At 40.3% G+C, this 288,358-nt stretch overlaps 8 protein-coding genes and 1 pseudogene across 23 annotated transcripts in view; 5 read left to right on the top strand and 4 right to left on the bottom strand.

Annotated features, from left to right (window-relative positions):
• BOLL (boule homolog, RNA binding protein) overlaps positions 1-48,686 on the top strand; it is a 61,864-nt gene extending 13,178 nt beyond the window's left edge. For 3 of the 4 annotated variants that reach the window (XM_025404564.1, XM_025404567.1, XM_025404565.1), the window contains 6 exons: positions 1,378-1,505; positions 8,294-8,365; positions 18,256-18,303; positions 19,103-19,231; positions 31,961-32,059; positions 46,992-47,498. In XM_025404564.1, the coding sequence (XP_025260349.1) occupies positions 1,378-1,505; positions 8,294-8,365; positions 18,256-18,303; positions 19,103-19,231; positions 31,961-32,059; positions 46,992-47,015 (500 nt within the window). In that variant the 3' untranslated portion in view covers positions 47,016-47,498. Of the gene's footprint in view, positions 1-1,377; positions 1,506-8,293; positions 8,366-18,255; positions 18,304-19,102; positions 19,232-31,960; positions 32,060-46,991 lie in introns of all 4 variants that reach the window. The other variant, XM_025404566.1, reaches the window with a different exon arrangement.
• A 20,426-nt stretch (positions 48,687-69,112) lies between these two features.
• MARS2 (methionyl-tRNA synthetase 2, mitochondrial) lies at positions 69,113-71,890 on the bottom strand. Its single transcript, XM_025404795.1, has one exon. It carries the CDS (start codon positions 71,854-71,856, stop codon positions 70,015-70,017), a length of 1,842 nt encoding a protein of 613 aa, XP_025260580.1. The 5' UTR covers positions 71,857-71,890; the 3' UTR covers positions 69,113-70,014.
• A 17,690-nt stretch (positions 71,891-89,580) lies between these two features.
• RFTN2 (raftlin family member 2) lies at positions 89,581-184,004 on the top strand. 2 transcript variants are annotated; one of them, XM_025405283.1, is made up of 10 exons: positions 89,663-89,886; positions 90,196-90,342; positions 119,416-119,599; positions 121,806-121,920; positions 126,616-126,895; positions 129,375-129,584; positions 143,862-143,983; positions 145,779-145,882; positions 165,482-165,560; positions 182,519-184,004. In XM_025405283.1, the coding sequence occupies exons 2-10, from the start codon at positions 90,204-90,206 to the stop codon at positions 182,789-182,791; spliced, it is 1,506 nt and encodes a 501-aa protein (XP_025261068.1). In that variant the 5' UTR covers positions 89,663-89,886; positions 90,196-90,203; the 3' UTR covers positions 182,792-184,004. The 2 variants fall into 2 exon arrangements, with proteins under 2 accessions (XP_025261067.1, XP_025261068.1); XM_025405282.1 differs by having other exon boundaries at positions 89,581-90,342.
• Positions 137,165-138,844, top strand: LOC112636542 (glutamate dehydrogenase 1, mitochondrial-like). Its single transcript, XM_025405281.1, is given in 3 exon segments — positions 137,165-137,306; positions 137,309-138,750; positions 138,752-138,844. Coding segments are annotated over 3 exon segments (1,677 nt in total).
• LOC112635863 lies at positions 183,462-194,810 on the top strand (annotated as a pseudogene).
• Positions 192,031-230,779, bottom strand: MOB4 (MOB family member 4, phocein). 5 transcript variants are annotated; one of them, XM_025404229.1, is made up of 8 exons: positions 230,666-230,779; positions 222,651-222,713; positions 209,390-209,490; positions 204,789-204,831; positions 204,511-204,597; positions 197,158-197,237; positions 195,350-195,461; positions 192,031-195,220 (listed from the first exon to the last, which is right to left on the bottom strand). In XM_025404229.1, the coding sequence occupies exons 2-8, from the start codon at positions 222,675-222,677 to the stop codon at positions 195,089-195,091; spliced, it is 582 nt and encodes a 193-aa protein (XP_025260014.1). In that variant the 5' UTR covers positions 222,678-222,713; positions 230,666-230,779; the 3' UTR covers positions 192,031-195,088. The 5 variants fall into 5 exon arrangements, with proteins under 5 accessions (XP_025260014.1, XP_025260012.1, XP_025260015.1 ...); XM_025404227.1 differs by lacking the exon at positions 230,666-230,779 and adding an exon at positions 230,183-230,511; XM_025404230.1 differs by lacking the exon at positions 230,666-230,779 and adding an exon at positions 229,974-230,169.
• A 14,738-nt stretch (positions 230,780-245,517) lies between these two features.
• On the bottom strand, positions 245,518-248,923 carry HSPE1 (heat shock protein family E (Hsp10) member 1). Of its 2 annotated transcripts, XM_025404234.1 has the most exons (4): positions 248,476-248,923; positions 247,675-247,839; positions 245,832-245,921; positions 245,518-245,752 (listed from the first exon to the last, which is right to left on the bottom strand). In XM_025404234.1, the coding sequence occupies exons 1-4, from the start codon at positions 248,476-248,478 to the stop codon at positions 245,702-245,704; spliced, it is 309 nt and encodes a 102-aa protein (XP_025260019.1). In that variant the 5' UTR covers positions 248,479-248,923; the 3' UTR covers positions 245,518-245,701. The 2 variants fall into 2 exon arrangements, with proteins under 2 accessions (XP_025260019.1, XP_025260018.1); XM_025404233.1 differs by lacking the exon at positions 248,476-248,923 and having other exon boundaries at positions 247,675-247,884.
• Positions 248,605-263,365, top strand: HSPD1 (heat shock protein family D (Hsp60) member 1). 4 transcript variants are annotated; one of them, XM_025404226.1, is made up of 13 exons: positions 249,105-249,135; positions 249,657-249,658; positions 250,057-250,232; positions 251,538-251,790; positions 253,862-253,944; positions 255,131-255,226; positions 255,636-255,729; positions 256,354-256,522; positions 259,187-259,286; positions 260,366-260,611; positions 261,442-261,616; positions 261,900-262,078; positions 262,748-263,365. In XM_025404226.1, exons 3-13 carry the CDS (start codon positions 250,059-250,061, stop codon positions 262,898-262,900), a joined length of 1,722 nt encoding a protein of 573 aa, XP_025260011.1. In that variant the 5' UTR covers positions 249,105-249,135; positions 249,657-249,658; positions 250,057-250,058; the 3' UTR covers positions 262,901-263,365. The 4 variants fall into 4 exon arrangements, with proteins under 4 accessions (XP_025260009.1, XP_025260008.1, XP_025260010.1 ...); XM_025404224.1 differs by lacking the exons at positions 249,105-249,135; positions 249,657-249,658 and adding an exon at positions 248,605-248,757; XM_025404223.1 differs by lacking the exon at positions 249,657-249,658 and having other exon boundaries at positions 249,003-249,135.
• A 15,113-nt stretch (positions 263,366-278,478) lies between these two features.
• COQ10B (coenzyme Q10B) overlaps positions 278,479-288,358 on the bottom strand; it is a 22,651-nt gene continuing 12,771 nt past the window's right edge. For all 4 annotated transcript variants that reach the window (XM_025405507.1, XM_025405508.1, XM_025405506.1 and 1 more), the window contains 2 exons: positions 283,179-283,280; positions 278,479-279,861 (listed from right to left, as the gene is read on the bottom strand). In XM_025405507.1, the coding sequence (XP_025261292.1) occupies positions 279,694-279,861; positions 283,179-283,280 (270 nt within the window). In that variant the 3' untranslated portion in view covers positions 278,479-279,693. The remainder of the gene's footprint in view (positions 279,862-283,178; positions 283,281-288,358) is intronic.

The raw sequence follows: 288,358 nt of genomic DNA, 5'->3' as shown, positions 1-288,358 counted from the left end.
GCTGTATCACTAGGGCCCAGTTCAATGCCTTGAGATAGTATGCACTGAAAATTTATTTATTTAGCAGGTAAAGCATGGTTCATGTTCTTTGAATAATAAACCATTATTGAATAATGAACCATTATCATTATCTTTGAATAATAGTTGAATAACTTTTGGGGGGAATCCATGGACCTCCAGAATTGCGTGTAAAATTGTGTTTGACTGTATATATATCTGAGGACAAGGTCCCTGGTTTTCATCAGATTCTCAAAAAGATCTAATTAAGAACCATTAAAATAAATAATAACAATACTAGATCAAATGCAGTGAAAATATAAAAGCTGAGGAGCAATAGTATTACTTAAAGTGATAGGCCCGTGCTATTTGAAGTGTGGTTTGCAGACAGTATCAGTTCATTGGAAGCTGTCAAAATGCAAACTCTTAGACCCTGTCCCAGATTTACTGACTCAGAATCTCTGAAGATAAGTCCCTGGAATTTGCATTTTAATAAACAATTTAGGTGATTCTAATTTATGTGAAACTTTGAGAAGCACTGGTACAGGTGGAAGAAGAATTGTCAGTTTCACTAATTTATATAACCTTGCTGGTTAAGACCCTAATCTAATTTGGCTAATTTAACTTTTAAAGTCTCCTCCATGACAAAAAAAAAATATGTATATTATTTATTGTTTTTTGGTTTGTGGTGGGGGTTTATATAACTTGGCCTGGGAAACGAGATGGGGACCCCAGACTAGCCACATGAAGACTTGAGGTCATGTTTGCAACAGCAGCAGTTGTAGCAAAGGGAGACTAGATAGAGAATAGATCATAGAAAAGAGAGAGAAAAGAGAGCCATAGCATGAATGAATGTTTGCTGATAGGATATCCAAAGAATTAGTAGGGTGGAACCAAAATGTCTTCAGGAAAGTAGAATCTTCTCCAACTCTACTGCCTCCATCATCTTTGAACTTTCAGAAATAAAAGGTCTAGCCAAGACCTTAGGAACTTTACTATAGTGTATATAGTCTTAAAGTAATTATACATAATTTATATTTGTACAAATAATTACTTTGCTGATGATAATCTAAATTGTTAAGCTCTGTGTAGCATACTGGTGTTGGAATCTGAATTGATACATATTTAGTATTTCTTACTAGCATTGTTTATCTTTTCTTTTAATCATCTTAAACTAAAAGCTTTAAGGTATTGAGTTTAAAAATACATGCTTCAAAGATACTTTGACATAAGGAAGTTGTTTTAAATACCTGTGACATTCCATTTTTACCATAGCTACATAGGTATATTAAGATAAATATTTTTCTGAAGTGTTTAGAAACTACATTTTTAACAGTTAAATTGAACGTTTTAATTATTATTATTTAATCTTTGCTTTAGGTTCTAGTATAATGCCAGCAGCTGGAACAATGTATCTAACAACTTCAACTGGATATCCTTATACTTATCATAATGGTGTTGCTTATTTTCATACTCCAGAGGTAACTTCTGTCCCACCACCTTGGCCTGTAAGTAATTTCATTTAAAAAGGATTTCTACCTATTACTTATCGATTTTTTTAATGTTTGTTTTATTTCTGAAATATTTCAACCACAGATAATTACAAATAATAACACACGTCAACTAAATTTAATAGACATCAACATTTTGCAACATTTACTTAAGTTCTTAAAATGGGGAGTAAAGTAAGACAGCTTCAGGTCAGTTCTCCTTACCCCTACTTCCTTACCTTCTTTCCTGTTCAGAAGTAAGCAGAATATCTTTCCTATTCATTTCATATATTTTTACTACAAATATATGTATTCATAAATGACATCTAGTATTGTTTTAGTGGTTTTTAAACACTGTATAAATAATCTAGTTTTTACACTCAGCATTATATTTTTGAGATCAAACCATGTTTGTCTCTTTTTAGATTATATCACATTGATCCTTGTATATGTAGTTCACCTATTTTAATATTTTATAATATTTCATTGTATGAGTGTATTACAATTTTTTATATTCCTCTATTGATGGACATTTTAAGTTTTTTCTACAAACAAGGTTACATTGAATACCCAGATCTTGTATGTATTATGTGAGGGTTTTTCTGGGTGGGGCAGTGGTTTTCTAAGGTTTTACTTATTATATAAATTATCTCTGAATTTTTTTGAAATATTATGAAAACAGTTACTCATTTTTAAGTTGATATCTGAAGTTTATTATAAGTTTAAATAGTTTAGGAATATTGTATATTGTAGGTTTATATATTTTCATCAAAACTTTGTATCTGTAGATTTAGCTTACTTAATAGTGGAAAGTGTCTGCTCTATAACTCAGTTAACAAAGCCGGTCAACCAAATAAAACTACTGAATAAAACTTGCTTTTAGAAAATTCCGACTTTGTTTTTAAACTCAAATAAATGATTTAATATGTATCCATGTGACCATCGGCTAATTTAAGTTTGTTCCCTAGATGAAATAAGTATCATCTCCCCTTTAATACTTCTTATGCAAGCTCTTTCTACTTTGCCTTCTCTCATTTCTCAGGGCATTGCCCTCTTGAGTTGTATATCTGTTTGATGCCCTGTTGGTATTTACATTCCTGAACAAAGCATTATAGCAAGATCCGGAAGGAGTGAGAAATATACCTTTCTTTAGGGAAGGAAAAAGGTGATGGTGAAAGGAGAGCTTTTAAAAGAAGAATACATATTGCACAGACACAGTCACAGGCAGATCACATCAGAAAGCAGTACATATGAAGTTTAGAATATGAAAATTCGTACTCTTAAAGTTATTCATGCCCATGTATTTATTACTGGAAAATTTTTGTACTTCCCTAATGTACCTTGGCCTAGGCTAGGATATATACATAGAATTTCACATTCATGAAATATGCATATCTTTGACTAGATGTTGCCAAAGAGCTTTTGAAAGTGTACATTCTAGCCAACAGTTTATGACAGCCCCATTTTTCCATAATCTGCCAACCCTTAAAATTACCAGATTTTTAAATTTATGTCAATATTATTTTATGCAGTAGTATTTTGTTTTACTTTTCTTTGCCTAACTTGTAGTAATATTGAACATATTTTCATGTATTTATTGGCCATTCTACTTTCTTCTATGAACTGCCTGTTCATATCCATTGTCCATTTTTCTGTTGGGGTGATTTGTTTTTATCTTGAGTTCGTTACATGAATTTTGTGGGTTGCCAATGTCTTCTTCCAATTTGTGGCTTGTTCATTAACTCTTTTTGATTTTTTTCTCATGAAAATTTTACGATTTTTTTGGTCTTTTTTTACAAGAATTTTTTCTTCTTTTTTTATTTTTTATTTTTTCTTATACTTTAAGTTCTAGAGTATATGTGTACAACGTGCAGGTCTGATACATAGGTATACATTTGCTGCAAAAACTCATCATTTACATTAGGTATTTCTCCTAATGCTATCCCTCCCCCAGCCTCCCACCCCCCAACAGGCCCTGGGGTGTGATGTTCCCCACCCTGTGTCCAAGTGTTTTCATTGTTCAATTCCCACCTATGAGTGAGAACATGCGGTGTTTGGTTTTCTGTCTTTGTGATAGTTTGCTGAGAATGATAGTTTCCAGCTTCATCCATGTCCCTGCAAAGGATATGAATTCATCCTTTTTTATGACTGTATAGTATTCCATGGTGTATATGTGCCACATTTTCTTAATCCAGTCTATCACTGATGGACATTTGGGCTGGTTCCAAGTCTTTGCTATTGTGAATAGTGCCACAATAAACGTATATGTGCATGTGTCTTTATAGTAGCATGATTTATAATTCTTTGGGTATATATGCAGTAATGGGATTGCTGAGTCAAATGGTATTTCTAGTTCTAGATCCTTGAGGAATTGCCACACTGTCTTCCACAATGGTTGAACTAGTTTACACTCCCACCAACAGTGTAAAAGCATTCCTATTTCTCCACATCCTCTCCAGCATCTATTGTTTCCTGACTTTTTAATGATCGCCATCCTAACGGGCATGAGGGTATCTCATTGTGGTTTTGATTTGCATTTTCTGACGACCAGTGGTGATGAGTATTTTTTCATGTGTCTGTTGGCTGCATAAATGTCTTCTTTTGAGAAGTGTCTGTTCATGTTCTTTGCCCACTTTTTGATGGGATCGTTTGTTTTTTTCTTGTAAATTTGTTTGAGTTTTTCTTTCTTTTTTTCTTTTCTTTTTTCTTGTAAATTTGTAGAATCTAGATATTAGCCCTTTGTCAGATGGGTAGACTGCAAAAATTTTCTCCCATTCTGTAGGTTGCCTGTTCATTCTGATGGCAGTTTTTTTTTTTTTGCTGTGCAGAAGTTCTTTAGTGTAATTATATCCCATTTGTCAATTTTGGCTTTTGTTGCCATTGCTTTCGTGTTTTAGTTATGAAGTCCTTGCCCATGCCTATGTCCTGAATGGTATTGCCTAGGTTTTCTTCTAGGGTTTTTATGGTTTTAGGTCTAACATTTAAGTCTTTAATCCATCTTGAATTAATTTTTGTGTAAGGTGTAAGGAAGGGATCCAGTTTCAGCTTTCTACACATGGCTAGCCAGTTTTCCCAGCACCATTTATTAAATAGGGAATCCTTTTCTCATTGCTTGTTTTTGTCAGGTTTGTCAAAGAGCAGATGGTTGTAGATGTATGGTGTTATTTCTGAGGCCTCTGTTCTGTTCCATTGGTCTATATCTCTGTTTTGGCACCAGTACCATGCTGTTTTGGTTACTGTAGCCTTGTAGTATAGTTTGATGTCAGGTAGCGTGATGCCTCCAGCTTTGTTCTTTTCACTTAGGATTCTTGGCAATGCAGGCTCTTTTTTGGTTCCATATGAACTTTAAAGTAGTTTTCTCCAATTCTGTGAAGAAAGTCTTTAGGAGCTTGATGGGGTTGGCATTGAATCTGTAAATTACTTTGGGCAGTGTGGCCATTTTCACAATATTGATTCTTCCTATCCATGAGCATGGAATGTTCTTCCATTTGTTTGTGTCCTCTCATATTTCCTTGAGCAGTGATGTGTAGTTCTCCTTGAAGAGGTCCTTCAAATCCCTTGTAAGTTGGATTCCTAGGTAGTTTATTCTCTTTGTAGCAATTGTGAATGGGAGTTCACTCACGATTTGGCTCTCTGTTTGTCTGTTATTGGTGTATAGGAATGCTTGTGATTTTTGCACATTGATTTTGTATCCTGAGACTTTGCTGAAGTTGCTTATCAGCTTAAGGAGATTTTGGGCTGAGACGATGGAGTTTTCTAAATATACGATCATGTCATCTGCAAACAGGGACAACTTGACTTCCTCTTTTCCTCATTGAATACCCTTTATTTCTTTTCTTGCCTGATTGCCGTGGCCAGAACTTCCAATACTATGTTGAACAAGAGTGGTGAGAGAGGGCTCTACGCAAAAAAAACTAGAAAATCTAGAAGAAATGGATAAATTCCTGGACACATACACCCTCCCAAGACTAAACCAGGAAGAAGTTGAATCTCTGAATAGACCAATAACAAGATCTGAAATTGAGGCAATAATTAATAGCCTACCAACCAAAAAAAGTCCAGGACCAGACGGATTCACAGCCGAATTCTACCAGAGGTAAAAGAGGAGTTGGTACCATTCCTTCTGAAGCTAGTTCAATCAATAGATAAAGAGGGAATGCTCCCTAACTGATTTTATGAGGCCAGCATCATCCTGATACCAAAGCCTGGCAGAGACACAACAAAAAAAGAGAATTTTAGACCAATATCCCTGATAAACATCAGTGCAAAAATCCTCAATAAAATACCGGCAAACTGAACCCAGCAGCACATCAAAAAGCTTATCCACCACGATCAAGTCGGTTTCATCCCTGGGATGCAAGGCTGGTTCAACATACGCAAATCAATAAACATAATCCATCACATAAACAGAACCAACAACAAACCCCACATGATTAATCTCAGTAGAAGCAGAAAAGGCCTTCGACAAAATTCAACAGCCCTTCCTGCTAAAAACTGTCAATAAACTAGGTATTGATGGAATGTATCTCAAAATAATAAGAGCTATTTATGACAAACCCACAGCCAGTATCATACTGGATGGGCAAAATATGGACACATTCCCTTTGAAAACTGGCACAAGATTTTTTCATCTTTTTTAGTTTTTGGTTTTTTTTAACTACAAGAATATATTCTATTTTTTTATTTTTAAAGCTATAGTATTGCCACTTTTTACTTCTGGATCTCAAATCTTGAATTTATGTATTGACTAATCCATCTATTTCCTACTATTTTGAAATTAATCTTCTGCCAAATACTAAGTTTCCGTGTGTGTGGGTCTTTTTTCTGCTATTTTGTTCCATTGGTGTATTTGTTCACCTTGCCCAGTTCTAATTATTTTGACTTTATAATGAATCTTGAAATCTTAAAGTACATTGTTCTTCTTCAGGAGTCTCTCATCTATCCTTATGTCTTTGTGTTAATAGGTATACATTTTGTAATTCAGCTTGTTTAGTTCAGTGAAAAACCCTTGTTTTTCTACTAGAATTGCATTAAATAGTGTGAATAACTTGGGACATTTCAGTATTTTAAAATACTGAATCTTCCCATCCATGAGCATGATACATCTCTCCATTTATTTGTCTTATTTTACTTCTATCCATAAAAAAGTTTTCTTTCTCCGTAAAAAAGCTTGACACATCTTTTGTTGAACTTATTCTTAGTAGACTATAGTTTTGTCGCTTTGATGAAAATGCTGTTTTTTAAATAACATTTCCTAGAAGATTGGAGCTGGTGTATAGTAATGCTCTTGATTTTTCAATATTGATATTCTATCAGTAACCCTGCCAAACTCTCATTTACACAATTATTTATGATTCAGTATACTTCTATTTCTTTCACTTCTTTTTTTCCTGGAGTTTTTGCACTGACAGTGTCTCTGCTACAGTATTGATGTAGTGAATACACCATGACCTTGTTCTTGAAAAGGAGCAAATTCAGTGATTCACTATTAAGCTTTACATGTATGCATGTATATATGCACGCATATACATACGCATGTATATATGCACGTATATACATATGCATATAGACACACACACATGCGCATACTTTGTAAGTGGGAAGATACTCTTAACCAGACTTTCTCAATCTTAGCACTGTTGACATTTTGAGCCAGATGATTTCTTTGTTATGAAGGACTGTCCTGTGCACTGTAGGATGTTTAGAAGTATCCCTAGGTTCCCCATAGTTATGACAATCAAAAATGTCTTCCCAACATTGCCGGATGTTCCCTAGAGGACAAAATCACTCATGGTTGGGAATTACTGCCCTAAATCAATTAAGGAAGCTATTTTATACTATGTTTGCTAAGAGTTTTTAATCATAAAAAGGTATGGAATTTTAACAAACGCATTTTCTGTCTCTGTTGAAATTACCATTTTTTCCTCCTTTAATCTATTAATATAGTGAATTACATTATTATTTTCTAATGTTAATCTATGATACAGTTTTATTAGCATACCATAGTCTGTGAATTGTACAAAACTATGATACTTTTCCTCAGTTTTGGGGGTGCAAACATTAAAACAAAACAATATAAGTTAGATCCCACAATATACATTGAATTTTAATTGCTATATTAGAGCCAGTTTTACTATCTGGCAATATAACTTGCCTGTTTTATTGACAATCTGGTTTTAAGTAATCTGTTTTGGGGCTTACTCTTTCACTTTGAATAATCAAGTGTTACCTCTACTTTTTTTACACATGGATTTTTCGCTTATAAGTTTGTCAAACTATTAACTCATTTAAATGTCAAATTACTAAAATAAAAATAAAATATCTTTGCTTTAATTATAGGTATAACAAAGGAATAGAACATTGATTATTTGTAACTAGTGGGAAAATTAGATATGGCTATTCATTCAGTTGTAAATACTATTATAAACATTAACTGTTTCCTGCTGGTCCTCACAATGGAAACAGGCAGCGTCACACTAAGTCTTGCTGTCATTTTCCTCTAAGTATTCTCTTAGAACTATATTTTCATAATCTTTGGAGGTGGTACATTTCAGACTAAAAGCAACTTTTCTGGTGGTTGTTTTAGCATTACTATGGAAATGAAACCACGTGGAAGTAGAAATGTTGTGATGATTTTAATAAATAGACTTAGTAGAGTCGGTAATAATATCAATAAGGGGTAGAAAAATAACATTTCTAATCATAAACCAGAAGTTGACTGGGTTTAGGTAATAATTTGAGATAAATTTTATTGTGAGCTATTTTAAAGGCTTCTGCCTAATTTTTCTTTTTCCATCCTCTTATAGTCACGTTCTGTATGTAGCTCCCCTGTGATGGTAGCTCAGCCCATTTATCAGCAACCTGCATATCACTACCAGGTAAACATAAATTACAGTTAAAATTCTCTCTGAAACTTTCAGTCCTTTCTTAGCTAACTTTCATTTATTTCTCTCATGCAACTACTTTACTAATTACAAAGAGATACTTCATTAGAGAAATGTGAATCAAAACCACAATGATATACCATCTCACACCAGTCAGAATGGCTATTACTAAAAAGTCAAAAATAGCAGATGCTGGCGAGGTTACAGAGAACAGGAACACTTATACACCATTGGTTGGAGTGTAAATTAGTTCAACCATTGTGGAAAGCAGTATGGAGATTTCTCAAAGAACTAAAAGCAGAACTACCATTAGACCAATTACTGGGTATATAGCCAGAGGAATATAAATCATTCTACCATAAAGACACATGCATGCGAATGTTCATTGCAGCAGTATTCACAACAGCAAAGACATGGAATGCCTATCAATGACAGATAGATAAAGAAAATGTGGTACATATACACCAAGGAATATTTTGCAGCCATAAAAAACAATGAGATCATATCTTTTGCAGGGACGTGGATGGAGCTGGAGGCTATTATCCTTAGCAAACTGACACAGGAACAGAAAACCAAATACCACATGTTCTCACTTAGAAGTGTGAGCTAAATGATGAGAACTCATGAACACAAAGAAGGGAACAGTAGACACTGTGGTCTACTTGAGGGTGGAGGTTGGGAGGAGGGAGAAGAGCAGAAAAGATAACTATTGGGTACTGGGCTATGAAATAATTTGTGCAACAAACTCCTGTGACACGAGTTTACCTATGTAACAAACCTTCACATGTATCCCTGAACCTAAAATAAAAGTTTTAAAAATAAATAAAATAAATGATTAGTTAGAAAATAAAAAATAAAAAAGTTAATCCTTGGTAGTGTTTTTTTCTTTGTAAAATTTTTTTCATTGACAAATGATAATTATACCTATTCATGGGGTATGTGGTGATGTTTTGATACATATAATATGGTGATCAAATCAGTGTAATTAGCATATCCATCATCTCAAACATGAATCATTTATTTGTGTTGGGAGCATTCAATAGCCTCCTTCTAGCTATTTGAAACTATGTATTATTGTTAACTATAGTCATCCTATAGTGGTATAGAACATTAGAACTTATTCCTCCCATCTAGCTGTAATTTTAGGGGTGTTTGGGATTTTTTGTTTATTTTTTTTAATTTTTATTTCCACAGGTTTGTGGGGAACAGATAGTATTTGGTTACATGAGTAAGTTCTTTAATGGTGATTTGTGAGATTTTTGATGCACCCATCACCCGAGCAGTATACACTGAACACAATTTGTAGTCTTTTATCCCTTACCCCCTTCCCGCCCCTTCTCCCTAAGTCCTCAAAGTCCATTGTATCATTCCTATACCTTCTCATCCTCATAGCTTAGCTCCCACTTATGAGTGAGAACATAGGATGTTTGGTTTTCCATTCCTGAGGTAGCTGTAATTTTGTATCCTTTCACAAATCTCTCCCTATTCCTCCTTTCCCTCTATCCTTCTCAGCCCCCGGTATTCTTTTTACTTCTATGAGATCAATTTATTTTTATTTATTTTTTGTAGCACATGGTACTCTTTATTGTGACGCTCAGTGGAAAACATCTGTAAACCGGCTTACTGTAGTGATGACAGTTGCAACTCATGCTAAGGCACTTTTATCATATAAAAAAGGGATTAGGGTAGGAGTTACATTCATTTCTTTTTGACAGCAATGGGACCTGAATTCAGAGCTTTGTAGGCATATGCAACTTTTACATCACTTCATGATTTGCGAGTTTGTTTCCTTTAAAAAAAAAAAAAAAAAAGCCTTCTTGCCATATGTAAGTCTAAATGCTGCATATACAAAAACAGGAATACAAGTTGAATTGAGCAACCAGTGTAGACCAGCAGAGGATAAGCTACTCTCTTGTAAACATTGTTTGAAAGGCAGTTGAAAAGACTTGGAATTTTATCACTTATTACAAGAAAGAGGGGGAAAATAAAACTTTTTTATTTCAAAAATATCTGTGCAGGTGACAGATTTTTGAGATCAGTGTTTTTTGGCTTCCACATATGCATGAGAACATGTGTTGTTTAACTTTCTGTTCCTGGCTTATTTCATTTAACATAATTACCTCCAGTTCCATCCATGCTGCCATGAATGATAGGATTTTATTCTTTTTTATAGCCAAATAGTATTCCGTCATGTATATATATACCACATTTTCTTTATTCATCTGTTGGACACCTAGGTTGATTTCATATTTTGGCTATTGTGAATAATGCTGTAATAAACATGGGCGTGCAGATGTCTCTCTGAATCAATGATTTCCTTTTCTCCAAATAAATTCCGCATAGTGGGATTACCAGATCATATGGTAGTTCTACTTGTAGTTTTTTCAGGGACCTCCATACTGTTCTCCACAGTGGTTATACTAGTTTGCATTCCTACTAACAATGTAGAAGAGTTTCCTTTTCTCTACATCCTCACCAGCCTTTGTTATTTTCTCTTTTTGACAATAACCATCCTAACTGGGGTAGATAATACCTCATTGTGGTTTTGACTTACAGTTTCCTGATAATTAGTGATGTTGATCATTTTTTCAAATATTTGTTAGCCATTTCTTTGTCTTCTTTTGAGAAATGTCTATTCAGATCATTTTCCCATTTTTAATCAGTTTATTTTTTGTTTATTTTGCTGTTGTTTATTTTGTTTATCCTTGTATATTTGAATATTAATTGTGTGTCAGATAGGTAGTTTACAGATGTTTTCTACCATTCAACAGGTTGTGTCTTCACTCTGTTGATTGTTTTCTTCACTGTGCAGGAACTTTTTAGTTTAATGTATTCAAACTAATGGGATGAATTAGGGAGAATTCCCTCTGCTTCGATTTTTTGGAATAGTTTGGGAAGACCTGTATTCTTACCTAAAGGTTTGGTAGCATTCAGCCATGTAGTTCTGGACTTTTCTTTGTTGGAAGACGTTTTAATTACTGATTCAATCTTGTTACTTAAATTTGTTTCTTCAGGTTTTCTTTTCATTTTCTTTTCTTTTTTTTTTTTTTTAAAGACGGAGTCTCGCTCTGTCGCCCAGGCTGGAGTGCAAGTGGCGCAATCTCGGCTCACTGCAAGCTCGGCCTGCCAGGTTCACGCCATTTTCCTGCCTCAGCCTCCCGAGTAGCTGGGACTACAGGCGCCCGCCACCTCGCCCGGCTAATTTTTTATTTTTTTTAGTAGAGACGGGGTTTCACCGTGTTAACCAGGATGGTCCCAATCTCCTGACCTCATGATCGACCCGCCTTGGCCTCCCAACGTGCTGGGATTACAGGCATGAGCCACTGCGCTTGGCCTTGTTTCTTAAGGTTTTCGATTTCTTCAATCTTGGTTTAGTCTTGGCAGATTGTGTATGTTCAGGAATTTATCTGTTTCTTCTAGGTTTTCTAATTTATTGGCATATAGTTGTTCATAATAGTCTCTACTGATCCTTTGTATTTATGGTATCCATTGTGATGTCTTTTTCATTGCTGATTTTATTTATTTGGATCTACTTTCTTTTTTTTTCTTAGACTAACTAATGGTTTGTCGATTTTATCTTTTTAAAAAGTCAACCTTTTGTTTTGTTAATATTTTGTATTGTTATGTAGTCTCAACATTGTTTATTTCTGCCCTAATTATTATTATTTCTTTTCTTCTACTAATTTTGGGTTTAGCTTGTTCTTGCTCTTATAATTCTTAGAGGTACATTGTAAGGGTGTTTATTTGAAATATTTCTAATTTTTTGATGTAAGCATTCATTGCTATAAATTTGCCTCTTAATACTGCTACTGTTGTGTCCCATAGGTTTCAGTATGTTGTGTTTCTGTTTTCATTCTTAATTTCTTCCTTCACCCACTGGTCATTCAGCAGTATGTTGCTTAATTTCCATGAATTTGTATAGTTTTGAATGTTTTTCTTCTTATTGATGTCTTCTTTTTTTCTATTGTGTCAGATGAGATACTTGATATAATTTCAGTTTTTTTTTAATTTTTTGAGACTTGTTTTGTTTCCTAAAATATGGTAATTCTGGAGAATGTTTTATATGCTGATGAAAAGAAAGTATATTCTGCAACTATTCAGTTAAATGTTCTGTAAATAGCTGTTTGGTCTGTTTGGCCTGTGGTGCAGTTTAAATCCATGTTTCTTTGTTTTTGGGTTTTTTTTTTTTGGTTTGTTTTTGTTTTTGTTTTTTGTTTTGTTTTGAGAAAGAGTCTCACTCTTGTCACCCAGGCTAGAGTGCAATGGCACGGTCTCGGATCACTGCAACCTCTGCCTCCCAGGTTCAAGCAATTCTCCTGCCTCAGCCTCCTGAGTAGCTGGGATTACAGGTGCACGCCACCACGCCAGGCTAATTTTTGTGTTTTTAGTAGAGATGGGGTTTCACCATGTTGGTCAGGCTGGTCTCGAACTCTTGAACTCATGATCTGCCCACCTTGGCCTCCCAAAGTGCTGGGATTACAGGCCTGAGCCACTGTGCCCAGCCTGTTTATTTTCTTTCTAGATAATCTGTCCAATGCTGAGAGTGGGGTGTTGAAGTCCCCAACCACTATTTTATTGGGGTTTCTCCCTCTCTCTTTAGATCAAATAAGACTTGCTTTATATATCTGGGTGCTTTGTGTTGGGTACATATGTATTTACATTGTTATATTCTCTTGTGGAATTGATCCCTTTATTATTATATAAATGTCCTTCTTTGTCTCTTTTTAAAGCTTTTAACTTGAAGTCGGTTTTGTCTGATGTAAGTGTAGCTATTCCTGCCTGCTTTGGTTTCTATTTGCATAGAACATGTCTTTCTATCCCTTCACTTTCAGCCTAGGTGTGTCTTTACAGGTAAGGTGAGTTTCTTTTAGGTAGCATTCTTTTTTTAATCTATTCACCCAGTCTCTATCTTTTAAATGGAGAATTTAACCCATTTGAATTCAGGGCTGTTATTGACAGGTGAGGACATCCTGTCATTTTATTTATTGTTTTCTGGTTATTTTGCATATCTTTTGTTCCTTGTTCCTTCTCTTTTTGGTGATTTTTTGTGGCTGGGTTCTCTGTAATTATAAGATTTGATTCTTTTCTTCTCTTTGTCCTTTGTGTAATGACTGTCCCAGTGAATTTTATAGTTTTGCATGTTTCATGAGGGTTGTTATCATCCTTTCACTTCCTGATGTAAGACTCCCTTGAATATTTTTTTTGTAAGGCCAATCTAGTGGTGATAAATTCTCTTAGTTTTTGCTTGTCTATGAAAGAGTTGGTTTTTTTAAGAGACGGAGTGTAGTGGCATGATCATAGCTCACTGCAGCATCAAACTCGTAAGCTCAAGTAATCCCTCCCACCTTAGCCTGCCACACAGCTGAGACTACAGGCATGTGCCATGCCTGCTAATTTTTTTAAAGAGATAGGGTCTTGCTATGTTGCCCAGGCTGGTCTCAAATTCCTGGGCTCAAGTAATCTTCCTGCCTTAGTCTCCCAAAGCACTGGGATTACAAGTGTGAGCCACCACACCTGGCCGTGTAAAAGACTGTATTTCTCCTTCATTTCTAAAAGATAGCTTTACTGGGTCTAATATTCTTGGCTGGCAGGGTTTTTTTCCTTCAGTATTTTGAATGTATCTAAATATATCATCCATTCTCCCCAGTAAGATTTCTGCTAAGAAATCTACTGTTAGTATAATGGGGATTCCTTTAATTGTGACTTGACACATTTTTCTTGCTGCTTTTAAAATTCTTTCTCTTTGACTTTTAACAATTTGACTATAATGTACCTCTGAGAGGATCCGTTAGATTGAATCTACTAGGATTCTTTGAGTTCCCCAGACCTGAATATCCATCTCTTCTCCCAAGACTTGGAAAATGTTCTGCTATTATTTCATTAAACGTGTTGTCCTCACATTTTCCCTTCTCTTTTCCTTCTTAAATGCCCATTATATGAATGAATATTTATCCTCTTCATGGTGTCTTATAAATCCTGTAGGTTTTCTTCATTCTTCTTCTTTTTTTTTTTTTTTTTTTTTTGTCTGCCTGTGTTATTTCAAAAGACCTGTCTTCAAGTTCAGAAATTCTTTCTTCTGCTTGGTCTAGTGTATTGTTGAAGATCTCAGTTGTATTTTTATTTCATTCGTTGAATTCTTCAGCTCTAGGATTTCTGTTGTTTTTTTATGATATCTATCTCTTCGTTAAATTTCTCATTCAAATTATGAGTTGTTTTCCTGATTTTGTTGAATTGTATGTCTGTGTTCTCTTGTATCTCGCTGAATTGCCTTAAAATTATTATTTTGAATTCTTTTTCTGGCAGTATGAAATATATGCAAATATTTCCCTGTGATTGGGGTCTGTTACTAGAGAATTACTATTTTTATTGGAGGTAACATGTTTCCTTGATGGTTGATGTGTCCCTACATTGATTTCTACACATCTGGTACAAAAGTCACCTTTTCAAATCTGAAGTAGGTTTCATAGGGGAAGACTTATTTCTGTGAATGGATTTTGGGGTGTTGGTTCAGTGGGGTGCATTGGCCTTGGTTCTAGGTGGACATAGTAGGGTAGTCTCTGTGTAGTCTCTTAAGCTGTAATACTCTCTAGTTGTATTTGCAAGTTTCTCAGTGACCTAGGACAAGAGAGTCTGTGATAATGGTGGTGGGGCTTGGGCTTGCTGGGCTGTTCCTCAGGTCAGGGCTGTGTATATGAACATGGTAAGTCTGGCTCGCTTGGCTTGGGGCCACAGGGCTGTTACTCTGGCTGAGAGCACAGGCATGCAGTTTCTCAGCCAGCCTCGGGGAGTGCCCACCAAAGGCAGCCTGTGGGGCTGTTTCTCGGGTTGGGTATGCAGGCACATGGCTCCTTGGCTGACCTGGGGGTGCATCTGCTGGGGACAACCCATGGGACTGTTTCTCAGGCCGTGGACACAGCTGCATGGCTGCTTAGTTGGCTAAAGACATGTTTGTCAGGGACTGTTTCTCCAGCTCGGGATGCAGGTACACAACTGCTCACCTGGTCCAGGGGGCATGTCTGCTGGGGGTGGCCCACAGGGCTATTTCTCCAGTCTGGGACATAGGCACAAGGTGGATCACCTGGCCTGGAAACGTTTCTGTTAGGGCTGTTCCATAGGCCCAGAATGCAGGCACAGGGCTATTGGTCGGCCTGGGATCATGCCCACTGGAAGCAGCCTGTGGGGCTTCTTCTCAGGCCTTGGACACAGGTTCAAGGCTGCTCAGCTGTCCTGGGGATGTGTCTGCTAGAGGGGTGGGCACGAGGCCAATTCTTAGGCCTGAGGCATGGACACACAGCCACTCCACTCCCCTGGGGACGTTTCTGCCAGTGGCAGTCCCCAGAGCTGTTTCTTGGGCTCTAATTATATGCACAGGATAGGTCAGGGGCTTATCTGCAGGGCATGAGGCACCTCTGGGCTGTTTCTCAGCCCTGTATGCAGGTGTGTAACCTTTCCGTCTCGGCAGCATGTCAGCTGCTACCAGGCTTGAGGACCTCTCCTGCTCAGGGGAGTGCAGCAGTTTGACCAGCTAAAGAGTGGGTTCACCCTGGGCAGGTCAGCCAAATTGTTCCTCTAGCTGGAGGTGAGGGCAACAGAAGGTGGTTTCCGTACTGTACAGAGCCAGAATCACAGCCAATCTTAAGCCTCAGGTTCCATGCTGCTGGGGTTGTGTTCAGCCACTGCTACGGACTTGGCGGAATGAAAATGGAACCCCAGTGCTGGAGACATGCAATAGCTATTGGCCCCCTAGAAGAGGGAGCACTTCAGAGGCGGCTGTGGCCTCAAGATGCTGTCACACTGTAGCAGCTTGGCTCACAGGATGGGATTGAGGGGGTGAGGAGTACATACTTTGTACTCCTAATTTGGGGCAACGCAGCCAAGAATTCCCAGCAACTCTTCAAACTGTGAGACTATGGGATTCTCCTGTTGCAAGGAGTGTGGGTGTTTGCAGTAGCAATGCAGGCTGGTGGGGATCTTCTGCATACCTTTTCCCTGCAATAAGAAATTGCAGGACTCCAGGCAGATCCAATCCTAGCAAAAGAGAAGGGGTTGCAGAGGCTGAGTGGCTCCATGCTGTGCTCCTGGATTTGCAATCACCACAGGTGTGTCTCCACTCCCCTGCTGCACTCTAGCACTCTCCCTTTGATGCTCCTATCAAATTGTAGCTGTTTATTCATTGCCTTAGTCCTTTCTTGTGGCGGGATGGGGAGCCAGTGGAAAATGAATGCCAGGCATCTCTGGTCAGCCATCTTGCTGACATCATGCCTCTCTTTTTTCACGAGGGAACTAAACAATATCATACAAGAAGATGGACTCTTTGCTTCCTTTTACCAAATGTAATGAGGTCAGTTTTGCTCCCCTGGCTAACATTTAATCTAAAAAGTCTTCAGCAATAATTCCCAAAGTAAGATACAGGTATTGGACTGCAAGCTGGTTTTTTAATGTTAACATACGTCAGTTTCTGGCTATATTATATTTAACATAATTTATATTAAAGTAAATAATATATTGTGGTTTATTATATATTATGACATCCTCTTTCAGTTAACCAGCACTCTTCATTAATTCTAGTGAGAAACTGGGGATAAGTGAACTATAATGACAGACCATTTTGGTCTATAGCGGGGTCATCAGACTATGGCTTGCAGAACAAAATCTAGCAGCAGCCTGCTTTTGTAAATAAAGCATTATTGGAACACAGCCACTTTTGTTTACTTATTGTCTATGGCTGTTTTTGTGCTACAGTAGACGAGTTGAGTAGTTGGCAGTTACTCTTCTTTTTCCCCTTATCCCAGCCCTAGGCAACCAGTAATCTACTTACCTGTTTTTCTAGATTTGCCTATTCTGGATATATCCTATAAAAACAATCATACAATATGTGGTCTTTTGTGACTGGCTTCTTTCATTTAGCATAATGATTTCAAGATTTATCTGTGTCATGATAAATGAGACATGGCATGTCTTAGTACTTCATTCTCAAATAATAATATCCCATTGTATGGATACACTGTACCACATTTTGTTTATCCATTCATCAGATGATGGACGCTTGAGTTATTTCTACTTTTTGACTGTTATAAATAATGCTGCGATGGACATTCACATACAAATTTTATGTGAATATATATTGTTAATTCTGTTAGGTCTTGTAACTAGGGTGGAATTGCTGGGTCATATGGTAACTCTGTTTAACCTTTTAAGGAAGTATTTATTTTCCTAAAGGGGTGCACCATTTTACATTCCCACCAGCAGATTATGGGGGTTCTAATTTCTCCACATGCCCATCAACACTTATGATCTACTTTTTTGATTAAAGCCATCCTAGTGGGTATGAAGTGTATTATGGTTGTATTATGGTTTTGATTTGTATTTCCCTGAAGGCTAGTGGTGTCGAGCGTTATTTCTTGTGTTTATTGGCCGTATGCATATCTTCTTTGGAGAAAAGTCTATTCATATCATTTACCTATTTTTAAGTTGGGTTACTTGCCTTTTGATTATTAAGTTGTAAGCGTTCTTTATACATTCTTGATATAAGTTCCATATTTTCTCTCATCCTGTGGGTTGTATTTTCACTTGCACAAAAGTTTTGATGAAATCAAATTTAACTATTTTTTGTTGTTGCTTTGTTGTTTGCGCTTTTGGAATTTTACAAACATTTCCTAATTCAAGGTCAAGACATTTACATCTATGTTTTTTTCTAAGAGTTTTATAATTTTAGCTCTTTAATTTAAGTCTCTGGTCCATTTTGAGTTAATTTTTGTATATGGCTTTAGTTGATTTTTGTGTATGGTGTGAGGGTTCAACTTAATATTTTTGCCTGTAGATATCTAGTTTTAACCCTTGTTTATAATCTGAGTGGGTTTTTCTTTTCTTTTATTTAATTTTAGGCCACCGCACAGTATTTACCAGGACAGTGGCAGTGGAGTGTTCCTCAGGTAAATGTTAACTTTCAATATATAATTTTAAATCCTTCTTTCGTTATATTCTTGTGATGACTGCATGAATACTAAAGTCAGGAGAACTAGATTTGAGACCTTCCTCTATTTATTAACATTCTTTTGGCAGTTTGTTTTCAGTTTCTTTATTTGTAAAAATGTATGTAATGATACTATACCTGTGTAAGTTTCCTTATATGATTTTTGTGAATATCAAATGATAATGCATAAGTGAAAGCATTTTATAAATGTGTACTGTATAAACATGAAAACTTACTCTTTTTTACTATTAGTATTATTTGAAAATTTAGCATTTTTCTAGCTTCACTTGGATTTGGCTTCAGTTCTTATTCCGTTCCTAAATAAGTATTCTATTTTCCAACTTTTGGTGACAAACAGTACTTCACCAAAAAATTGTTTAATGACATTTTCCCACTTCCTTTAGAAGTCACAGAGCTGAGAGCAGACATTTATGTCAATTTAAATACCATAGGTCACTTTATTACAACCTTTACTGGTGATATTAATATAACCATAATTATTATCTGGATTTATATATGAGGTTCTGAGTCATTAAGAAGTTTTAGTGCTTACCAGTGATAAGATTATTTACATCTACACAATTGGAATTTATAACAGATTAGTTTCTGATCCATTGCTGAGATACTTCTGTGCTATTCCTAAAAAAAAAATTTAGTAAAATATAAAGCAAATACTTCTCTCATCTGTTGGCTAAGTCATTTGGTTTAACAGAAATAAGTAATCGTATTTGAATTAGAAATGTGGTTTTGTGTTTTAGCCTCCTGCCTCTTCTGCTCCCTTCTTATACCTGCAACCTTCTGAGGTTATTTATCAACCAGTGGAAATTGCACAGGATGGTGGATGTGTTCCTCCTCCACTGTCTCTGATGGAAACTTCAGTTCCAGAGGTATGTATTAGTCTTAAAGTAATTGATCTATAACTACCTCATGTTAATATTTATTTCTTTTTCTCTTTTTTAAATTTGTTCACGACCCTCATTGAAACTGCTTCATCTTCTGTTTTGTTGATTTATTCAAATCTCTTCCCCTTTCTTATATCTAAGAATGCATCATCTTAGACTTTTTCACTAACTAGTTCTGAACCGTTCCCCAAATCAACCATCCACTCCACTATGCTAATCTTTGATTTGATCTTTTTGAAATAGTAAAATTCCAAATACCCTGCATTCTCATTTTGCCTGTCAATCTGTATTGTTACTAACATTCTAATAGTCAAAAGCATATAATTAAGATGAAGAAGAAAAAAATCTCTAAAAAAATTCTTCCTACAAAAATGTAAATTAAATTTATAATTACAAATTTTAATATCCTCTTCAGCATCTTTAAATTATATTTCTGATCCATTACTTATAGCTTCACCATCTGTGTGCCAGGAACTGTGCATGGTATGTTTTATTTTATATTTTATTTATTTTATATTATTTTAAGTTCCAGTATATATGTGTAGGATGTGCAGGTTTATTACCTAGGTAAACCTGTGCCATGTTGGTTTTCTGCATCTATTAGCCCATCCCCTAGGTGTTAAGCCTGGCACGCATTAGCTATTTTTCCTGATGCTCTCCCTTCCCCAGCCCCCAACAGGTCCCACTGTGTGTTGTTCCCCTCCCTGTGTCCATGTGTTCTCATTGTTCAGCTTCCACTTACAAGTGAGAATGTGCGGTGTTTCGTTTTCTGTTCCTATGTTAGTTTGCTGAGGATAATGGCTTCCAGCTCCTTCCAGCAAAGGACATGATCTCGTTCCTTTTTATGGCTGCATAGCATTCCATGGTGTATATGTACCATATTTTCTTTATCCAGTCTATCACAGATGAGCGTTTGTGTCGATTCCATGTCTTTGCTATTGTGAATAGTGCTGCAATGAACATATACATGCATGTATCTTTATAATAAAATGATTTCTATTTCTTTAGGTATATACCCAGTAATGGGATTGCTGGGTCAAATGATATTTCTGCCTCTAGGTCTTTGAGGAATCACCACACTGTCTTCCACAATGGTTGAACTAATTTACATTTCCACCAACAGTATAAAAAAGCATTCCTATTTCTCCACAGCCTTACCAGCATCTGTTGTTTCTTGACTTTTTAATAATCGCCATTCTGACTGGTATGAGATGGTATCTCATTGTGGTATTGATTAGCATTTCTCCAATGATCAGTGATGTTGAGCTTTTTTTATGTTTGTTGGCTGGATAAATGTCTTTTTTGAGAAGTGTCTGTTCATGTCCTTTGCCGACTTTTTAACGAGGTTCTTTTTTTTTTTCTTGTGAATTTGTTTAAGTTCCTTGTACATTCTGGATGTTGGACTTTTGTCAGATGGATAGATTGCAAAAATTTTCTCCCATTCTGTAGGTTGTCTGTTGACTCTGATGATAATTTCGTTTGTTGAGCAGAAGCTCTTTAGTTAATTAAAACCCATTTGTCAATTTTTGCTTTAGTTGCAATTGCTTTTGATGTTTTCATCATGAAGTCTTTGCCTGTGCCTAAGTCCTGAACGAATGGTATTGCCTATATTTTCTTCTATGGTTTGTGTGTGTCTATGTGTGTGTGTGTTTGTTTGTTTGTTTTGGTTTCTTTTTTTTTTTTTTTTTTTTTTTGAGACGGAGTCTCGCTCCATCACCCAGACTAAAGTGCAATGGCGTGATCTCATCTCACTGCAACCTCCACCTCCCAGGTTCAAGCGATTCTCCTGCCTCAGCCTCCTGAGTAGCTGGAACTACAGGCATGTGCCACCTCGCCCAGCCAGCTAATTTTTTCTTATTTTTAGTAGAGACGGGGTTTCACCATGTTAGCCAGGATGGTCTCGATCTCCTGACCTCGTGATCTGCCCACCTCGGCCTCCCAAAGTGCTCGGATTACAGGCATGAGCCACCACACCCAGTCCTTCTATGGTTTTGGTAGTTTTGGGTTTTACACTTAAGTCTTTAATCCATCTTGAGTTAATCTTTGTATAAGGTGTAAGGAAGGGGTCCAGTTTCAATTTTCTATATATGGCTACACAGTTTTCCCAGGACCATTTTTTTGTTATTATACTTCGTGATCTGGGATACATATGCAGAACATGCAGATTTGTTACATAGGTATGCATGTGCCATGGTGGTTTACTGCACCCATCAACCCATCATCTACATTAGGTATTTCTCCTAATGCTATCCCTCCCCTTGCCTCCCCCAACCAATAGGCCCTGGTGTGTGATGTTCCCCTCCCTATGTCCATGTGTTCTCATTGTTCAACTCCCACTTATGAGTGAGAGCATGCAGTGTTTGGTTTTCTGTTCCTGTGTTTGCTGAAAATAATGGTTTCCAGCTTCATCCGTGTCCCTGCAAAGGACATGAATTCATTCTTTTTTATGGCTACATAGTATTCCATAGTATATGTGTCACATTTTCTTTATCCAGTCTATCATTGATGGGCATTTGGGTTGGTTCCAAGTCTTTGCTATTGTAAATAGTGCTGCAATAAACATACATGTGCATGTGTCTTTATAGAAGAATGATTTATAAACCTTTTGATATATATCCAGTAATGGGATTGCTGGGTCAAATGGTATTTCTGGTTCTAGATCCTTGAGGAATCGCCACACTGTTTTCCACAATGATTGAACTAATTTACACTCCCACCAACAGTGTAAAAGCATTCCTATTTCTCCACATCCTCTCCAGCATCTGTTGTTTCCTGACTTTTTAATGATCGCCATGCTAACTGACATGAGATGGTATCTCATTGTGGTTTTGATTTGCATTTCTCTAATGACCAGTGATAATGAGCTTTTTTTCATACGTTTGTTGGTCACATAAATGTCTTCTTTTGAGAAGTGTCTATTCATATCCTTCACCCACTTTTTGATGGGGTTTTTTTTTCTTGTAAATTTGTTTAAGTTCCATGTAGATTCTAGATATTAGCCTGTTGTCAGATGGATAGATGGCAAAAATTTTCTCCCATTGCGTAGGTTGCCTGTTCACTCTGATGATAGTTTCTTTTGCTGTGCAGAAGCTCTTTAGTTTAATTAGACACCATTTGTCAATTTTGGCTTTTGTTGCCATTGCTTTTAGTGTTTTAGTCATGCCTATGTCCTGAATGGTATTACCTAGGTTTTCTTCTATGGTTTTTATGGTTTTAATTCTTACATTTAAGTCATTAATCCATCTTGAGTTAATTTTTGTATAAGGTGTAAGGAAGAGGTCCAGTTTCAGTTTTGTGCATATGGCTAGCCAGTTTTCTCAACATCATTTATTAAACAGGGAATCATTTCCCCATTGCTTATTTTTGTCAGGTTTGTCAAAGATCATATGGTTGTAGATGTGTGATGTTATTTCTGAGGTCTCTGTTCCATTGGTCTATATCTCTGTTTTAGTACCAGTACCATGCTGTTTTGGTTACTGTAGCCTTATAGTATAGTTTGAAGTCAGGTAGTGTAATGCCTCCAGCTTTGTTCTTTCTGCTTAGGATTGTCTTGGCTATACGGTCTCTTTTTTGGTTCCATATGAAATTTAAACTAGTTTTTTCTAATTCTGTGAAGAAAGTCAATGGTAGCTTGACAGGAAAAACATTGAATCTATAAATTACTTTGGGCAGTATGACCATTTTCATGATATTGATTCTTCCTACCCATGATCATGGAATGTTTTTCCATTTGTTTGTGTCCTCTCTTATTTCCTTGAGCAGTGGTTTGTAGTTCTCCTTGAAGAGGTCCTTCACATCCCTTGTAAGTTGGATTCCTAGGTATTTTATTCTCTTTGTGGCAATTATGAATGGGAGTTCACTCACGATTTGGCTCTCTGTTTGTCTGTTATTGGTGTATAGGAATGCTTGTGATTTTTGCACATTGATTTTGTATCTTGAGACTTTGCTGAAGCTGCTTATCAGCTTAAGGAGCTTTTGGGCTGAGATGATGGGGTTTCTAAATATACAATCATGTCATCTGCAAACAGAGACAATTTGACCTCCTCTTTTCCTAATTGAATACCCTTTATTTCTTTCTCTTGCCTGATTGCCCTGGCCAGAGCATCCAATACTATGTTGAATAGGAGTGATGAGAGAGGGCATCCTTGATTTGTGCCAGTTTTCAAAGGGAATGCTTCCAGCTTTTGCTCATTCAGTATGATATTGGCTATGGGTTTGTCATAAATAGCTCTTATTATTTTGAGATATGTTCCGTCAATACCTAGTTTATTAAGTGTTTTTAGCCTGAAATGGTGTTGAATTTTTTTGAAGGCTTTTTCTGCGTCTATTGAGACAATTATGTGGTTTTTGTTGTTGGTTCTGTTTATGTGATGGGTTACATTTACTGATTTGCATATGTTGAACCAGCCTTCCATCTCAGGGATGAAACCAACTTGATGGTGCTGGATAAGATATTTGATGTGCTGCTGGATTCAGTTTGCCAGTATTTTATTGAGGATTTTCGCATCAATGTTCATCAGGGATGTTGGCCTGAAATTTTATTTTTTTGTTGTGTTTCTGGCAGGTTTTGGTATTAGGATGATGCTAGCCTCATACAATGAGTTAGGAAGGAGTCCCTCTTTTTCTATTGTTTGGAATAGTTTCAGAAGGAATGGTACTAGCTCCTCTTTGTACCTCTGGTAGAATTTGGCTGTGAATCTGTCCGGTCCTGGACTTTTTTGTTTAGTAGGCTAATAATTACTGCCTCAATTTCAGAACTTGTTATTGGTCTATTCAAGGATTTAACTTGTTCCTGGTTTAGTCTTGGGAGGGAGGGTGTATGTGTCTAGGAATTTATCCATTTCTTCCAGATTTTCTAGTTTATTTGTGTAGAGGTGTTTATAGTATTCTCTGATGATAGTTTGTATTTCTGTGGGATCAGTGGTGATATCCCCTTTTTCATTTTTTATTGTATCTATTTGATTCTTCTCTCTTTTCTTCTTTATTAGGCTGGCTAGTGGTCTATCTATTTTGTTAATCTTTTCAAAAAACAAGCTCTTGGATTCATTGATTTTTTTGAAGGGTTTTTCGTGTCTCTGTCTCCTTCAGTTCTGCTCTAATCTTAGTTATTTCTTGTCTTCTGCTAGCTTTTGAATTTGTTTGCTTCTCTAGTTCTTTTAATTGTGATGTTAGGGTGTCAATTTTAGATCTTTCCCACTTTCTCCTGCATGCATTTAGTGCTATAAATTTCTCTCTAAACACTGCTTTAGCTGTGTCCCAGAGATTCTGGTACGTTGCGTCTTTGTTCTCATTGGTTTCAAAGAACCTATTTATTTCTGCCTTAATTTTGTAATTTATCCAGTAGTCATTCAGGAGCAGATCGTTCAGTTTCCATGTAGTTGCATGGTTTTGAGTGAGTTTCTTAATCCTGCATTCTAATTTGATTGCACTGTGGTCTGAGAGACTGTTTGTTATGATTTCCATTCTTTAGCATTTGCTGAGGAGTGTTTTACTTCCAATTATGTGGTCAATTTTAAAATAAGTGCTATGTGGTGCTGAGAAGAGTGTATATTCTGTTGATTTGGGGTGGAGAGTTCTGTAGATGTCTATTAGGGCTGCTTGGTCCAGAGCTGAGTTCAAGTCCTGAATATCCTTGTTAATTTTCTGTCTCGTTGATCTAATATTGACAGTGGGGTGTTAAAGTCTCCAACTATTATTGTGTGGGAGTCTAAATCTCTTTGTAGGTCTCTAAGAACTTGCTTCATGAATCTGGGTGCTCCTGTATTGGCTGCATATATAGATTTAGGATAATTAGCTCTTCTCATTGCATTGATCCCTTTACCATTATGTAATGCCCTTCTTTGTCTTTTTGATCTTTGTTGGTTTAAAGTCTGTTTTATCAGAGACTAGGATTGCAGTCCCTGCTTTTTTTTTTTTTTTTTCTTCTTTCCATTTGCTTGGTAAATATTCCTCCATCCCTTTATTTTGAGCCTATGTGTGTCTTTGCACATGAGATGGGTCTCCTGAATACAACACACCAATGGGTCTTGACTCTTTATCCAATTTGCCAGTCTATGTCTTTTAATTGGGGCATTTAGGCCATGTAAATTTAAAGTTAATATTGTTATGTGTGAATTTGATCCTGTCATTATGAATCTAGCTAGTTATTTTGCACATTAGTTGATGCAGTTTCTTCATAGTGTTGATGGTTTTTTCATTTTGGTATGTTTTTGTAGTCACTGGTACTTGTTTTTCCTTTCCATATTTAGTGCTTCCTTCAGGAGCTCTTAGAAGGCAGGCCTGGTGGTGACAAAGCCTCTCAGCATTTGCTTGTCTGTAAAGGATTTTATTTCCCCTTCACTTATGAAGCTTAGTTTGGCTGGATATGAAAATCTGGGTTGAAAGTTCTTTTCTTTAAGAATGTTGAATATTGGCCCCTACTCTCTTCTGGCTTGTAGGGTTTCTGCAGAGAGATCTGCTGTTAGTTTGGTGGGCTTCCCTTTGTGGATAACCTGACCTTTCTGTCTAGCTGCTCTTAACATTTTTTCCTTCATTTCAACCTTGGTGAATCTGACGATTATGTGTCTTCAGATTGCTCTTCTCAAGGAGTATCTTTGTGGTGGTCTCTGTATTTTCTGAATGTTGGCCTGTCTTGCTAGGTTGAGGAAGTTCTCCTGGGTAATATCCAAGTTGGATAATTTCCAACTTGGTTCCATTCCCCACATCACTTTTTGGTACACCAATCAAATGTAGGTTTGGTCTTTTCACATAGTCCCATATTTCTCGGAGGCTTTGTTCATTCCTTTTCATTCTTTTTTCTGTAATATTGTCTTCACACTTTATTTAATTAAGCCGATCTTTCATCTCTGATATCCTTTCTTCTGCTTGATCAATTCGGCTATTGATACTTGTGTATGCTTCACAAAGTTCTCATGCTGTGTTTTTCAGTTCCATCACATCACTTATGTTCTTCTCTAAACTGGTTATTCTAGTTTGCAGTTCCTGTAACCTTTTATCAAGGTTCTTAGCCTCTTTGCACTGGGTTAGAACATGCTCCTTTAGCTCAGAAGAGTTTATTAACCCCCTCTGAAGCCTACTTCTGTCAATTCATCAAACTCATTCTCCGTCCAGTTTTGTTCCCTTGCTGGCGAGGAGTTGTGATCCTTTGAAGGGGAAGAGGCATTCTGGTTTTTGGAATTTTCAACCTTTTTGTGCTGGTTTTTCCTCATCTTTGTGGATTTATCTACCTTTGATCTTTGATGCTGATGACCTTCGGATGGGGTTTTTGCATGGACGTCGTTTTTGTTGATGTTGGTGTTATTGCTTTCTGTTTGTTAGTTTTCCCTCTACGAGTCAGGCCCCTCTGCTGCAGGTCTTCTGGATTTTGTTGGAGGCCCACCCTAGACCCTCTTTGCCTGGGTCCCACCAGCAGAAGTTGCAGAACAGCAAAGATTGCAGCTTGCTCCTTCCTCTGGAAGCTTCATCCCGGAGGGACACCCACCAGATGCCAACTGGCGCTCTCCTGTATGAGGTGTCTGTCAACCCCTGCTGGGAGGTGTCTCCCAGTCAGGAGGCACAGGTGTCAGGGACTCACTTGAGGAGGCATTCTGTCCCTTAGCAGAGCTCGAGCACTGTGCTAGGAGATCCATTGCTCTCTTCGGAGCTGGCAGGCAGGAACATTTAAGTCTGCTGAAGCTGCACTCACAGATGCCATTTCCCCCAGGTGTTTTGTCCCAGGGAGATGGGAGTTTTACCTATAAGCCCCTGACTGTGGCTGCTGCCTTTCTTTCAGAGATGCCCTGCCCAGAGAGGAGGAATCTAGAGAGGCAGTCTGGCTACAGTGGCTTTGTGGTGCTGAGGTGGGTTCCGCCTAGTCCAAACTTCCTGGTGGCTTTATTTACACTGTGAGTGGAAAACCGCCTACTCAAGCCTCAGTAATGGTGGATACCCGTCCCCCACACCAAGCTCGAGTGTCCCAGGTTGACTCAGTCTGCTGTGCTGGCAGCAAGAATTTCAAGCCAGTGGGTCTCAGCTTGCTGGGCTCTATGGAAGTGGGATCTGCTGAGCAAGACCACTTGGCTCCTGACTTCAGCTCCCTTTCCAGGGGATGAACAGTTCTGCCTCTCTGGGGTTTCAGGCACCACTAGGGTACGAACCAAAAAACACCCTGTAGCTAGCTCAGTGTCTGCCCAAATGGCCGCCCAGTTCTGTGCTTGAAACCCGGGGCCCTGGTGGTGTAGGCACCCAAGGGGATCTCCTGGTCTGCGGGTGCAAAAGCCATGGGCAAAGTATAGTATCTGGGTCAGATATCACCGTCCCTCATGGCTTCCCTTGGCTGAGGAAGGGAGTTCCCTGACCCCTTGTGCTTCCTCGGTGAGGCAGCACCCCACCCTGTTTCTGCTCACCCTCCATGGGCTGCACCCACTGTCTAACCAGTCCCGGTGAGATGAGCTGGGTACCTCAGTTAGAAATGCAGAAATCACCCACCTTCTGCATTGGTCTCACTGGAAGCTGCAGACCACAGTTGTTCCTATTTGGCCATCTTGCCCTGGACCTCCCCAGCACCATTTATTAAACAGGGAATTCTTTTCCCATTGCTTTTTTTTTTATCAGGTTTGTTGAAGATCAGATGGTTGTAGATATGTGTGGTCTTATTTGAGTTCTCTATCCTGTTCCATTGATCTGTGTCTGTTTTGGTACCAGTACCATGGGCATAGTATGTCTTAAATCAGTGTCATGAAAGATTATGAAATTAGCATTTACCTCCCAATTTAAGTCCATTGTTTTATTACTTTTGTAATACATAATTTTGTTCTGAAACAATAATTTCCACAGTTGGACCTTAATATTTACTATCAATACTTTTACTAGGATTTCTTTATTGTTTGTTTCATGCCCCCCCCCCCGCCATTTTTGTTTGTTTGTTTTGTTTTGAGATGGACTCTCACTCTGTCACCCAGGCTGGAGTGCAGTGGCACGATCTCGGCTCACTGCAACCTCTGCCCCCTGGGTTCAAGTGATTCCCCTGCCTCAGCCTCCCAAGTAGCTGGGACTACAGGCATGTGCCACCAAGTCCAGCTAATTTTTTGTATTTTTAGTAGAGATGGGGTTTCATCATGTTAGCCAGGATGGTCTCCATCTCCTGACCTCATGATTCACCCACCTCAGCCTCCCAAAGTGCTGGGATTACAGGCATGAGCCACTGCACCCCGGCCTGCCCCACCTATTTTTTTATGGTTGCTTTTTTCTTTTTTTCCTCAACTTTACTAAATTGTAAATAACGAAAAATGGTATAATTTACAGTGTATAACATGATGGTTGGATATATGTACATATTGTGAAATGATTACCCCAATCAAGCTCATCCATCACCTCACATGGTTATCCTTTTTTTTTGTTTGTGGTGAGAACATTGAAGGTACCTTAAGTCTTAGCAATTTTCAAGTGTATAATACGTTATTATCAACTATAGTCAGGCTATACAGTAGATCTCCAGGGCATATTCTTCCTTTAGAACTGAAACTCTGTACCCTTTGACCAACATCTCCCATCTCACTCCCCATCCCCAGCCCCTGGCAACCACCATTCTCTCTGCTTCTATGAGTTCAACTTTTTCACATTCTACATATAAATGAAATCATGTAGTATTTGTCTTTCTGTGCTTGGCTTATTTCACTTAGCGTAATGTCCTCCAGGTTCATCCATGTTGTCATAAATGACAGGATCTCCTTCTTTGTTAAGGCTGAACAGTATTCCATTGTGTATATAGGTACTACATTTTCTTTATCCATTCACCGATTGATGGAGCCTAAGGTTGGTTCCATATCTTGACTATTATAAATAATGCTGGAGTGAACATGGAAATGCAGATATCTCTTTAACATACTCACTTCATTTCCTTTGGATGTGTATACACAGTAGTGGAATTTCTAGATCACATGATAGTATTTTTAATTTTCTGAGAAACCACCCTACTATTTTCCAAAATGGCCATACTAATTTACATTCCCACCAGCAGTGTACAAGGATTCCCTTTCCTCCACATCCTTGCCAGAGATCATTTTTGTTCCTTGTAAAGCCCTTTTTATCACAGGGGTTCTGTATTGGGATGTGGCAATTGCTACTTCCTTTGCCACTTTCCCCCTGCTTCACCTCCAGCAGTAGTATTCCTCAGGCTAGGTAGTAGACAAGAAGAATTGTAGAAACATGATGTATCCATCAGTTCTGCCTCCCCTGTTATTAAGTCAGGATTATTAATTATTTTAATTATTATCCTAATTATTAATAGGGTCTCTGTGGAGATATTTTGTGCTTCTACCTCACCCTGACCAGTACATACTTCTGCACTCAAGACTCTAAAGTATCTCTGAGGAGGTCTTCCAGAACATCGACCTCTAGGGAAATCTTTATCCTTTCTGAAGCCTGAGGAGGCTTCAGAATCCTCCCTTATGTTGGTCCAACTTGCACAGCACTTGGCAGACATTCTACATTGTGTATAGTTTGGGAGTCATAGGCATTTTCTTCTTTAATTGATGATGGCATTTTAAAAATCTATATTTTGTTCTTTTTGTTGTTTTCTGGTTTGCAAGGACAGGTAGTGAGATAAGAATGGTTTTACATTTGATTTTTTGTCAGAATCTCTTTTGGCATCAGATCATATTTTTAATTCCTGATATCAGATGCTTACCATCAGAATATATGCACTATTTAATGGAATCTAATAAAGCTTTTCTGAAAATATTGCTCATCATTACCTTATAACTTGTACTTTGTGTGGTATTTCCATACAAAATATTTGCATGTTTTTGTTTTGGTATTGTTTCTAGTAGCGGGTATAGTCTGACTAATATATAACTTAATGAATAGAGTGGGATGGTTTACAGTTGAAGTGTTTTTTTCACTAAAATTAAGAACTTCAGGACTTTTCTTGTGAGTGTTATAGTCAGATTTCCTTTTTAAAAAAAAAAGTTACCATCTTCACTCACTTATTTCAATGATTATTTTAAACTTTTGCCGAGTCCTCAGTACTACCAGATTGCACCCACTCCACCACCTGCCCATGTCATTCTGAGAATATAGCTTTGCCTTCTGTTTTGCAGAGTAAGAAAGAACCAATTTGTGAAAACCAACTCAGGCTCCAACCCCTGAAACACAAACTTACCTGTATCCTAACTCATCCTTAGCTTCTTATATTTATTTAGTGACATTCAGTCTTGTCCAAGGTTATTTCTACCTCTTGCAGTCTAGATGCTATCAGTTCCCTCCTCCTCAGGGACCTCATTCCATCTACTGTTCTTTTTCTCTCTTGTATTTGAAGTCTTCTTCTCTCCATTGGTTTACAGCTTCACCACTTACTAACTGTGTTACTTTGAGGAATTACTTAACCCTTCATAGTCCTGCTTTCATAATTTCCTTATTTGTAAAATGAGGACATCAGGAAAAACTATTTTGCAGGATTGATGTAAAGACTAGAGATATGGTATACAAGGTTCTTTGTATAGTGCCCAGCACCTTGTAAGAGGCAATATTATCCTATGACACACACTCCCACCAATTCCCTAATTTTCTGCTACCTTTCAAAGCCAAGCTTCTAGAAAAAGTAGTTTACATTCAGAATTTCTGCTACTTCACTACCCATTCACTCCTCACCTGCTGAAGTCTACTTCATTACCTTTCTGCTGAGGCTGCATTGGGTAAAGGTCCTCAATGACTTTCTAACCGACACAAACTTTCCTTTCTTTTTAATCTTATTTGACGTCCCAGAGACATTGTACCTACTCTCTAAAACTCTTCCTACCCTTGGTTTCCATAATACTACTCTCTTCTGGCAATGCTTTTACCTCCTTTTGTTTTCCTTTTTAAGCAGATTTCATATTTGGTTCTCCATTCTTTTACCACATATACTCACTCTGATGTTATCATCCATAGCCATATATCTAGCCCCAGTCTCACTCCTGAGTTTTAGACTGCACTATCCACTACAATAGCCACTAGCCACATGTGGCAATTGAGCACTTGAAATGTGGTAAGACAGAATTGAGATGTCCCCTAAGTGTAAAATACATACTGGGTTTTCAAGACAAAGCATGAAAAAAGAATGTAAAACATCTTGCTAATGTTTAAATTGATTGTACTTTTATATGATAATATTTAATATGCATTAGTTTAAATAAAGGACATTATTAAAAATTAATTCAACCTTTTTTTTTTTTACTTTTCTAACATGACAATGGGAAAATTTTAAATAACATATGTAGCTCACATTATATTTCTATTTGACAGTGCTGGTCTAGAGCCACATCTATCAACAGTATACCTCTACTAGAATTCCTACAAATACCACAAATTTTGTATATCACAAACCTAACTCCTTCTCTCCAACCCCTCACACATAATTACATGAGTATTGAGCTTTCCTTGTATTCTATATTCCAGTGAATGGTACCACCATCTGCTGGACAAGCTATAACTGCATTTACATAATCTCTTCCCTTGCCTATTGTATCCCTATATGTGTCTATAGAACTTATGATCATTCTGACTACTATTTCCCTCATCAGATTATAAGCTAATTCATTATATTAACTCATCAGATTATAAAATTAAACATAAGGGAATGTGTTTTTAACTGTTTCTACATTGTATAGCTAGATGATTAGTATATTGTAAATGCTGAGTAAATATTTTGAATTAATAAATGAAAGGTGATATTTTTTCTCTCTTTTTTTGTAATAGCCTTATTCTGACCATGGAGTTCAAGCAACATATCACCAGGTTTATGCTCCAAGTGCCATCAGTATGCCTGCGCCTGTGATGCAGCCTGAAGCAATTAAAGTAAGAAGTTTGTTTTGACTTTTTACTCTGTATTTCTTCCATTGTATTTCAAGTTTTCCAACTTTCTCTTCTAGAAAGGAACAACTTTGGATATTTACGTCATATTTGTGATCAGAAGTACAGAATTAGCAAATTCTTTCGTGTGAAGGAAACATAATTCTAAATTAACTATAATGGTCATTTTTTTATTTGTTGTGGTAACATATGCAACTTAAAATTTTTCTATTTCAACCATTGTTAAGTGTGCAATTCAGTGGCATTAATTACTTTCACAATGCTATGCAACTATCACCATTGTTTCCAAACCTTTTCCTCACCCCAGGTTGAAACTCTGCACCCATTAAGCAAAAACTCCTCCTTCGTGCTTCTTCCCAACCCCTAGTCCCTGGTAACCTGTAATCTATATTCTATCTCTATGAATTTGCCTATTCTAGATATTTAATATACAGTACTCTGATTTTTATTATCTATGTTGATGACATGTGACATTTATGGGGAGATGAAAACAATTAATGATCTCCTCTTCCAGTTTGGGAATCATATTCATGCCTTCTTAGTCAGATTCAGGCCAAAGAATGATAATCTAGTTATACCCGTGTATATCTTCAATATATTTTGACTATCTACTATGTAGCAGGGAATTCTTCCTATTCCCTCATGAACAAGTTTCTTAGTGAAACTCTTGCATCATCCCTTTAAGGAAATGAACTTTATCTGCAGTAAAGAGCAACTGTTGAGATGGTAATATGAATTCTGTATACAGTGTACTTTGGTGAGGAAGATAGGCATAGTCTTTGCATTAAAATAATGGATATTAGCTATTTCACACTCATATTTATGTTCTGGCCCATTCTATGTGTTGAACTCAATACCAAGACAGTCTACTTTAAGGAACCTCCCAATCTTCTCGTGTCCCTTCACCCCATTACCACTCACCGCCATTACCACTTACTGCATCCCTTCATTGACTTTACCACTATATACCAAACATGAAATAAAACAATAATTTTGACATATTGTCAAAACCTATAGTGTTACTAAACATTGCTTATAGAGGCTTCATTTTTAGTATTGTTAGAATATCTAAAACAAACTTCTTCTGTCATTAACATTTACTCCAAATATACTTCTGCAGAAATGGCTGATATTGCTGTGCCATATTATGTAAGTGATAGTTATTTTCAGTTACTGAGAGAGAGCTGTATCACAAGTGATGGAAATTGTATAATTTATACAATTATACAAACTGAATAATTTGAATAGAGGACGGAGTGGTGGGTGGTATTTGGATAGGAGAAATTTCCAAAGGATGTTAATGTTAAACGTTCTTAAAATTTAATTCTTCTAGCTTAAGAGTATATATTTCTCTAAATTTTCTTAGATCTGTGATTAGGTAACATCAGAAATTGTACGGAGAAACTGGTATCTTACTCTTTAATATAGTCATATAAAGATTACCAATTCTGGCCAAGTGTGGTGGGTCATGCCTGTAATCCCAGCACTTTGGGAGGCCAAGGTAGGAGGATTGCTTGAAGCCAGGAGTTTGAGACCATAGTGAGACCCTGCCTCTACAAAATAAAAATTTTAAAAATTAGCCGGGCATGGTGGTGCACCCCTATAGTGCTAACTACTCAGGAGGCTGAGGCAGGCTGATCACTTGAGCCCAAAGTTTCAAGGTTACAGTGAGCTATGATCACGCCATTGCATTCTAGTCTGGGCAACAGAGTGGGACCATGTAGATCTCTAAAATTAAAAAAAAATAATAATTACCAATTCCTCTTTTGTTAGAGACAAAAAAAATAGACTTCCAAAGTCAAAACTGAAACACAAGACAATTATGTAGAATTTTGTGTTTCTCATTTTTACTTTTTAAGGTTAAATGTTCTATGCATTTTATACTCAATATTTTTCTTTAGGTGATTTAGTGACCCTCAATACAAAATGATGCCCCACTCAGAGACAGAAACTCCAAAACCACTTCTGTAGTTTTCTAGAACTGTATAATGCTGTAGAAATGCTTTAATATGCATGTATTACTATGTGGCAAATTATCTATTTTTATTTATAGTGCATTTGTATTATAACATGGAAATCTTAATATACAAATGTTGTTCTACATTACAAAACAATCTTTTTCTAGAACATATTACTAATATTAAAATATTAGTGAATGACATTTGAAACATTAGCCTTTTTTTACTTCCAATGCAAATTTTCTCTAGTACCAAAAATCTTGGTGACTTTTAAAATAGAAAGGTGGAAATATTCTTTGGAAGAGTTGTTGTTTTTATAAGTGTAAAACTCATTTTTAAAACTCTAATGATTACAACTTTATGAATGTTAATTGAGGATATCCCAAAGTGGGAATTTCAGATGTCAAAACTATCTTGAAGCAACAAATCTATTCCATAAAATAGAAACCTTATGCAGAGTTCGAAGCACAAGTCTAACTGCTATGAAGTACTGTTTACCAGAAATTACTCATTGACTGTAAGCCACAGCCTACATACTCTGTCAAATCAAATACAAAAACGAGTAAATACAAAACAGACCAATATAGAGGTAACTAGATAAATATGATACTAATTAGGGCCATCATTCCCTAATTCAGCAGTAACATCTCACACAGAAACAAGTTTTAGGCCACGTGTGGTAACTCACACCTGAACCCCAGCACTTTGGGAGGCCAAGGCGGGAGGATCACTTGAGCCAGGAGTTTGAGGCCATCCTGGCAATATGGCGAGACCCCATCTGTAATTTTGAAAAAGAAAAAAAAGAGAATTAAGTTTTAAAGTCAAAAAAAGCAAAACCGCATAACGTCAAAATTATCCCACTGAATTAGACTAGGAAGGAACAAAAGGGAAATCTGTATTTCTGGGTATATGAACTATTATATTTCTAAGATAAATATCAAATCCCAAGGTATGAAGGGTATGAGTGGAGAATTCTAAAGTGTTTCGGTTTTCTTACAGTGTTTTTACATTTTTGCATTAATATAAGTATCTAATAAAATTGTTCTCATATGGATTAAATTCAATGTGTATTTTATTTAACTCCCATGTCTACTAACAATCGATGAAAACATACAGCTATTAAGGATCATATTTAACCACTTGCCCAGGCTATAAGGAATTTCTTCTAGTTAAAGGACTGATTGGACTTAAATGAAAAACACAAGTAGTGGTCTACAAAGTGTGATTCAGAAATAAATTGGAGAGGGATCTGAACTACTACCACTATCTGCTTCTAGTTCAGAGGCCCGGAGCATGCACTTACCTAAAAATTAGCAACTATCTCTACTTCACAAAAAGATTCCACTACCAGTATCTTTTTCCCAACCATTTCCTCATTTGAGTATCATTAATACTTCTTATAAATCAATTTAGAGACTAAAATTGTGTTGTATTCTGAAAAACCTAGGAAGGACAAGTATAAAGCAATGTAATCTAGAGAGCAGAGGCAGGAAAAGCTGGTGCTTTGTAGCTCTGAATATATAAGGAGGGTATAAATTTTCATGTATGCTATACATAGTCAAACAATAGACAGCCTCAGATTCTCTAGAATAAGTTTTTTACTCATAAAGAACGAAGCAGGAGGAGCAATAAATGCTCATCCACTTAGACATTAGAAATTGTGTAGGTTCTGTGTCCACCAAGCCTCTTTTTTGATGTAAATCTAAAAGAGGGGACATAGCACAGTAAGGAGAATCAAGTGTTTGTGACACCAGTTCTAATTGTCATGGGTAGATCCCCATTCAAGGATGAGTAAACAGAAAAGTATATATTTATATTATATGGATTCTGTGAAAAAAAAATTGAATATGGCACTACATTGAAGGCAAGGATGAATAGTATAAATATGTATATATGTATAAGAACATATGTATGAGAGGAAATTAAATATAATTTTTAAGATATATCCCATATTCTCAGTAATAGATCTTTTAAAAACAATTGCAAACTGAAAAATAGGAAAAATGAAATGGTTGCTGGCTAGTGTAAGAAAATACTGTCCAAAAACTATTGACATGATGGAAAGAATCATATTTGCCTTTGTCATAATGGGCCAGTAGTCACATAAGAAAATGAAACCCTTGATAGAGAAGGATATTTTTAATTCTTCCAGAATGTAAAAGACAATAACATGAAAGATGAAATGATGAGATAAAATGCTAGAATAGAGAGAGCAGAGAGACAGGTCCAACCAAAAAATAGTAATTCTCAAGAAAAGAATACAGAATAAATGGAACGAAAAGAATGTGCAGAAATTTTAACAGCAAAACAAAAACAAAAACACTGTGACTTGAATTTACAAATCAAAAAAGAATTCATCATGCCTCAAGCAAAATTAATGAGAGGCAACCCATGCATAGATATCCTGGCAGTTATCTTTCCCCCATCATCCCATCTCATCAAATGTCCTTGGCCTTTTAACCTGTTTTTTAACATTTTACTTTAAAATAATTTTACACTTACAGAAAGGTTGTAAAAATAATACATAGAGTTCATGTATCCCTTCACTCAACTTCTAATTTTAACAGCTTACATAATCGAAACAATTAGCAAAACCAAGAAATTAGCATTCATAAAGTACTATTAAGTAAACTACAGACCTATTAAGTAAAGTACAAACTTCACCATTTTTTTCACTTATGTTCTTTTTCTGTTTTAGGATCTAATCTAAGATCCTACATTAATTTGTCATGTCTCCTTATTCTCTACCAATCTGTGGCATTTACATAGTCTTTTATTGTCTTTCATGACCTTGATTCTTTTTTAAAAAACTGATTATTTTGTAGAACACTCTTCACTTTGAGTTTGGCCTGTGTTTTCTCTTAATTAGATAAAGGTTATGAATTTGGGACAATAATATCACAGAGGTGATATGCCCTTATCAGTGTGTCATATCAGGGGATATGAGATGCCAATATGTCTAATTACTGGCAGTGTTAACTTTGATCACTTTAAGCTTAAAAAGTAACTTGCCCACAGTAGCATAGTTGAGTAAGGGGCAGATCCAGGATTCTAATCCAAGCATGCTTTCTACCATGGAGAAAAAGTTAGCTGGTCTCTTAAATCCTCGCAGTGAAGATCCCTGACAAACCATGCACAAAGAACTTCCCATTAGGATTTTAGTGCGTCCCTCTTAACTATGAACATGCAGCCCGTTAGAAGAAAACCTCTAGAGTGAGAGAACAAAATAAACAGAAAAAAAGAAATTCATAAGAAACATACAATGCAGGGAGCAGAAGAAAATGTCAAAGAAACTACAATTAATATCCTCTCCGGAATAGGCAAAAACTAATGAGAAGTGGTACATGCATAGACAGCCTGATACTTTTTCTCTCAAACATCTGTCCTTTTAATTTGTTTAGCCTTGCATTTTGAAATAATTTCAGATTTACTGAGAAGTTATAGAAATAATAGAGTTTCTGTATATCCTTCACCTACTTCATCCTTTAGCTAGAGGGCACTGGCACAGGAAATGAACATCAGTACAGTCCTCTAAACTATACACCTTATTCTAAAATGTCACTAGTTTTTTCACTAATGTGATAACTGAAATAAATTATGTATGAGTTAAATATTAAAGGCAAAAGTTTTCAGAAAGTAGCATCAAAAAAGACTGAGGTGAATAATAATAGAGAAAAGATAAAATTAGATTAATCCAAGAAGTCCAATATTTTTTAAATTGGAGAAAGAGGAATAGAGAAAATCATTTGGAGGAAATTATCAATAAATTAATACAAGAAACTTAAGGACAAGAGCCTCTAAATTGAAAGTCTCTAAACTGAAACTCCTAGAAACTTAAGGACAAGAGTCTCTAAATTGAAAGGGCCTACCAACTACTTGCCACGATTACTGCAAAAGACTCACACTAAGGCCAGTTATTTCAGAATGGCAGGAGTAATAGAAAAAAATTCAGAATGGTAGGAATAATAGAAAAATTCCAAAAGCTTCTAAAGAGAGAAAATAGATCACATTTCCCCTTGATCTTATCCATTTTTTAAAATAAATTTTACAATAACTTTTACCTCAAATGTATCATATAACCTGGAAATAATTACGTCTCAATGGTTCACTTTGTAAGAATGTTTAGTGTATTTTTTGCAGTAATTTTCTGCTTTCTTTTTCATTATGCAGACTTTAAATAGAATTCTATCAATTTCAATTAGTTTCTTTGTGTACAACTAAATCAGATAAAATACATTGAGATAAAAATTCCATTCCATACATTTTCTTTGCCATTCTTTCTTAAGTACTTTAGACCTTAGGTATATCATTCAAGAACCAGTGTTATTAAAGAGCGTTGTATTTTTTGTTTATATTTAAACTTCAAAATAATAACAAATTTAAAAGTATTTGTACATTGCAGAACACTTTATCTTTGCAGAATAAATTCTTTCTGCAATGAGATATTCCTAACCCAAACTGTAGTAGCTCTTCATTGCGATGTGAAAGTAGCTGCCTATTTCTTCTTGTAAACCTTTAAGGAAGAGTTCTTCATGTCATCCTGGAAATTTAAACCAAGGTTTATTTAAAGGCCTCCTCATTCAACTTTAAAGTTTGGTCAAATAATTTTTACTTAAAAAATATTTATAGGATATCTCTTCTGTTCCATACTGTCAATTTTGTCTTATTCATATAATGCTTATATGAGCTAGAGATTACCTCAGTTCCCTTTATTTTCACTTCCTATATTGACTTTTGGTAAGTTTTTTTTCTCATTTTTGAATGCTGTTCCTTAAGTAAGTTTCTTAAAAATAAGGAACAGAAATAAAAAATCAGATCAGTGTGTTTATCCTTCTAATCTGAAAAAAAAAAGTATCTGTTTAATTGGAGGATGATATTACAACTATAGCTAAAATAGGCTAGGCACAGTGCCCATGCCTGTAATCTCGGCACTGTGGGACGCCAAGGTGGGCAGATTACTTGAGGCCAGGAGTTCGAGACCAGCCTGACCAATGCAGTGAAACCCTGCATCTACTAAAAATACAAAAAAAAAATTAGCTGGGCGTGCTGGTGCATGCCTGTAATACCAGCAACCCGGGAGGCTGAGGCATGAGAATCACTTGAACCCAGGAGGCAGAGGTTTCAGTGAACCAATATCATGCCACTGCACTCCATCCTGGGTGACAGAGCAAAACTCTGTCTCAAAAAAAAAAAAAAAAAAACAGCTAAAATAAAACTTTACTTAAGGATTTAAGTTATTATTGCCATTTCTGTTACATATTGCTACATACTGTCAAATATGGCAGAATCTTCATGTATTATGGGCCATTAGTTAACTGTATAAATCACATAAATAAGTTGCCCTTCACATAGAAGTAACATATGGGTTCTACCATATGACAAGCCTTAAGTAAGAGCTCATCCTCAGTAGTTCATCAAACGTCCATTGAGCATGTCAATTGAAGAATAATTTTGCAGTGCTATAAATACAATTAATAAGACCTTACCCTCAAGATAACTTTCAGCTTTCTTCATGACCTGAGCCCATAATTTTCTTGTAACTTTAACTGTTACTTTAGAATTGTCATTGGCTATTTCCTTTAAATATGGCAAAATTCAGTTGTACTTTTTATTGAAACTGGCAGGACCTAAGTTAAATTATCTTGTTTTGAAACAAGTAAAAGGAATAAATGAGGGAAATATCAATAGATCTTCTCTAGGATATCAGGTTAAGTTATAAGTACTATAATGTGCATTTCTAAAAATTCTTATGTGAACATTTATGACTCAAAGGTATCACTTTTCTATTTTGAGATGAATAAATACTATTAGTCAGCAACAAGGCAAGGATGTCCCCTCACCATTTTTTTTCAACTAACAGTAAAACACAGAATAAATACAGATTTAACTTAACCATGGTAGCAAGTGCACAAATACTTATCTTCCTAAATATCTAAACATATGTCTAGTTAATCTTGTTCTTTTAGTCTCAAAAGCACTAGTGTTTTATAGCTTCTTTCTCTCAAGGTTTCTATTAAACTTGTTATTTCTGATTTGTACGTTCATTTAATTAAAGTGAATCCAATATATTTAAGTCTGGTAATAAATTATTCCCACATTATAAAGTTGTCTTAGTTCAGGCTGCTATAACAGCTATATCATAGACTGGGTAGCTTATGCAACAAACATTTATTTCTCAAAGTTTTGCAGACAAAAAGGTTGGAAAGTCCAACACTGAGGTGCTGGGAGGTCTATTATCTGTTAAGGACTGACTTTCTGGTTTGCTGATGTCTGTCTTCTCATTTCTGCAAGGTGAAAAGCAGAGAGAGCAGAAGCAAGCTCTTTCCTGTCTCGTCTTACAAGGGCAGTAATCCCATTCATGAGAGCTCACCCTCATGACCTAATTACCTCCCAAAGATCCCGCCTCCAAATGCCATCACACTGGGGACTGGGCTTTAACATATGAATGTGGCTGGGACACAAACATTCAGTCCATAGCAAGAATATGTTCACCCTATGCTCTTTTTTTTTTTTTTTTTTTTTGAGATGGAGTCTGGCTCTGTCGCCCAGGCTGGAGTACAGTGGCCGGATCTCAGCTCACTGCAAGCTCCGCCTCCCGGGTTTACGCCATTCTCCTGCCTCAGCCTCCCGAGTAGCTGGGACTACAGGCGCCCGCCACCTCGCCCGGCTAGTTTTTTTTGTATTTTTTAGTAGAGACGGGGTTTCACCGTGTTAGCCAGGATGGTCTCGATCTCCTGACCTCGTGATCCGCCCGTCTCGGCCTCCCAAAGTGCTGGGATTACAGGCTTGAGCCACCGCGCCCGGCCCACCCTATGCTCTTAAAGCACCTTATTAAGGTTTCCTTTCATAGTATATCAGAAGTTCTCAGCCTCAAAATTTCTTTCCAGCCTAGAAAGGTTAAACCAGGGGTCACAAAAGGGCCCAATAGTAAATGTTTTCAGTTTTACAGGCTTAAATACATAGTTGCTATCAAAACTACCCAGCTCTGCCATTGTAGCATGAAAGTAGCCATAGACATAACAGAAACAATGAGTAAGGCTGTGTTCCAGTAAAACTTAATCTATAAAACAGGTGATGAGCCAGATTTGACCTGCTGTCCATAGTTTTATGACCCTTGAGTTAATCCATTAACAGGTTAATGTATCCTCTTAAAGTATAATATGAAATATGGCATAAATTCATTTGTTATAATTTCATTTTTAATTATATCTTTTAAATCTACTTTTTAGTTTAACATGGATTATCTGACCCTGAGCCTCTGGGCTGTTTTGATATTTACATTTGCCATAAGCCCTTCCTAGCCAAAATACTTAAGTAGAGGGAAAGTGTAAGTAAAAGGTAATTTGAGATATTCATTCATTCCTGTGTAAGGATGAGGATTGATTGATACAGTATTCTGAGTAAATCCTACACTTCTTTTATAGGGAAAAATCTTACTGTTTTATTTTCATATCCAATTATGGTTTTCCATTCTTAGTTTGAGCACTTACTTTCCTTGCATTCTGAGTCTATCATTCCTTCTAACTGAACATTCTTTTCTCCTTTTACCTAATGTTTTTTCTTTTCCCTTAGAACCTAGACTACATGGATAGGCAGTGTACTTTTCATGACATAAAATTCAACTTATGACACCTTAATCTCTTACAGAATAGTTTTTTAAACATTCTTTAGATAACATCTTCCTCTACTTTCAGGACATATGATGAGAGCAGGTAGCAGGATTTTGTATTCTACACATCATTAATATTTTTAATTTATCTGTCTTAGGTGTGGGGAGGAATATAGGGGTATCTTTTTTATTCCATATGAAATTATTACATATGAAATTATTTCTTCAATATTGCAATCTATTCAAACTACTCATCTTAAGATAATTACCAAGATACATTTGACAGCTTCTTATTAGCCAAATCCCAAGGGTCTTGTGCTAGTCCATGTCCTCTTAAATTTTATTTAATTCAATACTGTCACCTAGCCTGTCCTCAACTTTTATTATTCCTAAGATGTGACTCTCTTTGCCTTCAGTTTGATCTTTCAATGTCTCTTTAAGAAATATATTTCTTCCTCTCTTATCAACTACCTTAATTATAGCACAATTCTCTTTGTCCTCTAAACTGTCTTCCTAAGGGAGTTTTCTAAGTCCATTGTTGTAAAAGAAGTCAAAAACAGTCTTGTATGATCAGAACCCTTCTACCAGACTGTCTAATGTCAATTTGGCACTGCGTCTTCTATGTCTTCTTCATCATTGTCTGGTACTAGTTCAGAAGCAGTCATCTCCATCAAGTTGTCTTTTGTAAATTCCTCTGGTGTAGTGTCTATTAGCTCTTTAATTTTTCTTAAATCTGTATCTTGAAACCATTCAATCCTCCACCATTTTTGCCATATCCATAATCTCTTTCATGATTTCCTTGATTGACTTTGTTGTAAATCCTGTGAAGTTAGGTACAACATCTAGACACAGTTTTCTCCAGTAGGAATTTATTATTTCAGGCTTGATGGTTTTCACAGCTTTTTCTATAACAATGGCATCTTCAATGCTGTAATCCCTCAGACTTGCATGATGTTCTCTCTTTTGGGGTTCTCTTGCATAGCATTAACAATTCTCTCCATAGAATATCATGTGTAATGCACCTTAGAGGTCCTTATGACCCTCTGTGGTTGAATTAGAGGCATTGTGCTTAGGGACAAGTAGATCACTTTGATGCCTTCAGTGCAAAAGTCTGGCATCTGGTGTTTATGTTTTCCCTTCAAGACTCAGTTATTAGCAGCTTTATAGATAAGGGCAGTACTGATCATAAACCTGACTGCATTTGCACAAAACACTAGAGTTAGCCTCTCCCTTCCTGCCTTAAATCCTAGTGCTTGCTTCTCTTCCTTATTAATAAAGTCTTTTGTGGGTTTTTTTTTTTGTTTTTTTGTTTTTTTTTTTTTTTGACTAAGGCACTTCTGCCTGCATTAAAAACCTGTTTAGGCAGATATCCTTTTTCTTCAGTGATTTTCTTAATGGCATCTTGGAACTCATCTGCTGCCTTTTGGAAGTTGTTTCTCCTGTTATCTTGACATTTTTTAAGCCAAACCTCTTTCTAAAATTATCAAACCACCTTTTAGAGGCATTACATTATCCAGCTTTAGATCCTTCACCTTCCTTTTGCTTTAAGTTATCATATAATGACTTTGCTTTTTCTGGAATCATATTAGAGTCTATAGGTATGCCTTTCTTACCATAGCAATCCCACATCCACATAAAATCTGCATTTTCCAATACAAGATCAAAAGGTATTATTTTGCAAAAAGTGCAAGGTGTTTGTGCCTACTGGCATACTTGCAGCAATGCCTTCATGAATTTCCTGTTTTTTTTTTTTTTTTTTTTTTTTTTTTTTTGCAGTGGTCCTTAACACTGGATTCATTTGTCTTGAAATGGTGGGCACCCTCAGCTGCAGATCTCAATCTGCAGTATATATCAAGCAATTCAACTTTTTCTTGTATTGTCATGACTTTGCTTCTTGGGAGCACTTCCTGCATCACTAGTGGCATTTCATAAGGGTTCTATGGTGTTATTCAAGGTTTACAGTATTGCACTAAACACGAGAAATATGCAAAAAGTGAGAGAGATTAAATTTTACTTTGACATGCTATTTACTGGAGAGGTGAACTGCTCACACAGAGATGATTGTCATCACACGGTATTTTGGGCAGACACAACACTTGAGCTCACCATTTGAGCTTACTGCAACAGTAACAGGAAATGGCTGTGAAATTTTTACAGTAGTACAGTATGTACTACAGTAAATTTTATGAAGTTATGATATAGTGCTGCATCTTTACATTTGTTTACATTTCTCTCAACCGCAAATGGCACCATGTCTGTGTCTGTGTGTAGAAGTTTTGATAAATTTCAACTTTTTATTAAATATTTGTGTATATTTTATGGTAGTAAATGATAGAATGACCCTACATATATTTTATGCACTCATGACATGCCTAACTTTAAAAGTGCCTTATTAACTTTTTCAATTATTTCTGGGCAGTAAAGCTCATCTGTGAGTTTTTTCAAATTGTTGCAAATCTCCAAAGAATTTTCTGATATATTTACTGAAAAAACTTCACATGTAAGTGCCCAGGCGCAGTGGCTCATGCCTGTAATTCCAGCACTTTGGGAGGCCAAGGCAGGGGAATCACTTGAGGCCAGGAGTTCAAGACCATCCTGGCCAACATGGCAAAACCCTGTCTCTACTAAAAATACAAAAATTAGCCAGGAATGGTTGTACATGACTGTAATCCCAACTACTCAGGTGGCTGAGGCATGAGAATCGCTTAAGCCCAGGAGGCAGAGGTTGCAGTGAGCTGAGATCATGCCACTGCACTCCAGCCTGGGCAAAAGAGTGAGATACTGTCTCAGACAAAAAAAAAAAAAAAAAAGAAAAAAAAAAACCCTTCACACATATTTATTAAGTGCACCCATGCAGTTCAAACCCATGTTGTTCAAGGATCAGCTGTATTAATTTCTCTCTCCACTGCCAAAACCCTTTTCAAAGCTCTATTACTGCCTAATGAGAATACTATGTATTTATTTTCTTTTGTTTTTTTTGAGACAGAGTCTCACACTGTCGCCTAGGCTGGAGTGCAGTGGAGCGATCTTGACTCACTGCAAGCTCTGCCTCCCAGGTTCGAGTGATTCTCCTGCCTTAGCCTCCTGAGTAGTTGGGACTGCAGGCGCATGCCACCATGCCCAGCTAATTTTTGTATTTTTAGTAGAGACAGGGTTTCACCATATTGGCCGGGCTAGTCTCGAACTCCTAACCTCAGGTGATCCACCCACCTCGGCCTCCCAAATTGCTGGGATTACAGTCATGAGCCATGGCGCCCAGCCCGGGATTACTATATATTTCTTCAAGACTTCTACATCTTCACTTTCCATCTTTTAGTCATGCATAAAATCTGAATTTAGTTTTTTATCTGACATTAATTTTTCCCCTGTTATCACTCTTATCAACTTTTAGTGACACTCTTACCATTAAATATTACATTCTCTGGCCGGGAGCAGTGGCTCATGCCTGTAATCCCAGCACTTTGGGAGGCCCAGGTGGGTGGATCACCTGAGGTCAGGAGTTCGATACTAACCTGAGCAACACAGTGAAACCCCATCTCTACTAAAAATTCAAAAATTAGCCAGGCATGGTGGCATGCACCTGTAGTCCCAGCTACTCACAAGGCTGAGACAGGAGAATTACTTGAGCCCGGGAGGCGGAGGTTGCAGTGAGCTGAGATCATGCCACTGCACTCCAGCCTGGGTGACAGAGTGAGACATGTTCTCTCATTTTCCCATATTTATCAACCTAAATTATTCATATATGAATATACTGAAGTTAGCACTGCTCCTTATTCTCTCTAGCACATTGAGGCTTTAACCAAGTAATTTCACATACATAAAATGGTTTGACTTCATGTATCTCTATTTTCTCCTGAGAGGACCAGTATATACCAGGTTACAGCCAATAACCTCTAAGTAGTTAACTAGGTATGAATGGCTGTGTATTATCATAGTAGATCTAGTCATTCAACAAATGCTTACTGAGCACCTACCTTGTGCTTGCCATTATTCTAGACACTGGGAATACAGTTACGAACATTAGTAAATGGTACTGGACGGTATTAAACAGGCCAGGGAAATCTAGGCCAGTCTGTAGAGTTTGGTTTTAGCAAACCCAACAAATTTGAGCCACTAGAGCCATACTGTCTCCAATATGGTACCCACTAGCCACATGAGGCTATTGAATTTCAATTTTAAATTAATTTAAATTAAATTAAAAATTCAGTTCCTGAGTTGCAACTAACCACATTTCAAGTGCTAAACAGCCACATGGGACTAGTGGCCACCATACTTAATAGTGTAATCGTAAAACATTCCCATCAACGTGGGCCATTCTATTGGACAGCGCTGCTCTAGAGATAGTGGAACAAATATGGAAATTTTTGAGCCTATTCAAAATTTAAAATATGTCTTAGGACAGCATGATTCCCTAAATTAGAAGCTGGCCTAGGCCCAAATTGCCAAAAAGGTAGTAGTAACTAGGTTGATTCTTTGACCCAAACTAGTATTAACAACAACAACAAAAAAAAAATCCCAGGATGACACAGGTATATGGAATTCTTCTGAATTACACAGCATAAGTACCTGTATGCCTGTCCTACTTATGCCCACTTAAAGGATACTTTTGGGTTTGGGACAACTTTCTTTTTTTTCTTTTTTTTGAGACGGAGTCTTGCTCTGTCACCCAGGCTGGAGTGCAGTGGCACAATCTCGGCTCACTGCAAGCTCTGCCTCCCGGGTTCATGCCATTCTCCTGCCTCAGCCTCCTGAGTAGCTGGGACTACAGGCGCCCGCCACCACGCCCGGCTAATTTTTTTTTTGTATTTTTAGTAGAAACGGGTTTTCACTGCATTAGCCAGGATGGTCTTGATCTCCTGACCTCGTGATCCACCCGCCTTGGCCTCCCAAAGTGCTGAGATTATAGGCGTGAGCCACCGCGCCCTGCCAGGGTTTTGGGCAGCTTTCTAAATAACCTGCAAAAAACACTGTTCCCCTTTTAAAAACAAGTTTTTAAGACACACCTAATAGAAGGAAATGTTGTAACTCGTAATCTGTGCTGACCCATCCCTCATTTTATTTACTAAACATTTATACTGTAACACTAGACTAGAGATTGTCAAATACAGATTCTAAGCTCTCACAGAGCACGGACAAGCTTTTCCTGAGTTCTGGAGCCCTCCTAATTGCTAGCCTCTCACTTTGTAACATTCTAATTTAATTTGTACCAAGGTTCTGCAAATATTTAGTGAATGTTGATTGATGGTCTGCACTCATCTGTTCTAACTTGTGTGTGTGTGTGTGTGTGTGTGTGTGTGTGTGTGTTTTTCCATTCAGTCTTCCTGATCTATATTTTCTCTTTACTTAACAGACAGTGTGGAGCATTCATTATTAAGACAATTGGGCAGCTCTAGTCCAGCTCAACTGATTTCTTGTCCAATGATCCTTGTGTGGCCGAGATCCAGCTTCAACGAACCAGCTAGAAGCTGCGCGTTGTGAAACTTAGTGTTAGTTAATACCTCACCATACTCAGTTATTCCACTATAAGCTGTCTAAATTTGATGAAATTTGCTTTTTCAGCTGTTCTACAAAATTATTTAGGTAGATGTGGCATGTTGGTTTTTTATGTGCTAATCTAACTGTAATGACCTTTTCTACAACATGTTTTATCCATTCCATAAATAATAACCACATTGGGAATAGTGAGGTGTCTTTTATTTTCTCTGCTTTGTGTTATTTTTTCTTAACAAACTATTAGATGTTATGTTTCATATTATTTGATATTTATTTTCATATTTAGGATAAGAATCATTTTTAATTATAATACTTTTAATACTTTCATATATTTTACAACAGTATACTATTTAATCTTAATGACTTAATTCTATTTTTGCTTTGCTGTTTTGTCATTTAATATGCTTTTGTCTAATTTTTCATTCATTTGTTACTGTTACTCCTTATTTAATTTTGCGTCTGCCATGGTTTTCAGAATCTGAATAGTATTTATACTTCTTTTTTTAATAACATTTTCCAAATATTAGAAATACCATCAACATGATCAATATTCTTGCCTTTTCATGTAATTTGACCATATTAAATTTTTTCAATGTTTGAGACAACATTGAAATATTCCTATAACATAACTTATTTGGTATCAAATTTTATAAAATATGGATCCACCTTTGGAATTTTGATAAAAGAAGGGTTCATCTCTGACATGATCCCATAACATTGACTGAAATTCCACCAAATTAATGTTCTTTGAATGCTTTAATCCTTAAACCCTTTCTTCTTATATGCAACCAATATATTCAATTATATATGTGATTAATTTTTAAAAGGACAATTGTTTTCATAAAACGCAAAACTATTTTTTACACCAAAGGAAAATTTTAGATCCTGATTCTAAATAAAATTTTATAGTAAAAATTGGAAAATAGATGGGAGGGGGAGTCATTCATTGTTCAAAAGGTACAGAACAAATCATAGGGGTTTTTAATCTCTAAAATTTCTACAGTAGTACAGGAAATATTCCTCTTTACATTCATTTGCAGTTCTTTCACTGACCTCCTAATTTTAGGTGGAGGGGGCAGGGGAGCCATAAAAGTTGATATTCCCCTAATAAATCTATCTCTTTCCTCCCCTGTTTCAACCCCAAATGTATTTCATGCTCAGCAGCAGAAGAAGAAATAATAGGATATAGATCACAAAGGTTTTTCCGGTGAGTCAAATAGGGTGTTTTCTTTTGAAACCGTAATGAATATGTTTGCCATCAAATGGTTTCATGAGAACAGTAGAACCTTATGAATGTATACTAGCATACAAGGATCTCAAGTACATTAATTATTCTCAGTTTTAGGAATGTAAATAGATTAAGTCCCACAATGAAATTTCAGAAGTTTTTGTTCTGTAAGTAAAAAATTACTAACCACTGATGTTCGAGATTTTCTTTTAATAGCACTATCCTTGAGAACCAAAAAGTTTATGTTTTGATTTTCAAATGTTAAACAAGATGCTAAACAAATCCTGGACTGTTAATAAAAATTAATGATGTATTATTGGATAAGGAATTTTGATAATAATTGATGCCCAAGTTTGTTTCTTCCACAGCTATATAGATTATATGCATACACATTTATACGTTTATATACATATATAAACACATATATAATTTATACATATGCACTTTCTTAGAATTTAGCTTTGAGAAGCTAATAAAAATTTTGAAGTTTGACAATTGAATAAATGGAGGATATCATTCAGCCTTCTTCATGGCCTAGCTTAATAGCCCAAACATGTTACTTTTTTTTTTAAGAGACAGTCTTGCTCTGGGGCCCAGGTTGGAATGCAGTTATGTGATCATGGCTCACTGTGACCTCAAACTCCTGGGCTCAAGCCATCCTTTCACCTCAGCCTCCCTAGTAGCTAGGATTACAGGTATGTACCACCACACCCAGGTAATGTTTTATTTTTTGTAGAGACAGGGTCTTACTAGGTTCCCCAAGCTGGTCTCAAACTCCTGGGTTCAAGTGATCCTCCTACTTTGGCCATCCAAAGTGCTGAGATTACAGGTGTGAGCCATTGTACCCGGCCCCACACATGTTACTTCTAAAAACAGATAGATTGAGAGAACAAAAATTCTCCTTACATATACTAAGTAAAGCCCATTTTATTTCTTTCTGTTTTGTAGTATATCTATAATAGATAATTTTGAAAATTAAGGTTTTACTTAGGACCCATTTCGAAAGGCCAATCTGAAGAAATTATCTGAAATTCACTGGATGTTAAAATAAAATGGATAATACAGATATTAGTACATGTACCAAAATCACACGGTAATAACTTCGCAGCCTGTTTTCCAAAAGTCTCTAATACAATCAGAGATAGGAGATGGTACCATGTCAAAAGACAAAGAATCTTGGGAAATTAGACTTTAACTTCTTTTGTCAGCTGATTTCAGAAGGATGGCTTGGAAAGAGGTATGATTTAGTTTATAACAGATTGCTTTATAAATTTCTACTGACAAGAACAGTACAATTATTTTCAAACACATTTATACATGATAACCCCCATATGTAAGAGTGTGTTTCCTGGATTTATGCTACACTTAACTATAAAATAATGATTTGAGGTCACACACAAAAATTCTTTGTATCTTTCCCAGAAATTGCACTTCAATAGAATTAAAATACAGAATCAAAGGACTTTAGAAGGGCATCCGATACAACTTCAATATCATGCTTCAACATGCTCTTTGTTACTGTAATAAATCGTTGGCCTCTAGACCTATAGTTTGACTCCAATTTATACTGAAATCACTATAGACTTAAAAGTGGCAAAGAGGAAAATTATACTCAAAGAATTAACATAAATAATATTCATAATTGGTGCTGTTTCTTTCAACTTTATTCAGTGTTTTTATCCCTGTGCATAAGTCGTTAAAAATATGGCATCAGCTTTGTCCTTCCATGTTGAATACCACTCTCTGATTAGCAACTACAGTGGCTGCTGTTTGTTGGACTTACTCTTCCCTTTGAAATACAGGAGTGTGAGAAGCGGCCTCTCTATACTTAGATACCAAGGCCCCTCACTTCCTCCCCTGCTAAGAGTCTTCTCACTTCAGGAGATAAGCAACAGTTGGTGGTGGTTCATCAGAGAAAATTTGGGGGACCTAGATCCTCACACTTCTTGGAATGTACCCATAAGATTCTGGTATACCCTTAGGCCTGAAAAGAGAATGTCTAAGAAGAAAGTTCTTTAATTAGACTCCTACTTTTTTCTTCTCCATTGCTTCCTTCATGAGATGGTGAAGATAAAACACATCTCTAAGAGTTTTTGTTTCCTGGGAAAAAATATCATTTTAAAAGATGGTAGTTTTGTGTTGTTATTTTGTTCTATAATGAGTCAGGTTTCTTTCCAGAGGTATAAAGCCTTCAGAGTAACTGCCCCTAACGTCTTAATATTTATTTTCTCCCTTTACTAACCACTAACAAGTTCTGTGGCATTCTCTCTATACCTTTGTCTTTGATAGGTTTTATTCCTTTAAAAAGTATCATATAATCTATGTGTTATCTCAGTAAAGTATTTTCTTCATCAAATGGGACTTGTGGTATTTAATAGTGGCTTTACTTTCACTCATGAAGCATTTGAGATAAAAAGCATTTCTAAGTTCATCCTTCAATATCTCATAGTATTTGAATTTCAGATGCCCGTTGGGGTAAAATTGCTCATGTCATCATTCATTCTGTTTTTCTAATTAATCTAATGGAATATAATCATCTGAAACTTGAGGCTTTGTGATAATCTATAGTGAAGTCCTTTTATAGAAATATCTTGGTGACTGGAGCTTTTATATAACTATATTATATATATTATATATATCCACAAATATGTGTATGCATACATGTATACATATAAAGAAGTATAACAGAGAAAACATATATTATTTAGAACAGACAATATTATTGTAACATTACTTATTAACAAGTAGTGTGGCACCTATTTTAGGTGTCTGGACTGGGAATCTGAGGCTAGAGACAGGTTGTAATTTTTTAACAGGTGAGTTTTTGCAGCTTTAACAGCTATCATTCCATCCCTTTGTAGAGGATATCAAAAAAGCAACTGATAAATCCCATCTAATTAATGGATCAAAATTCTGTGGACTTATTTCTAGTTTTGGGGGGAACTGACCAACATCTGATTTTTGAGAATATAAAAGTCTGAATTCCTTGTTAAGATTTAGTTCTTGGTCAGGCGCAGTGGCTCACCTCTGTAATCCCAGCACTTTGGGAGGCTGAGGTGGGCGGATCATGAGGTCAGGAGATTGAGACCATCCCGGCCAACATGGTGAAACCCTGTCTCTACTAAAATACAAAAAATTAACCAAGTGTGGTGGTATGCGCCTGTAGTCCCAGCTACTCGGGAGGCTGAGGCAGGAGAATAGCTTGAAACCAGGAGGCAGAGATTGCAGTGAGCCGAGATCACGCCACTGCACTCCAGCCTGGTGACAGAGCAAGATTCCGTCTCAAAAAAAAAAAAAAAAAAAAGATTTAGTTCTTCTTGCATCAAATGTTTAACTGACAGTTTCCTACAGAACTGGAGTATATATATTTGTTTGTATTGGCAGTCTAAAGCATTATTTATTTTTTCCCCTACTCCCCAGTGAATAAATGACTTTGTTATCTTAGTAACCATATTAAAAACAACAAGGGAGAATTCAGAACATCTTTTCACATCACCTTCAGTGTGCACAGGCTCCTTTGTTAGCCCCACTACGCCATGTGAATATTATGGTTATGCCATGATATGGGAAAAGTTTAGAAAGCAGAAGAAAAGATAATGTGTTTGTTTTTTTATGGGACTTTTTGAAATTAAACACTTTTTTTAAAGATTCAAACTTTGAATTGGGCTGTAAACCTAACACTGTACAACTCATTCAATACAACTCATTAATTCACTTGCTTCTTGAAAATTACTTTCTAAATCACTGTCACCTTTGCTTAAATTTTATATATCCATTACAGAGAATTCAGCTTTCCTTATTTTCTTCTAAATGATGAATTATTTGGAGAAACATCCAGAATTCATCCTAAATGTCATTTCTTCATATAAATCATCCAGTTGGCCTTTCCTTATTAAACATCCTTCAAACCAAACATCTTCATACATGCTAGCTAAAGGTAAGTGACAGTACAGTTTTTACTGACATGATTTAATCTCAGGTCATGCAGTTTCAAAAGAAATCTCATCTTTATTTAAATAAAGTACAGTTAGTTCTATTAAAGTAAGACAGACTTACAATTACAGTCTGCCTGAAAAAGGTCATGTGTATAACGTAACTACATCTCTTCTCAGAACTGATTACATCCTTAGACACATGTCAAGTTCCAATGTAATTATTAGTTTAACCTTCTCTGAAACAACATTATATGGACTCAGAATTAGGAGTCCTTGTTCTCCAACACATATTTCCTCTGGAATCTCACCCCCACCTGCATTGATGAGCAGCAGACTTGATTTTTATTATCTATATAGAAATCAAGGTGATTCACCTATAGACAAGGTCCTCTGATGTTTCATCAGTCATATCAAATTCTGCTTTATCTTCTGCTCCTTGTAATAGTCAGACAGTTCTTGACTTTGCTGATCTCTGCTCAGAGGCCTTATATGGGGTAATCATCTACTTATCATCCAAATATGAATACTTAAGAGGGAAACGGGGCACCAAAAAGAATTAAAATTATATATGTTTTGAAATATGTGTTTATTGGCCAACAGAGAAGTTTGCCATGTTAATAAGCCTATAAAATCATCCTATTCAAAAACTGTTTTTCAAAACTAAAATTCTAGTAATACAGTAAGTGTAAGCCTAGACTGTCTCAGGGAAATTAGAATATAACTAATATTCCTATTAATATATTACACAATAAATGTAACATTAAATCAGGATCAAAAAGTGTGGCCTAAAAAGGGATTAAGCTGTAGAGGCTAGGCCTGGACTGCTTTATTACTTTAACCCTTGAAGCCTTATGGTTTCCACTTTAGCCAGTGACTTATACAGCTATATAAACAGATTGACTTATGTTTAGATATAAGCCTATTTTGCTATGTTATAAATATGAAATCATAGAATTATATAATTTAAGGACTCAAATAAATCCCAGAGATCCTATTATCCCTTACTTTATATATGAAGAAACAGAGTCTATAACTATGGAATAGTCTTAAGATACTAGTCTTGAAATTTTGGTAACTTAACCTGTGTTCACTCTTCTACAGAAAAGCTTTGCTTAAATCATTGAAGATTGTTCAAAGTCTACGATAATATTTGAAGTGAAAATGGTATTAACTTTGTTGATGATGTGCTATAAAGTCCTGCTTAAAATATCACATTTTTTCACACTATATTATTTCAAAACAAGAGTAATACCTTATGTAGCACCTTACAATTTACAAGCACTTCACTCACATGCATTATCTCATTTTATCCACTCAATATTCTTTTAGATAATCAGGCACTTTTTTAGGAAAGAAGTGAAGCTCAGAAAGGTTAAGAGAATTTCCCAAGGTGACATTACTATTAAGTGTTAGAACTCAGAACTTTCTTTTACTAATAAATGGTCACCTTCGAGGAAGCAAGTGATTTCTGGGGAGTGGCGGCGGGAGGAGGGTAGGAGGAGTGAGAGGGAAGTTCCTTAACACAATGCTTTTCAAAAATAATTTTTGTCCCATGTAAGAATTATGCACCATCTTTCCTTGAATCACCAAAATTAAATCTAATTCGAATAAAAGTGTACTCTAATCCCTTTAGCATCTGTGAATCTGAATCAGAAAATATTTCATTTCTAAAGAAAGAAACAAATTGTGATAAACATAAAACTGTTTAATCATGCTTTTATCAAGTAACCTAAATATGAACCAGTTTTCTAACCAAAATAGTGGAAATAAATTACCCCAGAATTTAATTTTCTTTAGAAGCGTGCAAGTCAGCATTCTGGGAAATATAAGAATGAACACAGCGTGAGAAGAAAGAACTTCTAAGGTATCCCAGAAAAACTTTAATCCCTGCCATAGCAAAAGATACCTAGAGGCTGTGCCATGTCCTCTTTGTGTATTGGGAACATGGCACATTTCCACTGCTTATGAAAGAATAAAATTCACCAAAAATAAATGTTATTTTTCTTCTTTCTTCCTTTCCATTTTTCTTGCTAATTGCCACAATGTAGGCATGTATCAGTCTTAGTACAGGCCCTCCATGTAGAATTTGCTATTTTGGGAAAGGGTTATTCTAGTTTAGTGTTCCTTTTTACATCCTAATGACAGGTACCAGACTTTTTATACTGATAAAACTTGATGTGGCTCTAAGGTAAATGGGTCATTATCATAATTGCCCACTGAAGTATTTTTAGCTCAAAAATTATAACAGTGCCTAAGGTTAAATACAGTCTGTCATTGCAGTGAATTTTTTTCACAACACTGATTTTGATAAACCACCTTTAACTTATTATTAAAATACACCATAAATGTGTTTCTTTTCTAGTTGAAAGACTATCTTATGACTTCACAAGTGATAATTGTGCATTTACACAGAGCTTATTCATATTGCTTTAAGATACTTGATAAGAATAAACTCTCTGTGTAATTGCACAATTTAAAACACTTGACCCTAGAGTTATCTAGGTCTTATATGCCATAAGAAATTATCCATTATTTTTATTACTTGCTCCTGATACTTACCTATTCCAGCAGTGGCAAATTGTTTGATTGTTGGTAGACATGCTCAATGTTTTGGTAAGTCAGCAGAGTGGCCTATGTACCCAAATCATGAAAATTACGATATATAATCAAACATACCTCTTTACAAAAAATTTGCCTTTTACCTTAGAATCTTTAGCTAATTTCCCTTAACTCAATAAGTCCCTAGTTAAGTTTTTGGAAAAACTAACAGAACACTTAGTATTAAATTTCTGTTGTTAGATGCAGGCTGAGCAGCTGATTTGGCCTAAGTGCTACTTCAAAAGTTGTGTTCATCTTTATGAGGTTAACCCCACCTCCTTGATACTTGCATTCTTCTTCAATCACAACTCAAATCACTTAAAGCAGGCAGAGAAAATTACAAGATTTTTAGGTAAAAGGATTTGGTTATATCCTGACTCCTGAAGTAGGCATTTACTCATTATGGATGCCTTAACTGAAATTTCCTTATCTCAGTTTCTTGAACAAAACAATATCTCAAAGGATCCTTATGTTCAGCAGTGGATCGAATAAAAATCATTTGTTGGAACACAGAGTCTATTCATTGCATGTTTTAACAGGATGTTACTCTATTAACATGAAGTAGTATATTAATTATTCTCTGATTTTCTTTGGATAGTTGCTTTATTACCTATCAGATCTGCTCTTAATTTTGTATATCATAAGTTCATAAATCTTTTTTTCAACAAATCTTTACCAAAGTTCAGGGATGATACAAAGAAAGCATAATCTAATAATTTAGAAATACCATTGGATGTGGCCTCAGATCCCTTGAAGTGAGTCTCTTTTTATAGCCCTAGAATGCCTCCTTGTGCAGCAGCAGGTTATAAGGTCACCTACTTTTTCTAGTGGGAATTTCCTAAAACACACCTTCTCTCCACAGAATCCAGGCCCAGTTAATCTGATTTTTTAAATCTTTCCCTGAAGTAATTATAAAATTAGAGCCATTTAAAATGCATTAAAACCTTAATTTTCTTTAAATCTCTTAATAGGAACCAAGGTTAGATTCTGTGAGAAGCTTTTCTCAGCCGTCTTCTGTAGGTTTGAAACCTTGATATTCTCAAAGCCCACACTTTCATCCTAGAAAAGATTTCAGAGCAGAGGATTCAATTCTTACTCCACCTTCATCTACTGATTCTGTTAAGTAGAATCTTGGGTAACTATTTTGTCCAATAATAAAAAACAACTAGCTCCAAATGTGATCTGGTAACAAATATGAGGGTTTGGATGTGCTTAAGGTTAAATGTTTTTGCTTTTATAAGAGAATTAAAGAAATCTTAGTAACCAGAACATTGGAGGTGCAGGATAAACTAAATGTTTCCTTTTTCATTCACACACTTAAGTAACATAGACTTATAATCTGTAACAAATAGAACAAAGGTTACACTATAAGACAACAAAAATCTTGAGTTTGAAAAATTTAGTTATTATCTGGCTATTTTGTCAACATGATAATTTCATATACAACCACATAAAAACATCTTTGGTGTTTAGATTTTTCCATTTTATTCCAGCTGTTTCATATTTGTAGACATAGCCATGGCATGTACAGAATATGCATGCGTAGCAACAGACCATTTGTATAATATATTACAGTTAAAAAAAAAAAAAAAACTATCTTGCTAGGGAGATATGTCAAGTAGATTCTAGTTTCTACATTATTTTGATTTTACTGCATTTAACTTTGTGTATATTTTACATGTATTAAATGTTTTGATGAAACATTTCAAACTCTTAAGTTTATATTAGAAATGTTGGCAAACTATCTATAAAATATAATCTGTATATATATAAAATATCCAGAAATCTGTCATATTTTTATTTTATACCAATTACAATGGCCAAAATTGACACTATTCTTAAATATACTTAATGATTATCTGGATCATCTCCATATCTATTTTTGGCCCTCTTTGGCCATCCATACATGAAGTATAAAGATCCTTATTCCTTATGGCATCTTTATTTATTTATTTATTTATTTATTTTGAGATGGAGTCTGGCTCTGTAGCCCAGACCAGAGTGCAATGCCACAATCTCGGCTCACTGCGAGCTCCACCTCCCGGGTTCATGCCATTCTCCTGCCTCAGCCTCCCGAGTAGCTGGGACTACAGGCGCCCCCCCACCACGCCTGGCTAATTTTTTCTATTTTTGCTAGAGACAGGGTTTCAGCGTGTTAACCAGGATGGTCTCGATTTCCGACCTCGTGATCTGCCCGCCTCAGCCTCCCAAAGTGCTGGGATTACAGGCGTGAGCCACCACGTCCGGCCCCTTAAGGTATCTTAATAAGTATAAGCATTCACTGCATATATCATGTTAGACTCAATACATATTTCTTCCTATAACATAGTGACACTGTCAATATTCCTTTTTATCTTTCATTCAGATCTTAGTTTGTGAGGTTTCCAGGCTTTTAAAACATTAACCTTAACTGAATCAAATTTACATGTTTCACCTTTTTTTTTTTTTTTTGACACACTCTCGCTTTGTTCCCCAGGCTGGAGTGCAGTGGCGCGATCTCTGCTCACTGCAAGCTCCGCCTCCCGGGTTCATGCCATTCTCCTGCCTCAGCCTCCGGAGTAGCTGGGACTACAGGCGCCCACCACCACGCCTGGCTAATTTGTGTGTGTGTGTGTGTGTGTGTGTGTGTATTTTTAGTAGAGACGGGGTTTCACCGTGTTAGCCACGATGGACAGGCATGAGCCACCACGCATATTTCACCTTTTAAACACAAAGAAGCTATGATTGCCTGCTTTTACAGAATTAGAGAAACTTTTTACAATTAAAAAATGCCACTGTAACTAGAACATTTTAAAATTAAATAATTGCCACAGTAACTTTTCTTTAAATATTGCCTGTTTAATATATATCCCAACTTTCTTCTCTAAAAACACTATACGCCTTTTATAGAAGATTAGATTAATAAAACAATAAAAATGTTACATAAATAAGCAATATTTACATTGACTACATGGAAATTTATTCTGGCCTTTAATAAAATTCGATTGCACAATACTAGGAAATACTAGGATTTTACTATTTTAATTTCACATCCATTATAACATCTAAAGTTGATTTGTCCTTCTGTTGGGCAAGAATAAGAATTATACATAAAAAATCTTCTCATATTAGGAAGATAACCCAATAATAACTTTAGGTAATTTTATTTTACCTTGTCTCATAAAAGATAATGTACTAATGTTTCTGAGCTCAAATATTTAGATTAAGGAATAAAATGTAATGGCATAGTTATATGAAAGAATATTTTGGCACACCCTAAGGCCACTCCATCTATTTAATTTTTTTTTTCTGCAGTTTTTTTGTTCTGTTTTGGTTTTTTGTTTTGTTTTGTTCTGATACGAAGTCTCACTCTTGTCCCCCAGGCTGAATTGCCATGCCACAATCTCGGCTCACTGCAACCTCTGCCTCCTGGGTTCAAGCGATTTTCCTGCCTCAGCCTCCTGAGTAGCTGGGATTACAGGCGCCTGCCCTCACGCCCTACTAATTTTGTATTTTTAATAGACACGGTTTCACCATGTTGGCAAGGCTAGTCTCAAACTCCTGATCTCAGATGATCCGCCTGCCTCAGCCTCCCAAAGTGCTGGGATTACAGGCCTGAGTTCTGCAGCTTTTACTATTTTATTTATTTTATTTTATTATTTTATTTTTTTGAGACAAGAGTCTCGCTCTGTTACCCAGGCTAGAGTGCAGTGGCGCCCTCTCGGCTCACTGCAAGCCCCACCTCCCAGGTTCATGCCATCCTCCTGCCCCAGCCTCCAGAATAGCTGGGACTACAGGCACCTGCCACCACGCCCAGCTAATTTTTTTGTATATTTAATAGAGACAGGGTTTCACCGTGTTAGCCAGGATGGTCTTGATCTCCTGACCTCGTGATCTGCCTGCCTCACCCTCCCAAAAGTGCTGGGATTACATGCGTGAGCCACCGCACCCAGCCAGTTATTTTTAAAGTAACATGCTGTGTAGAACAAGCCCAGTAGAGTGTTATTAGAGCCCTAGTCAAAATACCATGAAACAATCTATTTCATATTCAGCTTGTCTGATGTTTTTGGCATACATGTTAATCCTATATTATTCAGGCTTATTCAAGTGTACAGCAAAGCATTTTTGTTCCACACGGCAAATTTTGAGAGTCATTATATATTCAAAAAACACTGATATTGAAGTGTTTTTCTTAGCTTATTTTAGGCAATTGGCTCTTTACCATAAACGTATTGATGTGCTTCCACATTACTTTCGTTCAGTTCTACAAAGATTATATGTTACTTTCTCACTCCAAATACAAAGTACAGAAGAACAGAGGTGGTAGGAAAATTAATGTATTCCCCCAAAAAAACTTACTCGGCTTAAATTGTGATATTTGGCTCTTATTTTGTAATGTAACATATCCATGATAGCAAAAATAGCTTTAATAACTATAAAAGATCAATGCTTTAACTTTTAATTATCAACATTTTTATAAATCATGCTATAAAAAAGAAGAGAGAGACAAAACTCTCTTTAACCTCATATAGTTGTGAAACACAATGATAGTATATAAACGTTTCCTAAATATTAAAAGTATAACTAAAAAGCATATTTTTTTCCTTTGATGTTTTGGAGAAAACATCTAAAGGATAATTTTATTCATTAACAATTTGAGATGGTTTTAGTACAGTATGTATTAATTGCTAATCATACTCAGCATCTTTGCTTTTAACATGTCTAATTTGGTACCAAAATGCTACACAATATTCATTTATATATTTGTAGCAACACATAAATTTCCTAAAATCCTTTAGTATCTACACTATTATGCAAAATATTTTAAAAGATACTAATACACATAAATCTTTTCTGCCCCATATAGGTACCCACATACTGACTTCAGTTAACCTGTTAGCATTATTTTATTTAGACTATTTCCAACTGTCTGTGAGAATAGCTTTCAATTACAGTAACATATTTAATATCCTAATGTTGTCTATTTCCTTATGTCCAAGGAAAAATTAAAATAAACGCAGCAACGCTCCTATTGTGTCCGGAATTCATGGGTTCTTGGTCTCACTGACTTCAAGAATTAAGTCACAGACCCTCATGGTGAGTGTTACAGTTCTTAAAGATGGTGTGTATGGAGTTTGTTCCTTCACATGTTCACATGTGTCCAGAGTTTCTTTCTTCTGGTGGTTACCTGGTCTTGCTGACTTCAGGAGTGAAGCCTCAGACGTTCGCGGTGAGTGTTACCGCTCATAAAAGCAGTACGTCTGGAATAGTTCGTTCTTTTTGGTGGGTTCCTGGTCTTCCTAACCTCAGGAGTAAAACTGCAGACCTTCTCACTGAGTGTTACAGCTCATAAAGGCAGCACGAAACCAATCAACCAACAGTAGAAAAATTCATTGCAAACAAATAAAACCCCAAACCTTCCACCGCCTGAAATTGGACCAGAGCTGGTTTCTCCTGCTGGCATACATTGCCTCTTTTTATTCCCTTTTCTGGCCCCACCCACATTCTGCTGATTGGTCCATTTCACAGAGAGCTGATTGGTCCATTTTGAAAGAGTGCTGATTGGTGCGTTTACAAACCTTGAGCTAGACACAGAGTGCTGATTGGTTCATTTACAATCCTTCAGCTAGACACCAAAGTTCTCCAAGTCCCCACTAGATTAGCTAGACACAGAGCACTCATTGGTGCATTTACAATCTTTGAGCAAGACACAAAGTGCTGATTGGTGCATTTACAATACTCCAGGTACACATAAAAGTTCTCCCAGTCCCCACGTGACTCAGCAGCCCAGCTGGCTTCACCTACTGGGTCCCGTGCTGTGCCCAGGGGCAGAGTTGCCCGCTAGTCCTGCCCTGCGCTCCTGCACTCCTTAGTTCTTGGGCCGTCAATGGCACTTGACCGCGGAGCCAGGGGCGGCCCCCGTAGGGGAGGCTGGGCTATGCGGGAGCCCACGGTGGGGGTGCGGGCTCCAGCATGGCAGGCTGCAGGTCCCAAACCCTGCCCCGCAGGGAGGCGGCCGAGGCCCACCGAGTTTTCCAACCTGGTGCGGGCGGCCGGCCGCAGTGCTGGGGGACCCAGCGCACCCTCTGCAGCTGCTGGCCCGGGTGCTAAGCCCCTCTGCCTGGGGCGGGCGGCGCCATCCGGCCGCTCCGGAGTGCGGGGCCTGCCGAGTCCGTGAGCACCGCGCACAGCCTGGGTTCCTGTGCGAGCCTCTCCCTCCACACCTCCCCACAAGTAGAGGGAGCCGGCCCGGCCTCGGCCAGCCCAGAGGGGCTCCCACAGTGCAGTGGCAGGCTGAAGGGCTGCTCAAGAGCGGCCGGAGTGGACGCCGAAGCCGAGGAGGCGCCGAGAGCGAGCGAGGACTGCTAGCACGTTGTCACTTCTCACTGTGTTTACCAAAAAGATTTTCATGCTTGTGCCCTAGCTGTTTAGACAGTTTGTTTAAAACTCTTGAGCTCAGACTCACCTTCCTACCTGCCTTCACATACTGAATATTTAAACATCTACCTCAGCCAACTTACCAATGATGTGGTTTCAGTAACTTGGTTCAACTTGGCTAGTCCCCTTCTCTCTGTGTTAAGCAATAAAATTTCACTACTTTTCCTCTTTTTCGATATCATACTGATTTAGGTTTTTAGAATGGCTACACAGTTATACATTTATATTGGTTTTATGCCCCAGTGCTGATAGCTCCACTTTTACATCATCTCCATGGATTATGGAAAAAGAAGTGCTACATATTCTCCTTAAGCTAAAAAACTAATTTTAGGACATCAATTACAACCAAAAGTGTTTTATTTAAAATTTGTTATGAATTAACTACCTTCTAGAGGCTGATGGTTATGTACGTAACATTTAAATAAAGAATTTACTACTTGGAGGGCTATTATTTTTTGTAGTAGGTCAAACAATATCACAATGAATGTTAAAAATATTTCCTTTATAGCCAAGCCAAAAAAAACTTTTTTCAACTCTTAAAATGGCATGAAAATGCAATCATCAGCTTTCATGCAATTAACCATATACATATTTTCAAAAATTTGCTTATGTTAGTACTTACAATTTTCTTCTATAAATAGGTTGCTTAAACATTTTAACTTGATATAATATTCCAGTAATTACTTATAAAAATCAAACAGAACTCAGTACTGTTTTGCTTTTTACATAAAATATAGGATGTTTCTGTAACATAAACTTTATAGAAATTTAAATATAAAAAATTAATGCAGTAACTTCAATTTACCAAAATTGAAGACTCTTTATGAAAGTCTTTATAAGCCGGGCGCGGTGGCTCATGCCTGTAATCCCAGGACTTTGGGAGGCCTTGCTTACCTTACAAGGTCAGGAATCCAAGACCAGCCTGGCAAAGATGGTGAAACCCCACCTCTACTAAAAATACAAAAATTAGCCGGGCGGGGTGTAATCCCAACTACTCAGGAGGCAGAAGCAGGAGAATTGCTTGAACTGGGGGGCGGGGGCAGAGGGTGCAGTGAGCTGAGATCACACCACTGCACTCCAGCCTAGGCGACAGAGTGAGACTCCATCTCAAAAAAAAAAAAAAAGAAAGAGAAAGTCTTTATAAACTCCTTAAGTGAGCTTTAAAGGTCATCTAAATATGCCATCAGGACATTTTGTATGATCTATCAATCTGAGTCTGTCAAAAAGTCATAACCTGCCATACAAAAAAAAAAAAAATGAAAAAGCATGCATACATGCTTTGCTATGGGACTATACTGCTTGCATTTAGACAGAATCCTGAAAAAATTATTTAAACATAGAATAAAAATATAGGTCTTCCTGGCCTTCCAAGTTAGCAAGAACTTTAATGCCTGTTGATATTTTTAAAATACATTTTAGATGATAGCTAAGAGACATATATAAAAAGACTCAACACAGTTCTTCAAAGACACATCATGTCCAACAAAATAGAAAAAACAGAAAAAACTGTAAAATACAGCATTGTGTATTTATTATGCAATTCATAGTAAAGTCTCTTAGTTTGGGGGTATGAGAGCTTGTCTCAACTGTGATATGAGGTGTATAATTCACCAGGAATTATCCGATCTGTGGCATTTTAGCTAACGGGGTGGTATTTGCTTTGGTAATAACCACAGTCAAGGGTATTTAATCTGGTTTCTGCAGGCTTGTTAGGAAAGATATAAGAATATAGTAATAAATGTTTGATAAATTCATAGAACTTAAATTGTTAATAAATGGATGTCATATTAATAAGTTCATTTGTATTAAAACTATGTATGAAAAAGTTTCAGTGTTTGTGGCTTCTAGTAAAATTCTCTGGCTTTGTTACTATAATAGTTAATTCAGATAAAACTTATGAATACTGATGCTTTCATGTTCAGAGATAAATGTGTATTTAAACAATTAGTAAAATATCATTAAAAAATACTTAGATTCATGAATTTATGACTATATACTTTCACTTAGAGAACTGCTGGATTCTAGAAATTGTAACATCGTTCTAAAATTAAGAAACAAGAAAATAAGGACAAACAAAAATAGGAACTATACAGTTATTTAAAATTTTAACAATTTGCACCAGCACACATAAGCAGGTTTAGGATATAAAAGAAAATACTAAAAGCAAAAGTGAAATATACCATATTTCATGATAAAGGTAAGTATATTTTTCTGAATTTCTATTTTGGCACTCATCAGTTTCATAATCTGGCTATCAAGAAACTGATTCCTCATCTTGAAACACTAACTGATGTATTTCAGTTCAAGGTTCTTATTTGGACTTTTCATCTTCAGATCTTTAAATCTCATTATACTACTTCCTCTTCCCCACGATACTTAAAACAATGCCCTCAGTATATACACATTGACTGATTGTGGTGTTGGTACTAAAGGTGGCGCTAAGGCTTTGGCATTAACACAAGATTGAGTCCCAGGGTCTTCTCTTTTTTTTTTTTTTTTGAGACGGAGTCTCGCTCTGTCGCCCAGGCTGGAGTGCAGTGGCCGGATCTCGGCTCACTGCAAGCTCCGCCTCCCGGGTTCACGCCATTCTCCTGCCTCAGCCTCCCGAGTAGCCGGAACTACAGGCGCCCGCCACCGCGCCCGGCTAGTTTTTTGTATTTTTTTAGTAGAGACGGGGTTTCACCTTGTTAGCCAGGATGGTCTCGATCTCCTGACCTCGTGATCCGCCCGTCTCGGCCTCCCAAAGTGCAGGGATTACAGGCTTGAGCCACCGCGCCCGGCCAGGGTCTTCTCTTTTACAAGCTGTATAACCCTAGCCAAGTTGCTTAATCACTGTACCTCAGTTTCTCATTAGCCTACTTATGCCTAGTGTTCCAATATTGGAACGCCAAGCATGTGGGGGTTATTTTATATCCTACAGATCAAGATCATCACCAAGGTCTGACTGCAAAAATTCAAAAAATTGCAACCTCAGGCATAAAATGGGTTAAACACAGGAAGAGTACCTCAAGGCGCTAATGGGAAAAATAAATGAGAGAACACAAGTAAGGAATACAGAACTGTTGGTTCTGTCCCCTCAACTTATTACTGAACTAACAGAAAATTTGGCAAAATTATGGCCATGTGATTCCCCCCTTTTAATAACCCACTGAAAGGACCTACTGAATAGGTATATTTGGCTGACAGTTATATTCAAAAAGCAAGCTGTTATTTTCACACAGGTATAGATGGAAAAAGACAAAGTTTTAGAGTCACAAAACCTTGACTGCCTTAATTTTTTTTTCCGACATTTAGCAGTGATGATACACTTAGTAGTAAGCATTAAAGACTGAAATGCTAATGTCTAGTATGAGTTACACTTTTACCGTGTGGGCCTTTTTTTTAATAGACTTGAACATTTCTTGTAATTTTCAATCTTCGCTTTTTACATTTTGAGGCTATGTGGTTAGGTAATACAAGTTTATAATTGTAACTTGGTGCATTATTACTTTTACATTAAATTCTACTTTTTTAGTAATGGTTTCTCCCTCGTATAGATTATGTAATATTAATATTGCTATACCAGCTTTCTTTTAATATATGCCTAGTGTTTCTTCATATGTCTTAGTTTCTTCTATGTTTAAGTATATCCCTTTTAACTACATATATTGCTTTTTAAATTTAATTTTGAATAGTTTTGTCTTTTGACAAAAGACTCATGAAGTTTTATTTTATTACAATTACTGACATATTTGTATTTATTTCTGCCATTTTATTTTGGGCTATTTACAATATTTTTCCTATTTCTTTGCCTCTTTTTTCTCCTCCCTGCCTTCTATTGCATTGTTCTTTCCTGGCTTCTGTTGTTTTCTTTCACATCTCTTTTCATCTGGCTTGAAAGAAATACATTCTATGTGTATTATTTTGTGATTAACCTAAGATGTATACCATGTTTATTAACTTTATATTTTTAATATCTATAGCTTTTTAACCAATAGAAGCTTCTGGACTGGTTTCAAAGGAAGCCAAACTACTGAAGTTGTTTTATTTAATGTGTTCCAAAAATATACAATCAGGAAAAAATGTGTAATTGGTCATATTTTTATGGAATGTATTAAGAGAATAGTATGATACCAAGCTATAACAATCATTATCTAGTTTTTGAAGCTTCATCATCATGTTAAATCCCATAAACAATTGATTCTCAACTAATGAGGAGTACATGTACAAGACATGGCCTTAATAGCAGTAGCACAGAGGTGTTAGTACCATTTCTCCCACACCATAATCTAAGAAAGGTGGCATCCTCCATTTCCATAGTTACTCCTGGGTCTGTCCCTTCAGCTAACCCAGTGAGTCAGGCCCTCTGCAGATGTTTCATCCAGAAGTGACTCAACGGCAGGGCTCATCTCTCCTTGGAGCTATAATTTTCTTCTTGTAGATGGTACACTTGGTTTCCTGAAACATCTTGACACCTCACACCATCCTGTTCTTAAGTGAGGAGCAGTGGACTTTAAAATCCGTGGTGAGTATACTGTGCCATTAGCTAAGGGAGTGAAATTCAGCTCAAGGCCAAGGATGAAACATATGTACTATGCTTTGCTTACCTTGGTGAACATCCAGGTATGGCTGAACCTCCCAAGTGGTACTCATCAGAAGAGGCACGGTAGAGGATATATTATTTCTAGTTGTCGGGGCCATAGGAAGATCCTCTTGGTGTGTAGTTCCTTCCAGTTTCCATCCCTCATCATGAAAAGTAGAAACTAATGGTGATACAATCCTAAACAAAGTATTTAAATATGGACAACTGTTTCCTGCTAGGTAGTTCCTTTAATTCACAGGATCTATTCTGGGTAACCCAAGACTACCTACTAAAGAGAAGCTAATTTCACCTCTAAACTGGTTAGTCCCTTCCCCTCTGCTCAAAGTAGTTATTGGTGACATAGGAAGGAAGCTTAACCTGGGCTTCTCCTATCCTGTCTCCAGAAAGAATAAGATACTCTTCTTAAAAGGTTAAAATTCCCATTAACCTAGGTTATTGCCGTTATTAACCTCCAAAGTTGGTGTGTTCCTCTTGATAAGTTAACCAATCCTCTCCAAAATTCCTGCAAGAGGAAGGGGCAGGACGAGTTTTGTTGTGCTGAAATTACATATATTATACTATCTTAGTTATACAAGAGACTCAAGGACTTTCTTCTAGAATCTGTGCTCTTGGTTACCCCTGTGTCCTAGCTCCTCCCAAGCTCCCTGAACTAGTAAATCATTGCTGCAAAAATAGACAAATGGCTGTCAATATGTCCACACCCTTTTAGGTCCATTGATATTCACTTTCTGACAAAAGACAAGGCAAGGACCCACCAGCACCCAGGTCTCACTTCATGATGATGTCATCCTCAATGAGGGCTCACAACCTGACCAACTACTGGTTTCACTTCAGTTTTGACATTTCCCAGAGCTATAGAGCTCAGTCCCAATCACAGGAACAACCACCTTGAGGGGTGGGGGGAAAGGGGAAGACCAGTGTCCCAGGGCCCATGTTCCAGCCTAGGCCCTTCTTAAGTACTCTGACATCAACTTAGTATTCAATTTATTGGGCTCTTCATAGCCCCTACAAGTCCACAGATTCTTAAGACAAATAATGAGGTCTACATGCAGAATAAACTGAGGTTTCAATAAAATCAGAGATTATATATATTTCTTATGATCCTTCCTATAGCCACAGGTCTTCTGACTTCTGAGGTGTCTAATCTATGAGTTCACTTGTGAAACAGCCCTCCAATATATAATGGTGCCACTTAAAATATGCATTGCCCACTTCTCACATGACTTTGCAGAGGATTACAGTCTGCTGAGTGAGTTGACGTCTTTTTATTACTCTCCTAATGTGACATCCATGAATACCTGATCTAGGCAGTGCTCTATCACCTCCTGCAATACTGCTTCCAGGAACATACCAAAATGAGTATCTGAGAACTTCAAGGGTAGTATTTGGAAGACACTTACTTTCTGGTGAAGGAATCCAGAAAATGCCAGATAAAGTATTAACAGTGCTGGAGTAGGGAATTCTACAAGTGTATCATCTTCTACCAAAAGTGGTTAGCATGCCCCCTCTTGGAAGTACATCTCCTCCAGTTTTCACCTATTCTCCATTTGCTATTCTTAAACTGCTGGATCAACTCAAACACATCACTGAATACTCAAAGAATATTTGCTGTATCTATTGTGTCTCCTACAGAGAATCCAACTGGTTCATCTTCAGTATCACCACAGAAGTCAGATCCAATTTACCACACATTCCTCCATTTAAAATATCCTGTCTTTGTAATAATTACGCCGTGTCCTATCTGGTTCCCCTATGTTCTTCTGTCCTCCAGTATCACAAATATCCAGGTAGCCAGCTAAGTGCCTGCACAAATGACAGACTGCACTAAAAGAACTCCACTGACACCTTCCAGCAAGCAAAGGTCCATGTATTGACCAGCACTAGGCTATAGGAAAGATCATTCAAGTGGAAGACACTGTCTCCATCCATGGTAGGAATTGTAACACTGCTATAAGAGCACTTCAAAGGCAGAGGTTATCATCTCACTGGTTTTCAAATATGTTTTCCTTCATCCATGTAAATACATGTTATCTTTTTCCACTCTCTGCTCTATCCACCTATAGGAGATACTACACTCCTACATCCTATGCCCTAGTAGTCTGTGCTAATAACCCCAGCAGTTAACTTGAACATGTCATGTGGAAAGCCCAGACTTAATAAGAAGAAGGGTCTCAAGGAACATTTGTGGAAACAGTCCTTCCACCTTTAGAAAGCCTTCAAGCATTGTCTTCTAAACAACATTCCACCAACAAAAAATTCCTCATTTTGCTGATTAATAAATGGAAACTGGAACTGAATGGTGGCACCTAGAATAAATCCAGGGGAACTACCAGTACAATAGTTTACTTCACTGTGGGCCCTCTCTACTTGCCACCATACTTAGAATGTATTCCAAGGCAAGTTCTCCTTTTGAACTTTGGCCCAGCTGTCTAATCACCTATGAGACATAACTCTGGCTTACTATGTTGGAGTCACTGTATAAATTGCTAACATCTTCTCTGCGATGTTCTCTGATGGAGCCTTAGAGAGATTCCTAAATCCAGTTTGAGATTCCTGAAGCATTGGTCAGTTCCTCCTTTCACCATCACCTTCAACGAATGCAACAGAACAGATCTGAATAAGGTACTTACAAACTTTTAAACTTTAATAACTTAAAAGAGCAAAAGAAATAATCAGTTAAAATTACTTGAAAGTTAAGTGTATTAACATTTATAATAATTATTACACAATTTCTATATTGTGTTATAGATCCTGATTGGTCAAAAGAAATCATGAGGTAAATTATGTATATGGATAACAAACTTAAGACTATAAGAAATTTAAAGAAAACATTGCCCTTTGGAACTATTTACAAATTTTTAAATCATATTAAATCTTAAAATTTTTTTTTTTTTTTTTTTGGAGACAGAGTCTCACTCTGTCGCCCAGGCTGGAGTGCAGTGGCGCGATCGGCTCACTGCAAGCTCCGCCTCCCGGGTTCACGCCATTCTCCGGCCTCAGCCTCCCGAGTAGCTGGGACTACAGGCGCCGCCACCTCGCCCGGCTAATGATTTTTTTGTATTTTTAGTAGAGACGAGGTTTCACCTCGTTAGCCAGGATGGTCTCGATCTCCTGACCTCGTGATCCGCCCGTCTCGGCCTCCCAAAGTGCTGGGATTACAGGCTTGAGCCACCGCGCCCGGCCAAATCTTAAAATTTTTTAACGTACCAAATGCCTCAAGTTTTATAATTTATTATATAAACAACTTGATACATTTACTTATTCATTTATTAAACATTTAACAGAGTAAATGTCATTTTTCAGTAGTCTGAAAAAGAACGAGGATTCTGATGTTTGGGAGGTTTTTTGCTTTCCATTAAAACAATAGTGGTTGCAAAGCTATCCCTTATTTTAAGAAAAGCAATAAAAATGTAAAGATCTGCAAAATTAGAAAGCAGAAAACGAATTTATTCTAAATATTCTGAAACATCAATCTTTAGTAATTAAATGTGTGAAACTAGAGCCATCTACTGGTTGAAGTGTGATGTTACACAACCCAACTGCTGGACTATTAAAGCTGGGAGCCTTAGTTGTAGGGATTTAAATGGGGATGCACATGGGCAAAAATCATCTGGTCTAGGACACTGGTTCAAAGGTTTAATAAAATACTCTCTTTTTATCAGGAAACCCAACATGTGTAACAAGGTAGGATCCCCCTGTAAAAGCCCCGGTAAGGGGCCTCCAACCCTGACCCTCAATGAAAGGAGTGACTGAACTAATTAGCCTGAGAAGCAGAGACCAGGCCAATGAAAAACAAGCCATGAGAGGTAGCTTGGGCAAACAACTGTGGTTTGGAAGGAGGCACAAAGAAGGAACAGCATTAGCAACACTGTCTCTTACCCATCTTTCCCCTGAAGACATCTTAGACACACAATGCACAAAGGACAATGATCAATGGTCACAGAGAAATGAAGAATAGGAGTAGGCACCTGAAAGCCTACAAACCTCTTTTCACAGGGACAGAGCTTATGTGCTCATTTGATTCCAAACTTAAGAAAATACTAGTGTAAGTTCCCTGAAAATGAGAAATAAAAAAATAACACATCTGCTTTTTTACCACAAGCCGGTAAGAACTCAGTTTCTAGGTCCGGTGGGCTTTCACCAGCCAAGTCCTGGACGGTTCTAGTCTTGGAAACAAAAGCCCAGTTTCAGGTCCCAGCCTCCTCCCTTCAAAAGGGCATGGATGTCCATAGAATCGAGGCAAGAAATAGAGCTCTCCAAGATTCCTCTCTGAGGCAGAAACCCCCAGCCTGGACAGCAGCTTGTCAGCTAGGCTTGGGGTGACAGGCTGCAGCAAAGTCCCAAAGACTCGCAAACATTCCAAGGCCACATGAAGCACAGTACCCAGCCAGGGAGCATCCACTGGGCTCTCCCAGTTCAGCTTCCATGGTGCATGCCTTTGGACAAAACCATTAGTTTGCCGGACACAGCTGGACACGGCCTCTAGAGCCTTATATATCTGAAAGTTATCATAGTGGTCTGCTACCTGCTTTGGCAAAGTGGCCACTGAGCTCACCAGAGCATAATCCTCTGCCTGAGCACGAACTGATGGCCCCACCAACCCTGGCTCACTGGGGAAGCAGGTAGTGCAGAAGGCTGGGTAGGTCTCAGAAGGATTTATTCTTTTGGCAGTGCATCGGTTCAAGAGACCTCCCAAGGCATCTGCCAACTCGGAGTTCAGCAACTTAACCACCTTTTCATCATAGTAGTCACAGTCCCAGTTGGGGACGCCCTGCCGCAGGAGAAAGTAGCGGAAGCCATCCACAGTATAGCGGTTAAGGCAAGTCCTAGGATCCACCACGTTGCCCAAGCTCTTGGACATCTTTTGGCCACAGACTGTCCAGTGGGAATGGACATAGATGCGCTGTGGCGGGCTCATGCCGGCCCCTAAGAGGAAGGCAGGCCAATAGATGGCATGGAATTTGAGAATGTCCTTACCTATGATATGAGAGGTGGCCGGCCACCAAGATTTGAACTCAGCATTTGGGTAGCCAATTACAGTGAGGTAGTTGACCAGGGCATCCAGCCATACATAGATGGTCTGCGAATCATCCCCGGGCACCGGAATGCCCCAGTGCAAGTGGCTACTTCTGCGAGACACGGACAGGTCGGGCAGCTCCTCGTCCAGCCACTGAAGAACTACGTGATGAAATGGTTCGGGGGTGATCGCCTGAGGGTTGCCCCGTAGCCACCGCTGGAGTGGCTCCCGGAACTGGGAAAGCCTGAAAATGTAGTTTTCTTCCTTGGTCCAGGAGACTGGATGCCCGCTCTCAAGAGATACAGGAAACGAATCCCCCAATGGGCCCAGCTGCCGTGTGACCTTGGCCTCAGGCAGGAAGCACTCGTCGGAGGCGCAATACCAACCTTCATAGACGCCCTTGTAGAGCAGACCGCGGGACTTAAGCACCCCCCAGAAGTGCTGCACAGCCACCCGGTGCCGGGCCTCCGTGGTGCGGATGAAATCAGTGCAGGAGATACCGGCTTCCTGGAAAAGCTGCTGGAAATGCTTGGAGACTCGGTCGCATAGCTCGGTCGGGGCCAGGCCCGCAGTAGCTGCTGCCTGCTGAATCTTGAGCCCGTGCTCGTCGGTACCAGTAGAGAATCGCGTGGCGGCCGTGCTGGGACCTCGGAGGCGACGGTGGCGGCTTAGGGCGTCCGCCAGTAGTGCCGAGTACAGGTGCCCGATGTGCGGCGCCGCGTTGACGTAGAAAATGGGTGTAGTGAAGTAGGCGCGCGCATCACGAGCATCATCGCGGGCACTGAGGGAGCCCGAAGTGTAGTAGCGTGGGCCGAAGTCCTCCAGGAGAGAGACCCTACTAGCCCCCGTGCGTCCTAGCAGCCGGAGGACAGACTTTCGCAGCATGGTGCAAACCGGCCGCAAGCGGAGGAGGCGGTGTTTTGACAGCACGTGTGAGAGGCGCATGCGCAGCCGGGTCGCGCCGCAGCTTCCGACCGGAAAACCAGTGAAACTCGGCCCCGAGCGCGGGCCTTCAACGCCCTCCCCGCCCCGCCCCTCCCCGCCCCACCCGCGCCTGCGCCCTCCGCAGGCCCAAAGCCGCGGCGCCGAAGGGCCCCAACGGACTGCGGCTTGCCAGAAAAATAGCTCAGAGTCGCCGGGTTTAGGAGAGGCTATGAAAGAAGACGAACCTCTTTGCCTTTGCATAACATGCTGTGTTTCCTGCTTTGGATTGTAATTTTATATTTATGAATGTTTCCCCCTCTAGGCTCAGCTGCTTGTAGGCAAGAGTTTTTATTCAGCCGTTTGCCTAAACCCGGTCCGTGGATGGCATACTGCAAGACAGAGTATATGGCTCTGCACATGCCCAGTCAATATCACAAACGTCATCTAAATTTTATCTCAGAGCCTAAATCAATCTGGAAGGGAGGGAGAGAGAAAAAAGATGAAAAATCATTACCTACAGCACTTGAGAGAAGGATAAGAACTGAGAATGGAAGAGAAGTCTTTAAACAGTTTTTGTTGAATCAACAAAAATAGATTTGTGATCTGCCAAGTTCTTGCCAAAGTTTATTGAGATCCAGGAAAGTGGAGTGCAATATGCTGTCACTGTTCACATAAAGAATAATTTTCGAATTTATTTCTCAAAAATAGCTAATTTTTCTAATGGTCTTTAAGTTCTTCTAAAATAGTGTTTCTCAAGTTTGCTTTTAGTAATGGAACCCTAGAATTTTTTTTAGGGAAGGAAACCTCAGGAGCCCAGAATTGAATTAATGTTAATCCCTGGTTCATAACACACTCTCATTTTTTATCTTTTTTTTTTCCTTTAATTTAAGTAGCATATACATTTAATAATAAAATGGAGCAGCTGTGAACCTACAACCCACTCTAAGAACAACAAATGGTTTCAGAGTGTGGTCCCCAGAGCAGCAGAACTAGCAGCACCTGGAACTTCTTTCGGTATGTATATGCTTAGGCCCCATCCCCCACCTACTGAATCAGAAAACTCTGAGGGTAGGGCCCAGTAATTTAGATATTAAGGTGATTCTGAGGCACATTAAAGTTTGAGAAACACTGAACTAGAAAATTACCAGTGATTTAGATCTGTCTGCTCCCTTCTCGTACTGTCCTCCTCCCTGAGGTGGTCATTGTTCTGAATTTTGTTCCTGCACATGCGTGTTATCACATACATAGTATGTCTAAGTAACATTGTTTAATTTTTCTTATTTTTATTTAAATATTCTAAAAAGGATATAATACTACATGTAGTCTTCAACTTGCCTTTTTGTTCAACATTTTGTTGCTATATTAATCCATGTTGTTGCATGTAACTGCATTCATATGTTCTTAATACATGTAATTCATTTTGCTGTATAATAACCTTTGAACACATATAGTAACTTGGATCTGATTTCTGTAGTGATATGGTGAAACGTGGGCCAATCGAATTCTGTATAAGAGATACAAAAAGTAACTTTGGACACTCAGTTGATGTGCTCTTATTTAATCCAGCAGTTTAAGAATGACCTACAACCATCTGGTCTTCAACAAAGTTGATAAAAATAAGCAATGGGCAAAAGACTCCCTATTCAATAAATGGTGCTTGGATAACTAGCTAGCCATATACAGAAAATGAAACAGGACCCCTTTCCTATACCATATACAAAAATCAACTCAAAATGGATTAAAGACTTAAATGTAAAACCTAAAACTAAAAACCTTGGAAGGCAACCTAGGAAATACCATTCTGGACATAGGACCTGGCAGAAGGTCCTATGCAATTGCTTTTGAGGATGCCAACAGCAATTGCAACAAAAACAAAAATTGACAAATGGGACCTAATTAAACTAAAGAGTTTCCACATTGCAAAATAAACTATCAATGGAGTAAGCAGACAATCTACAGAATGGGAGAAAATATTTTCAAACTATGAATCCAAGACAGCTCTAATACCCAGAATCTATAAGGAATTTAAACAAATCGATAAGCAGAAAACAACCTCATCAAAAAGGCAAAGGACATAAATAGACACTTCTCAAAAGAATATATACATGTGGCCAACACGTATATAAAAAATGCTTAACATCACTCATCATTACAGAAATGCAAATCAAAACCACACTGCGATACCATCTCACACCAGGCAGAATGAATATTATTAAAAAGTCAAGAAACAACAGATGCTGGCAAGTTTGCAGAGAAAAGGAACATATATACACTGCTGGTGGGAATGTAAATTACTTCAGCCATTATAGAAAGCAGTTTGGTGATTTCTCAAAGAACACAAACCATAATTATGATTTGACTCGGCAATCCCATTATTGAGTATATATCCAAAGGAGTATAAATCATTCTACTGTAAAAAAAAAAAAAAAAAAAAAATTCCACTCCCATGTTTATTGCAGCACTGTTCACAATAGCAAAGACACGGAATCTTCCCTAAATGCCCATCAACAGTAGACTAAATAAAGAAAAGGTGGTACATATACACCATGGAATACTATGCAACCATAAAAAAGAACAAGATCATGTCCTTTACAGCAACGTGGGTGGAGCTGGACGCCATTATCCTAAGTTAACCAACACAGGAACAGAAAACCAAATATCATATGTTCTCACTTATAAGTAGGAGCAAAACATTGAGTACATATGGACACAAAGAAGGAAACAGCAGACTCTGGGGCCTACTTGAGGGTGGAGGAAGAAAGGAGAGTGAGGACTGAAAAACCGCCTATCAGGTACTATGCTTTTTACCTGGGTGGAGAAATAATCTGTACACCAAACTGCCATGACACACAATTTACCTATGTAACAAACAGGCACATGTACCCTGAACCTAATACAAGTTTTTTTAAAAAATGGCAAGTGAGGCCGGGCGCGGTGGCTCAAGCCTGTAATCCCAGCACTTTGGGAGGCCGAGACGGGCGGATCACGAGGTCAGGAGATCGAGACCATCCTGGCTAACATGGTGAAACCCCGTCTCTACTAAAAAATACAAAAAACTAGCCGGGCGCGGTGGCGGGCGCCTGTAGTCCCAGCTACTCGGAAGGCTGAGGCAGGAGAATGGCGTGAACCCGGGAGGCGGAGCTTGCAGTGAGCTGAGATCCGGCCACTGCACTCCAGCCTGGGCAGCAAAGCGAGACTCCGTCTCAAAAAAAAAAAAAAAAATGGCAAGTGAACATAGGTAAAACCTGAAACTGAAAGGTATATACAGCGCCCTCCAGAACAGGCAGATAAATTGAAGCTAAGTGTCTGAGAAACCAGGTTATTCAGAAATTCTTGCTATTTTTTTTTCCTTTTCCATTGAAGTAGTGCCTCAGCATACAAGTGTGCTATTTTTCCTCCCATTAAAAAAAAAAAAAAAAAAAAAAACTCAACCTCCATTACTGCACCATTTCTTTCCTTCCCTTTAGAGCAGAATGCCTTAAAAGAAATGGCCATTGATACACACTTCAGTGATTCAAGTTTTGGCTCTTAGAAACAATACTACTATTAACACTGTTGTATATGTCTCCTGGTGCCTATATGCTAACGTTTCTGTTGGATATATACATGGGAATGAAATTGCTGGATCATAGAGAGTATGAGTGTTCCATTTTTCAAAATAATGCCAAGTTATTTTCCAATGGTTAAACAAATTTACACTCTGCTCAGCAATATACCCTTGAATAGATCTCTCCAATACTTGGTATTGTCTGTGTTAATTGTTGTCAGATAGGTGTAAAGTATCGTCTCACTAGTGTTTATTTATAACAACAGTATTCACAATAGACAAAAGGTGGAAATAGCCCACATGTCCATCATCTGATGAATGGATAAACAAATGTGATATATCTATACGATGGACTATTACTCAGCAATAAAAAAGAATAAAGTGGGAGAGGGAAGATGGTGGTCAGGAGACAGGGCTGATGTGCAGCTCCCACTTGGGTGAACAGAACAGTTTGGGGAGATTCATACCATGAACTTTTGCTCCAGCAACCACTTCAGGAGCATATCAGGAAAACCAAAACAAATCACAGATCCTTTAAAATAACTGGCAGGCCACTACAAATTCCCACAAGACAGGTGAAAAACTCTGGTGCTGTCTCAAAAACACCAACTCCCGGCTAGAGGTCAACCAACTCAGGACATTACAGCAACTCATGGCAGAACAACCCTGTTCCAAGGAAGGAGAAAACAACAGCTAATTCCACTGCCTGCAACATCCTGGCTAACCAGTGGTTCTGAATCTGTTCAGGTGACAGCTTCACTGCTGGCATAACCAGCATTTGAGAAAGCAGGCACACGAAACATATCTACAACCAAGGACTCACAGAGTCTATGTCACTCCCCTACCATCTCTACCAGAACAGGTGCTGGTATCCACAACTGGGAGACCTAAAGATGAATTGCATCACAGGACTCTTCACAGACATTCCGCAGCACCAGCCTAGAGCCTAGTAGCACCACTGGATGGCTAGACCCAGAAGAGCAATAACAATCAGTCTGCAGTATGGCTCACCAGACCCCCATCTTTAGGGAAAGGGGGAGTGCACCACATCAAGGGATCACCCCATGGGACAAAAGAATCTGAGCAGCAGCCCTTGAGTTTCAGATTGTTCCACTGAAATAGTCTACCCAAATGAGCAAGAATCAGAAAAGTAATTCTGGTGTTATGACAAAACAAGTTTCCATAACACCCCCAAAAGACCACACTAGCTCCCAGCAATGGATCCAAACCAAGAGGAAATCTCTGAATTGCCAGATGAAAAATTCAGAAGGATGATTATTAAGCTACTCGAAAACATACTAGAGAAAGAAAATTTAAAAAACAATACAGAGTGTGGATGAAAAATGCTCCAGAGAAATAGATATCATAAAGAAAAACTATCACAACATCTGAAAATGAAAGACACATTTAGAGAAATACAAAATGCACTTGAAAGTTTCAACAATAGAATCAAACAAGTAGAAGAAGAACTTCAGAGCTCAAAGACAACGCTTTTGAATTAACCCAATCAGACAAGGACAAAGAAAAAAGAATTTTTAAAAAAATGAACAGGCCTGACACAGCTGGGATTACTCAGCACTTTGGGAGGCCGAGGCAGGCAGATTGCCTGAGGTCAGGAGTTCGAGGCCAGTCTGGCCAATATGGTGAAACCCCGTCTCTACCAAAAATACAAAAAAATTAGCCGGGTGTGGTGGCGTGCACCTGTAATCCCAGCTACTCGGAAAGGTGAGGCAGGGGAATTGCTTGAACCAGGGAGGAGGAGGTTGTGGTGAGCCGAGATCGGGCACTGCACTCCAGCCTAGGTGACAGAGCGAGACTCCGTCTCTAAAAAAAAAAAAAGAACAAGACCTCCAAGAAAGTTGGGACTATGTTAAGCAGCCAAATCTAAGAATAATTGGTGTTCCTGAGGAAGAAGAGAAATCTAAGAGTTTGGAAAACATATTTGAGGGAATAGTCAAGGAAAACTTCCCTGACCTCACTAGAGATCTAGACATCCAAATACAAGAAACTCTAAGAACATCTGGGAAATTCATCACAAAAAGATCATCACCCAGGCACGTAGTCATCAGGTTATCTAAAGTCAAGACAAAAGAAAGAATGTTAAGAGCTATGAGGCAAAAGCATTAGGTAACCTATAAAGGAAAACCTATGAGATTAACAACAGGTTTTTCAGCAGAAACCTTACAAGCCAGAAGGGACCGGGTTTGTCTTTAGCCTCCTGAAACAAAATAATTACCAGCCAAGCATTTTGTATCTAGCAAAACAAAGCTTCATAAATGAAGGAAAAATAAAGTATTTTTTAGCAAAAAAAAAAAAAATGCCGAGAGAATTCACCACTACCAAGTCAGCACTACAAGAATTGCTAAAAGGAGTTCTAAATCTTGAAACACAACTTTGAAATACACCAAAATAGAAACTCCTTAAAGCATAAATCTCACAGGGCCTATAAACCAATAACACAATGGAAAACAAAAAACAAGGTATGTAGGCAACAACTAGCACTATGAATAAAACAGCACCTCACATCTCAGTACTAACGTTGAATGTAAATGGCCTAAACACGCTACTTAAAATTTACAGAATGGCTCAAGGATCTAGAACTAGAAATACCATTTGACCCAGCCATCTATTACTGGGTATATACCCAAAGGATTATAAATCATGCTGCTATAAAGACACATGCACATGTATGTTTATTGTGGCACTATTCACAATAGCAAAGACTTGGAACCAACCCAAATGTTCATCAACGATAGACTGGATTAAGAAAATGGGGCACATATACACCATGGAATACTATGCAGCCATAAAAAAGGATGAGTTCCTGTCCTTTGTAGGGACATGGATGAAGCTGGAAACCATCATTCTGAGCAAACTATCGTAAGGACAGAAAACCAAACACCACATGTTCTCACTCATAGGTGAGAATTGAACAAGGAGAACACTTGGACACAGAGCAGGGAACATCACACACCGGGGCCTGTCATGGTGTGGGGGAAGGGGGAAGGGATAGCATTAGGAGACATACCTAATGTAAATGACAAGTTAATGGGTGCAGCACACCAACATGGCACATGTATACATATGTGAAAAACCTGCACATTGTGCACATGTACCCTAGAACTTAAAGTATATTAACTTTTTTAAACTATTTTAAATAATTTTTAACAGCTTTAAATAATCTAGTATATGCCAATACATAAATAATAATATTTCAAGTTTTTTTGTTTTTTTTTTTTTGAGACGGAGTCTCGCTCTGTTGCCCAGGCTAGGGTGCAGTGGCCGGATCTCAGCTCACTGCAAGCTCCGCCTCCCAGGTTTACGCCATTCTCCTGCCTCAGCCTCCCGAGTAGCTGGGACTACAGGCACCTGCCACCTCACCCGGCAAGTTTTTTGTTTTGTTTTGTTTTTTTACTAGCGACAGGGTTTCACCATGTTAGCCAGGATGGTCTCGATAACATTTCAAGTTTAAAAAAATTTGCAGAATGGCAGAATGGATAAAAATCCACCAAACAAGTGTCTACTGTCTTCAAGATATTCACCTAATGCATGAGGACTCACAAACATCTAAGAGAAAGTAGTGGAAAAAGATATTCCATGTAAAGGGAAACTAAAAGTGAGTAGGAGTAGTTATTCTTACATCAGACAAAACAAATTTTAAAGCAGCAACAGTTTAAAAAGATAAAGAAGGACGTTATATAATGATTTAAAAAATCAGTCCAACAGGAAAATAGCACAATCCTAAATATATATGTACCTAACATGGGAGGTCCCAAATTTATAAAACAATTATTACTAGACGTACAAAATGAATAGATGGCAACACAATAATAGTGGGGATTTCAGTACTCCACTAACAGCACTATACAGGTCATCAAGACAGAAAATCAACAAAGAAACAATGGACTTAAGCTGTACCCTAGAACAAATGCACTTATCAGATATTTATAGAACATTCTACCCAACAACTGCAGAATATACACTCTTTTCATCAGCACATAGAACATTCTCCAAGATAGACCATATGATAGGCCACAAAACAAATATCAATAAATTTTTAAAAATTGAAATTATATCAAGTACCCTCTCAGACCACAGTGGAATAAAACTGGAAATCACTGAATGGTAATAGGGACACAACTTATCAAAGCCTCTGGGATACAGTAAAAGTGGTAGGAGGAAAGTTCATAGCATTAAATGCCTACATCAAAAAAACAGAAGAGCACAAATAATCTAAGGCCACACTTTAAGAAACTAGAAAAACAAGAACAAACCAAACCCAAACCCAGCAGAAGAAAAGAAACAACAAAGATCACAGCAGAACCAAATGAAATTGAAACCATAAAACAATACAAAAGATAAATGAAGCAAAAAGTTGGTTCTTTGAAAAGATAAAAAAAAATTAATAGACCATCAGCAAAGTTAACCAAGAAAAGAAAGATAATAATAAGCTTAATTAGAAATGAAACAGGAGATATTACAACTGATACCACAGAAATACAAAAGATCACTCAAGGCTACTATGAACACCTTTACACACACAAACTAGAAAATCTAGAGGAGACAGACAAACTCCTGGAAATATACAACCCTCCTAGATTAAACTAGGAAGAAATAGAAACTGAACAGACCAATAACAAGTAGCAAGATTGAAATAGTAATTTTTAAAATTGCCAACAAAAAAAAAATGTCCAAGAGCAGATGGATTCACAGCTGAATTCTCTCAGGCATTCAAAAAGAATATACCAACCTTACTTAAACTATTCCAAAAGATAAAGAGGGAATTCTCCCTAAATAGTTCTGTGAAGCCAGTATCACCCGAACACCAAAACCAGGAAAGGACATAATAAAAGAATAGAACATTACCGACCAATATCCTTGAAGTACATAGACGCAAAAATCCTCAACAAAATACTAGCTAACCAAATCCAACAAATACTAGCTAACCAAATCCAACACTAGCTAGCCGAATATCAAAAAGATGATCCACCATGATCAAGTGGGTTTCATACCAGGGATGCAGGAATGGTTTAACATATGCAAGTCAATAAATGTGATACATCACATAAATGGAATTAAAAACAAACATCATATGATCATCTTAATAGATGCATAAAAAGCATTTGACAAAATCCAGCATTGCCTTATCATTAAAACCCTCAGCAAAATCAGCATACCGCAAGGTAATAAAAGGTATCTATGACAAACCCTGTAATCCCAGCACTTTGAGAAGCTAAGGCAGGTGGATCACTTGCAGCCAGGAGTTCGAGACCAGCCTGGCCAACGTGGCGAAACCCCATCTCTACTAAAAATACGAAAAAAATTAGCTGAGCATGGTGGCTCCTGCCTGTAGTCCCAGCTACTCAGGAGGCAGAGGCACGAGAATTGCTTGAACCTAGGAGGCAGAGGTTCAGCGAACTGAGATCGCACCACTGCACTCCAACCTGGGCCACAGAGTGAGTCTCAGCCAAAAAATAAAAATAAAATAAAATAAAAAACAATAAAAAAGAACCAAGACACAAAAAGCCACATACTGTATGATTCCATTATATGAAATATCCAGAACAGGCAAATGTATAGAGACGGGAAGTGGGTAAGTGGTTCCCAGGGGCTCTGGGAAAATTGGAATGGAGAGTGAATGCTTAATTGGTAATGGGGTTTCTTCTTGGGATGATGAAAAGTTCTGGAGCTAGATGGTGGCGTTCATTGTACAACATTGTGAATGCACTTAATGCCATTGAATTGTACACTTCAAAATGCGCAAGGTGGTAAGTTTTATACAGTATTATTTATACTTTGCCATAACTTTTTAAAATGTTACCTTACTATGGTTTGGATTTACATTTCTCCAAATACAATTGAAGTTGCGCATCTCCTCATATATACTTGAACTATATATGTTACTTTGCCTGTGACATGCCTATTTATATTTTGTGCCTGTTTTTCTATTGGCTTGTCTTTTTCTTTACTTATTTGCAGGAGTTCTTTACATACTTTTTCTCTCTGCATTTTTTAGATTTATTTTTTAAATTGGCACAACTGTACATAATTATGAGGTACATAGTCATGTTTCAATACATATAATTTATAGTGATAAGATCAGAGTATTTAGCATACGTCATCCCAAACATTTATCATCTATTTGTGTTGGGAACATTCAGTGTCTTCTCTTCCAGTTACTTGAAAAATATATATAATGTGTCATTGTTAACTAAAGTAACACTACAGTGCTATAGAATACTGGAACTTATTCCCCCTATCTAGCTGAAATTTTGTATCTTTTAACTAATCTCTCTTTATCACCCCCACTTCCTTCTACCCTTCTCAACCTCTAGTAACCTCTGTTCCACTCTTCTATGAGATCAACTACACTGGATTCCACATATGAGCGAGCTCATATGGTATTTGTCTTTCTGTGTCTGGTTTATTTCACTTAACATAATGTCCTCCAGATTCTTATGTGTTGCCACAAATAACAGGATTTCATTCTCTTTTATGACTGAATAGTATTCGCGTGTGTGTGTGAGCACGCTCACACATTTTCTTTATCGATTCATCCACTGAAAGACACTTAAATTGCTTCCATGTCTTGTCTATTGTGATTACTGCTACAATATACATGGGGGTGCCAATATTTCTTTGACACACTGACATTCTTTCTTCTGGATAAATATCTAGTAATGGGATTGCTGGATACAATTCCTTTATTAGTTGATAATTTGCAAGTATCACCCACCAATTTGTATCTTGCCTTTTCACATTAAGGAGTCTTAATGAATAGAAGCCTTAATTATATTTATTAAATTTTATTTTATGGTTATCATTTTTACCTTAAAAGCACTCTTGTACTCTAAGCCAGAATAAATAACCACATTTGCACATAAAAGTGTAAAATTTTTGCTTTTTATCCTAAGCAAAAAGAACAAAGTTGGAGGCATCATGCTACCTGACTTCAAACTATACTACAAGACTACAGTAACCAAAACAGCATGATACTGGTACCAAAACTGAGATATAGACCACTGGAACAGAACAGAGACCTCAGAAATAACACCACACATCTACAACCATCAGATCTTCAACAAACCTGACAAAAACAAGCAATGGGGAAAGGATTCCATGTTTAATAAATGGTGCTGGGAAAACTGGCTAGCCATATGCAGAAAACATAAACTGGACCCCTTCCTTACACCTTACACAAAAATTAACTCAAGGTGGATTAAAGACTTAAATGTAAAACTCAAAACCATAAAAACCCTAGAAGAAAACCTAGGCAATACCATTCAGGACATAGGCATGGGCAAATACTTCATGACTAAAACACCAAAAGCAATTGCAACAAAAGCCAAAATTGACAAATGGGATCTAATTAAACTAGAGAACTTCTGCACATCAAAAGCATGAACAGGCAACCTATAGAATGGGAGAAAATTTTTGCAATCTATCCATCTGGCAAAGGTCTAATATCCAAAATCTACAAGAAACTTAAACAAATTTGCTAGAAAAAAACAAACATCCCCATCAAAAAGTGGGTGAAGGATATGAACAGACACTTCTCGAAAGAAGACATTTATGCAGCCAACAAACATATGAAGAAAAGCTCATTATCACTGCTCATTAGAGAAAGGCAAGTCAAAACCACAATGAGATACTATCTCACACCAGTTAGAAAGGCAATGATTAAAAAGTCAGGAAACAACAGATGCTGGCAACGCTGTGGAGAAATAGGAACGCCTTTACACTGTTGGTAGAAGTGTAAATTAGTTCAACCATTGTGGAATACAGTGTGGCGATTCCTCCAGGTTCTAGAACCAGAAATACCAGTTGACTCAGCAATCCCATTACCGGGTATATACCCAAAGGATTATAAATCATTCTACTAAAGACACATGCACACGTATGTCTATTGCAGCACTATTTACAATAGCAAAGACTTGGAACCAACCCAAATGCCTATCAATGATAGACTGGATAAAGAAAATGTGGCACATATTAGGCAGCTATACAAAAGAATGTGTTCATGTCCTTTGCAGGGACGTGGATGAAGCTGGAAACCATCATTCTCAGCAAACTAGCACAGGAACAGAAAACCAAGCACTGCATTTTCTCACTCATAAGTGTGAGTTGAACAATGAGAACACTTGGACACAGAGGGGGAACATCACACACCAGGGCCTGTCGGGGGATGGGGGCAAGAAGAGGGAGAGCATTAGGAGAAATACCTAAGGCACGTGGGGCTTAAAACCTAGAAGACAGGTTGGTAGGTGCAGCAAACTACCATGGCACATGTATACCTGTGTAACAAACCTGCACAGTCCACATGCATCCCAGAACTTAAAGTAAAATTTTAAAAAGTAAAGAAAAAAAGAAAAAGAAATTTTTTTAAATTGCTTTCGATGTTTAAGTTCTTTATATATAACTGAAACTTTTTTATATAACAGGAGGTAGGGATCCAATATTTCCTCATATGGATAACTAGTTGTCTCAGTTCCATTTCTCCACTGACCTACCACGCCACCTTCATCATATATTACATTTTCATGTGCCACATCTATTTCTAGGCTCTTTGTTGTATTGGCTAATTTATCTATGCATTGCTAAAAACACTATTTTAATTAATGTAGTTTTATACTAAATTTTAACATATGAAAAACTTGTCTGTCCTCCTTATCCTTCTTCAGAAGAATCTTAGCCATTTTTTGCCCTTTTATCTTCCACATAACTGTTAAAATCAACTTGACAAGTTCCCTGCAAAAGACCTGATGGGTTTAGGTCACCATTGCATTAAACGTATAGCTCAATGATAGGTGTCAAGGGCTGGGGGAGGTTGACATATTTACTATGTTAAGGGTTCCTAAAAATGACTATGAATATATACCCATTTACTTAAATCTCCTTTAATGCTGGTCAGTAAGGCTTTATGATTGTCTACATATAAGTCTGGCTTAGTATTTTGATGGATTTATTCCTAGTTTATTTCTAATGTAAATGGTGTCATGTTCTGATAGTTAGGGCTTTTACATTCTTTGTTACTGGTGTATAACACTGATCAAAACTAGGCTGTTCTGTTTGAAGAAAGGATGGAGGGAAACCCAGAGCCTGCCTGCTTGGCCTCCCCTCATGATCAAACCCCCTCTCTTCACCAAAGCTGGCACCTCTTTGGAACCAAAGAGTTCTGCCATACACAGTTTGAAAACACTGCTCCAGAAGACTAAATAGTTAAGAATAGTCAGTAACTTTTTAAAATATATATATTTTTTTTGTAACTTCTGGACATTGAAAAATTATAAACCCATAAACATTTTGAAGTGTGTATTGCTGAAAAGCCAGATTATAGAACAAAATTAAAAGTCAAAATACAAATCATAGTTTATCTAAACCATAAAGTATGTGATAAATGTATCATTTCTAAACATTAAACAAAGAATGGCTTTTTCAATAAGTGATGTTTTTCAATAAGTCATTAACATCTTGGGACACTTGACTACATGATGAAACAGTAAGTAGTTAAAACTCAGCATTGGTCTGCTAGCTTGTGAATTCTGCAGAGCATAAAATGTGGCTTTTTCATCTTTGTGTCCAGGTAGTGCCTTACATATACAGTAGACACTCCATAAATACTTGAGTTGTTGAATTTACTTCTTTGAGAAGGGATATCCAAGATAGACTACATTTAAAAGTTACTATTGTGCAAGTTTTCTCTGTAGGGAATGGGTTGGATGATACATAATTAACTCTTAGAAGCACTGTGCCTTTGGTAAACTCAGGTGATCCAAAGTTGCCTAGAAGCTATCAGAATATTATGCTATGTTTTCTTTTCTCTTCTTTTTTTTTTGTTTGAGATGGTGTTTCCCTCTTGTTGCCCAAGCTGGAGTGCAATAGCGCGCTCTCAGCTTACCACAACCTCCGCCTCCCAGGTTCAAGCGATTTTCCTGCCTCAGCCTCCTGAGTAGCTGGGATTACAGGCATGTGCCACCATGCCCGGCACTGGTACATTTTGTATTTTTAATAGAGACGGTTTCTCCATGTTGGTCAGGCTGGTCTGAAACTCCCGACCTCAGATGATCCGCCCACCTTGGCCTCCCAAAGTGCAGGGATTACAGGTGTGAGCCACCATGCCTGGCCTATGCTACATTTTCATAAATTTCCTTCATTCATTCAAGGACTAAGGGAGTCCATACTAGAGCACAGGCAAGAATTGATAATACATCTCCATCATACCTAGCCACGTACAAACCTGCACTTGGGGAAACCCTATTTACAATACAGAACTGAAAGCTGTCCCTGAAATCTGCCATTGGCAGCAAACAAATATAATTCATTACAGAAAATATGACCAGAATTAGAAGACATTTATTCCAAAATTGTATCCTAATTATTGTTAGTATTTAATATATGATAAGCCTGAGGAAACATCATTGATAAAAGGTTCTCTATGGAAACAAATGTGGTTGTGACAGTTGGATATCAGGCTGGAAGAGAAATGACTTGGATCTATAGCTTATCCTTTATATTACCATTGCCAGATGAATCAGAGTTAAAGCAGTAAGGAGGAATGAATAAGTGGACCATAGAGTTTTTAGGACAGTGAAACTACTCTGTGTAGCACTACAATGATGAATACATGTCATTATACATTTGTCAAAACTCATAGAATGTATACCTGGAGTGAACCCTAATGTCAGCTATGGACTTTGGGAGATAATGATGTGCCAATGTAAGTTCATCGATTGTAACAAACATGCCACTCTGGTGGGATGGTGATAGTGGGGGAAGCTGTGCACGTAGGAAAATGGAGCAGATGGGAATTATCTGCTTTCTGTTCAATTTTGCTGTGAACCTAAAACTGCTCTAAAAAAATTAAGTGTATTAATTTTTAAAAAACTAACAAAAAACAGAAAACAATATTTGTTCCAGAAAGAGAAACATACTACTGAAGAGCTGTAGATTATTCTTTAGGACACAAAGGAGAGGCAGAAAAAAAAATTTGTGTGTGTGAGAAACAGAGCCTCACTCTGTTGCCCAGGCTGGAGTGCAGTGGCGCCATCTCGGTTCACTGCAACCTCCGCTTCCCAGGTTCAAGCAATTCTCATGCCTCAGCCTCCTGAGTAGCTGAGACTATAAGCATGCACCACCACACCTGACTAATTTTTGTATTTTTTTTAGCGCAGATGGGGTTTTACCATGTTGGCCAGGATGGTCTGGAACTCCTGACCTCAAGTGATCTGCCCACCTCGGCCTCCCAAAGTACTGGATTATAGGCGTGAGCCACCACACCCATCAGAGAAAAATTTTTGAATGAAAGTGTTTTTATGTAAATATATAGGCATAAAAGATATAGGCAAAATATGTAGTAACAACTGATAAAAGCTTAAAATATATAAGATTGATACCTTAAACAGTTTTATGGCCAACCACAAATTTAGGTAAGTAAAACACGTGAGTTATTTAGTCATTAGAATGCATTTTCTCTGCTTATTGCTTCCTAATTGATTTTCTTGTCTTGAACTCCTAGCCTCAAGTGATCCCCCTGCCTTGGCCTCCCAAAGTGCTGGGATTACAGGTATGAACGACTGCACCCATTCTCTAACTGGTTTCTTGTATGTAAACTACTTGACCATTTATGAAGTAGAATCTAAGTATTTAGAAAATAATCCAAAGTGAGGAAAAAAGTAACCCTTACAAAAATCCTCACAGTAAAAGTTTGAAAATGACCAAAATGTTACTTGGTAAGCATTGTATTAATGCAGTGAAATCCCATATAATTGTTATAATAGCAGGAATGTGTGCCATATTGATAAATGAAAATGTTTTTAAAATATCATTAAGTCTAATAAAATTTTATTTTGTTAGAATTTGGAGGAGAAAATTACTTAAGTGATTGTTCAATTATGAACTTAAGGAACTATAGTTCTTTTTTACTAAAGGTAAAAATAATTCCTTAAGGACCTACTGATGTACCACATTCGTTCAGTCATCAGCTCTCTACTGGACTATTGCATTGACCCTCTTGACTGGTTTTCATTCTTGCTCTAAGTAAAACCATCTTCCTGAAATCAGCCACAGTAACCAATCTAAAAGGCAAACTGATGTCACTTGCCTGCTTCGGACTCCTCACTTGATTATTTGACTCATCTTTGTTGCCTACAAAATAAAGTCCAAATTCCCTTTTGTATGGTATACAAAGTTCATTACAGCTTACCCCTTGCCTCCCTTACAGCTTAGTCTTTTCTCACATTTTATGTTCTAGTAATTGTCAACTGTTTCATCTTCCTTCGACATGCCATACTCTTTCATGATTCCATGATTTTGCTCATGCTTTTCTCTTCTCCTGGCACAGGCTACCCACCTTCCTTTATCATCTTAAAAATATTTATCCTTGATGACAACTCAGACATCATCCTCCAGGCTGAGTTAGAGGCCCCATCTTGAGTTTCTGTAGCATCTTTTACATACTTTTATTGCAGCATCTACCAAATTACACTGAAATCATCTGCATATAAGTCTGTATTCCCCATTACACTATAAGTTTCTTTAGGGCAGAGGCCATGTTTAATTATCTTGTGTACCAGCACCTAGTTCAGTGGCTGGAATATAGCATGCATTTAATAAATATAATGGGTACTTAAATAATCTTCCAGGCACTTCAGGAGATGCTAGTGACCTTCAAAGATACCATTTCTGCCATACAGGACCTCACAGCCCACCATACCAAAGAGGATATGGAAAATGACAGGCATGTACTGTGAACAGTCAGATGAGTCACACTGGGTCAGAGTTGGCTGTCTTTTTAGTCAAAGTCATCCAGAAATTGCTTACCACTGACAGTGCTCATCCTGGAGCATGAAAGACTATGGAATTTTTCTCTAAGACATTTCTGAGAAATGAAACATTTAAAGGCAAGTAGGCAGTAGGAAAAGAAAAAAAGGTAATAGTGATCTATAAAATAAATAATCCATCCCCCTTTTGAGAGTTTTCATGCTCAGGCTTCAATGTGATTGAAAAAATTTTTCAGGCTTGTACTCTCTAGAATCTCAACTGTGATAAGGGTTTATTTTGTAAATAATGGAAGCAGTGACAGAATCACTTCCTTCCTATTCCTACTCCTAACACTGTTTTATAATGTGCACACATCAACAAATATATTTTGTGCCATTAGCCAGGCCTAGTGTTAAGATATGAGATAAGATTATCTCATTCAGCCTTCATAACAAGCCTATGAAGTAAGTACCGTATACAGGGGAGGAAACTGAAACTTGAAGAGGTCAAGTAACTTGCCCAAGATTACATCTCTAGTAGGCCTAAGAAGCAGGATTTGAACCCAGGCAGCCTGATTCCAGGGCTCGCCGTTTTGATGAGTGCACCATACTTCCTGACCTATACAGGGTAAAACACAATAAACATTCATTACAATTGGTCCATTATAAATTGTTCTTGACCTTGGCTAAATGGCAATTTATAAGACTGAATGGAATTGGTAGTGGCTCACGCCTGTAATCCCAGCACTTTGGGAAGCCGATCCAGAAGGATCACTTTAGCTGAGGATTTCAAAACCAGCCTGGGCGACATAGTGAGACCTTATCTTCACCAAAAATACAAAAAAGAGCCAGATGTGGTGACATGTCCCTGTGGTGTCAGTGACTTGGGAAGCTGAGGTGGAAAGATCGCTTGAGCCCGGGAGGTCAGGCTGCAATGAACCATGATTGGGCCACTGCACTCCAGTCTAGGTGACAGGCAAGACCACATCTCCAAAAAAATAAAATAAATAAATGAATCAAGTTGTCAGTTTTGTTTTATTTTTTAATGATGGATACTTTGAGATCTATAGAAGTATTATAGTTGCTATCATAAGCCTTCTAATAGTAGAGTGTTTTAAACTCTTTAAGGATGTTGGGGAAACTAATTACACACGTAACTGTCTCTCCTTTGCAATTAAGTAAAGTCTTTTTATGACAACATTTTAATATAAATTTTTTACACTTTGCTCTTTTAATTAGCATATGATTTTTCCAACAGAAAGAAACTTCATGTGGAAAGAAATTCTCAAAAGTACTATCTCAAGACTAAAGTGCTGTTTTTTTAACTTTACTTTTCTCCTTTTAGACTCCAGAAATAGTTTCCTCATAAAACTGACTTCCTTTCTGGAAATGATTTTTGTTTCTAAATATGTTGAGAATCCATTCTTTTCATTTTCTCTTTCTCTCCCTCTCTCTCTCTCTCTCTTTCTCTCTCTCTCTCCACCCCCCTACTGCCTCTCTCTCCCTCTCTCTCTCCTTTTGCTTTCTTGGTAGTAGTTGAGAGGAAGGAGGGTAGCAGGACAGAGAGAAGAGGGAAAACAGAAAAAGAATTGTATGCCACTATGTCTGAATATATCTTCTACTTGTAGATAATTACATCCAAGTTGCCCTTTTGCCTTTTTATTTCCGTTTTTGGACACCTCTTTTTATCATCCAGCCAACTGGGATAGACAAAGCACCGCTGGTGCCCTGAGCGACAGAACTCTGGTAGGGGGCTGGCTGTAAATTGACGTGGCATGGAAATTCTCCGCTAAGTTGTAGCAGCTTGCATGTTTCTCTAAGATCAAGCCCAGCCTCCTGGAGCTGTAGCTTAATCATGGGTTCAATGACTTTACAGAAAAATGGATAGAAAAATTCTTCAACTCCTTTCTTTGGACCCAGATGTTTTCTTTTTGGTTATCTATGGTTTAGCTGAAAACAAAATCAAAGCAGTTAAGTCTATAAGTTTCTTTTTGCAGCTTAAACAACAGAATTTGCTGCTCTCCCTCCCCTTTCCTGCAATTTAATTCCTTGCAGATTTTGCCATGGGGTGCGGACTTAGAAAGCTAGAAGACCCTGATGATAGCAGCCCTGGAAAAATATTTTCTACCCTGAAGAGACCGCAAGTGGAAACAAAGACAGAATTTGCTTACGAATATGTATTGCTGGATTTTACTCTACAAGGTACTTTTTGCTTCTATTTTGTTTGTTAAATGTTTCAGAGATAAGAGACTACTAGGTGTTTTTAAGTGTGGACTTACAAATTTTTAAACTGTTCTTCATAATGAGATTGTATATTCAAACAATAATGCTTTGCTTCTTAATTATACTTTGTAAGATTTTTGTTTTGCTGTTTGCTTTGTTTTTTTGGTAACATGGCTCTTATGTACCTTCTAAAATTAGGAAAATTGCCTGGAAATACTTCTTTCGTTTTTAAATCAAATACTTATTATAGAAGGATTTATGAAAAATGCTTGATTTCCAGGACAAATAGCTATATAGCCTCAGTGACGGTTTGTATTGTGAAAAAGATTTGAAAATCACAAGAAGGTATTATGTAGGAAATATTACTTGCATCATATCGTGGAAGAGTGTTTGCTAAGACAATTCTGAGGCTTCCAGTTGTGTTAGACTCTGTGATTATGGTAGTCATTTGATATTTTTGACCAAACTAAACTGTAAGTTTTGAATATGTAGTTAAAAAAAAAAAAAGATAGCCTTCTGTAAGACACTTCCTTTACTCAGTGCCCTGTCCCCAACAGAGAAACTCTCTGTTCCCGAAAGTTGGAAACACAAATAAACAAGCCCAGATGGCAGCTCTGTGGAAGGAATCGAGGTGGCTCGATTTCACAAATACTTTGCCTCGTTTCTTGTGGAAACTTTAGAGTACTGTACAACTGCATAGACAAAGCAGCTTTTAAAAAGAGCTACATCTTTAATGATGAGGTACTGAAAATGAATTTTAGGGTGCCTTGCTTGCTGTTAAAGTTATCAGATATTAGTATTTAAAGTTCTTATTATAGTTATATTTTTAATTCTAATGAGCCACACATTTTATCCATTCTCAAAAAGTTTATACTAAATTATCATGTTGAATATTATCTTAATTTTTTCCAAATGTATTGTTTACACACATCCTCCTTTTTTTTTTTTCCTTTGCTCTAGAAACAGTGCATCTTTGTGCAAGAAGCAAGAGCAGCCCATTTTTCTTTGTCAAAAATTAAGCTGGCCAGCAAACAGACTCCCTTCCAGGGACATACACAAAATCTGTACATAGACTTTTAATATGTTCACATCCTATTTTTGTTTAAAGCTAAGGCTACCAAAGGAAAAAAATTAATATTCTTAATTTCTTAATTTTCTTTTTAATTATGAATGTTAAAAATGGATTAAGATAATGACGATTATCAGAGAAGTATCCAAACAACCGTTTGAATTTTTTCTACACTTTTTCAAAAACCTTCATTTGAGAAAATATTTGTAATGTGGTGCTATGTTCACACCACTGATTTTCCTTGTCAATTTTTTTTTAGGACTAGTTTCTGTAAATCCATAGGAGACGGACACATACTTTCCTTAATCTTGAAACACTGTCTATTCATGAATTTAGGTCAGAACCATTTTGATCTGTACTTTAGGATTCTCTGCACAATCCATCCTAGGATCATAGGGTTTAAAGTAACTTGAAAAGTTTTTCTGATTCATTTCCTTGCAACAATGTTAACATCTCAAACAAATTTGTATAAATGCAGTCATCCTTGAATCAGAAAGATCTGCAGCTTTATTCAAAAGTCATGTGGGTTTTGTTATTCTCAGAAGCCCTTCTCTCTGTGAAAGGAGTATAATTTCTACCTTCCACTCTAGGTGCTTAGAAGAGATAACAGAGTATTACACTGTAAAAGTTTAAGTACGGGCAGAGTGTGCAAATGTTAACACATAAAGCAGGCACATACTTTAAAGCTGCACCTGGTTCCTATTTGGTACAGGCGCCTAGTCTCCTGGTGCCCCATTGCTCTCCCATTTTTCCACATGTTTTTGTTTTAGTTTTTCTTTGTTTCTGTCTTCCCCATTGCCTTTGCTTCAGAAGCCAGGACTCAGCATCAGCCCAGCTCCACAAACCACCTTCCAGGTCATAGTTTCCCTGCTGCTCTTCTGTTGTCTCTGACCTCCGGCTGCCACTCCAGTGTATATAGGAGCGGGTCATGGGTGGGTTAAAACATGCCAGCCTTCTGTTTGGCACTGGTAATTCTGTCCTGGGGTTGCCGGGAGGAGTCTTGAATAGTGGCACCTCCTGCCTGTCAGAGGCCACCATGGAATGAGCAACCTTTCAGGAAATAAAACGGCCTGGTGACGGCCGTGTGTGCTCATGATGAGCCTGTCTCTTACGTTATTTTCCTCTGTTTTTTCCAAATAGAGGCCATGGCACAGAAAGTAGATCCAATGGGGGCAGGAGGAGGAGACCCTCTGAAAATTCACAGTGCCTTGTCCTGCATTATGGTGGTTGTAACTTTCTTGAACAACTTACTTATTTTCCATTCAATTATATATCACTTTCAAAGCTCCACCCAGAAAACAAAACAACTTACACCTCCCATTCTCTCCTTATCTCTCTGTCTCTGTCTCTCTTCCTCTCCCTTCCCCACACTTTTCTTTTTCTTTTTGGCCCTTGAATCATTATTTGCATCTCTATAGGAGAAATCATAGTGTAGACTTGAAGCATACAAAGCTCTGGAGTCATGGTTTTGGGGTCCTAATCTAGGCTGAAAACTGTGGCAAATTTGTAAATGTTGCTCTATGTCAGTTTCTCCTCATCTATAAAATGGGTGTTCTCATGGTGCTGACATCACAGAGTTGTTTTAAGGATCAAAGGAACTAACATAAGATGATCTACTTGGAAAGGTATCTGGCACTTAGTAAGCACTTGATAAAAGTTAACTGGTACGATGCTTCCTCTGAGAATACCCTCTGTCTCCACATTCCTCCTTAAACCCAGCTCCTGCAAGATGCTTTTTGACCAACCTATTGAGGTCATTAAAATAATTCCTACATTTCCCCTCTGATACGTAATCATCAAGTATTGGTTACTTATATGTTCTTTGCAAAGGTTCATACACATTTTTCTTATTCTGGCCATAAAATTATTAGTTTGTGCAACTGCAACTAGACAAATGTTTTTGGAGTAGTTCCTGATTGCGTTGCCATGCTGGGTATCTTAGGTACTATGAAAGAAATAAAACACATAGCCCCTTCTTTCAAGAAATTTAAAGTCTCATCCAAGTAGGCAGAATTTTTCTGGAACTTTATGCCAAGTCTACCAATTGCACTAATGAGCCTTCAGTAAAATGTTTTTGATATGTTTTCTGGATTATTGTATAGTAATGACTTCTTTCACTGTATTATGATAAAGTAACAATTCATTATTCCTGCTTATTAGTGAGAATTTGAAGTCATCTAGAGATTTCTTGTAGTATATCTATCTATATGTGTTTATGAAAGTATATGATGTATGTATATGAGTGTGTTATAGGGTTTCTTAACAAAAAGTTAAAATAACTCTACAAGTGATCCAAAAGGGTTAATTTACCTCCTTGTACAATTCCAGGAAACAACCTGAATAATAACAGCCTTAAGAATTTTTAGAGCATTTATAGCTTTGTGAGTAAAAAGAGGTTCTACAATACTAAAACCCAACAGAAAATTGGATGGTAGCTTCCTTATCTGAATTTCTGCTAGAATTACATAAAATATGAGTGAAATTTTGCTAGCCTCTAGCTTGCTTCATTATTATTAGAACAAGAAATTATATTTGCCTTTCATCATCACCATTAACAGGAATAGATATATATTATACATGTACTCTGTGGAAAATGCTGATTAGCATTGGAAATATAAAAAAGAGTAAGACAGTTTCAGCCCTCGAATATTTTGTATTCAACTTGGTCAAACTGGACAAGATCATGAACTCATCAAGGTTAGGAATTATATCATCTACATCTTTATACACCCTGTGTCCAGCACGATGTTTGGAATATGAGTGATGATCAATATTCTTTGTCGAATGAGTGAATGAACAAAAAATTATAATACAAGGTACATGTGGAGGAAATAGTGTGCTACAACAAGTATCAGACAAAGGAGAAATCAATTTTGAATAGGATCAGTTGGAACTAGAGTTAGGACTTTAACTGACCCTTGAAGAAAGTGGCTTAAACAGAAAAAGATTCAGAGGTTGGAGTAAGTTCAAGGGCTAGTGAACAGAGCAGTGAGCTAAAGGAGGTTTTCTAGAGAGGAAGCAAAAAGTAAGATTCTAAACTAATGGGATATGGGAAGGTTCTGGCTTAGCTAGAGAGTTAAGACCTAATTCTATGGAAGATAAATGGCAGTAAAGGCTGTTTGAACAAGTAGTTGATAGGGGCAGAAAAGTGTTTTAAGAAGATTCATGTGGAATTGCAGTGAGAAGGGATGGAGGCAAGAAGTCAAGGCCAATGATGAAGAAGACCTGTGGGTGAAGGTCAGTAATAGGGATAGGATACAAGGGGTAGATATAACAGATGTTATGAAGGAGGAACTTGGCCTGTGACTGGCTGGATATGAAGGGATGGAAAGAATGAGGAATCCAGGATGACTTCCCAGTTTCAAGCCTGAGTGACTATGGAAATAATGAGTCCTCTTACAGAAGGAGGGGCACCCCGAAGGGAGTCTGTCTGTAGTCAAAGAGCAATTTCATTGCAGTCATGTTGCATTTGAGGTGGCAGTGGAAGATCTTAGTTGAGGCAGTTATGGATGCACAGCTGACTGAAAATTTCAGGAAGGAATTGAAATAGATATTTTTTTTTGAGACAGGATCTCACTCTGTCATCCAGGTGGAAGTGCAGTGACTCAGTCACAGCTCACTATAAACATGACTTCCCAAGCTCAAGCAATCCTCCTGCCTCAGCTGCTGGAGCAGCTGAGACTACACATGTGCCACCTTGCCTGGCTTATTTTTTAATTTTTTGTAGAGATGGAGGTCGGTCTTGCTCTGTTGCCCAGACTGGTCTCAAACACCAGTGTTGGTAAATTGTTAGAATCATTTAGGAAAAAAAATGTGTGGCATTATCTACTTAGCTAAAGATATACCCAACAGAAATGAGTGTACATGTGCACCATGAGGCACTACAAGAATGTTCACAGAAGTGTTGTTTGTAATAACTCAAAAGTGTAAACAACCCAGAACTCCAAAAAACAAAAGAATGGAAAAAATAAATTGTGGTGTACTCACACAATACTGCAGAAATCAGCAAATACTCTGTAAAGGGTTGGATGGTAAATATGAGATCTCCGACATAACTATTCAACTCTGCTGTTGTAGCGCAAAAGCAGCCGTAGACAACATATAACAAAACAGACCACAGGCCACAGTTTGCCAACTCTTACCACACTGCAGTGAAAACAGAGGAACTCCAATTACACAAGATGAATTCCACAAGCATGATATTGTGTGAAGACAGACACATAAGTCCATGCTATATGATTCCCTTTGATGGCTCAAACGGAAGTATAGTGTTTAGGGCTGCATTCTGGGAAGTAAACTAAGAAGAAAGGCAAAAAAGTCATTATCATGAAAATCAAGGTATTGCAGAGAGGACAGGAGCATTGTGATTGGAAAGGGTAAAGGCTTCTGAAGTGCTGGCTATTTTCTAATTTTTGAATGAATAGTGGTTACCCTAGTGCAGGGGTCCCCAACCCCCAGGCTGCAGACTGGTACTGGTCTGTGGCCTGTCAGGAACAGGGCCACACAGCCAGAGGTGAGCAGCAGGCCAGCAAGCATTACCGCCTGATTAGCAATGGCATTAGATTCTCATAGGAGCATGTATTGTGAACTGCGTGTGCAAGGGATCTAGGTTGCACACTTCTTATGAGAATCTAACTAATGCCTGATGATCTGAAATGGAACAATTTCATACTGAAACCATCCACTCCCTGCCTCCATCCATAGGAAAACTGCTTTCAATGAAACCAGTCCGTGGTGCCGAAAAGGTTGGGGACTGCTGCCCTAGTGTTGGTAGTCTTAAGCATGTTTTGTGTCTTTTTCTTTTGTATGTTACATTTCCACTCACCCCAACCCAAAAAAAAAAGTTGAAAAAAAGAAAAGACTGAATAGGAAGTGAGTAGGGATAAGGCAAATATGGCTGAAAGACAAAATGTACAAATACTCAGAAGGGACAGAAAACTCTGTGGTCTGTCTGGAAACTGAAAATAAAACAGAATGGTAGGAATGTAGCATATTAAGGAGATAGCAGTAAACATAAGACTTCAGGAGTTTGGTCATAATTTGGTCCTTCATATATCTGCCTATAATAATGAACTACATAGCTCAATAGAGTTGTATTGTATTTTAAAATTGCAGTTAGGAAGAACCAAAACAGTGAGTAGATAGTCACACATTGAGTAGATCATCCAAGATAAAACACTGGAATTCCACAGAAAGTGACAAGAAATACCTAAAACAAGGAAGGAGAAGGAAGTGAGGCAACTTGTTCGGTTGGGATCAGCTGAGGGCTGAGAGAGACTCCCCAGTATGAGGAAAGGTTAAGGGAGAGACCCTCAGTACTTCACCTTCCCACTGTGGACCCCTGCAGTTCTAACCATGGGAGAGCTCCTCAACCCTTGAGGCCCTGAAACTAACAGGGAGCTGCCAAGAGATTGTGCCACAGGACTGTCCCAGGGAGGAAGGGCATACTGGGTCCCAAACACCCCCGGAGACTTAGGCAGCTACAGCAAGGCACCATTTTAGAGCCCCACCCCCAATGGACTGAGTACTGTCGTAGATCTCAGTGATGCTAGGGCTGAGCCACAAGAGATATGTGGACTATTGCCCTGTGACTGAGGCACAAGCAACTGCATGCAGGCTACTGCAGCCAGGCCTCAGGTACAATCCAGGTGCAGGCTACTGCCAGGTGCAGGTACATGCGTCTGGGCTGAGGCATCAATGACCACAGGCTACCATGCCCAGAGCTGAAGTGCTACCAAGGCATAGGCTATCACGGCAGAGGCCAAGGCACAAGCATCACATGTGTTCCCCACCTGTCCAGGCTGCCACCGCTGAAGGCAGCACCTCCCACCCCAGTGACAGGACAGCAGCATGGCCACTGCTGCCCCCAACCTGAGCATTCCACTGGTGGCCTGGGGAACATCCCACTCCTGCTTACCATGACTGGTGCCTGCACATGCTATCAGAGGACTGAGGACAGCCCCTCTAGCCTAGCTTCACTCCTCTCAACATGCCAGAGCACACAGCCCAGAGGTCAGGGGATTGTTCAGCCAAGTTCACCACCACTGGCACCTGAACACTCCTTCCAGAAATCTACCCATCTGGCTGCTGCCACCATAGCTGGCACCTATCTGCATGCACCCACCTGCAGGTCTAGGGACTGGCCTACTCAGCCCACCACAGACACTGCCAACACCAGGTTGCACTGCTTGCAACCCAAAGGTTGCCCCATCACTGTCACTGCAATCACCCATGCCACCCTGGCTCTCCAGGGGGCCAAGGACCCTCCCACCCTCCCAACCCACTGCTACCACTACTGGCAAAATTAAGCTTCCTGGAAGTCCAAGAATTGGCCCACCTGGACCTGCTAACACCCCTGCCAACAAGTGCCTTACTGGGTCCCAAAGACAGGCATGCTCAACCCTCTGCTGCCACCACTGGGGCCCAAAGACTGGCCTACCTGGCATCCCAGTCCCCAACAAAACCTCACCACAGCATCCACTAATAACCACACCCTAAGCCTCCATGGAAATCACAGCTACAACTGATGTTGTTTACAGCCAAATAAATCATACAGAGACTACACTATTCCACACACCTAGAATCAAAGCCAAAGCATCCTACCCAACCAACACCATAGATACATCCTCAGGAAAAACCTTTCCACAAAAGAAAATTCAAAAAACTGGAAGAAGTGGCTGTTACACCAGATGCATAGATATCAACATATGAATGCAGGACACATGAAAGTACAAGGAAATGTGACACCTCCACAGAAATGCAATAATCCTCAGGCAACAGATCATAAACAAAAAGAAATTCATGAAATTCCAGAAAGAATTCAAATTATTAACTCTAAAGAAGCTCAGTGAAATACAAGAGAATTCTGAAAAATAATACAAATAAATCAGAAAAGCAATTCAGGACATGATGACAAGTTTACCAGAGAGATAGATATAAAAATAAACCCAGCCAGGCACGGTGGCTCAGGCCTGTAATCCCAGCACTTTGGGAGGCTGAGGCAGGCAGATCACTTGAGGTCAGGAGTTTGAGACCAGCCTGGCCAACATGGTGAAACCTCGTCTCTACTGGAAAAAATAAAATAAAATTAGCTGGGCATGGTGGCACATGCCTGTATTCCCAGCTACTCAGCAGGCTGAGAAAGGAGAGTCACTTGAACCCAGGAAGCAGTGAGCCAAGTACCACTGCACTGCAGCCTGGTAGCCTGGACAAGTAAGACCTTGTCTCAAAAAATAAAAATAAAAATGAACCAAACAGGAATTCTGGAACTGAAGAATTCCTTGAATTAAATATAAAATACATTCAAGAGCTTCAACAATAGACTAAATCAAACAGTAGAATGAATCTCAGAACTCAAAGACAAGTCTTCTGAAATAATCCAGTCAGACAAAAGTAAAGAAAAAAAAAAGAATTTGAAAGGATAAACAAAGTCTTCATGTCATATGGAACACCATGAAGTTACCAAATACTCAAATTATTGGAATCCCAGAAGGCAAAACAAGAATGAAAGGGTTAGAAGACCTATTTAATGAAATAATAGATGAAAACTTCCCAAGATTTAGACATTCAGGTACAGGAGACTCTGAGATCCCCAAACACATACAATGCAAAAAGATCTTCTCCACAGCACATTATAGTCAAACTGTCTAATGCTAAAGACAAAGAGAGAATTCTAAAAACAGCAAGAGAAAAGTATCTAGTCACCTATAAAAGAACCCCTATCAGACTAACAGCAGATTTCTCAGCAGAAACTTTACAGGCCAGGAGAGAATGGAATGACATGTTCAAAGTGCTCAAAGAAAAAAACTGCCAGCCAAGGATACTACATCCAGCAAAATTTGCCTTCATAAATTGAGAAATAGGGCTGGGCGCAGTGGCTCACGCCTGTAGTCCCAACACTTTGGGAGGCCGAGGCACTTAAGGTTAGGAGTTCAAGACCAGCCGGGCCAACATGGTGAAGCCCTGTTTCTACTAAAAATACAAAACTTAGCTGGGCGTGGTGGCAGGCACCTGTAGTCCCCACTACTCAGGAGGCTGAGGCAAGAGAAATGCTTGAAGCTGGAAGGCAGAGGTTGCAGTGAGCCGAGATTGCACCACTGCACTCCAGCCTGGGTAACAAAGTGAGACTCCATCTCGAATAAAAAATAGAAAAAGGAGAAATAAAGTCTTTCCCAGACAAGCAACAGCTGAGAGAATTCACAACCACTAGTACAGCCTTACAAGAAATGTTCAAGGGAGTTCTAAACCTGGAAAGTGAAAGGACAACATTTACCATCATGAAAACTATACAAAAGTATAAAACTCACTGGTAAAGTAAACACACAAATGAGGAAGAGAAAGGACTAAATGGCACCACTGCATAAAACCACCAAGCTACAATGATAAACAGGAAGAGCAAAATAAAGGAACAAAGAACATACAGAAAACAATTAACAATATGATAGGAACAAAAACTCACATTTCAGTAATAACTTTGAATGTAAGTAGATTAAATTCTCCACTTAAAAGATATAGACTGGCTGAATGAATTTTAAAACATGATCCAATTACGTCTTGCCTATAAGAAATGCACTTTACCTATAGAGACACATATAGACTGAAAGTAAAGGGATAGAAAATGATATTCCATGTAAATGGAAACCAGAAGTAAATAGATATAGCTATACCTATATCAGCTAAAAGAGTCAAAACAGTAAGTCAAAAACAGTAAAAAAAAAAAAAAAAAAAAAAAGAAGACAAGGCACATAATGAATGATAAAGGAATAAATCCAGCAAGAGGATATAACAATTCTAAACATATATGCACCCAACACTGGAGCACCCAGATTCGTAAAGCAAATATTGCTAGATCTAAAGAGAGAGATGGACTTCAATGCGAGATTAGTGGAGTACTTCAACCCACTTTCAGCATTAGACAGATCATCCATACAGTAAATAACAAAGAAACATTGGACTTATTTCTTATAAACCAATAGATTTTAATTTTGAGCAGTTTTAGTTTCACATAAAAATTGAGCAGAGAGCATAGAGGGTTCCCTCATATCTCTTCACTGCTCCCCCCCACCACCATTTTCCTGATTATTAACTTTTTTAAATAATGTCAATTTTTATTTTAGATTCAGGACGTACATGTGCAGGTTTGTTACATGGGTATATTGCATGATGCTGAGGTTTGGGGTTCAACCGATCCTGTCACCCAGGTAGTGAGCGTAGTGCCCAATAGTTAATTTTTCGATCTCTGCCCCATTCCCTCTCTCTAGTAGTCCCAGTGTCTATTGTTGCCATCTTTGGGTCCATGAGTACCCAATGAAACACTGGATTTAAAACAGACATTAGATCACATGAACCTAACAGACATTTACAGAGCATTTATTCAACAACTTCAGATTACACATTCTTATTAGCACATGGAACATTCTCTAGAATAAATCATATATTAGGCCAGAAAATGAGTCTCAACAAAAAAAATTTTTGAGATAAGTTCTCTCTCTGTTGCCTAGGCTGGAGTGCAGTGGCACAATCATGGATTGCTGCAACCTTGACCTCCCAGGCTCAAGTGATCCTCCCACCTCAGCCTCCCAAGTAGCTGGGACCACAACCATGTACCACCACACCTAGCTAATTTTTTTTTTTTTTGTAATTTTTGTAAGTTTTGTAGAGCTAGGGGTCTCACTCTGTTGCCCAGGCTGGTCTCAAACACCTGAGACAAGCAATCCTCCTGCCTCAGCCTCCCAAATTGCCAGGGGTACAGGCATAAGCCACTGCACCTAGCCAACTTGTTTTTTCTTTGAGATGGGGTCTCCCTTTGTCTCCCAGGCTGGAGTGCAGTGGCACAATCATGAATCACTGCAGCATCAACTTCCTGGGCTCAAGCAATCCTTCCACCTGAGCCTCCTGAGTAACTGGGACTACAGGCACACACCACCACATCTGGTTGATTTTTGTATTTTTTGTAGAGACTGGGTTTTGCCATGTTACCCAGGCTGGTCTTGAACTCCTGACCTCAAGCAATCTGCCCACCTCAGCCTCCCAAAATGGTGGTATTACAGTCATGAGCCACCATACCCAGACACAATTTTTTAAAAAATGGAATCATATCAAGTATCTTCTCAGACCACAATGGAATAAAACTAGAAATCAATACCAAGAGGAACTTCGTAAACTATACAAATAGATAAAAATTAAACAGCATACTACTGAATAACTATTGGGTCAATGAAGAAATGAAGAAGGAAATTTTAAAATGTCTTGATATTAATGAAGATGAAAATATAACATATCAAAAACTGTGGGATACAACAAAAGCAATACTATGAGAGTAGTATATAGCAATAAATGCCTACATCAAAAAAGTAGAAAGATTTCAAATAAACAGTCTAATAATGTACCTGAAAGAACTAGAAAAGCAAAACAAACCAAACCCAAAATTAGTAAAAGGAAAAAAATAAGAAACAGTAGAACTAAACAAAATACAGACAAAAACAATACAAAGGATCAATAAAACAAAAAGCAGATTCTTCAAAAAGATAAACAAAATTAATACACTGCTAGCTCGACTAACCAAGAAAAGACCAAAATTAGAAATGAAAAAGGAGTCATTATAACTGATACCACAGAAATACAAAAGATCATTACAGACTATTACAACTATACACTAACAAACTGTAAAACCTAGAGAAAAATAGATAAATTCCTGCACACATGCAACCTACCAAAATTGCATCAGGAAGAAATGGAAAACCTGAACAGATCAGTAATGAATAACAAGATTAAATCAGTAATGGAAAGTGTCCCAACAAAGAAACTGGACAGATTCACCACCTCAAAACTGGACAGATTCACTACCACATTCTACCAAACATACAAAGATGATCTAATAGCAATCCTCCTCAAGCCATTTCAAGAAATTGGAAAGGAGAGAATTCTCCCTAATTCATTCTATAAGGCCAACACAATAAAAAAAGAAAACTACAGGCCAATATCCCTGATGAATATAAATGCAAAAATGCTCAACAAAATACTAGCAAACCAAACTCAATAGCACATCAAAAAGATAATACACCATGATCAAATGGAATTTATACCAGTGATGCAAACATGGTTTAACATACGCAAATCAATAAACATGACACATCACATCAACAGAATGAAGGCTAAAAAACATATGATCATCTCAATAGATGCAGAAAAAACATTTAAAAAAATTCAACATCCCTTCTTGACCAAAACTCTCAACAAACTAGGCATAGAAGGAACATACCACAAAATAATCAACGCCATATATGACAAACCCACAACTACAAGAAAACTACAAAACACTAAGGAAAGAAATTGAAGGCGGCCAGGTGCACTGGTTCACGCCTGTAATCCCAGCACTTTAGGAGGTCGTGGGAGGATCGCTTGACTCAAGGAGTTTGAGACCAGCCTAAGCAACATAGTGAGAACTCATCTCTAGGAAAATTTTAAATTTTTATTAAAAAATTTTAAAGAAAGAAATTGAAGAGGACACCAAACAAATGAAGACATCTCCTGCTCATGGATTGGAAGAATTAATTCTGTTAAAATACTGCCCAAGGCAATCTACATATTCAATTCAACCCCTATCAAAATACCAATGTCATTTTCACAAAAATAGAAAAAAAATACTAAAATTTTTATGGAACCACAAAAGAGCCAGAATAACCAAAAAAAATTTAGGAAAAAAAGAACAAAGCTGGAAGCATCATACTACCTTACTTCAAAATATATTACAAGGCTATAGTAACCAAACAGTATGGTATTGGTATTGACCAATGGAACAGAATACAGAACCCAGAAATAAATTCTCATGTTTACTGCCAACTGATTTTCAACAAAAGCGTCAAGAGCATACTCTGGGGAAAGGGCATCCTCTTCAATAAATGGATATCCATATGCAGAAGAGTGAAACCAAACCACTATCTATCTGTCACCACTACAAAATCAACTCCAAATGGACTAAAGACTTAAACATAAGACCCAAAACTATAAAACTACTAGAGAAAAACATAGGAAAAACACTTCAGGACATTGGCCTAGGGAAGATTTTATAGCTAAGACGTCAAAAGCACAGACACCTAAAATAAAAATAGACAAATAGAATTATATTAAACTGAAAAGCTTCACAGCAAAGGAAGCAATCAACAGAATGAAGAGAAAACTTACAGAATAAGAGAAAATATTTGCAAACTATTCATCCAACAAGGGACTGATATCCAGAATATACACAAGGAACTCAAACACCTCAACAATTTTAAAAAATCACATTGAAAAGTGGGCAAATGACACGAATAGACAATTCTCAAGAGAAGACATACAAATGGCCAACTGGTATATGAAAGAATGTTGAATATCACTAATCACCAGGGAAATGCAAATGAAAAACCACAATGAGATGTTATCTTACCCCAGTTAGAATGGCTGTTACTACAGACAAAAAGAGATCCTGTGGAGATGAGGAGGTAGACAAAAGGCAACTCTTCTACACTGTTGGTGGGAATGTAAATTAGTACAACCACTGTGGAAAACAGTGTAGAGATTTCTCAAAAAACTAAAAATAGAACTACTATATGATCCAGCAATTCCACTGCTAGGTATCTATCCAAAGGAAAAGAAATCAGTATATCAAAGGGATGCTTGCACTCACCTGTTTATCAGAGCACTATTCACAAAAGCAAAGGTATGGAGTCAACCTAAGTGTACACCAACAGAAGAATGCATAAAGAAGATAATACATATGTACATGGTGGAATACTTTCAGCCATAAAAAAAGAATGAAATCGCAGCCTGGGCACCATTGTGAGACCTCATCTCTACAAAAAAATACATATATATATTTTAAAATTACCAAAACATGGTAGCATGCACCTGTAGTTCTGACTACTCTGGAAGCTGAGGTGGAAGGATCACTTGAGCCTAGGAGGCAGAGGTTGCTGAGAGCCTTGATTGCACCACTGCGCTGCAGCCTGGGCAACAGAGCTGGAGTCATGTCTCAAAAAAAGAAAAAAAGAAAAAAATGAAATGAAATCACGTCATTTGCAGCAACATGGATGGAGCTGGAGGATATTATGTTAAGTGAAATAATCCAGGCACAGAAAGACAAATATGGCATGTTCTCACTCATATATGGGAGCTAAAAAAGTTGATCTCACACAGGTAGAGAGTTAAATGATGATGACCAAAGGCTGGGAAGGGTGAGTGGGTGTGAGCAGGGGATGAAGAAATGTAGGTTATCAGGTACAAACATACAATTAGATAAAAAATGTAAGTTATATTGTTCAACAGTGGAGTAAAGTGACTCTAATTAACAACAATATATCGTATATTTTAAAATAGTAATAAGAGAGGACTTGAAATTGTTCCCAACACATAGAAATAATAAATACTTGCCCGGGCGCAGTGGTTCACACCTGTAATCCCAGCACTTTGGGAGGCCAAGGCAGGCAGATCACTTTAGGTCAGGAGTTCAAAACCAGCCTGGCCAACATGGGGAAACCCCATCTCTACAAAAAATACAAAAATTAGCCAGGCGTGGTGGTGGCACACGCCTGTAATCCCAGCTACTCGGGTGGCTGAGACACGAGACTCACTTGAACCTGGGAGGCACCACTGCATCTTGTCGCCTGGGCGACACAGTAAGACTGCCTCAAAAAACAAAAATTTAAAAAAAGAAATGATAAATACTCAAAGCAATGAATACCTCAGATACCCTGACCTCGTTATTACACATTCTATGATTGTAACAAAATATCAATGTACTTCATAAATATGTAAAAAACTGAGTCAATTTTTAAAACTGCAGTTATATTACTTCAATTAATACATAAATGAGTGACAGAAGGGATGGAAGCTTTCATTGAAAACATAAGCAATAACAATTCAGATGTTATTTATTTGTTTTTTTTTTTTTTTTTTTTTTGAGGCGGAGTCTCGCTCTGTCGCCCAGGCTGGAGTGCAGTGGCCGGATCTCGGCTCACTGCAAGCTCTGCCTCCCGGATTTACGCCATTCTCCTGCCTCAGCCTCCTGAGTAGCTGGGACTACAGGCGCCCGCCACCTCGCCCGGCTAGTTTTTTTGTATTTTTTAGTAGAGACGGGGTTTCACTGTGTTAGCCAGGATGGTCTCGATCTCCTGAACTCGTGATCCGCCCGTCTCGGCCTCCCAAAGTGCTGGGATTACAGGCTTGAGCCACCGCGCCCGGCCCTCAGATGTTATTTATATAGTAGTGTATATTTCTAAGTTATTGAAAACATTTTGATAAATAACATAAATCAGAAACTCCTTCTAATAGCCATGCATTACATCGGTTAACAATTTATTATGGTTTAAAAGCTTTAACCCAGCTCATGTCTGAATTTTATTTTCACAAATTCTGAATTAATATGATCCAGATCAATGAAGTTTTGCTTCTCTGTAGGCACTAGAGTACACTGGCTCTGGACTCACTCTGTCTGGAGTCAATCACAGCCTCACCACTTAGTAGCAATTTGGGCCAGTAACCTAGTCCCTTTCTTCCTGAGTTTCCTCATCTGAAAATAATGATAATACTTATCTTATAGGATTTTTGCAAAAATTAAGAATTGGCACATAAAACACTTCACATATTGGCTGGCACAAAATATGTACTTGGTATGTTACTTGTTATTTTTTAGTATAATTGCTAGATAAAATATGGAGATTGACAGTCTATTCCCTTTTGAAAATGTAGACTTGCTAGTGTTTGTACATAGTTTTTGTTGTTGTTGTTGTTGTTGTTGTTTTTTGAGACAGAGTTTTGCTCTTTTTTGCCCAGGCTGGAGTGCAATGGTGCCACCTCAGCTCACTTGCAATCTCTGTCTCCCGGGTTCAAGCAATTCCCCTGCCTCAACCTCCCAAGTAGCTGGAATTACAGGCACACGCCACCACGCCAGGTTTATTTTGTATTTTTAGCAGAGGTGGAATTTTACCATGTTGGCCAGGATAGTCTTGATCTCCTGACCTGCGGTAATCCACCCGCCTCAGCCTCCCAAAATGCTGGGATTACAGGCATGAGCCACTGCACCAAGCCTGTACATTGTATTTTTCTCTGAGGAAATAATATCTTTTTTTTTTTTTTTTTTTTGAGACGGAGTCTTGCTCTGTTGCCAGGCTGGAGTGCAGCAGCACGATCTCTGCTCACTGCAACCTCTGCCTCCTGGTTTCAAGTGATTCTCCTGCCTCAGCCTCCCAAGTAGCTGGGACTACAGGAGAACACCACCATGCCAGGCTAATTTTTGTATTTTTAGTAGAGACGGGGTTTCACCATGTTAGCCAGGATGGTCTCGATCTCCTGACCACCTGATCTGCCTGCCTCAGCCTCCCAAAGTGCTGGGATTACAGGCGTGAGCCACTGTGCCCAGTCCTAATATTTCACAAGTATTTCAAAAATACACACCAATCATCACAAGTAAATTGGTGGAAAGAAAATATGTATGTCTTGGACTATTTTCATAGAGTTACATCATCAGAGCAAAACTTTTAGCACTGAACAAAGTCAGCTTTAATATATGACTTTATGTTAAAAGTCATAGTATATGACTTTTTCTATTTTTAAAATTCAATGTTTGTCTATGAAGCTTTTAAGCAAAAGAGTATAAAAAGTCTTTGATGTTTTATTTTAGAAACTGTAAGAATAAATGAAAAATGTTACTTAACCTTCAGCGTGTTTTAATTTTAATAATAACATTCATTTTGCAGTTTTCAAAGTAATTGCAAAATGCTTTCTTTCATGAATTCCTCATGATAGCCTTACAAGATATATAAAGCTCTTACAAATAATGTAGCATCAATTTAACAGTAACCAACCACACCCATTAAAGCTGTAAACAACCCCATTTGTTTCTTACCCCAAAGAACTGAGAAAGAACTGCTGGTGGTTGGGGAGCTAAGAAGAGAAGGCTTGCAGCTACTCCTAACCACCTGTGCTGTTCAAATTCTAACTAAACTACCATTACCTCCTCCTTAATTTCCTCTGTTTAAAAAGTAATAGGGGCCAGGTGCAGTGGTTCATGCCTGTAATCCCAGAACTTTGGAAAGTCTAGGTAGGAGGATAGCCTGAGTCCAGGAGTTCAAGACCAGCCTGGGCAACACGGAGAAACCGCATCTCTGCAAAAAAAAAAACTACAAAAAATTAGCATGATGTAGTGGCATGCACCTGTGGTCCCAGCTACTCAGGAAGCTGAGGTGGGAGGATCACCTGAGCCCAGGAGGTCAAGACTGCAGTGAGCCAAGATGACGCCATTGCACTCCAACCTGGGCAGCAGAGAGAGACACTGTCAAAAAAAAAAAAAAAAAAAAGACGACTATGTGCATGCTTAGGGGTCACACACCCCACATAAGTAAGGTTTATGAAGACCAGGCATTGGAAGGAAGTCAAATCCAAGTCCTTAAAGGATACTCATTTTTTTTCTAAAACATTTATATTTTTAAGAAATAGGTCTTAGACAAGGTAGCACGAGGGGTGAAAAAACATAATAAAGGCTCTGATATTACTGCCCCAGCATAAGGACATCAAATCAAAGACTTGGCCCCAAACACTGAGCCTATCGTGGAAACATAATTATTCACTCTGGTAAGTACTGATGAAAATTCCTCACTCTACAGGCACAGCTCTCCCCTTCTTCACATCTCTAAACTGAAGCAGGTTTGAACACCTAGCAAGTTCCTAACAGCCCTCCTATCTCATTTCTGCACGGTTTTAAACATTATTAAGAACCAGAGAAATTACGTGAATGAAAGTTCTCAACAAAATTCCTACATTTATTGTTCCTCTTCTTGCTCCTGAATTTACCTTCCTTGAATGATGGCATGTTTACAGCAACTCCCAGTGTTTACATTACAACTCCCAATGTTTACACTCCTTTTGTTTACATCAGGTCTCAATAATAAGGACAACTTTCTTATAGAGTGAACCTCAGCCCCCCATCACCATGATTCTCCCATCCCTACAAATGAGGAAAATGAGAAAAATGTTTAAATAACATGATGTTTAAAACCATGCGGAAATGAGATGGGAGGGCTGTTAGGAACTTGCTGGGTGTTCAAACGTGCTTCAGTTCAGAGATGTGAAGAAGGGGAGAGCTGTGCCTGTAGAGTGAGGAATTTTCATCAGCGCTCACCAGAGTGAATAATTATGTTTCCACAATAGGCTCAGTGCTTGAGGCCAAGTCTAGGAAAACTAGATCACTTTTTCTGTATCCTAGAAGGCTGAACATTGTCTCAAATGGTCTAGGTGGCCTGACCTGGACCTGGGCAAGCTCTGGTCTACAGAATCCCTGGGGTGACCCAGGGCAGAAGTTACAATCTAATGAGACTCAGGCTGTATTTAGCCTTCAGACAGGTCTCCTTTCTGGTGGACAGTATTAAATATTTTAATTAATTATCACTTTTTTAAATTGGGAAATATTATATAAGAATTGGATTTAGGGGTTTTTTTAAAAATTAGATGATCCTTGGCCAGGAATAGCAGCTCATGCCTGTAACCCCAGCCCTTTGGGAGGCCAAGGCAGGAAGATCACTTTAGGCCAGGAGTTCAGTACCAGCCTGGCCAAATAGCAAGACCCCATCTCTACCAAAAAAATATGTATATATTTTTATTTTTTTAACTGAGAAGATCCAGTGACCTGGGCCCACAATTCCACATGGCAGCACTGGGCCCAGGGATGGTGCAGTCTTTGGATGAAGCTTTGAGTGTTCTCCTCCAGGTCCTGCAGGCTCCTCCTGTGTAGCTCCTTTCTTTGTTTTATCAGCCTAGTACATATAGGGCATTTGAGTCAAGGACTCTATGTAGTAGATGAGTTTGAGCTAGAGGCCACTGATCTTAGATCTAGGGACTCCTGATCTAAGTCTGAGTTAGGGACGCAAGATCTAGAGCATGAGTTCAAGATTTCTGCTGTGGAGTGTGAGTTAGAGACCTCTAATCCAGAGTTCTGTAGTTTGGGAACCAGGCCATGTTTTTGGAATATATTCAAATCCCTACCATGATCTTCCTGGAGATTTTTTAAACCAATAATGACTTATCTCCAAGGGCAGCTTCATTTGAAACTATCTTCTCAGAGCTGGACCATCAACAAATGGGCAAATCACTGATGTTTGAGTGTTTACTTTGCGCCAGGCCCTGGACTCATGTTTTACAATTATTTTCACAATAACTCTGTGAAGTTAATACTATTCTTTATTCTTGTTTCAGAAAGGAGAGGTAACTTGTTCTAGATCACATACTTAGTAAATGGCATAATCAGGATTCGAACCCAGGTGAATTGCTTCCAACGCCTAATGCTCTTAAAGAGAATAGTGTACCGCCTCTCTTTCCACAGAAGAGGACCTTATTACAAAGCAACCAGTGGTTGTAGAGCACTTACTATGTGCCAGACACTCTCTAGTAACAAAGGTTAATGTATTAGTCCTCCTAACAACCATATAAGGAGGATTCTGATTATTCTCATTTTGCAAATGAGGAAACTAAGGCACATGGAAGGGAAATACCTTACTAAGTGTGGCAGAGCTAGGATTTGGATCCAGGAAGTCTGGTGCTAGAATCTATGGCCTAAACCACTGCTCCATGAGTACCCTGGAGCTCTGTTAGTGAAATATATTAATAGTACGCCCAAGCTTTCATTCAGTCAGTCTTTTAATAAGTATTTTTAGGTACTTACCATAATGTCATCTCTGTGCTAGGTGCTACAGTTTATGAAAAGACATTGACCTCCAGATAGGAGAACATGCACACTTGAAACAGTTGAATATTAATGTAAAGCAGTGGGCCCAAAACAAATAGGGTGTGTTTTTTTGTTTGTTTGTTTGTTTGAGATGGAGTCTCTCTCTGTTTCCAGGCTGGAGTGCAGTGGCGTGGTATCGGCTCACTTCAACCTCCACCTCCTAGATTCAAGCAATTCTCCTGCCTCAGCCTCCCGAGTAGCTGGGACTATAGGCACACACCACCACGCCTGGCTAATTTTTGTATTTTTAGTAGAGACGGGGTTTCACCATGTTAGCCAGGATGGTCTCTATCTCTTGACCTCGTGATCTACCTGCCTCGGCCTCCCAAAGTGCTGGGATTACAGGCATGAGCCACCGAGCCCAGCCCCATGATCTTTACATAAGCTTATGTTCAAATGTGTTTATTAGCACCGATGTACAATATTTGTTCTCCCGTTCTAACTTTTCTGGATTTCTCAGTTTGTAATTCCTCCTGAAACTTTTATGTGTGTGTGTGTGTTTCTTGCATTAACATTTCTACTATGGTAAGACTCAAGACAATATCCTTACTTTATTGAGAATACAAGAAGATGTGGATTAGACCAGAAAAGCAGAACTTATTCCAATGATGCAAAATTTTTCTGACATCACCAGAGACGAGGTATTTCTTGGGAACACATTCTGCACCTAAACAGGAGCCTCTTTAAGCATCAGTTTTATCCTATTATAGCTATCTTCTTGGTGATTATTTTAACATGTTATATAATTCTGCTTTTAAGAACTGTGTTCTGACACAACAGAATGAAAGGGGGATGATTTCATTATTGTTATCAGTTTAAATGAATGACGTGTGTAAAAGCCCTTTATGTTGTGGCCCCAGACCAATGTTTGTATAGTTACTTTTTTTTTTTTTTTTTTTAGACAGAGTATTGCTCTGTGGCCCAGGCTGGGGTGCAGTTGCCCCATCTTGGCTCACTGCAACCTCCGTCTCCCGGGTTCAAGCAATTCTCATATCTCAGCCTCCAGAGTAAGTGGGATTACAGGAGGGCACCACCACTCCAGGCTAATTTTATATTTTTAGTAGAGATGGGGTTTCACCATGCTGGCCAGGCTGGTCTCGAACTCCTGACCTCAAGTGATCCTCCCACCACGGTCTCCCAAAGTGCTGGGATTACAGGCGTGAGTCACCATGCCCAGCCTATATTTGTGTAGTTATTTTATCCAGTTTTGTAATTCATTTTATTCCCTCTGGTGTCGTCTGTCTCTTTTGCTATTATCATTGTGTCCTTGCTACTTCTAACCCAGTGGATCTCCAAGCCTCCACCAAAAGACTTGGCACTGGACATGAGATGCTCTTAGATTGTGTACACAGACACAGAATTAAACAATGGATCACTTAAACAGAAGAGTATGCCCTTTTCAACTTCATTTAAGCCACCCCATCAGTTTGGAGTTAATATGTCTTTAACACCCCTCTAATGGCTAATTTTTCTCCTTTTTTTTTTTTTTTTTTAAGACAGAGGCTCACTATTGCCCAGGCTGGAGTGCAGTGGTGTGATCATGGCTTACTCAAGAAGTTGCAGCTTCAAACTCCTGGGCTTACGCGATCCTCCCACCTCAGCCCCCACATAGCTGGGCCTTATAAGCACGTGCCACCATGCTCAGCTAATTTTTAAACTTTTTGTAGAGACAGAGTCTCATTATAGCCCAGTTTCATCTCAAACTCCTGGCCTCAAGTGATCTGCCCACCTCAGCCTCCTGAAGTGATGGAAATTACAGACATGAGCCACCATGCCCAGCCTAATTTTCCTTGGCCAGCCCTGTGGCTCAGTCTTTGGCAAATAACATTATCTAGCTAGAATGTAATAAGTTTTCTTTTCATTGTATTTATTTGTATGACAGCTTTCTACTTAAGATAAATGATTCTGGTGTTATGGTTATATGAGTGATACAAATTCTTTTTGAAATAAATTTTTTGCTTAAAATTAAAATTAAAAGAAAAATTTAAGGATATGATGAAAATTGTGAAAGTGTACTCAGACAACTAAAGTTTGGGAAGCACCACCCCAGTTCAGTGAGCAGTTGGTTGAGAGAGTTGTTAAGGGAAGGTGGCTCCATGCCTTTCTTATGGAAAAAGTAGATGGACTTTCTGAGAACTTTTTCTGGTAAACTGAGGTTATTTCTACTGTTCTGTTATTGCAAAAGTAATTGCTTTGCCATTGAAAGCAACGGCAAACACCATAATTATTTTTGCACCAACCTAATATATTTTTGAAGTTGCTGGCAGTCTGCTTTCTAGTAAAGTTGAACAAAAATCTCTTTCACCTCTATTGGTTTAGCCTTTTTTTTTTTTTTTTACTAACCAGATAGATATTTTTTAATGAGCATGTCAGAGTCCCACTCCGCCCTGCCACATGCAGTTTGGGGTAGTATTCCCATGTGTAACTGAATCTTCCATTGCTTCGTCAGTGTTCTACCTGCCAGCCTCTTCTGTGTGACAGCCCTTCAGATATATCCAGATGGTGCCTGTTCCTCACATATTATTTTGCACAGAGTTGAAGGACACCGTCAGGGTCTCCAGACCCCTCATTATCCTGAGCACTTTCTTTTGAATGTACTCCAGCTTGTTATTGAATGTCTCTAATTTCACCTGTAAATTGAACACAGTTTACTTATCCATTTGACAGATATTAATTGAACATCTGTCTGCTAGGCAATACTCTAGGTATAGAGATATGGCACTGAACAAAGCATGAATATCCTTGCCCTCGCAGAGCTTTCATCCTGGAAGGCAGATATTAAATAACATAATTAGGTAAATAGTGTATTCTGGTTATTATTATTTGGATAGTGATTAATGCTAAAGCAAGGAATATACTAATGAGATGGTCTGCTCAATACAGAATTTAGTGAGCCTCCTGTCTTTGGAGGTAGTCTTTTTCCAGATAGCCAAAGATCACATTAGATTAACTCTTGGCTTATCATTAGTTTGCAGTCAGCTACAGACCACAGGATTTCCCCTTCTCCCTTAAGTGAAAATATATTAAATCAGAGTTCTGTCACTCCGTGTTTTGAACTTAGACTTTATCCCTGTTAGATATTTTTGTTTGGGGACCTTTGTACCACCAAACCAAGAGCTCTTCAAATCTTCACGCTCTTAGCCAATGTATATACCACCACTTCTTTGCTATATAATTGACTCTAAGACACTGTTGATTATAAAACACACTATTATTTGATGTACCATTAAGAAAGAAAGATGCACCAATTAAACTATAACTATCAGTAATTTTAGTTTTTACCCATGGCAAAAGCTATTTTAGACATTTTAAACATAAGTATTTCATTATATATCTCTCTTACATACATAAGAAAAGGAAATTAAATGAAATGAAGATATTTCTAAAAGTTCCTCACACTTAAGATCTGACTCTTGTGAATCACTTTTACAACTTAGAGCCCTCATTTCCCCATTTTTCCACATAACCTTCCTATGAGCAGTCAAGAGAATTGGTAATGCCGCATTTCTTAAGCAAGTGCTAGGGTTTTCTTCCACGTAGCTGACACCCAGTCTGCCAAGTTTGAGACTGGGGCTTTCCTCATATTGCCAGAGGTTACCAATGGAAAGTTTTCAAGCAGCCACCAGGACTCATATTCTTTTCTTAAGTGATCCTTGAACAGTTTGTTGACTGAAACCTCAAGCACTCTGGGTTGTCCAGCCATGCCACATGGAAAAACAACCAACTTTGTGCAGGTAATGATAAGCACATAACAATCACCACCTGGCCCACAGCACTGAAAGATCCCGGGAGGATTTCCAAGGCTTGTTATTGGGTTCAATTGTATAATTTATAAAGACACCTTCACACAAATGAAATGCTCACCTCTACTCATATTTGTAATCAACCACAACCTATGGATTTTTGTGTTTCACTTTAGTCATGTAAATATTATTTTTTGAATAAGCCTTAAAATTCCTTACACCGTCATTAATTTTTAGGTTTTCATTTTGCAAACTACGTTGCTGGATAATGAAGTAAAACTGCTGGGAAAGTATCAAAGTTCTTTATTTTTCTTGCATTATTTTTGAGAAAGAAAGCATATGCCCTTTTAACCAATAAAATAGATGCCATTGTACTTTTTAAAAATTGTTGATTTAAACATAAGAAATAAACCTATAAAACTTCTAGAAAAAAAAACAGAAGGAAAGCTTCATGACCCTGCACTTGGCAATGATTTCTTCCTTTTTGTTGTTGTTGTTGTTGTTGTTGTTGTTGTTTTGAGATGGAGTTTCACTCTTATCGCCCAGGCTGGAATGCAGTGACACGATGGCTCACTGCAACCTCTGCCTCCAGGGTTCAAGCAATCCTCCTGCCTCAGCCTCCCAAGTAGCTGAGATTACAGGCATCCGCCACCATGCCTGGCTAATTTTTGTATTTTTAGTAGAAATGGGGTTTCACCATGTTGGCCAGGCTGGTCTCAAACTCCTGACCTCAGGTGATCCACCTGCTTCAGCCAGGTGATCCACCCGCTTTGGCCACTGAAAGTGCTGGGATTACAGGCGTGAGCCACTCTGCCTGGCCTGACAATGATTTATTGGATATGACACCAAAGCACAGGCACCAAAAGTAAAAATAGATAAATGGGACTATATCAAACTTAAAAGCTTTGGTGCATCAAAGGACACAGTCAACAGAGTGAAAAGTCAATATGTGGAATGGGAGAAAATAATTTCAAATCATACATCTGATAAGGGGTTAATGTCCAGAACATATAAATAACTCCTACAACTCAACAACAAAGAAACAACCCAGTTTTTAAATGAGCAAAGGGTTTGAACAGACATTTCTCCAAATGGCCAAGAAGATGTGAAAACATTCTCAATATCACTAATAATTAGGGGAATACAAATCAAAACCACAATAAATTATCACCTTATGCCTGTTAGAATAGCTACTATCATCAAAAAAAAAAAGCGTTAGTGAGAATGCGGAGAATTAGAGCCCTTGTGCACTGTTGGTGGGAATGTAAAATAGTTCAGCCAGTATAGGAAACAATATGGAGTTTTCTCAAAAAATTATAAACAGAATTACTATATGATCCAGCAATCCCACTTCTGGGCATATATTTAAAATAATCAAAAGCAGGATCTCAAAGATATATTTACACACCCATGTTAACAACATTATTCACAATAGTCAAGAGGTGAAAAAAACCCACACGTTCATGACAGATGGATAAACAAAATGTGGTATATATATTCAATGGAATATTATTCAATCTTAAAAAGCAAGGAAATCTTGTAACATGCTACAGCATGGATGAACCTTGAGGACATTACACTAAGTGAAATGAGCCAGTCACAAAAAGGCCTACAGTGCTGTAAAGATACAAGGAGGATTCCCAAGCCAAGGCACATCCCTTATTCTTAGAGTGAATTTTACAATTTACGAAGACACACTTTCACAAAAATGAAGTGCTCACCTCTACTCATATTTTTTAAGTTATCAACCACAATCTATGGACTTTTGTGTCCATATGATTTTGCGTCAATATGATTCCTCTTATATGAGGTGTCTAACGCAGTCAAATTCATAGCAAAAGAAAGTGGAATGATGGTTACCAGGGTCTGAGGACAGGAAGTAATGGAGAGTTGTTTAATGGGTATAGGGTTTTATTTTTTCAAGCTGAAAAAGTTCTGGAGATTTGTTTCACAATAATGCATGTATACTTAACACTACTGAACTGTACACTAAAAAATGGTTAAAATGACAAAATTTTGTTTTTACTACAATTTTTATACCTGTTAACATATATTATGTATCTTTTTATTATAGTAAAACATACATGACATGAAATTCACCATTTTAACTATCAGTAAGTGTACAGTTTAGTGACGTTACATACATTCACTTTGTTGTGCAGCCATTACTACAATCCGACTCCAAATGACATTTAATTGGGTGGTGAAGGGGTTACTATGGAACTAAAATAATGATATAAAATTAATTACTAACTGCTGAGTATCTGGTAAAAATACAGAACAATTGAAATACTTTCAAATAATCAATATGTAGTAGCATCTTAAGTGCCTCTTTGAACTGCGTAAGTGCCTTTTTTGTGTGGGCTTTTGCAGTTCTTCACTATCTGGGATGACGGTAAGATTGCGAAGAACAGAGTGTTGACCTGCCTAAATTTCCCTGAAGTCTAACCCAAAAGTAACCCAAAGCTCCGGGAGGGTGGACTTTTCCTAACCCTGAGTTCTTGATTTCTGGAGTTTCCTTCCAACCAGTGATGCCAAGGTAGATGAGGTGAGGCAACATGAGGCATATGCCCTGACAGTGACTTCAATCAAGTCAGCAAGAGCAGCAAGACCAGCAGTATGCAGAAGTTCTCCCAAGCCCACAAGCTCGTGTGAACTTTTCTGAATAAAAGCCACATTCTTCTCCTTCATTAAATCATTATTAGTGGTACAGCCTTCTCCCAAATTTCTTTCCGGATTTCATTCAAAGATGGAGCTAATTAATTCCCATGTAGTTCCACCTCTCAGTATTTTTTCTTCATTTGCAACATGGCTTTTTCTCATTGTAATATCATTAAAATGAGGAACATGCAGTGGAGCCTTATGCTAGAGACTCCTGAAGTGAATATGACCTTTAACTCTATTTGGATTCTCACTATGTTCTTAACCATCCCCACTTCCATGATGAAAAGAATTTTTACAAATTCCACGTCACTGCCTATGTTTTTCTCTGTTCTGTCTCTCTTCTCCAAAGCCTAGATAATGTGAAAGATTGTTCCTGAAATTGCTAGCCTAACTTTTTTTATTTCCACTAGCTAATCTCAATTGCTTGCCTCTTTTTATGCAATAACTTCATTTCTTAATTCCCCTTATGAGCAGTATTTCCAATTTAACATAGTGACCTAAGGAACATGCTAGACACAGAAAGGCATGAATACGATAGGTTCCTTACCTTAAGAAATTCTCAGTCTAACAACCAAGACACATAAACAAATAACTATAATACAATCTGATAAGGGCACTAGTAGAAGGACATGCAGCTCAGAGGAAGGAATAATTAACTCAGGCTGGGAGAACAGGGAAGGAAATGAAGTTCTGGTGGCATGAAACAGAGTGGCAGGTTCAGAAATTCCAAGTCCTTCCAGCATCCCAAAGCAAGACATGTAAGAGAAAGACTAACATGAGTGGAGGCTGAATCAAGAGGCAGAGGCCAGACTATGAAGATTCTTTTGTATCACGCTAAGGCATTTCCACTTCCTGCAGTAAATAATTTTCTTTAAATTTTTTAAGGATTAGTATATAGTTCTAAAAATAAGTTTAGGTTATGTTTCATTCCTTAGTCTTAAGAGTTGCTTCCATTTTGTTACAGTTTTTCAGTTCCTTTGTTTAGAAATCAGAGTTGATAGTCAAAATACTAAAGAGTAAAATCAAATGAATCACAGAATTGCCACACCAACAAGCAGAGCTGGGCTGTTTACAAGGAAGTCCAGCTGTTTCTTCAAAGTCCAGGATCATTCTCTTTGTTTTCATTCCTATTCAAAATGATGAAGAAAATATATTGTAAGTAAAATATTAATTTAAATCCAAAAGAGGCTGAAAATTGGAGGAAGTGGACCCTTCCTGGTTTATATAACTTTTCTGTTGAGCGCTTATTTTAGTTTTCGAAGTTGGCATGAATACCCACTGATGGTGGATTTGTTTCATCTCATGGATACTAATGTAAGGGGAGGAGGGGATTTCCTCTGGCCCTTCCTCCTCATCTGCTTCTTAGCCTCCTTCCTGTGCTCAGGCAATCAGCAGCAGTTCTTCGCTGGACACCACTCACCACACTGACAGAGGTCAACAGCCCACTAGGCCCATATCTAGAATTAATTTCATATGTCTTGTTACTTAAGAGCTAATCAAAATGCAAGTCTATTTCTGGATATTACTTCTTGATTGTTTTTCATACAATGAGAAATACTGTAACAAATAAAGTTGTTATTTAAATTAATACTGCTGGAACATTAAGAACATTTTCCCAGATAGCACACTCTTTTCCTTTTACTATTCTAAAGTCTGTACAGATAGTGCTATTCTATAGTTTCTACAGATTTGCTCTCCTTCAAGGAATGGTTTAATTGCAAATCAATTTTTCATCCAAATTTCCACTACGCTTAGAATTTTTATTTATCAAAGAGAACTACTGGATATTTTTACTTTTTCATTCACCTTTACTCAAGCATTTACATGAGTGCCATGAGAAATTATATGTTTAGCTTCCCAGATAAACTTAAAACACAGTGCTTTGAAAGAGTAATTAGAAATAAGAAAGCACTTGACAAGTGCTGCTTAATAAATGCCATTTCTCCCATTTTAAATTATTAGATTATTATGGATTTTATTTTTAAGAGATTATGCATCTTGGCTGGGAGCGGTGGCTCACACCTATAATCCCAACACTTTGGGAAGCCAAGGCAGGAGGCTTGCTTGAGCTCAGGAGTTTGAGATCAGCCTGGGCAACATGGTAAAACCTCGCCTCTACAAAAAATACAAAACTTAGCCAGGTGTGGTGGCACGCACCTATAGTTCCAGCTACGTGGAAGGATTGCGTGAGCCCAGGAGGTGGAGGCTACAGTGAGCTACGATCGTGTCACTACACTCCAGCCTGGGGGACAGAGTGAGACCCTCTCTCAAAAAAGAAATAAAGAAATGATGCATCTCATCTTGTTCAGTCATAAAAATGGCTGGCTCTTCAAATTATTGTATCTCCTATGTATGTCTTCAATATCTACTAATGGAAATAAAGTCACTCAAATGAAATCCTAAAAAATGAAACTGCCTTAATTGAAAAAACTCATTGTATTTCTGCTTTAGACATAGTGGTGATATTATGTATCTACTAATTTTTAAGGTCACTTTTCCTTTTTTCTGAAATGACTTTAAAAACGTAGAAATACATGTTAATGTAAATTTATCTGAGATTAAGCCATTGGAGATGTTTGTTTGTTTGTTTGTTTGTAGAGACAGGGTCCTACTATGTTCCTGCTATGTTGCCCAGGCTGGTCTCAAACTCCTGGGCTCAAACAGTCTTCCTGCCTCAGCCTTCCAAAGTGCTGGGATTACAGGCATGTGCCACTGCACCTGGCCAAGATCTTTTCCTGTTCATTAGCATTATCACACATAGGTAGAAATAATGTATAATTCAATTTTAAGAATGTGCAAATTTCTCTTTGCTTTTGATATTTCAGCTTCATCAAACCCAGAAGTCATCAAGATAAATTCAATTCTAGATATAGTAACAAAAGTGGAAGACTATTATCTTAAAGGATATATTGTCGGGGCTATTCATCCTGTTATACAACCTGTGGGGCAGCGAAAACACCTACCTGCAAGTTACCTATACAGAGTGGTGCTCTCGCGCTTGAAATTAAGGTAAGCATGCTGTTCAAAAAAGAGGCAGGTGTGGGTGACAGTTCTCTTTGTCTAAAAGAAAAACAAAATTTTTGAATCAAGTGACAGAGAATAAAGGACACATGGGGTTTTAATTTAAAGCACATTTTCCAGCAGTGGAACCTGGATTGAAGCAAGGAAATTTTATACCTCTTTCCTTAAAACTCCTGATTGATTTTTGCTTCTCGCAGACAAATGTGTCCTAAGTGAGAATGTCAGTGAACAAAGGGAAAGCAAAATAGATTCCAGAGGCACCTGGAAGCTCCTGTAGCCACTTCAGCAGACGCAGGAGTAGCAGTGAGCTACAGATACTAACACTAGGCTAAAGAGCTGAGCAGACCTACCAAGTCCACTTTCACTAAGCTTTCTGACTGTCCTACATTGTTTTATTAATAGTGGCAACATAAACTGTCTCTACATTCTAAAACTTTTTTTTTTTCAACACAGAGTTTCGCTCTTGTTACCCAAGCTGGAGTGCAATGGCACCATCTCAGCTCACTGCAACCTCTGCCTCCCAGGTTCAAACGATTCTCCTGCCTCAGCCTCCCCAGTAGTTGAGATTACAGGCTTCTGACACCACAGCCAGCTAATTTTTTGTATTTTTAGTAGAGATGGGGTTTCACCATGTTGGCCAGGCTAGTCTCGAACTCCTGACCTCAGGTGATTCACCCACCTCGGCCTCCCAAAGTCCTGGGATTCCAGGTGTGAGCCACTGTGCCCGGCCCATTCTAAAACTGTTAATAACAGAAAGGCCTACTATGACAAGTTCTCACAAATTGGACAGACCTCCTGTTAACCTTTCTCCAAAATCTAATTGAAAAGCTAACCATTGCAGTGTTTTTTATTTTAATAGCTACTTTTCCAAACAATACTGCAACCATTTTTGCCAGCCTAGATTGTGAATTTGATAGTTTTCATGGTCAAATACTGTTGTTCTTTCCAATGAAGAATAAAAATAACCAAATATCTTAGATTAACACATTTAATATTTTTTTTACACAGCCTTTCAACTAATATGTCACTTAATGACAGGGATGCATTCTAAGAAGTGTATCCTCAGGCTGTTTTGTCATTGTGTGAACATCATAGAGTGTACTTACACAAACCTGGATGGTACAGCCTACTATGCGCCTAGGCTAGATGGTCTAGCCTATTGCTCTGAGGATACAAACCTGTACAGTCTGTTACCGATTGAATACTGTAAGCAATGGTAACACAATAATAAGTATTTGTGTGGCTAAACATACCTAAAGATAGAAAAGGTACAGTAAAAATATGTTACTCTATAATCTTATGGGACCACCGCTGTATATGCAGTCCATTGTTGAGAGAAACATCATTATGCAGTGCATGACTGTATATCTAAACCATCCTAAAGACCAGGGGGAAAACTATGTTTTCTCTTTATCGTGATGGATCAACAACAATCACTTTAAGAGAGGGCTAAGCAGAGAAGGAAAAAATGAAATTAGAGGAAAACTAAGAAAATAGGAAAATTTCAAAAAACAAGAAAGGGCCTTAAAAAATTCCAGGTGTGATTTTAAGGAACACTATCTCCCATGGAGTAATTGCCTACTTTAACATGTCTGGCAGGGTGTGTACAGGCTTCAGCTTTCACTAGAATATGAAGCCTCATCAGATGTTTACTAGTTCAAGCATTACTAAGCAAACATGACATTTTTGCACAGTAGTAATGCTTATGTCCTAATTACAAATCTTTTCAACCATGTGTGAATTATCTTTTCTGCTTTTAAGATTACTTCAGACAGACTTAGCAGTACCCTGGCAAGGCTAAGAATAAGCAAAGAAAAAAGATCAGAAAAGAAGAAAAAGGGAAAAGGGCAATATTTATTGGCATTTAAATGGAATTTTTACTTCTGCTTTTGTTCGATAAGATATAACAACAATCTAAAATTATTTCTTATAACTTTTATTAAACCTACAGACATGAAGCTTTTCTTTCTAAATTACAATTTAAATTAATAGCGGTTTAAATTAAGGAAATTTGAGTTAGTAGAAGTTATTGTGTTTTTCTGGTATTTTTAATAAGAAGATAACCATCAGGCTTGAAATAACAAAAAATTATTACCTTGACCCTGTTGGTGAGTTGCTCACTCATTTTCACTGAGCATATTAGCTGAAAAACAACAATTGGCCTCCAACCATGAACACGTTTCCTCTGTTACAGCCCAAAGAATTCGGCAGCACCCAGTGGACAAAGACGCCCAAGGCTTGTGATTGAGGAATGTCCCCTAACTTCTGAGGCACAAACAAATGACACAGCAAAAGAACTGATAGAAAAGGTACTAAACATATGCATTTTTTCATGGGATATTGAGAAACATTTGGTATTTCATCTTCATCAATTTCCTTTTTCACCCTAAAAAGAATAAGGAAATGACAGGCAACTTTTCTACCAGAATTTAAAACATATCGAAGTACTTGTGCCAAATTGTAAAGAGTTTAAAACAGAAATACAGTCCAGCGAAACAAAATGGACAATCAGAACTAAATTTAACCAAATATAAGAAGTTTAGCCGGGCGCGGTGGCTCAAGCCTGTAATCCCAGCACTTTGGGAGGCCGAGACGGGTGGATCACCAGGTCAGGAGATCGAGACCATCCTGGCTAACACGGTGAAACCCCGTCTCTACTAAAAAATACAAAAAACTAGCCGGGCGAGGTGGCGGGCGCCTATAGTCCCAGCTACTCGGGAGGCTGAGGCAGGAGAATGGCGTGAACCCGGGAGGCGGAGCTTGCAGTGAGCCGAGATCCGGCCACTGCACTCCAGCCTGGGCGACAGAGCGAGACTCCGTCTCAAAAAAAAAAAAAAAAAAAAAAAAGAAGTTTAATGACAAACCTGATGAAATAAAATAGAGGAACAACCATTATTTAAGGAAGACTGTTGGGAAAGTAGGCAGTCGTTCTGCAGAGAATAAATTCCACAGTTCAGATGAGATAAAGAGGTAATTTTTTAATATAAAAAAAAGAAAACAGGAAGAGTAAATATATTCAATGAATAGATTAAGGAGTTTGAGTATATAAATATAAGTTAACTGTACTAGGAAAACTAAGCTTAAAAAAGAAGAATCAAAGAGAAATCAGCAACAGACATGTCCTATGGAGCTTCATTTTCAAAATATACATTACAGGAAAGGAATACAAATCCATGAAAGTAATATGCAGTCTTAAGTGGACAGAGACCATGGACAGCAAATGTAAAAGAAAGAAACATCAATAATTAGAAGACAGTTGGTAACAGGTTCAACCTAATAATGTTTAATGTTAATAAAACCTGAGAACCAATACCTCACCAGTATTAAACTGGGAAATTTAATTAAAATCCAGTATTGCAAAGCTTTAAGACAAGTTAAGGCCAGGTGTGGTGGCTCACACCTATAATCCCAACACTTTGGGAGGCCGAGGCAGGAGGATCACTTAAGGCCAGGAGTTCCAAGACCAGCCTAGGCAACATAGCAAGACCTCCAACTCTACAAAAACTGAAAGAAAAAAAAATCAGCTGGACGTGGTGGCACATGCCTGTAGTACCATGTACTCAGGAGGGTAAGACAGGAGGATCACCTGAGCCCAGAAGTGAGCCTGCAGTGAGCTGTGATCAAGTCACTAAAATCCAGCCTGGGTGACTGAGCAGGACTCTATCTCTAATAATAATAATAATAATAATAATAATAACAACAACAACAACAAAGAAAAGCTAACATTCATAGTACAACTGGCATTGTAACAAATTAATGCAGTATTCTTTAATATCTCTTTAGTAAGAAGAATCATAAATCCTGTTTTGCCTTTTGTTGTTGTTGTTGTTAAAGAAAATAGGCTGGAATATAGTGGCACAATCATAGCTCACTGCAGTCTCCGACTCTTGAACTCAAGCAATTCTCCTGCCTTAGCCACCCTGGTAGCTGGGATTGTAGGCATGGACACCATGCCCAACCAATTTTTTTATTTTGTAAAGACAGGAGTCTGTGTTGCCCAGGCTACTCTTAAACTCCTGGGCTCAAGCGATCCTACTGCCGTGGCCTCCCAAAGTGCCGGGATTATAGGTGTGAGCCACCACGCCTGGCCATAAATCCCATTTTATTTTTTAATCCCCTCCTTAGGAACTGATTGTAAGAAAATAATTGAAAAGGAGAAAAAAACATTTTTATACAAAGATATTTAATCAACAGTGAATAAGGGTCCAAATTCTCAATAACTGGAAGACTTTGAAAGAGACAACGATGGATTAATATAATAGAATATTTTATAGGCATTAAACATGACAACTATATTGACTGTCAAGAGAGAAAAGTCTATACAATATAACTTAATTGAAACTTAAATGAAAAGTTAAATGCTATATGTATATTGATTAAAACAAAAAAGTTGTACATTCATAAATACTCTAAATTGATGGGATTTTATGGTGAAAGGTGTTTCTTTTCCATTGCATTGACATATTTATAAGGTTTTACTTTTTATTTAAATACATACAGCTAAAATCTAAGGCATTTCTTTTCAGGTAAGAAACTGAAATGTGTTCACTTTTTTCTCTAGTTTTTTCCAAGCATTAAATACCATGTATGTAATATCTGTGGTTTGGGGATAGCCAGTTATAGTTGCTAATGATTATTTCCCATTTAGGTACAAAGTCACTAATCAATAAGGGTTTTTAGGAATAGTCTTTGAGACTAAATTTTATTAACAAACTACATATATTGTTTATTGGTACTATTCTGGGAAATTTTTTTCTGGTAATAAATCCACGCCAGCAAATTTCTTTTGAAAACAAAAATGTAGCTGCTAATTTAGTCTTAATAGATCACCATCAGAGCCCTTGTTTTGCATTTGACTTCCTGGACACAGTTAAAGATCTATTTAAACAGGAAAGTACTGTTATTTCAGCAATTCGAGTAACGGGGTTATTTCATTAAGAGAAAAGCTTCAGGAAACTAGCACATGAAATATTTGAGCATTGCTCCTGGTAAGAACAAGAGCCTGAGATGAATTGCCAAATATTTTTGAGCAGCTGCCTTGTGTAAAGAGTTGGTTGTTGAACAGCTAACTTTTAAGTCAAGTTCTAACATTATACCAGTGTTCACTCTAATTTTAAAATTAGGTTTACAAGTATTTTTCTCAGAATTTTAAACTAAAAATAACATTTTAAAAATATCAATCCTCCAACTTAAAAAATGGGGAAAAAAATACTATATTTCTTACCAGTCCTTTCCAGATAAAATTTCCTAGTAATAGAAAAAAGCTTTTCTGCATCTTTTCACTCAAATCGACTAATAAGACCTAGAGGAAGCACTGGCGACAAATTCACCCATTTCTACCTGCAGAATGCCATATCTCTATCCCTCCCTCTTCTTCTCTCCCAGGACAATTGATATAAAGGAAAACTAGTGGTTGTTTTAAATTGTTATAATCTCAATATGTTAATTCATAGGAACAAATGATATTTCACCAGCCCTAGTCCTTTGTCCTAGCTCCACACACCCACACTCTCCCCGCTCTCAGAATTCTCCTGCCTCACAAGCTGGAGCTGAGTGAACTAAGTTGCCCCCATTGACTGGGCATTGCTCTCTGTTCTGCCCCAGTTCTTCCTGGCTTTTCTCATTCCATTTCATTCTGATTCTAAATGTTTGCATTTGCAACCTCCATCATAATTCTTTCTTCTCCTCCCAGGTAGCATTTACAATATTTAATTTAAATGTTTAAAACAGTAGCCATATAAAAAAATTGCTATTTCTTCATTTAACTAATTTAACAAGTACTTATAGAGCACCTATGAATACAAAACACTGCAATACAAAGAAGAATAAGACATAGTCCCCTATGTCAGCCTTCAAAGGAGCTGCCAGTTGAACACATGAAGAAGACAAATAGAACAAAGAAACGAAGTAAAAGCAGAGAGGAACATGCCTTAGGTTTTTGGCTGTTACATTTAAACAAAAGCTAAATGTTACAGATATGTCAATGGGAAAAGTGCTAAATGTAAAAATAAGCATTCTTAAGTTCTCGAAATTATTTCACTGGTATTATATTATATTATATGCTTCAGAATCCTATTCTTTAATTGGTAGGATTAAATCTAATCCTATGTATTTGGCCCAGATGGGAGACAATAATATAAAGACGTAAGCCGATCAGAAAGCTTTGTAAGAGTAGTGGTATGAATTGGGCTTATGCTTTATACCTACACATTTGTCAAGCATCAGTCTTTTAACATTTTTCTTTGTTACCATCAAATAAACAAAACTAAAACCTATTCCAAGAAATCCCTAAAAATAACATTACCAAATACATCTTCATTAACAAAGAAAAGCTTTATTAATTTAAAAGCAAAATACATATAGTTTTATATACATATAGTTTATAGTTAACTAATTTAACAAGTACTTATAGAGCACCTGTGAGTACAAAACACTGCAATACAAAGAAGAATAAGACATAGTCCTCTATGTCAGCCTTCAAAGGAGCTGCCAGTTGAACACATGAAGAAGACAAATAGAACAAAGACTCTTTTAATTAATTTAATTAAATTTAAAAGCAAAATACATATAGTTTTGCTTTTAAACTAATAAAGCTCTTCTTTGTTAATGAAGATGTATTTGGTAATGTTATTTTTAGGGATTTCCTGGAATAGGTTTTAATTTTGCTCCAACTGGAGACATCATTGTTAAATGGTCTGCAAAAATCATGCTACAGAATTATTAGTTCTTCCCAAACAGTGGCCCTTCAGAGAAAAATAATTCCTGTTTTCATAATTTATAAAGTATGTTTGGTTCTGTTTGAAGGTCATGATGATCATGTGGCATGGTCTTGGGGGCAGTGCTATTTTACAGGTGATTCATTAGTTTATGAATGAGTCTTTTGTTACTGGTCAGGTTACTCCATCTTCTAGTGGATTTCCTCAATAAGCCTAAAAGTTAATTGATAAAGTAATCAATGAAAATAGAGTTTATATTTTGTTCTGCCATCTCTTTTTAAATATCAGATTAATGTCGCTGCTAAAAGAGGAATGAAATTTGTTGGATTCATATCACAGCATTATTCTCCATCTAAATTCTGCAATGGAGCCAACCATGGTGGAGATATAGAATCAATGCTACATGTGAGACACGGTTCAGATGAAAACTGCAGAAGTTGGAATGAAGGGACATTAAGTGGGCAATCATCTGAAAGTGGAATTGAGGAAGAACTTCATCATGAAAGTGGACACTATCAAATGGAACAAAATGGCAGCCCTAGTTCCTCTAAATCAAGAAAGGAAGAAGGTAATAGACAAGATTAGTAGAAAGAGAATATACTACAGTTTAGATTAAGCAAAATAAGTTTTTGAGGTTTTCTTTTAGAAATATGAGGCAAAGTAAATTGCTAAAGATTCTAATGACTAAATGAACTAATACAAACTTGTCATGATTTTTAAAAATTATTACAGCCAGCAATAAGGCATGGCAGTTTTTTAGACAGTTGTTTCTGGCAGCACATACAATGCCATCCACATAATGAAACTTTGTGTTGAAGATTGGTTTCTATTTAGTCATCCAAAACTCCCTTGTAAATTGGAGGCTGTACATGTGTACCAAATAAGTGAGTCTATTAAGTCTAAAAAGCTGTTCTGATTTATGTTTGTACTAATAAACAGCGTGTGAGAATTTTCATTTTGGCCTTTCCCATTTCATGGATGGTTTTCACCTTTGAAATTAATTGGCTTTCTTTGATCATCAACTAGAATGTGAAACTGGCACATCACGATGAAACAATTAATATAACAATAGTGCCTGCATCCTAAAATAACTTTGAACAACAGTTGTATTCTTCTGTGCCAGCTAGCAAGTCTTCCCAAGAAATTGAGAGTATTTTATTCACGCATTTGGGACTGTTCAAAATTTTCTGATACCTTTGTGGGCATGCTTTTAAAAAGCACTATCAGAGAAAAGCAAAGGCTACGTATACCTTAGCATTAACAACATGGGCTCTGGAATCAGATACCTCAATTTCTTTATAAAAAGGGGTAATAGTAAGAACTCCCTCATTGGGTTGTTGTGGGAAGTAAATAAGAAATATCTACAAAGTGTTTGACCCAGTGCCTGGTACAGAATAAGCTCTATATTAACTGCTATTAACTGATCCTTCAGTCGGTGTTGGCACTGGAGGAGCACGCCTTGGTGTCAGGCTTTCTGGGTTATGTTTTGATGTGCTTAGCATCCTATACATAGCAGAGATTCATTTAGCCACATAAGCTCCACCTCCTGAAGAAATAACTGGGAGCATTTACCAACTTAGATCTCACCCGTCTCCACCACCATCACCACTGCCCTCCTCTTTTCTCACTCATTCCCTAACTAACAATGTCCCTGAGTTTTTTGCAATGTAAAAATTATAGGAATGTGTATTAGTCTGTTCTCATGCTGCAAATAAATACCTGAGACTGGGTAATTTATAAAGGAAAGAGGTTTAATTGACTCATAGTCCAGCATGGCTGAAGAGGCCTTGGGAAACTGACAATCATGGCAGAAGGGAAAGCAAACATGTCCTTCTTCACGTGGTGGCAGGAGAGAGAAGAATGAAAGCCCAGCAAAGGGGGAAGCCCCTTATAAAACCGTCAGATTTATAGAACAGGATGGGGGAAACCACCCCCATAACTCAACTGTCACTATCTGATCCCTCCCACAACATGTGGGGATTATGGGAACTACAATTCAGGATGAGATTTGGGTGGGGACACAGCCAAACCATATCAGAATGTAATAGTGAACAAGAGGTATGGGAATTACGGTCAGAGAGGTATTCACTATCTTCCACCCATTCCTACCTTTACACTCCATGTGAGTTCCCACCCTTACTTTGAGCAAATCAGATGTCTATTTCTATTTCTTTAAGTTCTAAATCCAATATAGTACTTAATGTAACTGTAAATCTTTAGATTCTCTCTCTCAGTATTTTTAAACTACATACTTCTCAATAACTTTTCTGTAGTAGTGGTTCTTAATTAGAAGAGGGAGAATGGGGGTAGCAAGAATTCACAAAAGACCTCTTTGAGTATCTGGTGAAATCCATGAAATCCAGATACTTTTGTCTGTCATACAGGTGATGTTAAACTTCCTAAAACACAAACATAGGTGTGGATCCATTGACCCCACGTTAAGAATTTGCCAATTCCTAGTAAAGCAGAAGATATGATCCAGCATTTCCATGTCTGTTCTAGAGTCACTCTCACACGTGTCCAAGAAGATATAAAGTTTGTAATAACAAAAAAACTGGAAATAATGCATATGTCCACCAAAAGGAGACTAGACCATTGGCATACTATGTAGCAGTTAAAATAAATGAATAAGATCTATATGGTTATTTACATTTTAAAGGCATGTCGAACAAAAAGTCAATTCATATCTACAGTAGAATACCACTTTAAAAAAAATTTTCAAACTGTAAAATGTTACATATCATTTATGGGTTTATTAGTGTGTATTAAAAGATTAAAAGCTTGAATGAGAATGATAAACACCAACTTCATTATAGTACTTATTTCTAGAGAATAGAATTAGAGGATACTACATAGTAGCCTCAACTGTATCCAATTCTCATTTCTTTGAAAAAATACTCTGAAGCAAATATAGCATAATATTGACATTTGATTAAGCTGAGTGCTTGTTTGTATGCTTGGAATATCTCATGATTACTGAAAAAAATTAGGAATCTTTGATCAACAAAATTATAATTTTCCCTTTTTTTCTCCTTCTGAATGTCTAGCCTCAGACAACAAACTGTATACAGTCTTCAATGTTTTTGATGATGATTCAACCTCCTTGGCCTATCAGGAAGGCATCCTGTCAATGAAAGTAACAAGAAAAGGATCAGTCATTAGTACGCTTGATGCTGATTGGCTGGAGTTAACTACCTTTTATTATAAACAAGGCTTGTCTTTAATTGATTCTTTTGTATTCTGGGAAACATCTAAAGGTAAGTTTTATGTTAATGATATTTTATATCTGAAGAATTTGAACTTGTATCAAAATCAGTGAAAATGTTTTTACCTCTCAAGTTCTATGGCTGAAAGGACAGATATCATTCCTAAGGAAATAAATTCCAGCTGTTACACAGATATGTAGCTTTAATTTAAAAGCTTAAAGCTCCTTCAGCGCAATGGACACTTAAGGAGGGTGGGCAGAATTATAACATAAAATGTTAGCTGTTGGGTTGTAATTGGGAAACCACCGTGTGATTGACTAGGAGAATTTTCCAAATAAGATGTACTATAATAGTCCAAATGAGAAGTTTATGATGGCATTTCATGGTTACTATTCATATTTATTACATTATCCCAATTTTGAACGCTATCTACCATGTTTATAGTCAGTCTATACCTGATTCTTTCTATAATTTGTATAGAAAAGTCATCTTTGGTTTAGAAAGTGACGTTGGCTTTGTTCTTATTTCTGTTTTCACCTTGTCTTTCATCCCTCTCTAGCCTTTCTCATTTAGTTACAATGGAGTATGTAATTATTTGTGTCTATCACGAAAACAAAGAGAAACTATAACATATTATCAAAAATGACTTTCTAGGAAATTTTTTTCAGAGATGAGTGTTAAAAAAAGAAAAAGAAAAGGTAGTAATGACACTAGAAAAATGCATTAGGAAAGGTGAAGGTTATGAAATCCAGGATAATTAGGAACTCAACTCTGTGAGGTTAGAGGAAAGAATTAAGAGCCAATAAGATCTCCCTGTACCTTACTACTGTTAAATCAGCCTAGTATTACCTTAACTGCTCCAACTAAAGACTTTGGATGATATTTTAAATTATCAGGAGTCATGTTCCAATAGGCCCTTTTAACTAGCAGTATTAAGGACCAAACCCATTGGAGCACCCCAGTAATACAACACCTTGCAGAGTGCTTGGCACATAGCAGGTGCTTAATAAATATTTCTTAGTATTTTTCAGTAGGCCAGGCACCGTGGCTCACACCTGTAATCCCAGCACTTTGGGAGGCCAAGGCAGGCAGATTGCTTAAGTCCAGGAGTTCGAGACTAGCCTGGGCAATATGGCAAAACCTCATCTCTACAAATAATGCAAAAAGTTAGTCAGGCATGGTGGCAGCCACCTGTATTCCCAGCTACCCAGAAGGCTGATGTGGGAGGATCACCTGAGCCCAGGGAGGTCAAGGCTGCAGTGAGCTGTGATTGTACCCACAACATTCTAGCCTGGGTGACAGAGTAAGACCCTGTCTCAAAAAAAAAAAAAAATATATATATATATATATATATATGTATATATATGTGTGTGTGTATAAATTAAAAATATTTCTTAGTATTTTTTGGTTATTGGAAGCTTCTTCCACTTGGTCTTTTATTTTATTTTATTTTTTATTATACTTTAGGTTCTAGGGTACATGTGCACAATGTGCAGGTTTGTTACATATGTATACATGTGTTGGTGTACTGCACCCATCAAATCGTCATTTTACATTAGGTATTTCTCCTAATGCTATCCCTCCCCCTTCCCCCCGCCCCAAGACAGGCCCCAGTGTATGTGATGTTCCCTGCCCTGTGTCCAAGTGATCTCACTGTTCAATTCCCACCTATGAGTGAGAACATGTGGTGTTTGGTTTTCTGTCCTTGCAATAGTTTGCTCAGAATGATGGTTTCCAGCTTCATCCATGTCCCTATAAAGGACACGAACTCATCCTTTTTTATGGCTGCATAGTATTCCATGGTATATATGTGCCACATTTTCTTAATCCAGTCTATCATTGATGGACATTTGGGTTGGTTCCAAGTCTTTGCTATTGTGAACAGTGCCACAATAAACATACGTGTGCATGTGTCTTTATAGCAGCATGATTTATAATCCTTTGGGTATATACCCAGTAATGGGATGGCTGGGTCAAATGGCATTTCTAGTTCTAGGTCCTTGACGAATCGCCACACTGTCTTCCACAATGGTTGAACTAGTTTACAGTCCCATCCACTTGGTCTTTTATAATAACAGCAAAGTTTCATAGGAAAAACATGGGCTTTAGAATCAGACCAAGGTTTAAATCCTATGTCTTCTACTTATTAGTTGTGTCATCTTGGGAAGTTAGTTGAGCTCACTGAGTCTCAGTTTCTTAAAGAGGAATAAAAATACTCCTACTTTTTATTGTTGTGATGATGTAATAAGATATAATAAAATAAAGTGACTTCCAGAATGCCTAGCCTACAGTCAGAGTTCATTTTCTGGTGTTAGTTTTCTTTCCTGCCACTTGTTATGTGCAATTACAGTACTTTTAGTGTGGATCATCTATTTAGAGGTTGGTTTGTGCTTCATAATCTCTCTCTCTCTCACTCTCTCTCTCTCTTTCTCTTTCTCTCCTGTTTCTCTTCTCTCCAAAAAGTTTAGTTGAAGCCACTTCGAATTTTGGTGTGTGACTTACTGCTGAACAGAAAAACAAAACATACGCTTTTCGCAATCTCTCTCAGGCATCCCTGCCTTGGGTCTTGCCTGATGAGAATAAAATTAGCCACAGCAGTTGCCAGCCAGGCTCTGTGTGGCTTTTGTTCTTAAAGCCTCAGAATCTATTTAGAGAGCCCCAGGGTGACTCCCTCTCAGCAGCTCGTGGGGCGGAGCGGGGTCACGGAGGGGGGTGCAGAATCTTCCCCTCTCAGCAGCCCTGGAATGTCTCATTAGACATTTGACATTGCAGGCTATGGCAAGCCCCTCACGAGCCACATCAGTCTGCGGGGTCTGTCACCTGGGCACGTCATTTGGGACTTTCCTGGGAGTACACAGGGAAGTTGCCGAGGGGAAATTGTGACCAAGAGCTGTGTCACTGTGCGAAGCAAGTCAGAGGAAGCAGGGCTGAATTGGTCGCTTTGTTTTGGTATGTTTGATGCCTGACATCTAAAGCACATGGGGAGGGCGGTAGGGGCAGACAATGCATATTTTCTTTGGTCTTGCTTCTATCCTCTTCCAAAATACTGTAAGAAGTTAGCCCACCATGAGGAATGGGAGAACAAAACCAGACAGCGCTCAGAAATTTAAATATATTACCCCACAAATCACATTGAATAAAATACCTCCCTCCAGAAACACAGAGGTGGGGGACCAATGTTTACAAAGTTTTCTACTTCAGCAGTCAGAGTGTAAAAGTTGTAAGATCTGTGAAATTCCTTCTCAGGGTCCCTCCACGCTCACTCTAACAGCCTTTCCTGCTGTGAAGCACACCCTGGGACACACACACACAATAACCCTCAAGGTGCCTACACTTCACCAGCCTCCAAATGCCCCACCACCCCCGGAGCACAGTCTTTCCCCACCTTAGGATACCACATCTTAAGGCTACATTTTGATTTTTTAAGAATTCTTTTCAGACTTCACTTGTTACTCATTTCAATCTTTCCACTCCTGTAAAAATGTTTGTGTGGCACTAGTGGAGGAGAGGTAGCACAATGAAGAGTGGGGATGGAGTAATAACACTGAAACTCATTCCATATATGCCAGGTCCCATGCCAGGCACTGGGTTTATAATACTCTTCCCTACTCGCAAGGTGCTAGCCGTGTGGCATCGGGCAGACAGGCAGTGAAAATGTCAAAACAAATGTATCTAATTTCAAAACTAAGAAAATTGTGTGACATGACCGTAGAGGATATTATGGTGAGAGTACCAGGGAAGAACCCACTTAAAGAGGCGGTCAGAAGATCCCCTCTGAGAAGGCAGCAATCACACTGAGACTGGGCAGCTGGAGAGGAGCAGACCTGTGAGAACCAGATGTACGCCATTATAGGCCGGAGAAACACATCTAAAGGTACAAAGACCTTAGGGCAGAGAAGAGGAACTGGGAAACAGTCTGTGTTTCTGGAGCAAGGCAAGCAAGAGTATGGCTCTGGACACAGTGGAAGAGGTAGGCAACAGGCAGTCCCTACAGGGTCCTAAACAGGAAGAATGCAACGACAGCAGCTAACACCTATTTTGCACTTGCTCTACACCAGCATCGTGCTAAGCATTTTGCATTCATTAACTCATTTAGTCCCCACAGCAACCTGTGAGGTAAAGATGATTGTGGCCAGGCACGGTGGCTCACGCCTGTAATCCCAGCACTTTGGGAGGTTGAGGGGGGCAGATCACGAGGTCAGGAGCTTGAGACCAGCCTGGCCAACATGGTGAAACCCCTCTCTACTAAAAATACAAAAAATTAGTTGGGTGTGGTGGCATGCACCTGCAATCCCAGCTACTCAGGAGACTGAGGCAAGAGAATCATTTGAACCAGGAGACAGAGTTTGCAGTGAGCCAAGATCACGCCACTGCACTCCAGCCTGGGCGACAGTGCAAGACTCCGTCTCAAAAAAAAAAGGAATATATATATATATATATACTTTATTTATTTATTTGTAGATGGGGTCTCACTGTCACCCAGACTGGAGTGCAAGGGCACAATCATAGTTCACTGGCCTTGAACTCCTGGGCTGAGGCCATCCTCCCACCTCAGACTCAGTAACCAGGACTCCATGCATACCACCACGCCCAGCTAATTTTTAAAATTTTTTTGTAGAGATGGTCTCACTTTGCTGCCCTGCTTGGTCCCAAACTCCTGGCTTCAAGTGATCCTCCAGCCTTGGCCTCCCAAAGTGCTGGGATTCCAGGCATGAGCCGTCGTGCCAGGCCATGCTTATTCTCCTTGTACATATGAAGGAACTGAAGCACAGAGATTTTACATAAGGTGCCTGCATTCACACAACTGGAAAGTGGTGGAGCCACCTAGATGGAGTGTGTGCTTTTACCAAGATACTTATTCCAATTCATTCATTAAAGATTTAAAGAGGGAGTCATGATCTCATTTGCATTTTTTAAAGAATTTCTAGCCAGGTGCGGTGGCTCTCGCTTGTAATCTCAGCACTTTGGGAAGCCGAGGCAGGCGGATCACCTGAAGTCAGGAGTTCAAGACCAGCCTGGCCAACATGGAAAAACCCTGTCTCTATTAGAAATGCAAAAATTAGCCGGGCATGGTGGGCGCCTGTAGTTCCAGCTACTCAGGAAGCTGAGGCAGGAGAATCTCCTGAACCTGGGAGGTGGAGGTTGCAGTGAGCCGAGATCACACCACTGCACTGCACTCCAGCCTGGGCAACAGAGTGAGACTCCATTTCAAAAAAAGAAGAAAGGAAAGGAAAAGAGAGGAGAGAAAAGGGAGGGGAGGGGAGGGGACAGGAGGGGATGGGAGGGGAGGAGAGGAGAGGAGAGGAGAGGAGAGGAACTTATTTGCCCTCATTATGAGAAATGGATCACAGAGGTCAAGAGTGGAAGTGTGGTGGGGAGGCTATTAAGAGGCTGTTGCAGTGGTCCCTGAGAGATGATGGTGGCGATGGAAAGAAGTCGATAGGCTAAGATTCTTTTTAGAGTTACCATACCTGCCTGCCCTCTACTTCAAAGATGCTCCTGGGCCCAACTCTGGGCAGCTGAATACCAAAAATGGCATGGGAACCAAAAATACTACAATGGAGTGTTACCTCTCTGCACCTTTACAAGAATGTCAATGTCATGTCCTGCTAAAAGACAAGACATGTCCAGAAAAGTAAACCATTCTCTGGGAGCCCTTCAAACATGTGCTTTTCAAACCAGGGTTCGAGTACCCTCAGGAGATGCAGCCTTGTGCCAAGGAGTACACAAGTTCACAAGTTTGCAGAATATAACTCTTCCTGGAGTGTCAATATTACTTTAAGACTGAGTGGCTTTTATGTAAGATGAATATATTTGAAAAGAATGGGCCAGCACAGTGGCTCATGCCTGTAGCCCCAGTACTTTGGGAGGCCGAGGTGGGAGAATCCCTGGAGGCCTGGAGCTTGAGACCAGCCTGATGGTAGAGGGTCTTGCCTCTGTGTTGATAGCGGCTGACTGATCAGGGTGGTGGTTGCTGAAGGCTGGGGTGGCTGTAGCAATTTCTAATTTAATTTTTTTCTCTTTTGGCATGGAGTCTCGCCCAGTCGCCCAGGCTGGAGCACAATGATGTGATCTCAGCTCACTGCAACCTCCGCCTCCCGGGTTCAAGCAATCCTCCCACCTTGGCCTCTTGGGTAGCTGGGACCAAGCAAGGTATGCACCACCACGCTGGCTATTTTTTTAGAGACAGGGTCTTACTATGTTGCCCAGGCTGGTCTTGAACTCCTGAGCTCAAGTGATCCACCTGCCTCAGCCTCCCAAAGTGCTGGGATTACAGCATGAGCTACTGTGCCTGGTCAGCTGTGGCAATTTCTTAAAATAATACAATGAAATTTGCTGCATCAATTGGCTCTTTCTTTCACGAAAGATTTCTCTCTAGCATATGATGCTGTTTGATGGCATTTTAACCACAGTAGAACTTCTTTCAAAATCGGAGTCAATCCTCTCAAACCCTCCCTCCAACTGCTTTATCACCTAAGTTTACGTAATATTCTAAATCCTTCATTGTCATTTCAACAGTGTTCACAGCATCTTCACCAGGAGTAGATTCCATTTTAAGAAACCACTTTCTAGGCTGGGCACAGTGGCTTACCCTTGTAATCCCAGCACTTTGGGAGGCCGAGGCAGGAGGATCACTTGAGGTCAGGAATTCGAGACCACCCTGGCCAACATGGTAAAACTCTATCTCTACTAAAAATACAAAGACCAGCCTGACGAACATGGTGAAACCCTGTCTCTACTAAAAATACAAAATTAGCCAGACATAGTGACACACCTGTAATTCCAGCTACTCAGGAGGCTGAGGCAGGAGAATTGCTTGAACCTTTGATTGATCTAGGCAGAGGTTGCAGTGAGCCAATATCATGCCATTGCACTGCAGCCTGGGCAACAAAAGCAAAACTCGGTCTCAAAAATAAATAAATAAATAATAAATAAATAAAAATGCAAAAATTAGCTGTGCATGGTGGTGCATGCCTGCATTCCCAGCTACTCAAGAGGCTGAAGCACAAGAATCACTTGAACCTGGGAAGTGGAGGTTGCAGTGAGCCGAGATCGTGCCACTGCACTCCAGCCTGGGCAACAGAGTGAGACTCCATCTCAAAAAAACAACAACAAAAAAAGTAAGAACCCACTTTCTTTCTTTGCTCATCCATAAGAAGCAACTCCTCATCCATTCAGGCTTTACTACGAGATTGCAGCAATTTAGTCCCATCTTTAGGCTCCACTTCTAATTCTAGCTCTATTTTCACCACATGAACCCCTCAAAGTCATCCATGAAAACTGGAGTCAACCTCTTTCAAACTCCTGTTCATGTTGATATTTTGACCTCCTCCCATGAATCATAAATGTTCTTAATGGTATCTAGAATAGTGAATCCTCTCCAGAAGGTTTTAATTTATTTTGCCCAGATCCATCAGAGGAATTACTATCCATGGCAGCTATAGCCTTACAAAATGTATTCCTTAAATAGATGACTTGAAAGTCAAAATGGCTCCTTGATCCATGGGCTGCAGAATGGATGTTGTGTTAGTAGGCATGAAAACATTAATCTTCTTCCTTCCTAGTAGCGGGGACTCTGAGAAAGCGCGCCTGTTCCGCGACCGTCACGCACCTCCCCTCCGCCTGGCGCCATGTACCGCTGCCTGGGCGAGGCGCTGCTGCTGTACCGGGCCGGGCCCGCAGCGCTGGGCTCAGCGGCCGCAGACTCCGCCGCGTTGCTGGGCCAGGCCCGGGGACAGCCCGCCGCCGCCCCGCAGCCGGGGCTCGCATTGGCGCCCGGCGCCACTACAGCGAGGCGGTGGCCGACCGCGAGGGCGACCCCAACTTCTTCAAGATGGTGGAGGACTTCTTCGACCGCGGCGCCAGCATCGTGGAGGACAAGCTGGTGGAGGACCTGAGAACCCGTGAGAGCGAGGAGCAGAAGCGGAACCGGGTGCGCGGCATCCTGCGGATCATCAAGCCCTGCATCCAAGTGCTGAGTCTCTCCTTCCCCATCCGGCGCAACGACCGCTCCTGGGAGGTCATCGAAGGCTGCCGAGCCCAGCACAGCCAGCACCGCACGCCCTGCAGGGGAGGTATCTGTTACAGCACTGATGAGAGTGTAGATGAAGTAAAAGCTTTGGCTTCTCTGATGACATACAAGTGTGCAGTGGTTGATGTGCCATTTGGGGCTGCTAAAGCTGGTGTTAAGATCAATCCCAAGAACTATACCGATAATGAATTGGAAAAGATCACAAGGAGGCTCACCATGGAGCTAGCAAAGAAGGGCTGTATTGGTCCTGGCATTGATGTGCCTGCCCCAGACATGAGCAAAGGTGAGGGGGAGATGTCCTAGATCGCTGATACCTATGCCAGCACCAAAGGGCACTATGACATTAATGCACACGCCTGTGTTACTGGTAAACCCATCAGCCAAGGGGGAATCCATGGACGCATCTCTGCTACTGGCCGTGGTGTCTTCCGTGAGATTGAAAACTTCTTCAATGAAGCTTCTTACATGAGCATTTTAGGAATGACACCAGGGTTTGGAGATAAAACATTTGTTGTTCAGGGATTTGGTAATGTGGGCCTACATTCCATGAGATATTTACATCGTTTTGGTGCTAAATGTATTGCTGTTGGTGAGTCTGATGGGAGCATGTGGAATCCAGATGGTATTGACCCAAAGGAACTGGAAGACTTCAAATTGCAACATGGGTCCATTCTGGGCTTCCCCAGGGTAAAGCCCTATGAAGGAAGCATCTTGGAGGCCAACTGTGACATACTGATTCCAGCTGCCAGTGAGAAGCCGTTGACCAAATCCAATGCACCCAGAGTCAAAGCCAAGATCATTGCTGAAGGTGCCAATGGGCCAACAACTCCAGAAACTGACAAGATCTTCCTGGAGAGAAACATTGTGGTTATTCCAGATCTCTACTTGAATGCTGGAGGAGTGACAGTATCTTACTTTGAGTGGCTGAAGAATCTGAATCATGTCAGCTATGGCCATTTGACCTTCAAATATGAAAGGGATTCTAACTACAACTTGCTCATGTCTGTTCAAAAGAGTTTAGAAGGAAAATTTGGAAAGCATGGTGGAACTGTTCCCATTGTATCCACAGCAGAGATCCAAGACAGGATATCGGGTGCATCTGAGAAAGACATCGTGCACTCTGGCTTAGCATACACAATGGAGCGTTCTACCAGGCAAATTATGTGCACAGTCATGAAGTATAACTAACCTGGGATTGGACCGGAGAATAGCTGCCTATGTCAATGCCATTGAGAAAGTCTTCAAAGTGTACAATGAAGCTGGTATGACCTTCACATAGATGGATCGTGGCTGACTTCCTCACTGCCCTCTTCACCTGTAACTTCTGCAGACCTATCACAAATTTACATGTAACCACAGAAATCCCTTTCCCTCCTGACATTAATAATGGATACCATTCTCAACAAGTCAGTCCAAATCAGCCCCTTAAGGAGAAAGAAATTAAGGTTAGGGGATCATGTACAAGCTGAGTGTGAAAGTAGAAATCACCTACACCAGAGAGCCATTTTGGTATTTTGCCTTTAAATAAAGTCTCCTCCATCTGGCTGTGCAGCTTTGCTCTGTGGCTGTCCCCAACACAATCAGTGCTATTGCTGGGGAAGGGACAGTCAAGAGCAGTCAGTTGCTCACTTACGCTCTGGACGAGTGTGGGACACACTGTAACTGTAACCCATTTAAGAAGTAGGTGTGTGGCCTTTTCAGAAGGTGGCATGGTCCTCAAGTGAGTTCTTAGTGTTTTATATCAGCAAAATAACTCAATTTTGCAGGTTGCAAACAAATATAAAAACTGTTTCTGTTTATCAGTTTTATTCTTTTAGAATAAAATAAGTACATGCTGCTGTCATAAAATTGCTTTTAATCACTTAACAAGCCTAACCTTGACTCAAACAGTGAATGCCTATTAAAATAACAAATGAAAAAAACTAGTATTTTTCTATCATAAAACAGTGTCATTTATAGCTTATCAGTCATGTATTGCTGTTCAGCAGACATTAAAAGCCCTGTGGATAAATAAGTTATCTTCATACTTGCAAAATGGTGGAGGCTATTTTCATTAAAACTGTCAGAATTTGCTAACTATAATTATGACACCTAGTCCAAAGAATGCAGTAACCTTTTTATCATGTTAACTAATTGGTCTCTTTTGAAGATCTATGGTTGACTAATTAAACAATAATTCAAGTAGAGTGTCCCAGAAAAAAACCAGACTCCCTGTTTGGAGTCTGGCTGGCTCTCAGCATTGCCAATGGCCCTACTCACCTGACTTTGCGTCCTCTCCTTTTAGAGGCTTTGCATTCTGCACCCAGCTTCGTTAGCAGTGGGCTGAAAACAACCTTGGGTTGAGTGTTTCATTTGGGAGTTATTTGGTCAGGGCCTTTTGAACAGTAGTGTCCCCATGAAGTGCTAGATAATATATGTGTAAGAATCAGCTTTTTTTTCTTTTAACTATAGCACCCTTTCAGAAATTTCTAACTACTTCATAACTGCATGGCTTAACCTGGTGATAAAAGCAGTTATTAAAAGTCTATGTTTTCAAAAAAAAGAAAAGAAAAGAAAACATTAATCTTCTTGTATATCTTGATCGGAGCTCTTAGGTGATCAAGTACGTTGTCAATAAGCATAATATTTTGAAAGGTATCTTTTTTTCCAAGCAGTAGGTCTGAATAGTGGGCTTAAAATATTCAGTAAACCATACTATAAACAGATGTGCTGTCATCCAGGCTTTGTTTTCCATGTCTAGATCACAGGCAGAGTAGATTTAGCGTAATTCTTAAGGGCCCTAGGATTTTTAGAGTAGTAAATAAGCATTGGCTTCAACTTAAAGTCACCAGCTGCATTAGTCCCTAACAAGAGAGTTAACCTGTCCTATGAAGCTTTGAAGCCCGGCATTGACTCCCCCTCTCTAGCAATGAAAGTCCTGGATGACATCTTCCACTATAAGGTTGTTTTACTGACATTGAAAATCTGTAGTTTTAGGCCGGGCACGGTGGCTCACACCTGTAATCCCAACACTTTGGGAGACTGAGGCAGGTGGATAATTTGAGATCCGGAGTTCGAGACCAGCCTGGCTAACATGGTGAAACCCCATCTCTACTAAAAAAACAAAAATTAGCTGGGTGTGGTGGCATGCACCTGTAATCTCAGCTACTTGGAACACTGAGGCAGGAGAATCGCTTGAGCCTGGGGAGGTAGAGGTTGCAGTGAGCCGAGATCACGCCACCATACCCCAGCCTGAGTGAAAGAGTGAGACCCTGTCTCAAAATAAATAAATAAATAATAAATAAATAAAAATCTGTAATTTTGTGTAGCCACCTTTATCTATTCTCTTAGCTGGATCTTCTAGATAACTTGCTGTAGCTTCCACATCAGCACTTGCTCCTTCGCCTTGCAATTTTATGTTATAGAGACAGCTTCTTTCCTTAAACTTTATGAACCAACCTCTGTCGGCTTCCAACTTTTCTTCCACAGCTTCCTCACCTCTCTCAGCCTTCATAGAATGGAATAGAGTTAGGATCTTGCTCTGGATTAGACTTTGGCTTAAGGGACTGCTTGTGGCTGGTTTGATCTTCTATCCAAACCATTAAAACTGTCTCCATATCATCAAGAATTCTGTTTTGCTTTCTTATCATTCATTCACTTTTATTTTCCTTCAAGAACTTTTCCCTTACATTCACAACTTGGCTAACTGACACAAGAGGCCTACTTCACTGCCTGTCTCAGCTTTGACATGTCTTCCTCACTAAGCTTAATAATGATTCCCAGCTTTCGATTTAAAATAAGAAACTTGTGACTCTTCTTTTCACTTGAACACCTAGAGGCTGTTTCAGAGTTATTCATTGGCCTAATTTCAGGGAATGGGGGGCTCAAGGAGAGGGACAGAGATGGGGGGAGGGCCAGTCAGTGGAGCAGTCAGAACTCCCACAACATTTATCAATTAAATTCGCCGTTTTATATGGGCATGGTTCCCGGTGGCCCAAAACAATTACAATAGTAACATCAAAGATCATTGATCACAGACCACCATAACAGACAGAATAATAATGAAAACCATTGAAATATTGCAAGAATTATTAAAATGTGACACCAAGACATGAAGTGAGTACACACCTTTGGAAAAATGGCACTAATAGACTTGCTCAATGCAGGATTGCCACAAACCTTCAATTTGAAAAAAAAAAAACAATATCTGCAAAACAGTAAAGCAAAGCACAATAAAGCAAGGTAGGACTGTGCTAGTGTCTTCAAATACTGAGAGCAAGAAAACAGACCTGGAGCCACAAAGCCCAGAGTTTTCACATTACATAATCCCAAAGTAAAAAAGGAGGAGATTATAATTAACTGTGTAATTATCACAGCATACAACTAATTTTAAAACACATACCTCTAAAAGGGAACTTGGGGCATGTACAATTGTAAAGATGATCTAGTGATGCCCTAAACTTTCAATCAGAAACAGATTTGATTCCACTGGTCACTTTGGTGTGATGGTAAATAAGTACATTTAAAGGAAATGAAATATATACGGTAATTAGAAAACCAATTTGAACTAGGAAACTAAACTTTACTGGTTTTTTTGTTTGTTTTTCATTTTTCTTTTTGTTTTCTTTTGTTTTTGAGATGGAGTCTTGCTCTGTCATCCAGGCTGACGTGCAATGGCACGATCTCGGCTCACCGCAATATCTGCCTCCCAGGTTCAAGTGATTCTCCTGCCTCTACTTCCCAAGTAGCCAGGATTACAGGCATGCGCCACCATGCCCAGCTAATTTTGTATTTTCAGTAGATATGGGGTTTCTCCATGTTGGTCAGGCTGGTCTCGAACTCCTGACCTCAGGTGATCTGCCTGCCTCGGCCTCCCAAAGTGTTGGGATTACAGGAGTGAGCCACTGCGCCCAGCCTACTGGGTTCTTGGGAACCACTCTGAACAATGCAAATTCTTCATGGTGTTCTGCCGTAACCATGAATGATGTCAAAAAAATAATAATAATGGTTTAATACTATGCAGCCATAAAAAAGGATGAGTTTGTGTCCTTTGTAGGGTCATGGATGTAGCTGGAAACCATCATTCTCAGCAAACTATTGCAAGAACAGAAAACCAAACACTGCATGTTCTCACTCATAGGTGGGAACTGAACAATGAGATCACTTGGACTCGGGAAGGGGAACATCACACACCGGGGCCTATCATGGGGAGGGGGGAGGAGGGAGGGATTGCATTGGGAGTTATACCTGATGTAAATGACGAGCTGATGGGTGCCGACGAGTTGATGGGTGCAGCACACCAACATGGCACAAGTATACATATGTAACAAACCTGCACGTTATGCACATGTACCCTAGAACTTAAAGTATAATAATAATTTAAAAAATAATAATAATAATGATTTATCTCTTAAAATTTATAGCCTGATAATAAAAATTAAAACAGAAAATTACATTAAAATTACTTTTGTCTTTTTTATCTTTAAGCTTAAAAGATCATTTGAAAACTTTTCAGACCTTTAGAATTTAGAGAGCTGTCAACCAGGGAAACTTCAATGTGACATTGTGCTGCACAGAAACCGAAATGTTTAATTAACCAGCACATGAGCATGGGAAAAATGTCTCCTATAGCAAAATAGGAGACAAAAGAACTTCCATAAAATCAGTTTGTGTAGGCCAGCTGGTTATTGTCAACTATTCAAGAAAAAGTCAAAGAGGCCCTCCCTTAAAACTTCCTTCCCAGCAGGAATTCTTTTGACAATGACTTCTGTTTAGGGTCTTCCTGTCCCTGTTTTTCTTTTTTTTCCCTTTTAACCCATCGATGAGGTAAAGAATTGTTCCGTGTTTAGGTCTTTTGAAGTAAACTTACCTAGCATTAATTTTAATATCATGCCTTTAATTTCCAATATTAACATTTTTATGCTGTTTCTCTTAATGGTATAATTAACATGCATACAACGGATAGACCCGCAACCAAATTTTGATTTCAAAATGAAGAGCACTTCCAGAGGCCTTTTAGATTGATTTTCCACTCGCTTCTCACTGTGCCACACTATTTTATCTTGTTTTTGCTATTGTAGTTTTTATGTGTATAGTTGGATTTTAATTCAGTGAAGTGAAAAAAAAAACTGTTGATCTTTGGGGAGAAAGAAAAACTTTCCATGAGGAGAAGGATATTATTGATTCCGCCAAAACAAATGTTTTTTAATTGCAATGTTTTTCCTTCAGTTTCCTATGTGGGTTATTTAAGGATTTAGATGGTTTTACGAGCCACTTAGTATTTACAACCCTTCTTAATTGTATCCTCTTCCTCACAGGGGAACATTTGCCTAAATCTTTGGAAGGATTTTTTATCTATGAAGAAGAAGGTTCTGGAGTTCCAGGTTCTAGTAGGAAAGGAAATGATGCCATCGTAGTAGAACAATGGACTGTTATTGAGGTGAGCTGCAGTTTTCTGACAATTTAGCTTTACATATATAAATATAATATATATAATATATATATGTTTGGTTTGGGGTTTTTTTTGTTTTTTGTTTTTTGTTTTTTGAGACAGGGTCTTACTCTGTCACCCAGGCTGGAGTGCATCACAGTTCACTGCAGCCTTAACTTCCCCTGGCCCAGGTGATTCTCCAACCTCAGCCTCCCAGGTAGCTGGGACTACAGGCATGCACCACCATACTCAGCTAATTTTTTTGCATTTTTTGTAGAGATAGGGTCTCGCCATGTTGCCCAGGCTATACATATTTTATTTTACATGTTAAAGCTCTTCAGTGCCTGGCACATGCAGTATCCTTAAACACATATTTGTTTAGTGTTTAGAATCTCATCACAAATGCATGAACACACTTCTTTCAGATTTGTGAAAAGGTAATTTGCTTTATCCAATGTTAAATGTTTTTGCAAGATAGAGAAATAATTAACTATGCATAAGTAGCAGTAAGTTCCCAAAAATTTTAAGCCAAAAAAACATCTCCTGGCACTGAGCTTCTCTTTACAGCATTCTGTGGCAACTGATTGAAATAAAAAAATTCAGTCCCTCACCTAGTGTTTTGTCTCCAATCAACCAATGTGACTGAGGTTTTTTTAACCTTATGAACGACTTTCAAAGGCAAAAATATCCAAAAGATGTTCTCTCTCTCACCAGGCCAAACATGTACACACAGCATTGTCCTTCACAATCAGAGATGACATTGCTGCTGATGTTGTGCTCCCTGAATTCAGATGTCACTGAATGGACTGCCCTTGAGGTGTACACACTGAATTCAGGTATATTCTGTTTTGTGTGTGAGGCCTTCCCTGACAGGCTGTTTCAGGGGCACTTTTACCTTTCTGACCGTACACAGGTTAAGAGACATAGCCCATTTTCAAAGAAACCAGAAAACCCACTGAGTGGGGAAAAAGGATTTGGGGGAAGAGGTAAAGCTCCAAGCAAAACTCAATTCCAAATTAAGTAAAAAGTGGTGAAAAGACTCCCCACACCCAAGCACCTCTCATCTTCAATACCACGATAGTGGTATTTAGGACACAGTAGGGTTCCACTCTTGTCCTCACTTCCTGGTCCCTAGACCAGTGTTTCTGAAAATGTGTTCTAGAAACTTCTTGGATCCAAATCCCCTAAGGAGCTCATGTGAAAATGCAGACTCTGCCTGGCACAGAGGCTCACACCTGTAACCCAGCACTTTAGGGAGGTGAAATGGGAGGATAACTTGAGCCTGAGAGTTCAAGACCAGCCTGGGCAACATAGTGAGACCCCATCTCTACAAAAAAATTTAAGAAGTAACCAGGCATAGTGTCATGCACCTGTAGTCCCAGTTCCTCAGGCGGCAGAGGCAGGAGGATAGTTTGAGCCCAGAAAATTGAGGTTAAAGTGAGTTATGATTGTGCCACTGCACCCTAGCCCGGATGGAGGAATGAGACCCTCTCTTAAAATAAAATAAAATAAAATGCAGATTCCCAGCTTCCCAACCCCATATATTAAATTTCCGGAACCACTGCCCTAACAAGACCAAAGGAAGGCCCAAACTTCGGACAACGGGATGGAAACCTCTCTCCTTTACCAGTGTTTCTAACTTGGTTCAATTATTAGAAGGAAGCAGAGCAGAACATGAAGCCCAGGAAGGCTGCAACGGATGAAAGTGAACTCCCCTCATCCTAACACGTATCACCCTTTGTTGTAATTGTGTAGTTGGTTGTCTTTGCCATTAGAGTATGAGTTCTTATGCTTATTCATGCAGGGATGTGAAATCAAAACAGATTATGGCCCTCTGCTGCACACTCTGGCTGAATTCGGATGGCTTCTGACAAGCGTGTTGCCCACACCTGTATTGAGACATGACAGGTAAGGCAAAAGCATCCTTACATACTATCACTTAATTCTAATATATGACTTCATTTGTTAGATAGTTCAATTCAACAAATATTTGTTTAATGCCTACAGAAAACATTTCACTGAGCTTCTAATTTGATTTTATGGACCTTAGAGGTTAGTAAATCTAGTCCTTAGCATTATAGATGTATAAGCTGTTAGGCTCTGCAGCACATGTGCAAAACTGTCCCCACCCCAGCACACAGCCTGGTTTAGGACACAGTAGGGTTCCGAAGTGAGCAGGATGGAGGAGCGCTTCTGCCACCTCCCCTCCAGTGTGGTGAGTTAGTTCCCCTTGGCACATGGACTTGGTAGCTGTTTCCATTAAAATAAATACCTACATTAAAACCAAATGCCAATATTTTATAAATACTAATTTTCCTTTTCCTTTTCTCCTTTTACTAACTTTCTTGGAAAGGAAAAATTGAATCTTACTTTTTTGAGAGAGGGAAACAGAGACCAAGTAAGTCATTATGTAAAATGCTTTGCTATGCCTGGGACCCAGAGATGTGTCCTCTGCCTGCTTTGGCATCCAGGAAATGACTGGCTGCCAAGGCTGTCCTGCCTGGACAGGTGACTACCTGCAGAGGACAGCACAGTACCAACTGGGCCTTCCCTTTTAGCAGAGTCTGAGTGATTGGCAGGTGTGACTAAGGAAGGCAACCTCCCCTTCCTTAGTCTAACCCACTTCACTCACCTTCTCTGACCTTCCCAGTTTAGCAACTTAGCCCTGTCCAGTATCCCAGTATCCCACATTTAAAAATCTTTGATTGGCATGGCTTTATCTGAAAAGCCACACCTAGGCCAGGCGCGGTGGCTCAAGCCTGTAATCCCAGCACTTTGGGAGGCTGAGATGGGCGGATCATGAGGTCAGGAGATCGAGACCATCCTGGCTAACGAGGTGAAACCCCATCTCTACTAAAAATACAAAAAACTAGCCGGGCGAGGTGGCAGGCGCCTGTAGTCCCAGCTACCCGGGAGGCTGAGGCAGGAGAATGGCGTGAACCCGGGAGCTGGAGCTTGCAGTGAGCTGAGATCGTGCCACTGCACTCCAGCCTGGGCCACAGAGCCAGACTCGGTCTCAAACAAAAAAAAAAAAAAAAAAAAGAAAAGCCACACCTTCTTCAGGTAGAGAAAGGAATTAAGGTGGATATAAAGTAAAGATACTCAAGTTTAAAGAACAAAAAAGGAATGTTTGAAGTAAGCAAAGCAATTAATCTACTTTTCTTCCCAGAGCTCTGTAGTAACTGTTCTCAAATTGAGTGATGACTCCTGGAAGCATGATTTCCCAACCTCTTCTACTCTGTGACATACCTATCAAATAACAGAACAGTGGTAATTCTCAAGATTCAGTCTTCATGAAACAGGAGAATTCCCTGATACCCCTGCCCCCAACCTTGCAGGACGTGTAACAGGGGTGTGGCTTATCTGTTCACCCTCTGCATGCTCAAACCACTTAGGGGAGGGGAAGCACACAGATGGGCAGTTGCAGGAGCTGGGACAAGTGCTCTGGGGCTCTGGCCCCATGGTAGCGTCTAGGGGTGGGTGCCTGCGACTCCCAAAGCCCAAGTAGGCATGTGTTACAGTGCTCTTTTAGTTTTGCCATCTGCAGACGGCTTAAGTGTTAACCAGCTCAGTGTCCTCTCAGTACCTAGGTCTTTGTCCAGCGTCCAGGAAGAACCAAGTTGCACAGGGAATTGAGGATGGTGATTGTGCAGGTTTTATTGAGGGTGGAGGTGGGATGCAGTGGGAAGGTGATCATCTCCTGGAGTTTGACCATCCAGCAGCCTCTCTCTTCTCCAACCATCTCCAGCCAAACTCTTCTCAGCATCCAGACGCTCCTTCTCTTATCTCTGCCACGCCTTTCTGAATTTTAAATTCTAAAACTCAAATTTAAAAGGCAAAAAGTCAATCAATCAATAAAAATATGTGGAAGCTGTACATGGTTTCTGGCCCTGAAGGAGCTTGTGAGCTGGTTAAGCTTACGTTTCGTACGTACAAAACAAGGGGCTTACATTCTGGTCAGAGCAGATCAAGCTTATGTATTGTGTAATATAATACAGTAACTCATCAAGGGCTACTTGAGGTGTCTTAGTCTATAGGTTCTATAGGAATATTAAAAAGAAGAGACAGGCCAGGCACAGTGGTTCACGCCTGTAATCCCAGCACTTTGGAAGGCCAAGGCGGGCAGATCATGTGGTCAGGAGATCGAGACCGTCCTGGCTAACACGGTGAAACCCCATCTCTACTAAAAATACAAAAAATTAGCTGGGCGTGGTGGTGGGCACCTGTAGTCCCAGCTACTCAGGAGGCTGAGGCAGGAGAATTACATGAACCTGGGAGGCGGAGCTTGCAGTGAGCCGAGATTGCGCCACTGCACTCCAGCCTGGGCAACAGAGCGAGACTCCGTCTCAAAAAAAAAAAAAAATTATAAAAAGAAGAGACATTTTAAACTGTCAAAGTTAGATGGGATCATCAAATACTAAAGAGATTAGAGGGCAGCATCATCACCATTTAGCAGATTTCCATTTAGGAATCTGCTACTAACTCTGTATAGAAGGTAGCCAAAAAATGTAATTTTAACAGTAATTGCCATTATGCAACGAGGCTCACTACAACACACAATGTCTACTCTTCTTTTGTATGCCAAGGAGCGTTGTGCAATATTGGTGTTTATTTTGTTCCTTTGCATTTTGTAATTGGAGTCCTGCCAAGTGCCTGCAACATAGGAAATATAGGATGAAGGTCGTTTGGTAACAAGGATTGTTGGTAAAGCTTGTTTATCCTCTGCCTTTTTATTCTTGCACAAATATACTGTCCCTGTGACATGTCACATCCTGTTCTTAGCTGCTTTAGTACACACAATGATGTAATCATTGTCAATTATGTCATCTTTACAAATAAAGAAAAATGTTATATACAGTTGACCTTGGTCAAGGTAGAGGATAGAGCCCGAAGCTTTTAGTCTCTGAAACTAGAGGAATGGTTACAAGCTGCCCAGGCTTTGGAGCTAAGCAGATCTTGTTTTAATTATAGCTTCATCATTGTCTAGCTGTATGATTTGGGCAAGTCAGCTGACATTTTTAAGATAAATTTGCTTATCTGAAAAATGGTACAATAATATCAATTTTAGTGGATTATCACGATGACTAAGATAATACATGCAAAGTACCTATACAGGGCCCAGGCATATTAGGCTAATGAATTAGGGCTAATGTTTTGGGACCTAATCCTTAGCAGAACCAAAATTTCTGATAAGCTGAAACCAGTGTTCAGGCATGATAGCTTGGCCTGTCCTCAATCAGGATGTTTCAGAAAATGTAAATACTGTAGGTCACTATATACAAAATCAGCACTGAAGATGACAAGACAATAAAAGCAACAGAAATACATAAGGACATTATTAAGATATCTGCTTACACATATTCTCAACCCAGAAAAACAAACGTCTATCATCATCTTCCTTTTGTGGCCCACATGTTGAAAACATAACTTAAAACTACTGCCAGTGAAAACGTTCTTCCTTATATATGTTTGTCTTATATGCAACAATAGAGTCTTAAGTAATTTCAACATTTTCCCTACTCTTTTATCACCTAAGCCATACTTGAAGGGCCTATATATGTTTTCCCCTCACTCAAATATATCCTGTTATTGGATTACATAGATATAGTGTGTCCCTAGGTTAAAGTTGTTGCTTCAATTACCCTAGACAATATCTCACCAGTAAGGTTTAAAACTGCATTACCATGGAAATGTCATGATGCTGTAATCTTATATCACCACATTATTCCAGAGTTATTGTTGTCGGTCCTGAAAACATGCCAGAATCCCTTCTTAATCGTTATCACTATTAATAATACCCATGGGCTCAATCCCTTTTCCCTTCAAGAGCTCAAGGTGGAAGTCGACACTAAACTCTTCAGAGCAAATTTGGTGGAGGACCAAACTAGCTGAGCTAGCAGCTCATATCGTTGACCTTAAAAAACCACCAAAATAAAGGGGAAGGAAGAGCCAAAGTTCCCTCTGTTTGGCTACCTCAAGAACAGCAGCATGGCTCCCTCTCCGAATTCTGGAGTGTGAGCAGGAATGTGCATTGTAACAGGAATCCCAAAGCGATTTTGATGCACTTTCGGAAACACGGAATTCTAACCTTACATTGAGAGAGAGAAAGTGAGAAGGGTAAGGGAGGGGGTGAGAGAAAGAGAGGGAACTTTAGAACACAGGATAGAGAAAGACATGCACTCATTTATATCTAGAAGGCAGAATTTAAAGGCAGGGGCCTTTTGGTCCAGTTGAATCAAGTTATACTATACCGAGAACATTAAAAAGTCTGATCTTCAAGTGGACCTAATAGACAACTACAGAACTCTCCACCCCAAACCAACAGAATATACATTCTTCTCAGCACCACATCACACTTATTCTAAAATTGACCTCATAATTGGAAGTAAAACACTCCTCAGCAAATGTAAAAGAACAGAAATCACAACAAACTGTCTCTCAGACCACAGTGTAATCAAATTAGAACTGAAGATTAAGAAACTCACTGAAAACCTCACAACTACGTGGAAACTGAACAACCTGCTCCTGAATGACTATTGGGTAAATAACAAAATGAAGGCAGAAATAAAGATGCTCTTTGAAACCAATGAGAACAAAGACACAATGTACCAGAATCTCCGGGACACATTTAAAGCAGTGTATAGAGGGAAATTTATAGCACTAAATGCCCACAAGAGAAAGCAGGAAAGATCTAAAATCGATACCCTAACATCACAATTAAAAGAACTAGAGAAGCAAGAGGAAACAAATTCAAAAGCTAGCAGTAGGCAAGAAATAACTAAGATCAGAGCAGAACTGAAGGAGACAGAAACGCAAAAAACCCTTCAAAAAATCAATGAATCGGCCGGGCGCGGTGGCTCAAGCCTGTAATCCCAGCACTTTGGGAGGCCGAGGTGGGCGGATCACGAGGTCAGGAGATCGAGACCATCCTGGCTAACACAGTGAAACCCCGTCTCTACTAAAAATACAAAAAAAAAATTAGCCGGGCGTGGTGGCGGCGCCTGTAGTCCCAGCTACTTGGGAGGCTGAGGCAGGAGAATGGCGTAAACCCGGGAGGCGGAGCTTGCAGTGAGCCGAGATCGCGCCACTGTACTCCAGCCTGGGCGACAGAGCGAGACTCCGCCTCAAAAAAAAAAAAAAAAAAAAAATCAATGAATCCAGGAGCTGGTTTTTTGAAAAGATCAACAAAATACATAGACCGAGACCACTAGCCAGACTAATAAGAAAAGAGAGAAGGATCAAATAGATAGAATAAAAAATGATAAAGGGGATATTACCACCAATCCCACAGAGATACAAACTACCATCAGAGAATACTATAGATGCCTCTATGCAAATAAACTAGAAAATCTAGAAGAAATGGATAAATTCCTGGACGCATACACCCTCCCAAGACTAAACCAGGAAGAAGTTGAATTTCTGAATAGACCAATAACAGGTTCTGAAATTGAGGCAATAATTGATAGCCTACCAACCAAAAAAAGTCCAGGACCAGACAGATTCACAGTCAAATTCTACCAGAGGTACAAAGAGGAGCTGGTATCATTCCTTCTGAAACTATCTCAATCAATAGAAAAAGAGGGACTCCTCCCTAACTCATTTTTGAGGCCAGCAGCATCCTGATACCAAAACCTGGCAGAGACACAATAAAAAAAGAAAATTTTAGGCCAATATCCCTCATGAACAACGATACGAAAATCCTCAATAAAAAACTGGCAAACCAAATCCAGCAGCACATCAAAAAGCTTATCCACCACAATCAAATAGGCTTCATCCCTGGGATGCAAGGCTGGTTCAATATACACAAATCAATAAACGTAATCCATCGCATAAACAGAACCAATGACAAAAACCACATGATTATCTCAATAGATGCAGAAAAGGCCTTTGACAAAATTCAACAGCCCTTCATGCTAAAAACTCTCAATAAACTAGGTATTGATGGAACATATCTCAAAATAATAAGAGCTGTTTATGACAGACCCACAGCCAATATCATACTGAATGGGCAAAAACTGGAAGCATTCCCTTTGAAAACTAGCACAAGACAAGGATGCCCTCTCTCACCACTCCTATTCAACATAGTATTGGAAGTTCTGGCCACGGCAATCAGGCAACAGAAAGAAATAAAGGGTATTCAATTAGGAAAAGAGGAGGTCAAATTGCCTCTGTTTGCAGATGACATGATTGTATGCTTAGAAAACCCCATCGTCTCAGCCCCAAATCTCCTTAAGCTGATAAGCAACTTCAGCAAAGCCTCAGGATACAAAATCAATGTGCAAAAATCACAAGCATTCCTGTACACCAATAATAGACAAACAGAGTGCCAAATCATGAGTGAACTCCCATTCACAATTGCTACAAAGAGAATAAAATACCTAGGAATCCAACTTACAAGGGATGCAAAGGACTCTTTCAACGAGATCTACAAACCACTGCTTAAGGAAATAAAAGAGGACACAAACAAATGGAAGAACATTCCATGCTCATGGATAGGAAGAATCAAAATCGTGAAAATGGCCATATTGCCCAAAATAATTTATAGATTCAATGCCATCCCCATCAAGCTACCACTGACTTTTTTCACAGAATTGGAAAAAAACTACTTTAAATTTCATATGGAGCAAAAAAAGAGCCTACATAACAAAGGCAATACTAAGGAAAAAGAACAAAGCTGGAGGCATCACGCTACCTGACTTCAAACTATACTACAAGGCTACTGTAACCAAAACAGCATGGTACTGGTACCAAAACAGAGATATAGACCAATGGGACAGAACAGAGGCCTCAGAAATAACACCACACATCTACAGCCATCTGATCTTTGACAAACCTGACAAAAACAAACAATGGGGAAAGGACTCCCTGTTTAATAAATGGTTCTGGAAAAACTGGCTAGCCATATGCAGAAAGCTGAAACTGGATCCTTTCCTTACACCTTATACAAAAATTAACTCAAGTTGGATTAAAGACTTAAACGTAAGACCTAAAACCATAAAAACTCTAGAAGAAAATCTAGGCAATACTATTCAGGCATAGGCATGGGAAAAGACATCATGACTAAAACACCAAAAGCAACGGCAACAAAAGCCAAAATTGACAAATGAGATCTAATTAAACTAAAGAGCTTCTGCACAGCAAAACAATCTATCAGCAGAATGAACAAGCAACCTACAGATTGGGAGAAAATTTTTGCAATCTATCCATCTGACAAAGGGCTAATATCCAGAATCTACAAACAACTTAAACAAATTTACAAGAAAAAAACAAACAACCCCATCAAAAAATGGGTGAAGGATATGAACAGACACTTCTCAAAAGAAGACATTTGTGCAGCCAACAGACACATGAAAAAATGCTCATCATCACTGTCATTAGACAAATGCAAATCAAAACCACAGTGAGATACCATCTCATGCCAGTTAGAATGGCGATTATTAAGAAGTCAGGAAACAACAGATGCTGGAGAGGATGTGGAGAAATAGGGATGCTTTTACACTGCTGGTGGGAGTGTAAATTAGTTCAACCATTGTGAAGACAGTGTTGGTGATTCCTCAAGGATCTAGAACTAGAAATACCATTTGACCCAGCAATCCCATTACTGGGTATATACCCAAAGGATTATAAATCATACTACTATAAAGACACATGCACACGTATGTTTATTGTGGCACTGTTCACAATAGCAAAGTCTTGGAACCAACCCAAATGCCCATCAATGATAGACTGGATAAACAAGATGTGGCACATATACACCATGGAATACTATGCAGCCATAAAAAAAGGGATGAGTTCATGTCCTTTGCAGGAACATGGATGAAACTAGAAACTGTCATTCTCAGCAAAGTAACACAAGACGAGAAAACCAACCACTGCGTGTTCTCACTCATAAGTGGGAGTTGAACAATGAGAACACATGGACACAGGGAGGGGAACATCACATACTGGGGCCTGTTGGGAGGTGGGGAGCTGGGGGAGAGAGAGCATTAGGAGAAATACCCAATGTAAATGACGATTTGATGGGTGCAGCAAACCAACATGGCACATGTATACCTAAGTAACGAACCTGCACGTTGTACACATGTACCCTAGAACTTAAAGTCTAATAATAGTAATTTTTTAAAAAAAAGTCTGGTCCCAGCCAGGCACAGTGGCTCATATGTATAATCCCATCACTTTGGGAGGCCAAAGAAGGCAGATCAGTCAAGGTCAGGAGTTCGAGACCAGCCTGGCCAACATGGTGAAACCCTGTCTCTACTAAAAATACAAAAAAATTAGCTGGGCATGGTGGTGCGCACCTGTAGTTCCAGACCCAGGAGCCTGAGGCACAAGAATCGCTTGAACCCAGGAGGCAGGCGTTGCAGTGAGCCGAGATCACACCACTGCACTCCAGCCTGAGTAACAGAGTGAGACTGTGTCTCAAAAAAAAAAAAAGAAAAAGAAAAAAAAATTCTGGTCCCTAAGGACAAGATGTGAATAACAAGAGAAATTGGTCTTCTCACTGTGATGCTGAGCTCTGTTCCCCTCTTCCATTTTCTGCAGCCCCTGTAGAACAGGCCCAGCAGCCTCACGGGCATCACAGCTCAGAAGCACTGGAAATCTGTGGAGTCCCAGTCTCAATCTTCATGTGGCAGCCAGAGCAGTTGTTGCACATTTATATATATGCAGTTGAGGGAGAGGTTAGGATTTGGCCCATTCTAATGCAGTTCTCTGCTCTTACTAATTTAAATTCTGTAGAAACAGTGTCATGTAAGTCCATCATGAGTTAAGCTCATAGTAATCTTTTGGTAAGGCCACATTCTTAAAATAATCAATTTTGTCTATTATATGTACTTCCAGTTACCATTACTCTGTCTCATCTGAACGTAAATGTTTAACATTTTGTGGGGTGGGGAGGAGTTGGGACAACTACATTGTAGTGTGCCCTTTTCTTTGTTTTTAATGCATACTGATACCTGAGAAACAAATTCAGGGTCATAGGCAAAGGAACTTTGTGACTAAGCACATAGCTGCAAAGTTGGAAGTCAACATTTAATTTTATAATTTTCCTTTTAAAAAGCAAAATTATATTTCAGTTTTCAAAAGCAAGAATTAACTCATTTACTTTTGAGTTGGAAATGTTAGGCCATGACAATTAATTAATGTGTAAGATGACGCAAAAGTCAACATAAAGCACAAATTAGCCTAACAATTCTATTTCTTCTACTCTAATGAATTTTGGAACTATAAATGAAAGCTTTTTGTAAGAGTATATTTCACAAGTGACTGAGCAGTTACGGATAAGCCCACTCTTTTGAAACTGGCTTAGTTGTATTGAAACTGATTCAGATTCATGCGTTTATTTTAACCAGAATGATCTTTCTGAATCCCTAATATTTCTTGAGTGCCTAATATGTGCAAGACAATATTTTACCCACTCTAGGGACAGACATATAGGAAGTCACACTCTGCTTTGAGAAACAACACAGTTCATGACAGGTCCTGCATGAAGGTCTAGAGCATGTATTCTCAACGGGAGTGATAAGTCCCCAAGATGATGACAATTGGTTATTGAGAGTGTGAGGGAGTGGAAAAAATCTCAGCTATTACAATGGTTTGTGGCCCTCCAAAAGGCCACACAGTATATACACAGATATACAGCATATCTTTGGTATTAAAATTTAACGGGGAGATATTAGGGGGAAAATATCTGAATATTGCTCCTCAGGGAAGCAATAATGAAAAGAGAGTTAACTATAAGGCAGGTGAATATGGTAGAGGAATCAGTAAAGAAGGAGGGCAGGTCTGTGAAGCTCATGATGTCTGAGGGGGCACCATGATGAAAGAATAGTGCTTCTAAAATCAGTTTTAGAGAGGAAAGGTATTCCTTCTGGCAGATAGGGCTCACTTGGAGTAGTAAATGGGTTTCCTCTTACATGCCAGCACTAGTCTGTTGGTAGTGACTGTCTGGAACATTGCAATAAGGATTCTGAGACTAGAACCAGCTCAGCAAAAAAGAATGTGGCACTCAATTAGTAATGTCTACTATGTGCATGGGAGCGGATGTTGCAGTACGAATACCACAGATTATTTGCTTTCTCTGGCAACCTTAAGCAAAGCATAGTCAGAAAAGTGCAGGATATACTTAAGGAAGAGTGAGTTGAGGTGAATGAATTCCTAAAGACTTCTCATTTAAAACCTAACAAATTCAAGACCAATTTTTCCAAAAGAATAAATGTAAAGGGGGAGGGAGCTTTTTTATCATGTATAAATCTACAACTATTCTTCTACTTGTCACCCTTAAATATACAATTTTAAAACAATTTTTGTGGCATAAAACACTCATATGGAAAGTGCATAAAACACTCACTGAGTACGGTGGCTCATATCTGTAATCCCAGCATTTTGGGAGGCCGAGGTGGGCGAATCACCTGAGGTCAAGAGTTCAAGACCAGCCTGGCCAACACTGTGAAACCCTGTTTGTACTAAAAATACAAAAATTAGCTGGGCATGGTGTCGCATGCCTGTGGTCACACCTACTTGGGAGGCTGAGGCATGAGAATCGCTTGAGCCCAGGAGGCAGAGGTTGCAGTGAGCCGAGATTGCACCACTGCACTCCAGCCTGGGCAACAGAGTGAGGCTCTGTCTCAAAAAAAATAAATAAATAAATAAATAAAACATGCATAAAACACAAATGTGCATAATTATACACAAAGACCTGTGTCATCACTGCAGGCCAAAATAATGAATATCACCCACACCCTAGAAGCATCCCATGTGTCTCCCCATCACCCTCACTTCCTCCACACAGAGATAACATTATCCCACTTTTAGGATAGTCATATCCTTTCTTTGCCTAATAGTTTTACCACTTGTGTATGAATCCCTAAACAATACAGTTTAGTTTTTTAACTTTATATGAATGGAATCATATCATATATATTCTTTTATGTGTTGCTGCTTTCACTTAACATTGTAAGTTTTACCCGTGCCGTGTGTAGCAGTTTATTTATTCATTCCACTATGTATGGGTACATTCTGCTGCTGGTGGTTTGCTGTCTCCAGTTGTTGGCTATGACAAACCATGCTGTTCTGAGTATGAGCAGAGATCTTGATGCACAGATGTGTGAGTTTCTAGAAGCAGAATTGCTTGGTCATAGGGCACTTCTTTAGCTTTGTTAGATAAATACCAGATTCTTTTCAAATAGATTGTTTCCATGTACACTCCTACTAGCAGAGGGTCAGAGTCACCATTGTCTCAACACAAAATATTATCATACTTTTAAATTTTGGCATTCTGATTGAGAGTATGTAGCGTGATCTCAGTGTGACTTCCATTTGTAGTTTCCTAATTACTTCCTGAGATTGAGCACATTTACATATGTTTATTGGCTACTTGGATTTTTCTTTCATATAGTACCTGTTTAAGTCTTTTTGCCCACATTTAAAATTCTATGTTTTTTTGTTTTTTGTTTTTGCTTTTTTGAGACAGAGTCTCATTCTGTAGCCTAGGCTGGAATGCAGTGGCGTGATCTTGGCTCACTGCAGCCTCCACCTCCTGGGTTCAAGCAATTCTTCTGCCTCAGCCTCCCACATAGCTGCGATTATAGGCACCCACCACCATGCCTGGCTGATTTTTTTTTTCTTTGTAGTTTTTTTAGTAGAGATGGAGTTTCACCATGTTAGCCAGGCTGGTCTCAAACTCCTGACCTCAGGTAATCTGCCTCTCTCACCTCCCAAAGTGCTGGGATTACAGGCATGAGCCACCACGCCCAGCCTAAAGTTCTATTCATAAGGCTAGGCACAGTGGCTCACACCTGTAATCTCCACACTTTGGGAGACTAAGCTGGGAGGATAGCTTGGGCCCAGGAATTCAAGACCAGCCTGGGCAATATAGCAAGACCCCATCTTTATAAAAAATTTAAATTTTAATTTTAAAAATCTCCACTTATAACTTACTTAAATATAACAAATAAAGAGTCCTTTATTTATTATGCATGCTGCAATTATCTTCACTAATTCTTTGGTTTGTCTTTTCACTCTATGATGTCTTTAATTAACAAAAGTTTTTAATTTTAAAATCAACAAATGTATCTATCTTTACCCTTTTTAATATATTGTTTAAGAAATCCCTCCCTTCATTGAAGTTAGTGGAGAAAGAGTGAATTATTTTAAAATATGAGACATTTTAATAGTTCAAATTTATATAAAATTCTGTAGGCTATGGTTATTGTAAGGTCATGTAGCTGAAAAGTTTTGTGAGGAGTAGAAGGAAAAGTTAAGATTCATACTAAATGTCAATGAACCTCATAGCTGTAAAAGACCTAGCAAAATAAAAAATAAAGACCTAGCAAAGTCTTTCTTTTTTTTTTTTTTTTTTGAGACAGAGTCTCGCTCTGTTGCCCAGGCTGGAGTGCAAAAAAGCAATTATGACTCATCTAGCAAAGCTTTTATCTGTTCTGCAAGCTTTGCTCACTTGTCATGATCGGTTTTTTCTTTTTTGAAGCATGTTCCCTGGCATCAATATATTATCACAGAAACCAAATGACCATTTATTTATAAATTCTTCGACTCTTTAAATATCTACTGAGCATGAGTTTCTGGTCATTAATGTGGAAGCTGCAGAGATGAGAAGACAAGCTCCTCAAGGACCTTAGATCTGGTGGAAGGAAAATGTGTACCAGTAGCTATATCATCTGGCCAAAGGGATTAAGCTTCCTAAGAGAGACCTGTAGGAACCCTGAAAAGGGGATGCTGTTCTTCAGTTGGAGGGTTACTGAAGACTTTATGAAAGACATCACACCTTAAACTAATCTCAAAAGATGGTCAGAATGGGAACAAGCAGAGGTGGTAGAGTGGGCACTCCAGATGGGAGGGAGAATGCCACAAGCAGAGATTCAGAGACAATCAAACATGACTTTGGTTTTTATATTTTAAAGAATATAGAACAACTCTCTCCCACCTAACCATAAATTCTAAGTACTCTATCTCTCAAAGATGCTTGAAATTACAGGCACATACTGAACCAAGAAGAAGTTCAGGTTGTCCTTGTAACTTCCTACAAAAATAATTTATAAATTTAATTATTGGCTGGGGACAGTGGCTCACACCAGTAATGCCAGCACTTTGGGAGGCCGAGGCAGACAGATCACCTGAGGTCAGGAGTGAGACCAGCCTGACCAACATGGTGAAACCCTGTCTCTACTACAAATACAAAAAAAAAAAATTAGCCAGGCATAATGGCGCACGCCTGTAGTCCCAGCTCCTCAGGAGGCTGAGCCAGGAGAATCACTTGAACCTGCAAGGTGGGGTTGCAGTGAACCAAGACACACCACTGCACTCCAGCCTGGGCAACAGAGCGAGACTCTGTCTCAAAAAAACAAAAATTATCACTAAAGATATTGCCAAACTAGGCCAGGTGCGGTGGCTCATGCCTGTAATCCCAGCACTTTGAGAGGCTGAGGCAGGCAGATCATGAGGTCAGGAGATCAAGACCATCCTGGTTAACACGGTGAAACCCCGTCTCTACTAAAAATACAAAAAATTAGCCCATGGTGGCGGGCGCCTATAGTCCCAGCTACTAGGGAGGCTGAGGCAGGAGAATGGTGTGAACCCGGGAGGCGGAGCTTGCAGTGACCAGATATCGCACCACTGCACTCCAGCCTGGGCGACAGAGCAAGACTCCATCTCAAAAATAATAATAATAAAATAAAATAAAAGATATTGTCAAACTATAAATATAACTTTTTAAAGTTTCATTTTTGTTGCTTGTTTGTTTTTACAACCAGTGCTAGTCACTGTTGTGCAGAACTGAATTCGTTTGGGGGAATGTTAAGGCAAAGCTTTCAATTATTAATCTTTTATGTCACAATTTAATACCGTGGATCATGAACTTGCTCCTGTCTCTTCTTGCATTTGCCACACTAACATCCGGACCTGTATGGTCTGCTTAAGTAGTCTAATTGGCCCAAGAAAAATGAACATTTGTGTTTATTTTCTTCATTATTCTCCACTATAACTTCTGAACATTATAAGCTGGAATGCTTAATTTAGGATGCTAAACAAAAATCTAGACTTTGGCAAAATAATCTTAGACTTATCCATGAATTATAAAGTTTTCTAGTCAGAATAGAATTAAGCCACATCTTCCTGTAGTCAGGGCTTCAGTGAGCTCTACAAGCAAATGTTGTCACTCGACATTTGCTTGTAGAGCGAATGCAGTGTTGTGGAAAGAGTGGGACCTAGAGGTGACCCAAGACAAAAACCTTAAAAGCTCTGAGTCTCAATTTCCTTATCCATAAAATAGAGAAAATCTCTGCTCTGCACACCTTAAAGGATTATCATAAGAAACAAGCATGTTAATGTACGCAGAAAGGACTTAGAACGCTGAAAGCACTACAGAAGTCAAAGTTGTTTTTATTAGTTCAGTCCATGAGATCTTCTGTTAGCGGGAAGTCCCAGTCTTCTTGATAGTCAGGTTCTTGTCACAGAAAATCCCTCTCCCTCAAAGGACATTCACGTAGAATCTTCTTTGTGCTTTCTTATGAAGTGCATAGAAGAAGGCAGGGAAGAGAAAAGGCAACATATCTGAGCATCTCCTGTGCTCCAGGGCCCATCTCCAGGGTCTAGGAACTTTACATCCACTATCTCATTGACAATGTTCAACCACCTCTGCCTGCAGAGAACTCAGCCCCTTCAAGGCCTGCCCCGGCTGACCTGTCCTTCATGTGGCCTGTGCCCTCGTGCTGAACACGGCACCAGGGATCATCTGCTGCCCTCAGAGATGAAGGGACTAGTCAATGTTCTCATCACTTCTCTGTAGACTGTTCTCTATACTTGTCACCAAAACAGTTTGTACTAGAGCTTTTTCAGAATTTAAATTACTATCTCTAAATCAAGCATATTTTCCAAAGTTGCCTTTGTTTTCTAATACATCAAAGCATGACTGTCCATTAAAGTCTAAAAGAGAACCAGAAGATTCTTAAATCCCTCTCAGGAAGATACTAAGTCACTCAGTTAACTAACAGCACCTTTTGGATAAACATTTTTGTAGGGAATAAGAGATGTGGGCTGTGTCCTCTGAAACCATCCAGGGCATTTTAACATTCTCTCAGGTCCCATAATGACCACCAGTTTGCTAAGGGAAGAATATTCTATCCTAGTTCTGTAAATAGAATTATCTCAGGAACGACTGGGAACTATAAGGGACTTACTTGCTTTACCAAATAGGTGTCCGTCTATAAGGCTTCAGACCTCTTTCCCTTAGGTCTACCGTGATTAGAGTCTCGAAACCAAAACAAGTTCCACATGGTCTCACGGCTGGTCTGAAAATAGCAGGACCTATTTTAAATCAAAATGGCCCTCAGAAAACCAGGGACATAGAAGTTTCCAACATATCTCAAATTAAGGATCTGACTCTGAGGACCTCCCCAAAAGGCAGACAGATGCTGACCTTCCAAAGTCTTTTTTGAGCATCTGGATGCTGTCTAAAGTTGTCAGCCTTTGACAAACCATCTCCACGTTTGCTGTTTTATCTCATTAGATTCCCCAAACAGCACTCCTCATAGGGCCACTGGAAGGCATTACTTGTCAGTTTCAAACGAATGGTTTTAAAGCTCGTGCTCAGGCCAGGCAAGGTGGCTCACACCTGTCATCCTGGCACTTTGGGAGGCCAAGGTGGGCGGATCATCTGAAGTCAGGAGTTCAAGACCAGCCTGGCCAATATGGTGACACCCCGTCTCTACTACAAATACAAAAATTAGTCAAATGTGGTGGTGCGTGCCTGTAATCCCAGCTACTTGGGATGCTAAGGCAGGAGAATCCCTTGAACCCGAAAGGCAGAGGTTGCAGTGAACCCAGATCACACCACTGCACTCCAGCCTGGGCAACAGAGTGAGCCTCTGCCTCAAAAAATAAAATAAAATTAAATTAAAATAAAATAAAATTAAATTAAATTAAATAAAAATAAAACAAAGTTTGTGCTTAAAAAGCTTCTGCCCTTTCAGAGGCAATTCCCCTTCACACCACAGGAGGAGTAGATTTGACAGTGTTCTTGCTTCACTGAAGAGGCTGTGGAGGGTTCGCCCTCCCCTGTGCCACATGTTTCACCTCTCTGCATACTGTGTTAAATATCAAGCAGAACACTGGCAGAGAGAATCCTATTTCAAACATACAGGCAATGATTCTCAACCCAGCAGTGTACTTCACACCATCTGAGGACTTTTTTCCTTGACGTACACCCCTAACCCACCTACCTCCCCCTCCAACCCACCGAGCCTTTGATAAGCCACGTCCTTCCTCTTTCTCCTTCCCACACTGCCTCGGGATCCGCTGGTAGAGATATTCTTTCATAATTTGGGGTTGCTGCCAGAAATTGTGTCAGACTGCAGAGGGAGTAACTCCTTGCTCACATTCCAAATTCCTTTATATTTTAGACAATTCAGGTCAGGAATAAATTGATAAACTAAAGATGGTGAAAAATATGTGTCCTCAGCGTGGCTCTAGGCAGCCTATCTGGCTAAAATTGTCCAAAACATTTAAGGACACAAGTCACATTAGAAGAATATGATAAAATAAACATCAAGGATGCTTCCAGAAACTAAGCCCTTTTTGTTTCCACACTCCATACCAAGAGGAACTGTTGGTGGGTTTTATTATTCAAGGAAAACAGTGAATGCCTTTGGTAGTAGCAAATATCACCAAGTAATCCCCAGAGCCTGAGAAGTCCACACCTCCAAGTCTGTCTCTTCTGGTGATGGTTCCCAAATTTACTGTGCATCAGGGCCACCTGGGCAGCCTGGTGAAATGGAGATTCCGTAGACTGGAATGGACTCTGGAATCAACAGGCACCTCAGTGTTTGGAATGCACAGTAAAGTCTGTAAAGCCTGCCATAGGCCAAACATTAGATCTTAGTGCATTCAGAATTGTGCCATCCACAGTGAGTGTGAAAGAACTGCCTGTAAGGTCTCCCACAATCCCTACCCCGATGCGTTCCTGCTTTCTCCTCAAGAAGAAGAATTCTACCCTGCTCCCTCCTTCCCATCTTTGGATCGTTCCAGACCTGGTTCTTTCATGTGATTCTCCACCTGGATCACACACCTGGAACGTTACCCAGAGGGTCTCTTCTGCATTCCCACGTACCCTGTCCCTTGAATTTGTTTTTCCTTTTTTCTTTACTTTTCTTTCTTTTTTTCTTTTAAGATAGGTTCTCTTTCTGTCACCCATGCTAGAGTTCAGCAGCGTGATCAATAGCTCACTGCACCCTCAACCTCTGGGCTCAAGTGATCCTCCTACCTCAGCCTCCCGAGTAGCTGGGACCACAGGCACGTGCCACCACACTTGGATAACTTTTTTAAAAAGTTTTTGTAGATACAAGAGTCTCAGTATGTTTCCCAGACTAGTCTCAAACTCCTGGGCTCAAGGGATCCTCCGTCAGCTTCACAAAGTGCTAGGATTACAGGCATGAACCACCATATCTTTGTGTCCCTTGAATTTGCTCTCTGGAAGATATTCTTGATTCTGAAACTTTTCTTCCCTTCCCTTAACTGCACCCTATATTTCACTAAATGAATGGAAAAGTGGAAGGAAATCACATTTGTTGTGCTCCTTCTCGTGGCAAGCACAATGCGAGGCTCTTCATGCACTCTTATTCTTCACTTATCACTTATTGAGGTCCCTGATAGAAAAAAATCAGAGAGACTGGGTGCAGTGGCTCATGCCTGTAATCCCAGCACTTTGGGAGGCCAAGGCAGACAGATCACCTGAGGTCGGGAGTTCGAGACCAGCCTTACCAACATGGAGAAACCCCATCTCTACTAAAAATACAAAATTAGACCAGTGTGGTGGCACATGCCTGTAATCCTAGCTACTCGGGAGGCTAAGGCAGGAGAATCACTTGAACCAGGGAGGTAGAGCTTGCAGTGAGCCGAGATCATGCCATTGCACTCCAGCCTACGCAAAAAGAGCAAAACTCCATCTCGAAAGAAGGAAAGAAGAAAGAAAGAGAGAAAGAAAGTGAGAAAGAGAGAAAGAAAGGAAAGAAAAAGAAAACAGTCAGAGAATTTAAGGATTAACTGATTAAAGGCGTCAGCTATTAGGTACTATGACAGAGTTTGGATTTGAACCCAGGAACTGTCTGGTTCCAAAGCCATGGCTTTTTCCAGTGTATGTCATGCTCCCAAAACATGTGACCAGCCTTTTCTGTACACATGCTAATCCCGCCCGTGTACCAAAGCCTCATGACGATTTGTTCCCAAAATTACTACACATTTTATAAATGTTTTTCGTTCCAATCAAAGATGAGGTCAAAATGGAATGAGATTAGACTAGAAACAGCCTTTCAAATATAAAAAAGAAGCAGTCTCCTGTTATCACTTTGAGAAAGATTTGATATTTCTCTAAATTCAGTGGCATCAGTAAGGTTGGGATTTTCAAATGGTATGCGGTTGACACATAACTCTAAAGCCAGAGTTTCAGTGTTGCATTCATTTTCCAGAAAAAGGGCTCAGCATAAAATGCAGCTAATAGTAAGGTTTTGTTGGGGTTTTTTGCATAATAAAAGTCGTAACTGAGCAACATTAGCTACAGACACTCCTCCCCATAAATCCATGGAGACTCTGTGAAAAGCATTTCAGAGGAATACAAACCCCAAGTAGTCTTTGGCAAGGGGTAATTTGCCATGATGATAGTTAAATAAGGAGAATACTGAGTAGCTGACTACAAAGAAGCATCTGAAAATAAAACTAGCTATAGTTGAAGTCCCTCAATTGAAAATGGATGTAAATTTTCTCACATGTGGCAGCCTAAATTGGTCTCTTCTGTTTATAAGGCAAGTTTGACAATGCATACCAAGAAGCTTAAATCATAAGGTTTGACCTAATACTCCCCCTCCTAAGTATTCATTTCAAGAAAATAATTCATAAGAGGAATACAATACATATTTTTATCTCCTAAGTATTCATTTCAATAAAATAATTGAATACAATACATATTTTTTGTTTATAACTGGCAAGAAACTGGAAGCAACCTTATTTTCCAATAATAAAAAAAAGACTTAGTACATTTTGGTATCTTAATTCTTTGAGTTATTATGCAACCATTAAAAATATGATTACAGTGTACAAACAAGAAAAAGAGTGTTCAGTGAAGGGCATAGAAACAAAATATAAATGTGCAGTGATTACAGACATGCAAATTACACAAGCTGATAAAGACTAAGAGGGGAAACAAAGAAATGAAAATATTGATGTTAGCTTGGTGAGATTACAAGTGTCTTTAAACATTAAAATTATTTTCTTTTATAGCGACCATATTCAGTTTTTAGGGATTTTTCTTGTTTTTCCAGATGTGGTTTCTATAAAATTACATTTTACATTTTTTCCATCACTGGAAAAAAAAAGATTTATATTTTATAATTATTTTTGGTCAGAAGATTATTTTACAAAACTGCATATGGAATGTTCTAGTCAATTATGAAATACAGAGAATTACTAATTCGCAAATACTAATACTATTGTTTTAATTTGCAGTGAAGGGAATTTGGCTACAAAGCAGATCGTATTCCTTCAGAGGCCAGTTATGTGGAATTCAGCTGCTCAAACACCAGATGTGAGTAAAATTGATGCTTTATTAACTGAATGTGATATTGAAGCATTTAATCCTTAAACTCTCATTGTAATTCCAAATAAGAAAGCGTGGACATGACATGGAAACAGTCCTCTGAACCAACCTATAAGGGAAATGTGCTAGCAATCAGGCAACATGAAATAGTTCCAAAGGGGATTCTAATATGCCATCTCAAAATATGCCACTTTGGCATGAGGATTACTTTGAGCTAAAGGCAATTAAGAAACAGCAGACACAGGAGGGACTATCTGTCCTCCACCTTTCTGCTGAAAAATGGGGGCATACATTTCACTTTATAAGGGTGACATAAATTTCCATTTGTAAAGGTGTCAAATCACCAGAAACAATTCACAGTGATGAGTCTGCAAAAACAAACTGTACTAAAATAAGCTTGATCTTCCATTCGTTTACCCCATGTATTTGCCTTCTCATGATTTACTTCCCCAGAAGCCCAAACTCCTTTTCCCTCATCTAGTCACCTGTCCGCAACTTATCACCCTTTGTTAAAATGGTATATAAACTTCCAGGTCTTCTACACCAAACTGCCTCTTTGGGTTTTTGCTACTTTTCTGTGAAGAGACTGTGTGCATTGAAAATAAACCTTTTCTCCTATTAATATGTCTTTTTGTCAGTTTGATTTGTAGTTCTCAGCTACTGAACCTAAGAGGATAAAGGAACAGTTTTTTCTGTCCTTACAGTTCTAAATCTTGTGAATGAATGTGCCTGATCTTGCAACGCATCCATGCAACGTTGGCTATCTTGACCTTTAGCAACACTTTTCTTTTATATTATCTAGTCAAGTTTGTATTTTTTCAGCACTTTGCTGAAGGGCTATTCTGAGCCTCAAGTCACCTTGATCTTACTGGATGCACAGCTAGAATACAATGATTGAATGCGGCACTCTGTGCATTAATAAAGCATAACTTGCAAAACAAGAGATTTGCAAATGGACCAGAAAATTTTTAAAGTGATTCTTTTTCTGTATCTACATCAAGAAAACGTTGTTTTATGTTTTCAGGCAAAGCTGCAGAGATTTGAAAAAAAGAAGACATTGTTTAGTAAACTTTAAAGTTATCTAAACTATCAAAGAGCTAGATTGACTGTATAATACAGCCATGCTAAATTATTTCACATTAATTTTGAAAAAAAGGCTGGCTGGGTTGGTAGGTAAATCAGTAGAGAGGTAGAGAAGTAGTTGGGAAGATGGAGAGGCAGGAGAATACAATGACCAAGTACACAGAATTAGAAACCACATTAGAGCCCACAGGTGAGCACTGCAACCCTCCACAACAATGAGGATGACTCAACTTCATGAGTTTATTAAAAACTATCTGTCAAGGTCATGCACAGGGGCTCACAACTGTAATCCCAACATTTTGGGAGGTTGAGGTGGGAGAACTGCTTGAACCCAGGAGTTTGAGACCAGCCTGGGAAACATTAGCAGACCCTGTCTCTACAAAAAATTAAAAAATAAATTAAGCAGGCATGGTGGCACATGCCTGTAGTCCCAGCTACTTGGGATGTTGAAGTGGAAGGATCACTTGAGCCCAGGAGTTCAATGCTGCAGTGAGCTGTGATGGTGCCACTGCATTCCAGCCTGGGTGACAGAGTGAGACCCTGTCTCAAAAAAAAATAATTAAATAAAAGAAATATTCTGGCCCAGCCCAGTGGCTCATGCCTGTAATCCCAGCACTTTGGGAGGCCGAGGTGGGGATCATGAGGTCAAGAGATCAAGACCATCCTGGCCAACATGGTGAAACCCTATATCTACTAAAAACACAAAAATTAGCCAGGCGTGGTGGCGTCTGCCTGTAGTCTCAGCTACTCGGGAGCCTGAGGCAGGAGAATCGCTTGAACCCAGGAGGCGGAGGTTGCAGTAAGCCTAGATTGCACCACTGCACTGCAGCCTGGCGACAGGGTGAGATTCTGTCTCAAAAAAGAAATATTCTACCTAAAAGCAGCAAAGGTGGGTATAGGTAGAGAATGACCAGAAAAAGTTGTCCTTTCTTCTTCCCCTGAAGCAAACTTCTCATCATGTCACAACCTTTTTATCCTTTCTTTTTTTGTTTGTTTTTTTTTTTTTTTTTTTTTTTTTTTTGAGATGGAGTCTCACTCTGTCACTAGGCTGGAGTGCAGTGGGGCAATCTCGGCTCACTGTAACCTCCTACTCCCTGGTTAAGCGATTCTCCTGCCTCAGTCTCCCAAGTAGCTGGGACTACAGGCATGCGCCACCACAACCAGCTAATTGTTGTATTTTTAGTAGAGATGGGGTTTCACCTTGCTGGCTAGGATGGTCTTGATCTCCTGACCTCGTGATCCGCCCACCTCAGCCTCCCAAAGTGCTGGGATTACAGGTGTGAACCACCGCACCTGGCCTCTGTCTTTTTTTTTTTTTTGAGACGGAGTCTCACTCTGTCGCCCAGGCGGGAATGCAGTGGCCGGATCTCAGCTCACTGCAAGCTCCGCCTCCCGGGTTTACGCCATTCTCCTGCCTCAGCCTCCCGAGTAGCTGGGACTACAGGCGGCCGCCACCTCGCCCGGCTAGTTTTTTTGTACTTTTTAGTAGAGACGGGGTTTCACCGTGTTCACCAGGATGGTCTCGATCTCGTGATCCGCCCATCTCGGCCTCCCAAAGTGCTGGGATTACAGGCTTGGCCTCTTTCTTTTTAACATTCTACAAATGGCCATTATTTTTAGGAAAAGTCATCAGAATTCACAGCCTCATGGGGTTTTGATCCATGAGGGCCATGGAGTTGTGTTTGTGACGATGTAAGACCTACATCCAGCTACCTCACAGTCTCTTTTACTTAATATTAGATATAAGGTTTTTAATTCCCTGAAAATGTTTAGGCCCTTTTGTTTATCATGTTTTACTTTTTTGTGAGACAGGGTCTCCCTGTGTTGCCCAGTCTGGTCTCAAACTCCTGAGTTCAAACAATCCTCCCACCTTAGCTTCCCAAGTAGTTAGGGTTACAGGTGCTCACCACTGTACCCAGCCCTTTTTTGTTTAGCTTTAGATACTATCCAGTAGTCTCTAGTCACGGCTCTTCTTTGGGTAATCTTTATATTTCATTGTAAGGTAAAATTACTGGTTCATTTATATAATGGGAAGCAGATATAGTTGGTTTGTATCAATGACAAATCTAATAATAATATATTTTATAACTTACAATTCTGCTTCTAAATGGATTTACCATTTTTTCATTTGACAAATGTTTAATTTTTCTAGCAAGAAGCCACAGGATCCTGAGATTATTTCAGGGCAGAACTTGTAGGTAGGAGTCAAAGTGTCTAACAGCTGATTTGCAAATTCTTTCAGTTTTTACTTAAGGAAACAATTTCTTACTTTATCTCAAAATGGTAGTAATACTTTCAGGAAAGTAAACTATTAATATCAATATAGAGTTAATTTATTACCAAAATGTTTTAGCTATCTCATATATATTTTGTGAAAGTTGTATTTACGGCCGGGTGCGGTGGCTCAAGCCTGTAATCCCAGCACTTTGGGAGGCCGAGACGGGCCGATCACGAGGTCAGGAGATCGAGACCATCCTGGCTAACCCGGTGAAACCCCGTCTCTACTAAAAAATACAAAAAAACTAGCCGGGCGTGGTGGCGGGCGCCTTATAGTCCCAGCTACTCGGGAGGCTGAGGCAGGAGAATGGCGTGAACTCGGGAGGCGGAGCTTGCAGTGAGCCAAGATCGCACCACTGCACTCCAGCCTGGGTGGCAGAGTGAGACTCCGTCTCAAAAAAAAAAAAAAAGGAAAAAGAAAGTTGTATTTACAATATGCCTTGAAAAAATTTATGCAGTCACAGATCCATAATAGCACTGTTCTTTGTTAATACCTTTAAATCAGTTATTGTTTGAAAGGGCAAGTTGATGGGGGGATTGCTTTGTTTATAAAGTCTTTCAAAGAATTTTTTCAAAGATGTTTAGTTTTAAAAACAGTTGGTAGATATTTCAGACATTACAAGTGTTGTCCTAGGATTCTCAATGCGTTTTCATTAAACAATAAATTTCATGGGCTAATAGAAATTAACCTAGAGTCTGACCTTTGAAAAAAATTTCTCAGCTGAGTGCAGTGGCTCAGGTCTATAATGCGAGCACTTTGGAAGGCCGAGGCGGGCAGATCATCTGAGGTCGGGAGTTCAAGACCAGCCTGACCAACATGGAGAAACCCCTTCTCTACTAAAAATACAAAATTAGCTGGGCGTGGTGGCATATGCCTGTAATCCCAGCTACACAGGAGGTGGAGGCAGGAGAATTGCTTGAACCCGGGAGGCGGAGGTTGTGCTGAGCTGAGATCATGCCATTGCACTCCAGCCTGGGCAACAAGAGTGAAATTCCATCTCAAAAAAAAAAAAAAAAAATTTATCTTGCTCTTTCTACTAAGACTAATGTCAAGATTTTTCCTATCCAATTTCACTAAGCACAGAACAGTACTGTTATGTTCAACAGATCCATTTCATGCCCCTGTTGTGGGGAGGAAATTGAGGATTGCACTATGAAGAAAGCATGTTGTTGGGTTTTTTTCTTTGGAAGTTACGGAGATCTTTACTTTTGGAATTTGTTTTATATTTCACAAATATATCTTATGCAATATTCTAGATACTTGTGAATGTCTTTAAACATGAAAAATGTCATTTCAAAATATTTAGACTCTCATTTACTGCCACAGTTTTCTCTAAGCTATTAAGAGATAATTCATTTTAGTAAAACTAGAAAACTATTAGGAAAAAACATAGGAGAAAATCTTCATAAAGTGGAGTTAGGCAAAGAGTTTTTAGGGGCCAGGTGCGGTGGCTCAGCATTTTGGGAGCCTGAGGCAGAAGGATCACTTGAGTCCAGGAGTTTGAGACCAGCTGATCAGCATGGCAAAACTCTGTCTACAGAAAATACAAAATTTAGCTGGGCATGGTGGCACACACGGGTAATCCTAGCTACCTGCAAGGGGTGAAGAGAGTGGATCACTGGAGCCTGGGAGATTGAGGCTGCAGTGAGCCATGTTCGCACCACTGTACTCCAGCCTGAGCAACAGAGTGAGACCTCGTCTCAAAAAAAAAAAAAAAAAAAAGAGTTAGAGTTTTTAGACATAACACCAAAAGCATAATCTATTTAAAAATTGAAAAAAGAGATAATCTATTTAAAAATTGAAAAAAGAGACTTCATCAAAATATAAAACTTTTGTTCTGTGAATGGCACTGTTAACAGAAGAAAAAGACAAGCCACAAACTGGGAGAGAAAAGCTCAGAAATCATATACAAGACAAATGATTTTACCCAAAGGGTATCAAGGACTCTCACAATTCAAGAGTGAAAAAACAACCCAGTGAAAAAATAGTTAAAAGACTGGAACGCTTCACCAATGAGGATATGTAAATGAGAAGTAAACACATGAAAAGATGCTTAAATCACTAGCCATTAGGGAAGTGCAAATGAAAACTCATAATGAGATATCATACACCTGTTAAAATGGTTAAAATAAAAAATACTGACAATACCAAGAACTGGGGAGGATAAGGAGCAATCAGAACCCTCATACACAGCTGCTGGGGATGCAAAATGGAATATCCACTGTTTCCACGCTGCTGATAAGGACATACCTGAGATTGGGTAATTTACAAAAGAAGGAGATTTAATTGGACTCACCGTTCCACATAGCTGAGGAGGCCTCACAATCATGGCAGAAGGCAAGGAGGAGTAAGTCACATCTTACGTGGATGGCGGCAGGCAAAGAGAAAGCTTGTGCAGGGGAGTTCCCTTTTTTTTTTTTTTTTTGAGACAGTCTCACTCTGTCACCCCGGCTAGGGTGCAATGGCGTGGTCTCAGCTCACTGCAACCTCCACCTCTCCGGTTCAAGCAATTCTCCTGCTTGCCTCAGCCTCCTGAGGAGCTGGGATTATAGGAACGTACCACCACACCTGGCTAATTTTTGTATTTTCAGTAGAGATGGGTTTTGCTATGTTGGCCAGGCTGGTCTCGAACTCCTGACCTCGTGATCCGACTGCCTCGGCCTCCCAAAGTGCTGGGACTGCAGGCATGAGCCACTGTCCCTGGCCCCATTTTTAAAACCATCAGATCTCATGAGACTTATTCACTATGATGAGAAAGCACAGAAGAGACCCATTCCTGAGATTCAATTATCTCCCACCGGGTCCCTCCCACAACACGTGGAAGTTATGGGAGCTACAAGATGAGATTTCGTTGAGGACACAGAACCAAACCATATCATCCACCCTGGAAAGCAGTTTGGCAGCTTCTTATGAAGTTAAACAGACATTTACCATAGACCCAGCAGTCCCTGTCTTGGGTGTTTACCCTAGAGAAATAAAAACTGATGTTCACACAAAAGCCTACACACAAATATTCGTAACAGTTCTATTCGTAATCACCTCAGACTGGAAACTGGAAACAACCCAAATGTCTTCAACAAGTGAATGAATAAACAACAGTGGTACATCCATACAATTAAATACTCAGAAATAAAAAGGACTGGGCATGGTGGCTCACATCTGTAATCCCAGCACTCTAGGAGGCCAAGGCAGGTGGCTGGCCTTGAGGTCAGGAGCTTGAGACCAACTGGGGCAACTTGGGACCCCATCTCATAAAAAAATAAAATAACATAAAGTCTGTCTCTACAAATAAAAAATAAAAATAAATAGGAATGAACTTACTGGTACACATAACTTGGATTAATCTCAAAGGTGTTTTAATGAATAAAAGAGCTAGCCTCAAAAGATTGCAGACTGTATAATTCTATTTAAATGACATTCTTAAGAAGGCAAAACTATAGTGTGGAGAACAGATCAGTGGTTTCCAGGGATTAGGGGTGGTGGAAGGGTGTGATAGAGGGATATATAGAGGAGTGTTTTGGGGTGGTGGAACTGTTCTGTGTCCCAAATGTGGTTAAATCTATACACGTATTGAAACTCATAGACTTGTACTCCCCAAAGTCACTTTTACTGTATGTTCATTTAAAAGATAAAACGTCAAAGATCATTTGCTCTACAAATTACATAGACTCTATTTTCTACGCCTTTGTCCTTCAGTAAAGACCGTCCTTCGGTCATGGAATGCTTATGAAGCTTAGTGAAGTTGCTGACTTCTCTTTTCTCTGTGTGATGTCAAAAGGCCAGGGTCTTTTTATCTTGCTGTTCCTTTTATCTATTTTTATTTTTCTTTATTTTGGGGAGAGTCCTCTAAATGAATTCGAGGAAATGAGAGCTATGCTGAGTAGGAAGAGTGATCCCTGCTGCCATAAGGGCAGATGTAGGATGGGAGAGCAGCACTCTTCTGGCCACCCAAGCTTGTTTCTATATTCCTTATTGGTGTTCTTTGGGTGGTAAGGGACATAAACTCTGTTCAGACTAGCCTATGTATATAAGGGAATTTATTGGCTTCTAGATGGAAAGGCTATACTGGCATAGCTCACAACATTGGGAAAAAAAAAAAAAAAAAAAGGCCGGGCGCAGTGGCTCATGCCTGTAATCCCAGCACTTTGGGAGGCCAAGGCGGGTGGATCACGAGGTCAGGAGTTCAAGACCAGCCTGGCCAAGATGGTGAAATCCTGTGTCTACTACAAATACAAAAAAAATTAGCCGGGTGTGGTGGCACGCACCTGTAATCCCAGCTACTCCAGAGGCTGAGGCAGAGAATTGCTTAAACCTGGAGGGGTGGAGGTTGCAGTGAGCAGAGATCACGCCACTGCACTCCAGCCTGGGCGACAGAGCGAGGCTCCGTCTCAGAAAAAAAAGGACAGCTGGGTGCGGTGGCTCATGCCTGTAATCCTAGCACTTTGGGAGGCCAAGGCAGGCGGATCACAAGGTCAGGAGTTCGAGACCAGCCTGGCCAATATGGTGAAACCTTGTCTCTACTAAAAATACAAAAATTAGCCTGGTGTGGCGGCGAGTTCCTGTAGTCCCAGCTACTTGGGAGGCTGAGGCAGGAGAATCGCTTGAACCCAGGAGGTAGAGCTTGCAGTGAGCTGAGATTGTGCCACTGCACTCCAGCCTAGGTGACAGAGTGAGACTTCATCTCAAAAAAAAAAAAAAAAGAACAAGGAAGGAATGAGCCTGAACAACATGGTGAACCCCCACCTCTACAAAAAATACAAAAATTAGCTGAACATGGTGGCAGGCACAGGTGTCCAGAGTAATCCCAGTTACTCTAGAGGCTGAGGTGGGAGGATCACTTGTACCTGGGAGGTTGAGGCTGCAGTGAGCCGTAATTGCACCACTGCACTCCAGCCTGGGCTACAGAGTGAGACTCTGTCTCAAACAGAAGAAAAAAAAAAAAAAAATTAAAGAAAGAAAGAAAAAGAAAAATAACTGAAGACCTCACTTACTGACATCAGAGATTCCACATTGTCAAGACGTTTCCTCTCATCTATTTGTTTGGCTTCTGTGTGTGTTGTGTGTGTGTGCAGAGGGCTTCTTAGGAGGTAAGCTTGGCTACCTTGTCAAAAAGAAAGAACTTGTTTATCCTAGAGTCAGTATAGTAGTCCCAGGGAATGACTCTGGTCAGGTCTGACCGGGTCATCTGCCCACGCTGCAGTAGAGAAGAAGATGGATAGGAAAGCTGGCTGGAGAGGTAGTAATAAGTCAACCATACCCTTCCCCCTTCCTAGGCTTCCATGATTTTGACAGCCCTAACCTGGGAAGATCCAGGAATGTGTTCTGTGAGCGGTCAAGGGTAGCGCCTCTTGTGTTTCAAAACCTCTAACTCTTCCAAGTGGCCCAAGAGCTACACTTAGGATTGCAAGGTTGAAGAAGGAAAGAAATCCTGAATGTCCATTCCATGTTTTTGTCACTTTATAAACTAAATTTCTTAGCTACGCTTCCCTTGTATCCATCATAACACTATCCAAGATTGTGTCCAACACAATGTTTTATGATTGCCGGTAGAATTCTGACTTAAGTCTTTTGCTTTTAAGATACCAACAGTGAAAACTGAAAGGTAGAATGGTAGAACACCCTAAATTCAACTAATGTGTCACTAGGACTCATGCATTTTTAATAGGTCACCCTTTTTTTTGTAAATAGGAATGGCTCTGAAAAGGTAGTAAATTTTATCAAAGGTTTTATTAGTTCTGCATCCAAATCTTAGTATAATTTCCTCCAATTTTACAGTGAAAATATCAGAAGAAAGTGAGGACATATATGAGTAAGGCTGAAAATGTAGCATGGGAAATCTTTATTTCTTTATTGACATAGAGAAATATTCACAATATAGTACTAAGTGGGAAAGTGAGGTATAAAACGTTTCATGGGCTGGGCATCATGACTCACACTTATAATTAATCCCAGCACTTTGGGAGGCCAAGGTGGGTGGATCACTTGAGGTCAGGAGTTCGAGACCAGCCTGGCCAACATGGTGAAACCCCTTCTCTACTAAAAATACAAAACTTAGCTGGACGTGGTGATGTGCACCTGTAATCCCAACTACTTGGGAGGCTGAGGCAGAAGAATCACTTGAACCTGGGAGGCGGAGGTTGCAGTGAGCCGAGATCTCGCCACTGCACTCCAGCCTGGGTGGCAGAGTGAGACTCCATCTCAAAAAAAAGTTTTATGTACTGTTTCTATACATCATCTCTGTGCATGCAAATATATATATATTATAGAGAGAATATATGTAGAATATATATAAATATATATATATATATTTAGAGAAAAAAATAGGAAAATATGCCAAGGTTTTAACAGTTGCATTTCTAGAAGATGGAATTATAGGTGGATTTTGCTTTTTTCTTTGTTTTTGTCAACTTTTCTATATTGAATAGGTGTTATTTTTATGATTGAAGGAAATTTTTATTTAGGAAACACACAAATCTTTTACAGCAAACCTACTCATATTTTTGCAGATGTGGGTAAGATAGTGTGAAAAGAATAAGGTGAGAGACTCGGGCTACAGTTCCGGGCCAGCGATTCCATCACCTTGGACAAATCCTGTTTTCTCTCTGGGTCTCAGCCCCGCCTCTGTAGAATAAGGGGACTGAAGTAGATAATCTCCAAGAACTAGTTGGGCTTCAGACTTCTACAGTCTAAGTTATGAGAACATCACAGTTTGGTTTGTTGGAAATGTTATTATTTACATGTGGAATAAGGGTGGGGCAGGAGAGGTGATATGATTGCTGAAGCTGTATTTATTAAACAACATGTCACATGCGTCCGTGTGAAGAGACCACCAAACATGCTTTGTGTGAGCAATAAAGCTTTTTAATCACCTGGGTGCAGGCGGGTTGAGTCCAAACAGAGAGTCAGTCCAAAAAGGGAGATGGGGTGGGGCCGTTTTATAGTATTTGGGTAGGTAATGGAAAATTACAGTCAAAGGGGGTTGTTCTCTGGTGGGCAGGGGTGGGGGTCACAAGGTGCTCAGTGGGGACCTTCTGAGCCAGGAGAAGGAATTTCACAAGGTAATGTCATCAGTTAAGGCAGGAACCGACCACTTTCCCTTCTTTTGCGATTCTTCAGTTACTTCAGGCCATCTGGATGTATACCTGCAGGCTTGGGCTCAGGGGCCTGACACAAGGTCACATGGTAAAAAAAGAAAAAAAGTGTGTGTTGGTTCAGAAGTCTTTTTTAGAGGTGCAGTGCTAAGTATTTTGCCATCTTCTAACATTTGAAATTTACATTTGGTGGCTGTTTACCTATTAATGCTTATTTTAAAGTGAATTACTCTGAATATCTTAGTATTCTGAATAGCATCCCATTTTTATTAAGAAAATCCTTGTTAAGTATGTGAGAATTGGCCTCTATTAGCTGATATATAATGAACAAAGTATTGCAAAATTTACCTTTGGCCCTAGCGCTGGTGAGGAAGGCAAGATCCAGGAAGCCCCCAGCGACCCCACCTTCCCATTTTGATTCCGGTCAGTGTTGAGAGCATTGAGAGCATCATTCAAGAGTGAATGCATTCCCGCCGTTGTGGTGGCTCATGCCTGTACTCCCAGCACTTTGGGAGGCTGAGATTTAAGCCTTCAAAGTGATCTGAGATTAAGGCAGATCACTTAAGTCCAGGAGTTCAACAACAGCCTGGCCAACATGGCAAAACCCCATCTCTATAAAAAATAGAAAAATGGCCTGGCGCGGTGGCTCAAGCCTGTAATCCCAGCACTTTGGGAGGCCGAGACGGGCGGATCATGAGGTCAGGAGATTGAGACCATCCTGGCTAATACGGTGAAACCCCGTCTCTACTAAAAAATACAAAAAACTAGCCGGGCGAAGTGGCGGGTGCCTGTAGTCCCAGCTACTTGGGAGGCTGAGGCAGGAGAATGGCGTGAACCCGAGAGGAGGAGCTTGCAGTGAGCTGAGATCCGGCCACTGCACTCCAGCCTGGGTGACAGAGCAAGACTCCGTCTCAAAAAAAAAAAATAGAAAAATTACCCAGGCGTGGTGGTGCACACCTGTAATCCCAGTTACTCTGGAGGCCGAGACAGGAGAATTGCTTGAGCCTGGGAGGTGGTCAAGCAATTGTAAATAGTAATGACTGAAAAGTCGGGAGGTGGTCAGTGCAGTGAGTGGAGATTGTGCTACTGCACTCCAGCCTGGGCGACAGACAGAAACTCTGTCTCAAAAAAAAAAGAGTGAGTGCATCGTTGTGCATGTGGGAAAGATAGCCACTTTCCAGGCTTGAGAAAGGAGCGCAGTCTGGCCGTGTTCATCAGCCGTATCTGAAGCCAAAAATTTGTATCCTTGCTGACCAATGCCCCAGTGCAGGGAAGAAAGTGCCATTCTCAAATTTTGTACATTTCTGAGAGTAAATCTGTCAGGTTCCACCGCATATATTAATTTCAATAAATTTGGTGAATAGGAATAAACAGGAAAAGAACTAAAGAGCTGATATTTGGCCAGGCACAGTGGCTCACGCCTGTAATCCCAGCACTTTGGGAGGCCAAGACGGGCTGATCACGAGGTCAGGAGATCGAGACCATCCTGGCTAACACGGTGAAACTCCGTCTCTACTAAAAAATACAAAAAACTAGCCGGGCGAGGTGGCGGGCACCTGTAGTCCCAGCTACTCGGAAGGCTGAGGCAGGAGAATGGCGTAAACCCGGGAGGCAGAGCTTGCAGTGAGCCGAGATCCGGCCACTGCACTCCAGACTCCGTCTCAAAAAAAAAAAAAAAAAAAAAAGAGCTGATATTTGCATTTGGTGAATGCAAGGGTGCCCATGTAAAATGTGACAACCACCAAACTGTGTCTAACTTGGGACCACAAAGGTGGGCCTTTGTTGAGGGGCAACCTACTGTAGACTTTGTGAACCCCAAATATATGAGATAGGTCTCCGTTAATTTAGAAAGTTTATTTTGCCAAGGTTAAGGACGCACTCAGGAGGTCCTGATGACATGTGCCCAAGGTTGTCAGGCACAGTTTGGTTTTATACACTTTAGGGAGACGTGAGACATCAGTCAACATATGTAAGATGAACTTTGAGACGAAAGGCGGGACAACTCGAAATGGGGAGGGGTAGATAAAAGTGGCTGCAATATTTTGAGTTTCTGATTAGCCTCTCCAAAAGACCAATCAGATATCCATTTATCTCAGTGAGCAGAGAGGTGAATTTGAATAGAATGGGAGGCAGGTTTGCCCTAAGTCATTCTCAGCTTGACTTTTCGTTTTAGTTTGGTGATTTGGGGGCCCCAAGGTTTATTTTTCTTTCACAACTTTTTCCCTCAAACTTGCCCAACTCTGGTAACTTGGCCAAGAAAAAGACGCACTGCCTCTGTGCTGCCAATAAACTCCTTTCTATGCAACCCGCTGGGGCTGCATCTTCCTGTACAAACAGTGTCATGAACGGTATTGCGTTCCACAGTAGCGCACAAAATCCACTTTAATAAAGCTGTTTGTTTGCTTTGTGTATTTGCTGTAAAAACCAGTAGAAAATACCCCGGTATTTTATGCACTGCATTTCAACAGATGAATCGTTAACAAACTTCTGTAAGATCAGCCTGGGCATTTGATTTCTACAATTTTTCTAAGAATTTTTTAATTTTACCTCTTACTTTTAGGAAAAATGCAACCCTATTTCCCAAATAACATATGAATGAATTTTCAGTAAATGAGCTCTTTGTAAACTGGGAAATTACTGCGATTTGTAAATGTATCTTTAAATCTATGTTCAGTTTTATGTGCCTAGGAGGATATGATCGTATTCTCTAATATCTGCCACGTTGTCAGTATTAAATAAGCTCTTAAGGGCCAGATACAGTGGTTCACACCAGTAATCCCAGCACTTTGGGAGGCAGAGATGGGCAAAACGCTGAGGTCAGGAGTTCAAGACCAGCCTGGTCAACATGTTGAAACCCCATCTCTACTAATAACACAAAAATTAGCTGGGCAAAGTGGCACATGCCTGGAGTCCCAGTTACTCAGGAGGCTGAGGCGGGAGAATTGCTGGAACCCGGGAGGCAGAAACTACAGTGTGCTGAGATTGCAATCACTACATTCCAGCCTGGGCAACAGAGCAAGACTCTGTCTCAACAACAACAACAAAAAATGCTCTTATAATGAAGTCTCATCAGGAGTCTGAACATCACAAGTTAAGCAGCTAATTCTCCTTGTTGTGCTTTCCCTTTTTTGACTTAGCTATCTTATTTTTTTCATATATATATATATATGAAATATATATATAGGACCTGAGGTCTTGTCATGTTGCCTAAGCTGGCCTTGAACTCCCAGTTCCAAGTAATCCTCCCATTTCAGCCTCCTGAGTAGCTGAGACTACAGGCTCATGCCACTTTGCCCAACTAGATACCTTATTTTGACTTAAGTTGCCTGGGCAGAGACCATGTCCCCTTTATTCTGGACTGAACCAAGAACATTCTCTGCCCTCAGTAAATATTTATCAGCAAAAACATCCACAGTTGATCAGAGAGTCTGAATGAGCTGGATTGAATTGTTGAACATGTATACTGTGTCAGGCAGAAGCAGTTTGCAGCAGGACAAGGAAAGGGTCCACTTCACCCTTGAAGACATTCTAGACACTCACTCAAAATAAACTCAGTCTGAATTATCTGTGTATATTAGTCTGTTCTCACGCTGCTAATAAAGACACACCCAAGACTGGGTAATTTTTAAAGGAAAGATGTTTAATTGGACTCACAGTTCCACGTGGTTAGGGAGGCCTCACAACCATGGCAGAAGGTGAATGAGGAGCACAGTCATGTCTTACATGGAGGCAGGCAAGAGAGCATGTGCAGGGGAACACCCCTTCATAAAACCATCAGATCTAATGAGACTTATTCACTATTGCTAGAACAGCATGGGAAAGACCCACCCCCATGATTCAATTACCTCCCACTGGGTCCCTCCCACAACACTTGGAAATTATGGGAGGTACAATTCAAGATGAGATTTGGGTGACAACACAGCCAAACCATATCATTCTGCCCTAGCTCCTCCCAAATCTCATGTCCTCGCATTTCAAAACCAATCATGCCTACCCAACAGTTCCCCGACGTTTGCTGTTGTTTTTTGTTTTTTGTTTTTTTTTTGAGATGGAGTCTTTCTCTTGTTGCCCAGGCTAGAGTGCAATGGTGTGACCTTGGCTCACTACAACCTCCACCTCCCAGATTCAAGTGATTCTCCTGCTTCAGCCTCCCAAGTAGCTGGGATTACAGGCGTGTGGCAGCACACTCAGCTAATTTTTATATTTTTAGTAGAGACGAGGTTTCACCATGTTGGTCAGGCTGGTCTGAAACTCCTGACCTCAAGTGTTCCTCCCGTCTCAGCCTCCCAAAGTGCTGGGATTACAGGCATAAGCCACTACACTTAGCCAAAAGTCTTAACTAATTTCAGCATTAACTCAAAAGTCCACAGTCCAAAGTCTCATCTGAGACAAGGCAAGTCCCTTCTACCTATGACCCTGTAAAATCAAAAGCAGGTTAGTTACTTCCTACATACAATGGGGGTACAGGCATTGGGTAAATACATCCACTCCAAATGAGAGAAATTGGCCAAAATGAAGGGGTTACAGGCCCCATGCAAGTCCGAAATCAAGTGGGGCAATCTTAAAGCTCTAAAATGATCTCCTTTGACTCCCTGTCTAACATCCAGGTCACACTGATGCAAGAGACGGGTTCCCATGGACTTGGGTAGTTCTGCCCCTGTGACTTTGCAGGGTACAGCCCCCCTCCTGGCTGCTTTCATAGACTGGCATTGAGTATCTGTGGCTTTTCCAGGTGCACAGTGCAAGCTGTCAGTGGATCTACCATGCTGGGATCTGGAATATGGTGGCCCTCTTCTCACAGCTCCACTAGGCAGTTTCCCAGTGGAGACTCCATGTGGGAGTTTCTCAAACCCCATTTCTTGACTTCTGTGTGTCCACAGGCCCAAAACAACATGTAAGCCACCAAGGCTTGGGGCTTGCACCCTCTGAAGAAACAGCCTAAGCTCTACATTGGCCCCATATAGCCACGGCTGGGACACAGGGCACCAAGTCCCGAGACTGCACAAAGCAGCAAGGCCCTGGGTCCGGCCCACAAAAACATTTTTTCGTCCTAGGCCTCCTGGCTTGTGATGGGAGGAGCTGCCGTGAAATGCCCTGGAGACATTTTCTCCATTGTCTTGGCAATTAACATTTGGCTCCTTGTTACTTATGCAAGTTTCTGCAGCCAGCGTAAATTTCTTCTCAGAAAATTGGTTTTTCTTTTCTATGGCATCATCAGTCTGCAAATTTAAACATAAGTTCCAATTCCAAACCATATATTTGTGAATACATAAAACTGAATGTTTTTAACAGTACCCAAATCACCTATTCAATGCTTTGCTGCTTAGAAATTTTTTCTACCAGATGCCCTGAATCATCTCTCTCAAGTTCAAAGTTACACAAATCTCGAGGGCAAGGGCAAAATGCCACCAGTCTCTTAGCTAAAACATAGCAAGAGACACCTTTTCTCCAGTTCCCAAGTTCCTCATCTCCATCTGAAATCACCTCAACCTGGACTTCATTGTCCATATCACTATAAGCATTTTGGTCAAAGCCATTCAATAAGTCTCTAGGAAGTTCTAAACTTTCCCACATTTTCCTGTCCTCTTCTGAGCCCTTCAAACTGTTCCAACCTCTGCATGTTATCCTGTTCCAAAGTCGCTTCTACATTTTTGGGTATTTTTATAGCACCTCCCCAACTCTACTAGTACCAATTTACTGTATTAGTCTGTTGTCATCCTGCTAGTAAAGACATACCCAAGACTGTGTAGTTTACAAAGGAAAGAGGTTTAATTGACTCACAGTTCCACGTGGGGAGGCCTCACAATCATGGCAGAAGGCAAATGAGGAGCAAAGTCATGTATCATGTGGTGGCAGGCAAGAGAGAGCATGTGCAAGGGAACTCCCCTTTATAAAACCATCAGATCTCATGATACTTATTCACGGGTAAGACCCACCCCATGATTCGACTACCTCCCACCGGGCCCCTCCCACAACACATGGGAATTATAGGAGCTACAATTCAAGGTGAGATTTGGGTGGGGACACAGCCAAACCATATCACTGTGACTCTTCTGCACAGCCTGTGCCTACAGGAAATGGGTGTAAGGTGGCCATTGAAGCACCTTTTCTGCTCTATAGATCCCAACTAACACTAAGACAAAAAATGTATTAGTATTTATACCTTGCTTTTTTCTCCCAAAGTATGATTTCAACAAATTTCCTTCCTTAGAGATGTCATTAAGGGCTGAGATGTGTACCTAACATACCTGCCAATAAGAATGATGTGCCAGGAACCTACAAAGAGTTACAAAACAGGGAGAAGGGAGTTCATTTCTATTTGGGTGGGGAGGGGAATGTGGAGGTAGCTCTGAGCTGGTCGTTGAAGATGAGCAGGATTTTGAAGAGCTGGGGGAAAGGACATTCCAGTAGGCAGAAAGGCAGCATGTGCTAGACCAGGGGGACAGGAAACACCCGTCTTTTTAACTCCTGATCGCCAATGTCTTGTGTTTCAGAAGAAAGCCAGCCGCCACATAAAAGGTGAAGACAAGAACAAAGCCACCAGCAGGAGCATTGGATTAGACACAACCACATCACAACCTGCAGAGAGCAGACACCCGCCTGAGGAGTGCCGCCTTTCTCCCTCCAGGGAATGCTGGACAAAGGAGGGGACGCTGGCACAGCACAACAGCTTCTCTGGGTTCAGCAGCAGTGACAGCGTCCTCCGGGAATTAGACGACGGACAGTTTGATCAGGAAGATGGAGTGACTCAGGTCACTTGTATGTGAGCCATGAGATGAAGCAAAGGAAGGTCTTGTAAATAACTGTTAAAATAATTGCTAACTGACCTTATTGTGTTATTTTCTCGCATTTATATAATATTTTTGAATTTTTCCAGACTCAGCCTTTCCTCTAATCTATGTAAACTTTGGCACAACCTCCCAGACAAGGAAGAATAACCAACATATTTATACATTTAGAATCACGTTTACACTTCTCTCAACTAAAACATCTGGTTAAACAGATGTTCCATTCGATTATTACACAATAATCTATTTCAGCTTCTCATGAATGTACAAAGTAGACTTTTCTTACAATTCCTGGTAAGGAAATTGAATATCTCAAACAGTATTTTACCTAATTAGAGGGAGTTCTCAGGAAGTTACAGTCTTATTTAAGCTGAAAAATAATCTCTTTCTTTTTTTTTCTCTCTCTCTGTCACACACACACACACACACACAGCTAATTAGTGAAAATAAATACCTATTTTCCAAATATAATAATTAATCCACATTTTGTCTTTAACTATAGCATGTATATACAAAGCAAGCCCCTATGTGTTAAAATATTTTTTGAAAAAAAATTTTTTTATATATCTTTGCTTTTAAAGGGTCACCATGTCACCAACCCTGTACTGATTCATTGCACATAAATGTTGTTGCTCCTAAAAGCCTAAAAATGCGGACAGTAAAGCAGCATCTCTTAAAATTCAATATGAAAAGAACCCATAATCTCAATAAATAAATACCTTAGTAGAGAGTAAGATTTAATTTTTTTTTAAAGTCTAAATACTATGAAGAGGAAAAACACCAACTTCAAGTGGAAACTGAAGTATTTTACATCTGTCTAGATTTGAATTCTGCTTTTATTTTGACTTGCTAAATCCTGAAGAATGTTGAAACCTAGAATTTTCAATCAGGCAGGAGTAGAAAGATGCTCATAGCACACACAATATGTATGATAACCTATTTTGTTTCACCTTGCTTTTCTTTCCCCTTCTAACAGAGGTAACTTTGCCTTGACCCAGTCTTTAACAATCTTTAAAATTCTACAAAATAGAGGATTTTCATTTGTCTATGAAAGGCTTACTTTGAAAGATGAAACCTTCAAGTGAATTACAACTTACTCTATCATTGATGAATTCAGCCTGTTATATATTTTTATTAACATTGATGTTGACATTGTAAGATCATTTTAATAATAATACATCATTTTTATTGGGTTATTGTTTTGTTGAACACAAATATTCATATAATATGTTTGGTTTTGGGGTTTTTTGTGGCTTTTTTTGAGACAGAGTCTCGCTCTGTCACCCAGGCTGGAGTGCAGTGGCACAATCTCAGCTCACTGCAACCTCCCCCTCCTGGGTTCAAGCGATTCTCCTGCCTCAGCCTCCAGAGTAGCTGGAACTACAGGCAGTGTGCGCCACCACGCCCAGCTCATTTTTGTATTTTTAGTAGAGATGGGTTTTCACCATGTTGGCCAGGATGGTCTTGATCTCTTGACCTTGTGATCTGCCTGCCTCATCCTCCTGAAGTGCTGGGATTACAGGCGTGAGCCACCATGCCTGGCCCTCATATAATATGTTTTATACATATAACAGATATGTATTACATGTTATCAATTATATAGTGTATCTAAACTAAGTCAATCTCCATTAATTGCTGATAAAATTAACAGGAGTTATTCCACTTTTATCATCCAGAAGCACAGTATAAAGGAATTTAAGAATATTCCTCTCACTCTTATTCTATAGCAATAGCTGTCAACAATATTTGCAGAAATGGTTTTTGTTTTGACTTTTAAATGGACTTGAGTTCCATAATCAAGAGTTAGTGGATTTTTGGTAGAAATAAGCACTGCTTCCGGAGTCCACAAAATGTAATGAAGTTAGGAAGCACAAAGAACAAATCAGAAGGTTCGTTTTTCCCAATGCCTGGATCTACAAGAGGTAGAGACTTCTTTATCATTCAGTCCGTATACACAGAGGATTGGAAGTAGTAAATTAAAAACAGAGACAGAAATTTATATTTGACTAAGAAAAAACTCAGAAATATAGCATTAACTTTTTTTTTTTTTTTTTGAGACAGAGTCTCACTCTGTTGCCCAGGCTGCAATCTCGGCTCACTGCAACCTCAGCCTCCCAGGTTCAAGTGACTCTCCCGCCTCAGCCTCCTCAGTAGCAGGGATTACAGGCATGCACCATCATGCCTGGCTAATTTTTGTAATTTGGGTAGAGATGGGATTTCACCATGTTGGCCAGGCTGGTCTCAAACTCCTGGCCTCAAGCAATCTACCTGCCTTGGCCTCCCAAAGTGCTGGGATTACAGGCGTGAGCCACTGCGCCCAGCCATGATAGTGAATAATTTATGACCAAGTGGTTCTAGAGCATTTTAAATATGCGTAAATAGCTCTGAGCCTATTCTTTTAAAAAAAGGAACAAAGCTTAGGCTCTCTATGCCTAAGGAGTTAAATGTGTCTAATCTTATTATCTGCCAATTGTATATTCAGTTCTTTTTATAACACTATAGATTTCCTTAGGGGCTCTGGCATGTGAATTTTTTAAACCTGTAAGTTATAATGAAAGGTATCAAGATCCCAGATGTCAGGTGAAGATCTGTCATTCCCCTTGATGTAGTATCTACGGCATTTTCATCTTCGTTTTCAATAACCAAATGTTAATTCCATCCCCTTTGGATTGAGTAACACCCTGTTATCTTTCATGGACACATTTAACACCTACCTCATCACGGGGGAAATCAGCTCTGTCAGCGCCACTACAATTCATTTCAGTGAAAGAGAAAAGGAAAGGTCACTCTCTTTGAGAGATTCTAGGGCTTTTAGGAGAAGGAGAAGCAAATCATTTGTGCTATCAGGAGCAGGTGTTTATATATTTGAATATAAATGTATTTTCATTTTCATGCATTTTCATTTGTTTCATTCTGGAGTGCCAGAGGAGCTGTCCTGTTTTCCTACTCTTGCCTGTTATTGATTCCTCACCACCATTCCTTCGTGGCTGGAAGGACGGTGGCTCTTTCCCTCCCCATATGGCTAAAGAGGATTTCTTTCTCTTAACTCTTCAGAGCCCCAGAGTAGTACTGTATGGAAAGAGTAAATTCAGATAGAGAATCAAATGAAGTGAAATTGCTAACAGTGGGGACAGTATATAACTAAGCACACATTATATAAAAATTTACTAGTGGATACATAGAAAAACTGGCTAAATGTTACTCATCAGAACTTGTAACATATCGATTTAAATAACATTTGCTGGTAATCTATCATCCCTTGAGAATGAATTTTTTTGTGCAATAGTGCAAAGTTTGCAGAACCAGGTCTGTCAGATGCTTAAGTTCCGAGATGGTGTTTGTGGCAGAAAATTAGGCAAAACTGTAAAACAATGAGCCTTAGTTTTGGTGAGGTTCTTAAAAAGTTTTGGTGAAGACGACTGCAAAAAAATGGGTTCTAAAAATGTTTTGAGCATTCAAATTATTGTATGTAAAAATACCAAGTAATTAAATCAATAGAGGGAATAAATAATTTACGTGTAAGATAAATGTGTAAGTATCAAGGTGAGTTTTTTGTTTGTTTGTGACAGAGTCACACTCTGTTGCCCAGGCTGGGGTACAGTGGTGTGATCTCGGCTCACTCACTGCAGCCTCTGCCTCCTGGGTTCAAGCGAAATTTCCCCACCTCAGCCTCCCAAGTAGCTGGGACTACAGGTGCACACCACCACACCCAGCAATTTTTCTATTTTTAGTCAAGTAGGGTTTCACCATGTTGGCCAGGCTAGTTTTGAACTCCTGGCCTCAAGCGATCCCCCTGCCTCGAGCTCCCAAAGTGCTGGGATTACAGGCATGGGCCACCACGCCCAGCCAAGGTGAGTTTTTGAAGGCTTACATAAGCCACATTATTACCTGTAAGCAATAGAACTTAACTTGGCTTATTTAGCAATAAAGGAGTTTTTTGTTGTTTTGGTTTTTTGTGGGTTTTTTGTTTTTGTTATTTTTTGTTTTTTTGAGACAGATTCTCACTCTGTCACCCAGGTTGGAGTGCAGTGGCATTATCATCGCTCATTGCAGCCTCAATCATCTTGGGCTCAAGCGATCCTCCTACCTCAGCCTACCGAGTAGCTGGTACTACAGGCATATCCCACCACATCCGGCTAATTTTTGTATTTTTTATAGAGACAGGGTTTCACCATGTTGCCCAGGCTGATCTTGAACTCCTGGGCTCAAGCAATCCCTCCCGCCTTGGCCTCCCAAAGTGCTGGGATTAGAGGCATGAGCCACTGAACCCAGACCAGTAAAGGAGTTTATTTCAAAAGATATCTGGAGGCCAGGCACGGTCACTCACACCTGTAATCTCAGCACTTTGGAAGGCTGAGGAGGACGGATCACTTGAGGCCAGGAGTTCCAGACTTTTGTTCTACAAAAAATGCAAAAATTAGCTGGGCATCGTCGCTGGTGCCTGTAGTCCCAGCTACTCGAAAGGCTGAGGTAGTAGAATCACTTGAACTCAGGAGACGGATGTTGCAATGAGCCGAGATCGCACCACTGTACTCCAGCCTGCGCTACAGAGCGAGACTCTTCCAAAAATAAATAAATAAATAAATTGACTAAGATCTGCTTCAGATATTTGGGGTTCACGATTTTTTATTTCCATGCTGAGTTACAGGTGTGAGCCACCGTGCCCGGTCAGGTCTCAGTCAATTTATAAAGTTTATTTTGCCAAGGTGAAAGACTCGCCCGTGACCCAGCCTCAGGAGGTCCTAACAACACGTGCCCAAGGTGGTTGGGGCACAGCTTGGTTTTAAACATTTTAGGGAGACATATCAATCAATACATGTAAGATGTACATTGGTTCAGTCTGGAAAGGTGGGACAGGGGAGAGGGCTTCCAGGTCGTAGGTGGGTAACAGGCCAACAGCTGCATCCTTTTTGTTTTTGAGACGGAGTCTTGCTCTGTCGCCCAGGCTGGAGTGCAGTGGCGTGATCTCGGCTCACCGCAACCTCTGCCTCCTGGGTTCAAGCGATTCTCCTGCCTCAGCCTCCCGAGTATCTGGGACTACAGGTGCGCGCCACCACACCTGGCTCATTTTCACATCATGAACTCTAGGGTGCTTGTGAGGCCTTGAATGTTTACTTGCAAATCACTAGAGCCTGAGGATTGGCAGAGGAAATGATGCCTTGGACTTAGAGGGCCTTGACAGTCAGAAAGGCACAATCCAAAACCCCGATGTCAAAATAGAGATGCGTTGTGCAAATCCGGAGTTAACAGTTAATGCAGCTATATTGGCTTGTGATAAAAAATAGCCATCTAGGTGACTCCAGGCCCTGTGACTCTGGAGGCCTCCTTTGAACCATGGAAGTCCCCATTCATTGAGGGGTTTAGCCTCACTGTTTACAGCAATCCAGAGGGTTTCAAGGAAAAGTTCCTTCGCAAGACACGTGAGAACCTGAGGGTACCCATAGGTTGCCTGGGCACGGCAGCCGCCCTCACCTAGGGCCTCTACTGCTTCCACCAGGGCCACAGCCAGCACTCTCAACTCACGATGCTCACACCTGGATCTCCGCGCAGGGCTTCACAGTCGCAGCCATCTTGCTGGGTCTAGTTGCAACTGCTATGAAGTCTCGACCCCGAGCCCAGTCTGGCCTTGAAAGCTTCGCAGAGATCATTCCAAAACCCAGGAGCACCACTGGCCCTACCATGGGACTTATTCCCTCCTCTCCTTTGAGAGGCCCTGTGTCCTTGGGGGAGAAAGTAAGCCTTTGTGTAATCATAACTGAAAGATTTTTTCAAAAATTCCAGATTCTGTTTGACTGTTACGTACTTTTTTTTTTTTTTTTTTTTTTTTTAAGAGGGAGTCTCGCTCTGTCTCCCAGGCTGGAATGCAGTGGTGCAATCTCGGCTCACTGCAAGCTCTGCCTCCCGGGTTCAGGCCATTCTCCTGCCTCAGCCTCCTGAGTAGCTGGGACTACAGGTGCCCGCCACAGCGCCCGGCTAATTTTTTGTATTTTTAGTAGAGAAGGGTTCACCGTGTTAGCCAGGATGGTCTGGATCTCCTGACTTCGTGATCCACCCGCCTCGGACTCCCAAAGTGCTGGGATTACAGGCGTGAGCCAACGCACAGGGCCAAATGTTACATACTTCTATTTGTGCCACATCTCCTCCACTCCCCTGCTTAATAAACTCTAATCCACTTGTAGTACAGTGAGAAAAATAGCCATCTAAATGAAAGTGAACTGAGAGGGGTACTTACTCAACTAATATTGCTGCCTACAACCTAAACCAACACAGTGACCAATTCTAGTGTCCTTTCTAAAGATAAAAAAAAAAAAGATAAAAAAGCAAAAAATAGCTGTAAAGATTAAAACATGGATGGGCGTCCGCCATTGCTGAGGCTTGAGTAGGTAAACAAAGTGGCCAGGAAGCTCAAACTGGGTGGAACCCACAGCAGCTCTAGGAGGCCTGCCTGCCTCTGTAGACTCCACCTCTGGGGGCAGGGCATAGCTGAACAAAAGGCAGCAGAAACTTCTGTAGACTTGAAGGTCCCTGTCTGACAGCTCTGAAGAGAGCAGTGGTTCTCCTAGCACGGTGTTTGAGCTCTGAGAATGGACAGACTGCCTCCTCAAGTGGGTCACTGACCCCCATGTGGTCTAACTGGGAATACAGATAATTATTTTACATAAAGCATACTGTATGAGCATGTTCCTCTGATACAAAAAAAGGCAGAGATAATACTATAATCTATAACGTAAACTAGAATTAAGTAAATATTTTTAATTGTTATATAAGATATAGGTGACTCTCATGAGGTCCACCCAAAATAAAATAATACATACTCTACTTGGCCGGGTGTGGTGACTCATGCCTGTAATCCCAACACTTTGGGAGGTCAAGGCCGGCGGATCACCTGAGGTCAGGAGTTCGGGATCAGCCTGGCCAAAATGGTGAAACTCCGTCTCTACTAAAAATATAAAACTTAGTCGGGGGCTGGGCGCGGTGGCTCAAGCCTGTAATCCCAGCACTTTGGGAGGCTGAGACGGGCGGATCACGAGGTCAGGAGATCGAGACCATCCTGGCTAACCCAGTGAAACCCCGTCTCTACTAAAAAAATACAAAAAACTAGCCGGGCGAGGTGGCGGGCGCCTGTAGTCCCAGAGTAGGGAGGCTGAGGCCGGAGAATGGCGTGAACCCGGGAGGCGGAGCTTGCAGTGAGCTGAGATCGGGCCACTGCACTCCAGCCTGGGCGACAGAGCGAGACTCTGTCTCAAAAAAAAATAAAAAATAAATAAAAAAAATAAAATAAAATAAAACTTAGTCGGGTGTGGTGGTATGGTGGTGCAGGCCTGTAGTCCCAGCTACTTGGAAGGCTGAGGCAGGATAATCACTTGAACTTGGGAGGAGGAGGTTGCAGTGAGCCGAGATCACATCATTGCACTCCAGCCTGGGTGACAAATGAGACTCCGTCTCAAAAAAATTAAATAAAAAAAAGATAGTGTATTTATCTATGGAATTAAAAACTGCTTTTAACAAGGTTTATGAGACAAATCCAGATCAACATAGTATCTTTCTTATGAAAAAATGAAGTTAGTTTTAAATATTGATGTCACAGTTAATCCTAGAATCATTATAACTTAATTGACATACTTCATGGATTTAAGTTCAGGGTGTCAATTTTTTTTTTTTTTTGAGATGGAGTCTTGCTCTCTTGCCCAGGCTGGAGTGCAGTGGCACAATCTCGGCTCACTGCAACCTCCACCTCCCAGGTTCAAGCGATTCTTGTACCTCAGCCTCCCAGGTAGTTGGGTTTACAGGTACGTGCCACCACACCCAACTAATTTTTGTATTTTTAGTAGAGACAGAGTTTCATTTTGTTAGCCAGGCTGGTCTCAAACTCTGACCTCAGGTGATCCACAGGCTTTGGCCTCCCAGAAGTGCTGGGATTACAGACATGAGCCACTGCACCCGGCCAATGTTTGTATCATTTGCAAATTTAGGTTAATACAAAAATTTAGTATTCTCTTTGTTTAATTACATTAGACGCTCACACTTGATATGAAGCTTTGTGTACTATAAAAAAGTAGGCCAGGTACTGTGGCTCACCCCTGTAATCTCACTACTTTGGGAGGTTGAGCCAGGCTGATCACTAGAGGTCAGAAGTTCAAGACCAGTCTGGCCAATATGATGAAACCTCATCTCTACTAAAAATACAAAAATTAGCCGGGCGTGGTGATGCACACCTATAGTCCCAGCTACTCAGGAGGCTAAGGCAGGAGAATAGCTTGAACCCGGGAGGCAGAGGTTGCAGTCAGCCGAGATTGCGCCACTATACCCCAGCCTGAGTGACAGAACAAGAGTCCGTCTAAAAAAAAGAAAGTAGGCCGGGCGCGGTGGCTCAAGCCTGTAATCCCAGCACTTTGGGAGGCCGAGACGGGCGGATCACAAGGTCAGGAGATTGAGACCATCACAAGGTCAGGAGATCGAGACCATCCTGGCTAACATGGTGAAACCCCGTCTCTGCTAAAAAAAAATACAAAAAACTAGCCGGGCGAGGTGGCGGGCGCCTGTAGTCCCAGCTACTCGGGAGGCTGAGGCAGGAGAATGGCGTAAACCCGGGAGGCGGAGCTTGCAGTGAGCTGAGATCCGGCCACTGCACTCCAGCCTGGACGATAGAGCGAGACTCCGTCTCAAAAAAAAAAAAAAGAAAGTAGCAGAAAAATCATACAAATGAAGAGTAAGGCTCCACAATGAACCTAAAACCCTCTAGGGGATTCACTTGGTAGCTTTTCAGTTTCACAGTGTACTCTACACTAATAATGCATATTTTTTCAGGAAAACAGATTTGAATGTTCTTATCATCTCAAACTGCTAAGCATATTGTACAAATACATTTTTTTTTTTTGGTTTTGTTTTGAGACGGAGTCTTACTCTGTCACCCAGCCTGGAGTGCAGTGGTGTAATCTCGGCTCACTGCAACCTCCACCTCCCAGGTTCAAGCTATTATTCTGCCTCAGCCTCCCATGTAGATGGGATTACAGGCATGCATCACTACACCTGGCTAATTTTTGTGTTTTTTTTAGTAGAGATGGGGTTTCACCATGTTGGCCACGCTGGTCTTGAACTCCTGGCCTCAAGTGATCTGCCCACCTTAGCCTCCAAAGGGCTGGGATTACAGAGGTAAGCCACTACACCCGGCCCATATGTATTGTCTGTTTAGTTAACAATTAGATGCTTGAAGAAATAAAAATCCACTACTTTTACTAAAATATTTGCATGGCATGGAAGAACTACACACAAGTATCTTTAGCACATTCAAGAAGTATTCACAAAATAAAGTATATACAATTTAAAATTTAGCTGCTCAAAAAGATGTCATCATATAGACAGTAGGGCAAAGTACCCAAATAAAAAACTAAGTTCTATGATTACAGTGAATTTGACATCAACCAGTAAATGTATTTATAATCGTAACACAGTCCTTACTAACAATGTAATCAAGGATTTTTTTTTCTTTTTGAGACAGAGTTTTGCTTGTTACCCAGGCTGGAGTGCAATGACGGGATCTTGGCTCACCGCAACCCCTACCTCACCGGTTCAAGCGATTCTCCTGCCTCAGCCTCCCAAGTAGCGCCACGCCTGGCTAATTTTTCTATTTTTAATAGAGACAGGGTTTCTCCATGTTGGTCAGGCTGGTCTCCAACTCCTGACCTCAGGTGATCTGCCCACCTTGGCCTCCCAAAGTGCTGAGATTACAGGCCTGAGCCACTGTGCCTGACCAAGGATTTCTAATTGTATTCTGATAGTAAAAGTTGTTAAGTCATCAAGAATTTAACTAAGAAACTGTTCTAGAAATTCAAATTTGACATCTCAAGTAAGAGAAAAGGAAATGTATATACACAAAAGAAGTGTTACTTATGGGAACATAATTAAAAGTTAGCTACTTTCCTAGATATGATAGAAAAAAAAGAATGAATTGACTATATGATCTTTTGGAAATAAAAACCTAAGTTTACCTTTGGATATACATAGGATAATTCAAACAAAAAGTGGAACCTAACTTCCTTATCACACAGAACTGTCCTTTTCCCCTCTTCTTAGAACACTTACTTTTATAAATCATTGGTTTGCCAGGCTCATTAATTTTTTAGTAGTATTTATGTATATATAAGTACCTTTTCAAAATTCTGAAAACAGTATTAAGGAAAAACAGGAACTGTTTCACTTAGGTCTTACCTAGTACAGTGAATCAACTTCACAGTGCAATGAATACTAGTAAGATATCAACATGAATACAAAAGCAAGACTACAAACTGATTATTTTCTTTTGGAGCTGTTTTATGATCAATTCCAAACATACAATACAGGGAAGGTGAAATGAGTAAGAAAAAAATCATTCAATTCCCCGTTAACACTAAGCCATATTATTCAAAATGTGTTTCAAAATACTTAGCCAGATCACCAAATCTCAGTCACTACCTTAGTATAAATATTCACTAGGAAAATAGTCAAGCAACAGAAATCCATTGTGAGACACCATCTAGAGAGAACAGCTACACTGCTATATATAATTTATTAACTTAGTAGTTTAGTCTCTCAATATTTAGCAAGTTTGTTTAAAAATTACCATTACCATTGGTTTATAGTGTCATTAATATAAATCCATAATTTCAAAGTCAACATTCCTTTCACTGTGAACATAAGACTTCTTAAAAGCTGGTTGTGGGTTGGGGAACAGTAATGACTGTGGCTGGTGGGAACTGTTAAAAGCCAAAAAGACTGGCAAGCTTGGAAAGGCATACATGATATATACACACACTCTCAGTATACTACTGTTCCCCATATTTTTGCTGTACATTCTTGTCTCAAAAGATGGTATAAATTATTCCCTTAAATTTGAAAAAACAATTAAGATGAATACATTTTCATCTTCATTTCAAAATTACCCTTTTAAATAAAAAAGAAGTTCCTCATGTTTGTTAAATCTGTTCAAAAGTTGGATTTAAATACTTTCTTCACAACATGTACAATGTTTTCACCCTTAGTGCCTCATTACAATCAGTTTGGCAATAAGACCTCCAGTGCTTTATCAAAAATGGCATTCAATAGATTATAAGATTGTTAAATCTGCATTTGAATTATTCTTATCACAATGAATTATAACAAAGTCCAAAAACTGTATGACTATTCATCAATACCCTTGGAACCTATGAATTATTGCAAATAATCTCACACGTGCATGTAATTCAAACATCAACTTCATGGGAGAGGGGGTGTAAAATAAATACTACAGTATTTCTTCAATTCTATTTAATGCTGCCTAGCTGGTTAAATGAAAGATTAATATTACTAACAGGAAGAGTCAAACTATTTTAAGGACTGTTTTCTAAGTAGAATAATTTTTGCAAAAGAAAGATAAGCAAGAGCCTATGCAAATACATTTTCTTGTAGTGTAATGTAATTGCTAATATGAGGTATAATCTGTAAGCAATTAATACAAATATAAATAGGTATAAGCCACCACTAACTCAGTCTGGTGAAAAGCTTCTCAGTTAAAGTATTTTGAGGATAAGGTTAAGGGAAATGAGAAGGGGTGGACAGGGCAGGTTTCCAGTGAGAACGTAATTTATGTGCCTTATCATTATGATCATCCTGTATGTACCAGTCCATTGTTGCAGAAAGGTAAATCCTTTCCAAGTATGTTATACTTTATGTTACACAGTAAAATTATTTAAGTATTACTAATGCTTCATCTGCATTTGTATTTAGATATACACATAATTATATATGCGTATCAAAAACTAGAAACAGAATTTTAAAACACTTTTATCTCAATTGGGGAAAGTTAACAGGTAAGACAAAACTATGTACTATAGAATTTTTTAGGATATCTAAACTCAAGGTAAAACCAATGGAAAACATTTCTACCTCTTCAGTAAATGGCTTGTGTGAAACCTCAAGCTCTCAATCATTTTTTTTACAGATGGGTTTGTTTGATGAGGATTGTGATCCAATGATTGTTTAGCAGCAATTTTACCAAACTGTAAATTCTTTTATTAACAGGCATTATAAACAGATAATACTAATCTTATTTAAAAACCATGAGTGCCACACTGGTGAATATACAGCTTATGAATAACTTAAAAAGTATTTCCCATTTTAAAAGGCAAACCCAGCATACAAAAACCTATACTAAACAAAGAAGCTATAATATGGATACATGATTGATGTGTCTAAAATGATATATACAGTACATAATTAACGTTAATTATATGATCAGTACATTTTTCCATATGATTCCCTTCATGCTTCACTTTCCCCAGAAACTGAATTCTGTACTTCCTCTTCTAAAATTGGTACAATCAGGTTATCCTTGGACATCAAATTGTATTTCATCACAAATTTAGTAAACCGATGACACAAAAATGTTTCATTCTGTAGAGAGGAAGACAAAAATATTATTTTAATTCACTATCCCAAACCAAAAGACTAGAAATAACATCAATATATATTATGGTCATTCTGATAAGAATGTATCAAGATTAATTAGTGAAATATACTTACTTCATATTCATCAAATATCTGCCGATGATGAAAATAAGCATGTGAAAATATTCTGTAAATCCTACGGCATACTGATCCTAGTTTCGCTACAGATGATTCCTTTATGCTAACTCTAGAAGTAGAAAAGAAACCATAGATTCTTAGAACTGGATGGAATCTTAGGAACAATATAGTCCAATTTTCTCAGTTTACAAGTGTAGAAACTGACACGCAGGGAAAATAAGTGACTACTCCGAGGTCACACTGCGAGTAAATGCCTGGAGCCCCTACTCCTCACTTCTGGGCCAGTGTTCTCTCTACCTAATCACAGGGCCTAAGTTAAATTCAGCATTATAGTTTTGAAACTTTGTAAAAGTTTAACACAGTTAGAATAAGTCCCTGACATTTCAAAATTTACTAAAACATCTATTTCCAACATTAATACATTGTCCACTAGAGGCGATTAAACTCCTGAAAGGAATTATTGTTTTCTTTTACAGAACTAGGTTATTCTTTCTTTCTTTCTTTTTTTTTTTTTTTAAAGAAATTAAGGTCGGGTGTGGTGGCTCACGTCTGTAATCCCAGCATTTTGACAGGCTGAGGCAGGTGGATCACCTGAGGTCAGGAGTTCAAGACCAGCCTGGCCAACATGGTGAAACTCCATCTCTACTAAAAAATACAAAAATTAGCAAGGCATGGTGGCAGGCACCTGTAATCCCAGCTACCCGTGAGGCTGAGGCAGAAGAATCGCTTGAACCCGGGAGGCAAAGGTTGCAGTGAGCTGAGATTGCGTCACTGCACTCCAGCCTGGGTGAGCAAGACTTCAAATATAAAAAAAAGAGAGAGAGAAAAATTAAAATTGTTTATTTAAAATTGAAATTGTCTGCATATTTCTGATATCCTTTTTAAAAATATGTATACACAGAATATTAAGGCCAAAAACCAGTATTTTTCTTAACATATTTTATACGAGCTCTTTGAAGCTAGTCATATTTGGGGGGAAAAATCTCCAAATCTATCCATCTGGTAACAAATACCTTAATAAAATAAAAGGCATTCACAAACTTCACCGATAATATATTACATAATATATTTAAGATCCGACTTCTCAGATCTTAAAAATCAATGAGCAAGGATAAGGAATTTTTCAAAAACAAACAGTTCAACTTAGGAAAGTCTGCTTTTTTTTTTTTGAGACAGAGTTTCGCTCTTGTTGCTCAGGCTGGAGTGCAATGGCGCGATCTTGGCTCATCACAACCTCTGCCTCCTGGATTCAAGCGATTCTCCTGCGTCAGCCTCCCAAATAGCTGGGATTATAGGCACTCGTCACCACGCCCGGCTCATTTTGTATTTTTAGTAGAGAAGGGGTTTCTACATGTTGGTCAGGCTGGTCTCGAACTCCCGATCTCAGGTGATCTGCCCACCTCAGCTTCCCAAAGCGCTGGGATTACACGCGTGAGCCTGCGCCCGGCCGGAAAGTCTGCTCTTTAGGCATACTACATAAAGGGAGGCCGAGTCTAACTATCATAGAGATTCAAGTGAGCAAGTATATACACATCCCAACGCTAAAGTATGAGAGGGAGAGCTCTGCAGAATGACACACATGAACAGGTGCTAGCCTTAGAATGAACTGGCCTTGAGCTTTGACAGCCGAGTCCTGCTGTTTAACTACAGTCCTAATTTCAAAACTTGAATAAACAAGCCAAAATATAATAGCTAAAAAAAAAATACAAAAATGCATTAACAAGCAACCTAATGTTACTTTTAAAATACTAATCTTATAAATTAAATCTAAAATGTTTAACATTATGTTTAAAAGTTTCCATTACCTGCTGGGAAAATATTTATTGCTATTCAGAAGACATGCAGCACCATCAAGTGTGTGTCTAGTATAGTCTATAGCAGGACACTACAAAAGAAAGAATATAGAAATGCATCAACAAAGAGCTCTCTCTCTTAGGTTAGATATATTCATTATATGGGTATACCTTATTCCAAAGACATGAGCATGTTATAAGAAAAAAGTTCCTTACAATTTCCGAATGCTTGTAAAATATGTCATATTAATAAGTAAGGTTTATTATCCCCTTGAACCATATCACAATTCTAGATGATACATAAACCAGTCTCCCATTTTTATTCCCAACATCATACCTACAAGAAAACAACAATTACAGATAAGAAGAATCCTGATTTATTTCTGGTCTCTCCAGGGATGCCTTCTTATATCCTAAACAATATCCCTTACTATGTCCTTGGTACTCTATTATCAATCTAGCAGCCCTCTAAAGAACTTTCTCCCAAATCACCTTTGAATTTTAACATGAAATATCAAAGTTTCCTTATAGTTTAACAAATCTGACTTAATTCTGTTCCATTTATCAGAAACACTGAAAAAAAGAAACAATGAAACACTGTCTCATGGCAACTCAGTAAATTTATTAAAGGAAAAACAAACTGCAAAGTAATTGTCCTCCTCCAGTCCTCCTGAGGGCTGACAGGGAGCAGCATCAAGGGGAAAGCAGTCTAGAAACAAACCAGGGAGTCAACCAGAAGGAAAAAACAACTAAAGGAAGGAGTAACAATGAGTCTAGCTCAATGACTCTACCCAGTAATTAGATTATTTTTCAAGTTTCAGACTGAAACTGTCACTTAGAAATACAGTTTAATAACTACTAAATATGGCTTAGTGCCATGGCACTAAAAAATTATCTAACAAAAAAGTATTTTTCTAACAATATATCCATAGGAATTTTTGATTAGTGGAGTCATTGCCAAAAACAGTACCACGAGCAATATTTATTGAAAAAAACTACCTTTCTCCAGATACGTGACCACAGATGAGTTGGTCAAAAGCAAATATCCCAAGTCACTGTATTTCTCGTATTTGTCATTTGGTACACCATGGGAGTTTTACAACCTTTAAACCAGAACCATCAAGAGGAATACAGCAGACCCTTGAACAACACAGGTTTGAACTGCATAAATCTACTTATGCTCACATTTTCCCAGAGACGGCAAGACCAACCCCACTTCTCTTTCTCCTCAGCCTACTCAACGACATGAACACAACAAGGAAGACCTTTATAATGATCCACTTAATGAACAGCAAATATACTTTCTCTTCCTTATGATTTTTCTTAAAAAAAAAAAAAAAAAAGAAAGAAAGAAAGAAAGGAGGTCTCACTATGTTGACCAGGCCGAACTCCTGGCCTCAAGCAATCCTCCCATGATTTTCTGAATAATACTTTCTTTTCTCTAGTTTACTTCATTGCAATACACTATATAATACATAAAACATACAAAATGTGTGTTAATTAACTATTATCGGTAAGGCTTCCAATCAACAGTAGGCTATTGGTAATTAAGTTTTGGGGGAGTCAAAAGTTATACTCAAGATATTCAACTGCACAGAGGGTTGGCATCCCAATTCCAGAGTTGTTCAAGGGTCAATTGTATAATGCAAGCCATATATTTAAATTTTCTAGGCCCAACGTGGTGGCTCACGCCTGTAATTCCAGCACTTCAGGAGGCCAAAGTGGGAAGATCACTGAGTCCAGGAGTTCAAGACCAGCACAGGCAACACAGGAAGATGCCCCTATCTCTACAAAAAATTTGAAAAATTAGCCAGACATGGTGGCACATGACTGTAGTCCCAGCTACCAAGAAGGCTGAGACAGGAGGATTGCTTGAGCACGGGAGGTCAAGGTTGAAGTAAGCCAAGATCAGGCCACTGCATTCCAGCCTGGATAACAGGGTAAGGTTCCATCTCAAAAAATTAATTAACTTTCTAAGAGATACATTAAAAAGGTAACGTGAAAGAGGTGAAATTAATTTTAATATTGTAGTTTGACCCACTATATCCAAAATATTACCATTTCAGAAGGTAATTGATATAAAATTAATGGGCTACTTTTTGACTTTTAAGATATAATTGATACAACTAAAATTTGCTCGTAAAAATTCAGTAGTTTCTAGTATATTCACGAAATTGTGCAACCATTACCATTAAATTTCAGAACATTTCAGCATCCCAGAAACCTTGAACAAATTAGCAGTCACTTCCCATTCTCTCCTTCCCCCAGCCCTAAGCAAAAACTAATCTAGTTTCTGTTTCACAGGATTTGCCTATTCTGGATATTTCATTAAAATGAAATAATATAATAAGTGGTATTTTGTGTCTGGCTTCTATTACGTTTTCAAGGCTTATCCCTGGCGTAGCATGAATCAATACTTCATTCCTTTTTTTAAAATTCAAAACTTTTTAGCCTTTAATGTTTTAAATATATACAAAATGCTGTACTGTATGTTTCTCCCTTTAAGACTTCATTCCTTTTTATGGCTGAATAATATTCCATTGTACACATATACAGTCAGCACTTTGCATCTACAGATTTAACCAACCAGATCAAAACTACTTTTTAAAACCCCATAAAAAAAAAAAAAAAAAAACAAATTAAGAAATATAGTATAACAACTATTTACATAGCATTTACATTGTATTCAGTATTATACGTAATCTAGAGATGATTTAAACTATATAGGAGGATGTGCATAGGTCATACACAAATACTACGCCATTTTACATAAGAGACTTTGGTATCTGTGTTTTTGGTATTCACGGGGGTCCTGGGACCAATCCTCTGAGGATACTGAGGAGATGGCTGCAATACATTTTGCTTATCCATTCATCAGTTGATGGATATTTGGTTGTTTCCATTTTTTGGCTATCATAAATAATGTGACTGTGAATATTCATGTACAAGTCTTTATGCAGATATGTCTTCATTTTGGGGGAACTACATATCAAGGAGTGGAATTCCTGGGTCATATGCAACTCTATGCTTAACCATTTTAAGGAACTTCCAAACTGTTTTTCAAAACAGCTGAAGCATTTTACAATCCCATCATCAATGTTTAGGGGTTCCACTTCACATCTCACCCAGCACTTGTTATTGTCTCTTTTCTATTTTAGCCATTATAGTGGGTGTGAAAGTATATGCCACTTGGGGTTTTGGTGCTTTTTCTTAACATTTTAAAAAATTGTAGTAAAATATATACAACACAAATTTTTCCATTTTGACCCCCTTTTTCTGCGGGGGGGAAGGAGTCTCACTCTGTTGCCCAGGCTGGAGTGCAGTGGCGTGATCTCCACTCACTGCAAGCTCCGCCTCCAGGGTTCATGCCATTCTCCTGCCTCAGCCTCCCAGTAGCTGAGACTACAGGCACATGCCACCATGCCTGGCTAATTTTTTGTATTTTTAGTAGAGACAGGGCTTCACCTTGTTAGCCAGGATGGTCTTGATCTCCTGACCTCATGATCCACCCACCTCGGCCTCCTGAAGTGCTGGGATTACAGGCATGAGCCACCAAGCCCGGACAGCTATTTTGACCATTTTTAAATGTACAATTTAGTGGCATTAATTTACAATATTGTGCAATCATCATCACTGTTTCCAACTCCCAAACAGAAACTATTATGGCCAGGCATGGTGGCTCACGCCTATAATCCCAGCACACTGGGAGGCCAAGGCAGGTGGATCACTTGACACCAGGAGTTTGAGACCAACCTGGTCAACATGGTGAAACTCCATCTCTACTAAAAATAAAAAAATTAGCCAGGCATGGTGGTGCACACCTGTTGTCCCAGCTATTCAGGATGCTAAGGCAGAGAACTGCTTGAGCCTGGGAGGTGGGGGCTACAGTGAGCCGAGATTGCGCCACTGTACTCCAGCCTGGGCGACAGAGTGAAACTCTCTTAAAAAAAAAAAAAAAAAAAAAGAAGAAGAAAAAAAAGAAACTCGGCTGGGCGCAGTGGCTCACACCTATAATTCCAGCACTTTAGGAGGCCGAGGTGGGAGGATCACATGAGGTCAGGAGTTTGAGGCCAGCCTGGCCAACATGGTGAAACCATGTCTCCACTAAAAATACAAAAATTAGCCAGGTGAGGTGGCACATGCCTGTAATCCCAGTTACTTGGGAAGCTGAGACAGGAGAATTGCCTGAACCTGGGAAGTGGAGGTTGCAGTGAGCCGAGATTGCGCCACTGCACTCCAGCCTGGGCAACAGAGCAAGACTCTTGTCTCCAAAAAAAAAAATAAATAAAATAAAATAAATAAATAAATAAGTCTATTACCCTTAAGCACTAACTTCCCACACCTCCCATCCTTTGGCACGTGGTAGTTATACTGAATGTGATAAATTCAATTTATCTAACTACCTTCTGTCTATAATAATTTATTCACTCTAGATAAGTGGAATGCTACAGTATCTGTCCTTTTGCATTTGACTTGTTTCACTCCACATAATACATACTGGATTTTAAAGGTTCATCTATGTTGTAGCATGTATCAGAACTTCATTCCCTTTCACAGTTTTATAATATTCCATTGTATGTCTATGCTACATTTTGTTTCTCCATTCCCAGAGTTGTTTTCCTTTTTCTAATCAAGCATGGTTGTAGGGGAGACAATGTTAATCAGCTTAACAATAATGCACAACCCTCACATTAACTGTCTGTGGTTTTGAGATCTGCCTTAATAACTAATGTTGAGCATCTTTTCATGTGCTTACTGGCCATTTCTGAATCTTTTTTTGAGACATGGTCTCTCTCTGTCACATAGGCTGGAGTGTAGTGGTGTGATCTTTGCTTACTTCAACCTTGAGCCCTTGGGCTGAGGTGATTCTCCCACCTCAGTCTCCCAAGTAGCTGGGACTACATGTGCACATCATCACACTGAGCTAATTTTTTGTATTTTTAGTAGAGATGGGGTTTTACCATGTTGGCTAGGCTGGTCTCGAACTCCTGACCTCGGGTGACCCACCCACTTTGGCCTCCCAAAGTGCTGGGATTACAGACGTGAGCCACTGCACCCGGCCTTACTGTCTTCGAAATCCAGTATTTATTTTGTGTTTACAGCACATTTCAATTTTGACTACCCACATTTCAAGTGCTTCACAGCTACATGTGACTCATGGGTTACCATATCACTCTATCTTTAGACCTTTAACTGGTTTCTGAATTTTTCTTAATTTGGATGACATTTTGCCTTGTTTTCGCTGCCTTCCCTTCACCTTCCCCCAATTAATTCTAGGTAACTATTCCTAATCTGTAACAGTTATAACAGCAAAAAGATGGCAAAATATAGCAGGTTACAAAATACTACGTAATGGTGTTTACAAATTTATATATTATATTTTTCCAAATATATAATCATAATGCTACTGCAAGTGATCACAATCAGCATGTGACTGTGAGGGCTTGCAGACAGTAAGTTATAATGTTTGTTGCCTAGAAGCACGATTTGTATAATTTACTCTATATGCTGAATGTCTCTCTTTAATTCTCAAGGATACTGAATAAACGATTATCGGTGCTAAGTATTCTGCTTCTCCCACTTCAGAATCTACCTAGTGATTTTAATCCATGAGAGCAATTTTCTTAGCTTAGTTTGTCAGTTCCTATAGTTTCCTGACTAAGCAGTTATTTGAAAAGAGTTCAGAAAGTGTCCTTTCAAATTGTTCTTTTGTTTGTATTTTTACAGTAATTCCATTCAATATAACTACCACTTGGAAATCCTACTATCACCCTCCCTTGACACATGGCCAGTTCAATAGATCTGGACTTCAGCAAGCAATGCTGCAATTCTAAGACTCATTTACAGGTCTTAATGCTAATGACTATCCTTTCATTTAATATTAATCAAGAAAGAAGTGGATATGAGAATGACAGTATATTTAAGAGTCATAACACATCACAAACTGGGTATCACTTCCACTCTAAAGAAAGAATAATACATCATTACTATGTGCCAGAACAAAACTAGCCTTGATTCAGCCTTCTTGATTCAGTTTCCTAATTGCAATAATCACATCATTCACTACATTAAGTAGCCAACTTCAGAGAATTATCAATGAAACCACTATGTGAATTTTCCCAGATGCAGACAGATACAATCTTAATACTGCTTCAATTAATTAACACAAAAATGTAACATCCTGAATGAAATCAGTCTTCCAAATAAGTACTACTCTCTTAGGTACCAAATACTCCTTATTTTGGAGCATTTATCCTTTTTGAAACAAAAAACACCAGATACTGATTTTTGCAACTAGGGCCTCACTTGTCTTCAAGCCTTAGAAGTCTATCAATATAATGACCACTTCGAGGTCTGTGATTCTACAGAATTGGCCTAACCCAATATCCCCAATGAGTCAGTGTCAAGTAAAAAGTAATTGTAACAGATTAAATGGGAATACAGATTAAGGGAAAAGCAATGCATAGTTTAAACAACCCAGTTGTAAAGACTATTTTTGAGACAACTAAGGAAAAGTACACTGGGTATCAAATGATATGAAGAAGTTTTTAAAATAAGAAAAAGTAAAAAATTAATAAATAAGAAAAAGTATAGTAAGCCAGGTACAGTGGTTCACATCTATAATCCCAGCACTTTGGGAGACTGAGGTGGGCAGATTACTTGAGGTCAGGAGTTTGAGACCAGGCTTGCCAATACAGCAAAACCCCATCTCTACTAAAAATATAAAAATTAGCCTGGCATGGTGGCGCATGCCTGTAATCTCAGCCACTAAGGAGGCTGATGCACAAGAATCTCTCGAATCTGGGAGACAGAGGTTGCAGTGAACTGAGATCACACCACTGTACTCCAGCCTGGACAACAGAGTAAGAATCCATCTCGAAAAAACAAAACAAAAAAAACCCAAAAAACTGCTACGGCCTATAGTCTTACCTTGATAAAAACTAAGTAAGGAGAAAAACAACATGAATATTTAAAAGCTCAAAAGTAACATCTCTATTTAAACTAGGCATCAAAGAGTAATCAATAGTTCTTCCTATCAAAAGAAATAATCTGAACAAAAACCTAAATAGGTGTATCTCAATCATTACACAGTAGATATCAGCACAATGTGATAGATGTTAATCTGTAATAGCCAGTGGATCATGAAGTGAGTTCTAGCCCATGTAATTGCCCAATCATGAAAAATGATGCTTATCATAAGAAATCCTAAAATAGCGCTGCAGTAATAACCTCACAACAAGCAACTCAAAATGAAATAGCAAAATAAACAGTGAACTAAAAACCCTAAAAACTTGTCTACCATTGTCTTGAGAGAGGTTTAGGCTATAATTATTTTATTAGTTACTCTATTTCATAAATCCTCACCTCTTTTGGAGTTTTATGAGCTGCACAAAGAAAAATCCATTGTTCAGTTGCTGTCATTTGTGTGCAAGTATCTGGATGGCATTCACTCTGTTAAAAATAATTAATTTCTTAATATGTAAAATAATAATGAAAAAGCTTATCATTTAGGTTACTATATTTGCATAACAAATTCTAGAAGTTAGAAATTTGGAGAAGTTTTTGTAAGCACATTAAGCTATAAAAACAGAGAAAAAAAATCAGAACTTTCAATTACAACTTTGACTTAAAGAAAATATTACCTGAAGTTTAACAGCAAGTCCATTTAGCTCAAGGCAGAACTGCCTGAAAATGCAAATACATAAATAAAAAGTCATTATCTATTCTCCACAGCAATTTTTAGAATATTAGCTGCAAAACGAGAATCCCATCAGTATCATTCCTCCTCCCTCACTACCATTATCAAAACCAGCTGAACAGACGACACATTTCTTCTAAAGGCTTACAGATTAAAAATAGAAAACCAATAACTCTCATAACATTCAATACCAGAGTTCAGTGAGCTGATCATTCTCTTATATACTAGAAATTAGTACAATTTTTCAGGGAAGTAATTTGGAAATATTTACCAAGACTTTTAGGAAGTGTATACTTTTTGACTAAGTCATTCTTCTAAGAATCTATTGTAATGAAATAATCAGATCTGCATGCAGATAAATGTATAAACATGTTCACAGGAGTTATATATGCATATGAGAAAATTTCTGAATTGTAGAAAAATTCAGCAACTGGAGGGTAATAAAATGTTGGTATACAGAAACACACAAAGAAATTACAGCAGGGCACAGTGGCTCAGGCCTGTAATCCCAACACTTTGGGAGGCCGAGGCAGGCGAAATCACCTGAGGTCAGGAGTTCAAGACCATCCTGGCCAAAATGGTGAAACTCCATCTCCACAAAAATACAAAAATTAGCCAGGCATGATGGCGATGCCTGTAATCTCAGCTATTTGGGAGGCTGCCAAGGGAGAATTGCTTGAACCTGGGAGGCAGAGGTTGCAGTGAGCCGAGATTACACTACTGCACTCCAGCCTGGGTGACAGAGTAAGGCTCCATCTCAAAAAAAACAAAAACAAAAACAAAATTACATTACAATTACATTAAGGCCATCAGTTTTAGACAGTTATGTGATAAAAAGACAATCTTCTATGTCACAAAGACAGTTTTATAGCTGTCAAAATACTGAACGTGTTCCCTCCAAAAGTCCTACCTATTAATACTTAGTTCAATGTATCAAGTTAGATAAATCAATACTATGTTTCCTCATCAGAAAAAATTGAATCATTTTGGTTCCCAAAACAATGCAAAGCTAAAACCTATATAATCAGAAGACAAAAAAAAAAAAAAAAAAAAATCCCTCCAAAAAAGAAAAAAACCAGGATATATATGAACAAATTTGGTAGGAAAAACTTTAGTTACTGCACATTGTAACAGAAGAAAACAAAAAGGCAAGAGTCAAATTTTCAGTTGTTTGTAACTGCATTTCCTTTCCAGATGCCTAATAATGCTGTCCTTAGATTACAAAAATAACATTATTTCTAAATCACCATATCACCGTCTACTGCCCCCTATCAAGTAGGCTGCATGTTATGTGTTTTTTAGTTGTTTTCCACTAAGTGGTAATAAAGACTGGTTGTGATAAGTTTCTTACCTAACCTAACCCTTTTACAGCCAATAGCAAAATTAAGTTGATTCAGCAGTGCTGTGGGTATCATCTGTGGCAAATAATGCAAAACTTACAGCTTCAAGTTAATTTAATACAGGGCTAACATGTATACAGTTGTGCAGCTGAAGAGACCAACCAGAGCTGGAATCCAGCCTACATTCCAGGAACCACACATGTATCCTGGCATAAAGGAGTAACTTTTCCTAATCATTAAGACTCAATATGAGTTAGTGGGAGATTTGACTGAAGTCATGACCCAATTCAAATTAACATCATTATATAATCAACTACATTAACTAAAAATGGCAAGTGTACAGCCTCAAATCAATAAAGGATATATGCAAAAGCAAACAAACAAACAAAACTCTTCCTGGTCAACTAATAAAAATATACACAATACAATAAAGAGATAAAAGAATATATACATGATAGTCCAAAAAGTGGTCAGCAGAAAAAAATAACAAAAGTAAAAATAGCATCAGAACAAATGAAATACTTGTGAGCAATATTTTATGTGAAGTTTTATGTAATGTTTTATATAATGTATGTTTCATAGAATAAGTTCAATAGGGAAATGTTTTCTTAGACCTGAAATGTTTTCTTAGACCTGAAAAAAAAAACTCTTGTACACTAAAAATCAGCCCTTATTTGTTAGGAATTATGCTTGTAATGGAAAAAAGGGCCAACCACGGTGGCACACACCTGTAATCCCAGCACTTTGGGAGGACAAGGCAGGCGGATCACAAGGTCAGGAGAGCAAGAACATCCTCATCAACGTGGTGAAACCCCGTTTCTACTAAAAATACAAGAATTAGCTGGGCATGGTGGCGTGCGCCTGCAGTCCCAGCTACTTGGGAGGCTGAGGCAGGAGAATTGCTTGAACCTGCGTGGCGGAGGTTGCAATGAGCCGAGATCACACCACTGCACTCCAGCCTGGTGACAGAGCGAGACTTGAGACTCCTGTCTCAAGAAAAAAAAAAAAAAAAAAGAAAGAAAAAGAAAAAAACATGCTCACCTACTTTCATCATTAATGCCAAAGCATAAGAAAGCAGTTATTTTCAAGGCTGATTAAAAATAAAGCAAAGGATGTACTACATTGAAGTGCTGTCTTGGGTTGTAAAAATGGGAAAATACCTACAAACTCATCTTTCAATTATTGTGCATTCAGATATGTAAAAAAGTTAGAAATAGTCAAGTAATTTGTCTAAAAATCAGCAAAGGGTACAAAGAAGTCTTAGCATCCTGAAATCGCTGAACTGTTATGACACGACATAATGTCTTGGCCATATCTAAAGAAGCATGCAGCATCAAAAAGTAAGTATTTTTTAAAAGTGCCTTGTCTTCAAGTTGAGGCACACAACACAGGAAACATGGTCAAATTTATTCAGGAAAAGTCATATTTCTACTCTACTTATCTAAAAATCAACTTACAAATAATAAGCCCCAATGAACACATACTGCACTCTCTGTATTTATTAATAATCTGTCAACTCATCCCAGCTCCCATTAGCACTGGAAAATTTATAATTTCAAGAAACACCTAGTAACTTCAGAATATATCTACTTCTAAAGTTATCTCCACCTATCCACTAGTTATCAATTTTTTCATTCAAAGGGTATTACAAAAAGTACCAAAACTCCTTACTTCAGGATTACAGTTAATCTCTATTTACCAAAGACAAGACTGGAAGTTTGCAATAATTTACAGGTAACTTATCAGATACCAAGCCTAGACTAGGAACTAGAAGTAATCCTCCACAAAAACATAAAGTGGCCAAGTGCAGTGGCTCATGCCTGTATAATCCCAGTGCTCTGGCAGGCCGAGATGGGAGGATCACTTGAGCCCAGGATTTCAGGACCAGCTCGGACAACACAGTGAGACTCCATCTCTACAGAAACAAAGGGGGGAAAAAAAAGACAAGTCGGGCACGGTGGCTCACGCATGTAATACCAGCACTTTGGGAGGCCGAGGCAGGCGGATCATGAAGTTAGGAGTTCGAGACCAGCCTGGCCAACATAGTGAAACCCCATTTCTACTAAAAATACAAAAATTAGCCAGGCACAGTGGCACGTGCCTGTAGTCCCAGCTACTCAGGAGGCTGAGGCAGGAGAATCACTTGAACCCGGGAGGCAGAGGTTGTGGTGAGCAGGGATTGTACCACTGCACTCCAGCTTGGGTGACGGAGTGAGACTCCGTCTCAAAAGAAAAAAAGACAATAGATGACACAAAGTTATGCATAAATGGGGAAATGGCAATACCGTATTAGTGGTTAAGAGATACAATTAAGGAAAACCATGAAATAAGATAATAAAACCCAGGCTGGCATGGTGGTAATCCCAGCACTGTGGGAGGCCAAGGTGGGCAGATTGCTTAAGCCCCAGAGTTTGAGACCAGCCTAGGCAACATGGTGAAACCCTGTCTCTACAAAAAATACAAAAAACTAGACAGGCTTAGTGGCATTCACTAGTAGTAGTCCCAGCTACTCAGGAGGCTGAGATAGGAGGATTGCTTCAGTATGGGAGACAGAGGCTGCAACGTGCCAAGATTGCACCACTGCACTCCAGCCTAGGCAACAGATCAAGACTCTGTTTTTTTTAAAAAAAAAAAGGTGGGGATAATAAGGCCCAAATCAATAAATGTAGAAAGGGTGGCTCAATACTTTGGGAGGATAAGGTAGGAAGATTGCTTGAATCCAGGAGATTGAGACTAGCCTGGGAAACATAATGAGGTCCTGTCTCTACAAAAAACTAAAAACATTAGTGAGGCATGCTGGCACACGCCTGTAGCCCCAGCTACTCTGCAAGCTGACGTAGGAGGATCACTTGAGCCTGGGAGGTAGAGGCACAGTAAGCAGTGACTGCACCACTGCACTCTAACATGGGCAACAGAGTGAGACTCCATCTCAAAAAAAAAGAAAAGTAGAGAGGTGCAGAGGCAGGTCCAAGTTATCAGCTCTGAAACCACCTTTCAAAACGAGTGACTCTGTAGCATACTTTGATCTGGAAACAACCAGTGAAGAAAGCTGAGAACCTTGTGACACTGAAAATGCCAAAGCTTTAAAATTTGGCTTCTTAGTCTGCAGTTACATAGTAAATTTTACGATTCATAATTATCATTAATATGAAAGTTAGTTTCGTGAGAGGAACTATTAGTATTTTGATGTAACATAAGGACCTACCTTAAATGTTCATACTTCCACACACCTTCATCTTGGCCTTCAGGTGGTTCAAGAATTTTGTCAATATTGGAGCAATCTGCTCTTATGTTCTGTTGAATATACTAAAAACAAAGAAGTTCTTATGGTTAATTAAATTATACCACCTGGTAAATCTTATATTAAGTACATATAATTTTTGAATATGTAACTGCTCTTGTGGTTCAACTTGGGTTATACACTAAATAGGAAACCAAGTATAGAATCATAATCAGTAACTCAGAAAAAAGTAGGTTACCCTTACTTATTTACTTACTTATCCTTCAATTCAACTTCATTTGTATAGAATCTACTACATAAATGCAGATATTGTATTTGTCAGGACTGTAACTGGGGTCAAAATTGCAAACTGTAATTTTTTTTTTTCTTTTTTTTTGAGACAGGGTCTCACTGCATCACCCAGGCTGGAGTACAGTGGCGCAATCTCAGATCACTGCAATATCCACCTCCTGGGCTCAAGCAATCCTCCCAACTCAGCCTCCTGAGGAACTGGAACTACAGGCACACACCATCACGCTGAGCTCACTTTTCTGTATTTTGTAGATAGAGGATTTCGCCATAGGCAATGTAAATATAACTATGGTACATATTGTGATTCCGTTTATACGAAGTGTCTAGACTAAGAAAATCTATTGAGACAGAAAATAGATTTGTACCGGCGTAGGGCTTGAGGGCAGAGAGGAAGGCAGAGGAGACCAAAGATGGCTGCTAATGGGGATGAGTTTTCCTTTAAGAAAGGATAAAAATGTTCTAAAAGGCCAGGCATAGGGGCTCATGCTTGTAAGGCCAGCACTTTGGGAGGCCAAGGCGGGCAGATCACGAGGTCAGGAAATCAAGACCATCCTGGCTAACATGGTGAAACCCTACCTCTACTAAAAATACAAAAAAAATTTAGCAGGGCATGGTGGTACACACCTGTAGTCTCAGCTGCTCTGGAGGCTGAGGCAAGAGAATCGCTTCAACCCGGGAGGCAGAGGTTGCAGTGAACCGAGATCGCGCCACTGCACTCCAGCCTGGGCAACAAAGCGAGACTCCGTCTCAAAAACAAAACAACAAAAAAAAGTTATAAAATTAGACTGTAGTGATGGCTGTGCAACCCTGTGAATATAATCACTCTAACTGTACAGGGATTTGTATGGTACGTTCATTAGACCCAATAAAAGTTGTTTTAAATAAGTTTTAAAAAAAGGCAAAGGAGGGTCACTTTCAATTTTTAAAATGTAATAACATAAAAATTTAAATTTCAGATCTCTGTAATGCTTTATGCAATCTTTTTGATATTCTGAAATCTGAATAGGTTAGAGTAAAAGGGTGGTTACAAAAACTAACTATAAGGCCTTCTTGAGCCAATCAATTTTGCCTACTTCAGACAATCTTTCTTAAATATCACTTGGGTACTCAAAAACTTTTTTTCCCAAACAAAAGGTCTCACATATTTAGTACTGAACCAGCCTACTGCAGAGCATAGAAACCAAAAGAAAAACCATTGTTCCAATACAGCATGTCCAACTGTCCAGATGATGGTGACATTTTCAGCTTGATATGGTGACATGATAGTGATCTTGATACAATATTAAATATGTGTGCCATCTCATGTAAAAATTCCTTCTACACCCAGTTTGGTTTTTTTTCCAATGTCTCCCCTTAGAATTGTACCTGATTTTATTATTCAGTTTTCATCTGAATCCACTGGGGAATGCAACGATTTTGCTTTTGTTTCTTGGTTGGGAATCACTTGATTCTAAAAGTCTTGTGGGAAGGCATGGCAAAGAACAGAGTCATGCACACACACCACGATGACAGGGAAAGGGATCAAACACTTTTTTTTTTAGATGGAGTGTTGCTCTTGTTGCCCAGGCTGGAGTGCAATGGCTCGGCCTTGGCTCACCACAACCTCCGCCTCGCGGGTTCAAGCGATTCTCCTGCCTCAGCCTCCTGAGTAGCTGGGAATACAAGCACCCGCCACCACGCCTGGCTACTTTTTGTATTTTTTTGTGGAGACGGGGTTCACCATGTTGGTAAGGCTGGTCTCGAACTCCTGACCTCAGCGGATCCACCCACCTCGGCCTCCCGAAGTGCTGGGATTACAGGCGTGAGCCACCGTCCCCAGCCTCAAACACGTTTTAATCACTCTTTAATTATTACTGAAACCACTCTCCCTGATATTTTTTATCTCATCCTAATGTTTCAAAGTTTTGATTCTCTCCTTGAGGAGATACAGGTAAATTGTATACCTTCTCCACAGGCCACCTCAAATTCCATGTCACAATTCTGTCCAAATCTCTCATTCCCCTAGTACACTCAAGCACTCCCTGATTATTCGAATCCTCACAGAACTCCATCCGATTTCCTGCCATATTTGTAATTTGTATACATTAGCAATCTGTCTATTCATTTTTGTCTTTCCTGTTCCCACTACACCTTCTATGGATAGAACTTTTTTTTGTTTTTGAGATAAGAGTCTCACTCTGTCACCCAGGCTGGAGTGTAGTGGTGCAATCTCAGCTCACTACAACCTCTGCCTTCCGGGTTCAAGTGATCCTATCGTCTCAGCCTTCGGAGTAGCCGGGATTATAGGCATGTGCCACCATGCCCAGCTAATTTTTGTATTTTTAGTAGAGACGGGGTTTCACCATGTTGGTCAGGCTGGTCTTGAAGTCCTGACCTCAAGTGATCCACCTGCCTCAGCCTCCCAAAGTGCTGGGATTACGGGCGTAAACCACCGCACCTAGCCTTCTATGGCTAGAACTCTTAGCAGCATTTATTTCACACTTAATAGCACAACTTACTAGCGCTTACTTTCATGTGTCTCCTTCATATAGCGAGTCCCTGAACACAGAGACTTTTATTTATTTATTTATTTATTCATTTATTTATTTTTGAGATAGTTTCGTTCTGTCACCCAGGCTAGAGTGCACTGGCGCTATCTTGGCTCACTGCAACCTCTGCCTCCTGGGTTCAAGCAATTCTTCTGCCTCAGCCTCCCAAGTAGCTGGGATTACAGGTGTGTGCCACAACACCTGGCTAATTCAAGACTGCTTAGGCTAATTCAAGACCACCTAAGCTAGTTTTGAACTCCTGGGCTCAAGCAATTATTTCACCTCAGCCTCCCAAAGTAATGGGATTACAGGCATGAACCACTGGGCCCAGCCCAATTTTAATTATTTAACCATATATTTAGAAATTGACTTTACATATATAATTACTAAATTTTGTTATTAAGTGGAGTTACAAGCCTCAAACTTGAAGACATCTAGAATCGTTTTATTGATACCAATTTATGTAAAGCAAAAAAGAAATCCTTAACTTAGAAATAAAACAAAAATGTCATTTTGGCGAGTCACAATGGCTCACTCCTATAATTCCAGCACTTTGGGAGGCAGAGGCGGGCAGATCACCTGAGGTCAAGAGTTCAAGACCAGCCTGGCCAACATGGTGAAATCCCGTCTCTATTAAAAATACAAAACCTGGCTGGGCATGGTAGCACACACCTGTAATCCCAGCTACTGGGAGACTGAGGCAGGAAAATCACTTGACCCTGGGAGGTGGAGGTTGCTGTGAGCAGCAATCATACACTATTGCACTCCAACCTGGCAGTGAGACTCTATCTCAAAAAAAAGTCATTTTGTTTTCTATAATGAGTCCTCCACACTTTTATGCAATAGAGGCAACTATCATTTTTTTAAAAATGAGCTAAGAAGGCTGGATGAGGTGGCTCCCGCCTATAATTCTAGCATTTTGGGGGGCCAAGGCAGGTGTATCACAAGGTCAGGAGTTTGAGAGCAGCCTGGTCAATATGGTGAAACCCCATCTCTAATAAAAATACAAAAATTAGCCGGGCATGGTAGCACATGGAGGTTGAGGCAGGAGAATCGCTTGAACCCAGGAAGCAGAGGTTGCAGTGGGCTGAGATCATGCCACTGAACTCCAGCCTGGGCAACAGAGCAAGACTCTGTCTCCAGAAAAAAAAAAAAAAAAAAAAAAATACTTGAAGAAATAATGCTAAAAAGTTTCCAAGTTTGTAAAAAGATTTAAGATTGCAAATTCAAGAAGCTGAGTAGGCTGGGAAAAAAAAAGAGGAATAGGAAATTATTGTTTAATATGTATAGAATTTCAGTTGGGGAAGATAAAAAATTTCTGGACACGGATGGTGGTGATGGTTGCACAATGGAAATGTACTTAATGCCACAGAACTGTACACTTTAAAAATAGCAAAAACGATAAATTTTATGTCTCATATATATTGCCACAATTAAAAAAAAAGCTGAGTGAACATCAAACAAGATAACCCCAAAGAAATGTACATCCAGACACATCATAATCAAATGGCTAAAACCCAAAGGTAAGTCCAGGTGTGGTAGCTCAGATCTGTAATCCCAGCACTTTGGAAGACCAAGGTAGGAGGATCACTCAAGCCCAGGAATTAGAGATCAGCTTGGGCAACATAGTAAGACCACATGTCTACAAAATATAAAAATTAGCCAAGCATGGTGATGTATGCCTGTAGTACCAGCTACTTGAGAGGCTGAGTTGGAAGGATTGCTTGAGCCTAGGAAGTCCAGGCTGCAGTGAGCCATGATCATGCCACTGTACACCAGCCTGGAATGAGAGAGTGAAACGTTGTCTCAAAAAAATAAAGAAAAAAGAAAACACCACTAAAGAAGACAGAAGAGGCCGGGCGCGGTAGCTCAAGCCTGTAATCCCAGCACTTTGGGAGGCCGAGATGGGCGGATCACGAGGTCAGGAGATCGAGACCATCCTGGCTAACACGGTGAAACCCCGTCTCTACTAAAAAATACAAAAAAAAATAGCCGGGCAAGGTGTCGGGCGCCTGTAGTCCCAGCTACTCGGGAGGCTGAGGCAGGAGAATGGCGTGAACCCGAGAGGAGGAGCTTGCAGTGAGCTGAGATCCGGCCACTGCACTCCAGCCTGGGTGACAGAGCAAGACTCCGTCTCAAAAAAAAAGAAGACAGAAGAATCTGAATGACGGCTTCTTTCTCATCAGAAACCATGGAAGCAAAATGGCAAAACATTTTTAAAGTGCTGAAAGACTTAGCAGGCTGAGGCAGGAGGACTGCTTGAGGCCAATAGTTCAAGACCAGCCTAGGCAACACAGCCAGACCACATCTCAACAAAAAAAAAAAAAAAAAAAAAAGTCAGTCAGGGGTGGTGTGCAACTGTAGTCATAGCTACTCAGAAAGCTGAGGTGACAGAATCTCTTAAGTTCAGCAGTTTAAGGCTGCAGTAAGCTATGATCATACCACTGCACTCCAACCTGGCGAAAGAGTGAGACACTGTCTTAAAAAAGATAAAAACAGAGTCCAGGCACGGTGACTCACACCTGTAATCCCAGCACTTTGGGAAGCCGAGGAGGGTGGATCACGAGGTCAGGAGTTCGAGACCAGCCTGGCCAAGAAGGTGAAACCTCGCCTCTACTAAAAATACAAAAATTAGCCAGGCACGGTGGCAGGTGCCTGTTATCCCAGCTACTCAGGAGGCTGACGGAGGAGAATCGCTTGAAACCAGGAGGCGGAAGTTACAGTGAGCCAAGATCATGCCACTGCACTCCAGCCTGGGAGACAGACTGAGACTCCATCTCAAAAATAAATTAAAAAAAAAATAAAAATATAAAAATGTAAATAAGGCCGGGAGGCCAGGTGGGGTGCCACATGCCTGTAATCACAGCAATTTGGGAGGCTGAGGCAGGAAGACCACAAGGTCAAGATATCAAGACCATTCTGGCCAACGTGGTGAAAACTTGTCCGTACTAAAAATACAGAACTTAGGTGGGTGTGATGGCAGGAGCCTGTAGTCCCAGCTACTCGGGAGGCAGAGGCAGGAGAATGGCTTGAATCTGGAGGTGGAGGTTGGAGTGAGACGAGATTGCGCCACTGCACTCCAGCCTGGGCGACAGAGCAAAACTATCTCAAAATAAATAAAATAAATAAATAAACAAAAGGCCAGGCACAGTGGCTCACACCTATAATCCCCGAACTCTGGGAGGCTGAGGTGGATGGATCACTTGAGGTCAGGAGTTCAAGACCAGCCTGGCCAATATGGCAAAACCCAGTCTCTACTAAAAATAGAAAAATGAGGCGGGTGTGGGGGCATACACCTGTCGTCCCAGCTACTGAGGAGGCTGAGGCAGGAGAATCATTTGAACCCAGGAGGTGGAGGCTGCAGTGAGCCAAGATCACGCCACCATACTCCAGTCTAGGTGACAGAGCGAGACTCCGCCTCAAAATAAATACATAAATAAATAAATAATAAAAATGTGCTAAAAGGAAAGACTTGCCAAGCCAGAATTCTATATCCAACAAAAATATTATTTAGAAATGAAGATCAGCTGGGCATGGTGGCTCACGTCTGTAATCCCAGTACTCTGTGGGGCTCAGGCAGGCAAGTCAAGAGTTCAAGACAAGCCTGGCCAACATGGTGAAACCCTGTCTATACTAAAAATACAAGAATTAGCTGGGGGTGGTGGCACACGCCTGTAATCCCAGCTACTCGAGAGGCTGAGGCAGGAGAACTGCTTGGACTCAGGAGGCTGAGGCAGGAGAATTGCTGAAAGTCAGTGAGCCCAGATCACGCCACAGCACTCTGGTCTGAGTGACAGAGCAAGACTGTCTCAAAAAAAAAAAGAATTGCTAAAGGAAGTTCTTCAGACAGAAAATAATACAAAGAAAATTGGGAACATCAGGAGCAGGAGATATTATAAATATCTGGGTATAAACATAATAGACTGTTCTCATGACTTCTTTAAAATACATTTGACAGGTGAAAGCAAAAAGATTAACGATGGGGTTTTCAATGAATACTGATGTAATATATGGCAACTATAGTATAAAGGGAGAGGAAAAGGGGTGCATATGATAGTAAAGTTTCTACATTTCAATTAAAATGGTAGAACACTGATTTTAAGTAAACTGCGTAGAGTAACCATGTAGTAATCAAGTATATAAAGATGTCAAAGTTAGAATTAAAACAGAGTACTAAAAATGTTCAAATAACCCTTAAAAAGACAGAAAAGGGGAAACGGGAACAAACAAAAAGCCCAGAAGGAACTAAAAAGTAATAAAATGGTAGGTCTAAATCTAAATAATAGTAAACATTCAGCACATCAATGTTAAATGGTCGAATATACCAATTAAAAGAGAAAGTCTGTCAAAATGAACTAAGAAATATGACCCAACCATATGCTGTCTAGAAGAAACTTACTTCAAACATAATTATATAGGTAGGTCAAAAGGATGAAAAAAGAAATACCATACAAATATAAATCAAAAGAAAGTTAGCAGGAATGCAAAGGGGGTTCAACATTTAAAAAAAATAACAACAATGCAACATACTATATTAATATACAAAGGGAAAAAAACACACTATCATACCGATGCAGAAAAGATATCTGACAAAATCCAACATCTTTTCATGATAAAACCACTCAGAAAACTAGGTATAAAATGAAATTTCCTCAACATGATTAAGGGCATTCATGAAAAACTCACAGCTAACCTCAGACTCAATGGTGAAAAACTAAAAGCCCTTCCCTTAAAACCCAAATGAGACAAGGATGCTCACTTTCACCACCACTATTCAACACTGTACTAAAGTTCTAGCCAAAGCAACTAGACAAGATAAAGAAATAAAAGGCATCTCATTTGGAAAGGAAGTGGTAAAACTATCTCTATCCACAAATTACATGATCCTATATATATGAAATCCCGAAGAATCCACAAGGACGTTACTCTAAGTGCAAAATGATTCAGCAAAGTCATAGAATACAAGATGAATACACAAAAATCAGTTTCGTTTCTATATACCTGTAGAATCTAAAAAGGAAGAAAACAATTCCACTTACAATAGCACCTAAAAACTTTTAACTACCTAGAAATAGATTTAAATAAGGAGATTTTTTTTGCAGACTGAAAACTACAAAACATTGCTGCAATTAAAGAAGACCTAAATAAATGGAAAGACATCTTGTGTGCATGAGTAAGAAGGCTTAATACTGTTAAGATGTCAACGCTACCTAAAGCAATCTAGAGATACGAGACAATCTCTAGCTAAATTCCAACTGACACCCCTCTTTTTTTGCAGATACAGAAAAGGTGGTCCTCAAATTTATATGGAATTGCAAGGGTTTCTGAATAAACAAAAAAAAATCTTGAAAATAAAGAACAAATTTGGTCAGAGCATGGTGGCTCATGCCTGTAATCCCAGCCAAGGCAAGAGGATCACCTGAGCCCAAGAGTTCAAAACCAACTTGGGCAACACTGCAAGATTCTCTCTCTATTAAGAAAAATAAAATAAGGAATGAAGTTGGAGGATTCACACTTCTTGAGTTCAAAACTTACTACAAAGCTACAGTAATCAAACACTGTGTGATACTGGCATAAGGAGACTCATACAGACAAAAATAAATAAAGAACCCAGAAATAACGTGTCACATACACAGCCAAACGATTTCAACAAGGCTGCTGAGACCATTCAATAAAGAAAGGAAAAGCATTTAAACCATTTTTAAGTGGCATTAATTATATTCCCAATGTTGAGCAAAGAAAAACCCTAGGCCTAACAGCTTCACTAGTAAACATTTAAAGAAAATACCAAACATTTAAAGAAAAACTAATGCCAGGCGCGATGGCTCACACCTGTAATCCCAGCACTTTGGGAAGCCAAGGTGGGTAGATCACGAGGTCTGGAGTTCAAGACTGGCCTGGCCAAGATGGCGAAATCCCATCTCCAACTAAAACTACAAAAATTAACCAGGCGCAGTGGCGGGTGCCTGTAATCCCACCTACTCAGGAGGCTGAGGTAGGAGAATCGCTTGAATCCAGGTGGCAGAGGCTGTAGTGAGTTGAGGTCACGCCACTGCACTCCAGCCTGGCCTGGGCAACAGAGTGAGACTCTGTCTCACAAAAAAAAAAAAAAAAAAAAAAAGAAAGAAAGAAAGAAAGAAAGAGAGAGAGAGAGAAAGAAAAAAGAAAAACTAGCACCACCTTCTCAAAATCTTCCAAAAAATTGAAAAGGGGGGAATACTTTCTAACTCATTCTATGATGCCATCATTGTCCTAACACCAAAGCCAAACAAAGACACTATTAAAACTACAAACTGATATCCCTCATGAACACCAAAGCAAAATTCTCAATAAAATACCAGCAAATCAAATTCAGTGGCATATTAAAAGGTTTTTATACACCATGACCAAGTGGAATTTATTCCTGGAACACAAGAAATACAAAAATGGTTTAACATCAAAAAAAAAAAAAAAATCAATCAATATATCACATTAACGGAATGAATGGGCCGAGCATGGTGGCTCAGGCCTGTAATCCCAACACTCTGAGAAGCCGAGGTGGGTAGATCACAAGGTCAGGAGTTCGAGACCAGCCTGGCCAACACAGTGAAACCCCATCTCTACTAAAAATACAAAATTAGCCAGGTGTGGTGGCACACGCCTGTAATCCCAGCTAGGAGGCTGAAGCAGGAGAGTCACTTGAACCCAGGAGGTGGAGGTTGCAGTGAGTGGAGGTCATGCCATTGCACTCCAGCCTGGGCAAAAAGAGCAAAACCCAAACTTAAAAAAAAAAAAAAAAAAACCAGAATGAATGAAAAGGAAACACATGATGTTTTGGCCAGGCGTGGTGGCTCACACCTGTAATTCCAGCACTTTGGGAGGCTGAGGTTGGCGGATCATGAGGTCAAGAGATCAAGACCATCCTGGCCAACATGGTGAAACTCCATCTCTACTAAAAACACAAAAATTGGCTGGGCGTAGTGGCGCGTGCCTGTAGACCCAGCTACTCAGGAGGCTGACGCAGGAGAACTGCTTGAACCTGGGAGGCAGAGGTTGCAGTGAGCTGAGATCACACCACTGCACTGCAGCCTGGTGACAGAGTGAGACTGTCTCACAAAAAAAAAAAAGTAAGAAAAAGAAACACATGATCATCTCAATAGGTGCAGCAAAACCATTTGACAAAATTTAACACCATTTTATGATCTAAAAAGCACTGAATGAACTACAAATAAAGGAAACAACTTCAATATAATAAAGACCATACATGAAAAATCCATGGTGAACATCATACTCAACAGTGAAAACCTAAAAGCTCTCCTCTAAGATCAGGAAGAAGACAAAGATGCCCTCTTTCACCACTTTTATTCAAAGTAGTACTGAAAGGTCTAGCCAGAGCAATTAGGCAAGAAAAAGAAAGAAAATAGATCTAGATTGGAGAAGTAAAATTATCTGTTTGCAGATGACATAGTCTCATATGTAGAAAACCCTAAAGATTTCACATCCAAAAACCTGCAAAAATAAATGAACAAATTCAACAAAGTAACAGGACACTTCCCCCTATTTTTAAAGAAATAACCATCTGTACATTTTTCTTCAAAATTTAACCAATTTCTAGGCATAGAGCTAGATCTAGGTTTATATTCCTTTATCTTCCACAAGGCCTAACTCATTGCTAGGTATATAGTGAGAACCCAATAAATATTTGCTGATTGAACAGCACTTTTTCTTTTTTTTTTTTTGAGATAGGGCCTCACTCTGTCACCAGCCTGGAGTGCAGTGGCACAATCACAGCTCACCGTTAACCCTAACTCCTGGGCTCAAGCTATCCTCCCACCTCAGCCTCCTAAGTAGCTAGGACTACAGGTTCACACCACCTAGCCTAACGTTTTTCTTTTGTGCAGAGACAGGGTCTCACTATATTGTCCAGGCTGGTTTCAAACTCCCGGCCTCAAACTGATCCTCCCTCCTCGGCCTCCCAAAGTACTGAGATTACAGGTGTCAGCCACCACGCCTAGATGGGTGGTTTTTAATGCTCCAATAATTCAACTATATTTCTCTTTTATTTTCTTTTTTTTTTTTTTTTTTTTTGAGACGGAGTCTCGCTCTGTCGCCCAGGCTGGAGTGCAGTGGCTGGATCTCAGCTCACTGCAAGCTCCACCTCCCGGGTTCACGCCATTCTCCGGCCTCAGCCTCCCGAGTAGCTGGGACTACAGGCGCCCGACACCTCGCCCGGCTAGTTTTTTGTATTTCTTAATAGAGATGGGGTTTCACCGTGTTAGCCAGGATGGTCTCGATCTCCTGACCTCGTGATCCGCCCATCTCGGCCTCCCAAAGTGCTGGGATTACAGGCTTGAGCCACCGCGCCCGGCCTCTTTTATTTTCTAAGATCTTCAAATAACATAATAAATCCAAATAGCTATCTACTTGTTTTTTTTTTTTTTTTTTTTTTTGAGACAAAGAGTCTTGCTCTGCCCCCCCAGGCTGGAGTGCAGTGGCGTGATCTCGGCTCACTGCAAGCTCCGCTGCCTGGGTTCACACCATTCTCCTGCCTCAGCCTCCTGAGTAGCTGGGACTACACATGCCCAGCTAATTTTTTTGTATTTTCAGTAGAGACGGGGTTTCACCATACTAGCCAGAATGGTCTCGATCTCCTGACCTTGTGATCTGCCCACCTCGGCCTCCCAAAGTGCTGGGATTACAGGCATGAGCCACGACACCCAGCCAGCTATCTACTTTTATTATCTGGCTATCAAAATGAAGCCAAACAGCCTCGATTTATGGTATATTTTCCCTTTAAAAATGTTATCATCAGGGCCGGGCGTGGTGGCTCAAGCCTGTAATCCCAGCACTTTGGGAGGCCGAGATGGGCGGATCACGAGGTCAGGAGATCGAGACCATCCTGGCTAACACGGTGAAACCCCGTCTCTACTAAGAAATACAAAAAATAGCCGGGCGAGGTGGCAGCGCCTGTAGTCCCAGCTACTCGGGAGGCTGAGGCCGGAGAATGGCGTGAACCCGGGAGGCGGAGCTTGCAGTGAGCTGAGATCCGGCCACTGCACTCCAGCCTGGGCGACAGCGCGAGACTCCGTCTCAAAAAAAAAAAAAAAAAAAAAAAATGTTATCATCAGCCAGGGCAACATGGTGAAACCCCTTCTCTACAAAAAAGTTAGCCAGAAGTGGCAGTACGCACCTATAGTCCCAGCTACTTGAAAGGCTGAGGCAGAAGAATCAGCTGAGTCCAGGAAGTTGAGGCTACAGTGTGCCATGCTCGAGCCACTGCACTCCAGTCTAGGCAACAGAGTGAGACCCCATCTCAAAAAAAAAAAAAAAAAAAAAAAAAAAAGACAAGTGCAGTGATTCACACTTGCAATCCCAGCACTTTCGGAGGCCATGAGGTCATGGGGGGTGGACTGCTTGAGCCCAGGAGTTCAAGGTGGGCAACATGGCAAAACCCTGTCTCTACTAAAAATTCAAAACAAAAAAAATTTAACCGATGCCTAATCCAATACACTAGTATGCTCCAATGTATATTTTTTTATTTGCCCCTTAATGAAATTGTATTTTGTTTTTCGAGACAGAGTCCCGCTGTTGGCCAGGCTGGGGTGCAGTGGCACAATCTCGGCTCACTGCAGCCTCCACCTCTTGGTTTCAAGCCATTCTCCTGCCTCAGCCTCCCAAGTAGCTGGGACTACAGGCGCGTGCTACCATGCCTGTCTAATTTTTTGTGTTTTTAGTAAAGATGGGGTTTCACCATGTTAGCCAGGATGGTCTCGATCTCCTGACCTGGTGATCCGCCCGCCTCGGCCTCCCAAAGTGCTGGGATTACAGCTGTGAGTCACCGCACCTGGGCTATTTTTATTTTTTTTAAGAGACAAGATCTTACTCTGTCACCCAGATTGAAGTACAGTGGCACAATCATAGCTCATTAGACCCTTGAAGTAGGATCAAGTAATCCCTCCACCTCAGACTCCCTAGCTACTGGCACTAAAGGTGTGCACCACCATGCCTGGCTAATTTATCTTTTTGTAGAAAGAGGGTCTTGCTATGTCACGCTGGTCTTGAACTCCTGGCCTCAAGTGATTGGCCTCCCACCTCGGCCTCCCAAAGTGCTGGCAGCCACAGTGCCCAGTTTAATAAGCCATCTTAAAACAAAATGAGGGTTGACTAAACTTTTAAATAGGCATTCCATTAATTCAGTGGAATCTTGTCTATGCTAAAAGATGTAAGAATACTTAACTATATCAAAGAGGTAAAATGCTTAGGTTATTGGAGTTGTAAAAGGAACTATTTTTTTTTGTTTTATTTTGTGAAAGAGCACGCTTTATTGGGAAGCAGACTGCTGCACACTGACCAACAAAGGCCACCCAATGGGCACTTACACATTGTACTCCAAAAGACACAGGGTGAAAAGAAACTATTTTTATTACCTGTTGAACAGCTAGTGTACTGTCCATTTCATCAAAGGATTCATCAGGCCAATTATAGAAATCCTACAAAAATAAATTCACAGTTAAAGCACATACAAAATACTATTATGATTAACATCAATTCTTAATAAAGATCCAAAGGTCACACTGGAGGGGAAGAAAAACCTTTTGCAATGTAATTACCAGTGAAATAAGGAAATAAATTTTATTCAATTTTTCTTTTTCAGGGACAGTGTCTCACTCTGTAGCCCATGCTGGTGTGCAGTGGCACAATCATAGCTCACTACAGCCTCAAACTCCTGGGTGTAAGCAATCATCCCACCTCAATCTCTCACCTTAGCCGCCCTATTCTTTTTTTTTTTTTTTTTGAGACGGAGTCTTGCTCTGTCGCCCAGGCTGGAGTGCAGTGGCGCGATCTCGGCTCACTGCAAGCTCCGCCCCCCCGGGTTCACGCCATTCTCCTGCCTCAGCCTCCCGAGTAGCTGGGACTACAGGCGCCCGCCACCTCGCCCGGCTAATTTTCTTGTATTTTTAGTAGAGACGGGGTTCCACCGTGTTAGCCAGGATGGTCTTGATCTCCTGACCTTGTGATCCGCCCGTCTCGGCCTCCCAAAGTGCTGGGATTACAGGCTTGAGCCACCGCGCCCGGCCTAGCCGCCCTATTCTTAGGATTATAGTCCTGACCCACTGTGCCTGGCTGTTTGGTTTTTAAATGAATATCAAGATTTTATTTAAATGAACTACAAATTATGTTTTTTCCAATCACAAATTCCTCAAATATAGCTCCCATAAACCTTTAATGTATTACTTAATTGGGGAGGTAAGTCTATCACTTTTTTGTTTATGATGGTTAAATATCTCTCAGAAAGTTACAATGAAAAAAGAAATCTCCAGACACCAAAAAGTAAATCAGATTTTTACCAAAAGAGAACAGCTAGCATTAGTAACTAATTTATTGCTCCGTAAGTATTATTATTATGATGATGAGATGGGAGTCTCGCTCTGTCACCAGGCTGGAGTGCAGTCGTGCAATCTCAGCTCACTGCAACCTCTGCCTCCCGGGTTCAAGCGATTCTCCTGCCTCAGCCTCCCAAGTAGCTGGGACTACAGGTGCGCACCACCACGTCCAGCTAATTTTTGTATTTTTTGTAGAGACAGGGTTTCACTATGTTGGCCAGGATGGTCTTGATCTCTTGACCTTGCGATCCGCCCACCTCGGCCTCCCAAAGTGCTGGGATTACAGGCCTGAGCCACCATGCCCGATGCATAAGTATTATTTTAAGAAATTATAAATTATTCTTCTCACTCCAAATAGAGTTTTAAATTTCTAAATCAAAATATGGGCACCATTAAAAAGTAATCATGAGGCCGGGCATGGTGGCTTACACCACTAATTCTAGCACTTTGGGAGGCTGAGGCGGAAGGATCACTTGAGGTCAGGAGTTCGAGACCAGCCTGGCCAACATGATGAAACCCCATCTCTACTAAAAATACAAAAAATAGCCGGGCATGGGGGTGTGCGCCTGTAATCCCAACTACTCAGGAGGCTGAGGCAGGAGAACTGCTTGAACCAGGGAGGCGGAAGTTGTGGTCAATCAAGATCACACCACTGCACTCCAGCCTGGGTGACAGAGTGAGACTCCATCTCAAAAAAAAAAAAAAGGTAATCACCCATGGGTACAAAAAAATAGAAAGGATGAATAAGCCCTAGTACTTGCTAGCACAACAGGGTGACTATAGTAAAAAACAATTTAATTGCACATTTAAAAAAAGCTAAAAGAACCTAATTTTTTGCAACATAAAGGACAAATGCTTATGGTGATGGATACTCCATTTACTCCCCCCCCCGCCCCCGATGTGATTTTTTTTTTTTTTTTGGAGACTGTCGCCCAGGCTGGAGTGCAGTGGCCAGATCTCAGCTCACTGCAAGCTCCGCCTCCCGGGTTTAGCCATTCTCCTGCCTCAGCCTCCCAAGTAGCTGGGACTACAGACGCCCGCCACCTTGCCCAGCTAGTTTTTTGTATTTTTTAGTAGAGACGGGGTTTCACTGTGTTAGCCAGGATGGTCTCGATCTCCTGATCTCGTGATCCGCCCGTCTTGGCCTCCCAAAGTGCTGGGATTACAGGCTTGAGCCACCGCGCCCGGCCTGATGTGATTATTATACATTGCATGCTTGTATCAAAATAGCTCATGTAACCTATAAATATACACACCCACAAAAATTTTAAAAAGAGAAGTAAACATCCAAATAAACCAGCCTTCTATTAAAGGGAATATTTTTATTTCTTCTTTTTTTTTTAAGAGACGAGGTCTCGCTTTGTTGGCCAGTTTAGTCTCAAACTCCTGATCACAATCAATCCTCTAGCTTCAGCCTCCCAAAGTGCTGGGATTAAAAGCATGAGCCACCATGCCCGGCCTAAGGGGGATATTTTTATAGAGCATCTTGCCCTGGTTCTGGAACTATCTGTAGATAATACAGTTAACAGACATTCTCCTAAGTGATTAAGAACCTTTCCATTTGACTGATTTTTCAGCAAACTTTACCTATGCAACCTCAGTAGGTAGCACAATGCCTGACACATAGCTGGAGCTCAAATGTCTCTGAGGTAAAACTTGGTGGGGAGGGGGTAAGAGTAAACCAATAATCTATAAACCTGTATATAAACCTGTAAAAGCAATAAAGAAAGATTAAGTCTCCAAAACCTTGAGCAAAAAAATCAAATTGGAAGAAAACACAGTGTATATAAAATGAATAAAAGTTTAGGCCAGGTGTGGTGGCTCACGCCTGTAATCTCAGCACTTTGGGAGGCTGAGGTGGGCAGATCATGAGGTCAGCAGATCAAGACCATCCTGGCTAACATGGTGAAACCTCGTCTCTACGAAAAAATACAAAAAATTGCCGGGCGCGGTGGCTCAAGCCTGTAATCCCAGCACTTTGGGAGGCCGAGACGGGCGGATCACAAGGTCAGGAGATCGAGACCATCCTGGCTAACATGGCGAAACCCCGTCTCTACTAAAAACACAAAAAATTAGCCGGGCGAGGTGGCGGCGCCTGTAGTCCCAGCTACTCGGGAGGCTGAGGCAGGAGAATGGCGGAAACCCGGGAGGCGGAGCTTGCAGTGAGCTGAGATCTGGCCACTGCACTCCAGCCTGGGCGACAGAGCGAGACTCCGTCTCAAAAAAAAAAAAAAAATACAAAAAATTAGCCAGGCGTGGTGGTGGGCCCGAACCCAGGAAGTGGAGCTTGCAGTGAGCCGAGAGTGCAGCACTGCACTCCAGCCTGGGAGACAGAGCAAGACTCCATCTCAAAGAAAAAGGTTTAAGTGCAAGGCATACTTATTGATATAATGCATATACAGTAAAAGTATACAGAAAAGGAATGATAGGGTAGAAGACAGAGAATGTCTTCCATAAGGATTCAACTATAATAGCAACATCCTTGTTCAGACGGTAGATAATGAGGATACCTTTCTAAGTGTCTTAAACATTTCATCTTTTTTTAAATAGCTGGCCTATCTGTATGAAAATGAACTAATTTTATTAAAGGAAGATACCAGGAAATAAAACAATCTTCTGGAAATGGTTCCAGGATTCCTTTCCTTAGACATTGTCTAAATACTAAAGAGCAGTTTTAAAATTTTTCCTATATGATCTACACTAAATTTCTTTTTTCTTTTTTTTTTTTTTGAGATGGAGTCTTGCTCTGTCCCCCTGGCTGGAGTGCAGTGGCGCGATCTCGGCTCACTGCAACCTCCGCCTCCCAGGATCAAGCCATTCTCCTGCCTCAGCCTCCTGAGTAGCTGGGACTACAGGCGCCCGCCACCACGCCCGGCTAGTTTTTTTTGTATTTTTAGTTTTCACCGTGTTAGCCAGGATGGTCTCGATCTCCTGACCTTGTGATCCGCAAGCCTCGGCCTCCCAAAGTGCTGGGATTACAGGCGTGAGCCACCGCACCCGGCCGATCTACACTAAATTTCTACCAATACTCTATTCTTTCCTTTTCAAAAAAAACTAAGAAAGTTTACAGAATATTGTTTTTAAAATATTAGAAAACACATGTAGTTATACAGTTGGCCCTCCATATCTGCAGGTTTCTTCTGCAGATTCAATCAACCAGGAATTGAAAATGTTTCAGGGGATTAAAAAAATCCACAAAATGTTATATTGTTGCTGACATGTACTATGTACCTAGTTAGGTCTAATATAGTTCAGTATGTACTAAACATGTACCGGCTATTTTTTTTTTTTGGTCATTATTCCCTAAATAATACAGTGTTAACAACTATTTACAGAACACTTGCATTGTATTAGGTATTATTAAATAATCTAGAGTTGATTTAAACTATGTAACAGAATGTGCATAGGTTATATGCAAACACTATGCCATTTTACATAGGAAACTTAAGCATCCTCAGATTTTGGTATGGGGTGGGGGTAGAGTTATCCTGGAGCCAATCCCCAGAGGACACCAAGGATGACTATATACAGAAAAGATGTTGCGAATGAAATGTTTTGCCTTATCATAACTGTGACATATTTTAGATACCTATGAGAGACACCAAAAATTCAGCTTAATAAAGATTCTCATCTAATCCAATCAACAAACATTTTTTGAAAACCAACTATGAAGCCTGGCGTGGTGGCTTGTGCCTCTAATCCCAGCACTTTGGGAGGCTGAGGAGGGCAGATCACTTGAGGTCAGGAGTTCGAGACCAACCTGGCTAACACGCTGAAACCCCGTCTCTACTAAAAATACAAAAAAAAATTAGCCGGACGTGGTGGAGGGCCCCTGTAGTCCCAGCTACTCGGGAGGCTGAGACAGGAGAATGGCGTGCACCCGGGAGGCGGAGCTTGCAGTGAGCCAGATTGTGCCACTGCACTCCAGCCTGGGGGACAGAGCGAGACTCTTGACTCAACAACAACAACAACAACAACAACAAAAATTAGCCGGGCGAGGTGGCGGGTGCCTGTAATCCCAGCTACTCAGGAGGCTGAGGCAGGAGAATCACTTGAACCTGGGAGGCGGGGGTTGCAACGAGCTGAGATCACGCCACTGCACTCCAGCCTGGGCGACAGAAGGAGACTCCTCTCAAACAAAGAAACAAACAAACAAACAAAAACCCGCCAGGTGCAATGGCTCACGCCCATAATCCCAACACTTTGGGAGGCCCAAGTGGGTGGATCACCTGAAGTCAGGAGTTCGAGACCAGCTTGGCTAACATAGTGAAACCCCGTTTTTGCAAAAAATTAGCCGGGCGTAGTGGCACACGCCTGTAATCCCAGCTACTTGGGATGCTGAGGCAGAAGAATCGCTTGAACTCGGGAGGCGGAGGTTGCAGTGCGCCAAGACTGCACCACTGCACTTCAGCTTGGGGGCAACAAGAGCAAAACTCTGTCTCAAAAAGAAAAGAAAAAAGAAAACCAACCATGTGCCTATATTCCAGTCTAACCAACTTTTTTTTTTTAATGTAGGAAAATACTCCACCTACTCTTCTATAGGGTTTGTTTCTTTGAGACCGGGTTTTTGGCTCTCGTTACCCAGGCTGGAGTGCAATGGTGCGATTCGGGCTCCCTGCAACCTCCGCCTCCCGGGTTCAAGCGATTCTCCTGCCTCAGCGTACTAAGTGGCTGGGATTACAGACGCCCACCACCACGCCCAGCTAATTTTTTGTATTTTTAGTAGAGACGGGATTTCATCATGTTGGCCAGGCTGGTCTTGAACTCCTGACCTCAGGTGATCCGCCTGCCTCGACCTCCCAAAGTGCTGGGATTATACGCGTGAGCCACCGCACCCAGCCCTCTATTATAGTTTTTAAATTGTTTTTCTTTTGACCCATTAGGGAAGGAGATATGGTTCTAAATATATCATTTTAGAACAGACCCATTTCACTAAAGGAAATTCATGTGATTAACAAGATAGGACAAACTATGGCGTAAGTAGTCTTTTTTATTTTTTATCCTTTTTCTGTTATATTTTATCTAACAACCCTGATCCATGACAAGGTGAAGAAGAAAAAAAAAGCTTTCTTCTGTGACTTACAGCAACATAGCAAGTCTATGTTACGATATTAGTTGAAATATTTTATTCTCTAACCTTTCAAAATTAAGAACTTACGAATAAATAAGATGACTCTCATAATATGAACACAAAAGTCTACTTCTGAACATAAAAATGTAATCAGAAACAATGTTTCCACAGAATAAGATGTAAAGGTATCTGAGAAAAGCATTTGGAAGTAAAGTGTGGAAACGGTAAAAAAAAAAAAAAAAAAAAAAAAAGCAAACATATGTAACGCATAAATTTCCAGTAGTATAAAAACAAAACTGTAGTAAGAGTAAATTGACAGCTTAATGTGACTCCAAAATAAGACTTTAAAATTTTCTCTAAAATTCAGCACTAGAAGCAGTTTGTTAAAGAGAAAAGGTCACCAGTGAATTAACACTCAGATGATGTATCCTTGGGCAAATCCAGTTAATTCTCTTGGGCTTCAGTGTCCTTATCCGTAACATGAATCTGGGAAGGTAATCAATACCTGTATGCCCCCTTCGAAAGGTGTTCTTCCCATAGTTCTGTATAACAAATTAGAATCTATTCTCAGACATACAATCATAGCTCCATGGTTGTTTTGTTTCAATTTTCATTTGCATCACTTTTTAACATTTTATAAACACATCTCTTTCGATTTCAGAGCATCTAGTCTATAGCAAGCCATTTCGGCTAGCAGAGTATTAATCAGCTCAAGTCTGGATGCCAATTTGATTTTTTTTTTTTTTTTAATGTGAGGCATCCCATCTTTTCCAAACCCTAAGAACCGAGGCCTAATCAAACACCAATTTACCACACATAATGCCCTACAAAAATGCTGACAAAATTATAATCAGTTCATTCTCTGACTACGCTTCACGCATATTAGCAAGGAATGACATCTAACAAGTCACAACTTGGTGATGAGAACTTGCTGGACCAGAGAACAGCTCCAGGGAAAGCGGCAGGGAGAGGTGGTTAAAGGGAAACAACGAGAATATTGGCACCCGGATCCGGCTAGACAAGCGGGATGGCAGGAGACGGGCAGGTACGTCCCAGGCCAGGTAGGAACTGGACGCCGGGTCGAGATAGGCTGTGTTTACACCCTCTCCAACCTCAGCGGCTCCAACCTTCAGGAAACCCCGGGGGTCTCCACCGGGCTGGTCGCGCCCCTCCAATGCTAGTCAGCTGGGGCTCCGGGGCAAAGCGAAAAGAAGCTGTTGCTGCCCACAGGCTCGCAGCCCAGGGCTTCGGCAGGCAGGTACCACCCGCAGCCCCCACCCGCCCCTCACGCCTACCCCTGGGTCGGAGCTCCGCAGGCCTCACGGCGGCCGCCACCGCCTCAACCAAATTGAGGGGCTGCAGCTCCGGAAGAGCAGGCCGGGCACCAGTGCCCCAGCCCGCCCGCCTGCCGCCTAGGCCCAACCTCCCCGCAGTAGCGGCCAGCTTCCGGGCGCGGCACTGCTCGGCACCTACTTGCCCGACAGGAAAGGTGCGGACGTGGTACCTGCGCCTTGGTGCCCGGCCTGTTCCGCCTCAGCACTGCCGTCCCCTCCGCCATGACCATAGTGCCAGCGTCTAGGCGGCTGGAGTCGGTACCCGGATGTAGGGACTGCAGCCTGCGCGGGAGGCGGGGCAGAGCCGCGCTCTGCGTCTGGGAGGAGGAGCCGCCGCTGACGGAACAGCCGCAGCCTGCGCGGAGCAGGACGGGAGAACTGGGAGCCGGGGGGTAGAAGAAGCAGGGTAGGCGGAGGGAGAGTGCAAACGGGGAACAGCCGGACGGCGTTGGGCGGCGACTGGCTGGTACTGAGGCACCGGAAGGCGGGAGCCACGAGCCTCTTTGCGAGGTCTGCGGAGCGGTTTTGAAAGGTCGTGATCGCGGCAACTGCTGCGGCAGTGTGCACGGCTGCGTTGCAAGTTGGTATGGGCTCTTGTTAGTTACACGGGAAGAACGGACTTCGTACAGTGGCGGCCATTTCAGTAAACCCACGTGCAAGCAAATACGTAGAGAACCCTAATTCTGTCCCAGAAGCCACCTAAGGGATCAGGGTAGAAAACAGGCCAGCAGTCTGGGGAAATTCCAAAGAACCTGCGTGAAATCGACCCAATCTGAAATCAGACTAGGGATTTGAGTGTCAGTGTTATTTCCGCCATCCGGCGACTTAAAAGCCAAGGACTTTTTCAATGACAAGTTTGTTTACGTCGATGAAAGACGCAGATGTCAATTATGTGACCTGAAGAGTGGGCATCTGGTTTTGTGAGTTAGGTAGACAGATTTAGCTCGTGTTTTTCAAGTCAGAGGCAGGAGGAGGAAATTAGTAGTCCTTGATATACTTTACGTCTTACAGGATTCCACATTTACTTTGTTGCACATTTCAAGTGTTCTCTCTTAAGAAACCACAGCATTTTCCCAAACTTTTTTTCCTGCTTAGAATCCTTGAATCTTTTATCTGGGGTGAGGGAGGCCTTGGGATATCAGATGGAAAGACAGTTCAAAAAGTAAAAAACGCATACAGTAGCATGATTTCCAAAAGAAGAAAACATCAAATGTCCTTAGATACAAGGTGTATTGAGAATGCTCAGGGAAGAAACGGAATTTGAGAGTAGAGGAGAGGTTAAGTTGAGTGGGTCTCTAGCTGAGTAATTGTCAGTGACTTAGAACTAGGCTTTGAAGGGTTTAACAACAGGAAGTTGGTTATCTGGAAGATGTATTGACTGGTAACTTTTCAAGAATAGGGACTTAATTTTGCCCTCCCAGCACCAGCGTCTACGTATGAAAAGATTTATTCGTTCAACAGATACTCATTAAGCCCCACTATATAGTAGGCGCTAAGGTGCAACTATGATAAGGTTCCGTCCTTCACTACAAATTGCTTTGACTCCAGCAACAGAGATAAGTACCCCTTATCTTAAATGCTTGGGACCAAAACACTTTCAGATTTCTGATTATTTTGGATTTTAGAATATTTGCATATACATAATGAGATTTCTTGGGGATGGAACCTAAGTTTAAACGTGAAATGCATTTGTTTCCTATACACTTTACACACATAGCCTGAAGTTACTTTTATACAATACTTTAAATAGGCCAGGAACGGTGGCTCACACCTGTAATCCCAGCACTTTGGGAGGCCAAAGGGGGCAGATCACTCGAGGTCAGGAGTTTGAGACCAGCCTGGTCAACATGGTAAAATCCCATCACTACTAAAAATACAAAAATTAGCCAGGCGTGGTGGCGGGCGCCTGTAAAACTTCAAATAATTTTGTGCATGAAACAAAGTTTTGACTGCGACCTGTTACAGAAGGTCAGGTATGGAATTTTCCACCTGTGGCATCATGTGGATGTTCAAAGTTTCAGATCTGAGAACATTTCAGATTCTGGACTTTTCAGATTATGGATGCTCAACTTGTATTAGATACAGTGAGAGCCTAGGACAAGTGACACCTAAATGTTACCTCCCTTAGAAAGATGGGTTGGATCTGTGAGATAGCAGAGTCTCAGGGAGGCCTCTTGGTCTATGGATGACTCACCTCACTTACTGCAAGGATGAAGTTTACATTTCCCAGATTGTGTGGTATTTCCCTGAGTTGTAAATAGTCACCTATACTTGAATGGGATCATCTTCACCTTCTCTTAATTCCAGATTTATTAAAATGTTTCAACCCATCTGAAACAAACAAAAAAACGTGAATGAGTAGATGTTAAATTCGGGAACAAAATGCACATTCATTGTTTTTGAAAAGTCCAATAAAGTTGCATTCTGATGTCAACCCTGGCCTTGTTCACAGGAAGGACCTTGTTCTTTAGGGATGGAATGTTTCTAGCTGATAACCTTCACATTTTCATTCTTCTTTCAGCCTGTAGATTATGTACCTCCAAACAAGACCAATTTTATAACTAGGGTTAATTTGTCCGGGGTAGGAAGAGAGAGAATAGAAAAACAAAAAGCATGATTAGCAATAACAGTTACATGAAATACTTGAATATTTCAAGTAAAGGAGGAGCCATCTGTTTAAAGCCTATATGCACCAATGGGAATAGCTCTGGACTGAGATTCAGAAAATCTAGATTTGTGGGGAAAAGAAAGAGATCAGACTGTTACTGTGTCTATATAGAAAGAAGTAGACATAAGAGACTCCATTTTCTGTATTTGAGATGCTGTTAATCTGTGACCCTACCCCCAACCTTGTCCTTGCAAGAGACATGTGCTATGGTGACTCAAGGTTTAAGGAGTTTTTGGGCTGTGCAGGGTGTGCTTTGTTAAACAAGTGCCTGCAGGCAGCTTGCTGGTTAAAAGTCATCACCATTCTCTTAATCTCAAGTACCCAGGGACGTGCATACTGCCAAAGGTCGCAGGGACCTCTGCCTAGGAAAGCTAGGTATTGTCCAAGGTTTCTCCCCATGTGATAGTCTGAAATATGGCCTCGTGAGAAGAGAAAGACCTAATCGTCCACCAGCCTGACACCCTTGAAGGGTCTGTGCTGAGGAGGACTAGTGCAAGAGGAAAGAAGGCCTCTTGGCGGTTGTTGGCAGTTGAGATAGAGAAAACATCTGTCTCCGGCCCGTCCCTGGGCAATGGAACATCTCAGTGTAAAACCTGATTGTATGTTCTGTTTACTGAGAAAGGAGAAAACTGCCTTAGGGTGAAGGGTGGGCCTTGCTAGGGCAATGCTGCTCTTTATGTACTAAAAAGGTTTATGGAGATGTTTGCATATGCATGTCAAGGCACAGCATTTTTCCTTAAACTTATTCACGTTACAGAGATCTGTATTCATATGTCTTACTGCTGACTTTCTCCCTGCAATGACCCTATTGTCTTGCCACTTCCTTTTCTTTAAGATGGTAAAGATGATTATCAATAAATACTAAGGGAACTCAGAGACCAGTGCCGGCGTGGGTCCTCTGTATGCTGAGCGCCGGTCCCCTGGGCCCACCTTTTCTTTCTCTATACTTTGTCTCTGTGTCTCATTTCTTTTCTCAAGTCTCTCGTTCCACCTAACGAGAAACGCCCTCCACAGGTGTGGAGGGGCAGGCCACCCCTTCATAGATTCTCTTGCCTGTTAACTGTAAGACATTGAACAAGCTATCAAATAAATGTTTCTTCATGTGTAATGAAGATTGTGCATAGCAGTTCTTTCCCTCTGCCCCATAAAGTATGAAAGCAAGCATAAAATTAAATATGGAACTCTTGAAGTTTTAGAAGAAAATATTTTATAAAGCGAAAGTATCATAAGCAATTTCTTTTTTTTTTTTTTTTTTTTTTTTGAGATGGAGTCTCGCTCTGTCGCCCAGGCTGGAGTGCAGTGGCCGGATCTCAGCTCACTGCAAGCTCCGCCTCCCGGGTTTACGCCATTCTCCTGCCTCAGCGTCCCAGTAGCTGGGATTACAGGCGCCCGCCACCTCGCCCGGCTAGTTTTTTGTATTTTTTAGTAGAGACGGGGTTTCACCGTGTTAGCCAGGATGGTCTCGATTTCCTGACCTTGTGATCCACCCGTCTCGGCCTCCCAAAGTGCTGGGATTACAGGCTTGAGCCACTGCGCCCGGCCAGCAATTTCAAATTATCCATGAGCTTCAAATCATTGACACATTAAAAAAAATTATCCAATATGAAATTCACTTTGGGGAATTTTTAAATCCAAGTAAAAGAGTTAATGCAGGTCCATCCTGGCTAACACGGTGAAACCCCGTCTCTACTAAAAAATACAAAAAACTAGCCGGGCGAGGTGGCGGGCGCCTGTAGTCCCAGCTACTCGGGAGGCTGAGGCAGGAGAATGGCGTGAACCCGGGAGGTGGAGCTTGCAGTGAGCTGAGATCGGCCACAGCACTCCAGCCAGGGTGACAGACCCAGACTCCGTCTCAAAAAAAAAAAAAAAAAAAAAAAAGAGTTAATGCAGGCCACGTGCAGTGGCTCAAGCCTGTAATCCCAGCACTTTGGGAGGCCGAGGTGGGCAGATCACATGGTCAGGGGTTCAAGTTCAGCCTGGCCAACATAGTGAAATCCCCGTCTCTACTAAAAAAAATACAAAAATTAGCTGGGCACAGTGGTGCGCACCTGTAGTCCCAGCTACTGGGGAGACTGAGGCAGGAGAATCGCTTGAACCTGGGAAGCAGAGATTGCAGTGAGCTGAGATTGAGCCACTGCACTCCAGTCTGGGTAACAGAGTGAGACTCCATCTCAAAAAAAAAAAAAAGAGTTGATGCATATTATATGCAAGGCACTGGGCTAAGTGCTGAAAAACACGAAGAGATATAAGACAAGCTTTCCTCAAAGAGCCTTGAAATTAATGGGGAAGCATCTTTTGTAGATTACTACAGTATAAGGCTGAACGCCTTAAGTATTGAAGCAGCCCCTTTCACATGCCCTTTGCAAACAGACTCTGATCTTGCTCAGTGTTCATCTCTCACCCTATGACCAGGGAAAGGTAAACTCATGTCTAGCTGAGGGATAAATTCCTGTTGGTCTAAGTGTGAAAGGGCCAGACTCTGTGGTTCACACCTATAATTCCAGCACTTTGGGAGGCTGAGATGAGAAGATTGCTTGAGCCCAGGAGTTCAAGACTGGCCTGGGCAACATAGTATGATCCACCCCCCCACACACACACACCCATCTCTACAAAAAAATACAAAAATTAGCTGGGCATGGTGGCACACACCTGTAGTCCCAGCTACTCAGGAGGCTGAGATGGGAGGATTGCTTCACCCTGGGAGTTCAAGGCTGCAGTGAGCCATGATTGCACCACTGCACTCCAGCCTGTGTGGCAGAGTGAGATCCTGTCTCAAAAAAATTATAAAGTAAAATAAAGCAAAGCAAAGAAATGTGAAACGTTGTGATGAAGCACTTTGGAGAAAGATTTACTTGCTCTTCAGAAGATACCAAAAGAGATGCTCTCTTTTTTCTGCCAATGGATATTGCCCAATATGGGCCCGCAGCAGCCATTTTGGCTTAAAGGAAGCCAGTCTAAAAGCAAAATTCGCACACTGTGAATGATGTATGTAGTTGGAATGTGTCTTAAAGTATGGATAGCATTTATGTGCAGAGCTACAGGAGATTTCATTACAAGCCAAGCAAAGTTGAAGCAGCAGGGAAGCATGGGAACGTATATTCACAGTTGAACAAGTCAGTGCCTATGTTTCATACATCTTCAACATATTATTTGAACATTATTCTCTCTCTGTTTTTGTTTTGTTTTGTTTTGTTTTCTTGAGACGGAGTCTCACTCTATCACCAGGCTGAAGTGCAGTGGCATGATCTCGGCTCACTGCAACCTCCGCCTCCCGGGTTCAAGCGATTCCCCTGCCTCAGCCTCCCGAGTAGCTGGGAATACAGGCATGCACCACTACGCCAGACTAATTTTTTGTATTTTAGTAGAGACGGGGTTTCACCACGTTGGCCAGGATGGTCTCGATTTCCTGACCTCGTGATCCGTCTGCCTTAGCCTCCCAAGTGTTGGGATTACAGGCATGAGCCACCACACCTGGCCTTTTTTTTTTTTTTTTTTTAAGAGACTGTCTCACTTTGTTGCCCAGGCTGGTCTCAAACGCCTGGCCTCAAAGGATCCTCCTGCCTTGGCCTCTCAAAATGCTGGTATTACAGGTGTGAGACACTGGGCTTTATCCTTTTTCTTCCCCCTTGAGACAGTGTCTTGTGCTCTTGCCCAGGCTGGAGTGTAGTGGCATGATCACCACTCACTACAGCCTCGACCTCCTAGGCTCAAGTGATCCTCACTTCAGCCTCCCAAAGTGCTGGGATTACAGGTGTGAGCCACTGTGCCTAGCCTGTCTTTATTTTCTTGATAACACTAATGTGTATCTAAAATCATGCTATTTATTTAGTTGTTACTGTGTGCTTCCCCCATCTTATTCATCCCTGTATATCCAGTGCTTAGAACAGTGCCTAGCACATATTCAGAAAATGAGTGACTTAAAAATACTATAATACCCTAGAACTTAAAGTATAATTACAAAAAATAAATAAATAAAAATAAAAATAAATAAAAATACTATAATAAACTAGCCTTTTGAACTGACATTCAAGCCAGGTAAGTAAATAACCATTGATGTTTTTCCAAGTCATGTCTTCAGGCTAAATGAGACTGAAAGGGCATTCTTTTGTTTTTTGTTTTTTTGTTTTTTTGGTTTTTTTTTGATACAGAGTCTCGCTCTGTTGCCCAGGCTGGAGTGCAGTGGCTCAATCTTGGCTCACTGTAAGCTGCGCCTTCCAGATTCACGCCATTCTCCTGCCTCAGCCTCCCAAGTAGCTGGGACTACAGGCACCTGCCACCACACCCAGCTAACTTTTTGTATTTTTAGTAGAGACGGTGTTTCACCATGTTAGCCAGGATGGTCTCGATCTCCTGACGTCGTGATCCACCCACCTCGGCCTCCCAAAGTGCTGGGATTACAGGCGCGAGCCACTGCACCCGGCCTCTGAAAGGGCATTTTGCAAGCGAAATTTTAAGTGTCTTAAAGAATTAGGCTTAATCTATAAGAGGATAGGGGAATTTTAACCATTTCTTACATCTTTTAACAGGAAAATCTACAGATGGAGCCAAAATCAAAATCTTTTTTTTTTTTTTTTTTTAAGAAAAACCCAAACTATAAAAATACCTAAAGAAACTGTGGAAGAAACTTCAAGTTTTGGAGAAGACTTTTCAGAGTTTAATATCATACCCAGAAGCCATAAAGAAAAACATTTAATAATTCAAATACACCAAACTGACTTTCTACAAGCACAAGGCATAAACAAAATCAAAACCCAAATGACAAACTAGAAGGAAGAAAAACCACAAAGAACTAATTTCTTTAATAAATAAAAGTCATAAAAGATCAAGCACTCAGTCAAAAAATAGGCAGAAGATATTAAGTGAATAGGAATAACCAGTTAACAAGGGTAAGCAAGGTGGCTCGTGTCTGTAATCTCAGCACTTTGAGAGGCTGAGGTGGGCAGATCGCTTGAGTTCAGAAGTTCAAGACCAGCCTGAGCAACATGGCAAAACCCTCTCTTTATAAAAATTACATGGGCGTGGTAGCATGCATCTGTAGTCCCGGCTGCTTGGTGGGCTGAGGTGAGAGGATCACCTGAGCCCAGGACGTCAAGTCTGTAGTGAGCCGTAATGGTGCCACTGCACTCTAGCCTGGGCAACAGACAAGACCGTGTCTCAAAAAAAAAAAGTCTTAAACACATACAATGCTCATCCTCATTCATCATGATAAAGAGTAAAATTATCAGATTGGCGAAATAAGAACTTTATAACATCCTGCATTATAGAAAGAAGAAAAAAAAACACATTGTTAGTAGGACTATTTTTTTGAGACGGAGTCCCACTGTATTGCCCAGGCTGGAGTGCAGTGGCGCAATCTCTGGTCACTGCAAGCTCCACCTCCTGGATTCACGCCATTCTCCTGCCTCAGCCTCCAAAGTAGCTGGGACCACAGGCACCTTCCACCACACCTGGTTTATTTTTTGTATTTTTTTTTTTTTTTTTAGTAGAGACGGGGTTTCACTGTGTTAGCCAGGTTGGTCTCGATTTCCTGACCTCGTGATCCGCCCACCTCGGCCTCCCAAAGTGCTGGGATTACAGGCGTGAGCCACCACGCCTGGCCGTTAGTAGGACTGTTAATTGATGGACTTGGCTGGGCGCGGTGGCTCATGCCTGTAATCCCAGCACTCTCAAGGTGGGTGGATCACCTGAGATCAGGAGTTTGAGACCAGCCTGGTCAACATGGTGAAATCTCATCTCTACTAAAAATACAAAATTAGCCAGGTGTGGTGGCGGGCACCTGTAATCCCAGCTACTCTGGAGGCCGAGATAAGAGAATCGCTTGAACCCAGGAGGTGGAGGTTGCAGTGAGCCAAGATCGTGCCACTGCACTCCAGCCTGGGCAATAAGAGTGAAACTCTAACAAAAATAAATAAATAAATAAAACTGATGGGACTTCAGTGAAGGACTGTATATGTCTGTACATGACTGTATATGTGCACATGTATGATTAAAATTCACAGACCCTTTGACATAGCAGTTCTGTACCTAGGAATTTGTCTTACAGATATGCTTGTTCAAATGTACAAATGTATTTAGTACAAATTCAAATGTATTTAGTTACACATACATTTATTCATTGCAGAAGTGTTTCTAATAGAAAAAGACTAGAATAACTTAAATATCTATCATGGCTGGGGGGCATCCTGAAATTATGGCTTATCCATATAATTGAACATTATACAGTTTTAAAATATCTTTATATATAGATTAATCCCAGAGACCAATTGTTAATGTAAAAAAGCAAGGTGTCAAATGGTATGTATGGAATGTTATTTTTTAAAAAAGAAAAAATGAATATATATTTCATATACATAAGATATGTACATCTATACATACATATTTACATATATGTATATATACATAAAACACCTGAAAGGAAGAATATAAAAAGTTATACTAGTTACTTCCAAGGATGGAACTGGGTGGCTGGGGGACAAGGATAGAGAGCATTCTTTTCAGGATACATAATTTTAAATTTTTACGTGAACATATTATTTATTTTTAAATAAATAAAAGTTTAACCAAAACAAATAGGCTTGACTCAGAACGTTAAGAGGCAAATCTAATGCCCTTGTTTTGCAGTTCATTCATAAGCTAAGAGAGGTTAGGTAATTTGTCAAATGTAACAGAACTAGTATGTAAGCAACCAGGACAAGAGCTAGGTTTGATTGGGCTCTCTGATAGAGGTTGCTTGAGAGTAAAGGAAAATAAGCTGGGTGCGGTGGCTCATGCCTATAATCCCAGCACTTTGGGAGGCCGAGGGAGGTGGATCACTTGAGGTCAGGGTTCAAGACCAGCCTGACCAACATGGTGACACCCCATCTCTACTAAAAACACAAAAAAATTAGCCGAGTGTGGTGGCACATGCCTGTAATCCCAGCTACTCAGGAGGCTGAAGCAGGAGAATCGCTTGAATCTGGGAGGCGGAGGTTGCAGTGAGTCGAGATTGTGCCATTGCACTCCAGCCTGGGCAACAAGAGCGAAACTCCTTCTAGAAAAGAAAAAAAAAAGAAAAGAAAAAAAGAAAAAATATATTTAAATACTCTTCACACAAATCAGTCAGAAGTTCAAAACTCCATTTTTGTGTGGGTGCAGTGAAAACAGTAATTAACTTGCTGGAGGAAGCATGACTTGGTATCACACTGAAGAACAAGCTGGCAGCTCATATAGGAACAAAGAACATACTTTCAGCCAGGTGAGTAGGTACAGGGAGGACTTGCCTTATCAGATGTCAAACTTAAATATAAAACTATTTACATTGAAAGCAATGTGATGGAATAGGGAGGTCAATGGAACAAATTATTAAACCCAGGAGTAGGCATGTATAGAAATTTTGTGTGTGATAAAGGCAACATCTCTGATTTCTGGGCATAGAGAGAAGGGAGGTGGGGGGTGGTGTGCAGGGAGAAGAATGGATAATCCAGTAAGTAAACTTGTGACAACAAGCTACTCATTGATTAAAAAAAATAAAGTAGTCTCTGGAGGCTGAGGCAGGAAGATTGCTTGAGCTCAGGAGAGCAAGACCAGCCTGGAGAGCACAGTGAGACCCCATCTCTAAAAAAATAAAGTCAGATACATACACCATTCACTAAAAAATAAATTATGCACCTGTGATTCCAGCACTTTGGAAGGCCAAGGTGGGAGGATCACTTGACCCCAGGAGTTTGAGACCAGTCTGGGCAATATAGTGAAACCTGGTCTCTACAAAAAATACAAAAATTGGCCGGGTGCAGTTGCTCACACCAGTAATCCCAGCACTTTGGGAGGCCAAGGAAGGTAGATCACCTGAGGTCAGGAGTTCAAGACCAGTCTGGCCAACATGGTGAAAACCCATCTCTACTAAAAATACAAAAATCAGCTGGGCGCAGTGGCAGGTGTCTATAATCCCAGCTACTCAGGAGGCTGAGGCAGTAGAATCACTTGAACTTGGGAGGCAGATGTTGCAGTGAGCCGAGATCACACCACTGCACTCCAGCACAGGCGACAGAGTGAGACTCTGTCTCAAAAAAAAAAAAAAAAAAAAAATTAGCCGGGCATGGTGACATGCATGTGTAGTCCCAGTTACTCGGGAGGCTGAGGTGGGAGGATCAATTGAACCTGGGAGGTCAAGGCTACAGTGATAGCACCACTGTGCTCCAGCTTGAGCACTAGAGGAAGACCTTGTCAAAAAAAAAAAAAAAAAATTCCCACCATTGACACAGGCCTGTACTTCCAGCTACTCTGGAGGCTGAAGTGGGAGGATTGCTTGAGCCCAGGAGTTGGAGGCTGCAGTGAGCTATAATCACACAACTGCACTTCAGCCGGATAGACAGACTAAGGCTCTGTCTCAAAAAAAAAAAGAAAAAAAATTATTTCTTTAGCAATTCTGCTAGGCAGGCATCACAGTAGGACTGCTTCTGTGGTTCAAAAATTATCTTATCCTTCTGATTTAGTGGGTTTGGATAAGGCCCTGAAATTTTAAGTTTACATGGCAATTGCAAGGATGAACCAAGCTTTGTGAACTATTACCTCATATATCAAAACTAATTTGTTTGGGTCTTAGGAAAATAGCATTGGAGAATAATGGGAAAGTCATAGCCTTTGAACAGATTCCTTACTCTACAATATATTAGCCCCATGGCCTTGGAACGATTTCTTCATCTCGAGTCAAGGTTTCTCATTGGTAATACAGAAAAATCTGTGCTCCCAAGGTTATGATGCGCAAAGCATATTATCTAGCTGTGCGTGAGCAGAGTATGAAATTGATAATCCACTTAGACAATATAAGAAATAGCTTTGCGCCTGTAGTCCCAGCTACTTGGGAGGCTGAGGCGGGAGAATGGCGTGAACCTGGGAGGCGGAGCTTGCAGTGAGCTGAGATCCGGCCACGGCACTCCAGCCTGGGCGACAGAGCAAGACTCCGTCTCAAAAAAAAAAAAAAAAAAAAAGAAATAGCTTTTAGGCATAATTGCAGTATCTAAGTTTGACAAAAAGTAAGCTTTAGTATACCAAAGGCAGTAACAGGTGCATAAACGTAAATATACATATAGTGGAAGTACCTACTACTTTACAGATGGGAAGATGATCAAAAGTTGAGATCATTATTCCATGCCATTTAAAACTTTAAATTTTAATTCCTCTCAAAATCAATACGGGACACAACTTTTAAAAGACATTATCAGACTAATTTATGGAGAATTAAACCTCGAAAATAAGTTTGATTACTAAGACAGCTGGTAGCTGTTAAGCTTAAGGGTTGGTAATCAATTCTAGTGTATGATTCTTTTTTTTTTTTAAAGACAGGGTCTCATTCTGTCACCCAGATTGCAGTGTGGTGGCACAATCTCGGCTCACCACAGCCTTAACCTCCCCACCTCAGCCCCTCGAGTAGCTTTTTGTATTTTTTGTACAGACGGGGTTTTGCCATATTGCCCAGGCTGTCTCGATCTCCTCAAGAGATCTGCCCACCTCGGCCTCCCAAAGTGCTGGAATTACGAGCACAAGCCACCGCACCCAACCATTCTAGTGTAGCATTATTGGGTTTGAATCTGAAGTCTTCTCCCTAGCCGCTACAGCTACATCAAGCTATTTATCCTCTGCTGTGACTCAAGTTTCGTTAAATTCAACACATAGCATACTAGGCACTTAAGTGCCATACATCATTTGGTACTACCCATTCCCCATACCACAGTGGGTATCACCAGAATTAATTGGAATAATGTGTATTAAATGCTTAGAATTAACAAAGTAGCAAAGGCTATAAAGGATCAAGTTTTAAAGAGTCTGGAGGTGGACTGTGTCTGAATCCTGGCTTTGCCACTTACCACTGAGCAACCTTGGTTATTAACCCCTTCTATGCCTTAGCTTTCTCATCTGCAAGATGAGAACAGTACCTATCTCATAAGGTTGTTGAAAGATTAAACCAATTAATACATGAAAAGCACCTTCAACAGTAGCCAGCACCTAGAAAATGCTCCTGTTAGCTATTCAATCACACAGTACTCACCCTGGAGAGAAGGCACTCGGCCAATGTTAGCTATCATATATATATACACACACATATATGTATAAATACCACATATATGTGTGTGTGTGTGTGTGTATGTATATATACTCTTTTTTCAAAACAGAGTCTCACCATGTCACCCAGGTTGGAGTGCAGTGGTACAATCTTTGCTCACCACAACCTCTGCCTCCCAGGTTCAAGCCATTCTCCCGCCTCAACTGTTCAAGTAGCTGCAATTACTTGTCTTGGGTTTTGTGGTTTTTTTTTTTTTTTTTTTTTTTTTTACCAAATTATGTAGTAGTGTTAAGTTTTTAAAAATGAAATGAGCCAGGCGCGGTGGCTTATGCCTGTAATCCCAGCACTTTGGAAGGCCGAGGCGGGTGGATCATGAGTCAAGAGATGGAGACCATCCTAACACGGTGAAACCTGTCTCTACTAAAAATACAAAAAATTAGCAGGGCGTGGTGGCAGGCGCCTGTAGCCCGGCGACTTGGGAAGCTGAGGCACGAGAATTGCTTGAACCTGGGAGGCGGAAATTGCAGTGAGATGATGCCACTGCACTCCAGCCTGGGCAACAGAGACTCCATCTCCTAAAATAAGACATAAAGGCCGGGCGCGGTGGCTCACGCTTGTAATCCCAGCACTTTGGGAGGCCGAGACGGGCGGATCACGAGGTCAGGAGATCGAGACTATCCTGGCTAACACGGTGAAACCCCATCTCTACTAAAAATATATTTTAAAAAAATGAGCCGGGTGTGGTGGCGGGCGCCTGTAGTCCCAGCTACACGGGAGGCTGAGGCAGGAGAATGGTGTGAACCCAGGAAGCGGAGCTTGCAGTGAGTGGAGATCGCACCACTGCACTCCAGCCTGGGTGACAAAGCAAGACTCCATCTCAAAAAAATATAAGACGACGACGACGACATAAAAAAACACTAGGAGGATGCCAGAGCACCTCCACTATTGCTAAGTGGCCTTAGATACTTGGTCACTGGATGCTGAGCAGCTTCAGGTGAAGATGGTGGTCACTGAGGCTCAGGTAATCATGGAGAGCTTCTCAGCACCATTCTTTTCAATGCTTACAAAACAAAGCTTAAAAGACGCAATGTAGCTGGGAAGTTAATTGGGGTGAAACTATGGATTACGGCTGAGCCACCGGAAAAATGTACCACAGCTGAGTGGGCTGACCCTGGTGAGCTCACTGCTTTGTCATTGCTGCTGGCCACCAAGGACAATCATCCCTCAAGGACTATGTGATGCCGTTTTCACGTTGTCTTACGGTAACTTGACAGGACGTCATATTCCTGGTATTAGATGCCAATATCAGGTTAGAAACTACACTGAAGTCTTCCCGTTTCCCACCTCAACTGCATTGAGGTCATACTGACTAGGTGAGCATGTGGCTGTTTTCCAGCCCTGACAAACTAGTGTCAAATAGAAAATCATAAATATAACCCACCACCATTAAAAAATAAGGCAGTGTCCTAACTTTAATGTACAGAAGTTGATTTTCCAAAATACTGACCAACTCTTAAACGTTCTAAAAAAAAAAAAAAAAAAAGCTGCCAGGTGTGGTGGCTCACTCAGGCCTGGGATCCCAGCAATCTGGGAGGCCAAGGCAGGCGTATTGCTTGAGCCCAGAAGGTTCGAGACTAGCCTGGACAACATGGCAAAACCCCATTTCTACAAAAGATACAAAAATTAATAGGGCATGGTCGTGCATGCCTGTAGTCCCAGTCACTCAAGGAGGCAGAGGCGGTTGGATCACCTGAGCCTGGGAGGAAGGTGGAGGCCACGGTGAGCCATGATAGTGCCACTGCACTCCAGCCTGGGTGACAAAGTGAGACTGTCTCCAAAAAAAAAGACAAGAAAAAAAAAGTAAAGTATAATTATTCCCTCAATTTACATGGCACTTGTGTACCTGGGAATTCAGTATGTTAAACTATGCAAAAAATACTTTGTATTTACATAAATTGGAGTTAGGAATGAAAACCTGTATACACAAATTATGGAACACCTTAAGACCTGTAACTCATTAGCTTGTTGTATTTGGAATCTAAATGTTGCAGTGGTGGCTCAGGCTTGTAATCCCAGCACTTTGGGGCCCGGCGCGGTGGCTCAAGCCTGTAATCCCAGCACTTTGGGAGGCCAAGACGGGGGGGATCACGAGGTCAGGAGATCGAGACCATCCTGGCTGACACAGTGAAACCCGTCTCTACTAAAAAATACAAAAAACTAGCCGGGCGAGGTGGCAGCCGCCTGTAGTCTCAGCTACTCGGGAGGCTGAGGCAGAATGCCGTGAACCTGGGAGGCGGAGCTTGCAGTGAGCTGAGATCCGGCCACTGCACTCCAGCCTGGGCGACGGAGCCAGACTCCGTCTCAAAAAAAAAAAAAAAAAAAATTCCCAGCACTTTGGGAGTCCGGGACCAGCCTGGGCAACATGGCAAAACCTCTCTCTACCAAAAATACAAAAATTAGCTGGGCATGGTGGCACGTGCCTGTAATCCCAGGTACTCGGGAGGCTGAGGGAGGAGAATCACTTGAACCCAGGAGGTGGAGACTGCAGTGAGCCAAGATCGAACCACTGCACTCCAGCCTGGGTGACAGAGTGAGACTCCATTTCGGGGGGGGAAAAAAAAAAGTAAATCCATGGCTTGGTATCAGTATCAATCATATATTAATAAAGCTAAATTCAGTATGAAAATGCACCTACCTAGAAAATCTTGTTTCCCAAAATTCTCTGCAGGTTACTTGAAAAACAGAAAACAGCATAAACTAGAAAACCCTAAAACCATCTTAAAATAACTAAAGACTAACCACTCATTTACATATTTTTATTTGGAAATGTTTATATCAGCACAAGGAAATAATTTTGGAGACACTGGATGTCATTAGTTTATTATAAAAGAGAACTATGGAAATTATTTACATGATGAAAGATTTCAGAACTTCAGTGGAATGGGCAGCTTCATGTTGATGCCATTTCAATAGTGATTTATTTCAGTCTAGGTACTTTCCAAGAATGTCACCATCTCTAAATAGGAAATAATCCTGCAAGTGAATAAACCGTTAGTTAAGACAACTAATCGCAAATATTTGACTTCTTTTTAGAATTGTTAAGTTTACACACCTTGTCATCTAGAACTACTTTGGTGCCTCCATACTCTGGCAGAAGAACTTTATCTCCAACTTTCACGCTAACCGGTTGAATCTCTCCACCCTTAAAAAAGGAAGGATGTTTATTAGCAAACATATCTAGTTCACCCAACATAAACAGTTAACTTTTAAATCACTACAACTAATGAAACACACTCACTCAAATTCAATTATATTAAAAATACACTTGGTGGCTAAGTGATACGATTCATACTAGAATTGCAGATCTTCACTCAAAAATACCACTGTAGTTACACTTTTGAAATAATACACAGTGGCTTAAACTAAAACCTGACTCCAATATAAAAGTTCAAGAAAATATTCTGGAAAAGCTAACTTTAGTTAACTAAAGCTAACTTTGTAACTGTTAAATATTAACGTAACTTATCAACTATATGAAATAAACCTGCAACAGTAGCCAGCACCCAGAAAATGCCATATACAAATGGTCATCTTTTCCTTCAACATACAAAAATGTAATATTGTTTTGTTCCCTCCAAAGTACAGATTTGGGGAAAGGGACTGCAGCTAAGTGTCCACTCCCCAAAGTCTTCCTATTCCTTCCTAACTCCATGACAGCTCCTCAATACAGCTTTCCTCCTCAGAAGCAACTGGAACAATGCAGCTAACATTATTTGGCCCCAACGGCATTTAGGCATTTACTGTGTATTTTGGCTGACATCTTTAGAAGCCTAAGGCTTCTAAATAGTTAACTGAGGAACATCTAAAACAGAGGTGTCCAATCTTTTGGCTTCCCTGGGCCACAGTGGAAGAATTGTGTTGGGCCACACATAAAGTACACTAACATTAACAGTAGCTAATGAGCTTAAAAAAACTTGCAAAAGAAATGTTTTAAGAAAGTTTAGGGATTTGTGTTAGGTGGCATTCAAAGCCGTCCTGGGCTGCAGGTTGGACAAGACTGACCAACCTGTTCCTCGGATAGGTACACCAACTAAGGCCCCAACTGGTTAAGATTAGGGCAATGTCAATGTGTTAGGGGTTAAACGAATAGTCCAAGATTCCTCTCAATTCTTAAATGCCCCCTCATTTTACCTTGAAGCACATCTTTTGTCTTTATTTATTTATTTATAGATACTAGGTCTCACTATGTTGCCCAGACTGGTTTCGAACTCCTGAGCTCAAATGATCCTCTTGCTTTGGCCTCCCAAAATGCAAGGATTATAGGTGAGTCACCATGCATAGCCTCTTTTGTCTTATTAAAAATTTAGAATGTAAGGCAAACACTGATCATACTAGGCTACCAAATTGCTATTGAAGGCTTTTTTCTTTTTGAGACGGAGTCTTGCCCTGTCGCACAGGCTGGAATGCAGTGGCGGGATCTCGGCTCCCTGCAACCTCCGCCTCCAGGGTTCAAATGATTCTCCTGCCTCAGCCTCCCCAGTAGCTGGGATTACAGGCGGATGCCAACACACCCGGCTAATTTTTCTATCTTTAGTAGAGACAGGGTTTCACCATGTTGGTCAGGCTGGTCTTGAACTCCTGACCTTGTGATCCGCCCACTTCGGCCTCCCAAAGTGTTGGGATTACAGGCGTGAGCCACAGCGCCCGGCGTATTGAAGACAATTTTTAATACCCGAAACTATCACATAAAATAAACATCATAGCATTGGTCATATAAAATAAGCAACTTTATATTAGTCATTTTCCTTTAAGAAACAGATTAGAACCAAAGCAGTTAATGATCTTGGACATGACATAAATTCTACCTAATAGAAGACTTTTAATACTCCAGAATTACTCCTTTTCCCTCCACTGCACACTATAGAAAAAATAGTTCCACCGCAGCCCCCATTTACCTTTCCTTTAGAACCCGATCCAACAGCGACTACTGTTGCTTGCAATACTTTTCCTTGAGATTTTTCTGGAAGCATAATGCCTCCTTTGGTTACAGTTTCAGCAGCACTCCTTTCAACCAACACTCGGTCAAAGAGTGGAAGAAACTTTCTAAACGCTTGTCCTGCCTGTAGGAAGAGAAATGTTTTGAAACAAAAACTAAATGTAATCATATTATCAACAGGCAACGCCACCGTGTTGTATACATCTGAACACGTTTTGGCTTCGAAAGTTAACACCAAACCTCAGCTTATTCGTTAAGGAAACGCATTTGAATGTACTAACCAATATTCCAAGTTTAATTCCCGATTCCTTACATCTGTTAAGGGTCGTTGTCGCTCCTCTGGTGAGCAACCAGACCAGCTTTAAGGTCAACCTTAGTTTATTCCAAGGTCAAATGTTTTCCTTCTTCAGGGTTTTCCAGAAATTTTCAAGAAACGCTGGGTCAATCTCCCTGCCTGGCACCATGCTTTTTAACCCAAGATATTACACATCCACAAAGGCCCTGCAGAGCAGGTGGGACGCTGCGCTTGCATCCGGGTTCCCGCCCCCTGCCTTACACACCCGCAGCACACGCGCGTGCAAAGAGCCCCCGGAGAAGAAAAGGGTCGGGCAGGCCTTGCCGCTCCAAGGTGCCGGCGGGCGCTGGTCACTGAGTGGCCACCAATTCCTCCCGCCTAGCCCAACAAAAGAGGGGCGTCAGTGATCCCCGTACGCCTCAGACAGGCCCGGGCCTGCAGGCTTCAGTGCCACGCGGGACTCACCATGACTCCCTCCGCCTCAGACTCGTACTCTGCTCTAGTGTAGCGCCGCAAGGAGAGACTCGCGGTGCAGCCCTGGCGACACGTGAAAAACCCGCCCAGCGCGCAGGCGCGCTCGCCCCAACCCCCGCCGCTAGCCCCCTCGCCCCTCCCCGCGAGACAGGGCGGTCGCCCCGACGCGCGCCGCGATTCGCCCCCAGGGCCCTGCGCAGGCCGCTGACGCGAAGACTCGGAGGCGGAAGAAAAGAGGAGCTGTTTCTAGGCTTTTCTAGGCGCCCAGCCGAGGTGAAAGAACTACCCCCTCGTCCCCTCCCGGAAATGACGCGATTTTACCCTTGACCCGTAGGGAGCGCGGCACTTTCCGGAAAGTTCTGGAACTGAGCGCGGCCCGGGAACTAGCCTAAGCCGGCGGGAGAGGGCTGAGCGCGCTAGCACACCCTGCGCGGGTAGGGAGGGGCGGGGCTCGCGCGCAGGCTGTGCAGATTGCAGGGGCCCGGCTGACGGGAAGGGGGTGGGAGCTGCCTGCACACGTGGTGCTCTGGGGCGGGGGGAGAGGCGGAGGGAGGGGACACGGGCTCATTGCCGTGTGCGCCCTGCACTCTGTCCCTCACTCGCCGCCGACGACTTGTCTCGCCGCGCGAACGCCCCGCCGCCGCCCCGCAGGTATGCGGCCTTCCCACGCCGCCTTCCCTGGCGTCTGCGACCCCCAAGTGGGCCTTCCTCCTCTGCGGTCCTGCTGGAGGATGCGGGCGACGACAACCTGGAGTTCTGCACTGCACCGCAGGCCCAGGCCCACGGGTCCAGGCCTCTCGGGTCCATGCGGGTTCCATCACGTGCGACGCGGATCCTGGACCTCGGCTGGGCGCAGGAGGGACAACTCACGGGGATTGAATTTGGGGATTGTAGCCACTTAGGCCCGCTGGTGCAACCCGCGCCTGGTCGACTTCAGGGAACCGGGGAGGGTGGTGTACGCGAGGGAACCGCTTTTTTCCCCCGCAGGCAGCTGGGATACCGCGCCTTCACTCTTGACCTTGCTGGGGGCGTTCGGAAAGAAGGACACGTGGGCCCGCGCCGAGTGGGCCGGGCCGCGGCCCCCAGCATCGCGGCCTTGCTGGCTGCTCTGATACAGTAGCCTTGGGTGGATCCATGGAGATACTTTGCTGAGCTGCTTTTTGCACCGTCAGGAGTACTTTCAGCTTCCCTGGTTACTGGGATTTGTAACTTGCCTCTCTCTCCGGCTGACTTGGTTTCTCAGGGGCCACAGTTGGAGTGGGTCTGCCCACAAGGCCGTTTTCGCGGTGAAAGATTAACTCGTTTTTGGCGGCGGGGATAGGTGGCCGTGGGGAAGGAGCTGCATGTGCTTTGTGCTAGTGCTATAGGTCAGGCGCCGGGGCGGCTCTTTAGCTTGCGCTAGTGGCTGATGTTCCGAAGCTGCGGCGCTTTCCGTCATTCAAGTGTAGTGGCTGGCAGAGGTCAGCCAGGCTCACCATCTCACGTTGCTTGCTCTGTTGCACAGGTGCGCATGTTTGTGCTGCAGCGCAGCATAGGTGGTAGTACTGATTATCTATTTGCTTCCATCCCCAGAAATGCTTCGGTTACCCACAGTCTTTCGCCAGATGAGACCGGTGTCCAGAGTACTGGCTCCTCATCTCACTCGGGCTTATGCCAAAGATGTAAAATTTGGTGCAGATGCCCGAGCCTTAATGCTTCAAGGTGTAGACCTTTTAGCCGATGCTGTGGCCGTTACAATGGGGCCAAAGGTATCAGTATTTTTATTTTATTATAATTATGGAATTATGGTAGTATTAATAGCATTTTGCTCACAAATAGTCGCACTGAACTATTGAACAGTACTTTCGTATCCATTTTTGAGAACTCAGTTTACATGTAAGAATTCTGAAGTATTGGTTAACTTTTTTTTTTCTTAGACATGATCTTAAAGCTTAAACTGCTTCAGCCAGATTTTCGAAACTAGTTTGTTCAATGTGTGATGTAATCGGGTAATAACATAGCTTAAGATGGATTCTTAAACTCGAGGTAGAATTTTGCTTGCCTAAGTTAAAATTTGGATCCTTTCTGAGTAGTTCATGCCAAGTGTAGAGAGAAGAGTTTAACTTATCTTCCATAATCCCTCAGGTATGTGCTTGTAGGTGCTAAATTTTTTTTTTTTTTTTGGTTTATTGTAAAATGTACACAACATAAAATTACCATTAAGTGTGCACTTTGGGGACATGGGGACATTAATTACATTTATGTTGTGCAGTCATCACCACCATCCATCTCCAAAACTTTTTATATGGGAAAATTGTAATTTTGTACTCATTATACAGTAGCTTCCCATTCTCTCCTCCACCTCAAGATGCTAGTTTTACCTATCGGTTTTCTGCTGTTGTCTTGTTCCGAAGCATATTTAAAATAAGTCTCATTTAATAGGGGTAATATTTTGAAGGGGGCTTTGAAGGTGGTGTGCGGTCAAGTGGTGCTTCATTTCAGTTTGAAGACAGTTCAGATACCAAGTGATCCAAACAACTGCATAAAACACAACATTTGCACACCTCACAAATAGAAAGTAGCAGCTTTAGTTCAAATCCAAAGGATGGCCAATAACTGTGCCATGGTTGAAGTTGTATGTTGAGTGAACTTGGAAGAGCACACTACTTGCCTTGATGGTTAATATTTTAAACGAATTTTAAAACAAGTCACATTGCTTTAAAAGATAACAGGCACTAACTAAAACTTAGGTATAAGTGATAGGAAGATTGTTGTTATTCTTTGTCTTGTGTTCTTGTTCATTTTATAAGATGACAAATTTTAGTCCCTAGTATTTTAATCTTCTAAATTACTTAGTTCAAAATTATGCTCTTGGCAGAGAAACAGGTCATTTTGTCTGTAGACAAAGAATGTCGATAAACTTGCCCTTGAGATTCATGCTGCAAGACTGATAAAAATGACACAACTTATGTGGAGACTTTGAAGTAGTTGCTTTATTATGAAGACTGCTCATTTTTTAAAATATAAGTAATCCTTAGGGTATGTGTGATCCTGTTACATTTTTTTTCTTTTAGGGAAGAACAGTGATTATTGAGCAGAGCTGGGGAAGTCCCAAAGTAACAAAAGATGGTGTGACTGTTGCAAAGTCAATCGACTTAAAGGATAAATATAAAAACATTGGAGCTAAACTTGTTCAAGATGTTGCCAATAACACAAATGAAGAGGCTGGGGATGGCACTACCACTGCTACTGTACTGGCACGCTCTATAGCCAAGGAAGGCTTCGAGAAGATTAGCAAAGGTGCTAATCCCGTGGAAATCAGGAGAGGTAGGAATGTCTATTGTCACTACAGTGTTCTAAACTTCAGTGTGCTTTAAGGCATTGATTCCTTGGAGCTAAGGAGAGTGTCTGTTACTTTAGGAAATTGATCCTTCTCTCATTCCTCTTGGCCTGGAGAAATCTTAAACTGGGTTTTCCTTTAGCAAGTAGTGATTGAATGCCTGGCTGTATGGTGGGTAGGTACTGTTAGGTAATTTTCATGTTTTACTTAGTTGGTTTCTTTTGTTTTTAGAGACAGGGTCTTGCTCTGTAGCCTAGGCTGGACTGCACTGGAACTCCTGGACTCAAGCAATCCTCCTGCTTCAGCCTCCAAGTAGCTGGGACTACTACAGGCACTCACCACCATTCCTGGCTAATTTTTAGTTTAGTTTTGTAGAAAGTAAGACTGAATACACTGGATCATTCAGAATGTCAGAAAGTAATGTTTTCCTCAGTTTATTTTTTTTTATTTTTTTGAGACAGTCTCGCTCTGTCCCCCAGGCTGGAGTACTGTGGCGTGATCTACGCTTACTGCAAGCTCCGCCTCCCAGGTTCACGCCTCCCGAGTGAACCTCCTGCCTCAGCCTCCCGAGTAGCTGGGACTACAGGTGCCCACCACCATGCCCGGCTAATTTTCTTTATTTTTTAGTAGAGATGGGGTTTCACCGTGTTAGCCAGGATGGTCTCGATCTCCTGACCTCGTGATCTGCCTGCCTCGGCCTCCCAAAGTGCTGGGATTACAGGCATGAGCCACCGCGCCCGGCCCATTAGTTTATTTTTTCTTAATAGCACACACCGTGTTATTGGTTTGTGTTTTGTTAGTGCTTGTAACTGGAGTGCAACTTAATTAACAGATTTGCTCCTCAGCATGAACTTCATGGCAGTGTAGACTTAAATTCTAGTCCCATCTTTGTCATTTATTAGCTGTGTGCTAAGACTTGGTTTTCCTATCAACAGAATTGCTGTGTATATCCAGGGTATGTTAGGGTTGAAACCAGGAACCCTCTTGTGAGTGAAGGTGGGGGAGCTATTGATAATTTTTTGTCAGAATTGGCATACTAATGTATCATTACCTCATATATTTCAGTGTTTACGGACCAAGTGACTACACTTCACTAAAAGCAATTTTACTGTAAATCACTAACAAGTATTCAGGTTATGAAGAGGACTTCCCAACACCTTGCATTGGATTTTTTTTGAAGTAACATTTCTCAAACAACAAGAGAGCTAGCACTACTCCCAGTTGAGCAAAATATGACTGTTAAGAGTGATGTAAAACAAAAATATTTTGTTAGTTCATAATACATACTAAATTGAGGGGTTTTCAGATAATTGACACCTGCAGAGGCATAGTCACAACAGATTCCTGTCACTTAAGAACTATACTACTTGTTGAAAATAAGGGAGTGTTAACCATTTTGGTTCTTTTTTGCATCATCTAATGGACATGAGAAGTGTTGGGGACCCTACTGAAAACAGGCAGCATGATTGAGTTAGGAATAATTTGCATAGGATGAGTTCAGTGGTCAGACTCTTGAAACTATACACATCTACCTTGTTTTAGTCCTATTTTCAAAATTTTGGCATTGTGAGATTTTATTTACTGTGTGAATCTAAAGTTACTGTTTAAGTACATGCCATGCAACTCTGTGTTATTAAGAAGCACTGTCTCAGAAGCTGTGTGTAAATTTAATATTAAGGCACTAAAGACCAAGCATAGGTACATGCCTGTAATCCCAGCTACATGGGAAGCTGAGGTGGGAGGATCACTTGAGCCCAGGAGTTCAAGACCAGTTTTGGCAACATAGAGAGACTTTGTCTACAAAAATAAAACGAGCTGAGCACGGTGGCTTGAGCCTGTGGTCTCAGCTGCTCCCTTGAGCCCAGGGTGTCAGGGCTTCAGTGAGCCGTGATCTGTGCTACTGCACTCCAGCCTGGGCGACAGAACAAGGCCCTGTCTCAAAAAAAATAATAAAAATAAATTTAAGGCATTAAAATATTTGTAACGAATCTCAAGATTTCTACTTGACTTAGAAGCCATGAGAGAAATAAACATTGTAATGACATATTGTTGAACTAGGTGTGATGTTAGCTGTTGATGCTGTAATTGCTGAACTTAGAAAGCAGTCTAAACCTGTGACCACCCCTGAAGAAATTGCACAGGTAAGGACTTAACATGTTATATGTGTTTTTAAAAAAATTTAATGGCATGTGTAATTTTTTTTTTCCTTGATTACACCAATGTCAGAATAACAATACTACGCAATCATCAATATTAGAATCATTGTTTCTTACTGCTAAAACCTTTGAAAAGAATAGTGACCATAATGGTTGTCATTTAGTTCTGCATGTGGTTGTCATTTTATTTTTTTATTTATTTATTTATTTTTTTTTTGAGACGGAGTCTCACTCTGTCACCCAGGCTGGAGTACAGTGGCCAGATCTCAGCTCACTGCAAGCTCCGCCTCCCGGGTTTAGGCCATTCTCCTGCCTCAGCCTCCCGAGTAGCTGGGACTACAGGCGCCCGCCACCACGCCCGGCTAATTCTTTGTATTTTTAGTAGAGATGGGGTTTCACCGTGTTAGCCAGGATGGTCTCGATCTCCTGACCTCGTGATCCGCCCGTCTTGGCCTCCCAAAGTGCTGGGATTACAGGCTTGAGCCACCGCGCCCGGCTGTGTGGTTGTCATTTTAGTTCTACATGGCTGTAAAATGGATTTGTATGTTGTGAAAATGTTCTTAGCCATTGTCAAAGGTGCATAAATTTTGTCAGTTTGTAATGAAGTCAGCATTTTTAAACTTTTTGTTACAAGAATAGTTTTTTTTTTTTTATTTATTTTTTTTTTTTGAGACGGAGTCTCGCTCTGTCGCCCAGGCTGGAGTGCAGTGGCCGGATCTCAGCTCACTGCAAGCTCCGCCTCCCGGGTTTACGCCCTTCTCCTGCCTCAGCCTCCCGAGTAGCTGGGACTACAGGCGCCCACCACCACGCCCGGCTAGTTTTTTGTGTTTTTTTTAATAGAGACGGAGTTTCACCGTGTTAGCCAGGATGGTCTCGATCTCCTGACCTCGTGATCTGCCCGTCTCGGCCTCCCAAAGTGCTGGGATTACAGGCTTGAGCCACCGCGCCCGGCCAAGAATAGTTTTATATATCATATTCTTCAAAACAATGTAGTCAAATAATGAATCAGAAAAGAGCAAAGAACCAGTGTTTCATGAAAACTACCATAACGTAAATTCCCCTTCTCTCCCCTGAAGGGAAGTATCAATTTGGAAGTTACTAGGAAAAGGTAAGGGAACTGACTAAGGACACCACCCTTACCTTTTATTGAAGAGTAACTTGATTATTTCAGGTTGCTACAATTTCTGCAAATGGAGACAAAGAAATTGGCAATATCATCTCTGATGCAATGAAAAAGGTTGGAAGAAAGGGTGTCATCACAGTAAAGGCAAGTGTGTTTGTATTTTTAAAGATAGTTTGAGTTATCTGATGATCAAAAGTTTGAGTTATCTGATGATCAAAACTGAATTTTCCAAATAGAAAAATTCTGTGTTTTAAAAACAGTGCTTTTTTATTCCTTCATATGTAGTCTCAGCACATGTATAGAATAAAGTACTTACTGTGTTTTATGTGAATTCGCCTTTACTCCATGAAATGAATCCATCTTAACTTAAATGATTATTCAAATAAGCACTTTTTGGAATTTTTTGCAGAAGTGCAATTGGATGTCCTGGGCTTTTTCATACTCTACCCTACATCTCTTATGGCCAGAGGAGTCTGTTTTTATTAATCTGGCCTGTAATTCCATGTTTTGTCTTCAATGAAATCAATATACCTAATTCTTTGACATTTCATAGGATGGAAAAACACTGAATGATGAATTAGAAATTATCGAAGGCATGAAGTTTGATCGAGGCTATATTTCTCCATACTTTATTAATACATCAAAAGGTAAGAACAAATCAATAACTGAATAATTATTATTATTTTTTATTATTTTAGGCAGAGTCTCATTTTCTGTGGCCCAGGCTGGAGTGCAGTGGCAAGATGCAGTGGCGCATTGCTCACTGCAACCTCCGCCTCCTGGGTTCGAGTGATTCTCTTGCCTCAGTCTCCCGAGCAGCTGGGATTACAGGCACACGCCACCATGCCAACCTGATTTTTGTATTTTTAGTAGAGATGGGGTTTCACCAAGTTGGCCAGGCTGGTCTCTTAACTCCTGACCTCAGGTGATCCACCTGCCTTGGCTAATTTTTGTATTTTTAATAGAGACAGGGTTTAGCCATGTTGACTAGGCTGGTTTTGAACGCTTGGCCTCAAGTCATCTGCCTGCTTTGGCCTCCTGAAATGTTTAAAATATACTTTCCTAATGTGTGTCAAACTATAGGTATTAGTTGGTGTCATACTCTGAAAAATAAATGTGTATATTCCAAAAGTTAATGCATATTAGACATGAAGGAGGAAAACAAACTCACTGATCAATTTTAAAATGTATTGGAACCTTGGTTTAGCTTTTCACTTAAATACATTGCAGTTATTTTTTGTATATTTTTGAAATCTTCATTATTTTTACAGGTCAGAAATGTGAATTCCAGGATGCCTATGTTCTGCTGAGTGAAAAGAAAATTTCTAGTGTCCAGTCCATTGTACCTGCTCTTGAAATTGCCAATGCTCACCGTAAGCCTTTGGTCATAATTGCTGAAGACGTTGATGGAGAAGCTCTAAGTACACTCGTCTTGAATAGGTAATAGGCAGTGGTATTTGATGATTTGTATTTCTGGGTCAAAGACAGAATTATTTCTATTTCTATTCACAGTCTCCATCATGTGTACCTCCACATTTGATCCAGTTGTGTTTGTATCTAGAATTGTCATTGTGTAAATCAGGTGTGCTCTATGTATCCTTATGGTTCTTTACTATTTTGCCCAGCTGTCACATAGAACAGACTGATTTAGCACATTGGTACCTTTCTATATTTTGCAAGTGTTTACAGTTGTTTTGAAGGTACATGACTGGATCTTGTAATTTTTTTTTTTTTTTTTTTTTTTGAGATGGAGTCTCACTCCAAGGCCCAGGCTAGAGTGTGGTGGCATAATCGTGGCTCACTACAATCTCCATCTCCTGGGTTCAAGCAGTTCTTCTGCCTTAGCCTCCCGAGCAGCTGGGACTACAGGCATGTGCCACCACACCTGACTAATTTTTGTATTTTTAGTAGAGACAGGGTTTCACCATATTGACCAGGCTGGTCTCAAACTCCTGACCCGTGATCTGCCCGCCTTAGCCTTCCAAAGTGCTGGGAATTACAGGTGTGAGCCACCGCTCCCGGCTTGTAATTTTTTTTTTTTTTTTTTTGGAGACAAGAGTCTCAGTCTGCCTCCCAGGCTGGAGTGCAGTGGCTCAATCTTGGCTCAAGCCTCCTGGGTTCAAGTGTGAATCTTTTGTTTTTTTTAAAAAGGTTTTTCTGGTTAAAAATATGTATATTTTCAGAATATTATTTTGCATAGAACAGGGAAGTAAACAACTAACATTCCAAATAACTCAAATGGGCCAGGCACAGTGGCTCACATCTATAATCCCAGCACTTGGGGAGGCACAGGCAGGTGGATCACCTGAGATCAGGAGTTCGAGACCAGCCTGGCCAACGTAGTGAAACCCCATATCTACTAAAAATATAAAAATTAGCAGAGCTTGGCGGTGCACGCCTGTAATCCCGGCTACTCAGAGGCTGAGGCAGGAGAATCGCTTGAATCCAGGAGGCAGAAGTTGCAGTGTTGCGAGATTGTGCCACTGCACTCCAGCCTGGGCAACAAAGTGAGACTCTGTCTTTAAATAAATAACTGAGATGTAAGTGTATTTCACCATCGAATATTTTTTATTTATTTTGAGAGACAGACTCTGTCACCCAGGCTGGGCTGCTGTGGCATGATCATAGCTCACAGAAGCCTTGAACTCTTGGTGTCAAGCAATCCTCCTGCCTCAGCCTCCCAAGTAGCTGGGACTACACACTTGCACAAGCACACTTGGCTGATCTTTTATTCTAAGGGCATTATTAAAATGTTTGTTCTTCCTTATCTGAGAATTGAAGTATGTCAGAAGCAAGACTTTTCTTTCCATTTCATTATAGTAGAAATGCACAAATTAGGAGGTATGTTTTAGACACTACGTGTGTTGATGTGATCCAAAAGCTCTAATGAGCTGCCTTACCCTGGAACGTTTTTCTTAGCTTGGATTTGCTTTTTTGGAGGGATTAAGAAAAGACTTGGCCAGGAGTGGTGATTCATGCCTGTAATCTCAGCACTTTGGGAGGCTGAGGCAGGTGGATCATGAGGTCAGGAGATGGAGACCATCCTGGCTAACATGGTGAAATCCCATCTCTAGTAAAAATACAAAAAAAAATTAGCTGAGCGTGGTGGCAGGCACCTGTAGTCCCAGCTACTCGGGAGGCTGAGGCAGGAGAATGGCGTAAACCTGGGAGGCAGAACTTGCAGTGAGCCGAGATCTCACCACTGCACTCCAGCCTGGGCGACAGAGCAAGACTCTGTCTCAAAAAAAAAAAAAAAAAAAAAAGACTTGAAGACTTGAGACCAGAAAAAAACAAGTCTACGGAGTTTTCATTAGGCCATTTGAAACTGGGATATCCAGTTTACATAGCATATAGCTTATTCCTCTAATTTTTATTTGGGTCCTTAATAAAATAGACCAGCTGTCTTGAAGTTTGAACATTCCTTCTGTTTCACAATCTGTTCTCAAATGGACATTTGATTGCACATTCTAAGTATTCATGTACCTGGCAGAAATTTCAGGTGAGCTTAACAATACTGTCAGCTTTTTGTATAACATTTATAAAAGAAGTGAATTCAGAACATTGCTCATTCAAAACTCAGCATTAATACAATCTATGGAGTAGATGTTTATTAAATGACCCTCAAATGTAATATTTAGTAATTATTTTTCTACCATTCATAATAGTTATCACCGTATCCTATAACTTACTGTAATGTGATTTTTGCGGCTCAGCCTCCCGAGTAGTGGGGATTACAGGTGCCTGCTACCACATTTGGCTGATGTTTGTATTTTTAGTAGAGACGGGGTTTCACCATCTTGGCCAGGCTGGTCTCGAATTCCTGACCTCGTGAGCCACCACGCCCAGCAAGGCCAACAGTTTATTAAGAAGATAAACAGATATGAACAAGTATAGATTAATAGAAAATAGCCTTAACTGTCTCACATCTTTCCTGTCTTAATTTGATCAAAAATTGCTAGGAAGCCAAAAAAAAAAAAAAAAGCAAAAACCAAACCAGATTACTTAGGGAGTCCTAAGTAATCTAAGTAGTAACAGAGCTTGAGGGGAATTTAAACAGAGGCATTTTTATTTCATTTAAATCTTACTGTCAACTATTCTTAACAGGCTAAAGGTTGGTCTTCAGGTTGTGGCAGTCAAGGCTCCAGGGTTTGGTGACAATAGAAAGAACCAGCTTAAAGATATGGCTATTGCTACTGGTGGTGCAGTAAGTAAAATAAATGCGATAATGGTTTGCTGAATGTTTATACTTGTCTGAAATTTATAGATAGTTTAACATTTTTCACAATTAGATACTACAGCTATCTGTTTCTTTTGGCTCTTTGGAAGGTAGGGGTTGGATTAAATTCCCTTTAATTAGCCAAGAGGCCACGAGTCTGGCCTAAGAATGGGCTTATTGACTATTCTATATTCACTAAATCTTATTGACTGAATAAGGGGTTTCCTTTTTTTTTTTTTTTTTTTTTTTGAGACAGGGTGTCTTGATCTGTCACCCAGGCTGGAATGCAGTGGCACAATCTTGGCTCACTGCAACCTGCGCCTCCCGGGTTCAAGCAATCCTCCTGTCTCAGCCTCCCAAGTAGCTGGGACTACAGGTGCAGTACCATGCCCAGCTAATTTTTTTACTTTTAGTAATGGTGGGTCTCACTATGTTGCGTAGGCTTCTCAAACTCCTGGACTCAAGCAATATGCCTGCCTCTGCCTCCCAAAGTCCTGGGATCTGTTTTCAGTTTTGAAAGATAAAAGTGTGTGCTACCGGTGAAACCCCGTCTCTACTAAAAAATACAAAAAACTAGCCGGGCGAGATGGCGGGCGCCTGTAGTCCCAGTTACTTGGGAGGCTGAGGCAGGAGAATGGCGTAAACCCGGGAGGCGGAGCTTGCAGTGAGCTGAGATCCGGCCACTGCACTCCAGCCCGGGCGACAGAGCGAGACTCCGTCTCAAAAAAAAAAAAAAAAAAAAAAAAAAAAAAAGTGTGTGCTACAAATGATGTAGGACTTGAGAGTCAAGGCCTATGGTCTTGTCCTGGCTCTACCAGTAAGTGTGACCTTGGATGTTTTTTTTCTTAAGTAAGGCTAATAATAATTACCAGAGTTGGGAGAATTGAGAAGTTGGAAATGCAATGGAAGACTATACTCAAGTCTTGTTCTGGACTAACAGTGATCTTACAGTCTCTCATTTCAAAGAAAGTATTTCAAGATGATTCTCTTGCATGGTATATTAATAAACTTGGTATAATGGTAGAAACTGTAACCTACAGCTGGTTTACGTTTAACTCATTTTGTAGGTGTTTGGAGAAGAGGGTTTGATCATAAATGTTGAAGACGTTCAGCCTCATGACTTAGGAAAAGTTGGAGAGGTCATTGTGACCAAAGACGATGCTATGCTCTTAAAAGGAAAAGGTGACAAGGTTAAAATTGAAAAACGTATTCAAGAAATCATTGAGCAGTTAGATGTCACAACTAGTGAATATGAAAAGGAAAAACTGAATGAACGGCTGGCAAAACTTTCAGATGGAGTAGCTGTGCTGAAGGTAAGGTTCATTATTATGAATAAGTTTTTTGGGTTCTGAGTCCAAGAATGATTGTCCTTCTGTAGTATTCCCCAGTAGTACCATGGAACTAAACAAATATTTGAGGAATTAATAGTGGAATTTTGTTTTGTTTTGTGGGGTTTTTTTGTTTGTTTTTTTTTTTTTTTTGAGACAGTCTCGCTCTGTCGCTCAGGCTGGAGTGCAGTGGCTGGATCTCAGCTCACTGCAAGCTCCGCCTCCCGGGGTTACGCCATTCTCCTGCCTCAGCCTCCTGAGTAGCTGGGACTATAGGCGCCCGCCACCACGCCCGGCTAGTTTTTTTGTAATTTTTTTTAGTAGAGATGGGGTTTCACCGTGTTAGCCAGGATGGTCTCGATCTCCTGACCTCATGATCCGCCCGTCTCGGCCTCCCAAAGTGCTGGGATTACAGGCTTGAGCCACCGCGCCCGGCCTAGTTTTGTTTTAAGCCCTCTGTCACCTAGGCTGGGATGCAGTGGTGCAATCTTGGCTCGCTGCAACTTCCGCCTCCTGGGTTCAAGCAAACCTCCTGCCTCAGCCTCCCGAGTAGCTGGGATTACAGGTGCTCGCCACCATGCCTGGCTAATTTTGTATTTTTAGTGGAGACAGGGTTTCACCATGTTGGCCAGGCTGGTCTCAAACTCCTGACCTCAAGTGATCCACTCACCTCAGCCTCCCAAAGTGCTAGGATTACAGGTGTGAGCTACCATGCCCACCCCAGGATTGCTTTTTAAGTAAACTGCTGTTAAATGACTTGGCAATTAGCATCTTGAATGAAGAGGCCATACTAACTGGAATTCTTTCATCTTTAGGTTGGTGGGACAAGTGATGTTGAAGTGAATGAAAAGAAAGACAGAGTTACAGATGCACTTAATGCTACAAGAGCTGCTGTTGAAGAAGGCATTGTTTTGGGAGGGGGTTGTGCCCTGCTTCGATGCATTCCAGCCTTGGACTCATTGACTCCAGCTAATGAAGATCAAAAAATTGGTAAAAAGTTACCTTTTAAATGAGTTTGTGGCCTGATTTTAGTGTTTGTTAGAATAATAATGTTGCAGTCCCCTAAATGGAATAATAGCACATCCATTTCCTGAATAACAGAAGTAGAATAGTGCTAATGTCAGAGCTAAACATGCATCACATCTTTTTCAGAGGAAATTATTTGACCTGTAGTAGGATTGGGATTTCCCTACATCAATATCCTCACAAATTATAAATGTGTTATAATATTTACAAATGAAAGTATTAAAATTTTGCTGAAATTTCTTTGTAGGTATAGAAATTATTAAAAGAACACTCAAAATTCCAGCAATGACCATTGCTAAGAATGCAGGTGTTGAAGGATCTTTGATAGTTGAGAAAATTATGCAGAGTTCCTCAGAAGTTGGTTATGATGCTATGGCTGGAGATTTTGTGAATATGGTGGAAAAAGGAATTATTGACCCAACAAAGGTAAATAGTTGAACACTTTCTAAAAATTCTTTTGTTGTTCATTTTGTTAATATCCCCACATCCCAAATCTTTGGTCACCAGAAAAATAGTCTAATAGCAGTAGCAACAGCAGTAGCACTTGTGCCCATCAACAATTCTCATGTACATCTCCAGAACCTAGATATTTAATACTCCACTAAAAGGAAGGGGGATTCCTTGAGTAGCAGTTGAGTCCATGCCTGGAGGCAGGAAAAAATCAGGATGGATCTGGAACACCCTGTTCCTGCCTGGCCAGTAAGAATACTTTCCAAGATACCCAGAACAGGGTTTTGTTTCATTTTTGAGACAGAGTTTTGTTCTTGTTGCCCAGGCTGGAGTGCAATGGCACGAACTCGGCTCACAGCAACCTCCACCTCCTGGGTTCAAGCGATTCTCCTGCCTCAGCCTCCTGAGTAGCTGGAATTATAGGCATGCGCCACCATGCCTGGCTAATTTTTGTATTTTTAGTAGAGATGGGGTCTTACCATGTTGGCCAGGCTGGTCTTGAACTCCTAACCTCATCTACCTGCCTCGGCCTCCCAAAGTGCTGGGATTACAGGGGTGAGCCACCATGCCCAGACAGAAATTTTCAGTAAGTCTTGCTCATATTTTACTAAGGGAAAACTAATGTTTAATTAAACTTTTTTCTAGGTTGTGAGAACTGCTTTATTGGATGCTGCTGGTGTGGCCTCTCTGTTAACTACAGCAGAAGTTGTCGTCACAGAAATTCCTAAAGAAGAGAAGGACCCTGGAATGGGTGCAATGGGTGGAATGGGAGGTGGTATGGGAGGTGGCATGTTCTAACTCCTAGACTAGTAGTGCTTTACCTTTATTAATGAACTGTGACAGGAAGCCCAAGGCAGTGTTCCTCACCAATAACTTCAGAGAAGTCAGTTGGAGAAAATGAAGAAAAAGGCTGGCTGAAAATCACTATAACCATCAGTTACTGGTTTCAGTTGACAAAATATATAATGGTTTACTGCTGTCATTGTCCATGCCTACAGATAATTTATTTTGTATTTTTGAATAAAAAACATTTGTACATTCCTGATAATGGGTACAAGAGCCATGTACCAATGTACTGCTTTCAACTTAAATCACTGAGGCATTTTTACTACTATTCTGTCAAAATCAGGATTTTAGTGCTTGCCACCACCAGATGAGAAGTTAAGCAGCCTTTCTGTGGAGAGTGAGAATAATTGTGTACAAAGTAGAGAAATATCCAATTATGTGACAACCTTTGTGTAATAAAAATTTGTTTAAAGTTAATAATTGTGTTAGCCTTTCCATGATTAGAAGATACTGAAAAATGAAAGCCAGTTGAAGGGGCAGACTGGCATGTGTATAAAACATCCTACCTATGATATTTTCATGTTTCTCTTTGTTGTAGACTGAACTACATTATTCCATTGATAATGGGGAAAGACAGTTTCTATTTTCCCCTGTGCAAGAGAGCTGTAAAATCTGGGAGGTTGGAAGGAACTCCACCTCAGCATGGCCTTTGGGCTGCTGCTGCAAGCAAGGCATTGAGGCAAATATTTCTGCTGTCCTTACCTTGGACAGAAGTAGAGGGGAAAAATAAAGTCCATCATCACGTGAGAGTCACTTGAAATCCTATACCTAGAATACCTTTGGCTTTGGTAATTTGATTGTGTTTGGGGTACAAAAAAGAGATCTATTTGATAGCACAACGGGATGACCACAGTCAATTGTATATTCAAAAATAATGTAATTGGATTGTAACAAAGGACAAATGCTTGAGGGGCTAATACCCCTTTCTCCATGATATGATTATTTCACATTGCATGCCTACATCAGAACGTCTCTTGTACCCCATAAATAAATACACCTGCTATGTACCCACAGAAATGTTTTAAAAAGGCAGAATTGGTCAGCAGATGAGAGGGGATTGAAAAAAGGCATGTTAACTGAAGAAATCTTGTCTAGAATGTAGTTTGGGCTGTAAAAGTGGCAAGCAAGCAAACTTGAGTAAAAGAAATCTAGGGAGATAATTTACATCTTAAGAGTCCAACTAGTTTATTAGAAGACCAGTAAAGACTAAGAAACACCTGGACTTAGTTCGTATTAGAGCAGGGAGAGTGACAGGAGACTCTAGAGATTAACAGGAGGCGAAAAATTAACCAAGTGTTTGCTATGCATTAGACATCAGGATAGGTAATTTTAACCCTCATTGTTACGTTTGGGAGCTACATTTATATAAACTGAGACTCTGAAAGTCTAACTGCCAGCCGGGCACCGTGGCTCATGCTTGTAATCCCAGTACTTAGGGAGGCAAGTAGATCACCAGGTCTGCCCGCTAAGATGGTAAAACCCCATCTCTACTAAAAACAAAAATACGGCAGGTGCTTCTAATTCCAGCTACTTGGGAGGCTGAGGCAGGAGAATCGCTTGAACCCAGGGGGCGGAGGTTACAGTAAGCAGAGATCGCGCCACTGCGCTCCAGTCTGTGACAGTGAGACTCCATCTCAAAGAAAAAAAAGTCATCTCGAAGGAAAAAAAAAGTCTAACTTCCACAGTCTCAGAGCTGTTAAGTGGTAGACCCAAATTTGAACCAGTTTTTTATTTAAACACTTAAGTTCTCAACCTAAGAACACGCTAAGCAGGGTCTAGTTTATTGTTGCAAGAAACCTGAAAGCTGCAGCCAGAGGAACTGGGAAATTCCCTTTTCCTTTCTTAGCTTATTTGAAAAGGAAAGCACCCAAGGTCACACTTACTGGTGAAACCAGAACTAGACTACAAACCTGAACTCCTAAGTTCTATGTCCTTTTGCCGTTTTTCTTTTTTCTTTTTCCTTTTTTTTTTTTTGAGACGAGAGTCTCACTCTCGCCAAGGCTGGAGTGCAATGGTGCAATCTCGGCTCACTGCAACCTCCGCCTCCCGGGTTCAAGCGATTCTCCTGCCTCAGCCTCCCAAGTAGCTGGGAGTACAGGTGCCTGCCACCATGCCCAGCTAATTTTTTGTATTTTTAGTAGAGATGGGGTTAACTTCTGACCTCAGGTGATCTACCCGCCTCAGCCTCCCAAAGTGCTGGGATTACAGGTGTGAATCCCCATACCCAGCCATATCGTTTTTCAAAACTGAAAACAGATTTAGTCAATAAGTGCACTCAAGCCACATACATGACAAGTTAGAGATGAAAGGGACTTTAATCCATCCGCCACCTCCCAAATATCCACTAGAAATTGCATCTAATTGTGAAAAATGTAAATTTACCTATAAAGTGATTGCAGAAATTCTGAAGATATGCTAGAGGAGCAGGAGTATCAACGATTGAGATGGTTACTTAAAGCATCCTTTGGTCATGGTTAAAGATGCCAGTGACTAGAAAGGAACTACTAGATCCCCTGAGGAAACATGCTCATGACATTCATGGTACCTTGGGAAACCACAAAAAATACCTCCAGGCCCCAATCAGATGTTGACCTGAAGGAAAAATAGAGCCCGGTGGGATGGCCTGAAAGCAAACAATTTAATTGCTTTACTGTGCAGGATTTATTTGAACAATGGAGGGCCTTTTCAAGTCAAAATTTGCAGGAGTTTATTGGGAGAACAAATGTATAAGCCTGAAAGAAAAAGGGGAGGAAAGGGGGAAGCAAACAGTGATACAATATTTAAGCCCTAACCATGGAAATTACCTGGTTCTGCTTGAAAAACAGGAATAACCAAGGGAAAAGGAGTACAGCTATAAAGTCTTGCTATTTCGGGAAGAGTTGAGGAAATGGAAGGTTTCTGCTGCAACTGAGGTAACCCCAGCTAAACTCAGGTCTTGGAGAATCCAAAATGTGAAAAGCAAGTTTGAGCGCACATGACTAAGAATATCTTCCTGGTTCTTACAAACAGCTCCAGTTTGATTTTTTTTTTTTTTTTTTGACCCAGGGTCTCACTCTGTTGCCCAGACCAGTCTGAGTGCAATGGCATGATCTCGGCTCACTGCAACATCCACCTCCTGGTTTCAAGCGATTCTCGTGCCTCAGCCTCAGGATTACAGATGCCCAACCACTGTTGGTGGCTAATTTGTATTTGTATTTTTAGTGGAGTATTGTATTTTTGTATTTTTAGTGGAGACACGGTTTCATCACATTGGCCAGGCTGGTCTTGAATTCCTGACCTCAAGTGATCCGCCTGCCTCAGCCACCCAATGCTGGGATTACAGGCGTGAGCCACCACGCCTGGCCCAGTCTGATTTTCAGTTAAATGTGGACCATCAATGTTGGAGTAAGAAAAGCACACTGTAGTTTGTCATACTGAAAATACTCAGTCTGAATAGTTTGAATTTAGTAACCTTAAATGAAGTCTTCGACTTTGTCACCAAAAAATGGTCTAACAGTAGTAGCAGCAACAGTAGCACTTGTGCCCATCAGTAATTCTTTTTTTTTTTTTTTTTGGAGATGGAGTCTCACCTTATCACCAGGCTAGAGTGCAGTGGTGTAATCTTGGCTCACTGCAACCTCCACCTCCCAGGTTCAAGCAATTCTCCTGCCTCAGCCTCCTAAGTAGCTGGGATTACAGGTGTGCACCACCATGCCTGGCTAATTTTCATATTTTTAGTAGAGACGGGGTTTTACCATGTTGGTCAGGGTGGTCTCGAACTCCTGACCTCATGACCCACCCACCTCGGCTTCTGAAAGTGCAGGGATTACAGGTGTGAACCACTGCCTCCGGCTGCCCATCAACAATTCTTATGTACATCTCCAGCACCTAGATATTTAATACTCCACTAAAAAGAAACAGGATTCCTTGAGTAGCAGTTGAGTCCACGCCTTGAGGCAGGAAAAAAATTAGGATGGATCTGGAACACCCTGTTCCTGCCTGGCAATGAGAATACTTTCAGAAACACCCAGAGCCTTTTTTTTTTTTTTTGAACAGAGTATCACTCTGTCACCCAGGCTGGAGTGCAGGCAGTGGGGCGATCTCGGCTCATTGCAATCTCCACCTCCTGGGTTCAAGCGATTCTCCTGCCTCAGGCTCCTGAGTAGCTGGGAGCTACAGGCCACCACGCCTGGCTAATTTTTGTATTTTTAGTAGAGACAGTTTTGCCATACTGGTCAGGCTGGTTTCGAATTCCTGACCTCAAGTGATTCACTGGCCTTGGCCTCCCAAAGTGCTGGGATTACAGGCATGAGCCACCTTGCCCAGCCGCACAGCAGTTTTAAAGACAGAAGAGCCAGCACGGCTGGGTGCCATGGCTCACACCTGTAATCCCAGCACTTTGGGAGGCAGAGGCTGGTGGATGTTAGAAATGCTTGTTCCCCAGTGCCATAAAGAAATAGCACTTGAACATAGATTTAATTTTCTCAGCAAGGCCATTTTTACTTTCTGCAGAAAGGGTACACTCACCAGCAGTTTTGCCACAAGAGTACACCGAACAAAAGAGACAGGGTCATTTATACCCGGCACGTCCACCCTACTGCTGTGTCTGGTTTCCATTCACTGGAATTGGACCTCACATTCTGTATTTGTCCCGATTGGCTAGCGACTTAGAACTTTTCAAGAGGCAAAGGCAGAGGAGAACAAAGGAAGGAGGAAGTAACTTGCAGAACGCTGAGAAAGGTAAAAAAAACACCTCCAAATAAGGAAAAGGAACAGGCTATAACCTAATGCTTGCTTGGACCAGTATAGGCATGCCAGGGCAAATATTTAGGCTAAATTGTGGGAGCTAAGAACACGAAGTATATTGATTTCTTTATTACAGCTAGCAGATATTTAAGAATGTTAGCACGGGTCTTTGAATAAATTTTGCTTCTAGGAGAAGTTGGTATTTCTTTTTAATTAGATGGGGAGGAACGTCTCTTTGAAGAGGAAGCTCTACTTCACTTTGGGTTTTGTTTTGTTTTTTGTTTTGTTTTGAAACGGAGTCTCTGTTGCCCAAGCTGGAGTGCACTGACTTGATCTTGGCTCACTGCAACCTCTGCCTCCCCAGTTCAAGCGATTCTCCTGCTTCAGTCTCCAGAATAGCTGGGACTACAGGCTCCCGCCACCACGCCCAGCTAATTTTTGTATTTTTAGTAGAGGCGGGGTTTCACCATGTTGGCCAGGCTGGTCTCGAACTCCTGACCTCAAGTGATCCACCCACCTTGGCCTCCCAAAGTGTTGGGAATACAGACGTGAGCCACGACGCCCGGCTTTTTGCAATCACCTGAGGTCAAGAGTTCGAGACCAGCCTGACCAATATGCCAAAACTCTGTCTCTACTAAAAATACAAAAAGTAGCAGGGTGTGGTGGCTCACGCCTGTAGTCTCAGCTATACAGGAGGCTGAAGTAGGAGAATTGCTTGAACCTGGGGGGACTGAGGTTGCAGTGAGCCGAGATAGCACCACTGCACTCCAGCCTGGGTGACAGAGTGAGATTCTGGCTCCCCGCCCCCTAAAAAAGAAGAGCCTGCCCAACGGGTTTACTGGGCAAAATTAGTACCTTTTGAGTATCAATAACAAATCATTATGGTTACTTAGAATTAGAACAAAGCAAAGTGTTCATAATGATAGTTAAAAGAGGAAAATGAATATAGAGAATAGAAAAAGTTCTAATATAAACTGGTGAATGTTTTTATTTTTTTTTTATTTTTTTTTTTTGAGACGGAGTCTCGCGCTGTGTCACCCAGGCTGGAGTGCAGTGGCGCGATCTCGGCTCACTGCAAGCTCCGCCTCCCAGGTTCAGGCCATTCTCCTGCCTCAGCCTCCGAGTAGCTGGGACTACAGGCGCCCGCCACCACGCCCGGCTAGTTTTTTGTATTTTTAGTAGAGACGGGGTTTCACCATGTTAGCCAGGATGGTCTCGATCTCCTGACCTCGTGATCTGCCCGCCTCGGCCTCCCAAAGTGCTGGGATTACAGGCTTGAGCCACCGCGCCCGGCCGTGAATGTTTTTAATAAGCAGCAGTGTTGCTGGGCACGGTGGCTCATGCCTATAATCCCAGCACTTTGGGAGGCCAAGGCAGGCAGATCACCTAAGATTGGCAGTCGAGACCAGCCTGACCAACATGGAGAAACCCCCATCTCTACTAAAAATACAAAATTAGCAGGGCATGGTGGTGTATGCCTGTAATCCCAGCTACTCGGGAGGCTGAGGCAGGAGAATCACTTGAACCTGGGAGGCGGAGGTTGCGTGAGCCGAGATCAGGCCATTGCACTCCAGCCTAGGCAACAAGAGCGAAACTCTAAAAAAAACAAAATAAGCAGGAGTGTTGACATACATGTCTGCTGATAAAGCACAGATTATATTCTTGTTTCTGTATGTGTAAACAGGAAGGAGTGAAATAAAACTGGTAAGCATCATGGCCAGGTGAAGTAGCTAATGCCTGTAATCCTAGCACTTTGGGAGGTTGAGGCGGGCAGATCACTTGAGGTCAGGAGTTCGGGACCAGTCTGGCCAACACGGTGAAATGCCATCTCCACTAAAAATACAAAAATTAGCGGGGCATGGTGGTGTGTGCCTGTAGTCCAAGCTAGTCAGGAGGCTGAGGCAGGAGAATCGCTTGAACCCAGGGGGCGGAGGTTATCCAAATTCTCCAGAAATATTGAACTTTCCAGGGAACTAAATTTTTGAGATGAACTCATGAATATTAATAAATTTATGAGATAGACATAACTTTCTATGTAATTTTCAGCATTTTGTCTTGTAAATAGTCTCTACTTATGAAATACAGATATGTTAATAGACAAATCAGGTCAATACACCATAAATAACAAGAGTTATATACCTAACAACTTAAAAGAGTATTTCATTTCCAGGAAAGGTATCAATTCTCTAAACATTTACATCTCTGAAACACAAAGGACATAAGAACCTCATGATGTAACAAGTAAAGCTTTGTTATAAAAAACAAACAAAAAAGGGACTCATCCTAAGGGTAAAGGCTCAGCATCACACTGACCTGTGCAACCAACCAGGTTACACATTAACAGTAACCCAGGCCAGGTGTGGTGGTTCATGCCTGTAATCCCAGCACTTTGGGAGGCCGAGGCGGGCGGATCACGAGGTCAGGAGATTGAGACCATCCTGGCTAACGCGGTGAAACCCCATCTCTACTAAACAAAAATAAAAAAATTAGCTGGGCGTGGTGGCAGGCGCCTGTAGCCTCAGCTACTTGGGAGGCTGAGGCAGGAGAATGGCGTGAACCCGGGAGGCGGAGCTTGCAGTGAGCCGAGATGGCGCCACTGCACTCCAGCCTGGGCAACAGAGTGAGACTGTCTCTAAAAAAACTGTGGGGAAAAGAAAGATAGATCAGCCTGTTACTGTGTCTATATAGAAAGAAGTAGACATAAGAGGCTCCATTTTAGGCCGGGCGCGGTGGCTCAAGCCTGTAATCCCAGCACTTTGGGAGGCCAAGACGGGCGGATCACGAGGTCAGGAGATCGAGACCATCCTGGCTAACACGGTGAAACCCCGTCTCTACTAAAAAATACAAAAAACTAGCCGGGCGAGGTGGCGGGCGCCTGTAGTCCCAGCTACTGGGGAGGCTGAGGCAGGAGAATGGAGTGAACCGGGGAGGCGGAGCTTGCAGTGAGCTGAGATCCGGCCACTGCACTCCAGCCTGGGCAGCAAAGCGAGACTCCGTCTCAAAAAAAAAAAAAAAAAAGAGGCTCCATTTTGTTCTGTATTTGAGATGCTGGCAATCTGTGACCCTACCCCCAACCTTGTCCTTGCAAGAGACATGTGCTGTGGTGACTCAAGATTTAAAGGATTTTGGGGCCGGGCGCGGTGGCTCAAGCCTGTAATCCCAGCACTTTGGGAGGCCGAGACGGGCGGATCACAAGGTCAGGAGATCGAGACCATCCTGGCTAACACGGTGAAACCCCGTCTCTACTAAAAAATACAAAAAACTAGCCGGGCGAGGTGGCGGGCGCCTGTAGTCCCAGCTATTCCGGAGGCTAAGGCAGGAGAATGGCATGAACCGGGGAGTCGGAGCTTGCAGTGAGCTGAGATCAGGCCACCCCACTCCAGCCTGGGCGACAGAGCGAGACTCCGTCTCAAAAAAAAAAAAAAAGGATTTTGGGCTGTGCAGGGTGTGCTTTGTTAAACAAGTGCCTGAAGGCAGTTTGCTGGTTAAAAGTCATCACCATTCTCTTAATCTCAAGTACCCAGGGACACGCACACTGCCAAAGGTCGCAGGAACCTCTGCCTAGCAAAGCTGGGTATTGTCCAAGGTTTCTCCCCATGTGATAGTCTGAAATATGGCCTCGTGGGAAGGGAAAGACCTGATAGTCCCCCAGCCTGACACCCGTGAAGGGTTTGTGCTAAGGAGGACTAGTGCAAGAGGAAAGAAGGCCTCTTGGCAGTTGTTGGCAGTTTGAGATAGAGAAAACATCTGTCTCCTGCCCGTCCCTGGGCAATGGAACATCTTGGTATTGTATGTTGTTTATTGAGAAAGGAGAAAACTGAGAAAGGTGGGACTTGCTAGCGCAATGCTGCTCTTTATGCACTAAAAAGTTTTATGGAGATATTTACATATGCATATCAAGGCACAGCACTTTTCCTTAAACTTATTCATGTCACAGAGATCTTTATTCATATGTCTTACTGCTGACCTTCTCCCTAGGATGATCCTATTATCCTGCCACTTCCTTTTCTTTAAGATGGTAAAGATAATTATTAATATATGCTAAGGGAACTCAGAGGCCGGTGCCGGCGTGGGTCCTCTGTATGCTGAGCGCCGGTCCCCTGGGCCCACCTTTTCTTTCTCTATACTTTGTCTCTGTGTCTCATTTCTTTTCTCAAGTCTCTCGTTCCACCTAACGAGAAACGCCCACAGGTGTGGAGGGGTAGACCACCCTTTCAAAAAACAACAACAACAAAAACAGTAACCCAGATCCTGCAACTGTAGTTGGATTAAGATGGTGCTTCTTCTCAAGCCTAGTTAACATCCTGAATGACCAGAAAGGTATAAAAACGACCCTAGACAGGCAACATTAATTCTCCTCCTAGGGTCTGGTGGAGTCTCCCCATCTTGCATCTCCCCGTCTGCAAGCCATCTACCTCTGCCCACCTGGGAATGAGGGATGAGGAGGGCTTGGGGGCTGGGTGGAATTCTGCCAGTTGGAGAAGCCCTGTGGCAGGAAGGTCTATGTCGACATAGAGTATACCTTTCTTCAGCCACTGACTGCATGTGAATGACAATGAAACAGCTGGAGTCGACCGCCCTCAGAAGCAATCAGTGATGAAGGGACTGAGCCATACAGACTAGGTAGGATGTGTATCGGATACTGTCACGACTCTCAGTGGGAACTGGGCAAGACAGAAGTTTGTGGTCTTGTCACTGACTTACTGAAATGTCCTGGGCTCTGCTTTTCAACTGGTTCCTCTATTGGACTCAAAGGTTGGGAGTAGGAGACAATATCCCAGGCTGACAAGGGCTTGCCCTTTATCTTGAGCACCTCATTGCTTTCAGCCTGTGCCCTTTCTCCACCTTTGCCCTCCCAGTGGTTCATATGTGGGAAGTCCATCTCAATTTGTCTCGAACCAAGGATGAGGGTCTAGTCTCTGCCATGACGATGGGATCTGAGGCCTTTCCATACCCAGTCTGGTGCCTGCCCCACACTGTACCAGACACTGAACTCCTGGACCCCCTCCTCCTTCCCTTTATTACCCCTTTCCTTCAGCTCACTTAGCCCGGTGCCGTATCCAGCACCAAAAAAAAAAAAAAACCTAAGTGTTTGTCCTCTGCTGGGTTTGGGGACACAGGGAAGCCTTGGGGTCTGGAAAAAGGCTGCTCTTATCTAGAGTTTACCCATAGGCCAGGGGACTCCCATTCTCTTCACAGATACCGCTGCAAGAGGAATTTCTTTTGGGGCACGAAGTGAGGACTTCATTTCATCAGAGGCTGGCGATGGTGGGGGGTGGACTTCTTGGTATTTGTTTTTTGTTTTTTGAGACAGGGTATCACTCTGTTGCCCGGGCTGGAGTGCAGTGGTGCGATCTTGGCTCCCTGCAACCTTGACCTCGTGGGATCAAGCAATCCTCCCACCTCAGCCTCCTGAGTAGCTGGGACCACAGACATGCACCACTCTGCCTGGCAAATGAGTTTTTGTAACATGTTAGGAGTAATGTTGCAAATTTACCTCTTCACTTTCTGAAGACACGTGAATATAGGACCAATGTCTTTGTGACAAGCAAATGCACTAGTAGAGAAGGGCCATCCACCCTGCCCCAGCTCAGATAGAGGTGCTGAGCCCATCACAGTTATTACCTGTCTTAAGTTTTGTTCAATTATAGCTCTTTTCCCTTTCCTGATGATTGAATTTACAAAACAAAGTAGGCTGCTCAGAAGGCCCTGGAAGTGAGGAGGGGCAAGGATCACTGGTGACTAGTTAGGGAGGATGAGGGTTGTTTTTTGCCAAAAGCCTAAGTAGAGTGGATCTGGATTATCTGGCACCCTCCTGGATGGAACCCTAGAGTACCTCCTGTGTTAAAGGGTCCCTGGATTTTCCCCAGCCCCCACCTGTCTCTATCTTCAGCCACATTGATGGCAGAGAAGAACTTACAGCCTGTTTCTCACCAGAGAGCAAAACTGGTCATCTGGCTTATGTTCATAGTACATTATCTTTACTATGTGCCAGGATATCACACTTAAAAAAGCCACACACAAAAAAAAGTAAAATACTTGAACAAGCTTGTATAATAATATTAACGAGAGTATCTGCTTTCTGGGCTGATGTGATTTGTTCATTATTCCAGTTGGGTTTTAGTCCTTTGTAATTTGTAGTAATTATGCTTTTCTTTCTTTCTTTTTTTTTTTTTTGAGACACAGTCTCACTCTCTCGCCCAGACTGGAGTGCAGTGGCGCAATCTCAGCTCACTGCAACCTCTGCCTCCTGGGTTCAAGCGATTCTCCTGCCTCAGCCTCCCAAGTAGCTGGGATTACAGGCCCCCACCACCATGCCTGGCTATTTTTGTATTTTTAGTAGAGATGGAGTTTCACCATGTTGACCAGATTGGTCTCAAACTCATGACCTCAGGGGATCCGCCTGCTACAGCCTCCCCAAGTGCTGGGATTATAGGCATGAGCCACCGTGCCTGCCCCCTTTTTTTTTTTTTGAGACAGAGTCTCGCTCTGTTGCCCAGGCTGGACTGCCGTCACGCAATCTCGGCTCACTGCAATCTCCGCCTCCCGTGTTCAAGCAATTCTCCTGCCTCAGCCTCCTAAGTAGCTGGGATTACAGGCGTGTGCCACCACACCCAGCTAATTTTTGTATTTTTAGTAGAGACGGGGTTTCACCATGTTGATCAGGCTGGTCTCAAACTCCTGACCTCATGATCCGCCCGCCTCGGCCTCCCAGAGTGCTGGATTACAGGTGTGAGCCACCGCACCCGGCCCCCCATGCTTTTCTTAATACAAAAAAAGGAAGTATAAAAATAAAAACTTTTGTATTTTTTAGTAGAGACGGGGTTTCACCGGTGGCGGGCGCCTGTAGTCCCAGCTACTCCGGAGGCTGAGGCAGGAGAATGGCGTGAACCCGGGAGGCGGAGCTTGCAGTGAGCTGAGATCCGGCCACTGCAGTCCAGCCTGGGTGACAGAGCAAGACTCCGTCTCAAAAAAAAATAAATAAATAAATAAAAATAAAAAAAATAAAAACTTGAGGCCGGGTGCTGTGGCTCATACCTGTAATCCCAGCACTTTGGGAGGCTGAGATGGGCAGATCACGAGGGCAGAAGAGCAGCTGCAAGTAACCACTGATACCCGACTAAAAGTGAATTCAGCACTAGATGTCTGTTATCTCACATAACCAGAAGTGCAAAGTTGGCAATTACAGGGTTGGTTCACTCACCCTTAATGATGTTAGAATTCTAAGTTTGCTTCTCTGAATTATCTTAGCTCTTCCTCACAGCGAAAAGATGGCAGATGTAGCTACAAACTTCATGTTCTCAATCAGGTAAAAATAAGGAGAATTTCTCTTCGAACGATCCTCCCACAAAGAGAAAAATCTCATCTAACAGCCCCATCCCATCAGTCTTCCCCTCAGATTCCACTGGCCAGATGCCATTTTCAAAAAGTTTATAAACATGGTATTGTTTTTCCCCTTATTACATGTAAAGCATAGATGCCAAGTTTTAAGTCTACAATGCCTCTAAGAGTTCTACTTCATCTACTGTTTACTGCAAATCCTGCCGTTAGGTCAAAACAAGCTTGATGCTGCTTTGTAACACATGCCACAAATCCTGTCCCTAAGGTATATAAGCCCTGGGACCATGATGATCCACCAGGGGATCCACCATCTTATCTTGCAGCCGCCCCGAAACACGGCTTCTGCTCCTGTGTGTAGGGCCCTATTAAATGTTTCTTTCTGAGAAACTGGATTTGTCCACCTTTCTTCTGCCTCTCAGTTTCCTCAGCTTTTGTGGCTAGGCTTGCACAGACCTGCCCACCACAGAATCAGAAGTCATGGCCTCAAGACTGTTGGGCTAGATAAAACAAACATGAGAGCACAGATATTAGAGCCAGAATGTGTGGGGTTTTCATCCTGTCTTTACCAGTCACTGTGACCTCAGGAAAGTTACTTAATTTCTCTTTATAAAACTTTTTGTATGTAAAATGAGGATAATAGTATCTACCTCAAAAAGTTATGATGAGGCCGGGCGCGGTGGCTCAAGCCTGTAATCCCAGCACTTTGGGAGGCCAAGACGGGCGGATCACGAGGTCAGGAGATCGAGACCATCCTGGCTAACACGGTGAAACCCCGTCTCTACTAAAAAATACAAAAAACTAGCCGGGCGAGGTGTCGGGCGCCTGTAGTCTCAGCTACTCGGGAGGCTGAGGCAGGAGAATGGCGTGAACCCGGGAGGCGGAGCTTGCAGTGAGCTGAGATCCGGCCACTGCACTCCAGCCTGGGCGACAAAGCGAGACTCCGTCTCAAAAAAAAAAAAAGTTATGATGATTAAATGTCTACAAAGCATTTTAAACTGCCTGGCATCCAGTGCTATGTAAATGTGCAACACAAAATAATTCTGTTAAATGCCTAAAAACTTGAGCCTTGAAAACTGAGGTGGTCAGTTCCATGAAATTCCAGAGGTCTACATATCATGATCTTATGAACTCTTTCTCTTATAAACAGGGGAGGAAAAAATAAAAGGAGAATATCATAAAATTACCCTCAGAAAAACTCCTGACCAGGTCTGTCTCCTTCTCGGAGGGTCTGAGCTTAGAATGCTGTTACGCAGAATCAGATGAACTCCAGATATATAAACTCTGACACTCTAAACTTGGCCTTAAGTACCTGCAAAGACCCAGGATCCATTTGTTAACACTCAAATGACCACTGTGTTTGTTGTATAAAGGGAGCACTGGAGTTAGCTATTAGAACACTACTAGAGTCATTTTTGTCTGTCTCTTTGGAGACAGAGTCTCATTCTGTTGCCAGGGCTGAGATGCAGTGACATGATCACGGCTCGCTGTAGCCTAAACCTCCTAGGCTCAAGCTATCCTCCTGCCTCAGCCTCCTGAGTAGCAGGGACTACAGGCACATACCACCACACCTGGATAATTTTAGCACTAATTTCTAGAAATTGAGAGACTAGATTAGGCAACTGAGTTTAGCTCCAAGTTTACAACTTCCTTAAAATTTAGCATAAACCAATGAGCACCTTGACAAAGACGAAATGAACATTGAGCATTGAGTTTTTGTATTTTTTTGTAGAGATGGGGTTTCATCATGTTGCTAGTCTGGTGTCAAATTCCTGGGCTCAAGCAATCCACCCACTTTAACCTCCTAGAGTGCTGAGAATACAGGTGTGAGCCACTGTACCTGGCTGGCATTTGTAAAAGGAGTGATAAAATATGGGTTCCTATTTCCATCAAAAGAGAATACAGGCCAGATACAGTGGCTAAGGCTTGCAATCCCAACACTTCGGGAGGCTGAGGCAGGAGGAGTGCTCGAACCCAGAAGTTTGAGACCAGCCTGGGCAACACAGGGAGCCCTGTCTCTAAAAATAAATAAATACATAAATAATTTTTTTTAAAAAGACAATATAGTACACAGAGAGAATAAAATGTCTGAGTCTTATTTTTAAAAAAACTTTAAATGACTTTGCAATTTTAAAAAAACTTTGTGGCCGGCCGGGCGCGGTGGCTCAAGCCTGTAATCCCAGCACTTTGGGAGGCCGAGACGGGCGGGTCACGAGGTCAGGAGATCGAGACCATCCTGGCTAACACAGTGAAACCCCATCTCTACTAAAAAAAATACAAAAAACTAGCCGGGCGATGTGGCGGGTGCCTGTAGTCCCAGCTACTCGGGAGGCTGAGGCAGGAGAATGGTGTAAACCTGGGAGGCGGAGCTTGCAGTGAGCTGAGATCCGGCCACTGCACTCCAGCCTGGGCGACAGAGCCAGACTCCGTCTCAAAAAAAAAAAAAAAAAAAAAAACTTTGTGGCCAAGTGCAGTAGCTCACGCCTGTAATCCCAACACTCTGGGAGGCCAAGGTGGGCAGATTATTTAAGGTCAGGAGCTCGAGATCAGCCTGGAAAACATGGTGAAACCCTGTCTCCACTAAAAAATACAAAAAATACCATGCCCAGCCAAAAAAAAAAAAAAAAAAAAACTTTCTTATTTAAAAAACAACATTGGCCAGGGACAGTGGCTCACGCCTGAAATGCCAGCACTTAGGAAGGCTGAGACGGGCAGATCACCTAAGGTCGGGAGTTTGAGGCCAGCCTGATCAACATGGAGAAACCCCGTTTCTACTAAAAATACAAAATTAGCCAGGCGTGGTGGTGCATGCCTGTAATCCCAGCTACTCAGAAGGCTGAGGCAGGAGAACTGCTTGAACGTGGGAAGCAGAGGATGCAGTGAGCCGAGATCGCATCATTGCACTCCAGCCTGGGCAACAAGAGCAAAACTCTGTCTCAAGAAAAAAAAAAAAAATGTATGTAACTATATGCAAACTACTTATGCTCTCGGCAAATACCTCATCTGCAAGTGGAAAGATACTGCTTACCTTGTGTGAAAACACAATCTGGCTCCTCATGAGTAGAGGCTGGTATGAATCCTTCATCACTCTATACCCAGTGTCTGAGAGAAAGCAAGTGCTCAAAACAGATTTATTAAACAAATCAACACATATATATACTTATATAGAGAACTAATTACTGAGGTCCCTTGTTGATCTGAGGAAACAAAGTTAATAACACTATCACTGGAAGTTTAATGCCAGAGGGTTGTTGGTATGTAGTGAAAGGAGGACAGGAGATCAATGACTGGTTAAAAGAAAATTGAATTTTGCTTATATTTGTCAAAGTCTGTTTCTTCATAGAAACAGGTATTTTAGAAATCTTCATAGATTTTTTAAAACATGAAATGCTATCACAACACTTTACTATGTCTATGCAAATACACATTTAAACAATATAGGAAGATTTCAATAACCAAACTAACTGTACAAAAAATAAACAAATTAACTTTATTACGTTGCTACTTCAACTTCAGTCCTTACATTGATTTGTTTTTTAAAAAATATCAGTTTGAAACACATTACTGAAAGTGAGTATACACAATAAATAGAAAATAGGGATGCATAGTGCTGGAGACATTCAACCAACTTATCTTCATCTGTTGCCTACTGTTGTAGACAAAATTTGACACACAATTAGCATAATTGAAAGAGCAGCCAAACTACCTCGGAGAAAGTGGCAAACTACTGGAAAAGTAGCTTAAAGCTCTGGACCACTCACCAAAAAAAAAAAAAGAAAAAAATTCACTGTTTATCTGGGAGCTAGCCTCATTATGGCACTGAATTTATCTACTAGTCATAAGAACAATTTTTAAAATATCAAAAGTCCCAGGGAACCTTCACTAACAGCTTTTGTTTTTGTTTTTTGTTTTTTTTTGGAGACAGAGTCTCCCTCTGTTGCCCAGGCTGGAGTGCAGCAGGGCGATCTTGGCTCACTGCAACCTCCGCCTCTCGGGTTCAAGCGATTCTTGTGCCTCAGCCTCCCAAGTAACTGGAATTACAGGTGTGTGCCACTATGCCCAGCTAATTTTGTATTTTTAGTAGAGATGGGGTTTCACTATGGTGGCCAGGCTGGTCTCAAACTCCTGACCTCAACTAATCTGCCCACCTCAGCTTCCCAAAGTGCTGGAATTACAGGCGTGAGCTACTGCGCCCAGCCCAAGGTTTTTACTTTAAATATATGATTACTCAAATATCCTAAGCCATATGGCAGGCCCTATAACAATAAGTTACAAATAGTCTGAATTTAATAACTTAAGTGTGATATGGTTAATATAATACATACTGCGTGAATATCTTAACTAACCTCTTTCAGGTAAGGTGATAATTAAAAGGTTTAAATTTACAGTTTCAACTTCTGCTCAAAAGAATCATGCCCGTATTCTAGCAATGGTGATGACATCCCATTATTGTAATGCAGAACATGATAATGTCCATATTATTTTGAATTATACTTGATTGAAGAAATAATTCTATGTATAAGTGAGTCTATATTCTATGTGCAAATTTTCAATGGTGCAGGTTTATAACCAAAGTTGCGTTTAACAAATGCTTTCTGGCTTCTGAAAACATGTCATGAAAATACTTCCTAAAAGTGAACACACTAAAGTTAGAAGCAGGTGACACCAGTTCTTTTTTGCCTTTATGTGTGATGGACTTCATGAAGCATTAACTCCCGAGGTATATTTGTTTCTGGACCATACAGCTTACATGCTCTTCTTTCAAAGGCAGCTACCATCTGCTTCACAACTTCATCAAAAAACAATGTGGCAAGCTGAGAATGTAGAAGTGATCGAAATTCAAAAGAAATCTGTAGAAAAATATTGAAAATTATTTTTTGCTTTTTTTTTTTTTTCTCCTGGAGAAAGACTCTTGCTTTGTTGCCCAGGCTGGAGTGCAGTGGCACAATCGCGGCTCACTGTAGCCTCAACCTCCTAGGCTCAAGCAATCCTCCCACCTTTGTCTCCCAAGTAGCTGGTAGTACAGGCACATGCCACCACACGTGGCTAATCTGTGTGTGTGTGTGTGTGTGTGTGTGTGTGTGTGTTTGTTTTGTTTTTTGTTTTTTGCTAGAGAAGGGGTTTTGCTATGTTGCCCAGGCTGATCTCAAACTCCTGGGCTAATGCAATCTGCCCACCTCAGCCTCCCAAAATGTTGAGATTATGGGCGTGAACCACTGCTCAGCCAGAAATTTTTTTTTTAAACTAAATCTCCACTTAGGACAGTGGTGTTCACACTATGAACTGGGTATCTAAGGTAGAACTGTGTGGATGTATGTAGGTGGGATTTTTAGCACCCCCCGAAAAGAGGGAATCTTCTTTTACTGCAACAAGCACAACTGCTGGCATAATAAGCTTACATAAACAAGGCCAACCAAATTTCATTTCAAGGGAAAAAATCTGTTTCTTAAGATTGGAAAAAACCTTTGCTGAATACATTAATCACTATGCCTTCTTATTAATGTGCCCCTTTTAGATCCATCCTATCCCACAAAAGGAAATAAGGAAGGGAAGCGATCCTTCTCATAGGTATCATTGAGAAGCACCAGCAGGAAGAGGAAGCTAGAAGTGTGCATGCACATGTGTGCCTAACCCACAGGGCAGATGGTGTAAGTGGTTTAATCTTTTTTTTTTTTTTTTTTGAGACAGAGCCTTGCTCTGTCGCCCAGGCTGGATGGAGGGCAATGGCCCAATCTTGGCTCACTGCAACCTCAGCCTTCCAGGTTCAAGCAATTCTCCTGCCTCAGCCTCCAGAGTAGCTGGGACCACAGGCACACGCCACCATGTCCAGTTAATTTTTGTGTTTTTAGTAGAGACGGGGTTTCACCACGTTGGCCAAGCTGGTCTCAAACTCCTGACCTCAAGTGATCCACCCACCTAGGCCTCACAAAGTGTTGGGATTACAGGCATGAGCCATCATGCCCGCTCATGTGGTTCAATCTTAAAGTAGCCAATGATTTGGACAAGCTTGTCCAATCCACCTTATTTTGTAGTTGTTGTTTTGTTTTGTTTTAGGCTTTTAACAGCCTGAAGCCATGGGTTTTAGTTTCTGTCTCTAGTGGTAAGTGGAAAAGAGGGATGAGGAAGAGGCTTTACTGGCCCAACCAGAAACAGAAACTAAGAACCCATGACTGTATTCTCTCCCTTAGATACCCTTTTAGAACTTTCTTTATACCCTCTCATTGTTCCATATAGAATTCAAGACAACTGGTTTGAGAACTGTGTTTTAAGGACCAAATATCCTCTAAATATTAAAATGTTTACTTTTCATTATGAAATAATTTCATTTTTGTAAAAGAAAACCTGCAAAACAATACAAAGAATTCCCATGTACCCATTACTCAAATTTCCCTATTTTAATGTCTTCAATAACCATACTGTAATTCTCAAAATCAGGAAATTAACAGAGGGAGTTACTACTACTAGATAATAATGCTATTATCTAATTTATACAGACCTTATTCAAATTTTCCGAACTGTCTTTTGAGACAGTGTCTCACTCTGTCTCCCAGGTTGGAGTGCAGTGGCGCAATCTCAGATGACTGCAACGTCTGCTTCCTGGGTTCAAGTGATTCTCCTGCTTCAGTCTCTCAAGTAGCTAGGACTACAGGCATGCACCCCCACAACCGGCTAATTTTGTATTTTTAGTAGTGATGGGGTTTCATCATGTTGGCCAGGCTGGTCTCAAACTCCTGGCCTCAAGTGATCTGCCCACCTCGGCCTCCCAAAGTGCTGGGACTACAGGTGTGAGCCACTGTGCTCGGCCCCAATTGTCCTATTAATGTCTATAATGCTTTAATGAAAATTACTCAAGAGCTGAGAACAGCACACGATAATTTAGTCAAAATTGCCACCATTTCTTAAAATTCAATGCCCGAGTTGCATGTACAGAGAACAACTCCCATATTACCTGTTGGCAAAGAAAAACCACAACTTGCTTTAAGTTTGCTATAACTAAGATTACATGAAAAAAAAAGTTACTAGGCTGGGTGCGGTGGCTCATGACTGTAATCCCAGCACTTTGGGAGGCCGAGGTAGGCGGATCTCCTGAGCCCAGGAGTTCGATACCAGCCTGGGAAACATGGCGAAACCCCGTCCCTACATAAAATACAAAAATAAGTGTGTGCAGTGGTGCATTCCTGTAGTCCCAGCTACTTGGGAGGCTGAGGTGGGAGGATCACATGAGCCAGGGAAGCAGAGGTTGCAGTGAGTAAATATCACAGCACTGCACTCCAACCTGGGTGACAGAGTAAGGCCCCATCTGAGAAAAAAAAAAAAAAACAGAAAGTTACCAGACTCTAGATTCAAAAAAATGAAAAAAACCTATTACCTTATTTCTGCATCTTTTATTTTTAAATTTAATTTTTTTGAGACAGGGTCTCACTCTGTTGCCCAGGATGGAGTGCAGTGATGTGATCATAGTTCACTGCAAGCTCGAACCCTTGGACTCAAGCGATCTACTTGTTAGCCTTCTCAGCAGCTAGGACTACTGGTGGGCACCACTACACGGGGATAATTTTATTTTTATTTTTATTTGTTTTGAGGCAGTTTCGCTCTTGTTGCCCAGGCTGGAGTGCAATGGCACAACCTCGGCTCACTGCAACCTCTGCCTCCCGGGTTCAAGTGATTCTCTTGTCTCAGCCTCCCAAGTAGCTGGGATTACAGGCGCATGCCACCACGCCTGGCTAATTTTTGTATTTTTACTAGGGTTGCATCATATTGGTCAGGCTGGTCTCGAACTCCTGACCTCAGGTGATCCGCTTGCCTCAGCCTCCCAAAGTGCTGGGATTCCAGACATGGGCTACTGCACTTAGCCTGTTTCTGCATCTTATATGCAATGTGTTCTTTCATTTGGTGTTAATTTAAAACTATTAAGTTCAAAACTGTTATTAAGCTGGTCAAAAAGTCATGGCATGTGTCTTATAATCTACAGATTTGTAAAAAATAGAAAGTAGAGAATGAAGGAACATTCAAGGTTGCAAGAAATAGAATAAAAAAGAAATGTTCATTAGCATTTATGCAGAAAAAGGTCTTCAATATAATTATGGCCTCTGTGTTCTAAAAAATGATTACTTTTTACCAATTTTACCTTATTAGTGAAACAAATCAAAGGCTTTATGAGACTTACTGAAAAATCCAAGGTACAAGTTCTTGGGTAGCCAGGAAGACCTGGGCTAAAACGCCAAATAGTCTCCAAATGATTGAAAAGTCTCCCATCAGTACAAGATGCCTAGAACAGAATGAAAAAATAAAACCACAGTTAAATACCTTTGCTACTGGCCAGAATCTAAGAATCTACTATGATTGAGGCTGATTTCTTTCGTAATAATTTTTATAGGTCAGACCACAGGAGATAAAGAGATCTAATTTTTAGTTGGTACTAGGAAGTAATGTCTTGCCAATATTAGCCTTTTTTTTTTTCTGCAGGGATCCCCAAGATTGCCAGTTGTTTTCTCTTCCATTGCTAACACCTGCTTTGCTACTTAGCTTTCCTTCCTCTAGCAGCAAAAGAGGAAGCTTCTTGGAAGCTTATTTCCAGCTCTGTTACATATAAGTGATCGTGAACAAGTTAAATCCCCATACCCTATTTCCTTAATCTGCAAAATAATACCTACTTTATATCATGAGATCGCTGAAATGTTAATAAGGTACCTGGTACACATTTATCTCCTACTCAAAGACTTCTCTTATTAATCACGTATAGTCTTTCCTTCACTCTTTGCTCCTTATTCCTAGAGGCCTCTATCTAGTTTTCCTAACTGTGTAGTCCTGGCCCTTAGAACTGATCCATTTCTTTCTGATTTTTTCAACGCACATGTATATTTTATATTCAGTAGGCACACAATCACAACACTTAACCATACTATGTGCAGTGCATCTTGGTAGTTCCTATTTTGTATCATTAAAAATATACTTATTGTGGCTGGATGTGGTGGCTTACACTTGTAATCCCATCACTTTGGGAGGCCAAGGTTGGGGGAAGCACTTGAGCCCAGGAGTTCGAGGCTGCAGTAAGCTATGATTATGCCACTGCACTCCAGCCTGGGCAACAAAACGAGATTCCTTGTCTCTTCAAAAAAATTAAAAAATTAGCCAGGTGTAGTGATGCATGCCAGCAGTCCCAAGTATCCAGGAGGCTGAGGTGAGGGGACTGCTTGAGCCTAGGAGACCGAGGCAGCAGTGAGCTATAATTACGCCACTGAACTCCAGCCTGGGTGACAGTCTTAAAAATAAAACTGTCTTGGCCGGGCGCGGTGGCTCAAGCCTGTAATCCCAGCACTTTGGGAGGCCGAGACGGGCGGATCACGAGGTCAGGAGATCGAGACCATCCTGGCTAACACGGTGAAACCCCGTCTCTACTGCAAAAAAACTAGCCGGGCGAGGTGGCGGGCGCCTGTAGTCCCAGCTACTCGGGAGGCTGAGGCAGGAGAATGGCGTGAACCCGGGAGGCGGAGCTTGCAGTGAGCTGAGATCCGGCCACTGCACTCCAGCCTGGGTGACAGAGCAAGACTCCATCTCAAAAAAAAATAAAAAAAATAAATAAATAAAACTGTCTTAAAAATAAATCAATCAATAAAAATTTATTGAGATCCATGAAAGAGTTGCCATCTGCAATGTGAAAATGGTAACCAGAACCATAGTTACTAGTTCATTGTTAGGACTGATGATGCTGGTTATGACCCTGAGTGACGCTCAGCTTTGTTTTACTTTTTCCCACCTCAGCCTCCCAAGTAGCTGGGACCACAGGCGTGTGACACCACGCCCAGCTAATTTTTTTATTTTTTGTAGAGCTGTGTTCTCCCTATGTTGCCCAGGCTGGTAATGAACTCTTGGGCTCAAGTGAGCCTCCTGCCTTGGCCTCCCAAAGTGCGGGGATTACAGCAGGCGTGAGCCACCTCACCTGCACAAATAACCCAGAGCATTCCTGAAGTGCACAAGTAATTTTTAAGAGCATCAAGAGTCTATAATAAAATCTTGTTATTTCAGTTGCCCAATTTTAGGATAATACATTCTGCCTTTCTTTACAATCATTTAAGAAGCTTATAGGAAATTTAACACTAAAGGATAAACAGGTTTTCGGAGTAAAGGATAAACAGGTTTGGGAGTCAGTTCCTCTATTTATTTATTTATTTTTTTGAGATGGAGTCTCACTCTGTCACCCAGGCTGGAGTGCAGTGGCAGGATCTCAGCTCCCTGTAAGCTCCGCCTTCCAGGTCCATGCCATTCTCCTGCCTCAGCCTCCCAAGTAGCTGGGACTACAGACATCCACCACCACACCCGGCTAATTTTTTTTTGTATTTTTAGTAGACACGGTATTTCACCATGTGAACCAAGATGGTCTCCATCTCCTGACCACGTGATCTCCCCCTGCCTCGGCCTCCCAAAGTGCTGGGATTACAGGCATGAGCCACCACACCCGGCCTCCTCTGACTACTTTTATACAAAATCTGGCAGTATTTCACTCACTTCAATTATCTAGCCCAAAGATGCACCGATTTTTACTGTTATGTTTTGACAGGAACAGTTTGCCAAAGACCTCATTTCTAACAGCAGAGACACTGAACAGCAGAAGTTGTCACTATGATGACCCACTACTGACTGTTCTGAGAGAACTGATCCAGACCATTATATAAACTAATCCATACAAAATGTTTGTATCATGAAGCAGGCAGTAAAAGTCATTGAACTGTTGCCTCTCTGAAAATGTTCAAGGGCTTCTGGCCATTAAAGATTAGTGTAGACTAGAATTACTGACATATTAAGTGACAGGCATGTTTTGGTCAGCTAATAATTCGCAGAATTGTCACATGGTTTCTGTTCTTCCCTTATAATAATTTTTACTGTATTGGGTAAAAAATAACAATAATTATTTTTACTGTGTTGTCTATTGGGTATTAAAATCCAGAACCTGGCCGGGCATGGTGGTTTATGCCTGTAATCCCAGCACTTTGGTAGGCCAAGGCAGGTGGATCACCTGAAGTCGGGAGTTCAAGACCAGCCTGACCAACATGGAGAAACCCCGTCGCTACTAAAAATACAAAATTAGCTGGGCGTGGTGGCACATGGCTGTAATCCCAGCTACTCAGGAGGCTGAGGCAGAAGAATCGCTTGAACCCAGGAGACGGAGGTTGTGCTGAGCCGAGATTGTGCCATTGTACTCCAGCCTGGGCAACAAGAGCGAAACTCCATCTCAATCAATCAACCAATCAAATCCAAAACCTGGGCAACAAGAGCGAAACTCTGTCTCAATAAATAAATAAACAAATAAATAAAATCCAGAACCTAGGCCAGGCATGGTGGCGCATGCCTGTAATCCCAGTATTTTGGGATGCTGAGGCAGGCAGACCACTTGAGGTCAGGAGTTTGAGACCAGCCTGGCCAACATGGTGAAACCCTGTTTCTACTAAAAATACAAAAATTAGCTCGGTCTGATGGTGCATGCCTGTGATCCCAGCTACTCAGGAGGCTGAGGCAGGAGAATCGCTTGAACCCAGGAGGCAGAGGATGCGGTGAACCGAGATCATGCCATTACACTCCAGCCTGGGCAACAAGAGTGACACTCGATCTCAAAAAAAAAAATTCTGGAAACTGAGCCCAGGAACAACTGAAAGTTGAGCATATATTCTCAAATGTGTCTTTAAAAAACAAACTAGCATTATTATGTGAGGCAGCTTATAATGAAAAAATAGGGGGAAGGAGAGTGGGGGAAAAAGAAAAAATAGTTTTGGAGTCAGACACATGCAAGTGTGAATTTGCCCAAGGTTCTTAATCTCCTTAAGCTTCATAAAATTGAGATAGCTATGATCATCTAATGCAGGTTATTATGAAGATTACTTTTTTTTCTAACACAGTTTATCTCCCCGCTTAGCAGTGCTGCAAGTTACTCTCAAGATTATCATGAATGTCTCTCAATCTGCAATAATCCAAGAATAGAGGTAGTGAAAGCTTCGTAAGTATGGAGCCCTCATGACTCCCATCATTATAGTACTGCTGTTGAGGATACAGAGATGAAAAAGACAGGGGTTCCTTCCCTCAAGTACCACAGTCTTGTCAAGGAGAAATCCTGTTGAAGAAATATATCACCGAGTGATAAGTGAAAGCATGAATAAAGCACCGAAGAATCACCAAGGTAGTGCTACCTATCAATATGAAAGGAAAGAGAGAAAATGACCCCAGATGGTCAGAATTTCAAGGAATATCAAGAAGGTAAGTGCATTACAGATAGAAGACTAAGCAAGATGCAAAGGCACATGGCTGTGGAATAGTACTGCACTGTGCATTCATGGAACTTTTAAGACATACAGTATTAGCTGAACATTAAGTATAGTATTACGTGGGACGAGGGAGCAGGGAAGTAAATGGGTCAATGTGCAATGATAAAGCGATTTACTTTATCCTGTGTGGTTTTGTTTTTGTTTTATGTTTGTTTGCTTTAAGATGGAATTTCCCATCCTGGCTAACACGGTGAAACCCCGTCTCTACTAAAAATACAAAAAACTAGCCGGGCGAGGCGGCGGGCGCCTGTAGTCCCAGCTACTCGGGAGGCTGAGGCAGGAGAATGGCGTGAACCTGGGAGGCGGAGCTTGCAGTGAGCTGAGATCCGGCCACTGCACTCCAGCCTGGGCGACAGAGTGAGACTCCGTCTCAAAAAAAAAAAAAAAAAAAAAAGATGGAATTTCGCTCATTGCCCAGGCTGGAGTGCAACGGCGCGATCTCGGCTCACTGCAACCTCTGCCTCCTGGGTTCAAGTGATTCTCCTGCCTCAGCCTCCCAAGTAGCTGGGATTATAGGCACCTGCCACCATGCCTGGCTAAGTTTTGTATTTTTAGTAGAGATGGGGCTTCACCATGTTGGCCAGGATGGTCTCAAACTCCTGACCTCAGGTGATCCACCCATCTCGGCCTTGGCCTCCCAAAGTGCTGGGATTACGTGTATTAGCCACCTCATCCAGCCTGTTTGTTTGTTTTTTAGAGATGGAGTCTTACTTGCTATGTTGCCCAGGCTAGAATGCAGTAGCTATTCACAGGCATGATCACTGTACACTACAACCTCAAACTCCTGGGCTCAAGCAATCCTTCTGCTTCAGCCTCCTGAGTAGCTGGGATTACAGGTGCATGCTACCAAACCTAGCTTATCCTGTAGGTTTTACGAAGGCAGGGGAGAGAGGCTGGGCCTGGTGGCTCACGGCTATAATCCCAGCACTTTGGGAGGCCAAGGCGGACAGATCACCTGAGGTCAGGAGTTCAAGACCAGCATGGCCAATACGGAGAAACCGCCTCTCCACTAAAAATACAAAAAAATTAGCCA

The sequence above is a fragment of the Theropithecus gelada genome, chromosome 12 (assembly GCF_003255815.1).
Source record: "Theropithecus gelada isolate Dixy chromosome 12, Tgel_1.0, whole genome shotgun sequence".
Taxonomy (NCBI): Eukaryota; Metazoa; Chordata; class Mammalia; order Primates; family Cercopithecidae; genus Theropithecus; species Theropithecus gelada.
The sequence above is the reverse complement of the archived record's forward strand: the minus strand, read 5'-3'. Positions and strand labels throughout refer to the sequence as shown.

Excerpts from the sequence above, each read along its gene's own strand:
- MARS2 (XM_025404795.1), bottom strand. The coding sequence starts at position 71,856 with ATGCGCCTCTCACACGTGCTGTCAAAACACCGCCTCCTCCGCTTGCGG.
- HSPE1 (XM_025404233.1), bottom strand. The coding sequence starts at position 247,884 with ATGATTACATTTAGTTTTTGTTTCAAAACATTTCTCTTCCTACAGGCA. Across the intron at positions 245,922-247,674 it reads GATCGGGTTCTAAAGGAAAG|GGTGGAGAGATTCAACCGGT; the intron begins GTAAATGGGGGC and ends TCCTTTTTTAAG. Across the intron at positions 245,753-245,831 it reads AAGTAGTTCTAGATGACAAG|GATTATTTCCTATTTAGAGA; the intron begins GTGTGTAAACTT and ends ATTCACTTGCAG.
- RFTN2 (XM_025405282.1), top strand. The coding sequence starts at position 90,204 with ATGGGGTGCGGACTTAGAAAGCTAGAAGACCCTGATGATAGCAGCCCT. Across the intron at positions 121,921-126,615 it reads CAAAAGAACTGATAGAAAAG|ATTAATGTCGCTGCTAAAAG; the intron begins GTACTAAACATA and ends TTTAAATATCAG. Across the intron at positions 129,585-143,861 it reads ATTCTGGGAAACATCTAAAG|GGGAACATTTGCCTAAATCT; the intron begins GTAAGTTTTATG and ends TCTTCCTCACAG.
- HSPD1 (XM_025404224.1), top strand. The coding sequence starts at position 250,059 with ATGCTTCGGTTACCCACAGTCTTTCGCCAGATGAGACCGGTGTCCAGA. Across the intron at positions 253,945-255,130 it reads CCCCTGAAGAAATTGCACAG|GTTGCTACAATTTCTGCAAA; the intron begins GTAAGGACTTAA and ends TGATTATTTCAG. Across the intron at positions 255,227-255,635 it reads AGGGTGTCATCACAGTAAAG|GATGGAAAAACACTGAATGA; the intron begins GCAAGTGTGTTT and ends GACATTTCATAG.
- MOB4 (XM_025404227.1), bottom strand. The coding sequence starts at position 230,242 with ATGGTCATGGCGGAGGGGACGGCAGTGCTGAGGCGGAACAGGCCGGGC. Across the intron at positions 204,598-204,788 it reads GACTTGCTGTTAAACTTCAG|AGTGAATGCCATCCAGATAC; the intron begins GTAATATTTTCT and ends TATTTTTAACAG. Across the intron at positions 197,238-204,510 it reads CTCATAAAACTCCAAAAGAG|TGTCCTGCTATAGACTATAC; the intron begins GTGAGGATTTAT and ends TTTCTTTTGTAG.